Source organism: Thermobia domestica, chromosome 3 (assembly GCF_964235325.1).
Source record: "Thermobia domestica chromosome 3, izTheDome1.hap1.1, whole genome shotgun sequence".
Lineage (NCBI taxonomy): Eukaryota > Metazoa > Arthropoda > Insecta > Zygentoma > Lepismatidae > Thermobia > Thermobia domestica.
Genome location: NC_137456.1, coordinates 47,652,334 through 47,940,691, shown reverse-complemented (window position 1 = coordinate 47,940,691; position 288,358 = coordinate 47,652,334). Strand labels below are relative to the sequence as shown.

Sequence of the window (288,358 nt, the reverse complement as noted above, 5' to 3'; positions counted from 1 at the left end):
TTTGGAAAACGTTTTTCAATAATGAGAAATAGTATAATATATTTTAAAAAATAAATCCAAATGTACAATTATAAGACACTGTATAATTATATGTCATTACACATTAGTTTACAGGAATAAAACTGTAGTTACATATTTTTGTTCATAAAAAAGTCAGTTGACAGAAAAAAAAAGTCCTTGGTCGTCTTCTACTTTTGCACGATGTTTTCTACTACACGCCTCACACAAATCTTCTTGCTACATTTACGACAAATTGGCTGCTTGCACATGATACACTTGTAAGCTGTTTTGCGTTTTCTCGCTGATGGACATTTTGAACAAGTTTTCCTTTTCTCTAAGGGGTCGCTGGGGTCTACCTTCTCACTTGGGCCTGCTTCCTCATCTTGTGGTTATTGTTCCTGTGGCAGGATCTTCTTTATATTTTCTTTCAAATCTCGTTGAAGGCTTGGAATAGCAAGTCTTATAAGAAGGTGGGGAACTATGAGGTCAAATGCAAGTTGTTTGACAAAATCAAATCGCGTCATTATGGGTGTGCCTTTGTATGACATTCAAAATAAAAGAATTCACAGAAGCAATGTTCAATATTCTGTAAAACAGAGCCAGAGGCCAGCGCCTTGTTCTTCGGCTGTTAGAAAAGACTGCACATTTCATATCTAGAAGATCGACACCAGCTTTCGTTCCATTGTAATAACATATAATTTCAGGCGTCTGCTTTTCATCATTAGTTTCAATACTACTCGTATGGTGCATTGTTGATGCAAGAACAACTGCTATGTTCTTCTTTGGTACAAAACTTAGCAATGTGGTTTATATCTGAAACCATAGAGTGACGATCATTCCTCTCGGTTTGGATTTGGAAGAAACTCTTGTGGAATGAATTTCTTGTCTTTCTTTATGGTACCGACGTAGGTCAGTTGTCTTTTCAGAAGTTCATTGAGAACCTCCACACATGAAAACCAGTTATCAGCCGTGATATTTCTGTTACTGGACACAATTGGCTTGCACAATTTGATAACTGCTTGACATGGTACATTGAGAGCTTTTTCTTGTTCACTTAGACCAATGCCGTCACTACCTCTCCGCTGTAAATATAAGCATTTATGAGGTATGATGTTTTGGAATCACACAAACACACGACTTTTATTCCATATTTTCGGGGTTTATTGGGCAGGTAAACTCTAAACACACATCTACTTCGAAAAGGCAGTAACATTTCATCAACTGTTACATTTGGTGATGCAGAATACACACTCTGGCTATTTGAGATAAACTGTTCAAACAGTTCTGATACAGGTGCAGCTTTACTCACCTCTGTTCTCGCAGGGCGTGTTGTGACGTCGTCGAATCTCAAACACATAAACAAAATCTCAAAACGTTTTTCAGACATTGTTGTCGAAATTATGGGTCGGCTAAGACAGTCTTTTATAAATAAAGTTTATTTTTTCGTCGTTGGAACTCAAAATTGAAGAGAGCAACTCCAAACCAATTAGGGCATTAATTTCTTCGATATCAGTGTCTCTGTAGTTACTTTGTTTTGTCTGAGCTGATAATCCAGCTCTTACTTTAGCTAACTTTACATTTGTATTTCTTTCGATTGAATCCATCATAGTAGGATCGAACAAAAGACCCCAAACATCTGTGCTTGTCGGTTTGTTGCATAGAGTCTTTGCACGTCCTTTGATGCCAAGCAAGGTGCGGGTTATGTTCGTAGCAGGAGTTCTGACATTTCTTCTTGGTTCTCTACTACTCCAGGCATTTGGAGGGCCAATTTCTTTTTTCTTCATTCTTTCCAAAAAGAAATGTTCTTCCGTATTCTGTGACAGAAAATTTTCTACAACAGATTGCTGTACCTCACCTTCCAAATAAGCTTCTTCGTCTTATTCTTTTTCTTCTACTTCGGGTTTCTCATCTGTAGATACATTTTGGCCTTTTTGTTCGTTGGGTAAAACAAAGTTTGGATCTTCATCTGAATCGTACAAAACACTGTCACTGTCTGAGTTATCAACACCCTCTTCCATCAATAACTCACGGATTTGGTCAGAAAAATCTGAGTCACGTGGATCCAATTTCCTTCTTGGGTTCCGTGGTAGATTTGGTTCACCAATTTTGTAAAGATAGGAGATTTTCACTCAGTATGTTTAGATTTGTGCTTGATTTTGGCTATCAGCGACCTTTCATTGAATTCCTTCCGTGTTAGTCTACAAACCAGATTCAGTGAAATTCCTTCTGCTCAGACACTAGAGACCTGCACGGGCCGAATTTTTCTGTCCGAGCCGAATCCAGCCCGAATGTACCTAGGCCCAGCCCAGCCCGTTCCCAAAAAGTTTTGGAGATTTTCGGCCCAAGCCCGGCCCGGCCCGATAAGTTTTTTAAAATTCTTGGCCCAATCCCGGCCCGGGCCCGATAAATTTTAAAAGTTTTTGGTCCGATCCCTGCCTAGCTCGAGCCCCAATCTTTCTCAAAATTTAGTATTAAACTTGACCTAACCCTCAGAAACATTTTCTAAACTCTGGTTCACAACCTGACGCTTGCTTCCCGAATGGACCATTGCCTCTCGAATGGTACCATTGATAACTTTGCCTGTCATCGAGAGAACAAAAGTTCCATTTCCTGTAACATAAATCTAACTTAATTGATTTTTAGCATAAAGTGAAGATGGCAATATTGTTTAGCGACAGGCAAAACTTTCCCAACCCTTCTTGTCATATTTTGGGTTCAGAGAAGATCAAGGTTAGAGTTCAATTTACCGCGCAATGCCTGCGATCCTCTATAGTATTGTCTATACTTGATATTTGGCGCCGCCCAGTTTTAGAATCGAAGACAGCCTGGATAACGACTGAAAATAGGTGCTTAGGGCCCTGGGTTTGATCCCAGTCTCCGCCAGTAAACTTTGTGGTGGACAAACACCGTGTGCGTGGATTTCCTCGGGGTTCTCTCGTTTCCTCCTACTTTCTTCATTCCACCATTTCATTCATTTCATCACCGTCTCGTTTAGCCTAACCCTAACAGCACGGGATGTACTAGGCATGGGCCATTTAGGTGTCCCAGCTACTTTTTAGGTACCCGACACTTGGCACACATGACATTCATGTGCTAAGTATGTACTTAGGCTACCTACAGTTTTAGGTACTTGTTACACCTAATTGATATTTGCAACTATGTACCACAAATATGGCATCTATATACCTGGCTCAGTTGCGCACTCTAACAGTCATTTGCTTTTATGTCGTCACTTCGGACATATATCTGTCATGTTCTAGCTACGTCCTTTAGGTGCACACTGTTTCAGATACTCTAACAGCACAAGATGTGTTAGGCATGCTACATTTAGGTATTCTAAATTCATCTCCCACATTTGATGCATTCGTTGCTTCTTTCTCTAAGCGATTGTGTACTAGAAGCAATAAACGCATCAACTTTATTAGATGGCAACTGTCGCAAATCATTTGAAAGTGAATATGGAAGAACCATGAAATAAAGTAAATATAAGCTCGTTATTTTGTTATAAAATTACATGGTGAATAGATTTTATCTGATCTCAAACGGTTATCGTCGAATATACGCGGTTAAAGGAGCACTCTGATTAGCCAAATTAAAAAGACCTCAAAAATTTATCCCTCTACAAGCAACATTGTCTTCAGTGCCTCCGTTGCCAAGTCGGTAGAGCGTGCGGCCAGTAATCCTAAGGTTGGTTAGTCGCGCCCACCCTAGAGTAGCCCTACATTTTTTTTTACTTGTTTAAAGTGCTTTTTAGACTCACCTTAATGTAAACAAATTACACATATAGGCGATTTAACATATTTTTGGGGAATAATTTTATGGTTCATTGACGCTTACAACATGGGGAACATAAGTAGAACATACTAGGCACGTTCCCCAGGTACATGTCAGACATGTGCCTAGGGGCGGACATAGACTTTGACTATCACTTGCCATCCATGTTATTTCTCTCTCAGAGGTACATAAGGCACATACTTGACACATTCCCGTGTACCTGAGGGAACATGATAGGCATATGACTGCTATGTAATTGTGCTGTTAGGGAACCGGCATAAGCGTGGGAAGTAAAACTCAAAGATTTCATTTTTAGTGTTCAATATACACCTTGTAGTAGCAAGCATATTATTATGAATACTGTTCCGAAAAGGCACTTCCAGTTGCAGTCCTTCGCGACCATTGCCATTGGTAAGAAACAAATTGGTTCCGCTAATTTTTCGTTAATTGTCTGTCGAATGTTAAAACTTCGCTGCACGTCGCTATTGAAACACATACAAAATAAGACGAACAAACAAGTTCTGTGAAATCTTCTTGAAAGTAGGACTCCTTCCCTCATATCTGAGAATCATAAGTGGTGTTGTTGAGCATTTATTCTCCTTCAGGGAAAAGCATCTGTGAACCAGAAGATAATTTTATATGAATCAGTGATCCTTGTGCCCCGTTCAATAAACCCATATTAATGTGAATATCATCAAAGTTTCCTAGTTTGTGAAATTATAAAGCTCAATACCAACGATTTCACGTTGTTGGAGAAATTTGCTTTGGACGTATAATTTATGTGAGTGATAGTGGCTGTAGTCGTGGCAATAAATATAGATATTGAAATAACCCTACTATGCAGCTACAGTTGTATTTGTAACGTATGAGTTGGCAACACTACTGTCAATCAAGTAGGAAAGAGAAGCTGTCTGCTGATCAGGTTCACAAGAAATTTTCTGAACTGTACGTGTAAGCATCAAGGAATCAGGCTAGAAGAGAGAGTGAAATGAAAATCATTCATATATATATATAATCAGTTCCAGGTGTTGTGTGATGGTTAGTGTGCTGAATTCCCATGAGGCATACTGGGGTTCGTGTCTTTCCCACGCTAACTATTTGTAGTTTTAACGTTTGAAGTTGACAAGCATGACAAATATTGGAGAAAAGTAGAAATCTTAGACATGACAACGTAAAATACTAATATTCATTATCACAGTAAAAACTGCATATGAGAATGTTCAAGTAACAAACTTAATGGTGTCCGGAGACGCTACGTGGGTGTCAAATAGTGAAGCAACTGTATATTCTGGATTCATGAGGATGTGAATCCCATGTGAAAACTGGATTCATACGAGTAAGTGACTGGAATATAGGAGAGAAAACTCGATATAAACTAGTGCTGTCGAATTTTTGTGACATTTGCGGTTTTCAGTTTTTGAGAAAACCGGTTTTCTGAAACCGCAAAAGCGGTTTTCAAAACCGAAACTGCAAATGCAGGTTTGGAAACCGAAACCGCAAATGCGGTTTACAAAACCGAAACCGCAAAAGTGATTTTCAAAACCGAAACCACAAAAGCGGTTTTCAAAACCGATATTTCTGTTTTATGAAATTTCACTTTTTTTCAAAAACCGGTTTTCGGTTTTTCAAAAACCGATTTCGGCAGCACAAATATAAACCAAGATAACTTTACTTTTACGTTGATACACTTCATATGGCAACATAGTATGTAATGCACCAAAATACATTTGAGATCGCATTAAAACCCTTGTCTAATAGTTGGATGGTAGCAGTGGAACCGTCAGAGTTTCAGTTTTTGTATAGGGTGTTTCAAAATGAATATCGGTGTTTTGAGGTTTTGTATTATTTATTACAATTAAATTACAATTATGGCGAGTAGAGAGCAGAGTTTTTTGTGTTTTATATTTTACAATGACTGAATCTGTAGTTGCAGTGCAACTGTCTGTATGGAGAATTTTAAGGAGACGATTACATATGTCCTTATCGTTTACAGTTGCTACAAGCTCTAAAGCCTACAGACTACGATTTACATGCCAACTTTGCAAATGAAATGTTGCTGAAGATTTTCCGGATCGTGTCTTCAATGATGAATCGAATTTCACATAAGGAGCGATATGAGCACTGATAACGTTCGCATTTGGGGGTCAGCAAACCCCCACGAGATGGTACAATTGCAACGAGACTTCCCTAAATTGAATGTGTTTTGTGCCATATTCCGAAAAGTTTATGGGCCCTTCTCGCCTATCTGCTTGATGAGTGCAGTGTGACGAATGGTGCTCACATTAAACACTTGAAGCAAAAACTGTTTCAGTTGTTTTTTCATTTAATATATTATTTATAATTGTACGTTAAATGTAATAATTCTATAAAAGCCTTAAAGTTTCGATATATATTTTGAAGCACCCTGTGTATTAAAGTCTTTTAATAGAATTTGTTCCCTAATCTCTTCATTCTCGAGTCCAGTCCATGAATCAACGAGAATGTGATACTTTTTGACACAGGAATTCGTGAAAGCATGCTGTAATTGGAACATTAATTAATGCATTAGTTATTTTTCCGAATTTGATACGAGTAAGTTTTGTATTCTGAAATTTACTTACTTTCTTTTTTACTTAATTTATTTAAATTACTTAATTTCCTGTGGCTGAATATTCCAGTTGTTTCTTTAAGTACGCAAAAAAGGGTGACTGGATAGCGGTGAGTAAAAAAAAAAAAAAAAACCGTTTTTTTTTTACATGTTGCAGTGTTGCAAAGTATAAGAATAATTTGAAGAGGCAAGTTGCACCAACCTTGATCGGAATGAATCGGATCGGAAACCTTTACAAACGTACTAAATATAATTTTCTATTCTGACAAATCTGTTTTGTCAGCCTACATATATATGTATTTGAAGACCTCTACAGAAATACTTTAATCGGAAAGTCACCTTTTTCATAATAGCACCCTATATGGATCATGGCTATTGTTTAGGAGAACCGCAACTTCTATAATAAGGTAGTAAAATCATTAATTGGCACTGTTTGATGCTAGAACTTCAGAATATTTCGCATACCTACTATTTTCTAATATTCGCCAATATTGTTTCCGAAAATGGCATGGGCAAAATTCGAACTCTAATTTGTAGCGGCGGTTTTCGGCACGCTAACCATCAGACCAGGCCGAGAACTGGTAAAAGTAGTTCACTTTAGTAACTTTCACATCACTTTCTTCCTGGCTTGATTCTTTGATGATTATTTTGATATTCTAATTTCCTTTGATATTACCACTAATTCCCTTTGATATTCTATGATTTACATTCTTGAAATATTTTTGTATTTGTTGTATTAAAATGTGTTGTACAGTGAAACCTATGAATAACGGACATCAATGGGACATAAATTGTTGTCCGTTACTGAGAGGTGTCCGTTACAGAGAGGTTACAGAAATTTAATTTTTCACCACAGTAACTGTATGCAGTAATATACACTAAATACATTATGTATGAGCGTAAATACGTAAAATTCAATATGAAAATACTCTATTTAGTACATATTTAAATTACTGGGAGTGATGAACGAGAAATTAATTTCTTTTAAATAATACAGAATCCTCTATTTTGTACTGCATCAACTGATCAATAATAATATGCCAAAGATGTTTGGATATTTTCCTACATAGGAAATGTTTGTTTTGTTATCTATGGAATTGTCAGGAAAGATGCAAGGCCCAGAGGAAAATGGACTAAATTTGTTAGGGAAGGGTAGATTTTTCGCATAGAATTCTTGGCCATACGACTGACCCTGCATAAGTGTTATCGAGTATTGAAGGTTTTCTAGGATTTCCACCAGACAGCAGTTTATTGCGGACAGAAAAAAAAAAAAAAAAAAAGAATTTTAAAGTTCAGCTTGTTGCTGTTCTGTTTGATGGTTCACCAATTCTAGACTCATGATAGAGATATAGGCTACTTGTAGAGAAAAATACTTTCCTGTCTGCCCTAATATATCGCAGAACTGGGAATAATTCCTCTCCGTTATGAAAAGGTTATTGAAACGTTTGGGGGGCGAAAGGACTGTCCGCGTCCGTACTTGAGAGTGTCCGTAAAAGGAAGGGTTTTGTTCCATAAGAGAACATATATTTTGCCGGGATAAAAAATCTGTCCGTATTACAGAGGTGTCCGTTAAGGGAAGTTTCACTGTATTAGTTTGGAAACTATCCCGTTCGGAATATTCTTGACAAAATTATTCAAGTAATGTTGTATTCCAACAACACTGTTGAGTCATTGTACACATCTCTGTATTTGAGGTGAGTTTAACCCTTTTAGCAACTGCTCTTGTCAGAAAACATTATTCGCGAATTTACTTCAAAAATCTTACACTATAGTAAACACACTTAATTAGTGTACATACCAAAGAGTTAGTTTTGAACACACTTCCATTCTGTGCCCTATTCACTCAAAATCTGTGAATATGGTTTCTTATTTTACCAAAAAAAAAAAAAAAAAAAATGTTTTTCGGTCACTACATATGCCAATATTAGATTTGCTTATGCTATTATTAGGAGCTAATTGCATTGCAACTAAAACAAAAACGAGGTATCACATGTATGTATAGTGAAATATGATTTATGATACCGTATAACCATTAGACCCTATAACAGATTCACTGACAAATATGTATCTTATAACCTAACCAAATCAGGAGGGACATTTCCTTATACTTTTAATGCATTTTTCGTTCAATATCTTTTGAATTGATTGAATGGTTAATGTAACCGATTGTCCATAAAATTACGTACTATTCACTCTGGCATAAGAGTAATTGCACATTTATTATGATGGGCGTGATTTACAATTGAAGTACTTTGAGTACGTTCCTTGTCATAACATCAATTTTTCGGTTATTATAGAAGAAGAAAAGACTTGATTTATTAAAGATATTTCATGAAAACACCATTAGGTGTAAACGTGAACATTGTATGGCTGGCATAAAAATGCATATTCGCCATTACAATATCTAAAATAAATACGCAAATAAATAAATAAATAAATAAATAAATAAATAAATAAATAAATAAATAAATAGCAGGTTTGTCTCATTGTGAAAGTAGTGAACTTTCAAATTATAGGCACCCAATATTCTAACCACAAAGTGATAAGCCCTAACCTGGTATAATTGGATTTCCCCCCGAGACAAGAGGAGAAATAATATTTTCTTGTCTTGTATTTTTTGTGGAATTCTCGTCTCGTCTCGATTCTCGAGAAATGATTTCTAGTCTTGTCTCTAAATTTTCTCGTCTACTTATGTAAAGGGTATAGCCGGATAAAAGGGTGAAAAGGCCCCTACATGGATTGCTGTAATATTAGTACCAAAGGTATCTTATGTACAAAGCTAACTTTGGTCAGAAAATTAACTTCGAATTCCTTCGAATTGCGAAGTTATTGTTGAAAATTCGAAAATCAAAACTTGTTCATATCTCGTAAACGAATTAAAATGAAAATGAAATGAAATCTTTGAGTTTTACGTCCCACGGTTATGCTAAAGGAGATGGTGATGATGAGTAATGAATGAAATGGTGGAATAAAGAAAGTGGGAGAACCCCGAAAAAACCCACGCACACGGTGTTTGTCCACCACAAAGTTCACTTGGCGGGGACTGGGATCGAACCCGGGACCCCAAGCACTGAAGGTAAACGCTCTACCACTGAGCCACCGCGATCCTGGAAACGAATTAAGTTACGAGGGTGAAAGAAAATATGAATATACTTTGCTTGAAGAACCTTATCGAAAACAAGAAACAATGCACTTCACCCTTCAAATTTCTAGCGAAAAGCGCGTCGAAAATATTCGAATTCAAATATTTTTGCTATATGTGTGAGTGACCACCTTCTACTTACCACCATAGAAGCAGCACTAACACGACTATAATATATTTTGACCATGGTTTGATACCCGTGGTGCAACTTGGCGTAAAATGAGGAAAATCGTAGTTGGATGCACCTGAAAGATACGCAACTCGCGTTACGCTTAGAAATGTTTTGGCCGGAATACTATCAGAAGTCAAAGATTGTCGAGTTTGAGTTTTTGACTCGTCATGAATGGTTCTACGTTGCAATATAACTCTCATAATCGTACCTCTTCCAGAAACAGCATGAGAGCACTTATACCATTAATAGTGTCTTAGTATTATACCAATATTTTAAATCGTGATTTACAGAAAACAACGATTTTGATCATCCATATATATAATGTACAGCCATATATAATGTGCAAAATAGTATAATGCACAAGATGATGATAATATAAAAATATTCAAAATGTTTTTGCAATATCTTTCTTGTATTAGAAATCATTACAAGGAAAAGGAAGGACACGGTATATGTGGAACCTTCAATTTTCATCACTATGTACACTTATGTTCAAAATGATTGTCGCATATCTATAACTGTCGTGCTGTGCGAATATAGTTGGATAATGATATCGCAGGGTAACTTACTTTTAACACTTTTAGTATGTGTATAATCGGCAGAGACATACGATATGTGTGGTAAATTTCATGTCAAAAGAACTGTAAATAAGAACAATATAACGAAAAAAAAAAAAAAACTTTTCTTGTCCATTTTGCAACATTTTGCTGTGCTCATTCTAATTTTCGTATTTATATTTTTCTTTTATAAAATTTATCAGATATATACTCCCGATTATACACATAGTAACAGTATTAAAAGTACCCTGCGATATCATTATACAATTATATTCGCACAAGAAGACTGTTATAGGCATGCGACAATAATTTTGGACATGAGTGTACATTTATTATTATGGCGACAAGACCGGCGACACACAATTTGCTTAAAATCTGTGTAAGCCGAACAGTCTTAGCGGAGTATTGAGCACGTGAAAGGTAATAAATGTTTGCAGGGACATTGATGAAAATCAAACTGATCGGTTCCCATGTACACACTCAGAATAATACCCATTTCGACCCGAATACTCTATTGTATTTGGAATAAAATCAAGATAACACTTGTATGTCTTCTTACTAATATGTCGAGATCGTACCTCTAGTTTAACTGCGTGGGTATTTTCTTTCACGAAATGGAAATTGATGCTGTTATCTTCGTTTGCCATTTCATGAGTTGAGTTGATTTTGAGTTTACGTTCCTTTCAGCACGGAGGCTATATGAGATGTGGACCTACTGATTAACGTGAAATCCGAACCACATGAGCTCCCACTGGGAATTGAACTCGGGTCTCCTACGCCAAAGGGCGTACGCTAACTGCTTAGCCACGAAGGGAGCTCTCGTTAATCATTTCAGCCGAGTAGGGAGCTACATGAGACAACTGATAGAAGCTTGTAAAAAGAATTTTTAGGTCTCTTTATGTCAACTTCGGAAAGTCGAGGATGTCCACAGATATGATTTTTGCGAAAGAGCGTGTACACCTGTCCCAATCATGCTCTTCTACTTCTAATCCTAATGTGTTGTCTGCGATGTGCTGTCGTTCCATTTGTTGAGCTTTCTCGTTGAGACCATCGTCAGAATTAAGTCGATTACCAAAAGTGTTATTTAAAAAAGAGGCTATCTGGCAGCATGTGTGAGGTGGTACCAAAAACATTAGGGCTGGATGAAAAGGTGTGGGGTCGTGTTCTCTTCTCCTATGAGAGCAGATTCAGCTTGAGTGGACGTACACTCATTTCGTGAGAGTTGAGAACAACAATGAACCCAGGAGCGTAGTGGAACATGATCATTTTGGTGGTAAGGCGTTCTTCTGTGAAGAAGCGTAATATTAAATTTACCTCTCAATTTTTGAACGCGGTACACGCACCAATCAACGTTATTGTGACATACCTCCTCTACGTGTGCTTTTGAGAGATGCAATCAGCCGCAACTTCTTATTTATGGATAGTAATGTGTGACCACATTGAACAGCTCAGGTGACGAACCTCCTGGAACGAGAGTACACTCGGCGAATAGATTGGCCTGTCTGTCCCGCCGCATTGAATCCTATCGAGGACGTTTAGTGTGCTACGGGGAGACGTCTTGTAGCACATCCAGATGCATCAATGACCATCCATCAGTTGTTAAGAGCACTCATGAAGCCATGGAAATCCATACCACCGCAACTCATTACTAATTTTGTGAGCATCATGGGAGCACTTTGTAGACATGCAAAGTTGCCGTGGTGATCACACGCCCTTTTAAGGACTATTTCACTACTTCTGTAATGTCAGTATGATATCATGAGTTGTAGTGCTTCAGTGTAAGTTATTTCATCTGCATACAAGCGCCATTTTGTTTTTCAAATTACATATTTCTTTCTATTCTTTGCTGCATCATACTGTAGGACTACTTTCTATGTATGATTCAAGTTTTACCAATCTATGCGAAGTGGGAGTGATATAGCATGCGAAATTTATATTTGTCCTTAGATTTTGCTCTTAAGTATGTGTACAGATGATAGAAAAATATGGCTGGATTATGTCTGATAGAGACATTGTGATTATATGATAGTAAGGAGGTTCTTTTCCTAGAATATTTAAGTGTAAATCTGTGTAAGTCTTGATCAATTACTTGCATGTTGGTTTATTTCTTTAGTTTGGGTAAATAGATGGTTTCTTTGTTTCTCTTCGTTACACCTACAGAGATTCGTTTCACAAAACTCACAAAGTCTACGGGTGTTTTGTACAAGTTATAAAATACAGATGGTTATCAAAACAATAGAAACACTTGGAACATGTCAAATGTCTAGATTGGCAACGTTTAATCGCTGACCCCATCGCCGGGCTGTCGGTGTTAATGTATTACGGCAAACTACATACTACGTAAAAAGCAGAACGACATTGTCCAGTGGACTGAACAGACGATGATAGTGTAAAATGTGCGAAATCTCTAATTTGCAAGGAGGACAAATTGATGGCACTCGGTTATGTGGTGCGAGCGTGACGAAAGTGGCAAGTATTTGTCATGAGCGTCAGTGTTCAAGGTGATAACGCCCTACAAAACTCACGGCAAAGTTATATCTGCGAAGAGGAATGGTGGTTGGCGGAAAACCCTCAGTGACAGGTTTCGCCTAGCATTAAAGCAAATTATTACTTAGAACTGTCGTGCGATTGCAATGTAGATGACAAACGAAGTCAAGCAGCACCTCGAACATCATATGTTGAGATTCTTCAGTCCGCCGCGAATTACATTACATGGACATACGCGGTCGAATTGCGTAGCGAAAGCGCTGATAAGAAACTGTCACACTTTAGCCGACGCCAATAGTGCTACGAACATACAACATGGGCCGCTGATGATTGGAAACGTGTGGTATGGTCGCATTATTCATCATTTACCTTATTTCGAACCACGGACCGTGTTTATGTGTGGTGATATGTCATATATCAAAAACCGTATGATTCACAGTGTCTCCATCCATCTGTGAAACATGGTGGCGGCACTATAATTCTGTGGACGCAATATCTTGTTTTTAAAAGTGGTTCCTGTGCTGACGCTTACCGGTTGCTTCATTATCCTTGAGCATGTTGTTATTTTAGGGAACTATGATTATACTATGATCCAGATATTTCCAGGAAATAAGACCATATTCCAAGAGGAGAATACACCCATTCTCACAGCTGGAGCTGTTATAAAGAACACTGAAATGAAGTTTAACACCTCTGGCCCGATCAATCCCCAGATATGATCATACCTGAATATCTTTGGTCCATTTTGGAAATGCAAATCCGGCGCAGATTTTCGCTTTGATCCTGTCTCGGGAAACTGAGTGATGCACTGTATGCCTCCACTTGCTACCACTCACGACCTCTGTGACTCCATGTGAGTCACATCGGAGTTGTGACGGCGAAAAGTGGTTCAATGTCATACTAATTTGGTAAGTTGTACTTTCTTTTAAAGATGTTTCCATTATTTTGATAACTATTTGTACATATTATAACAAAGCAGGAACACTAAAATAATAGCAAAAGTTTTTTGTAAGTACTATTATTTTTATCTGTAATTGAAGGACCCTCTACAATAACAAAGTAAGTCGAGTTACCTCGATTCCTCGTAAAACATAGATAAAGAAGGTGTGTGGACTTACTTTCCTTTTCCGTTGCCACTAGTGCGTATACGAAACGTCTGTTGTGAGAATAACACTATTCATCTGCATGTTGCACGTTGCATTTAAAGTTTATAAGCTATCTAACTCAAAACCTCATTTTTCACTTACCTTGTTATTACAGAGGGCTCTTCAATTTTTCACAATTTTGTGATATATACACGGTTGCCAACTTTTCAAACTTGCCCACCCGTACATTCACAGCTTGAGTACTCAAAATTCAATTACGAGTTAAACAAATCCATGTATTTTTTGTGTAAAATCTATCGTTAGCAATATCCGTTAGAAAAACAAAATAAGGTTGATTTGAAACTGTAAGAAACATTTATTTCTGAACACACTTATTTATTTTCATTTCTAGCACCTTAAATTCTAGGATTCTTTTCTACATAAGAGTAAAGTTCTTTGCAGGTCATGTGAAAGTTAATTTATACCATTAGTTCAGATTTCAGTAAATTTTCAGACATATTTTCTTGCATCAGTCCAAGCATTTCCCATTATACTAAACACTCTTTCACAAAAAGCATTGCTTGCAGGTATTGATAATACAAATGCAGCTAAATTAAACAACTCTGTTGAGTCAGGTATAGCTTGAAATTTTTTTAATCATTTACAACAACAGAAGAAGACTGATCACTTTCATTTTGCACTTATTTTAAAGTAGTGAATTCTGAATACAACTTGTCAATGTTTAAGTTAACATGATTCAAAATATCAGTAATATCAGACCAATTGAGAGGTTTTTCCAAATTCAATGGTTCAAGTTCAAGTATTGGTGTTAAAGAAGACCTACTTTGCCAGTGAATGTTATGCAATTTTCGTAATCATATAAGTCCTTTAAGTATGATAATGCCTTAACGAAGAAAGCGTCAACACGAATGTAAAAAATTATTAGTTTACCCGTACATTTTGAATAGCAACCCGTACACCCGTATCTTAGTTGTTAAATTCATACAATACGGGTGAAACCCGTACAGTTGGCAGCCCTGGATATATACAATTGTAAAATGCATGTTTTATAAGTTCTTAACTAGGATTACAGGACTATTTTGTAAAATAGGCCATAGATAGGTTGATTTGCAGAATTGAATCTTAATGTGGCTCAGTTCCATTCCTTCAAGGTTTCATCGGTTTTTTGAGCTATTTATAAGACAAGTCATAGCTAATTTAGGGATCAATAATACTTAATTAGCGTTTCTTTGTACAATAATTTTTGTAACGTGTTTTGAAACAGCTCTTACGAACAAGCTGTTTGTCTATTTTCGTGCTCACACTGTCAGATATACCAGCGATCACGTGTGTGCTTGCTGGTGCCCCTATCGATCGTGCGTGATGATTTTGAATTACTTCTACCCACATGCTTAATTTCAATTAAAAAGAGCATTGCGAGAACGAACTTAAAAGAATTATTTTTTTAATTAACTTCCACAGGATTTATACCAATTGTTCTATGTACTTGATTATTATACTCATTAAACAATTCTTGTAATATATCTATCCATTTATAATTTCCTTGAGTACTAAATTTTTTTCACATGTTTTGTTTAAAAATTCTGTTAAAACGTTCTGTGATATGTTGTTTTATGAAGACACATACTCAAAATGGAGGACTCAAAATTGAAAAAAGTCGCAAAATATAATCTCTCTATCACTTACGGCTCCTTCAATCTCCCGAAATCGGAACTTTTTTGGCCAATATCTGGGGAACGGTGGCCAATTGGCCAGTGGTCACCGGTTACTATTTCGTACCAAAATGTTCACCATTCTCTTAGGTATTGATCAACATCAATATCATATCTTTATGACTTACGGTTCTCGAGATATGGCTCTTTAAATCTCCCGAAATCGGAACAGTTTTGGCCAATTTCTTGTAAACGATAGGAGTGGCGCGAAAAATTCCATCACTTCTTTTAGATAGTTTTTGATGCTCTTTCGAATGGAGGGCTCAGAATTGAAATATTCGATAACAGACACACACACATCCCCCCTCCATACACACACACACACACAGAGAGAGAGAGAGAGAGAGAGAGAGAGAGAGAGAGAGGGAGAGACATAGATAATTCAGTATCGAACTTATAAATTCGTTGACAAGAATAGAGACTATGAGTACGCACACAAAGGGCGCTAGTTTGCTGCTTTCAAATTCTCTGTACACATCGGCGCCTGCTTATCTTAACCCTACAATCACACCGTGGGGTCACCGGCGACCCCAGTGCATATAAAATGCGTTCTGCGCCAGCGCCGTTGTGAGACGGAAACACAACACTTTGTCTAGCTTCAGTTCGGAGCATACTGTTGACACTGCAAGTTGCATTGTTGTGTTGGTGCGGAAAGTTCTGTGTTATTTTGAGTGCTCGGGTCATATATGACCCCACGGTGTGATTAATGAAACATATTTTGTTTTGAATAGCCATATAACAAATCATTTTCTAGTGGGCGATTTTTTTTTTACGAATGGCGGCATCAAGGAAGTTTTCTAACCAGGAAGATATTGTACGCATTTTAGAAGAATCAGATGATGATCTGTCCGATGCTGATGAACTGTTAAGTGAAAATGAGGATAATGAGGAGCAGGATAATCAATCGGAGGATGAATTTGAAGCTGATGTTGATAACGATGATGTTGCCGACTTGTTACAACGTCATTTATGGGAAGAATGGCAGTAAGTGGTACACTAAACCCTTCAAAAAATCCACCAGAACGTTGAAAAAAACATTGTTATTCATCTCCCAGGGCCCAAGAAGGAAGTGAAACAAAGAACCAATGCACAGGACATTTGGCTACTGTTTTTTTCAGATGACATTTTGAATACAATTGTGATTTTTACCAATGAAGAAATAGAAAGACAAAAGTGTGTCTTCAAATCAGATCAGAGTTATCTATCCCCCACTGACAAAATTGAATTGTGCTTTTGGTTTGCTTTATCTAGCCGGTGTTCTAAAAAATTCTCACCTGACAGTAAGTGATATGTGGTCTGAAGCGTTTGGTCCACCTGCATTTAGGAGCACTATGTCAAGAATAGATTTGAATTTCTCATAAACTGCTTGCGCTTTGACGATAAAGCTACAAGAGACCAAAGGAAATCTATCTAGTCTAATAAAACGACTCTCCAGACTGGGGTCGTATATGACCCTACGGTGTGATATATGTCCTAATAAAAGCACGGTGTGGTTGTAGGGTTAAGGAATAATTGAATGTTTGTAAATGAAATAGTTAACAAACGAAAGCTGATTCAAGCTTCCCGGCGCTTAAAATCGGTGCCAACAATTTTGCCGAAATAGATATTTAATTCGTGCTCGCTGGTTGTCGATGCCAATTGTCTTCGGGCTATGATATAAAATGAACGTCAAGGCTTCAGGTACAGCTATAGCTATTTTTAATATGCCTTTGATGTAGGACAACAAAACAAATAAAATTATAACAAACATGTTATTGATACATGCTAGAAAGAGATACGCTGAAGAAGGAAGATGATTACGGTAAGAATTTACTGTATTATTACGGTTCATTACTCCTCTTTTATAGTTTCCCTTCTGTTTCAGTCCCACCATCTATTATAATGCAGAAGGTTGTTTGAAAAATATGTTATACGATGTTCTACTTCATTAAGAACGTACACAGAGAAAAATCCGTTCTCCGGACAGCGGTATATTGTACAATAATACGGTATCCTCTTGCTTACTGTAGAAATCAGTACAGAGCATATGTTATCCGTATGCTACATAGGCACTGCCCTTAGGTGTTACATCATGCCGTTGCAGAATGTCTGACATCTAACAGTTTTCCGTATATCACATGCATATACTTATGTTACCTTCGTCAGCTATATGTTATATATGTCCATTTGTATGTGAGATTCTGACCGCCTACATTGTTTCATACGGAAAGTACGTATAGATGGAACGCGTATACAGAAAGTATTATAAAACATGCGTTTTCAGTTATACGTCTGCTGTACGTTAAGTCCAAAAGCTACAGGAATTACGCATGTAACCTATCTTTTTAAGTGCTTCACTTACATTTTTTTCTCAGTGTAATTGAAACTCATTCCAGTATACTTAAAAAAAATTAAAAAAACTTTTCTCATCTGCCCGTCATTTCTTCAATGAAGTAGTGATATTCACCGTGTTTTTTTCTACTTTCACTTATTACATGATTACCAGTTGCTTTCTTTCTTATTTCTAAAACGGCGTTATTGGGACTGAATTAGTCCTAGAAGCGACAGTCCTATTAGCGACAGGAACTGTTATCTGTCCTATGAGCGACCGATTCATTTACATTGAGGTGATGGAGATGATATGATTCCCCCCTCGTAAAATGTTTCCCTCTGGTGTTATTAGCATCCGACCAACCTTGCTATGAAAACTGTACGTGCCAGTGATACTGTTCGTCAAATATATTTTCCCTCAACTGTGAGTGCAAATAAAACTTATCTTAATTTTGAGTTAGATTTGACATAAAACGTATCAAATAACTTAACGAGAGAACATGGGTATTTCCATGAAAAGTATATTCCTATGTAATTAATTATTAAATATCCAATTGTAATATCCCCTTTCTTCGAAAGCTCTGCTTTCTGCACTTAATTCAGTTCAGGTTAATTACTCACTAAGCAAAGCAATGATATATTATTTTGAAAAAACTTAAAGGTGCAACTTATGAATGTATGAGCAAGGTTACATTTGAAATTTGTAATTATGCAAGAGGAATTAAAAAAGTGGAAGGTACACTACTGAACTGTAAGTTTATATCTGATTAATTGTTAAGGGTGTTTGTTACAAATTGTTTATGTCCAGATGTTGTTTATTTGTAAGTGTATGTAAAGTAAGGGAGGGGACTGAGCCTTTTCCTATAGGTATGTTATTAATTTTTAATTTTTAATTTTTAATTGTTATGGGTATACGTTCCCTGTAATTTTGAAACGGCTGGAAGAAATGAGACTTTTAGGAACGTAAATTTTTCATAGTGGATTTTGTTAGGTTCTAAATCACATTAGTTTGAAAGAAGTTAAATAAGAGGGAACCTTATCTTCTTCCATTATCTTAATATGAACGAATCGGTGACTCGTAGGCCAGTTAACAGAGCGAATCGGTCGCTCATAGGACAGTTAACAGTTCGTGTCTCACATAAGATTGTCGCAAGTACGACGATACCATTGGGACCATATTTAACGGTTTTGCCACCCTGGGCCATTAAAATTTGCCGATCCTTCACCTATCATTAAACACTTATGTTAAAAATTTAGGACAGTGGAGTGAATAATCAAAGTGGAAGTTGAAAAATATGTAAAATAAATGCATAAAATGTCGTTCCATATTCATATGTGCATACACAATAAACACCTGAAATTTCCAAAATAAAAAAAAAAAAAAAAAAAACGTGGTTTTACAAATTTGCCACCACCCAAAGTTTGTGCCTCAAGCCATGACCCAGGTTAACTCATCCATAAATATGGTCCTGGGCACTTTCAAGAAGGTTCCTCGACGAGCTAGTCATCCTTCATGTAATTAGTAGGGATTTTACTGCCACACGCAGTTCCGTGCCGTGTGGGGGCGAGCGGGCCGACGGCCCCGGGCGCCAAAGTAAGGGGGCGCAAAATTCAGGAGAGGAAAAAGGAAAAGAGAGGAAAAATTACTTGGAATATATGTACGGGGGCGCCGTCGTATACTCTCGCCCCGGGCGCCGTCGTATACTCTCGCCCCGGGCGCTGATTTTCCACGGCACTACACTGGCCACTTGCGTTCTTTATGTTCAGTAGACGACGCAGACACAACGCAAATAGTCGGCTCCCATCAATTAAAATCAGGTTCCCAGCTTTCTTTGTATACGAACCGTATGATCGGGAACGGCTTTACTAATAATTGAAGAGCTTCATATTTAGAGATTACTGGTTACATGTAAAAAAAAAAAAACTGACTTTACACTACTTGTAAATCGTTAAACATATGCATAAGATTTATCGGGGCACATCCAATTAATTTTCAGAGCGTACTTACCTTATAAAAAGATGTACCTCCGTTATCGCTTGTGTTCTATCGGACGAATAGCATTATGGAGTATTGAAGTTTCCACTGCGACAAATTACACTGGAGCACATACAAAGGAATTCAGTAGCATCAAAACGACCAAGTTAGGTACCTCAGTCAAAAGAACTAACCGAAACGAAATCACAAAACTAATCACCAAACTAAAACCATCTAAAGAACCGGGTCATGATAACATCCAAACCGTTTGCATCAAAAACTTATATAAAAAGCAATACGATTTCTAGTTCAAATCATCAATGCAATAATGAGACTAGCCTATTTTCCCAAGAGCTGGAAAATAGTGAAACTAATAGCATTGCCAAAGCCGGGCAAAGATCCACCATTTCCTCAAAGCTACAGACCAATCAGCTTACTATGCACATTTGCAAAATTAACCGAATCAGTACTCCTCATTAGAATTTTAAAAAATCATCAAAACACACAATACACTTATTAATGAACAGTTCGGATTCAGGAATCTACACTCAACTACACAGCAACTAGTAAGATTAATAGAAAATATAACAGATAACTTCAACAAAAACAAAGGCACGGCAGCCCTATTCTTAGACATTGAAAAGGCGTTGGATAAAGTCTGGACCGAAGTGCTACTCTACAAACTTAACATTGGCATACCACACACACACACAGTTATATATATATATATATATATATATATATATATATATATAGTGTGTGTGTGTGTGTGTGTGTATTTTTATTGTCCTCGCATATTTTATTGTTATACTGTTGTGGTAATGCTGTGAAAGTATGATCTTAATTCTTCCATTTTTTCTTTCTTCTGTTGCAGATATATCATGGCTGCTCCATTAGAAGTTTGCAGCAAAAAGAAACAACGAGTAGTGATCCGATTCCTCTGATCGGAGGGTGTCAAAGGGTCAGACGTTCATCGTAGACTATCATCGCAATATGGGGGAGGTGCACTATCACGTAAAACTGTGTTTTTCTGGCTCGAGAAGTTTAAAAGTGGTCGAACAAGTGCAATGCATGAAGAGGGAGCAGAGCGGCCATCAAGCTCCGTTACAGATGACAACATTCAGCAAACTCGAAAGATGGTTTTGGCGAATAGGCGAATCACTATCGATAAGGTAGCATCTGCTTTGAACATCAGTCATGGCTCTGCCCATCAAATCATCCATGACGAGCTCGGTTTTCATAAAGTCTGTGCACGGTGGGTACCAAGAAATCTTGCTGCAGAACACAAGCTCACTCGTGTTAGGGTCTGTCAACGCTTACTCACTCGCTTCAACAACGAAGGTGATGCATTTTTAAGCAGAATAGTCACCGACGATGAAACATGGGTTCATCACTATGAGTCAGAATCAAAGCGCTAGAGTATGCAGTGGAAACGCCCTGGATCTCCGACGCAGAAAAAGGTCAAGACTGAGCCATCCGCAGGAAAAGTTATGTTAATTGAGTTTTGGGACTCACAGGGGATCATAATGGCATGGAAAAGAGAAAAACTATCAACAGTGCGAGTTATAGTGAAATGTTGGAAAAGAACCTGAAGCCGGCAATTCGCAACTTTGTTGTCGAAGAAAGTTTGGTTGTTGCATGATAATACACGGCCACACACGGCTCATCACACTATTGAAACCATCAACAAGATGAAATTTGAGTTATTGGAACACTCTCCCTACAGCCCAGACCTAGCTTCATCTGACTCTCACTTGTTTGGGCCACTCAGGGGTGCTTTGCGTGGTCGCCGATTTGCCTCAGATTTAGATGTGCAAAATGCGGTGCAAAAGTGGCTTCACAACCAACCGAAAACTTTTTATTTGGAAGGAATACGTAAGCTCGTTGACAGTTGGGCCAAGTGCATTGATAAAGAGGGAGATTATAGAAAAATGATGAGCATAGTATAACCTTAGCTTTATGTAAATAAACTGCAGAATGAAAAGTGTAAATAAGTTTTGACTCGCCCTCGTATATACGTATATACGTCATACTTGCGTAACAGAAAGTTTTTTTTTTTTGAAGTAGGAGTAGCAAAATCCAGCACCCGTAAAATAGAAGCAGGCGTACCACAAGGATCTCTATTAGAACCAGTCCTATGTAACTTATACATAAATGACATACTCTAACACGATGAAACAAGCATGGCCCTATTTGCAGATGACACTTGCATCTTCACTAATAGCTGGCAACCCAATCAAGCTGTCAAATATATACAAAAGCATATTCCAAAGCTAGAAAACTGGTTCGAAAAATGGAAAATCAAAATTAACGCCAATAAATGTGAATGCATCCACTGTAAAAAGCGCAAAAACACCAACGCTACAACTCGAAATTTTCAATGAACCGGTTCGTTGGACCACCAATGCAAATTACCTAGGAATTCTACTATACACCAAACTAAGATTCAAAGAACACATCAATTCACAAGTCGGAAAAGCTACAGGCAGAACAAATGAAGTAAAAGGTCTTCTAAGCAGCCAGAATATTGGCGAACATGCAAAGTCAATACTATATAAAACACTAATACGTTCAATATTAACATATGCAGCGTCCGCATGGGGACACGCATTGAAACTAAACCTAAGAAAATTACAACTATTTCAAAACAAAATAACTAAAATAATCACTGACTGCCCAAGGTGCACAAGACTAATTCCACTACAATATAAGCTAAACATCCTACCCATCGAAGAAATAATCAAGAACATGGCAATTAAATTTTATGCAGACAAAGAAAAATCAGAAAACATATTAGTAAATTCATTAGGTAACTATGACATAGGACGCTACAATAAACGTAAAAGACCAAAACAAATCCTACTATAGTAACCACATTAATCTGATATATATATGTACTCAGATGATTATTCAATTACTAACAGTTACTGTATTCAGTATCTTAACTAACAATAAGAAAAAATTCTAACCATTAGCTATAATCTACTATACGATAAATATCCTTATACCAAAATTAAAAAAAATCATAAAATACAGAACAAAAAGTAATAAAATCAAAAATTTTTAAAAAATCTAACAACTAAATGTATAAAATGACAATCCAGCCATAATGGTGCAGAAATTAGTAAGGATGATAGTATGTATATAAACATGTATGTATCCTCGTCGCCAAAAGTGCCTTTACATCGCCGTGACGGGTATGTGACCGCGCAGTACTCTAAGGAAGGGATGGTTGCATAAGAATTTGTGATTAATTTTGAAGAGTTTTTATTTTGACTAGGGAAATAACGTAGGTATAGAGAGTATAGACACAGATTTCAAGCATCAGTGCACTGTCATCTCTGTTTCTTTTCAATTTATTGCCTTATATGTTAAGTTAAACATCACAACATCTGCCACTTATAGCGTAGATCATCTTACTTTTTAAAATTGCCACTTAGCTTATTTGTCCAAACATTAATCTCCAGACATGATGTAGAGAGAAGAGAAAGATAGAGATACAACATCTGTAAGCTTTATGTAATTCACTAGGGAACTATAGGGACCGACTGAGCTAATTACTGCTACTAGCGCTTTTCAATCTTCAGGAATTTACTACGACATGTTTCCTAAGTCCTAAATCTGAGCATGAATTATATCATTCGCCTCACTGTAATTATTGGGAATGGAAACATTACGCTTAACGTGAATATGTTTCGCTGTCGTAAAGCAAGGACAGTACTAAATGTAAATAAGGTTCTCATTATTATATAAAACACAGAAGTATTTATTCCGTTTATAGAACAATATAATACAGTAACTAAGCAACATTATAATCACTAACGCCCACAAGATTTTTTCCAACGGGGGGGAGGCAAAAGACCGATATAGAAAAATCTTTAAGTTTTACGTCCCACGATTATGCCAGTTAGGCTAAGGGAGACGGTGATGATAAGTAATAAATGAAATGGTGGAATGAAGAAAGTGGGAGAAACCGGGAGAACACCGAGAAAACCCACGCACACGGTGTTTGTCTAACAAAGTTCAATTGGCGTGGGCTGGGATCGAACCCGGGACCCCAAGCAGCAGAGGTGAACGCTGCACCACTAAACCACAGCTTCCCCTGAGTCAAACGGCCATGCGTGAAAAGGGCCCGGGTCAAAAGGTCAACGCAACAAAAGGATGCGAGTCAAAAGTCCCGAATCAAAACGCAACTCATGAAAAAGGCTCGCGTCAAAACGGGCCAAATCAAAAGGCCTCTCATAAATAGAGGCCAGGTCAAAAGGGTCCCACGACAAAATGAACAAAGTTAAAAGGCCCGGCGTCAAACGGGACCGGGTGGGAAAGGGTCCGTTAGAAAAGGGCCCGAGTCAAACGGCCCTGTGTCTAAAGTTTGCGGGTTAAAAGGGCCCGAATAGATAGGGGACGAATCAAATCGCCTCTCATTAAAAGAGCCCGGTTCAAACGGGTCCCACGACAAAATGACATAAGTCAAAAGACAATGCGCCAAAGGTCCCGGGTGAAAAAGTGTCCCGCTACAAAAGGTCCCGAGTCAAACGGCCCTGTATCAAAAGGGTCCGAGTCAAAAGCCCCCTCATAAAATGAGCCCGAGTCAAATGGTTTCCACGACAAAATGACCCAAGTCAAAAGGCCTGCGTCAAACGAGCCCGGGTGAAATCCCCCGCAACGGTGTTTGTCCACAACAAAGTTTAATTGGTGTGGGCTGGAATCGAACCCGGGATCCCAAGCAGCAGATGTTAACACTCTAGCACTGAGCCACCACGGCCCCTGAGTCAAATGGCCCCGCGTCAAAGAGCGCGGGTCAAATGGTCTCCGCAACAAAAGTTCGCGAGTGAACTCCCGAATCAAAACGCCCATCATCAAAGGGGCCCTGGTCAAAAGGGACCGAATCAAAATACCCCTCATAAATAGAGCCCGAGTCAAAAGGGTCCCACGACAAAATGACCCAAGTCAAAAGGCTATGCATCAAACGGGACCGGGGGGAAAGGGGTCCGTTACAAAAGGGCCCGAGTCAAAAGGCCCTGTGTCAAAAGTTTCCAGATTAATAGGGCCCGAGTCGATAGGGGACGAATCAAAATGCCTCTCATTAAAAGAGCCCGGGTCAAAACGGGTCCCACGACAAAATGACCCATGTCAAAAGGCCCTGCGTCAAACGGGCCCAGGTGAAATAGGGTCCCGCTACAAAAGTTGCCGAGTCAAAGGGCTCTGTGTCAAAAGGATCCGAGTCAAAAGTCCCTCATAAAAGGAGCCCGGTTCAAAAGGGTTCCACGACAAACTGATCCAAGTCAAAAGGCCCTGCGTCAAACGAGCCCTAGTGAAAACCCACGATACGGTGTTTGTCACCAAAAAGTTCTATAAGCGTGGGCTGGAATTAAACCCGGGATCCCAAGCAGCAGAGGTGAACGCTCTACCACTGAGCCACCGTGGCCCCTGAGGACGGGTCAAATGGTCTCCGCAACAAAAGGGCGCGAGTAAACTCCCGAATCAAAACGCCCATCATCAAACGAGCCCTGCTCAAAAGGGGCCGAATCAAAATTCCCCTCATAGAGCCCTGGTCAAAAGGGTCCCACGACAAAATGACCCAAGTCAAAGGTCCTGCGTCAAACGGGACCGGGTGGGAAAGGGGTCCGTTACAAAAGGGCCCGAGTCAAACGGCCCTGTGTCTAAAGTTTCCGGATTAATAGGGCCCGAGTCGATAGGGGACGAATCAAAACGCCTCTCATTAAAAGAGCCCGGGTCAAACGGGTCCCACGACAAAATGACATAAGTCAAAAGGCCCTGTGTCAAATGGGCCCGGGTGAAATATGGGCCCGCTGCGAAAGGGCCCGAGTCAAACGTCACCGGGTTAAAAGGGCCCGAATCGAAATGAGCCGAATAAAAAAATGTCCCTCATAAATAGAGCACGGTTACAGGGGACCCACGACAAAATGGCCCAAGTTAAAAGGACCTGCGTAAAACGGGCCTTTGTCAAAAATGGGCCAGGTGTAAAAGGTCCTAAGTCAAACGGAACCTTGTCAAAAGGGACCGGGTCAAAATGTCTCCACAACAAAAGGCCTCGAGTCAAAAGGCCCGAATCAAAACGCCCCTCATCAAAAGGGCTCCGGTCAAAAGGGAACGAGAATAGTTTGTAACGCAAAAATTTGGGATTTATGTAGCGATAATAAACATAACAATTTTAATGACTGTCTGCATTTTTGCATTACGTTAGTATACTCAGAATTTTTGCGAAGACTGTTAAGGAATGACAAACAACGTCAGTAACAGAGGCGACTTTTGATGAAAGTTATTTACATTTTACAAATGTAATCCACGAGAACTGCGTAAATGTATGGTGGAATTTCATTTACGGTGGAAAACATTAATAGTCTCAAAACAAAACACTTTTTCTTCATTGTTATGCAAATTTAATGATTATTATTATTATTGTTATTATTATTACTTTTTCTATTATTATTATTAATAATAATAATAATATACAAGGTCAGTGGTAGCCCATGCTTTCAAACGCCATTGCTCGAAACGCCACTGCTCGAAACTATAAACTCTATATTATTCCGTGTATAGAACAATATAATACAGTAATTAAGCAACATCATAATCACTAACGCCCGCAGGATTTTTTCCAACGGGGGGGAGGAAACGCCGATATAGAAATATCTTTGAGTTTTACGTCCCACGATTATGCCGGTTAGGCTAAGGGAGACGGTGATAATGAGAAAAGAATGAAATGGTGGAATGAAGAAAGTGGGAGGAAACGGGAGAACACCGAGAAAACCCACGCACACGGTGTTTGTCTAACGCAAAGTTCAATTGGCGTGGGCTGGGATCGAACCCGGGATCCCATGCAGCAGAAGTTAACGCTTTACCACTGAGCCACCGCGGCCCCTGAGTCATACGGCCCCGCGTCAACGAGCCCGGGTCAAATGGTCTCCCGAAGTCCCGAATCAAAACGCCTCTCATCAAACGGGCCCTGGTCAAAAGGTTCTGAATCAAAATGCCCCTCACAAAAGATGGCCGGGTTAAAGGGTCCCACGACAAAATGACCCAAGTCAAAAGGTCCTGCGTCAAACGAGCCCAGGTGAAAAAGGGGCCCGCTACAAAAGGGCCCGAGTCAAACGTCACCAGGTTAAAAGGGCCCGAATCGAAATGAGGCGAATCAAAACGGCCCTCATAAATAGAGCCAGGTTAAACGGGACCCACGACAAAATGGCCCAAGTCAAAAGACCTGCATAAAACGGGCCTTTGTCAGAAATGGGCCAACTGTAAAAGGCCCTAAGTCAAACGGCCCCGCGTCAAGAGGGCCCGGGTCAAAATGTCTCCACAGCAAAAGGCCTCGAATCAAAAGACCCGAATCAGAACGCCCGTCATCAAAAGGGCCCCGGTCAAAAGAACTCCGCAACAAAAGGGAACGAGAATAGTTTGTTAACGCAAAAATTTGGGATTTATGTAGCGATAATAAACATAATAATTTTAATGACTGTCTGCATTTTTGCATTACGTTAGTATACTCAGAATTTTTGCGAAGACTGTTAAGGAATGACAACCAACGTCAGTAACAGAGGCGACTTTTGATGGAAGTTATTTACATTTTACAAATGTAATCCACGAGAACTGCGCAAATGTATGGTGGAATTTCATTTACGGTGGAAAACATTAATAGTCTCAAAACAAACGTTAAAAAAACACTTTTTGTTCATTGTTATGCAAATTTTATTATTATTATTATTATTATTATTATTATTATTATTACTTTTTCTATTATTATTATTATTATTATTATTATTATTATTATTATTATTATTATTATTATTATTAATAATAATAATAATAATAATACACAAGGTCAGTGGTAGCCCATGCTTTCAAACCAGTATACGCCACTGCTCGAAATTATAAACTCCATATTATTCCGTGTATAGAACAACATAATACAGTAATTAAGCAACATCATAATCACTAACGCCCGCAGGATTTTTTTCAACGGGGGGGGGAGGAAACGCCGATATAGAAATATCTTTGATTTTTACGTCCCACGATTATGCCGGTTAGGCTAAGGGAGACGGTGATGATGAGTAAAGAATGAAATGGTAGAATGAAGAAAGTGGGAGGAAACGGGAGAACACCAAGAAAACCCACCACACGGTGTTTGCCTAACTCTAAGTTCAATTGGCGTGGGCTGGGATCGAACCCGGGATCCCATGCAGCAGAGGTTAACGCTCTACCACTGAGCCACCGCGGCCCCTGAGTCATACGGCCCCGCGTCAAAGAGCCCGGGTCAAATGGTTTCCCGAAGTCTCGAATCAAAACGCCTCGCATCAAACGGGCCCTGGTCAAAAGGGGATGAATCAAAATGCACCTCATAAAAGGTGGCCGGGTTAAAGGGTCCCACGACAAAATGACCCAAGTCAAAAGGCCCTGCGTCAAACGAGCCCAGGTGAAAAAGGGTCCGCTGCAAAATGGACCCGAATCGAAAGGAGCCGAATCAAAATGCCCCTCATAAAAAGGGCACCGGTGAAAAGAACTCCGGTTTAAAATGGCCCGAGAATAGTTTGTTAACGCAAAAATTTGGGATTTATGTAGCGATAATAAACATAACAATTATAATGACTGTCTGCATTTTTGCATTTCGTTACTATACTCAGAATTTTTGCGAAGACTGTCAAGGAATGACAACCAACGTCAGTAGCAGAGGCGACTTTTGATGAAAGTTACAATTTTAAAAATTTACATTTTACGAATGTAATCCACGAGAACTGCGCAAATGTATGGTGGAATTTATTTTCGATTGAAAACATTAATGGTCTCAAAACAAACGTTCAAAAAAAGAAAAAAACACAACCACTTGTTGTTCATGTTTATACAAATTTATTGATTATTATTATTATTATTATTATTATTATTATTATTATTATTACTTTTTCTATTATTATCATTAATAATAATGATAATAATATACAAGGTCAGTGGTAGCCCATGCTTTCAAACCAGTATACGCCACTGCTCGAAACTATTAACTCTTTATTAACATCTGTCGTCTTTCGATTATTTTATGTTACTCCGTCTCACTCTCACAAGGTGTGCAAGGGTGCATTCTTAATCCTTGCCCCAAGGCAAGAAAAGCAAACAATATTTTCGCAAACACACCCGGGCTTGCAGAGTGAGTGACTCAGATCGCACACAGCTCCCTGTATAGCTGCAAGAGACCCATGGGTAATTAGTAGCCCTCTTGTTACAAGGCGTTTAGTCAGTAGCTATCAAGGTCAGTTCCGTTAGTTGAACATTGAGTTGACTGTTAACAGCAGCAACAACTAGTCCCTTCTGTTTACTTTTCACGAATATTTTTCACCTTCATGTGTATTGCATAGATTTAAATGACATGTGTCAAGTATATATTCCCAAGAAGATATGAGTACTCAAAAGGCAAAAACATGTAGCTATTTTTGTTCTCCCCTTTTCTATTAGCCAGTGGAAGTGTGTATGGTTGTTTCACATCCTTCTTGTAGTTTGCTTACTATTCCTTCTTCTTTTTAGTTGAGCTTTTGGCTATGAATACCACCGCGACAAGTCGTGGTTCTTATGATAGTGGCGTATTTTCGCCCCGAGAAATTACGGAAATAATAAATAATGTAGACTACGATGCTTTTGAAACGAACGATAAACGTAGTTTGTAGGAAGATTCTAGCATCAATTTGTAACACACATGCCCTTTTCCATATAGCCTCGCTACTGAACGGAACGTTAAACCAGTGGCGGAGTAGACACACATATTATATATACAGGGTGGCCCATTTTAATCTTTCCACGGAAATATTTCGAAAACGTTTGAGCATAAATAAACTGAATAAAAACTCAAATAGGAAATACCATGGGGCAAATCGAACGGCGCTGTCGCGATGCCCCCAGGGCAGCTCTTCAAGGGGGCTCGGGGCTAAATTAAAAATATTAAATGGAAACATGAGGCGAGTGAGACTTCATTCGATAGATCTTCAGAAACTAAAAAGCGATGTGGCAAAAGAATTTTCATATCGGTCACCGTGTTTGAAATGGCCCCCAAGATATGTTATTGCAAGTAAATGTGAGTGTTCTCATTTTTACCATTCATTTCCGCTTCACCCCTTACGGAAGGAGATCGGAAAGATAATTTTCTAAGATTTAGATTTCCTCTTTAGCATTATCACTTAGGGGAGAGGGGGGAACATTTGAACAGGGGGTACCTTTGAACATTTAAGATAACAGGCTAGAAATAATAGCATATCTGGTGGTTTCAAAATTTTTAGTTTGGCAAAACTGCGTTGCAAGACGGTCAACTGTTATCTGCAATTTTAGTGTAACTGTTTATGAACAGCAGTACTTTGTTACATTTGTCGGGTGAAAAGTTGGAATTTTTGTGAAGTTTTGTAAGATTTTTGACAGAAGCCTGTGTTTTGATATTATCTGCCATTCATTGCAGAAGCAAGTACATTAATTTACTTATCTAATGTTGCTCTTTGTATTTCACAATAGTTTCTACTATCTGGGTATTATCAAATTCTGCTTGATCATGCCGGTTGGGGCAGCTTTGAACAAAAATTAGGGGGCACATTTGAACATTGTTCTACCTATACTTTTCTGAAACTTATAAGTACCAGAACATGTTTGTGTTCTCAGACAATGCAGAAAATGTTCAGTGCCAACTGCTGATATTGTGTGTAGACTTTCTAATTCTTGTCTGTCGTTTTCGATTACTTTTAAACTCTCGCCCGCCTCACTTGGGAGTTGAGTATAACCTTCAAGTTGAATTGGATTATAACTGTCACTATTCATCTCAGTGACCCCAAAAACTATGAATTCAACTCAATTCAGATGTGTTTCCGAAGGGGAGGCAAATTATTTAGAGCACAGAGGCGCACAATATACAAATATGGGCCTGCATATATGTTTCAGCAATTATTACTATTATTATTATTTCCTTGCCATACGCGATTGGTAATTCTTGTGCCTTAAACTGTTAATGCTGCTTTGTTACATTAGAGTTGTAGTTCGTAAACGAATTCATCCTAAAAATAACGATTATTGTAGTAAAATAATGGTTTGTTCAAAACTGCCCCACGTATGTTCAAATCTACCCCATGCTTGTTTAAATCTACCCCCCAAGGGGGTACATTTGAACGACACCCCCTGCGCCCTTGCACAGAATGACAAGATCAAACAAAGTACTCTATTTTATGGCAAATATAATGTATATTATATTTAGCTTTTGCTACAGTTCTATAAGGAAATTTACTGGGTGTTTGGAAGCAAAAACGAATATTCGAAAACAGATGTTCAAATGTACCCCCCTCTCCCCTATACTTTAATAATCTTTTTCTCCATTGGGTCATTCTCGAGGCTTGGAATAAATAATACCCTCTGTGATTTCCTATAGGAGTTCTATTTTGTTCATCCGCTATTATTTTCAACCGTTTTCATATTAGTGATACTGGACGTTTTATCTGATACAGGCAAAATATCTTGGCGCCCATTTTGAAAACCGTGACTCATATGAACAATCTTTTGCCACAACGCTGTTTAGTGTATGAAGATCTATCGAACGATGTATCACGTGACCCATATTTTCGTTTAAAATTTCTAAGTTGGGCCTGGGCCCCCATGGAAGGCGGCCCTGGGCGCACCGCGACAATATTATTCCATTTGCCCCATGACTTTCCTATTTGAGTTTTGGTTTGGTTCATTTATGTTCAACCGTTTTCATATTAGTGCTACTGGACGTTTATCTGATATAAATAACATATTTTGGCGGCCATTTTGAATACGGTGATCTATGGGAAAACCCGTTTGCCACATCGTTTTTTAGTTTTTAAAGATCTATCGAATGAAGTGTCACTCGCCCCATGTTTCAATTTAAAATTTTTAAGTTGGCCTCGGGCCCACTTGAAGAGCGGCCCTGGGGGTACCGCGATATCATCATTCGATTTGCCCTATGGTATTTCTTATTTGAGTTTTTGTTGAGTTCATTTATGTTTAACCATTCTTGAGATATTTCCGTGGGAAGATTAAGATGGGCCACAATGTATGTTTATATATATAGTAAAACCTGTCAACTTGGCCACCTCTCTAAGTTGGCCACCTGTCTATCTTGGAAGTTGGCCACATTAAAACAATGTTAACCCTATGATGATAATGATAAATTTACCTGCATATCTTGGTCACGCAAAGTACCATCCATTTTGTTGTTTTTCTTAACTCTTTCGTATTCCCATACGGAGGCAGATGTTCTGTATTTGTAAGGGGAGACAAAGAAGCACAGATTCTTAAGATTTGTTCTTGGAGGTCAAAGGCCAGAACACTACCCTGATAAAGGGTTGGGGAAGGAAGACATGAATAAGAAAGAGCACGTACAGGAATTCCGGAAATGATTACACGTATTTGTTTACCCTATCTGTATTGGTAAAATCATTAGCTATAGCCTATCAGCTCCGTTCATCAGTGGGGAGCTTTAGTAATTCCGGAAAATTCTCAAGGCTAAAGCTAACCATCTCAATTCTCAACTATTGGCACATGACTTCTTGTCAAAAGGTAGTGGAGGTTTTAAAATATGAATTCCCTTAACATTTCTCAAGACATCGTTTGCTCCGAGGGAAACACTTGTAGCTCATTAAGAAAAAGTAGTTAAATGATTAATCTATATACATTATTTTAAAGTAGCTGTCGTGCTATGGCTTATTAACAACCAAGTAATACTAGAAATCCTATTCTAAAAATACACGAATCATACTTATTTTCTGTAAGTTGGCCACTTTTCAACCGAACCAATGTTGGCCAGCATAGACAGGCATATATAGTATTTGTAAGGCATATGTTTAATCTCTTCCTTTAAGTATAAAATTTTATAATTAGTGAAATTTGGTGAATAGAATTTTTTATCGAAGCATAGATTTCTGAATGGTACCTCATTTGCAAGAAATGGGGGCATTACTTCCCCATACCCTTCTTAGGGATAGTCATTTCTAAATACCTTAGAAATGAACTGCAAAGTAAACAAAGAAAACGATAGAAGTAAAAAAAACCAAACACCTTACAACACCTAACTTAATACCTAATACCAAATACCTTACTTAATTAATACCTTAGAGTCTTGTAAATGAGCTCCATACCTTATTCTTCATTTCGGCAAAAATATTAATAGTTCTTTCTTTGAATTCAAATATCCTACAAAGCTTCCATACCAAGTTCTTTATTGTAAGTGTCCGTAATTCAGATAGTTTGTCATGCTGTTCGTTAAGTAAGTTACAATCTTTTCAGGGCATTCATTGAATGTTTACAAAAAACTGGAGTTGATGGAATGCTCAATACCATATTTAGCAGCTTCGTTGTTTCCTGATATATGCTTTGAGGTTCATTATTGAGAATATATTTCAAGTATTCGAGAATAGAAATGTGTTTGTTCTATCGGAACATATGTTGATAAGTTCATTCTTAAGCTGATCTGAGTAAAAAGTATTAGGAAAGGTGGATATCAAGTCATTCAGTTTGCCGTATGGAATAATTTGTTGATGCATACTATATATTCTATAATTTATTAGTTCTACAATGACAAGATTTTTGTATTTTTCAAATCCTTCATCTGCACAATTATTGAGCGAAGAATCTAATATAAATAAAGTAGAGTTTGTTTGTGTGTCTATCTATCTATCTTTGTGTCTGTGTACGCCAGCGGACCAGACGAGTGGACCGAGTTACCAAAATTTGGTCACGGGTACCTTGATCCAGGCCCCAGACCAAGACAAAAAGGTTTCTCTTATTCAAAATTCGAACAGGAGGGGGGGGGGGGCATTTACCGGGACATGTAAAAGTACTTGTCACTCTCGAAAACATAAGGCTACTATATATAGGCTACTAATGTTCTTCAAGGGTAAGTTACAACAACTTAACATTTTATAGAGGGAGCTCGAAAGATGGTTTAAAAAAAGAAATAAGAAGAAATAGCGGTCTGTTTCTGTCACTTACAAATCCAGCTTAAAATGAAGATAGGTAGCCCTGTAAACGTAGTCAGAACAGCAACTGTCTTTTTTGCAATTACTACAGTGAAACCTCTATCAACGGACATCTCCCGTAACGGACATATTTTGTAATCCCCAAACACTATAATAGGAAAAAACATATTGATAAACCTCTCTAAAGAGGACACACTCTACTACGGACACGGACAGTCTTTCCTGTCTTTTATAGGTATTATTTACCTCCGTATTACGGACACTTTCTCTAGAAACAAGTTGGAAAGTGCAGTAAAAATACATTTTTAGTAATTCATACACGTGTCATGAAGGAAACATTGTGACATTTTGCCTCCTCAACTGGCTGCTCAGCAACTCAGACAAAGTCTCTGTTTAACAACACTCTCATGTCCTTTGCTTGCATCCATTCCCACCCAAACTGTTTTAGACAGAAAAGTGTTTGACAGTTACCCACAATTTGGGATGACACGTTATGGTACTGTTCCGCTAGAATCTGTAAGCAAGTAGAAGTCAAGTTTGGTATTTTTGGCCCGCGGGTACACATATTGTCTGAAAAAAGACACTACTGAACTGCAATTAACTCACAAATTAAAACAACATACCGAAAATGTAGTAAGTAGTAGCAAGTGTAAAAAGCAGAGAACTATATCATCTTATTTCCATGTTGTGACTCGAACAGAGTATTGGGTGGCGGAGGATAATTCAGGCATTTTTGTAATATTCGTAAATACATGATTCATCAAAAATATTTGTTTTCTAATTGCGTATTAACTTGTTTACTAATTTACGTCATAAAATATTGAAACCTGTCTGAGGCGGACACCTCTCTATAGCGGACAATTTGTGATTCCCCATGGCTGTCCGCTTTAGAGATATTTCGCTGTACTACATAGCATGATCTTTGGACTTTAACTTCTCATATGGCTGTTTGTTTCTCCTACGCTTCTATAGGAATAATGTTCAAGGTTTTTCGAGACCAATTGCTTTCTGTCTTTCATATGGAAGAATTAAAAAAAAGCTCAGAATAAATTATAGGAAATTTTAAGTTCAGAATCTAAATTGCAAAATTTTAAGTTAGTAATTTAGGCTTAATGTCTTAATAATATAACATTCTAAAGGGTAGACGCTGTCTCCCCTGTCTCCCCTCAGGCCTTGCCACTGCGTTAAACTCAAAATCAAAACTCAACACATACCTCTTTTTATTTAAAAATATTGTGTGGTATACAATATGCGCAATTCAAGATGGCCACTATGATGTATACTAAATCATTTAACGCAGTTTTTACACCAATGCCAAATTGCAACATTTGCTTTTCTTCCGTCTATGCATCTCTTTGTTACTATTAGATACATATGTCAAACATAGCACACGCTGTCTCAAACAAATGATGTGAGATAAATGAGTTCACATTCTCATTTGTGGGAATATTCAAGCCTAAGTTGAAGTGTAAAATCATAACCTTTTACATTTAAAACAATATTGTGCGATATGCAATATGGCGGAATTCAAGATGCCTCCCATGTTGACCACACTCCAAATCAATGCAGGTTTTGCAATAATACCATTTGTAACATTTATTTACCTCCGTCCGCGCATCTCGTTGTTATTGTTCTGTCCCAATACTTTTCACTAACCCTGTATACAGATCCACATATGTATGCTCATAGTAAAATTAAACTAATCTTTTCCACAGAATATTTTTCATACTATACTTCGATCCAGGGGTAGAAATGGAATTTTACAAGTAAGGGGAAAATCAGCAATAGATAAGGTTTGATTTTGCTATGTCACGAGAATACAAACTCAGAAAGACGGGAGTCAGGGGCAGACTAGCCAGAGCCGTTAGGCCACAATCGCGGCCTAGGCCCTCTCAGAAAAAAATATGAAACAATAAAGAAAGAAAGAGAAAGAGAGAAAAGCTAAAACAGAAGAAAGCTAAATAATTCGGTAGATCACTGTTATTATGCTGCCAACACACACTCCTCTTCCATCCTTTCATCAATCAGTAAGTTATCTTTTTCAATAGGGCCCTTTTGTTACTAGATTTGTGGCTAGGTCCATCTTTCACTATTGTCTTTTATTATCAGAAACTGTGATTTAGTTTGTAACTGGGGCCTTGGACCCTTCTTTCAATATATTGGACAGCTGGGGCCTTCTTTCATTACGTTGAGCAGTTGTGGCCCTGAGTCCTTTATTCATTATATTGGGCAGTTGGGGACCTTCTTTCATTTCATTAAGCAGTTGGGCTCCTAGGCACTTTCTTCATCATGTTGAGCTGTTGGGACCTGGAACTTTTTTCATTATGTTGGGCAGTTGGGGCCCTTTCATCGTTGAAGACTGGGGTCTGGTTTGTAGCTGGGTCCATATTTAACCACAGGCTGATTGGTCCTTTATGGATGTTAATACATCTTGTAGGTCTATATTTGATAAATCAAAATGGAAAAACAGCGTATTTTTTTAAAAGAAACATTTTCTATCAAAAACGTTTACAAAATTGCAGGAGAAAACTGGAAGACGCCAAGAAAGCGGTCATATTTAGCATAATGGTTGATTCTATTTAAGATGTTTCAGTGCTGAATCAGCTTACTATAGTAATTCTCTGCGTTATAAGCGGTCAAGTATTTGGGCGGCTGTTAGCAGTTGTCGTAAAGAGTGACACTATAAGACAAGTAACTTAAAATGAAAACAAAAGAGTACTTTGTGCCAACAATGTTTTGATGTCTGATATTGTAAGTTGCTCTTTTGATGGAGCTGCTAACTTGAGTGGATGCTATAAAGGAGTTAAAGCATTACTGGAGAAGGATAATCCTGAAATCATTTACACCCAATGCATGGCTCATGCTCTTAATTTGGTTATGACAAATTTGACTGAGTAAATCCCTGAAGCTGAAAATTTATTTAGTGTGGTTGAAACCAGTGCCGTGTTTTGTCTGAATACTACAAAAGAAAGAATGTTTGGAAGAAAATGATTGATGCAAGCCACGAGGGAATGAGAAACTACGAAAAGTTCAACAAGTTGGTGTAACACGATTGTGGAGCAAAAACAAGGCATTGAATGCGGTAGTCGACACTAACGAGTTTCGCTACGAAACATGAAGCCAAGACGAGACGACTGTGTATAATCATCAAGATTTCTTTCATTTTTAGTGTTCCTCAATGATGATGTACACGACCGGAGTTTTAATGCGAAATCAACATTTGAAGCTAAACTTTGCTGAATAAATTGACAGAATTTAACACTGTAATGATGTGTTCTGTGTTTCAGGACTTGTTTACAGAAACGAAGCATGTTTCAAAATACCTGCAGTCTCACGGATTAGACTATCGTACAACCTGGAGACTTGTAGACAATTTGCTGCAGCAGCTTCAGAAGAAAATAGGGGCAAAAGATGTCTGTTTGAGCTTTACGAAAATACAAAAATATTTTGTGTGAAAAAAACAACAGCTTGTGCAATCTGGTGTAGAGATAGCAATGGAAAAAGACTTTCCGCCCAGAATCTTAAAGAAGAAAATGTCAGGAGAGCTTGCGGTAGTTGAACTGGAAAAGTACTTAAATATAAGTGAAAATGATTTATCCAGAATAAAAAACTTCAACAAAAATTTTGAATACAGCTGTTACATGAGTCAGTGGTAGATTTCAGCAGCCAAATGAAATCCAAATGCTGGATCCCAAGCACTTTTCGGAAATCGGGAAGAATCGTGTGTCTGCAGGAGCTTTCAGAGTTCTTGCGAAAAAACTAAATATAAAATAGGAGGGAATATAGAAAGAGTTCCAGCAGTTCTTTGTCGTGTATTCTGTCACAAAACGTTCTGTTTTTTGATGATCCTGAAGAGAATGATGCCCCTGAATCCGTAGAAGATGATTATGATTATGTATCTGAGTATGCTATGGGAGATGGAACATTTTGGACGGGATTCATAATATCACTGTTTGCAGCAAGAGTGATAATGATGCTGCAAACACCTTGTGTAAAATTTTTTTGTCTTGTGCAGGGAAATTTTTGTACCAATTTCTGTCAGTCTAGTTGTTTTAATAATTTATACATTGCATAAAAACATGCGTTGTCTCTACCATGCACACAAGTGACATGTGAAAGGTGCTTCTTAAAGTTAAAGTTAGAGAGTAAACAAATCTCAGAGCTAATTTGTGCTAAGACATTTTGGACACAATTTTACTAATGAAAATGGAAAGAGATATGTCTGTGAACGAAGTTATTCAGGAACTCTGACATTCATAATCTGAACTGAAAAGAATCTTAACGTTGTAAAATTATTAGTTGTTTAGTGGTTCAGCAGTGTTTTTCATTTTCAGTAAAACGTCGTGTTCATTCCAGAGTTAAAAGTTATTATTAGTTGTTTGTTACAATCTTCAGTAAGCTGTTATGTTCTTTCCACAGTAAAAAGCTATTGGCTATTATTTCTTTAGTGTTTCAGCTACTATACAGAGTGTTTCAAAAGTCCCATGACATACGTTAACTCTCTTATTATCAGAGTTACAACAATATGTAGGAGGAGAAACTGTCTCCAAATATAATGTTTTCAATCTAAAGTGCAAGAATTTTTCAAATCGGAAAAGCCGTTCGGGCTGTACGCTCTATATGCCCATAATGTTACATGAAAATGCAACGTTAACATTTACCTGGACCCAGAACATAAATGAATGAAGTTACTGTCTATTAAACACTTTATTTGAAGACGGTATCTCCTCTTGCATTTTGTTGTAACTCTGATAATAACAGAGTTATCCTAAGTCAGGGGACTTTTTAGACACCTTGTGTGGCGATACAATAATAATTATAAAATATTTTCTTAAAAGTTTGTTTCTGGAAATCATGTGCTTGCTATGACATCAAATTTCCAATGACCAATAAAAAATCAGCTTGCAAAAACTATCTTGTAACAACGAATTTACCACTACTTAACGCGATGACTCATTGCATATGTTCATTGTACGCACTGGCGCAACCAGGAATTTATTTCGGGAGGGGACAAGAATATCCAATACAGTAGTCCGCAAACGACATGCTGCACCATTTGATATGGACAAAATTGAAAGTTTGAATTCTCCTCATTACAAGCAATTTAGTTATCCTTATTATTAACTTGATAATAAACCTTAAAATGAAAATTCCAATTCACAAATTCCCTATTATTAACTGTTACAAGTTTTAAAATTTGCACTATAATTATTATTTTGTATATCTTTGTTTTTGCATAAAATGACGCACTCTTTACTAACATTTATTACTCTAAGAAATTAATGTAGGGGTTTTCTCTGTGTATTTCTCTTTCGACAGTCTTTTGATTTAAGTCAATATTCATTTATGCATTGATCTATTTTGAAATTTCACCGAAATTTGTCTGCAGCGCGGCTGTATAAGATAGACCAGGTTTGTTTCGGGGAGGCATAAGCCCCCGAGCTCATAGCTGGTTGCGCCACTGATTGTACGATATTTTAGAAATTGGTGTTATAGTCTGAGGGCCCTCCATGGTAACTACGGCCTAGGCCCTAATACACCCAGTCGGCCTATGACGGGAGTGCAAGCAAACTTTCATGGAGAACAACTTAAGCGAAAGCGATTGTTGGAAACCAATCAACAAGCAAACAAAACTGATATCACCATTTAAATTTCCTATTTATTACTAATAACCACAGATATATTTCCTTCTTTTGCACAAACACTTCAATTTACTAACACGACACAAAACCCTTGTGCATGCTTGATCTCCAATCTTGCTTTGATCTAAAGCTTTTTACCCGTGAAACCGTATTTACTGGGCCCTTTTGACGCGGCACCTTCCTGACTTGTGCCACTTTGACGCGAGGCCCTTTTGACTCAGGCCCAGCTGACGCATGGCCGTTTTAACCCATGCCCTTTTGTAGCGGTGCCCCTTTGCCCGTTTGACGTAGTTTCCTGTTGACTCGGGCCATTCTGTCGCAAAACCCTTTTCACCCAGGCTCTTTTGACGTAGCGCCCTTATGACTCGGGCCCTTTTTTGCGGAGACCTTTTACCTGGGCCCTTTCGACGTGGGGTTGTTCTGACTCGGACATTTTGTAGCGGGACCACTTTTGACCCGGGTCCGTTTGACGCAGGACCCTTTGACTCGGACCCTTTTGTCGTGGGACTCTTTTGACCCAGGCCCTTTTGATGAGGGGCGTTTTGATTCGGCCCCTTTTGACTCGGAGACTTTTGTTGCGTAGACTTTTGGTCCAGGCCTTTTTGATACGGGCCGTTTGACTTAGCCTTTTTGTAGTAGAGCCCTATTTCACGCTGTTTTACGCTGAGCCCTTGCGATTCAAACCTTTTGTTGTGGGACTCTTTTGACCCGGGCTCTTTTGATGAGGGGCGTTTTGATTCGGGCCTTTTGACTCCGGCCCTTTTGTTGCGAATACATTTAACGCGGCCCATTTGAGGCATGTCCGATTTACTCTTATCCTTTTGTAGCGGGGCCACTTTTTGACACGGGCCTGTTTAACGTAGGGCCTTTTGACTCGGGTCCTTTTGTCGTGGGACCATTTTAACCCGACCCCTTTTTATGAAGGGCGTTTTGATTCGGGCCCTTTTGACTCAGGCCCTTTCGTTGCCGAGATCTTTTGACCCGGAACTTTTTGACGCGGGGCAGTTTTGACTCGGGCTCTTTTTGAGGAAGGTCCCGTTTTACTCGGGCTCTTTTGTCGTTAGACCCTTTTGAGCCGACTGTTGTCATGAGGGTCGTTTTGATTCGGGCCCTTTTGACTCGTGCCCTTTTGTTGCTGAAACGTTTGACCCGAGCCCTTTTGCCGCGGGTCCGTTTTGACTCGTGCCCTCTTTAGCGGGGCAACTTTTGACTTGTGACCTTTTGTTGCGGAGACCCTTTGAACCAGACCCTTTTGACGTGGGGCCGTTTTGACTCAGGTCCTTTGCAGCGGGGCAATTTTGACCAGGGACTGTTAGACGCAAGGCCCATTTGTCGCGGAACCCTTTTGACCCAGGTGCTTTTGATGAAATTTGATATGACTCGGGCCCTCTTTTTGCGGAGACTTTTTGAACCAGGCCCCTTTGATGCAGGGCCGTTTGACTGAGCCCTTTTGTAGCGACGCCCATTTTTGACCCGGGCCCGTTTTGACACAGGATCTTTTGACTCGGGTCCTTTTTGTTGTGGGACCCTTTTTTATAAGGGGCGTTTTGATTCGGGCCCTTTCGACTCAGGCCATTTGGTTGCGGAGACCTTTTCACCCGGGCACTTTAGACGCGGGGCCGTTTTGACTGAGGCCCTTTTGAGCGTGGCCCCCTTTGACCCGGGCTTGTTTGAGGCAGTTCCCATTTTACTAGGACTCTTTTGTCTTGGGACCCTTTTGACCGGGCCCATTTGATATGGGTCGTTTTGTTTCGACCCCTTTTGAATTGGGCCCTTTTTTGCGGAGACATTTTAACCCGGTCCCTTTTGATGCATGGGTGACTTGGGCCCTTTTGTAGGGGGCCTCTTTCTGACACGGGCCCTTTTGGCGCAGAGCTTTTTGACTCGAGTTCTTTTTTGTGTGATCCTTTTGGCCTGGGCCCTTTTTATGAGGGGCGTTTTGATTTGGCCCTTTTGACTCAGGCCATTTTGTTGCGGAGACATTTTCACCTTGGCACTTTTGACGCGGGGCCTTTTTGGTCTGTCCCTTTTGTAGCGGGTCCCTTTTGTCGCGGGCCGTTTTGACTCGGGCCTTTCTGTGTTTGCCCTTTAGTCTGCCCTTCTGACATGGAACCCTATATATAAGGCGGCAGCTGAAATACCTGAGACATGGTGCCTGGTGAAGTATGAGTAAATCAATAATCGATCGATCCACGGCGCAGTAAAATTAAAAAATGAAATGAAATTTTTGAGTTTTACGTCCCACGCTTATGCCGGTTAGGCTAAAGGAGATGGTGATGATGAGTAATGAATGAAATGGTGGAATGAAGAAGTGGGAGGAAACGGGAGAACCCCGAGATAACCCATGCACACGGTGTTTGTTCACCACAAAGTTTACTTGACGGAGGCTGGGATTGAACCCGGGACCCCAAGCACCAGAGGTGAACGCTCTACCACTGAGCCACCGCACAGTAAAATTAATTTTTGACGCCACTGTACATATCTCTTTCTTTCTATTCTCTCGACATCATGTCTGGAGATGAATGTTCTGACTAATGGACTACAGCGGCAAAAGGCGATATACGCTATCAATATTAATGTTATGGATTTTAACTTAACATATAGAGGGCAATAAAATGAAAAAACTCTATATCGGTATTTTGCCCTCCCCTCCCGCTGGAAAAATCCTGCGGGCGTAAGTGATTATGATGTTTCTTAGTTACTGTATTATATTGTTCTATATACAGAATAAATATTTCTATGTTTTGTATAATAATAAGAACCTTATCTACATTTATTACTGACCTTGTTCTACGACAGCGAAACATATTCACGTTCAGCGTAATCAGTTTCCATTCTCAAATAATTAAAGTGAGAGGAATGAAATAATTCACGCACACATTTAGGACTTAGAAAAGTGCCCAGCGAACATGTCGTAGTAATGTCCTGAAGAATGAAAAGTGTTAGTAGCAGTTGTTAGCAGTTATTAACTTAACATATAAGACAGTAAATTGAAAAACTGAGAATACGAATCTTTTCAGAGAGGACAAGGCACTCTGATGCTTCTAATCTATGACTTTACTCCCTATACCTACGTTATTTCCCTAGTCAAAATAAAAACTCTTCAAAATTAATCACAATTTCTTATGCAACCATCCCTTCCTTAGAGTACTGCGTGGTCACATACCCGTCACGGCGATGTAAAGGCACTTTTGGCGACGAGGATACCCCCTCTATGTAAGTATATGTATATATCTATATGTGCATGTATGAAAATAGGCATGTAAAGAGTATGTACTGTGACATCTATGGTAAGTGTAAATATGTAAATATCAGTAAACAACCTATTAACAATACTAACCTGTCTTGAAACTGATAAACCTGAAGCATATACTGTACTATACTAATAACAAAAGCCACATAACTCTCTTTTCAGATGCAGATGGTGACCAGGCAGATGAAGAAGGCCAGACGATTAAGGATAGCATGTTAAAAAAATAACAAAGTTCCCCGCTAACAATACATCTCCCCATTACAGACAACACAGATTTGCATCATTAATATTCGGATAGATTCTTTGCATTAAAAGATAATTTAACATGTTTACCACCACCCTTCTAATGTGGTTTTGCCATGTAAATACATAAGCATGCAGTATAACCGATTTAGGTTTTTTTTCCCTGGTCCCAGATTTTTTGTCCCTCTATCAAAATCAAAATAACTCTTCTTTCGCGCTTTCCAATCATCAAATTTACCCATCTTTCCTTCTATCTACACAACTACAGATACGCATGTAAATGTCTTCCAAAAAGATAGAAACCGCGGTACACACACTCACCCCGACATATTCTTTAGCTTACTAATGGGGCGCTTACACTTAGTCGATTTGCGTTCGATTCAGTTGAATTGACGTCACTTTCAACTTAATCGACCGTGTAAACGGGACTTCAACTTAATCGCTTGTTGATCGAAGGCGACTAATCGACTGGCAACTGAATTAAAAGACGTTCTATTTTCTGTGGTTGAAATAATTGAACACATCCATCAGTCTGATTCGGCCTAGTTGCTTCGATTTAGTGACAAATGCAGCGAGTCGATTTAGTCGTGCGACTAAATCGACTAAGTGTAAACGCCCCATTACTCTCTATCAAGACGCGGGGTTTCCTGATGGGCGTCTTTATTTTTAACTTTTCTGTTTCTGTTTTTTAACTTCCCTGCAGATGACCAGTGGGTATGATGTAGATGTTTTAACAATCTAAATGCGAAGAAATGCATTAGGCCAGCGTCATGGATTTTTTTTTTTTTTTTTTTTTACTGGAGTGTCGTTGTGAAGAGAGTAACACGGAATCCTGTTTTCTACTCCGTGTCATAATAATAATAATAATAATAAAAATGGATGTTTCAGAATCCTGTGGTACTTCCACAACAATTTTTATAGAGGTAGTTGGTGACTACTTCACTCGTAGTCAAACTCACTCTATAAAAATTGTTGCGTGAGTACCTTAGGATTCTGAAACATTGATTTTTGGATAGGGCACGTATTAGTTCCTAGGTGAAGTCTGGATCCGACTAAGGTAGGTCCCATAGTTTTCGAACTGTAGATCTTTAAATTTCATTTTTCTTGTTTTCGGCAGCCTATAACTCCGAAAGGAAGCATTTGTGCACCCAGGTTGGTCTATACTTTTTGTCTTATCTTGATCTCAGGAATCACCTCCAAAAACGTTCTCGGTGGTTTTGGAACATCCTATATAAATTAAAGGCCTTCTAATATTCTCATGTTATATTCCTTACATTAGTATGAGAAAAGGTATTAAAAATATCGTGAAATTAATTAAACCATAAGAACATTACCAAAACATAACGAAGAACATGAAGATAGTTTTGAATCAATGATAGCATTTGCACAGTTATCTTTATCGTATAAAGTACGAAAAAAAAAAAAACCATAAATAATTTCATGAAGTTATTAATAATGATTTTTATGTCAATTAACCGCACAGAAATAACAACAAAATGTCATAATCTGAATAATTGCGAACGGAAAAACAAGTAGTAATTTACTTTCCTTTTAAAAGATTGTCAAAAGAAGACATAAGAAATATATTTTGATAATTTTCTTTGTCATTAGCAGTGAGTTCAGCTTATTTAACCTTGAAAATATCAAGTTGATAGATCCGTCAAAATATGATCGATTCGAATGCAGAACGCAATGTTTTATTATTATTTAGGAAGTACGACTGAAGGACATAGTTGTAGCTGTCAGTAGGGTTAATATATAATTTCAGTCTTCTTAATTTCTTCGTCTTCTTTAATTTTTATCTGATTGTAGTTAGTAGGCTGTGCATGACGTACCTAAAACAATATTTCTTGAGTATTTACATGGTCCGTACTTGCACTTGGTCTACGTCAACTATCAGTCATTGTATGATTTTATCCCCATAACTAATGTTCTTACAGTCATGTAGTAGTGCTATACGATAACAAGAGATATGAACACTGAGCTTTAATTATCTATAAGGATTGTCAGCTAAACGTTCATTCTCTAAATAACCTTGCATTTGTCTTCCAAACAGACACGTAAACTCCACTGCAGCTAATTCAAAACAACTCAAACAGTAATTTTCTAGAGGAAGGACTTCACATTCTATAGTTCCACAAAACATTATTTTTATTGCATTCTTTTGAGCAAATACAATTTTACTGTTATTTTTTTTTTTTTTAATCTTAAAATGACTTCCGAATATTCTTCACTGTTATCGATAAGGACACAACCGATAACACAATTGTTTTCTACTCTTAAAAGGTAAGAAATTAATGACGACCTGGTTATGTTTGGAAATAATTTCTTTATATAGCCTATTGCGTACGATTCAGTTAATAAGCCAGAAAAAATCCACAAAGAATTGCATAGGCCTATTTGCTTGTGTTTATTCCAGATGATGTAGTAAATATTCAAAGGAAACTGTAAAGAACGTGGCCACGATCACATCCATATCTACACTGTTTACAGTTATAGGGAGCCACATTGGCTCAGTGATAGAGCGTTCACCTCTAGTGCGTGGGATCTCTGGTTCGATCCCAGCTCGCACCAAGTAGACTTTGTAGTGGACAAACACCGTGTGCGTGGAGTTTCTCGAGGTTCTCCTGTTTCCTCCCGCTTTATTCATCCCATCATTTTCATTCATTTCCCATCATCACCGTTTTCTTTAACCTAGCTGGCATAATCGTGGGACGTAAAACTCAAATATTTCATTTTTATAGTTATATATATTAGGGGAGGGCAAGTGCACTTAATGAGTGGTAAAAGGCTGAAAGAGTGAGGGCGAGTGAAGTTAAAGGATAACGAGGGGGCCGTGAGGGTCAGTTCGAGTGAGGTTGAGGATTTAGATTTCTGAGCTTTCAGCATCTATGGTCATTTATTTAGTACGTCACCTATCAGGGATGACATCCTCGGGGAGCACACTATCCGTGGAAAGGGAAGGAAGAAAGTGGTCTGGGCCCTATAAGTTAGGTACCACTTCGGCATTTGCCCGGTGTGAGTGAGGAAAACCTCATTCAACATGGCTGACCTGAATTTTTTAAACACTTTTCCGACCAAGTCCCCGACCGGGAATCGAACCTTGGACCGCTCGCACTAAATACGAGAGCGTTACCGACTACTCTACGCGGAACCACAGTGATGTTGAGGGTTCCTACCTGTTTCTCCGATTCTCTTAAACTGCAATATTATCGCATACCTAAGCAAATCGGTCAGTCGGCGAAACAGGAATTCCTGTTCAGGCGAATTCTATTTGATCGAAACCTAGTTAAAAAGGAATTTGAGGTTCACAAAGGGATTTTTCTCATTTAAATCTTCATTTTCTGGTGATTAATTTGTAAATGTTATCAATTTTGATGGAAAGACATATTCACCGTTGTCGAGAAAAGAAAGAAAGAAAGAAAGAAAAAAACTACATTCAAAAGTTTTAAGCACGAAATATCTTTCCTTTCCAAGAAATTTCTAAATTAAAGATGCTACCTCTTGATTAATTGTTATCACCTATTAACTTTTAAATGTAAGCGTATTAAATTAAAGAGTTTTAAAAAGAAATTTCTGGCTTCTCTTTCCTGAGGGAATTTCTGTGTTTAAAGCATGCAAGTAAGTAGGCGAATTTATTTCGGGAGGGGTCAAAATATTTTTGGGAGGTCAAAATTCAATATGAAGATAAATTATGTTAAAATTTGTTAAATCACCGCTAGAATTAGATAAAATGTACAGAAAAATCGAGATTTTGGGGAAGTGGATCAGGATATACCCAGAGCCCATCTCCTGCGTCCGACCCTGGTTATAAACATATACAGTATTAGGCAAACTAAGCCGAGATGGGAAGGTAGTCCTTATATCTTTTTAATTCACTGCACATGATTTAATTAACTCCAGGAAATACGATTCAATTATAATCTCGATTTATATCTCCGATATTAAAACTTGCAAGTGGTTCCGCGTAGCGTAGTCGTTAAGTGTAAAAAACTTTTTTTTTTTTTTTTTTGTGCAGCTATCCTGAATGAGGTTTCATTTGGTTTTACTCATTCACATCAGGCAAATGCCGAGGTGGTACCTAACACATAGGTCCTACGCTGCTGCTTTCCTTCCCCAATCTTTTCTTTCTTATTTTTCCCCGGATAATGTGCTCGCCGAGGGACGTCATCCCTCCTATCTGACGGGCTAACATGGCCATAGATGCCGAAAGCCGAGAAATCTAAGTACTAAATCCTAAATTCTAAAGCTTCCAAATAAAAGAATTCGTGAAATAAGAGAAATATAATTTATATTATTTTCTCTCTAATGAGTTTCAGAGGTAACACTAACGTTATGAAATTATTTGTCTATGAGAGATTTCATAAATGCTTGAAAATTTCGTCAACAGTTTTTTTTAAATAATTAGAGAATAGTAGCTGAATTTTAATACAGCAATAAGAAGACCTGTAATGATCAAAATTCCTCAATTAAAACTTTGTCCCTCACATTCCAGTAGTGAGTCATGTTGCTGGAAAGTAAAATTTTGAAAATGTAGTAAAAATGAATGAAAATTTTGTATTAGAACTTCTGCTTAACCCATAAGTAACGACTACCCAAATGAAATTCGGCAAATTTATCACCAGATAGCATAGATGTACGCTGTCTCTGAATTAATACAATAATTAATTAATTAATTACTACATGATGGCAGACTATTTTACCTTTCTTTCCCAAGAGTTTAATTTCATATGTTAAAATCACTTTTATAGTTACATATAATGTTCTCAGAGTTAGGGAACTTTAGTTTTCAAGTTCTATATAACTCTAGGCACGGTCTTTCACCTCCTTTTTATAAGCCGCACCTTGTAATTTTTAACTTTGATTCAATTTACTAATTCGAAAATCATTGGCGAGTACATAATGTTCTCATAGTTGTGTATTTTTTTTTAAAAAAAAAAGTTTACATGACACGGTCTTTTCACTACTATATGGGAGAATGGGGATAGTGTTTCGTAATCGGTAGTTCTGATAGAGTGCAGTGTTCCTTAAGAAAATTTCCCTCAACTGACAAAATTTTCCATTCTATTATCAAATTTTCCCTAGTTTGTTGATTGTCCAATTCCTGACAAAAGTTATATGATAAAATTCATTTAGCCATGTTAAAGGAAGTTCCAACGACAAAAGTAAAAAGAATCACTAGTAATATAAAAAATATCAAAGACAGTAGTAAAATATCAGATGCAGTAATGTTTCCACACAAATTGCGATGAAATTAAAAAGAAAACGAAAATAATTACATAATTTTCTTCCGATGTCATTACTACTGTGTCTAGACTCATTACACACTGTCTCAAGAAGCTACTGTCTCATACTCTCTGCACTCTCTCTTTTCTGATTTAGTCTCCTTTAGTTTAAGAGGAGGTACTTTTCTTTTGACACTATGTCTTAAACTTTAAAACGTGCCCTCACTTTTTAAATATTACTAGCTGAACCTGCGCTCACTACACAGCACATCATTCATATATGAACATGAATCTCCTTGTCATTCCTCACAACATCTGTACATGTCCCTTTATAGACACAATTGAAGGACATGTTGATAAAAATCGGCAAGGGATATTGTAAAGGGTAGATTTTTTAAAAATATCTCGCACCATATGCAAGATTTGAGCCTACTTCCGGTTGGAGTTTCTAATTCATGTATGATCAGAGTTTTCTTTCTTCTTGCATGCAGTATGTAATAAGCAAATATATTACACACACACAATTAATTATAACGTTAGTCATATATAGTGTTTATTGGGCAAAACACGCCAAACAATAAAGGTTCATCTTAGACTGGGAAAAAGATTATTCTTTGGCCGTGAAACAAACGCCAGAGAGATATATTAACCCCGTATACAAATATGTGGTGTTGAAATGTATAACTCGTAGGATATAATGTTTTTTTTAATTTCAATACTTCCATTGTACACTAAAAAATGTAATAAATAAATAACGGTCATTTTTTTAAAAATGTTCAACTAAAACTCAACAATCTACACAAAATTTGTAATCGATCAGTGAAAACGGCATCTTTCTATTAGGGATGGCCGGATCCGGATCTGGCCGGATCCGAAGATCCGGATCTGATTGGGTCCGGATCCTTTGGATCTGGATCTCGAATCTCGGATCTGGATCCGGATCTCGGATTTCGGATCTGGATCCGGATCTTGGATTTCGGATCTGGATCCGGATCTCAAATCTCGGATCTGGATCCGGATCTCGGATCTGGATCCGGATCTCGGATCTGGATTCGGATCTCGGATCTGGGTTCGAAATTCGGATCTGCATCCGAAATCCGGATCTCAGATCTTGATTCTTATCCAAACCTACATCCCACCCAAATTGTGATAAACTTGAATATCAAAAATTCACCGAAAGTAATTTCACGAAGTCCTGACAGTGAAGAAGAAAACACAAAATTAAGACGGATATTGACAAGTCTATTTGTCTCCTTCATTCTACACTAAAGATCAAATGCTTGCCTTACTAAAAAATAATCTGATTTGACCCGGATGAGAATTCGATTGTCGAATCTAGGGCCACCCGGTTGCAGGACCGAGACGAAATACACACATATTTATATTTGAAACCGGAATACAAAACTCGAATATTTAAAATTCCTCAATACACCTATTTCTTTGACAGTTAAGAAAACAAACAGTTAAGACAAGTATTGACTAGTTTTTACGAATATACTAGTTTTTACGTATATTTTTACGTATATTACGTATCTTGCTCAGTCTGCTCTAAATATCAAATGTATACCTTACAATTAGATTTAATAATTATTTAGTAAATCACAATATGAGCACCGAGAATAAATTATGAATTTTGGTGCCCCTTATCTAGATTTGAAATTTCGTATTCATACATAGAATCAGGCTGAAAGATAAATATTTGAGATCTGGACACCGAAACAAGTGCTAGTACCAAGATCGTAGCCGTTTTACCTAGGTAATGCGAGCGGAAGGCGAGCACTAATTCCGCATGTACCGGTACTTTGGGGAACACGAGACACTAAAAACAGATAAATATTCTTTTTCAGGGGCAAGTTGCGCTTTAACATGACTTTTCCTGAGTGTTGTGTTCAAATACGAAAACTGTAATGGCGACTTGTTTGAAATAAATGCCTTTTCTTTTCTGGCAATAAAAATAGGTACTTTCACATTGAATAAAAATTAGCAAAGCACATTTCACTGATTAGAGTTTTGGTTCTTATGGAAGCTTTCACACTGAACCGAAGATTTCCTCATGTGGGTATCGGATTGCCACAATTCACCTTGCTGAAAGACGTGGTTTATCAGGAGGTCGGCCAAGATTCTTTTGGACTTAGCCTGTAGCCTGCTTCTGGTCTCAATTATTCCCATGACTAACCATATATAAAGTTGGTTCGAAATGATTTAAAATGTCACTAATTGACCTTAAGGGGATAATCGCGATTTAAATATTCGTAAATCAGAAGAGATGTAAAAGTTAAGCGTTAAAATAAATCCGATTATTCCTAATGCAACCTAATGAGGGCAATAAAACTCCTTATGTAACATTTTCAAAGCTAAAATTAATAGTTTTGTTTCTGAAGAGGGTTTATGGCAACATAGAATATTATAAATCCAATTATCATAAGTAGTACCTCTGACAGCCCCGCATTTCACATCACCATCGCCCTTCATCCTGATAAGTGGGCAATTCACTTACCCACAATGACTTTTCAGGCATTCCAGTGACATCAATATCTCAGTTTGGGTTTGGGATCATGCTTCGGTGAACCTTGACTATCACCATCAGCAGCTATTAAAGAATCAGAACTTATTTCTGTATTAGATAATGTGGGTAACTATAGCTTTTCGTCTATAGAAGACGGAGAGCGTGCCTTCGGTGTCCGTGGTCATGGGTTCAATTTCCGGAGAGGCACTCAACAATTTCGATGATGACCCAGCATCGTGAGGACAATTGGGGAGTTATCTTAAGTAAGAGGTAGCGGACTCCAGCCTAGAAAGCCGGCATTAGGGACTTCGGGTGTTGATGCGTTGACTACACATCCCCACTTTCAACGTAAGCCTGCTGGTAGGAACCAAAGGACTGTCGTGCCAAGAATTTAGTGTGTTTTAATTATCATAAATGCCTTCTTTATTATTAAATTTTATCCAATATTTTCTTTTCAACTAGTTTTGGAAACTCAGAGCTAGCTACTTGTTTTCTTTTTAATTCATGTTCATAGTTAGCACAACTAATTACTAAGGAAAAACAATCTTTTCAATAAAATTCGCCTCGAGTCTTTCGTAGCTCTAAGTTTAGTTATTTTTAGTTTTCTTTTTTCTTTTTTTTCAAGTTGAAGGGCGGTTTATCATTTTCCCCTCGCTTACCCTATTCTTTTTTCCACGGACATTGCGCCTATACGCACGTGCTTAGTGTGTTCGTTTACGAAAGCGGGCAATTTTCCTGCCACTATAGAAAGTAAGAGTGCATTGTATAAGAGAAATATTAATTGGCGTATGTAAGTGAATATATCTGTGACGAAGTCATAATTACTCAGTTTTTGCATCGTACATAGTTTCCTCATCCTTATTAATCTCTTCATCCCCGCTTCCTGAATTCCAGTTCTAGTATTCTTTCTTAACGGGGGACTGATGATGTCTCATGTAAGCTTATTAACTATAACATCAGCAATAAAGAAAGTACGGTTTAATTTGCACTAATTTTAAAACATTACGTTAATTAAATAATAATAATAATAATACGGAGCGAGCTCAGGCTACTTGTTAGGATTCTTGCTTCGCAATTGGATAATACCGGGTTCGAATTCGGAGACCAGCCATCCTGACTGAGGATTTTCCAGGGTTGTTCCTCAGTTATACTGGGCAAATGCTATGTTAGTACCTTGATCTAAGGCTCTGGAGACCTTCCTTTCATTCCTTTTCCAATGTTTTCATCTGTTGATTACTACAGTTTAAAATGGCTTCTGAGAATGTATCTGGTAGCTTATAGTAAATAAACAATAACGACGTAATATATCTTCACGAAACATGTGGGTTAATTTAACTACAGCCTTACAATCCCAATAGATAGCTAAAGTTTTAATATCAATTTCCTGACTTTTATATACTATTTTCATATTGTTTCAGCTTTCAATTTTCTCATGTATGTTCCCACCGAGAATTGAACCTGAGATCACATGAACAAATGCGAATATATTAAATATTTTTGAACACTTTAATATACAAAACACAAAACGCTTCAATGATACGATGCATGGATATGTTTTGGTTACGTCTTGCAATGTATGATTAAAGAAGCCAGGGTGAAGAAAAAAATAACAGAAATCTCTTTTATATTTACTCCTTCAACAAACTTCCGACCTCAGAAGGGCAAGCTATAAGTTAGGTAACAAAGTCATACAACGAACACAACCATATCGCTCTCTTGTGTATGTTTAAAAATCTACGGTTGTTCCGCGCCAACCAGTCTATATTTTTTGCTGTATATACCTTCCAAGTGAAAGATATTCATTATTACATTTGTTGGTGGTTGGACTCGTGAGTCAAAAACTACTAATAACAAAGAGTTTGTTTTGTCTACTATCCCTGCGATTAGAAGGCCTTATCTAAAAGATATTTCATTTGTATATGAGAAAAGAAGAAAGTTTATTTTCTAAGAATAAAATAAATATTTTCAATGTGAAGCTAACATTAAGTTTCGAAGAGGATCTAAACAGAAGAATTTGTTACCATTTACATCAGTTTTCAGACAGTTCACTATACTCTGAAATGGGAAGAAATCAAACTGGGAAACATTTTACTAGACTTCGACAGAAAGTGCAACATGTAAATATTGCAAGGTTAAAATAAAATAAAGAACAAAGGTAACACAAACGTGTTATGGAAACATTTAAAAGCACAGGAACCTACTATATCAGTGAATCCTAAAAAAAGTTTTAACGAATTTTAGATATTCAATTTTATCATCACAATTTCAGATGCAGGTTTGGATACGAATCAAGATCTGTGATTCGAATTTCGGATCCAGATCCGAGATCCGAGATCCGGACCCAGATCCGAAATCCGGATCTGGGATTCAGATGCGAGATCCGGGTCTGAGATTCGGATCCGAGATCCGGATCTAGGTCCGGATCCGGCAAGATTCGGATCTAGGTCCGGATCCGGCAAGATCCGGATCAGGATCTCACTGGATCCGGGATATCCGGATCCGAAAATTTTTGGCCATCCCTACTTTCTATAGCCTATGGTTCTCGAGACCTCACCGACGAAATAAAAGGACCACAAACATATAAACCTTTCCAGCATTTTAATATATTACATCTTCCTCCACCTCATAACAAAAACATAAAAAACAAGGACATTATACCGTAGTGATTAATTTTGTTCCTTTAGTCTGTGTAGCTATTAGTTTTATTATTTGTTATTGTCTTACGCTTAATTATTTAGTCTCTTCGTTTCTTTATCTTCTTTCTTATTCCCCTAATATCTCCTCTTATCTATATGTGGTTTCTCTTTGTAACTTAGTTTCTATCCTTTTTGATGTTTTCATAGTTTTTTTTTTTTTTTTTTTTTTTTTTGTGGTTTCTTAACTCGTTCGCTGCCACTTGACCCCATATGGCGTGATTCATACCTATTGCTGTGTGTCATTGACGCCATTTGGCGCCAAGAGGTAGTTCTCATTGTAGACATTCTCTGTAAAATGGCACACAAGTATTAGAGGTCTGCACGAGCTCGGTGCGAGCTCTCGGGCCTAGTCCCGACCCGTCCCGCGGGCAGGACCCGGGCCTAGAAAGCATATACCACTTCGGGCCCAGGCCGGGCTCGGGCAGTAAATTTTTAAATATACAACGATATATCTCCGGCTTTTTCGGGCCTAACTTTGTAAATATACTCTACAACGATATACTGTATATTACACTGTTCTTTCTGGAGAACTTTTAAAACACAGTTGCAAAATGAAACTTGTAATTGCTGGAAATAAAAATACAATTTTGCGTTAATGATTTCGTTTCTGTAATTCGGTCTTATTTCGGGCTCATTTGATTATCACACGAGCTCAGGCAGGGCTTGGGCATAAATGCTAAAACATATTTAGGACTGGGGTCGGGTCTCACATTATAAATTCACGGGCCGGGCCGGGTCCGAGCTAAAAATTCCGGTCCGTGCAGACTTCTAGCAGATACAAAGCTTTTCTATTCTGGTGGCACACAGTGTTGGCCGGGTCATTTTCTGTAGTGTGCTTGGTTTTCGCTAGATAGCTAGTTTGCTGCAAAAGGCTAAATGTTGCAAAAGTGTAGGTGACACATTTTGTTGGGATACTGAAATCAAGGCGGCAGCGAAAGAGTTAACTATCTTTGATTTCTCTCCTATCATAATTGAGGAGTTCTATGTAATAAGGGCCCATAACGGGAAACCATGTTTTGAGAAAATTACGTGTGAACATTTCAAATATAGATATATATTTTTATTTAACGTTTGTACATGTGCACCCTACAAGAGAAACACGAATTTATTCTTTCTCTTGTACAAAATACAAAGAAACTAACGGTTTGTTTCACTATAACATAAATATTAGTCTTTTTTAAAAGGCTTGCATAGGCCCTTTTTGGAGAAAATGACTTTGTAGGATTCTCGCATATATGTATCGCAGCAGTTGTGTGATCACTTTGTGAAAATGGATAAAGAAACGTAAATGCGAAGTAAGGAATACTATAAAGTAAAGAAAAAAATATATGTGTAAGAATAATACATTAAAGTGGTCCATGTATTATGTACAAACTGGACATGTAACAGTCCTAGGCACTGGAAACGGTCTGTGCATTATGTAGGGTTAGTAAAACATACTCATATGCCTGCCCATACCATAGTTTTCCCTGCACCGGTTATTTTCGAGGGATCTGTCCAAGCGCGGTTGTCAGGGGATCAATAGCGCATGTTTTGCCAATTGACCTCACCATTTACTTAGAAATGGGCTTCATCCGAAAAAAGTATCTGCATAGCGAACTGCGGATTTACCCTCAATTGCTCAATAGCCCACTCGCAAAACTGGACGCGACGATCGGGATCGTCCTCCGACAAATGTTACTGGAATTGCATCTTATATGGATGCGACTTATACCTTTGGAGCACCCTGTGCACTGAACTGTGACTCACGGCACACTGCATTGCTAAACGATGTGTGCTTCGCTGCGGCGACTTCGAGAAGGAGGCCAGCACGGCAGTAGCTGTTTCTTCGTCCGTGGCTGTCCTTGGCCGTCCACTACGTTGTCTATCCACAACTGTTCCCGTTCCTCGAATTTGGTCAATAACCGTGCCACTACAACATGCGATACAGGTGCTCGTTGTGGATAACGCGCATTGAAATCGGCAGCCACTGCGCGGGCACTCCTCCCGCCCCATATTTTGATGATCTGGATGCATTCGTCCCTCGTTAACGGCATGATTCACAATTTGCAACACAAAAGAAACGCAGTCAAATTCACTACTTCAATTGTGGATAACTGTTTACCATATAAAGTTAAATGCATCTTGACTTCAGATTCGGTTTTCTGGTGAAATTCTAGCCTATGGTCATGTATCACATGACCCACGTAGCGTTTGTAATAAAAAAGTCAAATTCAAGATAGCGGCCGTCCGCGTAGCCTACGCCAGGAAGTGTCCCCCTAACCCTCAAGTTCACTTACCACATCAAATTCGCTGAAAGTACATCCATTTGGATTTTAATAGAGGTGGTAAGGGACTTTTGAGACACCCTTGTCGCAAAGTTAATTGGTGGCAGTCATAATGAGGTTTAAGTCCAAGTTCAGCCCCAGAGGGTGCAAGACTCCCTTAGCACTCCTAGAGGGAAATTGGATTGGTAATCATAAAAATAATAAAATGAACGATCGGTATTAGTATCGAATTCATAAATTTCATATCAATTTGATTAAAGCAAATTCTGTGGGGGTAGGATATTTCAATATTTATGCCAAAAGTAGAGTATCTTCTGTATTTTTATCATTCATTTATTGAAGTAAATATTCTAAGAGGAAAGGAGATTCAAATAGTTTCCATATACCTATTTCCCCGTGCGAAGAACGGACATTTTAGCTAGTTTATTATATTTAATATAACGATAGTTAAATCTATATTGGATTCAGCTCCTTAACTATTTTTATAAGTTTGTGGGTTTCCTTCTTCATTAATAATGCCATTTTTTCATATTAGATCCAGTGGCGCAAAGCTGTTTTTAACATTTGGGGGACAGGTAAGACCGTTCTCATATTTTTTTTAAAAAGTGATGTTAAAATATTTATGAAGTCGAAAAACAACGCTGTGGAGGATCAGAGGAGCAGAGTTGTCTTCAACATTGGGAGGCGGGCAGATTTGAGGCTTATTCTGGAAGGGGGGAGATAAGACTCATATTACGGTAGATGAATTTGTTTCTGAGGAAACACTTGTGTATATATCAGGCGATGTAGATGAAGTGGCAGTCGGACACAAATAATCACAATTCCGCCCCGCCACTGAAACAGCACACATTTCAAATCTGATTATTGGAAGGGACAGTCCCCCCAGTTCCAAGATTGGAGGCAGACATGTCTCTCTCATCCCCCCGGGATTTGTGCCAGTGATTAGGTCCTTTAATTTCTCTTCTTTATCATTTGTGGTACTGCAATGCCATATTATAGATTTAGTATTTGCATCTGCACACAATATTATCTTGTGGTTATTATATTTTTGATTATTATATCTTGTGATGATTATTATACTCTTGGTATATATTTTTTAAATTATTCAATTGGTAAACAATTTATTAATACACGAGGAAGCTGATAATAACAATTTATTAATACGATATTTTTTCCGCATTTGATTTTTTCTACACAGTTAGTCCAACAGTTCCTATTTGTGTTGCCAGGATGGTAAACTGCGCTTTAGGCTATATGCGTATGTGCTGTTACATAATAGTTACCACGTAGTTTTTAATCAGTCATTATTTTGATTATCATCGTGTTCTTTAACTTAACAGCATAATCGAGGTATATAAATTATAATTTGCACCATTTATTTCTTTTTCTCTCTTACTTTAGTCTGTTTTTCATCATCTCAGCCATATCTGCTTTGCAAGTTACCATACCTGAAGGTTACGACAAATACTGTCCACCGAAAGGATCAGATGGTGAGTAGTACTTCTCGTAAGTTTAAATATAACCTGTTCCAGAAATATTTCGTAATATATCCAAGGAATAAGTATATATATGTACGTAGGTAGGTATGTATGTATGTATGTTCACTGAAAATCCTGATAAATTAACTTCATAAACTATTGTTTCAGTATATTATATCAAGATTTTGCATATCCCAATCTCCGTAATGAAATATTTACACTGAACAACTCGATTCAAACAACACAAGAGAAAAATGAATGAGTGAAATGAAATTTCTATTATTAGGGCTCATGATTATTGCCTATATGCTAAAGGAGACGAATGCTTAATGGAACTGAATGGTGACGTGGAATAGAACCAGTGATTTCCTCACACCAGAGATGAAACGGTACCATTGTTCGCCTATAGCAGACTTCGGAACCCATGTTTCGATATCTTCTGAAGAAGTAAACCGCTGTCCAATCAAATCGTTGTTCATGCAATCGAACAAGTAGTAGTCCGAAGGAGCAACGTCTGGTGAATACGGCGGGTGGGGTAAAACTTCCCATCCGACATTTTCTAAATAGGTTTTGACCGGTTTTGCGACATGTGGGCGAGCGTTATCATGTTGAACAATAAGTTTATCATGTCTGTTCTCCCATTCTGGTCGTGTTCTAGCCAGAGCTTGCTTCAAACGCATTAATTGTCGTCAATAACGTTCTCCATTCATAGTTTCACCCGGTTGCAGCAGCTCATAGTACACCACACCTTTCATATCCCACCATATGCACAGCATAACCTTTGCACAGTGAATATCTCGTTTTGGTTGTGATGGACCTGGTTCACCTGGTTTCACCCAGGCCTTTTTTCGTTTAGGGTTCTCGTAATAGATCCACTTCTCATCACCCGTAATAATTCGATGCAGAAACCCCTTTCTGCTCTGTCGTTGAAGCAGCAATTCGCAAATGGTTTTTCGTCTTTCAACGTCTTTGTCTTTCAATTCGTGTGGAACCCAATGTGACATCTTTTGAATCATTCCCATGGCTTTCAAGCGTTTGGAGACTGTTGTTTGATCAACGCCTAATGCTGCTGCAAGTTGTTCCTGCGTTTGACACGAATCCTGCTCGAGCAATGCTGTCAATTCTTCGTCTTGAAATTTTTTTGGCTGTCCAGCTCGCTCTTAGTCTGCCAAGCCGAAATCACCACTTCTAAACCGTGCAAACCACTTCTGACACGTTCGCTCAGCTAGAGCATGGTCACCATACACTTCCACCAAAATACGATGACTTTCAGTTGCACTTTTCTGCATGTTAAAGTAATGCAGCAGGACACCCCGCAAAAACACTTTATCAGGCACAAATTGCGCCATGTTCACTTAACTACAAACTGGTGTTGTTGACGCTTTAATCCACTGCCCTATACTACGAACGATACGCGATGACAGGGGTTTGCAACACATGTGTGGATACACGGAACTGTGGGACGCTCCGTTCGTTGCGCCATCTCTTGTCCACCCGCACGAATTAATTCCTAGACCAAATATTACAGTAATTCAAAAATGCATTTTTTTTCAGTAGTTAGCTCCTCTAAAAAGTCACAGGCTGTGTGTCTCGAAAGCCAAGTAGTACTATAAGTCCTGTTGCTATTATTACAATCAGAAATATCAATATCCAAAACAGCCTGAAATTCTTTTTTCACTTAGATATGTTCATCTCAGGTAACCAAAAACAAACAAATGAAAAAGGAAGGGAAGTGGAGGACTTGAAAGTAAAACGTAGACAAATTCACCAGTGTTCAGAAGAAGCTGTCTACAATGCAGTGAGCAGGGTGGGTCGGTTGATCAGAGTGGGTCATGGTGGGTGGTGGGTCGCAGTGAGTCACAATGGGTGGTGGGTTGCAGTGGGTCACATGCTGTTGACCAACGACCCACTGACCCACTCAGAAAACTTGACCAACTTGACTCATTGACCCGCCGACCCACTCTATCTCTGGTACAACACAAACAACTGAACAATAACATAATAACAAATGTGTGAAAACACATTAAATTGGAGCACTTACAAAAAATGTAAATTGTAACAAAATTTAATTGTTAAATAATCTCAAATTGAATGAGATTTTACTACACTAGACCTATGGAGATTGTATTAAAAAGTGCTATATTACGAAAATGTCTTGTAATCCACCCATCATATTTGTAACAGTAGATGATTCGGTTGTTCATAGTTATGTTTGTGATAAAATATATCATAAACGTGACAACTTAAAATATCACTTTTATTATTCAGTATTGCAAACTGAGGATGTTATAGTATCACAAACATCCAAAGTTCGGGAGCCTCTAACGTAAATACAGCATAATGAAGATGCACAGAATAATGTACATCGAAAGTACTTTAGTGTTGGACACCATGGTCATGGTATGACTTGTTTCGAATGAATAGGAACGAATTTACCAGTTCTTGAAATATTTAATTTTTTTGAAAGCCTTTATTTCGAAAAAATACTGTCATAAGTATCATATCTAGTTACTTGTATGGTTTATAATGGATGTGTAAAGTATTTTGCAATTTACAGCACTTCGATATCTCAAACCGTTCCGGAGATATGATAACCATTGCTGAAGTTTGCAACACTGTTTAAATCGCGTAATTGTGAGATCTTGTAATTACAGCTACTAAAAGTTATTGCTGTAATGCTATAGAAGAGAAGGGAAACAACAATCATTTTAAATATTTTCCACAAATACACCATTTTCAGCAGGATAGGATAGATAGGTGTAAAGCAACCTTGTGACCGTTTCCTTTAGTCTAGCCGGCATAACCGTGGGACGTAAAACCAGAACATTTCATTTCATTTCATTTCATTGCAACCTTGTGAACACAGTAACTTCCATAGTTGGGATTGGATTTCAATGATACTTTGCTGATACATTAAGTACCTTAATACCGCGGTCTAGTTCGACGATCGGTGTCGTGGGTGCAAAGGTGAGCTAACCCTTTTAACATATAAACGTGGGAATGATCATGGAACTAAAAAGACGGAACAAAGCTCACTCGCAAGCTTTTGCACATCTGAACACAAGCAAAAGCGGACCTAATAGCTGAATTATGTGTAGTTTTTGAGACCTAGTATGAAGCATATCAAAACTTCTAAATTTTTCCGGGCTAAGATCATCGTTACGTACATGCTTTCTTCCTGTTTTTACCATGTCCTTACTTTTTTCTCCATGTAATATCAGTCATGATTTGTTAGCAATAGTTTATTCACATACAGAATTACTTTGTGCCTAAGTAACAACTTTTTAGCACTTTACCCTCCTGAGATATTACGCCCCAAATATAGCATCAAAATCACAAACTTCAAATTTCGGACCCCCATAAATATATGGTGCCAGTAGTATCATAGGTGTGGATATTTGTACAGACTCTTTACATGCAGTAGTATTCAGCACAAAGCTTATGAACCCCCACTTTATGACGTTCCAAATTACAGTCATAATAAAAAAGTGTAATTTTTGTATTTTTCTGGTGATTTCAAGTATTGGTTTGCAACCCTGCATATTTATTTAGAAGTAAAAGTTTATATTCTTTGTGTAGTTCAGTCTCTTCTGTAAACATTCTTTTTTGTTTGGTGTTCGTCTGATTCGTACGTTCTGAGCAACTGTAGTTTTTGTAAACGCTTGCAAATGCAAAAATTGGCACTCTACCGATAACAAAGATGGCCACCATTTAGGAACACTTGTACATACGACAACTTGAATGATGTTATTGACCTTCTCATACACAAGGTTCAATCACATTCCAATTTCTATAATTTTCGGAGATGATCGAGCAACTATTTTCGCCATTTTTGGACCACTTCAGATGGATTGGCCCACAGAAGATTACAAAAGAGTAAGTCTCTGAAAGATCTTTTATGTATAATTGGAACTTCTGCCCATTGCAGGTCGCAGGTTTGAGGTCTGCTGGTTAAGAATGATTCTACCCTTTGCAGCTGGGTCTAAAGGAACCTCTTGCCCGTTGCAGCTCAGAGGTAAGGTAAGAGGGGTCTCTCCAGCCCGTTGCAGCTTGGAGAGATAGGTAGGGTATGACCAGTTGCCAACCAGTGTTGTCAGATTCAGAATAACAGACTTCCCGCTCAAAGCCCTGAAATTTCCCGATCACTTTCAAAATTTCCCGCCAAGAAAGAATATTAACTTAATTAATCATTAATTAATTAATCATTATGTTAATAATTTCAAATTAAAATCAAATAACAATGAACAATGAATAAGAAGTGCATATTTTCCTGCGGGAGAAGAAATCTATTATAGGGCCATCTTTCTATCTGTAGTTTATTTGGTATAGATAGAAATATACACGTGTGTGTGTGTGTGCGCACGCTACTTTCAAGCATTATATTCTTCCCTCCTCTTCATCACTTCACCTTATTATTCCGTGAATGACTAGCCACATTAAATATAGTAGCCAAAGGGCCACAAACCCTCTCTCTCTTCTTGCAGAAAATGGATATTGGCGCGTTTAACTATCAGTTCTATTTGGTTCGGTTTATAAACATTTCTTGCTGTTTTGGTTCTTTTGACCTTTTGACATATTTCATGTACACAAGGAGTTAGAAAGAGACGACATGAAAAGGAAAAATGTTGAGAGAATTTCCCATTTTTAACACGAATTTCACTGTTCAACAAATTTTGATCGAAAGTATGTAAATTCTTTGAAATTGCGATTTTTACATTCATTTAAGCATAATATGAAAGGAAATGATAATAGAAGAATTTTCTTAGCTCAGGTTGTGAAAAAAAACGCCCTTGTACAGCGGGGGACACTTCTAAATGGTACACCTTAGCCGTAAATCTCCATATGGCTGTACTATTTAGAAGTGTCCCCCACTGTACAACAGTAGCTGTATATATACAAATGTATTAATATTTATAGAACATTTAAGCAAAATCCTTGTAAAAACCTACATGTCACTTTTTTTTATCTATTTCACTGTGATGTGATAAGCTGGGGAGTTAAGAAGTACCCTAACCTATACCTTTCTATACCCTTGTACTTTCTTTTTCAAAATTGCGCAAATACCAGTTTCACAGCAATACAGAAAACAAAGTAACCGTGGTCAAGTTAAACATTAACAATTCCGTAATAAAAATCAGTATTAACATCAAAACATGAAAAATATGTACAAATACCTTTTTGTGCAAGAACTACATTGCAATGTAGACAAAAGTTTCAAGTGATCCCTTGTACAGCATTATGTTTATTTTATCTTGAGCGTCTTCGCTTGGCTTGCCTTTTGTAGGTTACATCTGGAGCATCCCTTGCAATAGTCCAACAGTAGTCGGCCAATATGTTAGAACTCCACATTCCCTCATATCTCTTCTCCATGGCTGCAATATCTTGATGGAAACGCTCACCATGTTCGTCACTTACTGCTCCACAATCTTCGGGAAAGAAGTCTAGATGTGAATGAAGAAAATGGAGTTTCAGAGACATATTGCAACCAAGATTTTCGTAGCACAATAACAACTTTGCTACCAGTTGTTTGTAATTTGTTGCTCGGTGTCTTCCCAAGAACTGTGAACAAACACTCTTCAAGCTTTCCCACGCAGCTTTCTCCTCACCTTGGAGAATTTCGTCGAACTTGTGATCTTTGAATAGTTGCCCAATCTGTGGCCCTATGAAAACACCCTCTTTAACTTTGGCATCACTTAATCGAGGGAATTGTCCCTTAGGTACTTATAGGCCTCATCCTCTTGGTTCATGCTCTTAACAAAACTTTTCATAAGACCTAATTTAATATGTAGAGGGGGAAGCAAAATTCGGTTACGATCTACCAGTGGTTCATGCTGTACATTTTTCACTCCCGGCTGAAGAGTTTCTCTGGTACTCCAATCACTTTTGCGGTAATGAGATCCACGATCTCTACTGTCCCATTCACATATAAAGCAACAACACTTTGTATACCCTAACTGCATACCTAGCAACAGTGCTATTACTTTAAGGTCACCACAAATGAGCCACTGAAAATCGTAATATTTAATGGCTTGAAGTAAACGTTTCAAGTTTTCATAAGATTCCTTTATATGAACTGCGTAACCTACAGGAATTGAAGGAAGTTCATTTCCAATATGTAAAAGTACTGCCTTTAAAGTCACCTTGGACGAATCTATAAAGAGCCTCCACTCCGTAGGTTCGTAATTAATTTTAAGTGCCCTCATGAGACCATTTACATCTGTACATGCCACAAGTGTGTCTTCCATAGTAAAAAATGAAGTGAACATCTTCTCCCTATTCCGATACACTGAAATATTTACTTTTTCCTGCAATAAATTCCATTGCTTTAAGCGTGACGCTTAAGTTTCGGTTTTGCTTTTCGAGAGGTCCAAGTCTCTGATTAGATCACTTAGTTCCTCTTGAGTAAGTCTATGTGGTTCACATGGAGGTTCTTCTACAACAAACGTAGGGTCCTTTGAAGTACTTGATTCAGGAGCTTCAACTTCTTGATCATCATCAGAAAAAAGATCGTATTCTTTAGGTGGGTCAGGAACAGGTACTCCTTCTCCATGTGGAACAGGGTGCATTTCAGAAGGAATGTTAGGATAGATCAAGGCCCGCTTCTTCTTCGTGGAAATTCCCTTCTTGACGGAAGGAACCATACAAAAATAACAGTCTCTGATGTGGTCGCTTGGCTCCCTCCAAATCATGGGCACTGCAAAAGGCATTGAGCGCCCCTTCCCATTAATCCAATTTCTTAGATTGCTGGCACAAGTGTTACACACAATGTGAGGTGTCCAAGATTTATCTTGGTCTCCAATTTTACAACCAAAGTAATATTGATAGGCTTTTCTTATTAGTGATGTTATAGTCTGCTTTTGTGAGGAAAATGTCACTTCCCCACACACGTAGCAGAAGCTATCCGCACTGTTTACACAATTTCGCGGCATTTTTGTTTATTGAAATCCTCAAAATGTCACTTGAAATAGTTCCGATAACTATTTTAAAATATATATTCGAAATACCAGTATTTTTGCGTAGTTCTAGTTGTATTTTTATGTCCTGCACTACACAAACGTCACACCCAAAACGCTGATAACTGCACTAAACCTGTCTTTTCTAACAATAGCAGAACACTGCTGAGATAAGGAACACAATGAAACCAAGCGTTCATATAGTTTCTCCAGTGTTGCCGGATCAGTGTAACATTTTACCCCAAACGAAGCGAATATATTTATTTTTAAAGCGTTATTAGACATGCCTCTAAAACGAAAAGTAGAGCTAATATTCGAAAACAACTTTCAAATTCGTGATCAGCACCACAAAATCAATAAGAATTAGCTGATTTTGTTCAATTTACTTTTTTTTGTTGAACAGTGTTTCCTGCATTCCCGCCAATGCTAAGAATTTCCCGTTTTGCGGGAAATTTCCCGCCATCTGACAACACTGTGCAAACCAAATCTTCTCCCTCGAGGTGTCCATTTATATAGCCAGTCTTTGGAGGCGGAACCTGTGGAGGGGTTGGAGGGATTATCTTCATATCTCTTCGTGTTCCATCGGAGTGGCGGCATCCATCGGCTGCTTGCTGGTATTTGTGTCGAAGCATGTAGTTTTAGTTACTAATATGGGATGCTTCCAATACGAGGGGCTATTGAAATGTTATCTTGTTCCGCTCAGTGAGATGTATTGATTGTATATGTGTCATCTTTGGACAAAAATGTTTTCGTTGAACGTCAACAATATTGTAGAATAATCCTATTTTATATTGAGTTTGCGAATAATCATTTTTGTTGTTTTAGGTGGTCCCTTAAACGTGGGTGTGAGGCTAAGCCTGGATCGAATTTTGGAAATAGATGTTGTTAATAAGGTAAGTATCTTTAACTAGTAAAAGAAGTTAAAATCTTTTTTCACTGGATATATGTCTAGTAATTAAATTGCAGTAGCGGTTCTTGAGGAAAGTAAACACACTTTAGCTCGCTGTAGAGTGTAGATGATAAAAATACTTAAATATTTATTTTACTTTATTATTATTATTATTATTATTATTATTATTAAGGGCGCCGGCTTTTGAAAATCACTGGGGATGCTCTCACAGTCACGCGCGCGAGATCTCGGGGTATGGAATACCTCTCAGCTTTAGCGGGTCGTTCGGGACCCTTTGCCGAAAAAAAAAAAAATGAAAATTATCTGTATTGAAATTTCAGTTTAAGGTATTTTTTTAAAATGAAAATGGAATTTCTTCGTGTTGGCTTTCCTTCAACCCCCCTTTTCTTACAGTGGCAAAATATGTATTCTTGAGTGAGAATATGGCGATGTAACCAGTGACTTTCTAGGATTCTATGGTTGTAGCCCCCTATCTAAGTCTCGTCACGCCATTTTGAACTCCGACCATTTGTGATATAAGAAGTGAAAAAAAAAATGGCTGAAAATAGTACGGAGAAATGCTTGCTCAATTTGTCACTTAAAAAAAAAAAATCCTCAGTACCATAGTTCGGATTTTTTTTTTTTTTTTTTCATCCCTGATAAAGTCTGCTCAAGCTTTGTATCTTCCCGCTCTATCAAAATTATTATTATTACTTTGCCTACCAACTATCCAAACTCTACCTTATTTAGTCAACTTTTCAAGGGCTTCGTTACACATAATAATAGTTTTAAATTGGTAAATTTCCTGCACCGTTTAACACCCGTTAACACTGGAGTAGCAATATCCATTGGCGCTATCTTCTCAAGCAATTACGCAGTTAGCGACATCTTGCAGCGTGACTTTTATTTTATTATAAATTAGCCTGACGTACTGACATTTGGCTTTGTTATTCGGATAGGCAAGAACATTGTATTTAGGGATGCGCACGAGACAAGATTTGTGGCTGTCTCGTCTCGAAAATGTGCTGTAAAACTGATGTCTCGACTCGAAAAATGTATATTTTTCTATTGGAAGAGCCGTGTTTCGACTCGAATTTTGTCAGGAAAATCCTGTCTCGACTCGTCTCATGCGCATCCCTAATTGTATTTACTATGTAAGAATACTTTATAACAATTACAATGATCTAAAATACGGTATATTGTTAAATCGTTTCCAATCAACATTTTCATACGAAATAAGTAAATTTTCGGCAAACTTATACATGAGAGAACGCTTGTCTCTTAGGGGTAAGTGAAGGGGTAACTTATTTCAGTGTTTTAGCAGTTTATGCATTTATAATGTATTCGATAGCTTAAGTTCCTAAGCCATTTAATACGTATCTGATTGATTTGATTAGTTTAAGATTTTGGTGTCGTAATTTTGAATGCTTTTTCTATCTACGATGGTATTTCTATCTATGAAGGTAACGATGTAAGGTATTCATTTTCAAAAAAGAATTCTAATTAGAATAAATATCATCCTCTAATTAGATGACTTATCATCTAATTAGAATACATTTTATTTCTTGCAAATAGAAATAAACGTTTTACTTCGTCAATTACTCTTTTGTTTTAGAATTCTTATGTGAAGTGTTCAAAAATGCTTTTGACTCATAAAACATAATTTCTTTTCGGTTTGCTTAGACTATGTAAAAATTATCTCCAACTGCAGTATTACATTAAATTAATATGTTTTTACTTTATCAATCAACAGATGTTGTCAATCGATATGGTAGTGTTTATGAAATGGACGGAGAATCGATTAGTGGTAAATACATCTGGAGGCAACGGTTCTACAGAGAATTTCAATCATCAGCGAGCACAAAATCTATGGAAGCCTAGTTTCTACATGTGGGGGATGAGGGAGCTTAACATCCGCAAAGGCATGACTGATATATCAAGGTTAAGCATCTCGGCTGATAAAAGTGTCACCTACATATGTGGGTAAGAAACTGCTATTATCATTTATAGTCTATTTCATACAACTTGTCCTTTCTGACAGTTGCTTTCCTCTGTTTTTAACTTTCTGCACGTGGTTATAACAATTAGGCGAGAAGAACTGTTTCTATGGCAACAGCACGTTCAGCCAATTATAGTGGCTCATTTCTCTCGCTCTGCAATGGTAAACATCTCACCCTTTCCGCATGTTGCCAATTTGAATATAAACAAATGCACAATGTTTTAGTCGAATGTCAACTTGAGTAGTGGACCTGCTGGTTATTGAAAGCATTTTTTTAAAGTTCTCTTTTGTGTCATTTAATTTTACAAAACTGAGATTTACTTGCAGTGAATAATTTCGTGTTTCAATACCCGACGCAAAAGCTGGCAACACAGCATTGAGTACCACGTGCATCCAGCGAGCTGTCAGAAAGGACAAGTAGTATCGATTGCAGTCTAAATGAGTAAAGAAAATTGTTTCATTCTTTTTAAATGAGAGGGTAATAATTAATTTTTATATCAGTAACAATCCTGCGTTGTTAAAGAATTAAGAAAGTTAACATAAAAACTAGTTGCGACTGTGGTTATAAGAACAAGAAGATTAGGTTGCAAACTTACAAATATAATATTATAGATGCTATGCTAAAGTTGTTTCAACGTTTTAGTAAAAATATAGCTTAGAACAAAGTAACTAGGTTTTTCTTTTTCCACATAAGCAGTGACACATAAGAGATAGGTTACCTGAGTAAAGTTATAGGAAGAGAGAACAAAAGAAGATTTTGTGTCCTTTTGTGGTGGTCAAGTGGCTAGCGCTGTGGTGTTTTCTGTCATTGCAATCTCGGGATCGTTTCTCGATGGAGATACTTTCCTAGAATAAAACCAAGTAATCTTTAGAATCCAACACTAAAACAAAGTACTATTTGATATAGCTCGTACCTGCAAAGGAACGATTAACTCTAATCAAAATTAAATTACTGCTCTATTAAATTAATTATTTGTGGAAAATTTGTCGTCACCTCAGTTGTATTCTTATGCACTTCAGCTATATTTTAATTATTTTAACTTATTTTCAGAGTTACTGCACGTGTGCCATGCGATTTCAATTTTGATTTGTACCCATTTGATCATCAGTGTTGCTCTTTAAAAATATCCGCATGTAAGTATACAAGAGTTATATATAAGAATATGGAAAATAACCATTTAATAAACGTCAAATTCATTTTCCTTTGTTTTCTGTATGAAGATTATTACCAAGATACTGCACTAATATGATCATGTTCGGATGAGAATTCCAAATACAGAGAAAGTCTGCCTACTTGTGTTATGATATGTTCGATGACGAACGGGTCAGAACACATTCATTACTTCATGAAATTTGAAAATAACAGTATTGTCAAAATGACATTTGAGTCACTCTTCCGTCATTTTCTTTCAAATGGTATATAAAAATAGGTGCTCACGCGCACTATATTTCAATGCTTTGCAACTTATAATTGAATCGTAAAGTGAAACTTAATTTTCATTCACTATATCTGTCCGCTATATTCTCCATCATATTAAGCATCTAGAGATCAAAAGGAGCCATCAATAATTGGTCTCAAAGTAATCACTCCCGATTTACCCTACAGTTTGAATGTCATGATCTATTTCTTAATGCCGTCACCAGGATAAGGAGGCCTTGGATGAATTCTGAGAACGAAAAGAGATATCGACAAATGATCTTCAGATTCAGAGTTATTACTCTCGATTTATCATACGGTTTTCAATGTTAATCTCTAAATGCCGATGGCATGGTGAGAGGGCTTTAATGAATCTCGAATACAAAAAGAGTTATCGTCAAATGATCTTCAGATTCTGAGTCATCACACTCGATTTATCTTAAAAATGATCTTCAGATTCTGAATCATCACACTCGATTTACCTTAAAAATGATCTTCAGATTCTGAGTCATCACACTCGATTTACCTTACCGTCTTCAATGTCATAAACTTTTTCTCCATGCCATCGTAAGGATCTATTTGGTGAAAGGTGCTTTGACTGAGTATTGAGAATATAAAGAGCTTTCGACAAGTTGTCTTCAGATTTGCTGTCATCACTCTCAATTTACAATACGGTTTTCAATGTCATGACCTGCTTCTTAATATCTATCTATTAGGGAAATGGAACATTGACTGATCTCAAGAACGAAGAGAGCTATCGATAAACAGTCTTCAGATTCGGAATCATCACTCTTGATCTGCCCTATAGTTTTCAAACTGTTTCTCAATATCGCCGCCAGGAGTCTACTTTTGGAAAAGGGACGACTGTATCTTGAGAATGATAAAAGCTATCGACAAATGTACTTTAGACTCCGAGTAATTATTTTCAATTTACTCCACTGTTTCTAGTGAAATGATCTCTCTCTTCGACGTCAGCTTTGAATGAATCTCGAGATCTCGAGAACATAAAGAGCTGTAGACAAATGATATTCAGATTCAATTTTCAATCTCGATTTAGCTTACCATTTGCAATGTCATAAACTGTTTTCAAATGCCATTTAGGGAGAATCTATTTGGTAAAGTATACCTTCATTGGGTCTCGGGAAAAACGAGAATTGTCGACAAATTTCTTCAGATTCGGAGTCATCACTGTTGATTTTCTCTACCGTTTTCATTGTCATGATTTGTTTCTGAATGCTGTCACCAGGAATCGAGAATGAAAAGATTTGGTAAATTGTGTTTTGACTGATCTTGAGAACGAATTGAATTATCAACAAATGATCTTCAGATTCGGAGTCATTATTCAGAATTTATCCTGTGATTTCTAATGTCATGATATGTCTTTTAATGCTGACGCCGTGGTAAGTGGGTTTGAATGATCTAGAGAACCAAATGAGCTATCGACAAATGATCTTCAAATTCAGAGCTTTCACTCATGATTTACCTGACCATTTTCTATGTGATAAACTGTTTTTCAATGCCCTCACCAGGAATCTGTTTATTAAACGGTGCTTTAACTGAATCTCGAGAACGAAAAGAACTATTTACAAAAGGTCTTCAGATTCGAAGGCATTACTCTAGATTTGGCCTATGGTTTTCAATATTATGATCTATTTCTCAATGTTGTCCACATGAGTCTATTTGAAAAAAGGTAGGTTCGACTTAATTTCGAGAACGTAAACCTACTTTTCGAACCAGAATTCTGGATTCATTCCTCCATGTTCAATGTCATAAACTGTCATAGCGCCAGGAAGATTCTACTGGTGGTTCTAGGGTAACGTGGTGACAAAAAACTAAGACCCTATGTTGTGAGTTCAGTTCTCTAATTAGATGTCGCTGAAACAGTGCTTGCTGTTGGAGACTCAAGTAACAGAGTATCCTAAATTTAGTTTTAAGATTACCTCGTACATTTCTTAAGACTTCCATTTCCATTAGTGATGGGAAAAGGTTGTCAGAACGAAGGGAATAAACATACGATAGCCTAAATTTAATTATTAGTGTTAGTCAGTGTAAAATAAGAAGTTTTGTGGTACTATATGTGCTATTTACAATAGTACAGTATTTTAAAAAATGAAATTAAGTGAAAAGTTAAACAAATGGTAGTTAACACTTGCATGTAAGATGTAGTCAAGTTTGTTGATGAACAAAAGAAAAATAAGAAACACTGCTTTCTATAGAGTACTATTTTCTGAAGCTTATTTGAAGTATAATCTAGTTTAAGAGTTGCGGTAGCATAGCCGATTTATAAAATATCTAGGTCTACTTTTTCAGTTGAGTAGTCCAGATTTGATCCTAGTGGAGACTGGAGTTTTTTTTTTTGGTTTCATTTCATCGCGGCTCAGAGGCTTACCCACGCTCTTTAAAATGGGTATTTGGAAAATCTTAGAATGAAGGCGACTGGCGACCGAAGTGTAATACTCATTATATATATATATATATTTCACGTTCTCTATATATTAAGGATGGGCAAAACCGGTTTTTATAAAAACCGAAAACCGGTTTCTAGAAAAACCGAAACCCGAAAAACCAACATTTCGGTTTTCTCCAAAACCGGTTCGGTTTTTCACCGAAACTGGTTTCGGTGAAAACTTTTCGAAAACACATAAGACTATTTCTGTGGAAATGGATTCGGTTTTCGGAGAACAACGAAACACCATTCTGGTCAGAAATAGAACAAATTTTGAAAAAAAAAACGAATCGGTTTTGAAGAAAACCGAAACCGGATCAGGTGAAAAACCGAACCGGTTTTGGAGAAAACCGATAACCGGTTTCGGAGGAAACCAAACCGGCTTTGAAGAAAACCTAAACCGGTTTCGGTGAAAATCCGAAATCGGTTTTTGAAAATTTTCAAAAACCGGTTTCGGATTTTCTAAAAAACGAAAACCGAAAAACCGATTTTTGTACCCACCACTACTATATACCGAAGCCTCATTCCGAATAGGAGCAGTCTTTATCACTTTGTTCACGAGAATTGTTTATGTTAAAGTTTACTGTGAAACAACAAATAATTGATGCTTAAAATGAAGTAGATTCGAATATTAGGTACTATATGGATGGGCTAAAGTTACACTGGTGTAAGCCACATTTTCTTTGGTTTCCTGAAATTAACTCAAAACTTACTGTAGTAAGTTCAAAAATAAAAGCTGCTTCCTTTATCACTAGAACCTCTATTGCCATCTGTTGTCAGTTCAATGAAGCTCTTAGGTTTCTGCTAACATTGATTTATCCAGATTTCTTTCCTGTACATAAGTTTTTCTTTTTGCCAAAATTACTTATATCATTGCAACTCTAACCTGCTGGTGAATATAGTTTAATTTATTATGTCTATTTTATCTCTAAATTTTCTGCTTATTGTGTCGTTCTAAAATTGAGATTGTACTGTTGTTTGTAAAATTATTACTTTTTGCATTTTAACAATTTAACTTCAAACACATGTAACAAAGGTTTCTTAATATATATTGCATCTCTTAGGATTGATTAGCTGCAACCAATACTTCCCCAAATTTGCGAAACTGTATTTTCATGGTAGTTGAAGAAAAACTAGTTTACAAGTTATCGCGCTAACTGCTAAAAGAAATTGTATGAGGCGTTCCAGGTAGTAAGGGCGCACTCAACAAAAGTTGCCTGAAATGAGAATGCTCGAAAATTACGTTTGAGATGTTCGAGAATTAATTCCAAACTGCTCTGTCGCAGCCGGTTCTCATGTTTATATATCTAAAGCCAGAGGTGGACTGGCTATGTAAAAAGGGCGCGGTCACATACTCTGGGAGGGCGCCGTCCATCCTAGGCTTTCGCTTGTATGGAATACCCCCTCCTAATAAAAGGAAGTCCCGGGGGCTTCCCCCGGAAAATTAGTACACAAAAAACAACAAAAGATTAAGTAGCTATTGCAGTTAACCACGATAGAATTATACAAATTCAATATTTTCATAAACAAACAAAGAGACTTTGAGTACTAAATATATTAGGTCTATATAAATCTGCACACTTTAACTGAGACTACAAAAATCACACCAGTTGTTTAAATTCTTCGGCTACATTTGTTAAAAGTCTAATTATAACTGAAGATTTGAGTTAAGTTTGGGGCTTATGCTATTTTTCATACTTCCGTCCTTTTAAAGCTATGTTCATCATAGCATTAACTTATTTTTCATCTATTTTTAAAACCGTTGATAAAAAGTATACATGAAACATTTACCACAAATTAACAAAAGTAAATTTAGAATGATATACCTACCTAGTGAAAAAAGTAATTCAAAAACAAAACTGGAAAATGAAAGTAAAGTCACTGCTTTATGCTTGAAGGAGCCTTCGCATCTCCTTGCTTGCAAATAAAATTGTCTATTTTGGTCAGAATGTCTTTTTCTGAGTTCATCAAGAACAATGATTCCAGATGTTGATCTGTAAGTCTTGAACGGAGTCTTGTTTTTATGTATCTGAGCTTTGAAAATGCTCGCTCACAGGACACTTGTGTTGCCGGTAATGTATGAAGATACTTATAAACTTTGAATAATTCTGTGTAGAGTCTTGAGTGCATATTGTACTGCAGAATCACATCGAAGGCGCATTTAAAGCAAGAATTGCACTTCACTCCATCACATTTTATAGACCTTAAATCCACAATATCGTCAGTCGGCCCCAAATATTCCTCCTCATCCTCCATGAAATATTCAGAAAACTTGTCCTCTTCAATCAAATCTTTAATCGTACGAACCTCAACAGCTTCTTGATTCTTTTCTTGGTTCTCATAAGGGAATTTTGAAAACTCTTCCCACATTGATGAAAACAAAATAAGCTCTTCTTTAAGTTTTCCCTCTTCACAATCAGGAATTAATTCAGTGATTCTTTTCAGTGACAACGAAGCCAGACTTAAATTCTTGAACTTCTTAGGATCAAAACACTCTAAATCTAAGTAGGCTATAAGCTTTGATTTTCAGCAAATCGTTCCTGCATGCTGTTAGAAATTTGGTCTAGAACACAGTTGAAAACGGTTACTTCAAATCCGTATTTACTGTCTTCAATTACTTCATCAGAAGCTGATTCCCCTGTCATTTTCTTTCTTTCTCTACATCTTACCTCAGGCAATTCTGTTTCTATAACTTTTTCTAGACTAGGAACATCTGTAATGAGTCCTTCAATACTATTTGACATTTCTGTTGCAAAGTGTTCTGATGCTTTGCAGACTTTGTCAAACTGGTCCCTAGCTTCTTTCAACTTATTTTGAGTTGAGGATATCAGGCGCCATGCTTGGACATGTCTGTTTGCAAGTAGTCTGATAAAGGTATGATATGCTGAAAAATCAATAAAAACATCATAGCCACAATGATAGTCTCAAAGGAGCACAACTTTTGAATGAGAGACATTGCATCATTTCTGACTTTGGAATTGAATTCTTGCGAGTTGCCAATCACACTTAAAGCTGCTACGAGTTCCACATATACTGGTTTTGATTTTCTTGGTCTGGCATCCTTTGAGTCGGGTGCCTAGTAATGAAAGTGTCCGAATATTTTTACAGCAGCGTTGCTTTTACTTCTCCATCGAGTTATGCCAATAGCCTCAAGACGGACGCTTGAGTTTTGTTTCAAGTACACCTCAAGTCGTTTCTGGGTTCTTTCAAAAATATCTGAATTTCCTGGAGAAGCCCAAAGAAAGACATATAAACACCCAAACTCGGCCAAAGGGCAAGGCCGTAAGCCGAGTAAAGACTGGATCTGGAGGCGGAGCAGTGGGGTGGTAGAATTGATATATAAAAATCATCCAAAATGATCGATATTAGAGTCAAATCTATAAATTTGAGAGTCCCTAAGATCATTATAATGATTCCCAAAGCCAAAAACAGAAAGAGCGAGGCCGCAGGCCGAGCAAATACCGGGGCCTGGGGCAGAGCCCTAGCTGACCAAAGGCTAGCGAATTTATAAAATAATTATGTAGCTTTGTTTGTTTGTTTTTTTAATGTGTTCAAAGAGGAAACTGTGCGCCTTCCCGAGGCTAAGACCCGTCGGGAGGGCGCAAAGGCACTTATGAGAGGAGGGCGTAGCGGCCATCGGACCGGTACTTGATTATGGCCAGTCCACCCCTGTCTAAAGCGTGTCTCTAAAGTAAGCCCGACTTCAAAAACATTACTACGAGAAAACTATTGTATTGTATTTCATGATGCAAGTTGCATATGATACACTGGTTCTTACGGTCTTTTTCATGTCATGTCAGGTTTGTGTAGTTTCCAATTTGGCCACCAGAGGCGTTGGTCATCAAAGCTTTAATAATGTCGTCTTCATGGTGCTGGGAAGTCATTCTGCGTGTTGAAATTTGAAAGATATCTGCATCGAATAGATAATCCATACAGAATCATTGAAGTTGAACGAGATTTCCCAAAGCGCAACGTTTATTTTTGTGTCACAAATGAATGAAGACTCTGATAATTATGCGTTCCAGCAGGATAGAGCACCACCTCATTATCACTGTCAGGTTTGTTCGTACTTCAATGAGGTACTGCCACCCTTTGAATAATGCTCTTCTGAAATGGCCTGCCAGATCCTCAGATTTAACCCTCTTGGATTTTTTCTTATGGGGTTAGATGAAGGACTGTGTTTACATGTCTCCCCTTCTACCTAACCTAGATGAACTACGAATCAGAATTCAAGAAGCAGCTATATCGGTCACACCAAATATGATAGCCAAAGTCTGGCACGAGGTAGATTCCCACATAGGTGTTTGTCGCGTCACACACAGCACCTACATTGAATCTATATAATGTCTTTAATCCACCATAAAATCGCAAAGACACTAGTATGAAATCAAACAAAAAATGACGATATATGTAGCAGTTTTTAAAACAAATATTTCAAAGTAGGACTAACTTTAGAGACACGCTGTAAAGTATATACCTAGGAGTAATTTGCGAACATCTTTAGAAAATATAGTTTCAGGGGGCCGCGGTGGCTCAGTGGTAGAGCGTTCACCTCTGGTGCTTGGGGTCCCGGGTTCGATCCCAGCCCCCGCGAAGTGAACTTTGTGGTGGACAAACACCGTGTGCGTGGGTTTTCTCGGGGTTCTCCAGTTTCCTCCCACTTTCTTCATTCCACCATTTCATTCATCACTCATCATCACCGTCTCCTTTAGCCTAACCGGCATAACCATGGGACGTAAAACTTAAGTTTCAAAATAAATGACGTTTATTTAGACCATTCAGAGTGTATTTTTAAGAAAAAATATCCTTATGACGTTTATTTAGACCATTCAGAGTGTATTTTTAAGAAAAAATATCCTTGTTTAGTTCGCCTTTACTGCACGGAACCCCTGATATTTTAATTTATTTTCTAGATCCTGAACCCGCCTCATTAGTAAGAATGAAGTGGCTTGCCGGAAATAGGTCTGTATCCTTTGCAGGGAGAGTGAATGAGGATTTCAAAACACCAATATATATAATGAGAGCTATACAAATTGAAAAATCTATTAAAATAAGCTCAAGACTATCAGGTGAATATCTATTTGATTTGACTTTTCTAATGATTAGATTGATTATACGTATATGAAAACATGTACACTCAAGTTCAAAATTATTGTCGCATATCTATAACTGTCTTCTTGTAAGAATATAATTGGATAATGATGTTGCAGGATATTTTTACATATACATACATACCAAAGCATTTCATTCCCATCCGGAGATGGGCGGGCCCCAGAAGGTTACGCCTTCTCTCTGGCCAGAGGTTGAAAAGATTGTAGAGACGAGAAAGATGGATGGAAATTAGGAAATTTACAAGATTGGAGAAATATAAGATTCAGCCTTAATGGGCTGCATGATCGTTAAGTATTGTGGTATAGCGAAGGGCGAAAAAGTGTAGTGGGCGAGTGAGCTGCCAAGAAAAAGAGGTTTAGGGATGGTAGATGTGTGGATGGTCTTGGTATATGCGGCGCGCTGGATTATAGTCCGCTGTTTGAGCCTCTCTTTCATAGATCGCCAGCAGATGGTCCACAGGTTGGTACATGCGACGAGGAGAGGTAGGAGTTTGATCTAAGAGGTCTGCAATGATCGGATGAGCGTTTGTAATATGGTGCATAATATAACGGGTTCGGAGACGATAAATGTGATTAAGGAGAAACAGCATTGTTGTTTGTTTATAGACAAGAGCTGTTGGTGTTCGAGGTGGCAGTGAAAAGGCTATTCGAATGGCTCGGCGTTCTAGGATCTGCAGGCGATCATAGTAATATTTGTTGACTGAGAGCCAGGCGAGATGTCCGTACGTGATGGCGGGGCGAACAAATACTTTATACGTATAAAGTAGAAGGTTGGGATTTAAGCCCCGATATTTTTAATACTGACACTATGTTTATAATCGGGAAATGTATAAATTTTGTGGCAAATTTCATAGGAAAAGAATTATAAATACGAAAATTAGAATGAGTAAAACAAAATGTCGCTAAATGAACAAGGAAGTTTTATTTTCCTTTTATTGTTCTTATTTACTGCTCTTTTTGACATGAAATTTGCCTCATACATGTATTTGCCGATTATACACATACTAACATTATAAGAAATACCGGGCGAATTCGTTATTAAATTGTATTCCTAGAAGAACATATTTATAGACATCCGACAATAATTTTGGACATAAATGTACAATAATTTGATAATAATTTGGAATCAGCGACGCAACTAGGCTGGTTGTAACCCAAGGCAAAAACTCGCTTTAACAACCCCCCTCCCCGCTGACTAACCAAACCAAAACGCTCCCCAACTACACCTAATATTGGCTTCACACAGTAATTATCCTATTTCATTTTTTCTTCAAATGGTAAAGTTTGATTTCAAAATCGCAGTAGGCCTACATAATTTAATTTTCAGCACAAGTTAAAACACCAAACTAATTAGTATTTGACTGCCAATTCTGAGGGTATCATGCTTGACATATTATTACAGTTTTACCATAATAACTGCAAATGACAGTGTTTCTGGAATTATATGGATATGTGCATATGTGTATTAATAGAATGAATGAACAGTCTTGCTTTAGAATAGAATATTTAATTATGACAAACAGCTGTTGTCCCGAGTATTATACTCGGACATTTTGCAAATCTCTTAAATCGAAGTAAGTTAAATGAAAACACAAAAAGCTGGAACTAAAATTTAACTTTGTGGACTCTTTTAGCTGCAAAAGTTTTTACAATATCCTCAAAACATAGCTTTGAAGCGAACTTATGATCTATGGATATGATCCTATGGTTGATAAGTCGTTGTTGTCCTATTAAGTTTCTGAGGTAACTTTTTGATCTTTGATTTGCTAAAATTCCTTTCCTTGCCGTATAGTGAAAATAAATATTTGCCCAGTTTTGCGCCTCTTCATCCGGCGCCCGGGGCACAAGCCTCGTTTGCCCTTTCCCTTAGTTACTGTTTGGAATAAAGCTTTAATTCGATTATCCAGTTAGGTTATAGGATTGTGGTCTTCTGTTAGGTAAAACTATTTGTATATTTTGTGGATAAGTAATTAGTAAATAATAAAATGGCTTAAATATACAACCTTCTTATGCTCGACTCTATCTTGCCTATTTGAATTTGCTGAAGTAAGTATCTCCTCTTATTCTTTTAACTAACCCCTTTACATCACATCTTTTTCCGGTCTCTGCTCTTTGTGGACACAGGCCCGCAACATGATGGGGGCCTGCCCCCCTAAACTTTTCGTGCCCCCTCATACAAAATGCTATTATTAATACAGAAAACAATTTGTAGAAGAATTTTTAATGACTTGGCCCCCCTAACACATTCATGGTCCTCCCAAACCTCTGAGGCTGGTTGTGGGCCTGTGTAAACATCAACCAGGTCTTAACTAAATTCTGACAAGCCAGTCTACTACGAATGAACTCAACCAACATTTCTTGTTAACACTTTCGCTACCGAGCTTATAGCTATACAAGATAACTGTCAGTTTAGTGCATTTTTAAAACTAGGCATGCTAAATAAATGCCAAATAAATTTTCAAACAGTCTATTTTAAGTTGAATACAACATTTATTTGTATTGTTGAATGAACCTCTTACAATAGTACTTCAAAAATTCTCCTTCAATAACATAAAAAAAAATCTTTTTTAGAACAGAAACTTAATATGAAAAAGGAATAAAACTCACCCTTATTGTTACCATTGCGTGAAACTGTTAGAAAGTTTGCTATTTGTTCTTCAATCATTTATGTTCCTTCGTGTTGTCACAACAAGAAAGTAAAACGACCTTACTACAATGTTCATCTATGTTTGGTCCGGGATTTTTGCAGGCCAATCCAGATGTACAAAGAGCCCACTGTTGTCCGTAAATCGCCGTTGAACAGCCTTGTACCGATGTGGCATCATGTTGTTGTCCTGGTAGATCCCATCGCTACCAGAAACCTTCCATTAAGGGCTTGACCACACCCTCCAGATGTTCCAGATAGCCTACTATTCGTTAGTTCTGTGACGTTCTAAGGTAACTAACGGGCCAACATAATTCAACCCAAACGCTTCCCAGACAAGCACACCACCGCCAGACAAGCACACCGCCGCTGGTGGTATACCAGCTTTCACAACAGGATCAACGCAATAAGAATGAAGAAATTCGTGCTGTTCCTGTCGTACTCGTGATCTCCCATCGGCTGTAAACACTGTAAATCTGCTTTTATCGCTCCACACCACCTGTTTCAACATTTTCATACCCTATTGACAGCAGCCTTTCACCCAGACGTGGCGTCGCTTTTTATTTGTCGTGGCTAAATATGGTTTGCGCGTGGGGAGCTTTTAGTTAATATCGCACAGTTCGGAAATTCCTGTTATTCCTAATTACAGTAATTTTTCGGTTCTCGTAAAATGCCTTCGTAATCTGGAACGTTGTCATACGACTGCTTTCACGATTCGCCTTCACCAGTCTCTTCAGATGACGACGATCTCGATCTAAAAGGGCTTTGGTCGATGGCCACGGGATATTGAGAGACTCCATTTTCTCTCCATCATGTCAGCTTTATACAATATTCACACACTTCTTGTTGTAATGTTTAACTAGCGAGTTAAGTGCGATATTTTCCTTCCATATTGTTTCATATTCTTTTGAAGTCATCTGTTGCTTTCGTGGATGCCATTCTGTCACGGCTCAATATGGTTCAATTCTGCCTGACACAGCATACACACCAAGTGGAGTTACAGCACGATACCACTAGCAATATCTATCACTAAACATACAACTGGCTAAATGACTTGCCTTGAAATGTTCATTGCAACCGTGCGCTATGAGACAAGTCATTTGGCCAGGATGTTTAATGCAAAGCATAACTTGGAACGAATCTTGTAATACCTCTGAATATAATAATTACTGTTTATCTTCCAGCTTCCTTTGCCGGCTTGGAAATTCACTTAACAATGCGCCGACAGCTAATGTCCCATATTCTGGAGACCTACATCCCAAGTGGAATATTTGTTGTGATTTCTTGGGGCAGTTTTCTGATCAACCCAGAATTGGTACCTGGAAGAATGGTTCTTTTAGTAACCAACCTATTGTCGTTAATCACAATGTTCGAAGCATCAAGGTACGAGGAATTAAATCATGTTACACTCATTATTATATCGTCATCCAAATGCCAAGCACTTACCGTATGTTAGCTTCTATCATACCTCCAATTCGTGACTATTTTACCTTGAGTAAACACTTCCAATTAATCACTGGCACGTCCATGCACCGTGGTGTACTGAGAAAGAAAACGTACGCGGCAAACAAACAAACAAACAAAAACGAAAGTTATATGTGTTAATCCTGTAGTTTCTGGACTTAACGACCATTTGTGTGTGGGGCAGCAAGAAAACGTAAGTTGTATACGTACTTTCTGTAAAATAACATAATTCATGTGATGTTATCTACAGTAACAGTATATATATATATATATATATATATATATATATATATATATATATATATATATATATATATATATATATATATATATATATATATATATATATATATATTTCGGTACGTCTAGTTGTGACCGTATGTACAGATTAATAATGAGGACACATTCTGATTATCAGTACACAGCATTATTGGAAGAAGTAAGTATGTGTGTTTATTACGCTCATCCATGAGAGCATTACCACTGTACATATACCCTTTACGTACGATTAGACACAGAATTCATACTGCACGTGTCAATTATACGAATTTTCCGTATGCCGCATACAACTTATCTGTACACAACAAAAATGTGATGTTAAAATAGGTGTTAAAACAGCACACTTTGATTATCAGTTCAGTGTATTATTTCCACACCATGGCATCTCTTTCGAATAGGCAATTCCTTTCTGAGTAAAAGTTTTAATTCAATGATTCTATTTTGTAAAGGTAGTCTTCAATATAGTACATATAGAAAAAATCTCAGAAAAATATTTCTTAATTGCGGAGCATAGAGCTTCAAACAATGCAAAAATGAATTGCTTTTACATGGCAGTTTCTTACTATAAACTACAAATCAGCTCGAGACAAGATGGCGTCAGGATAGAAAGAACTGTCTCGAACTCCAGTTTAATACTATATTTTGTTCAATACAAGTGTTATTTTTTTTTTTAGATTTGTTTATTTTGGATACATTTTTTAAAAAATGTGGACATTCATGGCGTCACTACTTCTCATATTTACAATAACTTAACTGTATAACCATATAGTTTAACACAGGCGATTTCGGGATGTATGCCTCCTCCATTTTGGCTGCAGCTTAATTTGTGATCACCACAAGTTTAGTGCAAACTAATTTTCTTTAATACAATTTTACTTCTTTATAACAAATTATAGAGCAGTAGTCGACATGGTTAATGGCTGCTACACTCCTTTTATAAAAACTACAAGTGTTATAAGAATAAGAATAATAAGCTACAAATAAATTTAGTAGAATAGTGAAAGGGAAGTGACAAATAAAATTCATATGCAGGGTGGCCCAAAAGTAGGTATACAGACCAGCATCGATCAAGTATGACATTTTAATTGATTAAAATAATAAATTTATTTGCTTTGGTTTGTTCCGAGCTTAAGGTATAAGTGAAAATAAATTAAGAACAAATAAGGAAGAAACTAAGTCAATACCTATATTGATAACAATAAGTAAATGATACAAAATGTCGTGACCGATCAGTATGAGACAGTATACCTACTTTTGGGCCACTCTGTATAAAAATAACAGGTTAGTAAGACCTATTCGCCTAGTTTAAAATACAATAAAAATAATTTGTTGTGTTTATGATTTCAAATATTTTAGAGATATATCAACATGATTATTTTTTTTGGACCAGAAATGTTAGAAGTACGACTAGTACATCAACTTAAATTAAAAATAGATCACTCGCAGATTGAGAATATCCAGACCACCATATTATAGTTACATATATAGCTTTTCTTTATTTTCAGAATTTGACTTTCAGTTCTTTGAAAGACATGTTCTATTGGGGACTATACATTTCTTCCACTCCTAATTTTACACATTGAAAATTTGTCGTCACATCACTAGTTTAGTTGGACTGGAACACGTTCCGATAAATATTTGTCTAAGATATTCTGCAGTTCAGTAACAAATTGGCTCTTGAGCCGTGTGTCTTATAGTCGTTCGATAAAAGATTGTTTCCAACTAAATCACCCCGAGATGCATCTCATAAACGTAATTAATCTCCATACTATTATATTACGGCTACAAATACAACACTTTCTGCACCAAAAAGCTCTTAATGCCTTTTAAAAATATCATATTCTACTACATCCTTTACATTATTTCTGTCATTCACTGTATATGTTAGCAATTCGTCATAACACACTATTGCTATAATTAGATATTCGAGTATATTCAAATAGTTGATTATCAACAAATAGATAAATAATTTAATTTTTTTAAGTCATCTTCCGTTACTTTTCTTATTATTCGTTTTATTACCAACGTCTTAGACACTTGGAAACATATATTGTATCTTTCTCTAAGTGGTTTCCTTCATGAGTGGCGCAAACAGATTCGTCTGAACCGACAGATGGCGTACAAAATGGCGGTCATACCCTCAAATGTACGAATAACGAACCGAAAATCAATTTTCGATTAGTTAGAATCAATGCATGAACGGAAGGAAGTGTTTTCCGTAACCAGGTAGCTCTAAAGTATTTTATAGATCAATAAAATGTCAGTGGAAATGTCCATTATAGCATAAATGTCTAGTATCTACCACTGAGAATTTGTATAAATTTTTATTTTTATCAATGAAGAAAGTTTTACACAGTATGTTTGACATTTATACCAACCAATGACCGAGTTATTATATTTCCCGTAATCCTTCAAGAAAATTGTGTTGTAAGGGTATGGATTTTCTGACATTTACCATGAGTAAAAACGCTGCCATTTGTTTTTGTTATATGCACCAGAAACAGAGTATGAATTCTAACACGACAGCAGATAAAGTAATATCAATTAACTGTTTAAAATAGAACAATATGAAACAGATAATAACTGCAATAGGCAATTGGAGAAAGTACAGTATTTGAATCAGTGCGATAAGTTCATGATGTCGTTTATTTAGATGACGTCACTCATGACGAAAGAAACTAGACACTGTACATAGGTGGTCATAATGGCAGATATAGATGGGCATATATAACATACCTAGCAGACGTATATAACATACGGAAGACTGTTAGATGTCAGATATACTGCAGCGGTATTATGTAACATCTATACGGAAAAAAGCAGTACGCATATAGCATATGCTATATAGATTAACGTAGTAAACATACGTGAGCCGTATATTTCTAAAAGATACCGGTCTTCGAATAACTGATTTTTCTAAGTTGCCTCTTGTTTTAGTACACACCTATGCCATACTTATCGGTAGTTTGTATTCGTTCGATTTTTCTACGAAATTGCGTTGCCCTGTCAGTATCTATTTATTTATATGTAAATAATGAAACTTCAATGTTTAACAATCCTTCACTTTAATACGAAAAGCCAGCTTTAATTGTCTTATATGCAAATTATATACTCCAATTATTTATAAGTAACGAATTCGAGAAAACAAAAATTTCAAAATCTTTTGACCCAACATGTAACAAGCCAAATTTAAATGGGTTTCGCTCCAGCTGCAGATTGTACTATAACTCTGAATATTTTCTCCTTAATTATAACCATGTTGTATGTGGGGATTTTATTTATTTATGTTTTGTTTGACTAAATATATTACAATCATGCACCTAATTGTTTACAAATTTAGATCTAATACAAATTTAGATCTAATACAAATTTAGATCATAATGCAAAATGTTATAAGCATTAAAAAATTAAAATCTATGAAATTCAATATAGAAAATTGATGTGTTTAAATTTCAAAATTTAAAAGTATACGCTAATTATGTTTACATGTTGTCTTCAAGTCATATCGTTCTTTTATATGTAGTTATAACTTTCTTTTATAGATCTGGAATTCCTAAATCTCTGAATGTACAAGCTGTTGATGTTTGGCTTTTATCCACCATACTATTCGTATTTTCTGCGCTGCTTGAGTATGCTTGCCTCTTATTCAAGTTACGGGGCAAAGAGGACAATACCAAATTACATGTAGATGAACCTAAAAAGCTTCTATACGTTGCAACTTTGTACCCTGTGAAGAAGCGACCGAAGAAATTTAAAATGGTAAGTACTGTAGGTCTATTTATAGTCATAAGCGCGTAAGTTTTACCGAATCATGATCTATAAAGTGTGACAATTTAATTCACGAAATGCTCGCTGCACAATAGTGGAGGGTCAATCAAAACTACGTAGCAAATTCTTACATGTGCTTGACTGAGTTACAAATCAGTTGAGTCAATCATTACGGAGTAGCAGAGTGCGAGTGTTCGTCGAGTTTAAGATTGAAACGTTGAAAAAATTCGGAGCACTTTTCATGGGTTCACCATAGACCTTACAATCATTAGTATCTTATCAATTATGATCCAATCACAACCCTCACGAAAATAAAATGGATATCAGGATAAGCCTGATACGCGAAAGACAATTTTTACTCTTACTAGTCAGAACAATTTGTTGGAAATCAATACCATTTCTAAGATGGTTGTTAACACTCTTTCAGACAGGGGTAATGGGTTACTACCATTGTGCGGTCTGTTGAAGCCCATCTTCCAATCATACCTGCTGGTAAAGATTATTGGGCCATTAAGTAAAGCTTACTTCCTCTCAGTGACGTCAGAAAGTGTCTAGTCCTGTCACATGTATTTCACTCATTTGGGAATGCCTCGAACCTATTCTGTAGAGCAGTAAAGGAAATCTCGTATGTCAGAATTTTGCTGTTTGCGGTAAACCTGGAGTAGTGTTTTGTGTTTGTGAATTCCTAGTCTATAAATCAATTCAGAAACTTTACTAATCACTTTATTCTCCTGGCTTACAAGGCAGGGTACCCCGGTGCAATACGCCGATTGTGATAAGATTTTACAGACATAGAGAATATTGCAAAAGAAGCGACACGTGTTTTTTTTATATCGGCCAACAAACGCATTGAAAGGGTCAAATAGGGCATAAATATGAGTTCAAAATGAGATTATGTGGACAGTTACCACAGTAGTAATCATACAATTTGTTACTAACCTTGTGAAAACAACTTAAAGACCATATACGAATTTATATACCATACTACTCTGAACTCTGTTGGTCATATCTTTTTCTTTCCATTTTTCACGGAAGTTTATTTGGAAGCTTTGGATGACGTATTGATTTTTACTCTTTATACAACACTAACGTTCGGTTGCTACTACCTGGTGTTGCCAATGGCTGAGGAAAACATTATGTCGACCGCGAAAATGCGAGGAAATATCTCTTTCTAAAACTTCACTGTCATTTAGGCATTTCACAGCAGACAGTTCAGATATTACTGAACGGAAGATACATTCCGAAGTCCTCAGAAACTTCTTCCAAGTAGAGACCATTTCTGTTAGCTAAAATATACGAACCATTCTACTTTTATTCTTTCCAAAAGCAAGTTTGTAATTTTTTTAAAGTTAAGTATACTAGTATACTGGTAGTTTTACACATTTAAAATAGTACTAGTTATAATTTACTTAATTTTACACAGGTACACGTATTAATAGAAGAAAATGTACAGTAGTTTCTTGTAATAATAGAAAGATATTAAGAATATTATAATAATACATGTGCGGTGTATAAGCTAATAGATTTGTTTAATCTTATCATATGCGATTCTATATCCTACTATATCTACGTAATCTGTGCATGTTTTAGGATCTCAACCATATAGTATGTAATATTGGAATTTTATTTCATTCGTCCGTTTTGGACCATGTAATGCTCAATCTAAGAGAACCACAAGGGTAGACCTTGAGGACCACTTGTGGTTTTTGACCCACAGTTTGAGAAACACTGTTCTAAATAGAACCCAAATACTATACATTTGCATTCTGATGCAATATATTGGTTCTCTTACTTATTATTTTTAATAATTACTTTCTGCCACTCTCGTTAACAGTGAAATTCGTATGTTGAGATGTACTTAACTAAAATTCAAATATTTAATTATTTGCTTTTTTTTTCAGGCGAACAAATTCATCCTTTGCTGCTGCCTGATTAAAACTTACACGTGGCGATTGTTTAGCTGCACATCGTCTTTCTTCGTGGTGTCAGGCAAATGGAATACTTTAGATAAAGTGTCATTGATCATGTTTCCGTTTGCATTTCTAGTTTATAATATTATTTACTGGTTTCTTTTTACCCCTGCTTTGAATGGTAAGAATTTAATAGATCAATGTTCTTAATTGCGGTTGAAACCAGGCTCTAATAATCCTTGGGTTCAGGAGAGCTTATAGTTCACCATATCTATGTGCAACTGTGAATAAACATTCAAACTTTGCCAAAACACTAACTATACGTTGATAATAACCTTGGTTACAGCTTCGGCAAGGTACACCTGTGTATAATTGCTCGTCTACTAAATACAGATGTCTAATATACATCTATAAAGAAGTTAATTGCTTAACAAATACGACCCCCTTTTGCGTTTCCAAAATATACACATTTTGTACTTAGGAGACATGTTCATAATGTGTTTGATGAAGACAATGATACATTGCAAGAAGTGTAACAAAAGTTATCTAATGAATAAAAGGGAAAGAATCTTGTTGCGATCAAATTACGAGAAAATTGCTGAATCACTTGAAATGGATTTTTGGATGGAGTTATTAGTTAACCGTATGACTGTTTACATCCATGAGGTCTTCCGATTGGTATATGTCTCGTCTTTGGAAGCTTTTCCGTTGCACGCTAATAAATTATAGAAATGGTTCGTTATGTACTTTCTTCCCCTATTTTACTATCTTGTACACATGTGTTTGGATATTTAACCTAATAGTATGAAGTAATAGTAACTAATTTTGGGGGTAAGCGAATAGGTGAAAATTTTACTTATGAAAACTACATTTTGTAGTAAATAAGAATATGTTTATTACAACTATATTGTACTTGTTTTTATAAATGCAGGTATAATATTGCATGTTGTTTAGAGATATTCTTCCATTGTGCAATAATAAGTGTCAGTATATTGTGGATTGTCACAGAAATAGGCAAGTGCATTCCAGACAGTTCCATCCGGACATCGGTGTAATACAGCTTCTCCACCAGAGCAAGTCACATACTGAAAAGCAAATTAGTACATTTTTTAGTTGCTATTGTCATTTTTTACGGAGAAGTAAATGCAAATAATTCCGACTGCTTTAAACAAAATACGGAACTGACACTAAACCTATAGCCTGTAGAATACAGAAGTTCAGAATCTATCATTTTGGATCTAATCACTCAAATTGTAAGTTTTTTCAATTCCATATAGTCTGTTTTTATTGGTGATACTGTTGTTCTCTCATTTCATCATTTCCCGAGATACCATAGTTGTTTGTGCATTTATAATCTTGTCAATTAGGTTAAAAGAGCGATGTTTCACTTAAAATGTAATCTCATTTTGATTTATTTATGTTCTTGTTATAAGCTTAAAAACAGACTATAGAGTAAATTGAATGAATGTTTACATTGAATCTATAAGTCTTTGGTTTGTACTTCATCTATGCCCAGATAATAAACGAAAGTGAAAGATTATAGAAGAAGAATATATTGACATGCATATTTCAAATTTATAGTACACACGTCCTTCTGTACCTGAAGTTTATTCTCAAAAATTAGAGTGAATACAAGAGATTTATCATATATTTATGTTTTGAAACCATACGCGACATTACGCCTTACAATTAACGATGATTACCGATAGTTTAAACCACTTGACTGAAATTATAAATCTTTTTTCAAGAAAATCTTAACCGATTTCACACATGTGACAGACTTGTTTAAAATGTTATCACACAACAGAGACAGTATGATGTATTATGAAAGTGTTAAGAAACTTTGCTGTACAGACCCCTGAGATGTTATGCAATCGTATTTACACTAGAGACTATATGGTTGCCTATAAAAATGCTATTTTGCCGTAATTAACTCAGCATTCGTTGAGACGTTTCATAGCTATGAGTCTTGGGGATATTCTAATATCAATGCATGAGAAATCTCGTAATTACTTTGAGGAAATCTCGAACGCTGTGCACGTGTCGTAATAAACACCAATATTAAAGTTGGTATTATTTTTCAGTTAATCTGTTTGTGAATGAAAGGACTCATACATGCATTAGTAAACTACGGAAGTTTCTCTTCAAAAATTTGCTAGTGTTCTAAGTAGAAATTACACTTCATAGAAAGTAATTATCTAAGTCAATATGAAATATTAAAGATATCAATGAAGCATGCTTTTTAAAATACTTACAACAGAGCAATCCGCTGTTGCGTAAGGTCCACCTCCATTAGAGCAATCTACATTGTTTGGATCAACTGTAGGTACAGGTCTGTGAGTTCCTCCACCACCACCACTTGTCTGAAAGTAAGTTAAATATTATTATTTTAAACATTGCTTAAAGTCTTAATCAGTTAATTTAATAAGAACTATTTCTCAGAAAGAAATCGCAAGACATATTTTTCCGCTGATACTAATACAGTTAGTTGTTTGGAGTTCAATATCTCTTTTTAGCTCTGAGGTGTATGAGACGTGTACTTACAGTTGAGTGCGAAATTTTAATCATATGTTCTCTAATTGAAAATTGAGTCCAATTCAAGATCTTAGTACCAAAGGCGACAATGGAACATTTTAGCTATGAAAGAACACTGATAGCCAAACAGTTACCACATAAATACGGAAAGCTTTGCTTACACATAATAAGATTCATTAATGCAATTCAAAAAATTGTAATAGAAAAGAGTAAGTTTTTGACGTAAAGTTTAGTTCTTTATTTAATCGTAAAAATAAAATAATGAAACTTGCCAATAAATTATCATGCTTTAATTACATTCATAGACATAATTTTCTACACAAGTTTACTCAGAATATTTCCAAAACTTGGAGAAAGCGATGTGTATCCTTAGGTTACTGGTGTTATATCATGTATGATAGATCAGCTGGTCTTATGTTACACGTATAAAACTATGAATTGTCCTTGCATTTATAGATATGTTTGAAGCGAATCTTTCATTATTTACCCTTATTTATCGATTTTGGAGTGTCGTTCCGTACTAGTTTCTGCAAAAGTTTGCTGTACGCAACGCGAAAACCGAAACGAGCAATTGTAAATGCTACACCAATTATCGAAAACTAAAAGGCATATTTTTATTGCGTTGACGCAAACCTGTTAAGAATAAGACCCCTTGTCTATCTCGAAAACTACACGTGATGGTCTATCCTCAAGCACGTCATTTTGGCCATCTCGATTAGATATTATGATAAAATGTACATGATGGGCAAAAAGTTACTTTCCCTAATATGTGAAGAAATACTAGCTTTGGGGAACATAACTTTATACCCACCCTATATGTATCGTCTTTCGCCTTATTTTCATTATACAATAAAAAACCTTATAGAAATAATGGCATCTTTTAAAACACATGTTGAATCTATACAATTATATTACTAATGTAACGTATATTTTTACAGAAAACTATTTTTGTTTTCTTTCTATCAATAAAATTCGAAGCACCACGTTCAAAAGTTAACGTTTTCTCTTTGAATTGTCTATTGCTGGCTGTTAATACTGATGGACAACTTTTGAAAATTTTAAAATTCTGAAATTAATGGAACTTTTCCAATTACATTTATTTTTAAAAACATTTTAAAATTAACTATTAACAACTCTAGAGATCATTAATTAGCTTGTATTAACTTCTTACCGCACTTGTTGTAGTAGGTGGCAAAGTAGGCACAATATAGTCTTTGAGATCATCGTAAACAGCTTGCATCATCGAATGGTTTCCAAATCCACAAATGTTGTGGAAGTCGTCGAAGTCAATGGCCCAGACCATTGCTCCTAAATAACCCTTTTCTTTCACCAACTGAGTTTTGTACTTCACACTGTCTACGTCCTCATATCCTATCCACTGGTTACCTGTCAAAATAAGGAACGTACTGTTTACTTTAACTGCCCTAATATATTCCATTTAACGTTGAATATCTTCAAGAAACGAAAAGAACAAATAAACAGAAATTAAAATCTGTAAAATTTGATTTTTTAAAGAATGACAGATTTGTTTGTTTGTTCGGAGTTTAATTTCCCTTTTAAACAAAGACGCTATACAAGACGTAAATCTACAGTTTAACATGATATACGAACCTCATGAGCTCTGACTTGAAATCAAATCCTTGTTACATCGAATACAGTAATTTAATCATCAGGAAATTCAAAAGATATATTTTTAAGTTGAGTTCAGCTGTTGGCTCTATTGCTGTTTTTAAAACAAAATGAGCAGTGTTCCGAAAAAATTCGTTAATCAAGTTTAGTCATGTGATTAGTTAGTGTCGTATTAATTCTGTATTGAGGATGGTTTACTTTTTGGTAATCAGAGTCAGCTTGGAGTTCAGCTAATAAGTCAATTTTTGCATGATTAACTAACATAACCCCAATACATATAACTAACTAACTAACTAACTAACTCTATGGCCTATGGAACCAGGAGGTTCAATGCCGCGTCCACAAAAGCTCTCCACTGACTTCTATCCTTAGCTAACTGCATCCAGTTTCTACTTTATATTCCAATCTCTGCGAGATCCATCTTGTCCTCCCATCTGCGCCTAGGTCTTCCTAATGGTCATTTTCCGATTGGTCTTCCAGTCAAGACTTTGAAAGCGTTCCTACTTTCTTCCATCCTAGCTACATGACCCGCCCACCTAAGCTTCTTAGACTTGACGACCCTAACAGTGTTGGGTAAACCATATAAATTATGTAGTTCTTCGTTATGAAGTTTCCGCCCAATACATCTGGTGAGAAAAATAAATGTGGTAATTACCGAAATCTAGACGTGCGCATGCGTGGTCTGTACAAATGAAACTATATAAAATGCGATTTTTTTAATGGTTTGACATCACAACAATTTATTGATAACTATGAAATCGGATTATAGTTAACTTATTGATTCTTGAGGGATGTGATTAATTGTCTTTGTATTCTCATAATGTAAATTTATTGTGGCTAAACCAGGGTACCCCTGCTCTTAATTAATTAGTCACATATGATTAACTTAGTCAGTTACTACGTCCTAATCAGAGATTCTGAACACATTTCCGATAACTATGCTTTAGTCAAATCCTTAGTATGGCGCTAATCTTACGTCAAAACCACTCTGCATAAAGCCAAATATAATTGGTTGGAAAATGAAATGAAATCTTTGAGTTTTACGTCCCACGCTTATGCCGGCTAAAGGAGACGGTGATGATGAGTAATGAATGAAATGGTGGAATGAAGAAAGTGGGAGGAAACGGGAGAACCCCGAGAAAACCCACGCACACGGTGTTTGTCCACCACAAAGTTCACTTGGCGGGGGCTGGGATCGAACCCGAGACCCCAAGCACCAGAGGTGAACGCTCTACCACTGAGCCACCGCGACCCCCTATAATTGATTGGTTGTTATTGTTGCCCTAATAGGTGATCAGTGAGTTGTACTGACATCTTGAAATTGTCAGATTTTTAATTAGGAACACAAAACAAATGATGTGATAATATTTTGTGAACTGTCACTGATAATATTCTTTTCCCAATCTGTTTTGTCCAAAATTCGTTCTTTGGAATGTGTAATTCGTTACCTACTTAGAAATTTGGCCAAGTAGTAGTTCAAGTCAGAGATGAAAAATCAAATATATTTTCTTCTTTCTGAAACATAACTTACAGAGCATGAGGTATCACATGCATTTTGCTATCTTATGATTGTTTTATTTTGTATGAATTGTACTGATGATGTGTACAGAAGTGATTCGAAAATATGCACCCGCATCTGAAGACTTAAATATTGCACACAAACATGACTATCGCTAATGGGTTAAATTCCATACCATATTTACAAAGAATAAAAATAGTATAAACAGTAATGCATATTTTTTGGCAACATTTTATATTTAGCTAAAAGTTTGATCTAAATCAAGAATTCCTCGTTGAGAGTTCCTCATTGTTTGGTTAATAATCTAAAAGAAACAATGCAACTTTTATCACCACTTTGTAATAATGTAGTGTTTAGTATAGTGTAAAACAATAAACATTTTGAAAATGCCATTTGTTAACTTGTAAATGCCGTGCTAGAAAATTGCGTTAATGAAATATGTTTGGAACATATACTCGCGGCATGAGCGAATACTTTGTAAAGTACAAATGACACATCAGAACTCGGCACGACCACACCTGACATACATAATATCAAAGATAAAGAAAATATGGTAGTGCTTACCTTTATATGTGTAAGGAACCAAACCAATTTCATCGTAGTCTTTTACCCAAGCATCATCCGTTTGTAACGCGTCACAAATCTGTTGAAGGAATAATGAAGATAAATATACAATAATAATAAACCTCAACAACCATTTACCAGAGTAATTTTAAGGACAAGTGATGACAGAATAGTATTGAGGGTACAAATCCTCATATGCCTATATATGGAATGGAATGTAGAACTTATTTCAAACCCTCATGACGTTTCTTAAGATCAAAATATATCTCAAGATGTGTATCATAAATCGTGAAGTTACAAATGGTAAGAAAATATATCAACACATTATTTCATATTTAATAATCAACAGAAGAAAGAGATGATAAATTAAAATAGTTTGTATTATGTGGGGGAAGCCATCTTGGCGAGTACCTGAAATTTTGTTTCAGGGACTATAATTAACACTTGGTCATTCACGCTACTTAACTGGATGATCGAATTTCTCGCAAGTGAAAATGGTCTGTTATAATTTGTGATGTACCTTTTATTTTGATCTAAGATTTGAACTAGATTCTAAGGCATGTCCTCCCAGAACTATTTCGAGAATCTCTTTTTTTAAAACAGAGTTAAAGAAACTGCCATACGTATTCGTTAACATCCTGGTTCAAAACATAAATCCAATTTAGTTGTTCTTAGTAGTCTTATGACTGTTGAGCTTACTAAAGACATGTAGGCTACTACAACTATTTTAATGACTGAGGCCTATATTAAAGGGTTTTTATTTTAGCTTACCTCATAGAAAGCAGCCGTACCACTAGCATTAGTGTAAGGGAAGGGGTCTCCACCACCACCACCGTCCCACTTCTTGATGGGAGCTCCAAGGTCATGGCTGTTGGGGTCACCGAGAGTGTATGTACGACCATAGAAAGGAATTCCTACCACTAACTTGTTGGCAGGGCATCCAAAATCTTCCCACAGTTGCATTGCGTCATGCTACACGGAAAGACATGAATAAGAATTAACCAATTTGGTCTAAGAAGTCATGAAGTACCTTAATCCATCAACTTTCGGAATTTGGTGAGACGAAATTAAAGATAACTGAGTAAAACAAATAGTATTCTAATTAAAATTTAAAATAAAAACAATTAAACTTTTATTTATAATAAGGCCAGATACTATTGAGTGACACAAAGCAAAGAGAAACACATTTTATTATGTTTTCCTCTGTTCAAATGCACAATGATTTTTTTAAGCTTTCCAAAACTGGGACAATGCCAGGTCACCAAGTCCCAAGTGTGACACGAATAAGAATAATGATAATCCCTTAAATCATTATGATGTAGTTCTTTTTCTTAATATTAATTTTTCACAGTAATAAGCAAAATATGATTCTCTTAATAAATGAATTGACTTATTGAATATTTGTCATAACAATAAGTTATTTGATGTATTGAACCACTTTTAAAATAACTTTACAAACCTTAATAGTAAACCGCAAACGCCTGAGTCTGTCATCACGTTAGTTTCTATTAACAAACAGTTATCTTAATAGATGTCGCTATCTGCACTATTGTTTGCTTATCTCACGCTAATAATGACGCCATCTTTGCTATCGGGTGTTAAATTATGCAGGCAGTTTGCCGATAGAAAACTATTGTAACAATTTGTTTTCAACCTAAAATTGTGTTGTTTCAATTTTGTTATTTCAACAACATAGGACAAGGACTGTAACTATACTTAGCTTTGAGTAATAATATGTATGTAATCACATGTTTAAGCACATAATATGCTAATCAAACGTATTTAGTACAGTGTTCGTAGTTTGAGGGAATATTTCGAGGTAAATTTGGCAAAGAGAAAAAGAGAATTTTTCGATAAAACGTGAAAATCCAGGGAAATTCTCGTGCTGACTGATTTGCAAACATAAAATGCTTAATTTTGTTTATTTATTCTTCAGAAACAAGCCAATACAATAGCAACAGTTTGTGTATGTGCTCGAAGTAGCCCTCATTGCTGGCTGGGTTCATTTTTTTTTTTTTTTTTGTAAAAAAGAAAGCGAAGGAAAAAGTAAAAGAAATAGAAGCAAAAAGCAAATACATAAAACAAATGTGGTTGGCATCTCCTTCAATACAGCTAAATTAATCTAATCATCAAACTTCTATAATAGAAATTGAACATTCAAGAGACTAGGGAAAATTTGATAAGAAGGAAAATTTTGAGTCAATTGAGGGAAATTTTCATAAGGAAATCTACAAACACTGATTTAATACAAATATTGTTTAGCTTGGAGATTGGAGTGGTTGATGGGCAAACTTTAAATAAATTAATAAATAAAATTGCTAAATGTGACTAATTAGAGCTTTTAACTAAGCGCAATTTGAAGCTATCGTGTATAGCGAGCCTAAGGCTCGGGGGCAGGGTTTACTTTTAAATGAAATAGTCACTCAAAATGTATCCATTAATTGCTGTTCAGCTACAGTAAATGCTAAGTTTGTCTAATCTACTATTACGGACATTTAAGGGCAAGAAATAAGTATCATGAACGATGTAAGAAATACCGTATATTCTGCTATATTTCGTGGAAGTTCCTTTATAAGATATCTCGAATAATTGACAACGTTTTATCGGTTGCTTAATTAGAGTATAATGTTTCATTTCAGCATCAAGGCACAGAATGTGATCCAAACAATTACTGTGGTTTTATTCGAAGGAAATGTCCTCATATTCGGGCCTTATTCTTTAATGGTGTTTCCAAATTCGCGGATTGCAACACAACGCAAATAATACAATTATTATTATTATAACTGCTATTTCGACTATCACAAAGGAACTCATGTGGTTCGGATTCCACGTTAATCAGTAGGCTCCGTCTCATATAGCCTTGCTGCTGAAAGGGACGTTAAACTCAAAATCAACAACAACTATTCCAAAATTTGATTTGAATTGACGCATCCACTATGAAATAGGATTCCGGAAACTCAATGCCGGTGCCCGCACAGAAAGCACATTGTGTTAAGACAGCCTACACTACAATAGCCACAAAATGAAACATTTTAATTTTATATTACATTAACTTACCACATTCAATGCTTCGTACCCGCCCTGATCTAATCCTGGTCGTTTATACATGGGACTATGGACATCGGCAAATCCTGTCCATGAACCTCGAAGATCATATGTCATACAATGAATTGCATCAAGAAGTCTGAAAGAAGTGGAAAAAAGTGTTAAGATTTACTTTCTTAACTTTTCTTTAAAAAAAGTTACTATGGATAAACAATAATGGTCAGGATTTTCGCATTAGAGTACAGAAAGTTGGCATGGTGAAATATCGGTTGTTGGTTGTAGTAGGTAAACGGGCTACCGACAAAAAAAAAAAAAAAAAAGTTACAATAACATGAGTAAAACTGTTCTAAACATAACTAAACTTCTTAAGTATTGATTAGCTGATTGCTTTGTAGTTACGTCCTTTGTTAAGAGTATTTTTACCCACGAAATAAGAAATTTCTTGACTCGTCCTGATTCCTATCTCGAAAACGAGAAGAAGAAGTACACTTTTCAAATTCGAGATGAGGCGAAAAATATGCCAATTCTCATCCCCTTTTTTCAGCGGCGCAAATCTGTCTTCAACATTGGGGGGGGGGAGACAAGTAAGACCGTTTTTTTTCTTTTTTTAAGCGATGCTCAAAATATTTGTGAAGCTGAAAAACAATCCTGTGGAGGATCAGAGAAGCAGAGTTGTCTTCAGCATTGGGAGGTGGGCAGATTTGAGTAGGGATGCGCACGAGACGAGTCGAGACAGGATTTTCCTGACAAAATTCGAGTCGAGACGCGGCTCTTCCAATAGTGAAATATACATTTTTCGAGTCGAGACATCACTTTTTCAGCACATTTTCGAGACGAGACAGTCACAAATTTTGTCTCGTGCGCATCCCTAGATTTGAGGTTTATTCTGGAGGGACATCAATTCATCTCACTTTCTTTTGTGGCATCAAATCGGATTATTGGGGGGACAGTTCCCCCCAGTTCCAAGATTTAAGGGGACCTGTCCCCCCATCCCCCCGGAATTTGCGCCAGTGTCCTTTTCGAGATGAGACAAAAAATCTCATGAGTCTCATGGATAACACTAGTTCACCCAAACCTTTGATTTCAAACACTGTTATTTCACGTTACATTATTCGTATTATAAGAACTAATAAATTGACAATATGATTGTACGAACCCAATGAATAGCATTCATCAACGAATGTAGAAGTCATCACAAAACATACCTAAATAATCAATATGGTTTAAATGTTGTTATACCACATCTTTCATGGATATTTCGCTACACGATAAGATTCTGGAAACTTCTAGATGAATTATTTTTTTTTAAAAAATCATGGCTTAAAGTTTGTACGGTACATAAAGTTACAAAAGGAGATAAGATAATTTTGCGAGACGAGAAAATAAAATCTTATTTCTCGTACCGCCTCGTCTCATGGGCAATACTAGTCAACAGCGAGGGTATATAGTCCTTGCCCATACTGAATAAGTGGAGCATTTGATATAGTATTTCAGTAAGAGGTAGCATGATCAGGTGTCTATGATTTGCAGATGATATGGTGCATGTTGCAGAATATAAAGAGAAAATCAATAAGATGTTAGAAACCTTGAGGAAGGGCTGTGAAGAATATGGGATGAAAATAAATGTTAGAAAGACAAAAGCTATGGTGATTGGAACGAAGCGGGCGGTGTCAAATATAGAGATAGGAAGGGGGGAGGGAACAGAATAAGTGACTACTTTTCGATATCCAGATAGTATTATTGTGATGATATGAAATGCGAACGTGAAATAAAAGCAAGGTTAGGAATGACGACCTCTTTAGGGGGAAGAGAAGACTATTTTGTGAGGCCTTCAAAAAGAAGTTGAGAAAAGACTCACAAAATAAAATGTTTTGTATAGAGTATTGTACTGGACATTACCATTACGCAAAAGTGGTGAAGCTTTCGAAATGTTAGTGTGGAGAAGAACAGAGAGGGTATTCTGGGTCGAGCGGTAAACGAATGAGAAGTTGTTAGAAATGGTGGAAAGAAAAGAATAATTTTAGATATTATTAAGAATAGGAAGAGAAACTGGTTGGAACATTAGGTAAGAATGAACTGTATCATGAGGGACTTGCTAGAGAGTATGGTGGTAGGAAAGAGAGGGAGAGGGCGAAGGAACTATACAATTAATGGATTATATCAAAACAGGGAAATCGTAAGTGAAGACGAAGAGGTTAAGGGAAGACCGTGAAGCATGAAAGCTTCTCAGTTGCAGCAAGTGATCTATCAATAATCGCAGAATACCTATGATCATGTTTGGTAGTATAAGGTTACTTGCTTTTTCTTTTTTCTTTTTATTTATTTATTTATTTTATTTTTGTGGATCCTACGTTAAGATGCAGGTGTAACACAGCTACAATATTTAAAAATGACATTAAAATTAAATCAAACCTTTACGGAAAACTATCTTTTAATAAACAAGATTATTTGATGATCATTAAGCTCTTTAAAAGTCAATATTTACCTTACCCATATTCCTGGTACATATTTTAATTCTTATGTCTCTAACCACTGAGAATTCATGATTTCTATGGCCCTCTCCTTTATGACGTGAATGAAAGTTAAAGCAAGATCTCATTTCTGAGGATTGAAATTATTCGTCCATTAAAACGAGCAAATTCAGTGTACGCTAAATGGATTACTTACTGGCATAATTCTGGAACGTGGTATCCATCTTGCAGACGGAACCGAGCCACTGGAACAGCAGCTGTAAGCTCCCATCCTTTGCCTGCTTCGTCGAATGCCTTCCTTAACGCCTTCACAAACTTCAAATAATTATCTTTGTCAGCGTATCTGCCTCCCCTGTCAGTTGCACCAGGATATTCCCAGTCCAGGTCAAAACCATCAAAGTTATATTCGTCCAAAAATTCTGCAATCACAAGAAATGTAATTAGTATTAGTATAAACTTCCTTAAATACAAATATTTCATTGTTGTTGTAAATGTTGCTGAACCTGATCTTGTAGCTTTTTCTTTTATTATTATTCTAAAGCTCTGTATGTGTATCTTAATTTTCCTTCTCGTAAATGGATTTGTTTGCTCTGTAAGCGGCTATTCACAGAATACATCAATATGAAAATTTAGTGGGACTAGAGTGTCACGTAGGTCATAGACTAGACATATACGAGTTTTATATTTTCTTATATTCTCTATTGAAATTCAAGTTCTTTGGGCTTAGGGAAAAAGTATACAGACGTATTTTCTCCTATATTCTTCGTGGAAATTCAAGTTCTATGGCCTGCTCAAATGACAGCCAATCAGATTCGGGCAATGTCAACTAACAGTGACGCTGTTGCCACTGTTTTTCTTGACGTCACAAGCAGGGGAGGGAGAAACTAGGCTATTTATCAGACTTAGCAGCTTTAGGGGTAAAAAAAAAAAAAAAATAAAGAAGAAAATATAAGAATGTATGGCTAAATATATTTAGTTGAAGTACTAAATAAATTAATAATGTATATGCAATATTCAACTCGTTTCGTTGAGGGCTTTCTTTACGTGTAGGAGGATTTTGTATTCCTGCCAACTCTGCAGAACATTCTTCTTCCTCTACGTCTCGCCCAGTGATTTCCAGTTTTTGTCAGAATTGTTACGTGTATTTTCGTTGTCAGTGATATAGATTATGCGTTTGACAACCAGCCAATCAAATTAAGTTACGATAGCTTCTTGGAAAGTCATATGGGAGTTTACAAGTGATAAACAAATGGATACAATAATCTTGAACTGTAATTTGTGTACATTCTGCTTGTATCTTTCTCTACCCAAAACCAATAACATGGGAATTATATGGAGTGTTCCGGGACAAACTTCTGCAAACGTGGTCAGGACTTCAATGCAAGAATTACTAAACGACTAATTAAAGAGATGGAGTTAATTTAAAGTAATTAACGTAATTTGTTTATAGAGTGGATCCCGGTGTTGGCGGAGTAAATTGGCGCCATTTCCGTAATTAGGCGTTTCCAACGAAAGTCGCAACTGAGGTTCTCAACACATATGCGAAGACTGTCGATTTATTCCCGGAACACCCTGTATAACAACTATTTATTTCCTTTTACAGGTATACTGAAAAGGAAATCAACCTTATAAATGTAATAATGCAAGAAAATTCGAAAGTGACAGAATGCGTTTTAATGTCTACATTGTTTGGATTATATTTTTTGAAATTAAATATCTATTTCAAAGATCTGAAGAAAACCAACCAGAATTGATCATTGTTACAACTGGTAAAGATATACCACACTGACTTGACACCTTATCTTCCGTTCCAAGCGCTGCTATTGGCTGAATGAATTCCACTCCCTTTTGCTAAGAGGCTCTCTCGCTTAGCAACAGCTGAACCCTTATTGGCTCAATGCATGGGTGTGTCGAGGAATGAGCTTTAGTTCGCATTTTTGCCAAGGTTCAAGACATTTTGGCAGCACTATAGTTCTCTTTACTAAAGAGAAATTTAACATATCAAAGAAAAATTTACACATTTTAAACAGAGTTTATAGATTACGTAACACTAAGTCGAATGTATTTGAGAGATAGTGATAGCTGTGTAAATTAATTTTCTAGGAAAAATTTTCAATGTACACCTAATGACCTGTCAGTGATAGCGAAATATTAATGATAAAACGTCAATAATTAGTATAATGTCACACACATGTACTTTTACTGAGACCTAAATTTGATACTTACCAACAACACTTTTAACAAACGTATCAATTCTGTCCTGGCTCGATACGAGCTCTGAGTATTTCCTCCCTCCTTCGGCCCATCCACCAACGGCAATCGTGGTCTTAATTCCTGGATACTTCTTCTTCAGATCTGTGAATCGTCGGTAGCCTCCCACTTGGTCACCTTGGTCTAGATCACGCTGTAGGCAATCACAAAAATAGTCAATAAAAATAACTTTGTGATCTCAGTATGTTATGAACAGTCACAATTATTGTTTAATTACATGGACTTTGCAAATGTTTGTCAGTTTTGACAGAGAATTTCACTAGTTTTAGTTAGATCAATATGAATATTTCTATCGTTATAGTCGCAAAAATCCCAGTTCTAACAACAACAGTCATTTTTGGAGAAAAACTTCGATTTACTCAACTTAAGCGTTTGTTTATCCGGACACTCCTCCGAGATCTTGAACTGTTCTTATTCAAATTTGACATGGCGATTTGACGTAGCATTGAGGAATAATAATCGAAAACGGGATACTCATAGACTTAACATTGGAAAAGCATTTGACGGAGGAATTCTCATTGTAAAGAATGGCAAATAGAATTTTCAGTATTAGAAATAGTGCCAAACCCTTCTCGTTTTGTTCTGCGAACATAATTTTTTAAAGCCATTATGCTTCTCGGTGATTTCAAATTCAACTATTTGCATGTTTCGTTAGTTCACGAAAACAATTTATGTATTTTAAAAATTCTAGGAATAATCAATAAAAGTTGATGGCTTCGCTCCAAATTTGCAATTATTGCATATCTAGCTAATATTTTTTTTTCAGAGAAAGGCGAATCTGAAGATTTCATCAAAAGAGAAAGGATGAGCTTCTGTCCTAGCTGCAGAGTGTGTATTACCGGCCGCATTTTCGCGGATCCCAAGAATTTCAGATATCCTCTGATCTTATTGGCCGATACAGATAAGACATCAAGAATCATGATCTACATATAGCGGAAAGTAAAGGCGAACTGCTGTCGGCGCTCGTAGCCAAGCGCCCTAGTGCAACATGCTAGTAATGAAAATCGTTTTTGGTGTGGGTTCAAACCCTGCACAAGGATTTAAAAAAATCATAAAACTTTTTTCATTAAAATAAGCTTGCAGTTTTACTATACGAATCCATAGTAAAAGTAGTAGTAGTAATAGTAATAGTAGTAGTAGTTATAATAATAATAATAATAATAATAATAATAATAGGAATGGGTTAGAAGCTCAGCAGGGGTTGTTTAGGTTCTGTTCTCTTGCCCAAATTTTTCTGTACATTTTGAACGACCAACTTCAAAGAGCTGGCTAGGGTAGCTCGCGAATACTGAAAATTCGTGGGATCGGCGTAAATGCCTACCGGCCTAGTCTAGACTGGAATATCATTCAGTTTTTTTTTATTGCTAATTATGATTTCAATGTTATGGATTACACCGAGTCTAAATTTTGAAATACTCGTCATTCTTGGGATCTTACTTTGAATTTAGACAAAATTTAAGAGATATTTTGAAGAACTATAAAATACGAATACTTAAAATTTGATTTTACCTAAACTAATGTTTATGAAAATAGTTAACACAGCATTTTGAAGAGAAAAGGGAGTCCAAATCTCTTCGATTCATAAATTAGTTATAATAACATATATTACTAATTTAACAGAGAAAATTTATGAAAACACTACTGTTTTATATTGTCAAATGTTTTAACATGTATTTATCCTGGAATGCTGAATGTATCGTACAGAAATAAGATAATTTACGAGAGAAAATTCTTTTATTGTGGTGCTATACAAAATTATTAAAGTATTTGTGTGAACGTACCTCTGGATCAAGCACCATCACTTCCCATGTTACATTACTAACACCACAGAAGGAGTAGATGACATGAGTACAGAGATCTCCCGGAATGTCATCAATGTCGTAGGACCCAATGCCAGGCCGATAAACAGCCCAGTTACTAAAGTAGCAACTACGACGTCCTGATGTTTGAGTATCTGAAGAATAGAAAATATTGTCATGAGTATTGTATATGAACAATTGAGGAAACTGATAACAACCATATTCTAGAAATGACTTTGAACTGAACATTCATAAGCTTGTCTCAAACATACTAGGACCTCGAACATGGAAAAATACCAAAATATATCACAAAAGTAACAATTTTTTTTTATAGGAATGTTCGTAATACTCAAATATTTAGTATGGCTGCGAGAATCATATATATATTGCTGACATCATATCAACGATACTGTTCTATAGTACATGTTTAGTAATATATAATGTTTCTATTATGGAGTGCTAAATATATCAATGAACTTGAATTGCATGTTTAACAATTATTTTCTGGTTTAATATATGAATTAATAATATAAATAATTAAATGTATAATCTAAGAAACAGACATTAAGAGCCTTATACATAGAAAGTTAATAGCTCACTTCTTACTAAGAAATTACATGTATCAAAACTTATGACTCTGACTCGTCAGATATGGAATCAGATTATTGCGTGTGCATTTATCATAACAAGCACTCTCTTATGACTTCTGATATGTTATGATGTGGATTGTACCATTGAAAAATCCAATACCACATAGATGAAACAAAGAACGTTCAGCCCATTACAATTTCCGGAGTTATCGTATAAAAACCCAACCACATTTGTAATAAAGCACTCTTTGAAATATTTGGGAAAGAGCAATAATCATCCACAAAACTCACCATACTGTAAGCAATTTCAACTCTAGTTCATTCAGTTAGAAATGATATATTTACTCTTCCAGTAAGATGTAAAGGACGCTTGGCTGCTTTCACTATTTTGTCCATAACTATTGTAGCGAATGTTTTGTGGCACCTACAGTAATTTCTTCTATCGTTAGACTGAACAAGATTTATCATTGTGGAAATTTTTCTGGATAGTTTTTGCGTATTCTGTCACACTAGTTGTCTAGAAATCCCATTCATGATAATGGATATTGTATGGCTAACAACGACTAAACTGAATTTTGATTTGATTGTGGAATGTTCTGGATTTTAATAATATGACAATAAACTGTTATTTACGGTGAGATATGTCTACTGGTAGCACTTAAGGGAAGTCACGTCAATAAAAGAATGAAATTTTATTTCTACAAGGTAAAGAAAGAAAATTTAACTAATGCATTAATTCTTACAAGAATTAGTAAGTGTTCAAGTTTTCTTCCCTTAGTGATAAATATTTTTTTAATATTTACCAATGTGAGTTCTCTTAAGATCCGCCATTTTGTGTATCTGTGATTATGTTGTTTTGGAAAGTAAGGAGAAGGGATTGTAGGGATAATGCCGTGGGTTCAGTCAGCAATACCTTAGGATCCGAAAAAGGAGATCTCTGGTATACTGTAAATTAACATCATGCAGAATTAACAAAGTGAGACCTATGTATTTTGAGACATGTATAAGTGCAAGGGATCCTAAAAATGATCATTATGTATTATTATGGATGATTAAACAATGTGAACCTTAATGAGTTGTCTCTGTTCCTTATTGGAAGACAAAATTAAATAAGTTTAGAAAAAAAATATCGTTTTCTGCAATTATCACTAGAAGGGTTGGTGACTCAAACTTTAGACCTAACGAATACTGATTTCCATGAAGAAATTATTGACAATAAATATTAACGTAAATTTTAGGTATGCGAATGGCTCTGACAAGGGCCATTCAGAAACCACACAATTGCTAGTATCTGAAGCTTATGCATCATTGAAGAAATCATACATTTGAAAACCTGAGGCGTTGCACAGCACACTCCACTAATTGGACCCACAGGATCACAGGATACATTTTTCGAGAAGACTAACAAGGAACATTTGAACTAGTAAAACTATGAAGATTTAAACGACCATCTGTTGTCTATCTTTTGTAATCAATACACCTAGTTGAACTTCTCTTTAAACGGAACCTGTATGAACAACACTCTCATTGGCTTAGAATATGAAGTAAGTCTGATTCAGTGTTTCTTTCAGAAAAAATATTCCGGGAGCACATGTTATTTTCAAATGATACTATTCTATTTATTATTATATTATAGATGTATTACTTTAGTCTCCTCCGGGGGGAGGCACTCTCCCTAAAAAAAGTCTGGAAAACTCTGGTCCGATTTCCAGTGAGCATGGTGTGTCCATACGCTTACAGAATAATGTTCTTTCTCATATAGAAATCAGTTGTAAGTACTAGGCAATCAACATTTTTCAAGCACAACGAATTAAAGATACTTACCGTCATAAAGACTGTATCCTGTGCTAAGTGCCAAAAGAGATGCTGCAACAATACAAATTGTTGCACTTGACGGTGCCATTGTTCAAAAGATACCTGTAAAAAAAAGAAAGATAATTACGTTTACAAGTTTTTCTCGAATAAGTTAAGATTATAGTTATATATAACATAATATTATGTGGATACATAATGTAAGATTAGATAACGATAAATAGCATTAGATTAGATAGGCATGTAGGAGCACAACAATGACCTTGAAACTGGGAAAGATGTAAACTACATTATTGCTCTTTTAGGAGAAGCAAATGTGGTCGCTGAAGCATACCTATAGTCCGCGTCACCTGAATTGGCGTGTGGCATCATCCAATAAGTTCGCAGTGCTCTGTTACTAAACCTTCAGAGAAGAATCTAATCATTCATAATTGTCAACAAATACGAACAAAATCAATTATGGATGATTAGATTCTTCTCTGAAGGTTTAGTAACAGAGCACTGCGAACTTATTGGATGATGCCACACGCCAAATCGGGTGACGCGGGCTATAGTACAATAGTTGCCTTGGTTGCTAGGTAAAGGAAACACGTGAGTTGAAACAAAAGTCAGAACTTGATGCGACGGAAAATCATGGTAGTAGAACTGTAAATATCTGTTGTTTTTTTTTTTAAATCTGTAAGTTTATACGACAGATGCAGTTATACTCGTAATTGAAATTAAACATTTATCTCATGCAATTTTTAAGACGTTTAATAAGGTGGGAAATCATTATCTAGCCTAGATTATTAAATTTACTTAATGGTTTATCATGTGCGTCGCATATCATATCATGAAGCTTCATCATATCATGAATAGTTATGCTTAATTAAATCTTGCTTCTGAAGTGTTCTACTTTTATTATCTTTGTGAACAACCATATGAAAAGTTCTTTTTTATTACGTTTGTGTACATACACATAAAAGTGCTGCTTAATTACATTGTGAATACTCATGAATACTCATATAAAAAGTTCGTATTAATTATCATTCTGCACACCCATATGAAAAGTACTGATGAATTATCTTTGTGCACACTCATGCATAAAAAAGTTCTGCTTAATTATTTTTGTGCACACGCATATGAAATGTTGTGCGTTATCTTTGTGAACCCCCATATGAAAGGTTTTTCTTTCATTAATTTTGACTTTTGTGTACATCCACATGAATTTTGTGTATGAGAAGTTCTGACTGTACCTATGTTTAACCAGAACATAGTCCGGCACAGCCTTGATCTACCGATCTACTTTGCAAAATAACTAATTTTCTTTGATTTTTTGTAAAAGGCACAAAGAATTTACTGCATGTTGCGTGGATAATGTGCACTTTTTGAGAACGTTTTAAGGAAAATAAATAAGGATCCGCACGATACATGGGTAAGACTAATTCTGTATACATACTTAAATTCTAATGTTGTGTGTTGGCATTAAAAGTATTTTTCCTGAACACAATAACGACACCTATAAGCTACAGGTACCACCATGCAACACTACAATTAGATTTTTAAGCTTAATATTATAACGACAGCACTTGACGGTTACGTATAAAGAAACGAATAACGCTGTATTGCTAACCGGAAGGGACCCACGTATGATAATTGTAGATAGCACATATGTTATTAAACAATACTGCGTGTACAACTCGTAATTTTTGTTTGTGCACTTTACGGAGTAACTAGCAATATACATTAGCTGACATTCTACGTAAGTTCTTGATAAATTAAAAGCACTTGGAAAATGCAACTGATTTTGTATAGATCGTTTCTACATTTTCCAGCTAAACATTATTAAATGTGCTTTAAAAAAATGGAGACAGTAATCGAACTGCGAGACACTTTTTGAACTCCTCCCACTCAGAATATCATCAGATTGTTAAAGTAATAGAAAGAAAACCTTTCATATGCCAAGATGAAGATAAGAAATGAATTCCAACATTGTTCCTTGCAAAGTGTGACCCCAAAACTTGAACGTGCATTATATACGAAAGTATTACAATATTAGACTTCCAAACTATGTTATGCATGGGTGTTGGAAGTAGTGAAGATACCAGAAAATTTTTTCCTTGGGTGGAGGACTTTTAATAGACAGGAGACGAAAGTAGTATTGCAAAATTAGTGTTAACTCAGGTTCAGCACGATCAGAGAAATGTCTCGAGCGGGAATTTTCACCCCTTTGGGTCACCTCTGAAAACATCACTGGTCCGAAGTGTTATAGGACGGCTATGTCCGTCTGTCAATATATATCAGAGTAAAAATAGTAAGACAGATATAGCTTTAAAAAAATCGAGTCAATGTCCTAACAATAGGTTCAGTTCCATCTTATCTGTTAACCTTCTATTCAAATCAAAAATGAGAAACTAACCATATAAGGTTTCAATGTTAATCATAATAGAACAAAATCAGTACAGGATAGCGACAAGTTTTTTTTTTTTTTTCTTTAAATCGATGCTGGGTCTGAAGAAAAGACACCATCTTTACCTTTATCTGTCTAATAAAACCGGAACTGGTAGAATTATACAACTACTTCCGATTTCGACATTGATCTTTATATAGCAGAAACGATTAGAGATAGTGAGTAATGGCTTTTTAAATATGGATCTAGCGTCCGATAAATAAGTTCTATAGCAAAAACAATAAGAGACTGCGAGTAATGGCTTTTTAATATGGATGCAGGGTCCGAGAGATAAGTTTTATCTTTGATATTGTTCCTCTATTGCAACCGAAGTTATGGATATACTATTTTCTAGTTTCGGTGTTGAATTCACATAGTTTGGACGTCTATCATAGTAGCACATTGTTAAACGAAGCTTGCTTGCTTTAAATATCTTATTAATTTATCATTTTTTTCTCACTTAAGAAGATGATATTAGCAAATTCAACGTGACTTAAATAGCATTACTATTCGTTTTATGTAACTATTTTACAAACTATCAAATCTTTTACAAATTAACCTAGTTTACAGTAATAATTAAAGTATTTAGCTGAACTTACTACCTAATATGTTCTTCAGCTCCCAGTTCAACTGTGAAATACACCTTCCACATTAAGAGTTTTTATATGCTTGATTTATCGGATGTTTTCCACTTCTTTCAACAACTCGACCTAATTTTCGTTAACAACTGAAGAAAACATGTAAATAGGGACAAGGTGTGATAGCGTATCGTGATGAAATAAGTTCAGTGTCTATGTATTTGATAAAAATCGAATGAAGTGCAAGATAAATAATAAAGTAGTTGTTTAACCACTAATTAATGAATCAATTAATCAAAAATTTGATGTACTTGAGATAATCTGTTTGTTCTTGCATTTTGACTCTTGAATTACACAGAAGTTGACAGATGAATTAATCTGGTGATTGCATATCCTTGAGAACTAATTGTATCTGATTACCTATTTATACAATCGTTTACTTTATTAGATCTCGGGCTTACGAATATTGCTATGCACAAAGGTCGATATTATGAGCTCATATTTTAAAAATAATAATTCAGGAATATGTTTCCCTATTAATTATATAATTATTTTAACACATAAGAACTTGTTCTAGATATAGCAACTAGAATGTGGAAAACCACTTGAACATGATTTCAATGCTAAGCACTCTTTTTACTTTTGTTGTGATACCCAGAACATTTACAATGTGTGTCCCAGAATCAATGACGGATCTATTTTCTCACGAAAGGCGAAGAGTGATAGAGCGTTGGTTTCGCATTCGGGAGGTCGTGGATTCGATTCCCACTGCCGACAACCCTAACTGGTATTTTCCAGAGTTTTGCTCAGTCCTACCAGAAAATAGCCGGGATGGTACCTATTAAACAGGACCTGGCCGTTATCTTCTTAAATCCTTTCCATTGTTATTGTTGTTGTTAGATATCCAGTATAAAATGGCTCTGAGCTGTATCTGGTGATTGTTAAATAAATAAATAATGTATGGTTTCAATGACGTACACAACGGAGGTTTGGGAATTTTAACCCCCGTGAGCAAGATGTTACATAAAAATGGACATTTTCCGCATTAAGATGCCTACAAAAACCTGACATTATATGAACTTGGAAGCTTGAACCTCTTCCTTGATGAGCGGCGTATACCAGTGGATGACGTGAGCGCAGTACCATAAGTACGGAATTTTGAAATCTTAAGTATATAAACTATCCTGGAGCTATAGCTCCCTTAAGCCCCTCCCTTAATCCGGCCCTGGTTTGAGCAATAATTAAGTGTAATTAAGAAATACGATGTATAGTGTTTTCTTAAACAGTGTATACATTTTTCTAGCAGACTGTGTAGATATAGGTAGCTGAATCCACTCGAAGAGATGATTATTCAAACTTCGTGCAAAGAATAGTTCAACCAATAATTAGAGAATAATCCGTTCACTTTCTGATTATTTTGTTTTATTCATTGCACAGAGCAATTAATGTTACTCTTCAGAAGCATGCGTCCAACAATAAAACTAACTTAATAATATAAAAAAACAAAAACATCACAGAAGTTCACGGGTTATTCTCTAACTATTGATTGAACTATTCTTTAGACAAAGTTTGAATTTTCATCTCCAGGAGGAAATATTATCCTGAATAATAATTATCCCTGCAAAATACATTGGAAAGATAGGGGATACGTGCACATATCTGCTGGCGATTAGCAGAGATGGAGTGAGTCAATTGTTCGTGCGTCAAGCGGGTCAACATTTGTGAGTGAGTTAGTGGGTCGTGGGTCAGCAGGACGTGGTCCATTGCGACCTTCCACCCACTGCGACCCACTCTGACTCATCATGACCCACTTTGACCCACCGACCCACTCTGCTCAGTGCATTGTAGACAACATCTTCTGAACACAGGTGAATTTGTGTACGTTTTACTTTCAAGGCCTTCATTTTTGTTTCTTTTTCATTTGTTTCTAATTACTTACTGAATTAAGTATACCTAACTGAAAAAATAACTTCATATTTGTTATAATAATAGGAATAATAGAAATAGGACTTACAACTTGGCTTTCAAAGACAGTTTAATTTTACACTGTTTCTTTTCTTTACGTTGACCTACTTAATTATGATATGAGACCTTCAAGTTTTATTCTTTTTTCCACTGAAAACTATGTATAATTCAACAACGAATTAATTATATATGAAATTCATGGAAATATGACGTATGACAAACACTACCATTTTATATCGTAAAGATCAGATCCACCCGAGCTGTGCTTGAGCGATTGACCGTAGAAATTAAAACTCCGATTAGTAATAATTTCATAGCCTTGTTTTATTACAGGTGTAAACTTCTTAGTCAGTGGAGAAGAGGGTGTGGATCATGGGTCAGAGTAGGTCAAGGTGGGTCAGAGTGGGTCAAAGTGGGTCACGGTGGCTGGTGGATTAGTGGATCATTGGCAGAGTTTTCATTGACCTACGCCATCTCTGGGATAAGTGCTCGTTTAAACTCACCTTTGAAAATGACCATCTCTGCTGAATTATATGTGATGATCATTGGAGTATCTAGGATATTTTGGTAGGGAGGAGGCATTGCTCCTTATTTCTAAGAATTGAGAGAACCTTACATGTGGTCAACGGTATTCTAGGAGTCAATAGTGTTCTAGGGGAACCTGGCTCCCCTTTACTTACGCCTATGAAGGTCAGATTTCTAAGAAACGTAGTGCAACATTTCAAGAGATTTGTGGCGAAAATGTGCAACAATTTTCTAAGTTAGCAGGGTGAAAACATAGTAGGTACTAGTTTTCAGTACATAAGAAGATTATGATAACCGTATACGAAAAAGATATCCCCTCAAAATAAACAGAAACAATGTTCGCTGGTCTTCCGCCGGCCCCGGATTAGACTCACATGAACCTATTTTTATCATTTGTTACTATTTGCTACCATTTATTTGTCGTTGTTTTAACCCGTCAACGCCCAGTGTCACCTACAGGTGACACTACTTGAAAGGCGTCTTCTTCCTTGTATAATAAGTCGACTTCGAAACTTTTTATGTGGTAATGCAACATACATAGTTAAGTAGCTGGTGGACCCTCTGGTGGACGATTGGTGAACAAGAAGACGCCTTGAAAGTAGTGTCACCTGTAGGTGACATTGGGCGTTAACGGGTTAATATACCTTCTTTGGGTTTAACCCTCTTCCATTTCCGTCGTTCACTCTAAACTAATACTCACGAATACGTATTCATCTGTATTTATTACTGCGCATTATTAGTATCATCCAACTGTTAAGTGTTGCAAACTACTCACTACTCAGAAACAGAGAAAAAAGTCCTTTTCATCTTTCAAACTACCACCATAAACCACACCCTACAAACCATTATGTAAACACACTGTTAGAAGTGGGTTGGAGCGGATCCCCCTATCAAATACATGTCCTTGAAACGTCAAAAATTACGAAAACATTTCTTTCCTGTACTGCACTGAGAATCAAACGTATGTGGCGTACGTGGAAACCGTAGGTTACATGTGTAAATCCTGTGGTTTTTGGATTTAATGTACAACAAACATATAACTGAAAAGGTATATTTTATATGTACTTTCCGTATAAGTGTAACGAATAAACGAACTTTCCGTAGGAACGAAAGAATTGTATATAGGCCGTCAAAATCTCAGATACAGATGGACGTATGTAACATACAGCTGACGTATATAACATACGTATATATATGTAATATACGGAAGATAAATAGATGTCAGACATCCTGCAACGACATGATGTATCATCTAAGCGGGAAAAGTATGTAGCATATGGATTACGTAGGCTCCGTACTGATTTCCGAAATAAATATAAGGATTACGTATATTAGTACAATATACTGCTGTGGAGGTAACGAATTTTTCTCAGTGTAGATTGCCATTCAAGTGAATACTTATATTCATGAAATATGAACTTCTTCTAACAGGAAATGCATTCTTATTACTTTAGAAAATGTTTTAAGGGAGAAGTTGCATTAATGGGTACAGATTTACTTCAGAAGGGCTAAGTATAACTGCAGCGTGTGCACATATTGGATAAACCACGAATTAACTTCAAAACACAAACCAATTTGTGCTAGGTAGCCACTAAAAAGCGAAAGTACTTCTAAAACCAAGTGAGGACAGGAGCGCAGCAGGTGGGTTCGAGCGGTAGAGAGGTGGTGCATCCATAAGGAATAAGTGCGTCAGCGACATTGGTTGTACACATAAAGAAGGGTAGTAGAAAAAAAACTTTATATGTCATAGAACTCATGCTTTGTGGTGGCACAGCTTTGGGACACTACTATGACGCATTGTACACTATCTTTACATGTCACTTAACTTCATCATTGAGTATTACGTGGTAAAGACCACACTTTTCATTTTATATTTCTATTTTATTATACATGTAAGAGGTAAGATCCCGATATATTTTGATTACTTATACAATCTTATTGTGAAATCAAGTAAGATATTTCTTAGTGAATTTTACAAATTTATTCCCCCATAAAATGGGATTACTCTCATGCTGACATTTCATCTAACATTTCTCTCATGCTGTCATTGCTTTTCATTTCTCCGTAAATTTTGTTTCAATTATCGGTTAAACTGCATTTTGTCATCCATTCGATTAAATTACCAAACTAACTTTTGCCCAGGTAGTGCAATGGTAAAAGTTTCTTTATAGATTGCGTTAAATTAAATCACTATAATTAATATAATATTGGGAAAATGTTTATAGTTAGTCATACACTATACATACAGGGGAGTAGTTAGCAGGATACACGTGTGTTCTGAAAAACCTAGAAACATTTTCAGAGACTAAATCCAAAAACGTGAGCCTAGATCCATTGCAATACCCGAAGATTTGTACAGAGGAAATTGCAATTTCCCTCCGCTCTTATATAGATAGTAGCTGCTAAAAAGTACTTGTGCTAACGGCATCTGAGTGTGGTGAGGCATTGTCTTCATAAAGAACTTGTGAAACTTAAAGTCGAGGCTTGAAAATTCAATCTGAGATATTAAATTTTGTTATTTTTTAAAAAACGAAGATATGAGGAAATAATTGAAAGTGTAATATTTGTTATACATGTAAATTTCAAATTTAATCCTTTCTTATTAAAATATTTTTATTGCTATGTGCTATCTTGCATTCTTTTTTAATGTTTTTACTTTTATTTCCAAAACAAATACAAGACTTCTCGGTTTAAAACCTATAAGAATAATCAGTGACATTTAGATGGTGTGAAATTAGACAGAAATAAACACAAAGAAGTATGTAATTAGAAATGTATACGCCAAACTAATTTTATATCTCATAAAATACATTCCTAATGCAAAAATTTTTGATAGCCAATTAATTACATAATAACTTACTGACAAATTAAAAAACATATAGGCCTATCTATAAATATAAAAATGTCAGTAACTATGTTTGTGACTTCGTATTCGTAAATCGTAAACCACTTGACCGATCTCGGTCAAATTCTCAATATTGATAAGGTTCCACCGTGGGATGGATTTTATCTATTCACTCTTACGGTGCAATGTAGAGGAGGGGGAAGTGAGGTGAGGAAAATATATAAAAAATATCTAAAACGACCCATATTAGTGTCGAATCCATAGTTTTGGGGGTCGCTGAAACTAATAGTGACACTTTTGAAGCCGTTCTAATCCAAATTGATCTCCATAACTTAGAGAAGGGGAGATAGATATATAAAAATATAAATAAACATGAAAATGACTACGCTTGCGACTTAATAAGTCTTGAACCGCTCGACCAATCTGGATCAAATTTTCGACATAAATGAGTTTCGGACCTGGAGCCTTTCTTATCATTTTACTTTGGTGGTACAACTTAAGGGAGAAGGTGTGGTGTAGAAGATACATAAAATGTTTGAAAATGACCGATATTAGTGTCAAATCCATAGTTATCGGGGTCACTAAGATGAACAGTGACACTTCCGATGCCGTTTAAATCCAAATTTAGCCCCATTAGTACTTCTAAGGGGAGATGGTGACGTGTAAAAGTAATTGAAGATGACCCAAACTAGTGTTGAATTCATAGTTTTTTGGGTCTTTAAGTTGATTGGTGACAGTTTTGGTGCCCTTTATGTCCAAAATTAAATGTATTTTCCCCGTGCGAGTAACGGATAGATAAATTAACGCCTCTTCAATAGATAAAAGATTTAGGACTATTTATGCCTTATATTGAATTTTAACGAAATATTATACGAATATAGTAAAGAATTGTTCCGATTTACAAATTTTGGTTGAATGGATATATTGGAACGTATTGGAAATGGTGAACGAAAATGTTATTTTTATTATAATTTCTAGCAGTAGAAGTAGAACATTATGAACAATTACACAATTGCAAGGAATCAATAACGTTTGTATGTGCCTTCCGTATTCATCAATTATTTGTTAAACACGTTACGTTCCCAGACACTACGAATCAAGGTTGCTACAGATGACATGTTCTAGACACGTTGTTGGTATTTCTATACAGCGTACACTGAAGAACGTCGTCTCAATCCTATGACCAAGAGAAATGGAACATTTTTTTATTTTATTATACATCGGAAGTATCAATATTGCAAATGATAATTATTTTCTTAATTCACTGAATGGGAATCCAACCGAGGACCCACACTTACGAAGCCGACGGTTAAGCCACTACTGTAACAAGAGAAGACAGACTTTGGTAAGTGAACTTCGGGGCCATTTTTTGCGAGGTGGTAGTGCACATATAAAGAGTTAATTGTACAAACTGGGAGAGCGCAATGGCCAAAAATAACAAAGAAAAACCGTCTTAAAGTTTTCTACTCGTCTCATATATCGTAAGACGCGCAAACTTATCAAGTCACTGCGTGGGAGAGTGAGAAATACTTGAGTTCAAAGGGCAAAGGACAAAGGGCAAATACGTTATAAACACATGATGAATTAATATTTTACTTATAGTTACAAATGGCTACTTTATCGCTTGAAGCACAAAAAAAAAAAAAAAAAAAAAAAAAAAAAAAAAAAAAACGAAAATAAAAGTTTGACTCGAATGGGAATTGAACCCGCGGCCCTTTGAGTTTCAGGTTCTTCTCACTCTGCCACGCCATCATTCGATAAGTTTGCACGTCTTACGATATATACGGCGAGTAGAAAACTTTAAGACGGTTTTTCTCGGTTATTTTTGGCCATTGCGCTCTCCCAGTTTGTAATATTAACTCTTTAAATGTGCAATACCACCTCGCAAAAAAGGCCCAGAAGTTCACTTACCATAGTCTGCCTTCTTGTAAGACATCACTCGTAAAGCAGAGTAAAAGACTTGTTGTAAGATGTATTTAGCAAACCGTACAATTTTACGATTCCAATGTTCTAATAATTCTAATAACAACGAAACACTCTCATTTCGGTCATGATAAAATACTAAAGAGTTCTGTAGAAACAAGAATTCAGACATTTTAAATGAAATTGAAAAAGAGAAAGACATATAAAGACACCATGACGTGAAGGAGAAAATGTTCTTTAGAGAGATTCGAAATTTACCTGGCACTCTTCTTGATTGGAATCTGATGTTTCACACTGCTGTTTTTAGAAACTGATTTACCGAACGTTCCTCAGTACATAACTTCACTACATTTCACTCGTTTTACTTAATTTTACTGTTTTTCCATTGACTTCCTATTAGAGAGGGACACGAACACAGAAAATCGAATACAGTTAAAGTTACAAAAGCTGTTTTACCGGAAATCGAACTTGCCATGTACACCAAAGGCACACACGCGCTCACTAGACTAGCAAGGAAAGCTACCACTGCACTATTTTTGAACGACGAACAACGGAACATAGTAAAATAAATGTTGTAGTAGGACGATGAGAAACAAATGTTCCAGTAGAAATGATGTCAAATAGAAAATATTCAGTGAAAGCAATTACTAATACGTATATTTTACTTTCATATTATTATTATTATTATTATTATTATTATTATTATTATTATTATTATTATTATTATTATTATTATTATTAGTAGTAGTAGTAGTAGTAGTAGTAGTAGTAGTAGTAGTAGTGCTAGTAGTTGTAGTAGTAGTAGTAGTAGTAGTAGTAGTGCTAGTAGTTGTAGTAGTAGTAGTAGAAGTCTTAGTAGTAGCTGTTTTTGTAGTTGGTGTTATTGAAGTATGAGTGGTAGCAATAGTATTAGTGGATGTTGTTGCAACATTTACATAGATAACAAGAACTTTAATTCTCTGCTTGAGCATCGATGGTATATGGTACATTCAACTACAACTTAAACATATTTTTCGGGTATTTCTTTACAATTATATTCCTTCACAATGCGTTAATATACGTTCTAGATTCTCGTGTTTATTGTTTTATCCAGTCTCCTCGATATTGGTGGAATAAAAATCTCGAGAGCGGGCATTTCTAACGGTTGGTGCGTGAAGCCATGATGTGTAGCCGTACCACCGTTATGCCCTTTAAACTATAGGAGACTAATTGAAAGATAGCGAAAGTAAACAATTATGAAAACATTGGTGGAATGAGAAGTGGGAAGAAACGGGAGAACTCCGAGACGAATTAGTCCAATATAAACTCATTTGGTCTGGGATCGATCCATTGGATCCCTTACACCAAAGGGGAGAACTTTATCACTGAGCTACCGTGCTACCTTCAATTACTTTATGGACTCCCTGTATAGGATAGGAAGAATGAGTGAAAAACTGAAATCGACTTTATTTGCCCAATACACCATGACATTAACCTATAAACCACATCAACTTAAACACCATTTCTATTTCACTCATAGAGTTATTCTTTTTAGACCAGTTATATTTAAAGTAAAAGGAAACCCTTGGTAGGCCTAGTTTGAAAAAATGAAATCTTTGAGTTTTACGTCCCACGCGTATGCCGGTTAGGCTAAAGGAGACGGTGATTATGAGAAATGAATGAAATGGTGGAATGAAGAAAGTGGGAGGAAACGGGAGAACCCCTAGAAAACCCACGCACACGGTGTTTGTCCACCACAAAGTTCACTTGGCGGGAGCAGGGTAGGTCTAGTTTGAAGAATAGTGAGAAGGTACAACTTTAAATACAGGTTAACAGAGCGCAATAATTAAGTCCTTTAAATAAAGAATTAATGAGCTTCATATATCGACAAACGGAAACGGAATGACAACAGTCTTTTGATCTCCTGATATAAAACACGCTGTTACCCAATTAACTAATAATATATTACATAACTCAAAATTGAATCATCCGAAGTGGAAAAGAATGAAAGAAATGTTTGGAAAGAACTAAAAAATAACAAAATGAAATGTGGAAGCATTTCTATAAAGTGGTGAACGAAACAGGAAAGGCTAATTACTAACTACTAAGAGACGAAAGGACATTCATAAGATTCACTGATCTTAGATGGACTTCCATGTCATTGAATATTGAGAGAGAGAGAGAGAGAGACAAGCTTAAAGATCTCATTTACCTACTCACTCTCCTATTCACGTTATTTGCAAATAATATTTGCGTCACTCTTAAGGTAAGTGTGTCACTGTTAGATGTATCAGCATTAGAAGAAATTAATAAAAACTCATACTGTCTGTCACTTAATAGTGTACCTACATTTTCATACATAACAATAACCCTAGTAGCAGAAACAACTTGCAAACCACTTGCTGTAAGCTTGCATTTCAAGTCGGCCAACTTTCCATCGAGCTTGATTGGAGCGCGTGCAAGCATGCCGCAAACTGGATTCCAGTAACGAAGTTGTATGTGGGCAACCTTGCATTCAGTGTTCCATTCAAGCTTGACGCAATCGTTTTACAAGTCACGTCAAGTCAATATCCAATGAATGACCAGTGATGCTATGACGCTCTGCAAAGGGTCTAAAGTATCGCTTGCCAGTACAGCAAAAGGCAGATTGTATGAAAGCGTGCATTTCACGTGCAAGCGTAGAAAGCCAAAAACCAAGAACGCGCCAACTAGCCGAAAGCTTTCTTGGTACTGGGGCTCATCAGTGGCGTATTTACGATTAACTTCTGGAGGCTTTGCTAACTTTATTACTGGAATTATGAAAATTCTGTAAGATGCCATTTAGTCTAAAATAGTAAATACAATTTCGGGGAAGCTGAAGCCCGGAAACTCCTCCTTAAATACGCCACTGCCTACCACATATTGGCGTCTTGCTAATGTCACAATGAAAGCTTTATAAGGATATTCTTCATTGTCCGTTTCATCTTAACAGCTGGCGTAGTTATCTACCCCAATTTCATTTTGTTTACAAAAAATCGTTTCTCGAATACTGCGCATGACGATTTATATTTAGATTCAACTGTAGCTCCATGTCTCAAATAGCCTCCGTGCTGAACGTGAGGCTAAACTGCAAAATAACCAATGATCTTTTGTTGCATATAAATGTTTTACAGGTCTGAAGTTTTTAATATGTTTTTGTATATGCATATAACTAAGCTATAGTTTCGTATTTACAATCCACTCATAAGTGTACTTTTTTTTTTTCAATTGCCATTTTGCTAATATGAATCAACAATTATTATGAAGAATATAACTTACAGTTAAAATTAATTGTTGAAACAGGTGCTTAGTAACACTGTTATGATATTAAGCATCACAAGCTATAGACATTTTTACTACTTAATCAGTGCGCTGATCGTATCGATTTCAGAAACAAAATTAAAGCTGACTTACTTTTAGGTAAGGGATAAATTACTTTAAACACATATCATTTATAGTATCAGACTCAATTATTATTTACAAAATAATACATGTTATGTTAGTTTTATGTGAATAATGATTATCGAGCGAGCGACCTATCGTTATCACATGTATTCAAGCACGTACGCACATGGGCGACCGAAAGGGGCTCAGGCCCCCTGGCTCACGAAAGCAACTTAAATTTCTTAAGATTTTTTTAAATGTAAATAATAAAATACCAATCATAATATAGCAACAAGGGAGATTAACCCCCCTAGAAAATTTTCTTCGGGTACTCGTGCGTACACAGGATTCAGATTTAATATGAGAACAAATTATATTATTTTTTTAAAAAAATTATCCCTTAAATTAGACTAAATTTAGAGAAAAGTCGGGATGTCGAGGGCGGGATCTGAGAGCTCAGGGTCCAAAGCGTTCGTGTTTGCATGTAAGCTTTCGTGTAGTTGTAGATGCAGAGATTATACATATATTTATCAGTGGCATTTTTTTTGAAAATGTGAACCATAGGTGTAAATAGCTCAAGCAAACCGGATAACACAGGATAAGAAAAACGTAAAGAGAAAACGTGAGAGAAATACCATGTTTCTGTTATGTCCTAATTTTATCTTCATCTATGACAATGCTTTGAGTGTCAATCTCTTCGTAACGTAACGTAATGTAATATAACTAATACGCAGAGCGGGATGGAAACAAACGATTATAGTGAAATAAATGCTGAAAGAAGCATATTAAATAATAATAATAATAATAATAATAAAAATAATAATAATAATAATAATAATAATAATAATAATAATAATAATAATAATAATAATAATAATAATAGTTATCGCTGTAGCCATGAATTCTACAATTGTATCAACAATAAATCTATTGATAGTAACACGGTAGATTGATAATAGCAATTAATAACCTAGGTGTGTGGATATATCATTGTTATGTTGTAGCAAACAATAATTATACAAGAAAATTGAGGTCACGGGCTGGCCTCGTATCTCCAAGGATCGTAAAATGAGAATGAAGTAAATGTATTTTTGTGACGTTTGAAAATACTTCGGTAAGGCTATATCTATGTTATGTTAAATTTTTATCTCATGTGCAAAACTGTAAGTTAGAATTTTAATATTCAGTCAATTGCTACTTTTATATGTTTAGTAACATAGTAAGAAAGAGATTGAACTGTTGAGACCAACAACCAGTAAAATTCACAAGGCAAACAATAACAAACTCCGAGCCTGCCGTGGCTCAGTGATAGGTGGTGGGTGTAGTCAAGTAATCTGAGAAATTTGGCTGCCAATTGTGAGGATGAACCCGTTGAAGGCTGTCCTTAGTAAGAGCATAGATATCCTCGGTGTTTCTGTATTGGCATCCCTGTCGAGTTCAGTAGTCACGAATAGTAAAGAAAAGGAAAGAAAAAAGAGGGTAAGAGTCAGAAAGTTTAAAAAAAAAGGAGTAAAGCACTCAATTCCGGTGCATGAGTGACTAGTTCGGTTCCGGTACTTGCCAAGTGGGCTTTGTGGTGACAAACACTGCGTGCGTTGTTTTCCTCGGGGTTACCCAGTTTCTTTCCAGTTTTTCTTTATTCCACAATTTCATTCATTATCAATTTTATAACTGTTTCCCTTTGTCTTTGAGCATAATAGTGGGACATTAAGCTAGAAAGAATATTACCAGCAAATATATTTTGCTATAACATTAGAATCTGACATTTCACGATGACACCTTGTTTGTTTCACTTTTGTTGGCTAATAAAAAATTACAATTCAATACAACACCTTTATCCGACTTTTGATATCAGTCCCGCATTTGTTAATAAAATTTCTACATTTTTTTTTTAGTTTCATTTTTCATTTCTTAAAAAGAAATGGCTTTTTCAGGGTATACCTTTAAAAAGGGTATACTCTACTTACACAACGAGTTTTGGTATTTCCCCCTCCCCACTGGCTGGAGATTAATTTCTCACTAAACCATGAATGTTGGAGTGATTGTATGTGCAAGTGAAGGTCACTGGCTGGAGATTAATTTCTCAATAAACCATGAATGTTGGAGTGACTGTATGTGCAAGTGAAGGTCACTGGCTGGAGATTGATTTCTCACTAAACCATGAATGTTCGAGTGACTGTGTGTGCGAGTGTAGGCCACTGGCTGGAGAGTAATTTCTCCCTAAACCATGAATGTTGGTGTGACTGTGTGTGCGAATGTAGGCCACTGGCTGGAGAGTAATTTCTTACTAAACCATGAATGTTGGAGTGACTGTGCGTGAGAGTGAAGGTCACTGGCTGGAGATTAATTTCTCACTAAACCATGAATGTTCGAGTGACTGTGTGTGCGAGTGTAGACCACTGGCTGGAGAGTAATTTCTCCCTAAACCATGAATGTTGGTGTGACTGTGTGTGCGAATGTAGGCCACTAGCTGGAGAGTAATTTCTTACTAAACCATGAATGTTGGAGTGACTGTGCGTGAGAGTGAAGGTCACTGGCTGGAGATTAATTTCTCACTAAACCATGAATGTTCGAGTGACTGTGTGTGCGAGTGTAGGCCACTGGCTGGAGAGTAATTTCTCCGTAAACCATGAATGTTGGTGTGACAGTGTGTGCGAATGTAGGCCAGTGGCTGGAGAGTAATTTCTTACTAAACCATGAATGTTGGAGTGACTGTGCGTGAGAGTGAAGGTCACTGGCTAGAGATTAATTTCTCACTAAACCATGAATGTTCGAGTGACTGTGTGTGCGAGTGTAGGCCACTGGCTGGAGAGTAATTTCTCCCTAAACCATGAATGTTGGTGTGACTGTGGGTGCGAATGTAGGCCAGTGGCTGGAGAGTAATTTTTACTAAACCATGAATGTTGGAGTGACTGTGCGTGAGAGTGAAGGTCACTGGCTGGAGATTAATTTCTTACTAAACCATGAATGTTTGAGGGACTGTGCGTGAGAGTGAAGGTCACTGGCTGGAGATTAATTTCTTACTAAACCATGAATGTTGGAATGACTGTGCGTGAGAGTGAAGGTCACTGGCTGGAGATTAATTTCTCACTAAACCATGAATGTTGGAGTGACTGTGCGTGAGAGTGAAGGTCACTGACTGGTTTAGTGAGAAATTAATCTCATTAACACACAGGCAATCCGCTCTTTTTAGACATCCTTCACTCCGACGCTCTCACTGACTCCACCTACCGGTACAAACTTTCGCTTTATATTTATATCTCTACATATCATCAACACGCACCTGACACCGGACGAACGAGAAATCTACGACATTTATTTCATTGACGATCACATTCTTCATCTTTTTCCATTATTTCACAGATATCCTCAGCATTAACAAGGGCTTCCCCTGTGTTCATCAGTCCCACATCACCCAACACTTGCAGCAGATACATTCTTTAGGAATTTATTATAATCATCTAATGTACCATATTTAAAATCTATGTTTAAGCAGGGAATGCATCCCCAAAATACATATGCGTCAGTTAACACGCCATTATAATTAAAGTGATTTCTTATTATTTAGATAGTTTGATAATTTCAAGTTAAATTATATTCCTTGACTCTCTGCATCTACTAAAATCGGAATTTTTGAAAAAATAAAGAAATGCTATGTTAGAACATATCAAATACATTGTTCTGCTGGACAGAATATATTAGAGAAGAGAATGTCTCCAGATATTTAGCTTGAAATAACAGATACAAAACTTATTTTATTTTTTGACCTAGCGGAATGTACCGGTGTTGTAGGTCTACGCGTATGATGCTTGCGAAAGTCAGCGACAATGAGCGCCTTTGGCAAGCGTGATACCCCTACCTTTGAGTAGATAATACATAATCAGATATGTTGGATCATTAGGTTTATTGTTTTATCTATTTATTGAACAAGGACTATTTAATAAGACTTCAAGATGTAAGTTACGGCAACTGATAAATCCAGCATGTCTCATTATGGGGGACTGACAGCCAGACTGAGCTTTAAAATGTATCCACATTTTAAACAAAGTAAATCATTAGACGCTTCTTTTCCTTGTCTGCAGCAGTAATGACCTTGTCTGCAGTTGAGTATGTTTCTGCGAATAAAAAATGACAAAAAATCGATGATTTGACCTCTACTTCAACCATAACATGAAGATTGAAACAGGTATTAAATTGTACTTAAAATAAAACGTTTCAACTATGAAAATATATCCTTTAATCTTTTGCTTATTAAATTCGTTCTACAAGTAAAGCCGTTGGTACTTGGTCTATTTTTTTTTTAAAAGCACAGATTTCATTAAGAGGCCTAATCACTGCGGAATTAAAATACCGCTAATTTTACGGTAATTATGTGATATCTTCAAATAGATAAAATATAATCGAAATGTGGAATAAGAGTGCGCTAGACAATATTATTTTACATGAGGTACCATTATCACGAGTCACCCAGTAGCTTTCCGTTTGCAGCCATTTATAAAGGCGAAAATAAATGCCGATTTTCTAAATGGCTGGAAATCGAAAGCAGATAAATGAGTCATGATAATGGTGTGTCATGTAAAATAATATTGTCTAGGGAGCTTTTGTTCCACTTTTCGATGACCTTTTATCTATTTGAAAATATTACATAATTACTGTAAAATTAGCGGTATTTTACTTTCGCCGTGATGGGGCCTCCTAAGCTATTCTCAAATGTTTCTAAATCAGGTTCTAAAAGGTCTAGGCCCGTTATGCCAATATATAACGCATCACGGTCTTGGTCTAACTAAGAACTTCGGGCCATCTTCCTTTCTCTGTTGGAGCGACGCTACAGTTTGCTGATTGTGCATCAGTCTTACATTTGCTGGATCTTTATACTATTCTAGGTATCTTGCTTTCTGATTCGTAAGTGTACATCAATGGAGTAACAATAATAGGGCTAATGAACCTGAGGGACATAACCGTCTTTATAAGTAAGGTGGAGTCACACAGCTTAATATTGTAATGTTTTCGCTGTTCTATGGAGTAGAGCAAAATAGGGTACACTCAAGTTTGGACTTTCCCATCACCTTTATTACAAAAGTCTCCTCTTGAATACAATATGTTAAACATTTGTAATATTAATAAGAAAAGTTCCTCTAATTACGTAGGTTAAATGAAAGGAACCTAATGACCAGGCGTCTTAGGATGTATTGGTTAGGTGCCTCTCAATGACCGGACATCTTAGAGAGGAAAAGGAGCTCAATGACCATGCGTCATAAAGCATGTAAGAAAGGTGCCTCTCAATGACCGGATGTCTTAGAGAGGAAAAGGAACTCAATGACCAGCCGTCTTAGAGCATGTAGAAAAGGTGCCTTTCAATGACCAGGTGTCTTAAGGAGAAAAGGAGCTCAATGATCAGGCGTCTTAGAGCATGTAGGAAGGTGCCTCTCAATGACTAGGAGTCTTAGAGAGGAAAGGGAGCTCAATGACCAGGCGTCTTAGAGCATGTAGAAAAGGTGTCTTTCAATGACCAGGTGTCTTAAGGGGAAAAGGAGCTCAATGATCAGGCGTCTTAGAGCATGTAGGAGGGTGCCTCTCAATGACTAGGAGTCTTAGAGAGGAAAGGGAGCTCAATGACCAGGCGTCTTAGAGCATGTAGAAAAGGTGCCTTTCAATGACCAGGTGTCTTAAGGAGGAAAAGAAGCTCAATGACCAGGCGTCTTGGTGCATGTAGGAAAGATGCCTCTCAATGACTAGGAGTCTTAGAGAGGAAAGGGAGCTCAATGACCAGCCATCTTAGAACATGTAGAAAAGGTGTCTTTCAATGACCGGGCGTCTTAGAGAGGAAAAGGAGCTCAATCACCAGGCGTCTCTGAGCATGTAAGAAATGTGCTCCTTAATAACTAGGTGTCTTCGAGAGAGGTAGAGTGCTCTCAATGACCGAGCGTCTTAGAGAGTTGGTAGTTTGATCAACCGGGCGAGATTGATGTCTTCTTCACTTCACTTCACTTTATCTTTACAGGTTCTTGTGTTGGAGTACCGGACTTCTTCATTTGAAGTCCTTGCCTCACATCTGTATTTTGTAGTTATCGTGTGATGGGACATCTGTATTAGTGATTGAGACACGACTGTCGCGCCTTCTTGGTAAAATAGGGTTTAGTAGCCCATAGTTTTATGGAGAAACAGGATTCGGTAGTAGTTTGCCATTGGTAAGTTTAAATCAGAGTACTGGATCCTGTTTGGTGCTCTAAGTATCCAATCACTATATCGAGTATTGCCCTCATAAGGGTTTTGGTCCTGTATGTAAAATAACTGCTATTAATCTTGAAGCGCTGTAATTTCATCCAAAATTTCACACAATATAGATAATTTACTAAAAAATGTCTTCAGCTGCTTTCTGTGGTGTGCTATCTTCTTTTGTACAAAATGTTGCTGAAAGTTTGCCACTGCGTCACTTGTCGAATGTTGGCAATGATGGACAACGTCCTTTTCATTGCTGTTGTCTGCAGAGTGTATGTTTACTTTATGCACGGGGTGTAAAAACACATGGTTACATTCAGCATGGCGTGAAGACACATGGAACCTTACAATATATGCACTAAACTCACTATAATCGTAGCTGTGAGTTACTCCAGCTATCCGGCTTTTTCCGATGATCTTACGGAAATGTTTCTTTGTAATGCTTTCATGTATTCTGTACTGTTATTTCATGACTGAAATGTGTTATGTGTTGAGTATGTAGTACTATTTCATCCATTGTTATATTTGTTCATAGTTCCTAATGAATAATAATTTAATTATTAATGAGAAATACCTGCTCATTTTATCAACAATGCCTCCCCATATGACACATACATTTTATAAGATTAAATATCCCAAATTCGAGGTAAATTTTCTTGTGACTCTAAGGACGGACATGTTTGAAAATAGTTCCATTGGATTAATAATCCTCAAGTTAGTGATAAAAAAATGAAATTAGAAATTTGTACAAGCATGGACAATTTATACTAGTGGCATAAATGTTAATTTTTTTGACCTCCCATAGCTCGGGAACCCAAATCTTCGATTTAAATACACAGAGTGTCTCAAAAGTCTCCTGACATAGGGTAACTATGTTATTATTAGAGTTAAGTTGATTGAGTTGATTTTGGGTTTAACGTTCCGTTCAGCAGCGAGGCTATATGAGACGTGGACCTACTGATTAACGGGGAATCCGAATTACATGAGCTCCCACCGGGAATCGAATTCTATGTTATTCTTAGAGTTACAACAAAACGCAAGAGGGAAAACCGTCTCCAAATATGATGTTTTCAATCTAAAGTGAAGGATTAAAAAAAAATCGGATGAGTCGTTTGGGCTGTACACTGTTTATCTGCTCAATATTAAATGAAAATGCAACGTTGTCATTAATAGAGGGCTCGAGGAGGGGAGAGCGGGGCAGGGGATGGATAAATTTTGTAAGGGTATGGTGAATGGAGCATGTTTGAAATGGGTGCTGTTCATCGACACGTTAGTGTCAAAGAGAGTAACTTCATTCATTTGTATTGTAGGTCCAGGTAATTGACAACGTTGCATTTTGATTTAACATTAAGCGCATAAAGAGTGTACAGTCTAAATTGCTGGTCCGATTAAAAAAGAGAAACTGCTTCACTTTAGATAGAGAACATCATATTTGGAGACAGTTTTCCCCTCTTACATTTTGTTGTAACTCTGATAATAACAGAGTTACCTTATGTCAAGAGACTTTTGAGACACTCTGCATACTGTATATGGCTTTTTGTTTTTTAAAAAAGACGCAAAATTTGACTGCCCATAACTCGGTGACGGTAAGTGTACACAAGATAATATTTCACACGTTTTTATAGCAGGTCGAGATCTACTACCTTACCAATATTGATTTCTACCGGATGTGTTCGGCTGAACTCGAAGGTCATATAGGGCTTTATACAGAGTCGTTTGGCGTCTGATTAACGCCATACTACGGGTTTGACTAACAGATGGTTATCAAAATTGTATTCTGAGTCTCTGATTAAGAAGTTGTATTTGACGAAGTTAATCACATCTGACTAATTAATCTAGTGCAGAGGCTAATCTTTTACCCACGGTTTAGCGTGCAACACAACATTTCGTATTTCGTATTTCATGTATTTTCATTTTTACAGACTACGCACACGCTCATCTACTTTTCCGTAATTGCCACATTTATTTTTCTCACCTGATGCATTGGGGTTATATAAGTTAACCATACCCAAATCAACTTTTTAGCTGTACTCAAAGCAGACTTTGAATACCACACAGTGCATCTTCTTTAGTAAAGATCTAGTATGTCTCTAACCAGACTGCGACTAACCCTCGATTAACGAATTCTCTCTGAATACCGCCCATAGTGTCCTTGGTTTTTGTAGGTGAAAATGAAACGAAGGTCTATGAAAACAGTTTTGTACTGTGTCTTACTATGTCAATATTGAAACAGACACTTCTATGGTTTATTACTAGTTCCGGTATCAGCGGAAGAATAAAACTGAGATGATATATATTCTACGAACATTGAATCCATATAAAAAGTCGTTTGTTCTTTTTTTTTTTTTATCGTTTTCGTTCTATTACAATTAATAGTAAAACCAGAAGAAATAGTAGATGCAGTGGCGTATTTACGATTTTGTTTCGGGAAGGGCTTTGCTAACTTTCGGGGGGGGGGGGCTTTGCCTGGAAATGTGAAAATTCTTCAAGATATTTCATTTACTTTACTATACTAAGTAAGATTTCGGGGGGGGGGGCTTAAGCCCGGAAGCCACTCCCCTAAATACGCCACTGAGTAGATGCCTATCATTTTCGGTTGCAACAGAGGAGTAAATTCAGAGGGAAACTATTCTTGCAATATTGAACCCATATCAAAAACCTGCTTCTCGCTATCTATTACAGTTTTCCACTATCGTGATCGGCTTGAACCCGGAATTCATAGATGCGTGAAGTTGTCCCTTCACATGTCGCCAAAATTAACCAAATTTTGACCATCGTTAGTGCTGCGTTAGTGCTGTTTTCTGCAGTATTTTTTTATTAGTGCTGCTAAACTTCAAAAATTAGAACAAAAATCAAAATGGGACCAGCAAACTTCATGTAGCCCGCCACTTGTCGAAAAACTTCACAAAATTTCGTCCATCGTTAGTGCTACGTTAGTGCTTTCTGCTGTACAAATTTTCCTTAGTGCTTCTAGGCTTCAAGAATTAGAGAAATTTCAAAACGGGGTCAACGTGAAGTTGGGCCGTCATTTGTCACTAAAACTCACCAAATTGTGGCCATCCTTAGTGCTAGGTTAGTGCTGTTTTGTGCCGTGAAAATTTTCGTTAATCTTGCTAAACTTCAAGAATTAAAGGAACTTCAAAACGGCATTAGCGTGAAGTTGCCCTGCCACTTTGTCACCGAAATTCACCAAATTTCGTCCGTCGTTAGTGCTACGTTAGTACTGTTTTCATTCGTAAAAATTTTCGTTATTCCTGATGAACTTCGCTAATTAGAGCAAATTCACAGGGACACTTTTCCCAGCCATAAACTCGCAAATGGGAACAAATTTTGCACTCGATCGTCTCATTTGCAAATTATTGGTTAAAAACCCTTGTACGGACCCGTACAAGATGCTAAGTTCTTCGGTAAGTTCTCGAATAGGTTTTCACCTGCTTGAACTAACAATTTTGCCACTTTTTGCACGTTTTATTCTGTTTTTGAGAATAATGGACGCCCGAAGTTTGCTCGTCTTTTACCGACTCATTTCTGCTTTTAAATCGCTCTTACCACTGGTAAACAGTCTTCAGAGTTACAGCATTATAGTCATACATAAATTTCAATCTTTTTATGAATTTCTTTGGAAATTTTTTGCAACTTGAAACAGAAGTTACGTTTCACGCGTTGTTCGAAATTCATGATGCATGTCAGTCACGGTAAACACAATCTCACTTCAGCGGCTCTGGAAGATGACTGGCAAGTCAGGACGAATTCAACTTGATGCTGCCTGTCTCAACGGATCTGGCTATGGCACAAATTACATCAAATAGCTGTAGCATCAGCAGTTGCTGCTAAAAAAATATATATATAAAAAAAATAATCTATATATATAAAAGAGAACGCACAAATCCTTTGTTACCTCATCACGCTAATACGGCTGAACCAATTTCTTTTATTTTTGGGGGGTTATTAGGATTTGGACCCTAGATGGTTTTTATCATATCACTTTAATTTTTAATTACCAGTGTCTTGAGATAATTGACCATTCAAGTGTCCATAACGTACAAATCCTTTGTTAGTTCATCATAGGTAAAAATAAACGTATTTATATGCAACCCGCATGACCGTGTCACTCGGCGGGTTAACATAAATGACAGGCGATATAATGTTAACATTTACTGCAATCTACTATGGTTTTTATCATATCACTTGAAAGCGAAAACTTCCGGGGTGACCGCAGCGAAGCGGGGCGGGTTAACATAAATGACAGGCGATATAATGTTAACATTTAATGCAATCTTCTATGGTTTTTATCATATCACTTGAAAGCGAAAAAGTAAAAATTATCTAAGTAACAAAGTTTATTGCGTTCCGGGGTGACCGCAGCGAAGCGGGGTGAACGCTGCTAGTAAAAAAATATAAAAAAATCACACCGTATTTTTTGATAATGTTGATTTCCGGAGGGGGCCTCGATGGGAAATTACTTCCCCTGGAATATAACTATCCGCTCGTGTTCAACATGAGTTACCAGTATTTTTGCATCTCCATATAGTCATTGAAGTTCACGGGCGTCTCTGGCGGAGGGGATAGGGGGACGCGTCCCCCCCAATATTTTGAGTACGAGATAAATGGATCAATGCTGAAAGTATTTAGATCTACATGGAAGAAGTAAAACCATAGGCAGAACAAATTAAACTTATGACTGTTGTTTACTGATTATAATGTCCGCCTGACTGTCACTTTCAAAGAAAGATTAAAAAAAAAAAAAAAAAAAGAAAGTTACACCTCTTGGTTAGTCAAAGTAGTCTCGGCTGCAGAAGGACAATTTTTCATTGCGTAACCAGTAATAATTGGTTTCCATGACAAAGAAAGACTGGAGAAGAGAAGAAAAAGATGCATCTGCGAATTAAGAAGGTAAATCTACATGATAGGGAAATATACAAAAGAAGAGAAGGTGACAAAAGGCATTAAAAAAGACAAAGAAATTTGAATGTTATAGAGTAAGGTGAGTAAAGATGACCCACTTTTTCATTATTACCCATTTTCTACTCCTGCAATTGAGGTGAAGTTGTTGAATTTATGATCAATTAGAAGATTGATGTCTTGTTTGTAATATCTCGAAAGACAATTTTGTTTCGGTAAATTTAAGAACTTAAAATAAACCATTTACAAAAACCTTCAAATGGGACATCTTCGGCATGCATGCGGGAGAAAGATGCCCCAGTTTCACAATTTTTCAAAATCTATATATATAAAAGAGAACGTACAATTTTTTGTCCGCTCATCACGCTAATACGGCTGAACCAATTTCTTTCATTTTTGGGGGGTTATTAGGATTTGGACCCTAGATGGTTTTTATCATATCACTTTAATTTTTAATTACCAGTGTCTTGAGATAATTGACCATTCAGGTGTCCATAACGTACAAATCCTTTGTTATTAGTTCATCATAGGTAAAAATAAACGTATTTATATGCAACCCGCATGACCGTGTCACTCGGCGGGTTAACATAAATGACAGGCGATATACAGCGGAAAATAGCTTGAATCTTCTGTTTAAAATTTTTTAATTGATTTGCTTATTTTTACAGACACTTTTACAATATGCCAGCACCGGGATGACCGCAGCGAAGCGGGGCGGGTTAACATAAATGACAGGCGATATAATGTTAAAATTTACTGCAATCTTCTATGGTTTTTATCATATCACTTGAAAGCGAAAAAGTAAAAATTATCTAAGTAACAAAGTTTATTGCGTTCCGGGGTGACCGCAGCGAAGCGGGGTGAACGCTGCTAGTGTGTTCATAAACATCATAGAGACAGGCAACTATGGTTTTGTATCACTAATATTACTAACTTTAATTCCTACTAACTATCTATACAATTATAAAGAAAATTTTAAACAAAATAACAAGTATTCTCCACGTACAGTATATTTTCTAAATCTGTTTGTAAACAATGGATAAAAATAAAAGAGAAAAAAGAATTGTGGAAATTACATATTATTATCATTTGTTCATTTTTCCAAACCTGCATTCTTGCGATCACAATTAATCCAGTGGACCTACAATTTAAATCCAAACTACCGTAATCGTTCAAATTTTCCAAGGTGTTCGAACCGGGAATCGAACCCGAGACTTCATGCACCAAAGGGACACGTACTAGCCACTAGACTAGAGGAAAGGACGGTTTTCTTTTAATATGTAAAAACCTGCTCCCTGAAAAAGTAATGCTTTCCCTTATGACAACTTGTTAGCTAACTTACAACACTGGTACACCTATGATGATATCTGGTTTAATAGTGGAAATGCTCTTCATTTTGCAATGAAGAGATATTTGATTCACCCAGAGATTTACCTTTTCAAAATAATTCAACCAAATAAAGGAAGTTGTGACAAATCAAGTGTGTCGCAGGACCCCTCCCTCAAGAATATTTTTTTAGTATTTTGAACAACCCTCATACATATTCAGCTCGCACAAATGACTTAAAACTCAATCCGTGCATATTCTTTTGATTCAACTTGCTAGCCAACTAGTGCCATATACATATATGTGAAGTCCATTCAGTCCAATGTTGATCACGTAAGGCACGAAAATAAAAAAAAGTTTATAAATAGAATATAATATCATTGAAAGCAGCATCCCAGCCAGAAAACAAAATCACTACTGCAAACGGAAACTTCCCGTTTGCTTCTGAGTGAACAATTAATTACAGGTTACTACAGAACAATTAGTGTTTCATATTCAAACCAAACCTTGTTTAAATCATAACGAACGTACAAAACCTTGCAACACGTCATAAACTGGTTGTCCCAATCAGAAATTTTAAACCTTTAATATTATAAAGTGGGGCATCTTTACCTCGATTTCACTGGCGCAACTTTTCCAATTTTGAAGCAAAGACGCCCCAGTCGATCACGTGACATATTCATGGACGCAGAAACACATCAAAGCACATTAGCGTTTGTAGAAGACTGAAGTTCTTAAGCAATTATGTTTTATTCATGTACTTGTATTTAACTACTGTCAAGAGCTTTACTACGCTTCACTCTCTAAAATTATAGCCACTGAAATAAGAGTAACTTAGCTTTGTGAACAGGCCTGAACAAAAGCATCTTCTTTCTCCGATGCAACTTCTACATATATTTAATCAAGACTGTGTACAAATTTCACAAGCATGTCAAGTTCTGTTACTACGACTCTCAGGCCTCGAGCAATTCGAGGAGGAGCGTCTTCACTCAGTGGGGCATCTTTACCCAAGATACTAAATATGAGAGTAAATTTCGTGCGAATACTGTAGAAGGGCAGCAAGGAACAACTACTATGACAATATAGAAACTAATGATAGAAATGAGTGTTTAATGAGCGAATTGAGCTTGAGGAAAATGGAAAGAATACATTGAGGAGCCGCGTAACAGCAAGTGTAAACCGTACATTTTAGGCATTAAAACGGGAAACGAAGTAAACGAGGACGGGTCATCGGACAAGTTCAAAAACATACAGCGAAATGAAGAACAAAAAGGTAGACAATATACCTTTTGAGTTTATTAAGAATACAGAAGAAGAATGAAAATCAATAATTGGAAACTCGCAATCAAATCAAGTGTCATCATAAGACTTCTTTCAAAGAGTTAAGATATTGTTAGCTAAAAAAAAAAAAAAAAAAAAAAAGAAATTTATGAGGACTATAAAACTATACTGCTGCAAACCATATTATACATATTTTTTTTTCGGCAAGTAACCTACCAGATGGAAGAAAATTATAATGAATTGTGTTGGTAAAGGTAGAAAGAGCTTGTCTCGCTAGTAAAGTAGAATGCTGTTTACTCATAATTTTGACGTAACTTTAGTTGGGGCTCTATTAGCATTCTAGTCGTCCCCGTCCCCCCCAATTTTAATATGCCAGAGACGCTGATGTTGAAGGTGCTCTAAATCTTGAGGTTTTGCAGCACTAACGATTTTTTTACGACTGAAAAAAACTAATGTAGCACTAACGATGGATGAAATTTGGTAAAGTTTGGCGTCAAGTGGCATTGCTTGAATTTGGTTGGACCCATTATAATTTTGCTCTAATCCGTGAAGTTTAGCAGCACTAACAATTCTTAAGGTAGAAAACAACACTAACGTAGCACTAACGATGAACGAAATTTGGTAAATTTCGGCGACAAGTTGCTGGCAAACTTCATGTTGACACCATTTTGAATTTCTCTAATTTTTGAAGCTTTAACGAGCTCTAACGAAAATTTTTACGGGAAAAAACAGCATTAACGTAGGACTAACGATAGCCAACATTTACTGTAGTATGGAGACAAGTAGCGTGTTGTGTGAAGTTGGCGGGACCATTTGATTTTGCTGTAATTCGTGAAGTTTAGCGGCACTAACCAGCACTAATGTATTACTAACGATGGACGAAATTTGGTGAGTTTCGGTGACAAGTGGCAGGCCAACTTCATGCTGACGCTATTTTGAAGTTGCTCTAATTCTGAACTTTAGCAGGACGAAAATTTTTACGGCAGGAAACGGTACTAACATAATACTAACAATGAACGAAATTTGGTGAAGTTTGGCGACAAGTGACGGCCTGAGTGAAGTTGGCCAAACCCATTTTGAAGTTGATCTAATTCGTAAAGTTTAGCAGCACTAACGACAAATTTTATGGAAGAACAGCATTAACATAGCCCTAACGATGTTCAAAATTTGGTGAATTTTGGTGATAAGTGGCGGCCGACATAACACTTATCGCCAGTTCAGCGTTCAGTTGAAGCCGTCGAACCGCAAACGCAGACAAGTCCACGCCTATAAGGCCTGGACTATAAGGGCACTATACGGCGCGTTAATAATACGGAAAAGTGGGCGTTATTTTTTCGGACTGTACATACATTAAATATGCACGGTATGTCAAAATCTCTTTTCAGTAACTTGAAATATTTTCTTTTCTAATTTTATATTTTCTCATTTACAATGATTACTTTTGAAGTACTAGACTAAACTTTTAGTACTTCACCGTGCCGCTACAGAGAAGACACTTCTTATCGCTTCCAAGTTTCGAAAAGTTTTTCTGAATACGACAGTTGTGACGCTAATCGTGTGAATTGCATTTTTCACGATATTAATTCCCCCCTCTCCTACTAAATTGTGGAACTCTCTATGACCCTTATTCTTATGCCACTGAATATTTCTAAATTTCCTCTACTTCGTATACGTACATGCTACACACGACGCATTGAATATTGCCAACATTCGGAAAGCACATATTAGCTCCGCGTTACAAACGTTTGTAAAGTCCATCTAATGTAGGGTTGCCATATGTCCGTATTTTGTACGGACTGTTTGTATTTTTGGGTCAGTGTCCGTGTCCATATCGTACAAAGCATGAAATATGAAAATGTCCGTATTTGACAGTTTTTGGAGCTGTCCGAAAATTTCCGAATCGGGAATCGCTAAAATCTCGGGCGAAAAGAATTGTGCTTTCGTCATATATGGTAATTTATATTTTAGTAACTATTAATAAAGTAAGTTATGTTTTAAAAAGTGTAATTTTTCCATTCCAGAGTTCTTTTGATTAGATCTGATATACGTAATCTAATGGCAAGATTTATTATATTCGTATTCATGAAAAAATTATAAAAGTATTGGTTTCCAACACTGGCGCAAATCCCGGGGGGGACGAGGGGGACATGTCCCCCCAATCTTGGACCTGGGGGGGACTGTCCCCCCCAATAATCTGATTTAAAAAGTGCTTTTTCGGATAAGTGTCATGATTTGTGTCCGACTGCCCCAAAGGAATGTAAGATGAAATTGATTTCTCTTGGCTTTTCCATTTTTTTTAAAAAAAAGAATCGTATTCTGTAGTATTTCAAACTGAACTTCGTGCTGTAGTGGGTTTAGTAGTCTCATCAATATGTATTAATTCCACTTCCGCTATTTGGGCAAAAATTGCAATAAATGCCAGAGGAGGATATGCCCCTCTCCTCATGCTGGAAAGTTGTCTCAGCTGTAGGTACGGGCACAAATTCCGGGGAAATGGGGAGACATGTCCCCCCCAACATTGGAACTGGAGGCTCTCCCAATAATCCGATTTAAAAAGTGCTATTTGCAGATAACTGTGATGAGTTGTGTCCGACTGCCACAAAGGAAAGTGAGATGAAATTTGTTTCTCTTGGCTTTTCCATTTTTAATGAAAATGAAGGCGTGCAACTGTGCGTGACGTAACCTGATATTAAATCTTATCTCCTCCTCTCCCCTAGGCCCTAGCACACGAAGAGTATATAGACTATCCAATGTCAGTAGAACCCATCTTTTCAGTAAATGCGCATTTAATCTATTTGTAGTATCAGCCTAGGCATATATTCATGCTTCGTAAGCTAACTAACTCTATAGCCTATGGAACCCGGAGGTTCAATGCCGCGTTCACAAAAGCTCTCTTCTATTCTTAGCCAACTGGATCCAGTTTCTACTTTGTATTCCTACCTCTGCGAGATCCATCTTAATATTGTCTTCCCACCTGCGCCTAGGTCTTCTTAATAGTCGTTTTCCGATTGGTCTTACCGCTAACAGTTTGAAAGCGTTCCTATTTTTTTCCATCCTGGCTACATGTTCCTGCCCACCTAAGCCTCCTAGACTTGATGATCTTAACAATGTTTGGTAAGCCGTATAATTTACGTAGTTCGTCGTTATGAAGTTTCCACCATTCCCCATTCCCGTTCCTCTTGGTCCGAATATTTCTCTCGGGATCTTGTTCTCAAATACTTTCAGTCTATGCTCTGCATTCAGTAAGCGATCATGTTTCGAAACCATACAGAACAACAGGTATGATTATCGTTTTATACATTTTAAGCGTCAAATCCCTCGACAGAATTCGCGACGACAAGAGGTTTTGAACTGAACAATAACACGAATTCCCTGTTTTTAGTCGACATTTAACTTCTTCGTGAATATGATTTTCGTCTGTTAATATTAATCCTAGATATTTGAAAGTATCCACTTTATCAAAAGTATTATTTAATATTTTAACACATACATAATTTGCCGTATTACGGTCCCGACGCACTTCCATGTATTTAGTTTTCTCTGCATTTACTTCTAAACCCATGTCCATGCAAGCGCGTCTAATAAGACCTCTGCATTTCTTTCTATTTTTCTCCTATCATCCCCTACTAAATTTATATAATCAGCATACGCATAACCTGGTGAACACCGTTCAGCTCTAGGCCCTGGCTGCTATCTTTGATTTTCCTTATAGCGTATTCCAGGACAAAGTTGAATAATAATGGCGACAACGCATCTTCTTGTTTCAGGTCATTCTTAACGTGAAAGCACGTGGCCAAAAATTTTCCTACCCGGACTTTACTTTGGGATTCATTTAAACATGCCTTAATTGATCTAATTAGCTTTTTCGATATTCCAATTTCTGTAAGAATGTTGTACAATGTTTCTCTCCTAACCGAGTTATAAGCCTTTCTAAAATCAATAAATAGTTGATGTACCGGACTACTGTATTCCCGCTTGTTTTCGAGTATTTGGCGAATGGTAAATATTTGGTCGATAGTTGATCGATTTCGTCTAAATCCACACTGATAATCTCCAAAAATTTCATCTGCGTATGGGGTCAATCTTGCTAATAGAATGTTTGAAAGGATTTTATAGGATGTTAACAGAAGAAAGATGCCTCGATAATTATCACAGTTTTGTCGCCTTTCTTGTGGATTGGAACAATGATTGATTCTTCCCACTCTTGTGGCAATTCTTCCTTGTTGTAGATAAGGAGAATGAGTTTGTGTATCTTGTTCCACAATTTTTTTGCCTCCAGCTAAAATTAACTCAGCCGGAATTTCGTTTACACTCGAGATTTGTGTTTCTTTAATTTCTTTATAGCGATTTTTACTTCTATTCGATTGGGTTCTGGAATATATGGTTCTGCGGTGTGTATCTTCCTTTCTCTACGCACATTAGTTTTTGGCTGCGTGTTAAGCAAATCGTCAAAGAAGTCTTTCCATCTATTTAAAATGCTACCTGTATCAGTGAGAACTGTTCCGTCAGCTTTCTTTCATATATAAGAACGAGGTTGATAGCCTTTCTTAAATTCGTTGATCCCTTTATACATGTCCCGAATGTTTTTATTTTTACTATTATCTTCAAGTTCCTAAATTTTAGCTTTCAAAATATCGCGTTTCTTTGTTCTAAAAGTTTTGGAAGTTCCTCTCCTGATGTCTACGAAATTTTGTGTAGTTATTTCATTCGGATTTTGTAGCCAACGTAATTTTGCCTGTTTTCTCTTCTCTGCTAGTTCGAACCATGGTTTGTTCCTACGTATTTCCGCGTGTCTTTTTTTTTTTTTTTTTTTTTGAGATAGAGAGAGAGAGAGGAAAGCAAAGAAAAGAATTCAATTGCTGGAATATTTTTCTCTATAACCTTAAGGTTACATCTGTTAAGTAAAGAGTATGACATGCGTCAGATTTCTGAAACGATTCCTGTAATGTTATTGAGATTATAATCATTTTGCTCAAAGAGTATTGTTGCGTCATACATAATTGATATTCTTTCTTCATAGTTTTGGGGAAGTCGTCATTTATATTATTATATTACTATAAAACAATTTTAACGTGGATCTTTGTGGATGCCTAATTAGAAACATACCAATTATAAATATGCATGTATTCAGATTTCAGAATGTTTTCACGGCAGTGATTTGTAATACTGATATGTACTACTACTTCATCTACATCACCTAATATATAATATACTCTACAACAGTTGATCAGATTCATCTACCGTAATATAACTTTCATCTCCCTTCTCTAGAATAAGCCTCAAATCACTGCCGCAAATAACTTTCATCTACCTTCCAATGTTGAAGACAACCAATGGCGTATTTAGGATTTTCTTTCGAGGGCTATGCCCAACACAAGGAAGGAAGTGGGCAATTGTCCACCTGAGTTTGAGAATTAAATATATTTTAATTTATGCATAAATTGAAGTTATAATGGCAAGAATTACAGATCGATAAATCCTATATGATATGATACAAAAATTTAGAAGTGAATCTAACCGTCTATTCTATTCATACAAGAAAAAGAAAGCATCCTCTTGGCCGTCCTAATTTCCCGGGCTAATTATTCCCCCGTTTTGATTTTCTTTAATTCAAACATTTCCTTCTTTTAAAAATAACTAAACGATATAATTGTTCCTTTGTTATAATAACTAAAGTCCTGTCATGTTGATATCCGCGCATGTTGGTGTGGAACACTAGTTTCGCTTATCAACTCCTCTTAGTTTTGGTATTACTGATGACGGCCAACTTGAATCACAACTGACAACGGTCAATAAAGTATGATAGGCGAAATGAAAGTAGTAACGTCAAGAAAAAGAAACAGAAAAATAGAAAGGATGACAGAAAGAACAATTAAGGACGCAGTTCTTACATGGAATGAAATTTGACAAATACAGTATTATTTCTGAACAAAAAGCATAAGAAAATGGAAAGTCAATGACATTCTTAGAAATGGTAAGAAGGATTATTGTTGTACGTAGAATGCGTAAAACTAACAAATTATTTCGATTGGAGAATGAGCCCGATAACCTCCTAAATACGTCACTGAAGACAATTCTGCTCGCTGATCCTTCACAGCATTGTTTTTCAACTTCATAAATATTTTGAACATCGCTTATATATATATATATATATATATATATATATATATATATATATATATATATATATATATATATATATATATATATATATATATATATATATATATATATATGGGAACGTCTTACCCGTCCCCCCCAATGTTGAAGACAGATTTGCGCCTATGGTTTCCAATAGTGTTTTAGGTAAGAAATTACGAAATATTTATTCTGTGTTTGGTCACTGTATCTTTGATGGGTCGTCATTTTAATTCTTGTCCGTATTTTGGATCAAGAAATCAGGGCAACCCTAATCTAATAGCATATCAATTGCCTCAATCGGCCGGCGTTAATGCTGTGTTGTTAATGCCACGACTTTAGCGTCCATATAGTGTAAACCCTAGGCGAGGAGCTCGACAATACGAGAAATGTTCATATTTGTATCCTTCGTGACAAGCCTTCCCCCAACCAACCCCAACAATTCATCAAAGGATTTCACTGATATCCGGTAGTATCTGAAGAATTTATCATTGTACTTTCGGTACGTTAAATGAAATTGGTCAGTTGAAAGCCTATTTGTCAACAAAAAATACGTTGATTATTTTCTAATTTCCTGGTTACTTTCCCTTTCTAACCACTCGATGACTACCTAAAGTTTGTTCCCTATATACCAGCATGAGGTCTCTTCTATTTATATGTACCGATGTGCATTCTATTTATGTGTAACGGTTGTCACTTCTACATATATGTAATATACATCAAGTTTGTTACGTTCATTTAAGCGTCACATTGTGCTCAGTTTATACGTAACATGAGACCTTCCATTTATAAGTAACAATATTACATTCATTTCATATGTAAAAAAAATTGCTATTTTTAACGCTTATTTAAGCGTCACAGTTTTTAAAGTGTAGGACAAAAGCTTTCACGTATCAATCTGCAGCGTGTTCATATCCACGACTGGGAGAAAAATAATTTTGTTGTAAAAATTGAACTTCAACGCACGCAAAACGCGCCATACAGTCTTGTTACGGTAGTAGCATCGCTTACCAACCTACGTATAGCATCTGTATAGTCGGACAAAATAACGCGCTTTTCCGTGTTACTAATGCCGTGTTTAGAGGGTCTATATTAACCAGACCTTATGGAGCTATAGCTCTATGCTCTAGGTTCCACTATCTATGTAAAATATCTCGCGTGGTCCAGAATCGATTATACTTTCTGAGCCTATTCCAGCCTCTCCGTTCCATCCTTTCTGCAACACCTCTTCCATAATACATCATTTCTCAGTCATTTACTGTTCGCAGCATTCTACTTCTTCTGAGAGCTCCTTCGTGGCTAAGCGGTTAGCGTACGCGCCTTTGGCGTGTGAGACCCGGGTTCGATTCCCGGCGGGAGCTCATGTGGTTCGGATTCCACGTTAATCAGTAGGTCCACGTGTCATATAGCCTCGCTGCTGAACGGGACGTAAAACTTAGTCAACTCAACTCTACTTCTTCTGTAACCTTATTCGTTGGAAGTTGAATGCACTCCCTCTGCCTGTTATACCTGCATCTATATCTTTTCTAGCTGATGAACTTTTTGTTTTTAATTTTCATATGAATCAATTTCTCACTTTGTCATTTTTCAGTTTTTAAGTGTACAATTATATGATCCTTACTTCTCCTCTGGCTGCATTTTTCAGTTGTATATCTATTTCGGTAAAGACAATGTTATGATAAAAGAAAATGTCTGCCCCGGAGATAGTTTTTACCGTTCTTTAAGCTACTTTTGACTTCTTCCCTCAATCAATTCTTTCTATATGCGGCATCTCCTAAAAACTTTCATACAAAGGGCACTAGGAAAGTTTTGCAATAGAACAGAACGGATCATCACAGGAATTTACAACTTAGAGCGTGTTTAGACATGTCCAAACCTGCACTGTAGTAGCTCTAGTCATTGTCTCAGTGTCAGTTGATTTTCAGATGTGTTAGTGAAAAATGTGGATATGTCGTCGTGGTCAAAAACTGAATACCGGGCAATTTTGCGCTACGATTTTGCATGTGCTTTAAGTGTTGATCAGTGTTTAGATTAAACGATTCCTGTGCTTGGAGAGGATTGGCCTCATCGTACAACGATATTTAGCTAGTACCGAGAGTTTCAAAAAGGAAATTTCAGCCTTGAGCACGCTTCAAGGTCAGGTCTGCCATCTTCCTCTATGATTGAACAAGATATTGCTGCAGTAAGGAAAATGCTTGAGACAGATAGACGGGTTACATGCCATCAAATAAAGTTATGCTTGGACATTAATGCACCAGCAGCTATTCTCCGCGATCACCTTTGAGTTAGAAAGCTTTGCACCCTTTGGGTACCAAATTACTTGACCGATGAGCAGATTGCACACCGTGTTTCATGCTGTCGTGAAATGATGAAAAAAAAATGGAAAATCTTCCTCCGTGTACAGAATTGTGACAGGTGACGAAACTTGGCTCTATTACTACGACGTTCCGACTAAGGCTCAAAACAAAGTCTGGGTGTTCGAAGATAAGGAGATCCCTTGGCGTGGATGTTCGAAAGTCCACATCAGTGAAGAATAGAATGGTGGCGGTATATTTTAGTGTGCGAGGAATTGTCGATCGAATTCTCTTAACACACAGAAGACTGTCACAGGGAGGTGGTATACCGAAGAATGTCTGCCTAAAGTTCTTACAGCTCAAAAACAGTTGCACCCAAACTCAAGGATGAACACATGGGTTTGTTCACCATGATGACTCTCCACCGTTCAAAAGTTTGCTCAGAGTATTTGGCCAGCACTGGACTAAAACTGTTAGAGCAGCCTCCGTACAGTCCAGATCTCGCTTCCTGTAACTTCGCGCTGCTCCCCCATGTGAGAAGCAGACTGAAAGGAAGGCGTTTTACAAGCGATGACTCTCTACCAAGGGCTTGGGATAAGTGTGCTAAGATCTCTGCCGAAAGATGGCAGAGTTTCTTCGAAGACTGATTTAAAAAAATGGAAAAATGTGTAATGTGTGGTGGAAAGCACTTCGAAAAAGTATAAGAAATAAGGTCGTATTGAAAAACTTTCCTACTTCTCCTGTACTAACTGAATCAAATTTTGTCCATTAGGAATGAGTTCTGTCTGCAAAGATTAACCAATTCTCTCATTTTGAATTATTTCGTTCAAATCATATTTGAAAAAAAAAATGAAATGAAATCTTTACGAAAAATGAAATGAGTTTTACGTCCCACGATTATGCTGGCTAGCCTAAAGGAGACGGTGATGATGAGAATGGAATGAAGTGGCGGAATGAAGGAAGTGGGAGGAAAGAGGAGAACCTGGAGGAAACCCACCATACGATGTTTGTCCACCACAAAGATCACTTGGTGTGAGCTGGGATCGAATTAGGGATCCTCTGTACCAGAGGTGAACGCTCTACCACTGAGCACCTGCGCCTCCTCAAACCATATTTGAGTAAGATAATCCTCCATAATAGCATTAGCATTAAATACTACCTAAATATTATTACGAATATACCCATACCATTTCTGTTCATGACTTATTGAATACATAATTTTTAGCGGGGTTACAAACTTTACCATTATTTAACCTATCTCCAGAACGGTTTAAGATATGAAATTGCTGTAAACGGCATTATGACTTTCGCATCTATTGAAAACCATCTAGGATATAAAATTGGATGAAGTACTTTTCTAAGTAGATTTTTCAAAATAAAGGCTTTTGAAAAAGTCAAATTTTCAATCACTTTTATTTTTGTTCTTATTTATTCGAAATCTGTCATATCATTGCCATGGTATTAGATAATAAAGAACTTTGAATGTGCATTGCCCGTCCATCCCACTTGCGTTATTACTGCTACAGAGGCAACCAAAGTATGGATATTTGTGATACTGGAGCGTCATTAGTTTGTAACACTGAGTAACAAAACTGATACTGTAAGTTCTCGTTTAACATGTAGATGTGAAATATGTAATAATCTAAGTAGTGCTGTGCAGACAGAAAAAGAAAAAAAACGCATGTGGCATACTTAAAAAAAGCAGGTTACGTCCGTAAAAAAGCAGGTTACGTCCGTAAAATGCAGTTTACGTCCGTAAGAAAGCAGGTTACGTCCGTAAAAAGCAGGTTAATGTACGACTATATATAACATCCTGCAGCAAATGTATAACTGAAAACGTATGTTTTATAATATATTCCGTATAAGTATTCTATCTACGTACTTTCCGTATGAAAGAAAGAACTGTATACAGACGGTAAGGATCTCACATACAAATGAACGTATATAACAAACAGCTGACGTATGTAACATACGTATACGTATGCAATATACGGAAGACTGTTAGATGTCAGACACCCTGCAGCGTCATGATATAAGTGTGAAAAGGGCAGTACGTATGTAGCATATAGATAACATATGTTCCGTACAAATTTCCATGGTAAGCATACGGTTTCCGTATATTTGAACAATATACCTCTGTCCGGATAATGGATTTTTCTCACTGATTGAAGAATTAAAACTTTCTGTTTGATTAGCAACACTGTTAACCTACTGGTACCACCAAATATGTGAAACAACTTTCCTTTGCCAATATTTGCATTGGTAGAAAATTTCAGTAAAGAGTATGTGAAGAATATTTGTTTTGGGGAAAGCGACTCTCTGCCCACCCTGTATATTTAAGTAAATAAGTGAATAAATTATTGAGGAAAGAAATTAAAGCACATCTATTTTTATTTTGGATCTGATTTGTTATTTGTACCAATTGCATTTTTCTCTTTTATATGCAGTGAAACAAGACCTTTTCATTGCATCCCCGCGTAGACCATTATGATTAACATATACATACCTGTACTTGAAACCATCGTTTTGTGACAGAGCACTGGAACACCAAATGACACAAATACCATTCCAACAACTACTTATATCATACCTTTTTTCTTTTCTTTTTTTTTTTTTTCAAATTAGTTGCTTTGAAGAAGATAGGTAGGCGATATGTTTTTCCAACATATTACTTACAGTTGTGGAAAGAGCTCTTTATGATAACCAATATCTTAATAAGTCACACCAAATGGGCCCGATAAACTTTCGTAAACAAGGAAACCAATCTTTTTTTTTTTTTTTCGTTCTCTCCAGGTCGAAATAATTCAGAAGCAAAATGTTTACGATCACTAAATCCAGTGGGTATTGCACTACGTTCCGCCTCAATCACTGGGTTTTGTTTCTATTTTTCCAACAGATGAAATTATGTTGGCTAAGTAATAAGATAAATTAAGTTTCTACTACAATTTTACAGTATATAGTACTAGTAGAATGGCCGGTTTTCACACGAGAAAAAATAGGTTTAGGAAAAATAGTTCAATGATATATAGGCTTCGAATTTCTTCTGGTTTTCTAGAAACTCTTTTCTACTACAAGTTCGATTACACTGGAGTTCAGAAAACATTCAAATAATCGTTCTCACTATAAATTTCCTCTTTTATATTGCAGAAACTTCGAAAACGCCAAAGCAGGCTTCAGGTTTGAAGCTAGGTTTACCATCATATGGCAGAGCTTTTAAAAACATGACATATGTAGATTTCAGAAAATGATTCACGTTACTACACACATCACTTAATGGTATGGTGAGAAAATGTGATTTATACAACTGAACTTTTACAATACCAATTTAATGGAAAATTTCTTCCTTCCTTCGCAATTACTGCCGAAGGAATGTGTTCTAATTCCTTGTAATTTGAACTTTTTACTATTCTTAACAATAATACTGCATGTGTTGTCAATATCTACACTAAAATACAATTGAACCAAATGTATTGTACAGATATAGTTTAGACCATGGATTTTATTGGCTAGATATGTATTTAGGCAACTTTCATTTTTATTTTAAACTAGCAGAATACTCGTTCTTCGCACGGGGAGAGTAAGTTTCATTTTGGACATAAAAAGCTGAGTTTTGAATTAGACGGCGTCGGAAATATCACTGTTCGTCTCAGCGACCCCGAAAACTGTAGACTGATATCTACATATAGTCTCAGCGACGCCGAAACTATGTCGGCGCTAACATGAGTCATTTTCGATTATATATATATATATATATATATATATATATATATATATATATATATATATATATATATATATATATATATATATATATATATATATATATATATATATAGGATGTTTCAGATAAAACGTCCAGTGCTTATAAATCCGAAACGGCTGAGAATAAAAAGATGAAACAAAAACTTAGATAGGAAAATGTCATAGGGCGCATCACATGGTGTTGTCGTGGTGACCCCCAGGGCCCTCCTTCAAGGGGGCCCAGGCGCCAACTTCAAATTTTCAAATGGGAACATGTATTACTGCAAGGGACGTAAAACTTAAAGATTTCATTTCATTTTTCATTTCAGAAAAACTACTAATTTTCTCTTTTTAAAAAATCTCATGTTTAATGCTTATAAATTTACATCTCTAGTAAATATGAACTCAAACTATCTAAGTTAGTAAATGTCTAATACACACACGAAAAGCTTAAGAGTCTTCATCCCGGCGAAATTAAAATACCGCTAATTTTACAGTAATTATATGATATCTTCAAATAGATAAAAGATAATTGAAATATGGAATAAGAGCGCCCTAGACAATATTATTTTGCGTGAGGTACCGTTATCACAAGTTACCTAGTGGCTTTCCGTTTTCAGCCTTTTACAAACGCGAAAATAAATGCCGATTTTCAAAATGGCTCGAAATCGAAAGCAGATAAGTGAGTCGTGATAACGGTATCTCATGTAAAATTTTATTGTCTAGGGCGCTCTTGTTCCACATTTCGATTATCTTTTATCTATTTAGGCCCGGGTTCGATTCCCGGCGGGAGCTCATGTGGTTCGGATTCCACGTTAATCAGTAGGTCCACGTTTCATATAGCCTCGCTGCTGAACGGGACGTAAAACTCAAAATCAACTCAACTCTTTTATCTATTTGAAGATATCACATAATTACTGTAAAATTAGCTGTATTTTAATTTCGCCGGGATGAAGACTCTTAAGGTGCACAATCCTACGCGTATATAATCAACTATGAGATGAGGCTCACACACAATGGCAGTTGTGCGGCAGAAACAAGCAGTTTGTTGTTGTCAGCGCTCCCTGTCGTTAGCGTCAAGACAGTAGAGGAATCAAGATTAGCTAACCGGAGTGTTAACACCAGTGGCGTATTTGCGATTTTGTTTCGGGGAGGGCTTTACTAAGTTTCGGGGGGGGGGGCTTTGCCTGAAAATGTGAAAATTCTTCAAGATATTTCATATACTTTACTATAGTAAGTAAGATTTCGGGGGGGGGGGCTTAAGCCCGGAAGCCCCCCCTAAATACGCCACTGGTTAACACGATCAACTGGAAATGTTTCCGCGAGCTACTAGTTGCTCGCGAACGACGGTTTGGCGATAACTGATTTAGACAATTGTCAACCCACTCATAATGACGTGTCTCCAAGTCATAGGTTTCCATTACACTTATCAGCAGGGCCCGGATCTTGTTGACCTAAAATTTTTTAAAAAGTGACCTATAAAATGACCCTAAAATTCCTGTAAAATGACCCTAAAAATCACAAAAATTGACCTTAAAACTTACGTTTTCTCAAACATTTATTTCATTAAACATTGACATTTTTTAATATCCATTGGATTTTTAATTAACATTTCTCACTCATATTCAAAAAGTATTGTTTCATTTAGTTGCAGTCCATTGATCATTTCTATTGATCAGTCCATTGTACGGCATTGTAAGTATTGAAAGCGTCAATTTACTCCCGAGTTGAAACTAGGAAGCACTCTTAAACAATAAGACCTAGCAAGTTTAGACTACAAGAAAATAATAGATAAAAACCTTCTAATGCATTTTTAGTTATTCACGTGATCACATTCTTTGTGGTCAATAACCCAAAACTATCTGTTTGGCCACCTACCAACCCCCGCCTTTCGTTAACCAGCTACAGTTTAGTTTTCATTAGCTTGTTAAGAATGCAGTTTTTCCACTCCAATAGTCAGGAGGTAAGAAAAGAGATTATTCAACTTCGTATTTTCTACATCCGTAAACCGTGTTCATTTAAAGATTTCCTTATGTAGAAAAAAAGGAATAAAAAGACCATAAGTGACCTAAAAGTTACCTTAAAATATTAAAAAATGACCTGAAATTTCAAAACAGCAAAAAGTGACCAAAAGTTGACCCTAAAAAACTATATTTTTAGAACCTAGAGTTGATGGATAACGTTTTTATTTGAACTTGCCTTGTCCTATGCGTAACAGAAAAAAGTTGACTTGTCAACAAGATCCGGGCCCTGCTTATCAGTATCTGTAAATGTTTTTGGTATTTCGATACTCGTGTAATTGCATTCTTTTATTTAGTAAAAATAAGTGTTCCGTTTCATGAAGTAATTGTAACGTAAATCTTTATAGTAACTGCTTTATTCGTTACCAAAGTGTATAATTGAATATAAATAATTATTTTAATACAAAAAATTGATGTAGTCGAACTTCTTCTGCTTGCCAGGTGAAAATGGTTCCTTCCTGTTTATTCTGAAAAACAAAATTCGAGTAAAATAAATAATTAGTATCATTACATACTTTACATTTCATTTTATTACACTGCAATATATGTTTCTCCCCTGTGAAATATCATTCCAGATTTCTAGTAAATTTATTCACGATTTTTTGGATAACATTATTTCTGGTAGGAACACCATGACATGACAAACGTTGTTTAATGTTCCCGGACAATCAATCGTACTAAGGGTGAAACACCCGTGAAACACGTCAGGCTACTTTCCAGTCGGGAAATTTATATTCTTGGCAGAAGCTAGCTTAAATAAGTCCATGTATGCATTAAAGTTCCAGTCAACCTGTCTTCAAGAAGCAGCATTGCTTGCAGTATATTATACGTAAACATACAGAACCTGCTGTTGCTGCTACATATTTTAGGAGACGTTCCATATTACAACTGAGCTCAGTATTGCAAGGGAATTGAAATGTTACGTCAATTAAAGTGTAACGAGACCAATCAATGCTCTACAATATTAGTGATTCTGTCTAGTAACAGTACTTTAACTAGAAACTACCTTAAGCTAGGATAGTCAAAAGATTTCGCCCTAGAAAGCCAGAAATAAAGTTATTGTAGACAACGGGCTGAGCAAACGCCAGTTAAAAAGAAGCTGTCGGGCCAACTATAGTCCACTATAGAATTCTAATATCAGGGCACTTTAGTTTAGTATAAGAGATGAACTTCATCCTTCAATTTTTCAGCTCTGCTAAAAGTGCAAATATATTACTCTGGTCAGGATTATTAACGGCAACTGAACCGAAAAAAAAAAAAAAAAAAAAAAAGTTTTGCTTTCAGTCCCGAAACCTAAATATGGTTTTCATTCGGAATGTTTTAGAAACAGAACGAAAAATTTATTTCGACATATTGGTTCTAATCGTGAAACCGAAAACCGTAATAAATTGAGCTTTGAGTAGAGAACCGAAATAGATTTCGATCAGTGACAACGTTAGAGAGGACGGGTGCGGGCGCCTTATTATTGGCTACGTTGTCTCCCGACTGCTCCTAGACATGTTGTATTGTAATGTACGTCAAATAATATACAGCTGCTCCCAAGAAATATATCAGCTCCAAGAAACTAAAGCTGACGTCATCACTGATTTTGACGTATCGAGTCTATTCACAGAACTAAAATACATTATGACATATCACTTCTATTCACGAAACCGAAAATCAAAGTCATATATGAAATATGTTTTGAAACTGTTTCAACATCATCATTTGCAAATATAGTTACCTGAAAATCGGTACAAGCTGCATACTGTCTAGACCAACTAGGAAATCATAGTTCGATAGAACTACTCATAGCAACTAAAGGTTGATTTTGTTAAATTCGGTTTTGCAGGCCCTGAAATAATTGATTTCAGTTCTGGAAAATGAACCAATTTTTGTCATAAAAATCAGTTTTGGTCCCTGTCCCTATCCCGGAATCAATTGATTTCGGTAATGGGTCCGAAATTGATTTTTGTCAGAAACTCTTTTCCGGCTTCACAACTGGTGTTGTTCCACTCCAGAACCTAAACCCAGTAGAACTCATTTACACCATTTCCCGTTACCGTTAACAACTCCTGATTCTTGAATGTCAACATTTATATAACTGAAAAGGGACATGTACCTTCTTTTATTTTGGAGGCCTATAATCTCTCAGTTCTTCGTAGATAACAGTCATCATTGGATTATTGCCTTCACCACAGATGTTCTGATAGTCATCTAAATTAATGGCCCAAGTCATTGCTCCAGCATAACCTTTTTCTTTCAGGAAGGTCATTTTGTACCTTACGCTCTCTGGATTCTCATAACCTAACCACTGGACACCTATTCAGAATAAAATGACGTCTTGTTAACAATTCATCAATATTATCATAAAGCGTAACATAAAACAGAAATTTACTTATCTTACAAACAGAAAGATAACAAGTGATAAAATTTTTGTTCAGACCAAGGGAAAACTGTAATGCCCCGCTATTTTACACCTGCGCCGCATTACATTAAAGTATATTTGGAACGTGGCGATTTGCACTATGATCTGTATCCGGTGGTTTAAATCTAAACAAAGATACATTTTTCGAATCGAAATTTAAAATAATAGATTTATTTAAAAGTTTGAGTCGAAGAATATAGAGAATATATAATGGAAGAATCAACCCTGCGAATTATTTTATGGATTTAATGTTATAGTGACGAGGGTTTGAAAAGTGCAAAACTATTGTGCTAAATTTTAATTAACTTTCCAATAAGTGTTGATTATTTTACAGTAAGGCATGAATAAAATATAATGGATTTCTGAAGCTATTATTTAGCTCAGGGGATTCTATTCCCTCTCCAAATTCTACACACCATCACGTCTAAACTTTCGACATGAATTATGAGTAGTTATATTACAAAATAAGGTAATAGTATACATGAGAACCCCCTGTCTTCCGTGCGCGAGGATACTTCATATTATATATTTATACGTTATCAAATTAAATCACTGCGTTGTCTTCATTATATGTGCTTAACATTCTATTTTTACTTTCTATAATAAATTTTGTTGATTTCGATTCGAAAAATGTTAAATATTTTAAAATTTATATCATGATGCAGACCAAAATCCTTGTTGCATATAGTGTGATGCGCTATAGCATATAAAGTACAAGGGCAAATAGGTACGTTCTTTTTTATTTTCGTATCAGTGGATAAGTAAATGAAAGTGGGTTTGTTACCCCCTTTCTAAATTCGTAGATACTCAATGAATAATCCCTAAAAGTATGAGCGTCCAGCTTCTTCTGGAACTCAGACGGTCTTACGTATACTATATCCCAAAATAAAATGTCTCATCAAAATTTTCTGTGGTGCATGCTGTATAATTTGTATACTTGATATCAGATGGTGTTTGTAGCAAATCGTAATCTTTCTTGCTGCTTAATTTGTATAGATTCAATGATATATTAATATGGTGTCATAAGATGTTATGTTGAAGTTGGTTACAGACTGACGATTCCGAAAAAGCTCACTAAAATACGTTAATTGTAATTTTTTTAAAAAAGTTAAAAATGTAGATATGATATAAATAAATATATACATAAATGAAAGTATATATAAAAGAGAATTAATTTAATATGAAAGTTGCCTGTAAGTGCACAGAGATATTTATAAAAGATGATAAAGTAAAACTTCGTATAATTGATGTACATGAGCGTAGGAACGTCAGATAGTACCAACCAATGTTTGAAAGAGAAATAGAAATGAAATGAATTACTGTAAGATATGCACAAGCAAGACACTAAATCGAGCTACATATACTTAAATAAATATAAAACGAGCTACATACAAACAGAACAACATCATAATCATAGTACTACCATGAGCAAAATAAATGACGCGTCTCTTTATTTTGAAGTTTTTTGAAAATATCTCCGTTTTCTTTATATGTTCGAAATTTCGGAAGGTTTCCCCAGCAGGACAGGTTAATAACAAACCCGTTTTTAATATTTGTGTTAGATATTAGCTTAAAATAAAGAAATTAGAAGCAAAAAACATTAAATCGACAGAAATCTCGAGAATTACCAACTCTGCTAAAGTGTGAAATTTTCAAGAACGCGAGGGAATTCTGCAGTTCAACACGAAGCAGCGACATCTATGTCATTGAGAGAAGCGTGGATTAGATCTACAAACGAAAATCTTAACGAAATATTTCTAGTATGTCTTATTATATGCATTATCAGCGAACTCCAAATATATGAATCTATGCTAAGTATTAACGTATAGATAGTGCAAATAGTGGAAATTACCTATGGAAAAAGACGAATTGTTAGCCCAATCGTAATGAAAAATCGTCTTTACTGTAGAACAGGTTCAGCTTACGTAAGAGAGCAAATAGCTCAGTTAGGTAAAGCAACAAGTTTGTATACCGAAGGTAGACGGTTCGAATCCCGTGGAAGTACTGTTGTCATTTTTATCACTAAGGTTATTTTATTTATTTTTTATTTGGGAGAGAATCAAATTGTAACATATGTGTAAAACTCATGACGATACAAAAAAAAATAAATAAATAAAAATAAAATAAAATAAAAAGAGAAAATATCGTCGCATTTGCATTAGTGTCTCTAATTTTTGTTTGCAAACAGATTCGTAATTATTTCCCCTGTGCTCACTGATGCATAACGAATGTTTTCCAGTAAATGTTAATTCTAATTTGGAGAATTTTATAGATTCACAATGTTTCTCACTACATAGTCTTCTATCTACGTGTTTGTATATTTTGATAACAGATTTCCCTATTAAATGTTTAATTTTCTCTATAAATATTTGTCTTAAATTGAAATTGTTTTGAATTTACTACATAAGCAAAGTTGCCCGAAGGAGGGGAGCTCAAGTAATAGATATTCTACGTAAAAGCAACCTATTGTAAAATGATGATGCTTCTTACCTTCAGCACATAATCTTAACGTTAGAGAGTCAGAGAGAGAAAAATCCTGGTTTTTCCTCCTCTATGACCACCCATCTTAAACCTCTACATATCATTGTTCGTCTCACATAATTTCGGCTCTCCAAAGACATTCATATTTATTATTATTATTATTATAATTATTATTATTATTATTATTATTATTATTATTATTATTAATGAATATGCCACCCTTACATAATGTTGTAACTTTACACATCTTAGTTTAAAGTGCTTTCTTTAGTAATAATTTGAGCAACCACTTCACAAAATTTAAAATGTATGAGGGGGCACGACGTTTTATTTCCCCTCCTCTCTTTTCAGCACCCTCCAACAGAAGGTATATAATTTCTGAGAAGCAGGGCAGACAAAATGAATAAGAAATATATTTAGAGCATCCTTTCCTCCTTCGTGAATGTAATATCACGTAGCATTTTTTATTCTACTGAAGACGACCCTAGGCCGTTATGGTTAGGTAACAAAAGAAATACCTAATATATTTATAGCGCCCCTTATCTGTAATATTACCTCTTCTTTATTTGTTCGAGGCTTCCTTACACAACCAAGGGTGACAAAAAGAATAGGAAAAGTGTCTAAAGATTACAAAAGACTTTATATTTTGTCAGAAACAAGGCAGTATATACACAACATTACTTTCGTTAACAAGTGTTTCACCCTTGAGTCGCTTATAAAATTATGCAGAATAACTTTTGCCGATCATTGTTCTAGAGGGATTTGTCCAGGATGGTTTGGTGTCGAGCTAATAACGATAAGTATATTTATTTACATCACTGTTAAAGAAATAGCAAACTTTCTGAAAGGAACTTACTTAGGAAACAGATCTTCCTTCTACTTAGCCAGAGCCCACTCTGAAAAATTGCATCTGGCATTCTGAGTGAAAGTTCTATGGGACTATTAGAACAATATATTCCCGTTTTCACGCTGATGGTAGAATTTCTTAAACAGTTATTGAATTACGTTCGAAGGGTAGGCGTAAATAGCGCCCCCGCAACAATGTGGCGTGGGGACCGCACAAGCTCCAAGGCCAAAAAATATACAGAAAGTACGCAGGGGCGGAGCAGGCCAAATTTTCACACGGGCAAAGTGACTTTTTGGCGCCCTTCCCCTAGTAGTAGCCTATAATTTACATTTTATCATAGTGTTTTTAATAGTTTAAACCAGGAGCGTCATTTCAGATTTTGCTTTGGGGGGGGGGCAAGACCTCTTGATATAAGTAAAATTTCGCGTTTTTCACTGATTTACTACTATTCTAATGATAAAATCTATATACATCTCAAACTCACGGGGGGCAAATGCCCCTCCCTGCCCTCCCTAAATGACGCCCCTGTTTTAAACCCATTTTCAAAAAGAAATCCATTACCTAGGAAAAGTTCACAAAGAATATGGCCCGCTATAAACAATACCAACTCCACCCCCCTGGTCTAGTGGCTAGCACGCCTGCCTTCTGTGGTACCGGGTCCCGGTGGATTGCTGTTGAACGATAAAAGTGGTTCGGATTCCACTATAATTAGTATCCACATCTCCCTTGCCCATTAAGGCATAACCGTGGAACGCTAAACTCAAGCAAACAAACAAACAATACTTAATTCCCGGCACTCTTTATTCTACATGCCATCTCTCAATTTTTCGATACAGCCCCGTTAGTACTATGAAACTCTCTTCTTCCATAGTGAAATGAAAAAAGATCATATAATTGCCACTACTTTACAAGAATATAAACCAAACACGTCAGTAGAAAGCACATTGTAAAATTTACTTTTTGAGGCTCGTTTTGGTGCCCCTCTTTCTCTGGCGCCCCGGGCAGTCGCCCGGCCCTTAGTCCGCCCTTGAAAGTACGGACGCATAACTAAGGACTGCGGAGGAGAGGTTACCCTTCATGTTATGCCACTGGTTTGACGTGTTTGAAATGTTCAGTAAGTGAGCAGTTGGTGAAATAATTTCGACGGTTACTGACGTTTAAAGTTTAGCTAAGACAAAGCTACCTAATCAAATACATTTGATATCGCGATGTCACAATTTGATTTTTCCTCACATAAAAAAGATAAAAACAATAGTAATAAAAACCCTTACTCGTACTGGGCTCCTAACTAACTAACAACCTAATTCTTACAGACTAGTTGCTCTGACCAACTGAGTTTCGATTTCTTACGCGAAAGAAGTCTGTTATATTAAGAGGCATGCTTTTCATTATCAAAACTGTTCGAAGTAATACGAACATGGCTTAAGAACAGGGAAGGAACTGAATTACCACTCGATTGACCTTGAGGGCAAATCACCAAAGCGTAGCTATAAACGTAAGTTCAGCATGCATTTCTCTGGAGTTGTGTTCAGTATTCCTATCTGCCAGTCATGCTTGTTCGTAGGAGTAATATGTTACAAACCTAACCTTTCGATAGAGCACAATGACAGAGAATCAAAGTTAATGAATTCTTGCCCTTGTGAACTTGGGATACCACCATGTGCAATAAAACTGTCGCGTCTTCTGAAGTGATATTTTATCGAAAATAACTCGTTTTCCTTTATATATCCGAAGTTTTTGAGGGTTTCAAAATGAGGAAACGTTACTGACAAACAAGGATGCATTTAGGGGTGGGTCCAGGTGGTCCGGACTCCCCTCTGAAATCCCAACTTCTCTGTAAATTTAGCCTAAATTTAAGGATTATCTTTTAAATTTTATTATAATTTATCCTAATATTGAAGTCGGACTTCTCCCGAAATAAATTACTGCATACGTGCCTGCTGACAATTTTCAATATATTCCTTAAATAAGTAAAATAACTAAATTAGGAGCAAAAAGCTTCAACACGGGCTAACTTTTGTCCACTGCCAATATTGTTAGAAGGGATATTAATAGCAAAAACTGCTAGGCAATGCTGAACCTTGGAACTTCACTCCGAACAGCAAGCTTATTATTGAGAACTACATATGAAACATTTTATCAAAACTTATCTAGCTTTTACCTGGCATGAAATTATTATATACACCAAAATTCACTCTCCTAAAATGTGTATCTAAACATTGCTCTACGTATCTACGAAGCAATGAATATTATTTATCGAAATATGTGAGCAGGGAATTCTAACAGCCAGCCATTTTATTTAAATCGTAGTAAACCCTGTAACCGTGCGTTAACGTGAAGACAAAGCTTGGTCCATTGGTAAAGTGTTGGAAGAATATAAACTCAATGTTCGTAGGTTCGAATCTATCCACTCACCATAACATTTTGTTCTTATGTGTAACGATGAAATAAGAAAGAAAAAATGTATAACCGTTAAGACAAAACTTCAACCAAGTCTGAAGAGAACAATACTAAAATAGTAATACAATGACGTCAACCAAAAATTATTTCATGTAGCGTTTGGACGAAATTACAGCTGTTAACAATTGCAGAAATAAAAACAGGCTGTAATGCAGTCTAGACTTCTGAATGCATTTACTTCCTGAAAACTTCCGTCTCGTCATTGGTATGCCGTTAATCATTGTAAAACCTTTCAATTGGAAGTGAAATGACACAAACTAAAACAGTTTTAAATCAATAAATGTCTATGTGTAAAAGTAGGTGTCTTTTATCTGTAGTTCTGAGTTCCTTTTACTTTGAAGTGACAAATGAGAGAAGAAAGTATGGTGTTCGAAAAAAAAAATCAAATTTGAGATTTCAACGAATTTACACGTATTATAGCCCCTAACACCGAAAAAGTTATTTTTCGATACATGTCCATCAGTTCGTCCGTCCGTTCGCTACACTTTTCTGTGCACTCGCCTAGAAGCCATACCTGAAGCCATACCTCGCCTAGAAGCCATACTTGAACATACCGTAAATTAGTTGAAAAATTTACGGTATGTTCAACTTATCTGCACCAAATTTTAGTTTAAGATTTTCATAGTATTTCCTATAGTTTTTTTTTATTATTTCCCTCCTACTCCCAAAACAAGGGTAGTTTCCTGTACGATGAAAATAAAAAAAAGATATTTTTTCATAACTGGCTCTAACGATCTTGTTTTCTTTCTTTTTTTATAAATCAATATTTAATTAGCAACCCTATTTTGTGGTATAAGGCATTTATCTGAGAAAAATCTACAAGGGGTAGTTTATACTAAGGGGGTGAGTTTTTGCTCAGTGATTTTCTCAAAATGGACTCAAATGTTTTCGTTCATATTTCATAAATAAAGATTTCATTAAAATCTTATCAATATGGCATAACTCGTTTGTCCTAAAAAAATGCAAGGGGTAGTTTATTCTTGGTGGAGTGTTGTCTGGGCGATTTTCTCAAAAACGACTCAAAAGAGTTTATTCATACTTCAAAAATAAATATTTCGTTAATAACCGAACAATATGGCAAAACTCGTTTGTCCTGAAAAATATGCGAGGGGTAGATTACTCTTGGGGGTGTTTTTCCTCCACGGTTTTCTCAAAAATGAGTCAAGCAATTTTGTTCGTACTCAGAAATAAATATTTCATTAAAAACCTAGAAATATGGAATAACTCGCTTATCCTGAAAAAATCCTCAAGAGATAGTTTATTCGGGGAGTTATTTTTCCCTCACAATTTTCTCAAAAATTACTCGGACAATTTTATTGATAATTCATAAATAAGTATTTCATTAATAACCCTATATTTTAGTATAAGTCATTTCTATGAAAAACAATTACAACGGATAGTTTATTTTTGGGGTCAAGGTTTTTTCCCCGACAATTTTCTCGAACGACAGGCGATTTTGTTCAAATTTCGCAAATAAATATTTCATTAATAACCAAAAGTATATCTTAACTCATTGTTCGAAACAATTCACAAGAGGTAGGTTACTCCTGACGTGTTCTTTTTGAACGACTTTCCCAAAGTGACTCATTTGATTTTTTTCATATTTCATAAACAATGATTGCATTAATTGGTCTATTATATGTCTAATGAAAATGTGCTCAAAGTGTGAGTTAGTTTTGTAGTATGGATTTTCTTCAATCGAAGTTTTTTATTCGATAATCTGACATTCGATGGATTTGAATAATACGATAATTTTATTCGTATTATCCAAATACACACTTCAGTAACAACTGCGGCCTAACACAGTTAAGAAATTGAATTGAAAAAGTTTAGTGCGGTGGCCCTGTAATTGAATATTTTTTGAGAAACTCCCTAGCTTTTTGTGGTATACTCAGGCTTTTCTTTTTCGAGCGACAAAAGAGAGAAGAAAATATAGTGATTGTGAAAATAATATCAAATTCAGATTTCAACGGATTTACATGTTTCATGGCGTCTACATACCGAAAATGTGAGTTTTCGACACCCGTCCTTCCGGTCCGTCCGTTCGGCACACTTTTATATGCACTCGCCTAGAGGCCATACCGTTCAACTTATCTACACCAAATTTGAAACTTAGGGTTTACTTAGTATTCTTACAGGAGCTTTTCCATTTTTTCCTACCACCTACAATAAGTGTGGTTTACAAACAGCCGAAAATCGAAAAACGCTATTTTCTCAAAAATGGTTTTAACAATTTTGTTTATTTTTCATTAATCAATATTTAATTAACAACCCTATATTGCAGTATCAGATATTTCTCTTAGAAAAATTTACGAGGGGTAGTTTATTCTTGGAGGTGACTTTTTCTCGACGATTTTCTCAGAAAAGACCCTGGCGAATTTTGTACACACTTCATAAATAAATATTTGACCTTACAACATGGTATAAGTAAATTGACCTGAAAAATATATGAGTAGTAGTTTATTCTTGGACTTGAATTTATTCCCAGTGAGTTTCTCAAACACGACCAGTTGGCAACCCTGTATCTAGACAACGAAGCTGAATTCGAAAACTGCAAGAGGACCATTTGTCTCCTTTTGATGTCACGAATCACCTCCCGAAGTTTGTGGACATCTTTCAGGTTCACCCTTGATGAAGCTTCTTTTCGAAAAGTTAACTATTAACTTTAGGCATTGTTTATCTTTTTTTAAATCACAAATGTCTTTATTAATTTTAAGGCAGAGAACTACTTCTGAGAGAATAGATCTTGAAAAATAATTTTAAAACTTAGACTTTTGTTTTCGAGACATTCCAGACAAGACGAGACATTTTACAAGCTATCTCGTGTCCAAAACATTTGCCTCGTATTATCTTGGATGTCACAAAGCCCGTCTTGTCTCTTTCTCGAGACATGTCTTATCTCGTGCGCATTCGTTAACAATTGGGAAGGATTATCTTTCTACTCAAAGCATTGTTTTTATAATGGTTGCATATTTATGATAATTGCTGTCCACATAAATTACAGTCCTTTCAGTTGAATTAATTTTTATTATTACACCCATGCACACGGTATTTGTCCACCTCAAATTTCACTTGGCACGAAGTGGAATCGAGCCACGGACCCCCTGCACCAAAGGTCCCTGCAATGCTTTATTATTATTATTATTATTATTATTATTATTATTATTATTATTAATAATAATAATAATAATAATAATAATAATAATAATAATAATAATAATAATAATAATAATAATAATTGAAGCGAGCTTAACGAGTTTCAACCGTACGACTCAACCAACGTTTGGGTGCCTGTTCGTTCGTCTGCTCCTCTCATAAAAGACATTTCATTTTAATGAAGCTAGTAAGTGCCTTCTTTTAGCTCTGCGAAGTAACTATTGCTTGGAATATGAATCTGCAAAACATAAGAGGTAAAATTAACCAAATGGTGCAAGTTTCCACTTATATATACAAAACAATTTTGCAATATCAACTACGTGAATCTTGTCCCATAAAGAAGCCGAAACCCCTACACCGAAGAGCCCTCCGAGATTTGATCATTGTCCACACGGACTGAAATTGTCATTTGAAGCCAAGACTTTAATATGAAGCCAATAATTTCTTTAAAATAGACGGAAAATTCGGAAGTTATAAGCATTTTCATATTTTTGCCTTTTCCCATAAGGGAGCCGTAGCTCCCTATACTGAAGACCCCCCCCCCCGGAGATTTGATCATTGTCCACTCGGACTGAGTTTGTCATTTGGAACCAACACTTTAATACGAAGCAAAATATTTCTTTAAAATAGACGAAAAATTCGAAAGTTATAAACATGTTAATAATTTTGCCTTTTCTCATAAGGGGGCCGTATTAGCCTACACTGAAGAGCCCCACGAGATTTGATCATTGACCACTTGAACTGAAATTCTCATTTGAAACCAAAACTTTAATATGAATCCAAAAATTAAACTTTTACATCAATTTAAACTGACTGGGTTCCAGTTCCCCCCACTATTGTTTAGTTTAGTTAACTGGTAATTTGTGACAGCTTCACATCATCAAAAGAATGTTTCACTTCCCCTCCCCTCCCCCAGGAGTTCGTGCTGGATCCACCACTGGAATCAATAGACACTCTTCCTATTCTTTTTGTCACCCTTGATTGTGTAGGGGCTCCCTAAAGAAGCGGTAATATTACAATCAAGGGGCGCTATATATTAGGTATTTTTTTTAGTTACCTACCCCTAACCGCACAGGGCCATCTTTCGTAGAATAAAAAATATTACGTGATATTCCAATCATGAAAGGGGAGAGGATGCTGTAAATATATTTCTTATTCATTTTGTCTGTCCTGCTTATCAAAAATTACTTTCTTTTGGAAGGCTACTGAAATGAGAGGGGCAAAATAAAAAGACGTACCCCCTCCTACATGGTTGCTCAAATAAGTACTAAAGAAAGCATTTTAAACTAAGATATTTAAGATTTAAACTAGGAAACTAAGATATCCTACATTATGTAAGGATGGCATATTCAGGATTATTATTATTATTATTATTATTATTATTATTATTATTATTATTATTATTATTATTATTATTTGAATGTTTTTGGAGCACCGAAATTTTGTGAGACGAACAATGATATGTAGAGGTTTAAGATGGGTGGTCATAGAGGAGGAAAAACCAGGATTTTTCTCTGTTTGACTCTCTAACGTAAAGATTATGTGCTGAAGGTAAGAAGCATCATCATTCTACAATAGGTTGCTTTTACGTAGAATATCAATTACTTGAGTTCTCCTCCTTCGGTCTACTTACCTTATGTAGTAAATTCAAAACAATTTCAATTCAATACAAATACATTGTAAAACTTTTTCCGTAATTAAACATCTAGGGAAAATTAAACATTTAATAGGGAAATCTGTTATCAAAATATCCAAACACGTAGATAGAAGACTATCTAGTGAGAAATATTGTGAAACTTTATAAAATTCTCCAAATTAGAATTAACATTTACTGGGAAACATTCGTTATGCGCCAGCGAGCATATGGTGAGCAGCGAGCACAGGGGAAATAATTACGAAACTGTTTGCAAACAAAATTAGGGACGCTAATGCAAGTGCGACAACAGCATTTTTTCTTTTTTTGGTATCGTCATGAGTTTTACACATACGTTACAATTTGATTCTTTCCCAAATAAAAAAATAAAAAAATAACCGTAGTGTAGTGATAAAAATGATAACGACACTTTCACGGGATCGAACCCGCTACCTTCAGCATACAGACTCATTGCTTTTACTAACTGAGCTATTTGTTTTTTTACGTGAACTGAGCCTGTTCCGGTAAAGACGATATTTCATTACGATCGTCCTACCAATTCGTCCTTTTCCATAGATAATTTCCACTATTTGCTCTATCTTTATGTTAATACTTAGCATATATTCATATATTTGGAGTTTGCAGATAATGCATATAATAAGACATACTAGAAATATTCGTTAAAAGTTTAGTTTGTAGATTTAATCCACATTTCTCTCAATGACACAGATGTCGCTGCTTCGTGTTGAAATGCAGAATTCCCTCGTGTTCTTGAAAATTTCCCACTTTAGCAGAGTTGGTAATTCTCGAGATTTCTGTCGATTTAATGTTTTTTGCTTCTAATTTCTTTATTTTAAGCTAATATCTAACACAAATATTAAAAACGGGTTTGTTATTAACCTGTCCTGCTGGGGAAACCTTCCGAAATTTCGAACATATAAAGAAAACGGAGATATTTTCAAAAAACTTCAAAATAAAGAGACGCGTCATTTATTTTGCTCATGGTAGTACATGCAAGCACGCGCAAACTACTACTAAATTACATAACAAATTTCAATGGTATGGAATTATTCAAAATGTGATTATTACTGAATTTGCTTTTCGTTTTCACAATATAGATTTCAACACGATATAATGTGTACAGAATCATTGTAGAACTGCTAGAAACTAAATTTACTTAAAGTAGGATTTTGGTACAAACCAGTTCAATTTGATTACATTCTGGGACAATTAAATATAATACATTTGCCAGACGTTGTGAATTTTAGATTCCCGCTACGTAACATCCATCTCTACCACGAATCTATAATTTTTCTCGGATAAAGAAGGGGAACATCGGCGACTCCGTTACTGGGCCACAGGCTCAGGTCTTCTCGTAGAGGATTCTGCGCCTTTATTATCTTATGCTAACGCCTAACTCATTGGAAGTCAGATACTGTTTTGTGTTATCTGTCTTGTTGGAGTAGTAAAGGATCCTGAAACGACATCTGTAAATTCATCCATGGCAAGATAACACTGGAATAGTTAATGACGTCTAGGCATGGAGGATGTTAGTGAGAGTTAGTGCATTACACAATGGTGTTCAGTATACAAGAACATCGGTATTACAGACACACAAATCGTAAGTCCATGATTACAGGTACTCTGCCAGCAGTTGTTCGTTTCGTTCTTCTGCCTTATGTTCCTCCGCCTTCTTCTACTCAACGTATTTCTCTCTGCTAAATCTTAGGTTGCAAAAATTACGCTCTTACATCATTCATCGGAGGATTAGAAATGATTGTTCTAGAACAACTCAAGAACGAATGGTTGAAACATCTAAAAAAGAAAATAAAACTAATACACTATATTTATAAGTAGTTTCAGTTATTTTTAAAACTTCATGTGCACTATTTACCTTTATATGTATAAGGTACCAGACCATATTCATCCCATTCTACGTTCCATCCTTCTTCATTCTGAAGCATTGAGCAGATCTGGAAACGAAAGAAATTTTTAGAAAATGATTAAGAGTAGTATATATCAGGTAAAATGAGAGCTGATAAAACAGAAGAAGACGGAGATGAGCTTGAAAACTCGACATGTTCCCAGTTTGTTTACGAATACTATGTGTGTCGCAGTTGAAATATACAGTATGCGTATATACTGTATGTAAAATCCAACAGTATATTTTCATATTTCCAGCAAAATTTCAAACATAAACAATAAGACACTTTTTACCACTTATAAAGTGCTATGACCTAGTGATTTAATAAGTCACTAAAACGTTTATATCTGAACTTTCTTTGAAACATTGGCTATTTTAAATCATAGTAGTTTGTAACTGGTGATATGTTAATATAACTTCATTGTATTATATACATGTGGAAGTTGATCTCTAATTTATATTAAAATAGGCATAGTTCTAATCGGGACCACAGTGGGTAATAAATATTTCCGTAGAGCAAAAAGAAAATATGAGACAGTATACTCTCGCCAATCCGACTGCCAAAACTGTTTTCATTTTTATCTTTTTTCTTTTCTATTATCGTTATCACTAAGACAGTACTGTGACTTCACGCCAACAACTATATTTGTTGAGAGAACTTGTTTACATTGAATTGGAGGAAAATGGAGATTGAATTGGGAAAAGACTGGAGATCTTAGATACATCGAATTAAAAAAAAAATGGGACCTGTTAGTTAAGTTGAATTGGAAGAAATTTGAGATTATTATATTTAACTAAAACTGAATGAAATTGGTGATCTTAATGAAGTTGAATTGAGAAAAATTGAGATCTTACGTAAGTTCATTTGAAAAAAAATTGGAGATCTTAAAGATGTTGAATTGTAAGAAATTGGATATTATAATAAATTGGAATAAATTGGTGATCTTAAAGGAGTAAAATTTTAAAAATGGAGATCTTATGATTTTAAATAAGTTCAATTAAAAAAATGGAGATCTTAAAGAACTTGAATTGGAAAAAATGGAGATTTTAAATAAATTGAGTTGGAAGAATTAGGAGTTCTTAGATAAGTTGGATTGGAAGAAATTGAAGATCTTAAAAAAATGAATTAGAAGAAATTGGTGCTTTTAGGTAAGTTGAATTGGAAGAAATTAAGAGATTTTAAAGGAGTAGAATTGGAAGAAATTAAGGTTAAATTGAAAGTAATAGAAGATTCCAAATAAGTTGAATTGAAAATAGTTGACATTTCAAGATCTTAGAAGAGTCAAATTGTAAGAAATTGAAAATATTAAATTCTGTTATGAAGATTAGATGAGTTGAATTGGAGAAATGGGTGGTTTTAGATAAGACAGGAAGGAATTGGTGATCTTCCAATTGGATTGACTTGAAACAAGCTAATACTAAAAACTATTCTTTTGTTTCTGGGGCAATGAACTATCATCATCGTCATCATGGGTATTCTCTTGTTGGCAGGTTCTTGCAGCAGCTGAGAAGCTTCCATGCTCCACGGTCCTCAGCTAACCGCTTCGTCTTCACGTATGATCTTTCTGTTTTTATATCATCCATTAAGTAGTCTCCTTCGCTTCCTGCCTCTCTTTCCTATAACCATACCCTCTAAGACGTCCCTCACGATACAATTTCTTCTTAGGCAATGTCCCAACCAGTTTCTCTTCCTCTTTTTAACAATATCTAGAAGTGTTTTTTTCTCCCCCACCATTTCTAGCACTTGCTCATTCGTTTTCCGCTCGACCCAACTAATTCTTTCATCCTTCTCCACACCCACATTTCGAAGGCTTCTAGTCGTTTTTCAACACTTTTATGTAATTTTCACGTTTCCGCCCCATACAGTACAACACTCAACATGAAGCATTTTATGAGTTTTTTTCTCAACTCTCTATTCAAAGTCCCACAAAACAGGCTTCTTTCGCCATTCCAATCCTTACTTTTATTTCACGTTCGCACTTCATGTCATTACTAAGAATACTATCCAGATATCGAAAACTATTCACTTATTCTATTTTCTCCCTTCACACTTTTATATTTGACACAGACCTCTTCGTTCCAATCACCATGGCTTTTGTCTTTCTATCATTTATTTTCATCCCATATTCTTCAAAGCCCATCCTCAGGTTTTCTAACATTTTATTGATTTCCTTTTCAGATTCTGCAACAAGCGCCATATTGTCTGCAAATCTTATGCATCTAATCATTCTATCTCCTATCGAAATGCCGTCATCATGTAAACTCTTTTCATTATCTCTTCTAGATAGACATTAAATAGTGTTGGCGAGAGGCAGCATCCTTGTCGAACTCCCCTTCCAATTGCACTCTCTTCCGTCAGTTCTTCCTCTATCCTGGCACTTACTTGTTCGTTCCTGTATAAGTTTCACATTAGTCTTCGATCTTTCCATTCAACCCTATCTTTTTGTAGAACTCCCAACAACAATTCCCAATTCACGCGGTCAAAAGCCTTTTCTAGATAAATAAATACAACAATACACTTCTTTCCCTTTTTCTGTAAATCTTTCACCGATCGCCTTAATAATCTAGTAACATCTCTTGTGCCAATGAACCATAAGGTTATTAAAGACATAATAGCTAATTCTTGTTTTGAAAACAAAAAGTGAACATCCTAAATATTCAATTTTTAGAAAGAGAAAACTCTGATTGATCCGGACGAGAAAGGAGCGGATTAGATTTTTTCTTGTACTTACTTGAGCATAAGAACCTCCGAGACTGCCTTCTCCAGAGATAGGAGCACCGAGACCATGTTGATTAGGATCTGACAAAATGTAACTATGCCCATAAAAGGGAACTCCTAAAACTAGCTTGTTTGCTGGGCATCCAAGCTCTTCCCAGACTGCTAGACCCCCTTCCTGCAATTTAGAAATAAATAAATAAATAATTACCTGTTTCAATTTATTGATAACAAATACTTACAAGTCATAACTGAAAGGTATTTAAACTTAAGGTTTATTAGTTAATGATTAATTTAAGTTATTATAACTCATGAACCATACAGTGTAATGGAACTATTTCTAGTCTCATACCGAAATGTCTGATGTGGTATATCTTAATATCAGATTCACTTTAATAGGAAACATAATTGTTGACCACGAATTAGATATTCTTTAGCGCCATACCAGTTGTGATGATTTACTCTCACGTATGTCATATTATTTAGCTCATTAAAACCTATCAGATATTATCTTTGTAAAATTTTGTTTCCATTATGACTAATAATTTTGCAAAATTTATTTCGAGTATAACTCACCACTTGAACACGATCATAAATATCAGCGGCGTAGCATAAGGGAACGCCGGTACGCCCGGCATCCCCTGTTAATAAGAAAGAGTACGTATTTTATTATATATACAAATTATTTGCTTATAATCACAATTATTTTCACTGCAATCTTCTGCATACGATCTCTTGCCTAATGCTTTGACAAGCGGAACCTACGCATGCGCGTCACTCACATACACATATTCTATCTTTCCTCTTATACGCCAAGTTCCTTGGGCATCCAGGCCTACTGCAAGCATCGGAGTTTTCGTCTGCTTTCTGTCGAATGCGCATGCCCAACCACGTGCTTGTTTTACTCATCCACACCCCTTGCAACCCCTCATTTGGTTTTGATATATGCTGGCATATTTTCAAGTATTACCAACTCTATATATTTTGAACTAAACTATAGTTTCTGTACAGAACGTACGAGCACTAACGGCAAGGAAATAGAACAGAACAGAAATGGTTAGTTCAACTTCTTTTTGAAGCATGTCTCACTTATGTAAAAATTGTAATTAAATGCATCGTAATTGTAATCGTAATTAAAGGCAAATTATTAATCTTTATCATAAATACATAGTATGTCCCAGAGGTGCAGCCAAAAACTCTTTGAGGGGGCTCACACACACAAACATAAATATAAAGCATTCTGTAGAATCACGGTCACCGATCTGCTAGGCCAAGAAAATCAGTACTGCCGCTCCTTTCAAAGATTGCTTAAGCCCTTCAGTATCTGGATAGTCTATCTGACAACGAAATAGTCACATAGAAACGGGTCCCCAGAGTTGTTTTAAGTGCTTTCTGTTTGCATCTTCAAATAATATATGCACTCAGGCCCATATTCACGAACGGGCGTCTGAGGTTCGGACCCCAAGATGACAAATTTCATGGGGCGATATATAGAAAATATGTAGTTTTAAGGAACGAGATTGAAGTATGGTATGTGGAGAAAAGCTGCCCACGAGAGAGAAATAAAGAAACTATATTGAAAACAATGTTCATACAACAGCGGAGCCGAGTTTTCTTGGTACAACGCTAGTGGCACAAGGAGCTGAGACAATTGCTTGTTGGCTTCTAACGTAATCCATGCATTTACTTCTGTATACCGCACCAGGTCCGCAATTAGGGAGGCTTGCCCCCCAAAAAAAATATTGTGAGTAGTTATTGATACAAAGAAATCTAGAATTGTGACGATTGGGCCCCCTAGCATATTTATGCCTCTCCCCCAAACTTTAGTGGCTGGTCACGGGCCTTCATGAACAGACTCAGCCATATAGTGCTTGTTATTAATTTACTATTTGTATTCTGTAATCGTTTGGGATGGGTGCAAATTATGCCGGGCTAAATATAAAGCTTCTGAAAGTTATTTCATGAATAGCTTTACAGTACTTTTTGTGATAAAGTAATGATAAACGTCGGAATAGCGGGATCATAAATGGAATCTAGAGCATGCAAGGGAAATAATTTATTCTATCACTGCCATAAAGGGGGCTTGGTTCGGTTCACTCTCCCTGGCTACGCCGTCGCATTGTGTACTAAGTTTATGCTTTTGGTTAGCAACACTGATCGTGGGTGGTCATGTGGTCAAGAAAAAATTGGCGGTATACAGTTTCTTTTGCGTTGTGACTTGTATTTGTGAAGTGAATAGTTGTTTTATTGTTTTAGTGTAGTGTGAAGAAAATTATAAGTAATAGACAAAGTTGTGGAAAGTGTTAGGCAGCAGCAAGGTATAGTAAATTACAAACTTTTAGCAAATGATGACTGCGATAACAGTACCAGACGCAAATTTAATTGACTTTCTGTTAACAATTCCCATATCTCGGTTGACCTACGAGCAGCGCTGCTCTCTGAAAGGGAGACGACCTACCCCAAAGCTGTCCATAAAAACGACAGCAAGCAATCATTCACGCACATTTCAGTCTTCGTGGTATGATAGGTTTTCTTGGCTTTCTGGGCGCTCTGTAAGAAATAAAATGTTCTGTTACGTCTGCATTATGTTTGGAGCTAAGGAGTCCGAGTGGTGTTCGAACGGTGTTTCTGATTTGAGTAATTTCATAAAGAAAGCTATAAAACACGAGTCATCGAAACAACATTTGCTGCATAGTGAATCTTTTCACTTGTTAGGGAGAACACGCATTGAACATGTGATTTCAGAAGCAGCCCGTCTCCAAGCAATAAAGCATAATGAACTAGTTAGTACAAATAGGAACATTTTAAAGAGACTTATTCAAGCAATAGTCTTCTTAAGTAAACAGGAACTAGCTTTCCGTGGTCACAGGGAATTCGAAGGTTCCAGCAATAGGGGCAATTATTTAGAACTCTTAGATCTCTTGGCTCAAAGCGAGTCTTCCATGCGAGAACACTTACAATCTTCCTCTGTGTTTAAAGGAACGTCTCCGGATGTTCAAAATGATTTGATCGAAGTAATAACTACTGTGCTGAAAGAAAATATAAAACATGAAATTCAAGATTGTTGTTTTATATCGGTTTAAGCAGATGAAACTTTAGACGTTTCATGCAAAAGCCAACTGAGCATAATATTTCGTTACTGCGTAAAAGATACAGTAGAAGAGAGGTTTATAGGTTTTTTCGACGTGTCAAGGAATAAAACTGCTGTTGGTTTGTCCGAAGTAATACATAAAGTACTGCAAGAGTGGAGCGTAGAAAAAAAAGTGGTGTGCCAGACTTACGATGGTGCATCTGCAATGGCAGGTCGAGAAGGTGGCGTGCAAAAACTAGTAAGACAATTTTGTCCATATGCTCTTTTTATTCATTGTTACGCTCACAGGTTAAATTTGGTGCTTCTGCACGGTGCTAAGTCAATAAAACAAGTCCGTCTATTCGTGTCCTCTCTAACAGCATTTCATAGTTTTTTTTCTAAGTCTTCAAAACGAACAGCGTTGCTCACTGAAAAAGGATTTAAGTTGCCACAAGCCAGTAACACGCGATGGAATTTTCATTCCAGAGCGGTATCAACTATTACACGGTATTTCAACGAACTGTATGAAGTTTTTGATAAAATTATTGAGGATGAAGATTCGGAGTGGGATAGTGAAACTGTGAACTGTGCATTAGGCATCAGGAGACACATGGATGACCCAACATTTGTGTACTTACTGCATGTTTTTGAGGCATGTTTTGTTCGTATTGACCCTCTCTTCAGACTCTTGCAATCCTCAACCGCAAGCATTACAACATGTCAACATGAAATAAATGTTGTAATCAGAATGTTGGAGAACTTAAGAGAAAGTACTTTTATTGATAACTGCATTGAAAAAAGTTCCCAGCTGAACACAAGCCTAACCTATAGCAACACACAAAGAAACAACTTACGGGCGCTAACATACGAGATCTTAGATTCGCAGATTGTCCAGATGAAGCTTAGATTCGAAGATTTTCCTCAACTTCAGTTCGTGGAATTAGTTCATCAGAAACAATTTACAGACTACAGCAAGAAATTTCCCGGAGATAAAGTAGACCAGTTAATAAAGATCTACCCATTTTTTTAAGAAAGAACAACTTGAAAATGAACTCCACAATATTTATGCAGACGAAAACAAGCACTTAGATCCCCATAATCTTTTGAAATTTTTAGTAGGGAATGGTCTGGACTCAATTTACCGTGAGGTAACAAAACTTCTACGTTTAGTGTTAACTTTTCCTGTAACTACAGCAAGTGCAGAAAGAAGCATGAGTACGTTGAAAAGAATAAAATCATACCTGAGGAATACTATGACCAATAATAGACTCTCAAATCTTAGTTCGTTGGCTATTGAAAAGAAATTACTAAGTGAGTTGTCATCTGATCAGCAGTTTTTAGAAAGAGTTATAGATGTCTTCGCGGAAAAGAAGAACAGAAGAATGGATTTGATGTACAAAAAAATATAAGGTAAGTTCCTTTGGGGAAATTTACAATTTCATAGTTGTTTTCCAAACACGTTACTAGAATGTATTAAGGATCATACCATACATTATATTTTCACAGTCTGTAGTTACGTTTCTAAGACTTGTTTAGATCTTGTAATTTTTTTCTTAGTGTATTTTGGAGAACGTGGTGGCTCAGTGGCAGAGCGTGTACCACTCATGTGAGAGGTACTTGATTCGGTCTCTGGCCACCGTCTCTAGCGGTTTACAACAGTTTTTCTTGAAGTTCTCCAATTTCATATGCAATTGGATATTGATTCATTCATTGTACTTTTGAACTCTTGTGTTTTATGACTTGAAGGAAAGTTAATTTTAAGTGGAAAATATCTGAACATGTTTTATATGCAAGATCACAGCCACAGAAACAATCGGGGAGGAGGAGAAAATGTGTCTGAAAAACAACAATCCTTATTAGAGGAACCAGAAAATGACTTTAAAATCCCATTTTATTTAGTGTTAAGGGTTGATAATTTATAACCTTATATATCCCCTCCGAATAGCTATGTATCGTTGTTTGCAGTAGTATTGTATCGCACAAGTGATTAACTTTGGCATCCCCATTTCGGAATACCACGTTACGCTACTGATAAATATATACATTTTCGAAGATACTAATGAAATATTATTTAATTTAATATTCAATTTGCAAAACAGCAAATACATATACGTGGGGGGTTCAATATATGTTTCCCTAAGTTGTAAAATATTTATTTTTAAGATGCATTTGTAAATTATTTATACATGGGTAGGTATGCTCTCCGTCACCTCTGCACATAATCCCCATTGAGATTCAGGATTCAGGCATTTGTTCCACCGTTGGACTGATTTGTCCACACCCTTTTGCAAAAAAAAAAAAAAAAAAAAAAAAAAAAAAAAAAAAAAATCAGGGCTCTGGCTATTTAGCACTCTCCACTCATTCCGCTCCCCTTCTTCATCTGTTTCGAAACGTTCAACTTGCAATACAACAGGGGCGTGGGGGGCCTCATGCCATCAGGAGCCCCCAAATCGTGAAGCAGGACGTAGAGAGGGGGCCCCACTCCACGCTGTCTGCTAGGAAGCCCCCAAGCCTTTAGTTACGCCACTGCAATACAGACTTCAACACCGGAAAAAAGATGGAAATAACTCTGTGCTGTATGGAGAGTGGGACAGCCGTTCCAATGCTAATTCTTCAATTTTGAGTCTTGTTTGCATGCTGTGTGGTGGTGGGCATTATCGTGAAGGAGACAAGATCGCGTATGTCCAATTGCATTTCGCTGAAGAAGAGTTCAGGTTCGACAAAAGCGACCTGGTCTCCTGTCAACAATGATGCGCATGAAGTGAAGCGGAATGGGAGTGTTGAATAGCCAGAGCCCTGATTTCTTGCAAAGGATTTGGACAAATTGGTACAACGGTGAGACAAATGCCTGAATCTGAATGAGGATTGTGTGGAGATGTGAGGAAGAACCCATATATAGCATATATAATCTTTCGAACTTCTTCTAAGAGTTTCTAAGAGTTAATTCCTAATTTGAGAGAAATACAGAAGTCGTTTACATTCCCTTTTGTGTATAAATATTCACCACCTAATATTATAAGTATATTTTAACAGGTGTTATCTTACCACAGTAATTTCAGCATAAATTCCTACGTCCAATCCTGGTCTAACATGAAGAGGACTCTGGACGTCTGCAAAGCCATCCCACACACCTCGCAAGTCATAAGTCATGCAGTGAACTATATCCAAAACACTGCAATGGTAAGAGAGACAAGAAAGGAAAATATTTATTCTGTGTTTGAACTACTTATGAATGTAGGGATATTGCGAATAAAATGGGCGCGTATACGAGGGGAACTCAAAAAGTAAAGGAACTGGAGAAAAGGTACATTTATTTTAATGATAGAAAACTGAAGTATATGTTATTTTTCTACATAATTTCCCTGCACTTCAACACACTTTTTCTAACGTTTCACAAATTTTTGGATTCCGTCGGAAAAAAGTTTTTCGGTTGCACCTGTAACCGATTTTGCACCGCATCAATGATTTCTGCATCGGTTGCAATCTTTCCCCCCCCTGAACGCTTCCTTCAATGGTTCCAACATATAAAGAGATTTGGACTATATAACGGGTGTTCTAGCAATTCGAATCCCAACTCCTTTATTGTTTCGGCCATCCGTTTGGCAGAATGTGTCCGAGCGTTATCTTGCTGTAGGATGACACCTTTTCACAGTTTTCCACGACGTTTTGATTTGATTGCAGGTTTTAGTTTAGTTCACAACACACCACAGTAGTTCTCACTGTTCACAGTTTCGCCTCTTGGGGTGAAATGAATGTCTATCACACCTTTCATGTCCCAGAATAGTGTTAGCATAATCGATGGCCTGCTTGATCTTTCCTCGTCACATAAAGACGTTCTTCCTTGTTTGAAACGCTCTATCCATTCGTAGATCTTGCTTCACTATAAACAGCTGTCACCATACTGCGCTTGCATTCGATCAATAATTTCCGCAGGTTTAATACCTTCTGCAAACAAAAAGCGAATCACTGCCTTCATTTCCTTCTTGGTGCAGATCGACAATGGAGCTACCATGTTTAACGGTCTGCTACACTCCAACGACTAACGCGGGAATAAGTGTGACATCTTGTGTAGAAGTGTTGCAAACGACACTAATTTAGCGCTGGATAACCAAACCCTAGTGCGAGAAATTGAAAAAGTCCCTCTACTTTTTGACTTCTCCTCGTATAGTCGTTGATTTTTTTAAAAAAGATTTTGTCCTTTAAGTAATAATTTGCGCAACAAATTTTAAGTTACATTGTAAATTATAATTATTGGAAATAGATGCTATTTACAAGTCTTATATCCATTAAATAGTGTAACCATATGAAATCAACAGCAACAGTAGATAGGAATCTGATAGTTAACATATATTTGCTACATATATAACACAAATGATTCTTTTTTGCAAAATAGAACGGTCAATTAGGCCTATATTACTGGAAGAGAACGACATAATTTTCAACACCACAAAAGCAAGTCCTTTCGATTTTCTCCTGAAACTGCATATGAGGACTTACTCTCAAGAATGATGAAAGACAACTGGAAGCTTTCGAAATGTGGGTGTGGAGAAGAACGAAAAGAATTAGCTGGGTCGAGCAGAAAACAAATGAGAGCGAGTTAGAAATGGTGGGGAAGAAAAGAATAAATTTTAGATGTTGTTGAGAAGAGGAAGAAACACTGATTGGGACATTGATTGTAAGAAGGAACTGTATTATGAGGGACGTGTTGGACGGTATGATTGCAGGAAAGGGATGGATGAGGCCAAGGAGACTTCTATTAATGGACGATATTAAAAGAGAAAAATCTTAGTTGAAGGCAAAGACGTTATCGGAAGACGGTGGAGCATGGAAGCTTCTCAATTGTGGCAGATGACCTGCAATAATGACAGAATACGTATGTTGATGATGATGATAATATTCTCTTGTTAAGATTGATGTTATTTATTGAATGACATATGTGTTAAATTTGGACAATATTTTAGTTCAACAGAAGTTAAAGGTTAAGAGCTAATGAGAATTTTAGGCTTTATTTCATTAACTGTACTGTACTCCGTACTGTCGCCTTGTTAGTATTGCAATGAAAAGCCTAATGAGGGTGTATTTTAGTATTAGTTCCCCCTCAATTAGTGCACATGTTTCTTGTAGAGCATTAATTTCTAAGTTTTCAAATTAACTGTGTCTTCTTCATTTTCTCAAAAAATTACGCATGTGTATTTACACAAACACACACACACACACACACACACACATTATATATATATATAGGGTGTCTCAAAAGTCTCCTGACATACTGTAACTGTTATTATCAAAGTTACAACAAAATGTCAGAGGGAAAACCGTCTGCAAATATAATGTTTTCTATCTAAAGTGAAGGAAATTTTAAAATCAGACGAGCCGTTGGGACTGTACACTCTTTATGCGCCCAATGTTAAATAAAAATGCAACGTTGCAATTTACCTGGACCCACAACTTAAGTGAATTAAGTTACTGTCTTTTACGCTAATATGTCGATGGCCAGTCCTAATTTGAACCAGTAACTTAATTCACTGGAATTGACACGTGTCAGATCAAAAGAATCAGGTCCGACAGTTGGCATGTTCTTTCTGACAAAACCAATATTTCTTGGAATCATCAGGAAAGGGAAGAACTATTGTCAACTTGCAACGTCTTCCAGTCGTGTACCAGCGTGCAAAGATGTGCATCGAGAAAAGGAGCTAACTTACATAGAGAGCTGAAGGAAAATCCATTCTTGAAGATAACAGTTTCCACTTAATGAAATCAGTTCGAAAACATTATTGACGTACTGTGCATAATGAATTGGACTGATTATGAAATAATATGTTTCATTATATATTTAATGATGTTCACTGTCCACTAACCTTTGAGCAATCTTGAAGGATAGGAGAGATTAGTCACCATATTCAATGCCATTGACGAATAATATAATGAAGATTTAATCAATGTTTTTTACATATCAAAATATTGAATAAGCTATTGGACCAATGGGAAGATAGAATTATCTTCAAGACAAAACGAGGTTATCGGCATCCCAACTTTGATCAATTAAGATAGGAAAGATGATATGTTGGTTGGCTTAATTCGACTAACCAATTATCTTATAACATAGTTATGATAATTAAATGATAAGATTTGTGTCCACTACTTCCGGTAAAATAAGGTTCCTTGTTTGGTCTAATCCTCGTTCCACCTCAAAGGGTAGACAATTTTAAAAAAAACTATGGAAATCGAGGGAAATTACTGGCCATTATTTTTATATTCTCATAGTTCAATTTTTAATCGGCCTATAGCCAAGCAGAAACAAACAGTTCCTAATTATATTGATGCCGGTTTTATGTGTGTGAAAGTAAAATTTTAATAGGGTTTTCAGCCAGTCAGGAAGATCTGCAATTTCCTATACACAGCATACGGTGTGACGTTACGGTACGAAGGTTCTAATTGTTTATATGAGTCTGTAATGGAAACTATCTTTCGAAAAGGACTTTTACAGCTTTAAAAAATTTGACAGAATATATGGCTGCACCGTGAATAACGCAATGCAGCCGCTGATAGCATTACTACTGCTACTGATAGCATGCATACTGCTGATAGCGTTACTAGAAGGTTATATTGACTAAAAGATTATACCCAAAGGAGTCAAAGTCTTTCTTACCCACAGAGCTCAGCCACTGCATATCCATTTTCCAGATAGCTCCTGAGAATAGTGACAGCAGCTGTTAACTCCCATCCTTTGCCCTCTGCATCGAATGCTGCTCTTAACTCTCGGACAAAAGATAGAAAATTTTGTTTATCCTCAGGCTTTCCTCCTCGATCTGAGCTTCCTGGGTATTCCCAGTCCAAATCAAGCCCATCAAAGTTGTATTCATTCAGAAGATCTATAGGAAATACACAAAAGTGATTGTACTGTACATTTTATAAATACATGTATACTATAATAAATGAAAGTCATATGTTTGTGACATAATAATTCTTGAACCACCCAACCGATCTCGATCAAATTTTCAACATAGATGAGGCTCGGGCCTGGAAGTGTTTTTATCATTTTACTTTGACGGTGCAACTTAGGGGAGTGGAGGGAAGATATATAAAAATGATGGGAAATGGCCGATATTAGTGCTGAATCCATAGATTTCGGGGTCGCGGAGACGAACAGTGACACTTTCGAAGTCGTTTAAATCCAAATTCAGTTCCCGCAACTTGGGGGAGGGGGAGACATATAAATGATCGAAAATGACGATATCAGAGAGCACTTCACTAATAGTAAAAAGTAACTGACTAACGGGACATATTACTAATTTTTCTTATTTTAACCCATAGAAACTCATAATTGACGGTAGTATTAGCTGAAATTATAATAATTAGTTTAAATAATTTAGAGACTAATTTCAGAATTGGGAAACTTTATTCTTTTGAGAGTTAATTTAGGAATATAGGCTGTAATCGAATCTATACGGATGTTTAAAGAAGGTGACAAAATATTTTTAGGATCGTAAATATAAAGCTGCAATCAGTGCAATGTTTTATTTAATTGCATTTAATCTCATTCTTTGTGTAAGGCTGCAATCAGTACAACGTTTTATTTAATTGCATTTAATCTCATTCTTTGTGTGAGGCTGCAATCAGTACAACGTTTTATTTAATTGCATTTAATCTCATTCTTTGTGTATTCATAAATTGACTTGAATAAGTAAGGAACTCTTAAGTGATAGGAGTGTTTTTCAAGGTTTTGCTGGGAAAGGAGAAGAAGATACTCCACCGATATACAGCCTGGCCTAGAAGTGCTTTTATAGTCAATATTACATTATATTATCAAATTGTGTAACGGTTAATGAACACATTTGTTATTAATATTAAACTGGCTTTCATACTTCACTTTGCTATTCTACATAGTGCAATTGGCACTATTGAATTCATTATTGCCTTCTGGTGGTAGAAAAAAAAAAAAACCGCGCGAACAATTCTATCCAGTGAATCCTGTTGGCAGATACAAGCATTTCCACAGTGGAGGAGGGTTTGGTGGCTTGTGTGTGGGTCTAAGTCTCTGGAATCGCAAGAAAAATAACGGAAGAAATAATGAACGACTTTGTGATGGTTTTTAACAAAGTAACACCATCACGAGCAACGTTACTGGAGTGGGAAAATAATAAATCACATGCAACAGGAACTATTCCAAATGCTCGTCGAAGTGGGAGACCGAATACTTGCCGCTTGACTTGTGCAGCTGTGAAAGCATCGATTGAACGAGCGCCTATGAAATGAACACGCAAACGTTTTTCAGAGTTAGGCATCGCAAGATCGATAACGCAAGATCATGCGAGGAAGGATTTGCACCTTAAATATTTTCATCCAGATTCCGTAAATGAGTTGATAAATGTTGAACTGGAATACCGTGAGCGTGCATGTCAGTTGCTGGCAGAATGATTTCTAAGCATAAACAACAAGAAGAATTGTGAATGTGCTATCTTTCGTAGCTCTCGTAATCGGTATATTTATTTCTGGTCGAAAAATAATCCATATATATATATATATATATATATATATATATATATATATATATATATATATATATATATTAATGTAATTGCACCGAATTCACCCCACGTGACGGTTTGGGCAGAGACTACGCGAAATACTTTTGTGGCCACCTTTATTTTGTCGATAGTCCTGTTAATCAGCAAACTTATCTCAAAATGACCAATGAATGCTTACTAACTAACTCTATGGCCTATGGAACCCGGAGATTCAATACCGCGTTCACAAAAGATCTCCACTGACTTCTATCCTTAGCCAATTGGATCCAGTTTCTACTTTGTATTCCTATCTCTGCGAGATCCATCTTAATATTGTTCTCCCATCTGCGCCTAGTCTTCCTAATGGTCGTTTTACGATTGGTCTTCCAGTCAAGACTTTGAAAGCGTTTCTACTTTTTTCCATTCTAGCTACATGACCCGCCCACCTAAGCCTCCTAGACTTGACGACCCAGCAATGTTGGGGTAAAACGTATAAAGTATGTAGTTCCTCGTTATGAAGTTTCCGCCATTCCCCATTCCCGTTTCTCTTGGGTCTGATTATTCGTCTCAGGATCTTGTTCTCAAATACTTTCAGCCTATGTTCTTCCCTCAGAGTAAGCGACCATGTTTCGCAACCATACAGAACAACAGGCATGATTATCGTTTTATATAGTTTAAGCTTCAAATTTCTCGACAGAATTCGCGACGACAAGAGATTTTGAACCGAATAGTAATACGAATTCCTGCTTTTAGTCGACATTTAATTTCTTCGTGAATATGATTTTTGTCTGTTAATATTGAGCCTGAATATTTGAAAGTAATGCTTACTTCCTGAGTTAACAGCAAAAGGGATTGCCGACACCATAACTTTTCCACAGGACGGTGCGCAAGTACATTATGTTTTTTTTTTATTATTATTATTATTATTCGTCCATGAACTTCGGAACGAAATTTTCCCAAACCGCTGGATTGGACGTAAGTCAGAAGGCTTCTGTTTCTAATGCCTTGGTCTCCAAGAAACCCAGTTCTCAGCACACCTGACAATGCACTCTTGAGTGTTGTGAAAGACGAGGTGCGAGAAACCTGATACTCTAAGGAGCAACTAAAAGATGCAGTTCGTGCAGCATTTGAAAAAAATCATCTCTGATATGATGTTGCGGGTGAACAATCGGACATGGAGGAACATAGGCTATGCTATGAATATGGAGGAACCCACTAAGACGTTTTGGATCTATAGGAGATAAACGCTACCTGATCACTTAATCAAAAAAGTGAGTATAAAGGGTATTCTCGGTTAGGCTATATGAAGAGTTTCATGTTTTCGTTAATTACTATATTATTGATTAATGTATACGTACATATATATGGTTCGCTTGGATCCCAAGTGGCTTAAGTCCAAAGTTGAAATTTTCCAGAAGGTAAATTTGAAGATCAAAATTTCATTTAAAAAAATTATATTTCTGTTATGCTGACAACCAAAACCATAATTATACAGTTTATGGATTAATAATTTACAATAAACCACTTGAAAAACAAACAGAAACGTATATATAGAAGTGAATTATTCCATTAGTCTATGTTTCCATTCTTATACATGGGGCACTTGGTATCCAAGCGGTCTATATATACACGTTTACTTAACAGTGATACATTTAAGGGACAGGGATTTGCATATATTTAAGTGTCTCACCCCCCTAAATAACAATTAAATGAATGAATATAGTAATGTTCAAAATACTGAAGCACATTTCCAACAAATCCTTAGTGCTCTGTGATTAGCATTGTTCTAACGGACCATATTATAGTATTAACGTATTACTCACCGACAATACTCGCAATGAATGTAGCACGTCGTTGTGGTACTGAAACAAGATTGGAAAACTTTTCGCCTCCTTCTGCCCATCCTCCGAGTGAAACACTTGTAACCAATCCTGGTTGCTTGTTTTTCAAGTTGGTGAATCTTCTGAAATTTCCTGGTTGCCCATTTTGATCGAGATCAAGCTGAAAGTGAACGGAATAAATGAAATGGCACATTTTCGAATCTGAGCCTCAAAATTTGTTAGTTTATTGTTAAAAACTCTGGATATTTATCTTGTATAATCGAAGAGTGAGAATATGACATATTTTATTTCCAGCACTTCCAGTTTGTATAGAGTAATAAATCTTATGAAGAAATTTATTGTTAGGACATTGAAAGCGTATCAAAAACGGTAAGCGTATCTATCTTCTATCAGTTTTGCTTAAGGAGATCAATATTGAAATAGGATATTGTTGTAAATTTCTATCACTTCTTGCAGGCCCATATCCAGGATTTTGGCTGGCCCACCTAAAATTTTCACGGTAGACTGGCATATGAACTATAATATGGTGATGAACTACAGGGTTTTCATAAAGTCTGGACGGATTTAATTCGCTTATAATTTACATAAAAATGCTCATATTGAAATCAAATAAAGTGCAAACGGTAGCGGAAGGATTAAATTTTTACCTGTAATCTGCACCAGCTCAGTTCATTCACCGCCACACCTCCAACTGGGCGCCATTTACGTCCACACATTCGCGTATGCGGCGCTGGAATCCACTCAACAGCGTTCCGCCGTGTTTGATCCGAAATGCCAGCCACAGACGCCCTGATTTTGTCCTTTAAGTTCTCCAAATCATTTGGCTTCTTTGCATAAACTTCCGTTTTCACGTGCCGGCTTTTTGAACTCTTTGGTGAACTTTCGACACACCAGAATTGGTGATTTTAGCTCTGCGTACCACAGAACACATTGCGCTTTCTCTTTCACCGACGCCATCTTTGATACGGTAAAAAAATAGTCTTCTCAGAGGAGTTTTTCATTTATTTATTTCTTTAAAAGACACACACACCAATACAGCTTACAACTTACTTTTAACAGTCAACATTGAAACAATAATGAAAACAACAATGGATGGAATTTGGTAAGAAACTGACCCTTGCCCTCCCTCTCCCTCTCTCAACGTGTTCAGAGTTGCCGCTCATCTAACAGTGTTGCCAACTAAAAATTTAATCCTTCCGCTACCGTTTGCACTTTATTTGATTTCATTATGAGCATTTTTATGAAAATTATAAGCAAATTAAATCCGTCCAGACTTTATGAAAACCCTGTATAATATGGTTGCATCGGGCTCCCCAAAACTTCAGTCGCCCCTGTAATGCCCCATCAACTTACTTGATGGCATTACAAATATGAAATTTCTTTGTGTTATTAATGTCTAAATAGTCATTTATTTGTTATTACATTATTATAATTTATTTAATCTCATTCGTAATTATTAAATGAATCATTCAGTTTAGTGGCAAATAAATACTTAAAATTCTGCGCCTGAAAAGCTAACGTTGCATGAAGAAGAAGAACAAATTTGATTGTGAAAAAAAAAAAAAGTTTGCTAATGAAGCTAAGTGTGATTCTTACTAAATGTGGACATTTAATATTAAATATAACAAGAAACAAAATAAATATCTGTAATTAAAGTGTAATCCAGATAAAAGACTGGTAATAACATTTTACTATCCGTTGAAAGTTATAATTTGGTTGAAGATCAATTAATGCTGAAAATAATGTGGTACTGAATAGTTAATTTCGCCCTCTAGAACCAAATTCGATACAACCGGCCGCGTGATATCCAAATTTATGCAAATTCTATATGATTAAATTAAAAACTTTATACATGAAAATATGTTTATGAGAATTGTTTGCTCCCTACATGCCTAAGCTGTTTGTTCGTATCTGTTTATGCACTTTCATGGTTCTGCCCTTACTCTTAATAGCTAACTACTTTTAACCATAAGCAAGACGGGGATACTCAGCGTAATAACATAATATGAATAATCACCTGATTCGAGTGACAAAATATCAATTTGTGAAAAAAAGATAATTATTAGATTTACGACATTATGATAGTCAATGACTTTATGATAAATAAAAGTAACATAATTGTGAAATGAATAATGTTGCATTCTACGTATACGATATGAATAGTGAATGGTTAATTAATTAATGTTAATGTTTACAATTTGGTCACTACGAATCTTGGTGTGTGTTCTGACTGATTGACTGAATCTTGCTCCTGAGTTTCTATAGTTGCTATTGCATGTAATTACCCTGTCAATTTTCCGTGCTTTTGTTTTGCATGTCCTGTAGCCTATGTTGCGTTATGCTTATGACTGTAGAACCTGATTACTATTCACCTTGTCTATAGTGAGTGCATGGATATAGCTATTGAACTATATATAAACAACTTATACTAAGTTTAGGCTGCCTATTGATAACAATTCAATAAACTCAGATTGAATAAAGGCAATTCATATGGGATATTTGGTGTAATTTGTTATTTAAAAATGATAATGATATTATCTTGTTGGAAAACTTCATTACTTCTCCGAATATTGGTCAAAGCTCAACCTGATGGTTAACTTCCAAGGAGGGATCCTGTCGTTCTGACACGAGTCCTGTGATCTTCCGGCTGGGCCAACGAATTCATTAATTCGTTTACAACTAGAACATCAACGCTGTACTATCGTCACGATTTATCTTGGACAAGTATAGTGTGTTCACAAACCTACATAACATTACCCTTAAAGAAGTGGTGAAGAGGGGAGTGTTACAATTGGCGACCTATCATCCTGGATGAAGAACAGAATGTCAGTTCGACGAGGAACTGTTTTTGGAGGTTTAAAGTACTATTAGAAGAGAAGTAACGACACGCGGTACGGTACGTTTATCGAAGGTTCGAAGGGGCGAAAATTGTAAAAATGAAATGAAAGAAAAACAAAATAAAAGTACGAACATTAACAATGAAGTGAAAGACAGCAATAGATACGGTTGTTGTAGTGAGTATATGGTGTCTTTGGAGAAATCTAGAAAGATAGTGGGCTCCATTATATGTTATAATTGTAATTTATTATATCATTGGAAGTGTGTTAATATCGATATGTACGATATTTTAAGTATGTCTACTACTGCTTGGTGTTGTGTAAATTGCTCGAGAAAACAAGATGGTAAAGGACTAAATGAATTAAGATATAATGATGAAGTGCAAAAGAACGTAAAACAAAATGACGAAGAATACAATGACGAAAAAGAATCAAAAGAGAATAAAAAAGACACTGTAGAAGATAAATTTGACAGAATACTGAGAGAACTTCGTCAAATACGCCATGAGGTACAAAGTTCCACACAGGAAAGACAAAAATGTACAGAAGAAATTAAAAAAGAGACTCAAGAGTTCAACAAAGGAATGAGAAAAGAGTTTCAGAAGGTGGTTAAGGTTACAGAGGAAGAGTTAAATGATAATAAGTCTGACACTGGGGAAGGTGAGAAATTCGAAATTGACAGAACTGATGAAGAAGCACAGCAAATCCAATTGTTAGTAAATGAGCATCAGTTAGAAAAGGTCAAGACGCCAAATATAGATAAAGATCACCAGCGTAAACAAAGTAAATTTCTTGCGGAAGAAAGTGGAGATAAACCAACATTCGAAATAGATGTGATCCCGGAAGTAACATCCTTTGGAAATTGTGAAACCAGGAGTGGAAAAGCGAACCAAACTGTCGATCAAATAGATGCAAATCTAGATTTAAGAATGAGGGGAACGGAGAAAGATATGATCTTGTGCACGAACCGAACACAGGAGAGTCAGGGAGTTATTGAAGAAATTCATAAGCAAACCGACGATCATATAGAAAAACGTTTCAGGAAACCCACACAAGATGAAGTAGAATTTGAAGAAAAAGTTGACAGTAAATCAAAACAAGATACTGATGTTAAAGTAGAGAATTGTGACACGAAATCGGATTTTGGCGAAGACAACTTGACAAAGAAAGAGGTGGACACTCGAAAGGAAATGGAAACAAATGAAGTAGAAGAATGCAAGTTGAAGGAAACAGATTTTGACAAAAGGAACATGAAGAAGAGAATAATGAAACGGAAAACAAGAAAGAAACTAAATGAAAGCAAAGAAAGAAACTCTTCTCATAGAACAAGAAAGAAATCCATAGCACACAAGAGAAGGAAATATGTAAAGAAAAGGAAGAAATTAAGAGAAGACAGAAGACAAGGGTACTTTAGAAAGAAAAAGGAGAACATATCAAAGTGTGAGATTTATGAAAAAGTGAAAGTTTGTCAGTTCTACGTAGATAAACAACTACATTATCATCTTATGCCTCTATCTCGACGAGAAGAAATTGAGAAAATAGCAAATGTAATTACAGCGAATGATTGCTTGAATTATATTTATAGTAACAATAAGTATCTGTTGTGGAAAAGAAGGAAAAAGAAATACAATGTAGAACAACCCAATGGAATATATCTTAACGGGATAAGACAATCGACAGCTAATAAAATGAGACGACTCTATCAGCGCTTGAAAGAAGTGAGGAAGAAAGCTAAGGTGGAAAAGAAAGATTTGAAACAGCAAGAAAGGAAGACAGTTCAATATCAAACCTACGGCAAAAAGAAGATTCAAGATCATCGTAAAACCATAAGAAGAAAAAGGCAATTGAGAAGATTGGAGACCCGAACACCAGATAAGACATGGATAAAACGAAGATGGGATTTGTTTCAGAATTATGAATCTAAAACAAAGAAGACAGAAAAGAAAGAAATGTTCCGTGATACAGGTTAAAAGAAAATGGGAACTTACTTGATGTTGAAATTTGATGTTTGACTTTAATTAGTGTTATCGTTTATTTTATATAAGTTATCATTGGAGTTTATATAGGTTATCATTGAAGCTTCGTTGCAGCTGCAACAAATCTATTTGTTGGTGCCATAACAATTCCATTCTTTAATTGTTCATTATTTTTTATGGTACTGCAATTGAAATGTAACCTGTTTAAGCTATTTGGGAAATAATTATGGAAATTAAATAAAGTGGATTTGGACCCTATATAGTTATCGAAATATATAGAAATTAAGTTGTAAACAGATGTGATTTGAATTTAAAATTTTATCCTCTGATAAAATTTTCGCCACCACCGGCAAATTGTAATGCCCCATCAACTTACTTGATGGCATTACAAATATGAAATTTCTTTGTGTTATTAATGTCTAAATAGTCATTTATTTGTTATTACATTATTATAATTTATTTAATCTCATTCGTAATTATTAAATGAATCATTCAGTTTAGTGGCAAATAAATACTTAAAATTCTGCGCCTGAAAAGCTAACGTTGCATGAAGAAGAAGAACAAATTTGATTGTGAAAAAAAAAAGTTTGCTAATAAAGCTAAGTGTGATTCTTACTAAATGTGGACATTTAATATTAAATATAACAAGAAACAAAATAAATATCTGTAATTAAAGTGTAATCCAGATAAAAGACTGGTAATAACATTTTACTATCCGTTGAAAGTTATAATTTGGTTGAAGATCAATTAATGCTGAAAATAATGTGGTACTGAATAGTTAATTTCGCCCTCTAGAACCAAATTCGATACAACCGGCCGCGTGATATCCAAATTTATGCAAATTCTATATGATTAAATTAAAAACTTTATACATGAAAATATGTTTATGAGAATTGTTTGCTCCCTACATGCCTAAGCTGTTTGTTCGTATCTGTTTATGCACTTTCATGGTTCTGCCCTTACTCTTAATAGCTAACTACTTTTAACCATAAGCAAGACGGGGATACTCAGCGTAATAACATAATATGAATAATCACCTGATTCGAGTGACAAAATATCAATTTGTGAAAAAAAGATAATTATTAGATTTACGACATTATGATAGTCAATGACTTTATGATAAATAAAAGTAACATAATTGTGAAATGAATAATGTTGCATTCTACGTATACGATATGAATAGTGAATGGTTAATTAATTAATGTTAATGTTTACAATTTGGTCACTACGAATCTTGGTGTGTGTTCTGACTGATTGACTGAATCTTGCTCCTGAGTTTCTATAGTTGCTATTGCATGTAATTACCCTGTCAATTTTCCGTGCTTTTGTTTTGCATGTCCTGTAGCCTATGTTGCGTTATGCTTATGACTGTAGAACCTGATTACTATTCACCTTGTCTATAGTGAGTGCATGGATATAGCTATTGAACTATATATAAACAACTTATACTAAGTTTAGGCTGCCTATTGATAACAATTCAATAAACTCAGATTGAATAAAGGCAATTCATATGGGATATTTGGTGTAATTTGTTATTTAAAAATGATAATGATATTATCTTGTTGGAAAACTTCATTACTTCTCCGAATATTGGTCAAAGCTCAACCTGATGGTTAACTTCCAAGGAGGGATCCTGTCGTTCTGACACGAGTCCTGTGATCTTCCGGCTGGGCCAACGAATTCATTAATTCGTTTACAACTAGAACATCAACGCTGTACTATCGTCACGATTTATCTTGGACAAGTATAGTGTGTTCACAAACCTACATAACATTACCCTTAAAGAAGTGGTGAAGAGGGGAGTGTTACACCCCCCCTACATTTTTGGGCTGGCTACAGGCCTGCTTCCCGGACTGAATAGAGGATTAATATAGAAGAGGTGGAACTATTCTAGGGATGCTGAATCAATTTCAAAAAATAAAAAATAAAAATAAAATAAAAAAATAAAATAAAATAAAATAAAATAAAATAAAATAAAATAAAATAAAATAAAAATAAAAAAAATAAATTTCTGACCGTTTTTGCTTCAATGCCTGTTGACAGACAGGCATAGCTGTTCTGTATGTATTGAGAAAATTTGAACGGTTAAATTAGCCAAAATTTCGGTTTCTAGTAACCGAGTTGCTTTGTCAATAGGAAGTACACTCATGCCCAAAACTATTGTCGCATGTCTATACATATGTTGTTGTAGGAATATAATTTGATAACGAATTCGCCTGGTATTTCTTACAATGTTAGTACGTGTATAATCGGCAAAGTCACGTATGTGGGAAATTTCATATCAAAAGAGCAGTAAATAAGAACAATAAAACGAAAATAAAACTTTCTTGTCCATTTAGCAACATTTTGTTTTATTCATTCTAATTTTCGTATTTATAACTCTTTTCCTATGAAATTTACCACAAAAAAATTACATTTCCCGATTATACACATAGTATCAGTATTACAAGTACCCTGCAAAATCATTATGAAATTATATTCTTATAAGAAGACACTTATGCGACAATCATTTTGGACATGAGTGTACTCGGTTATTACAAACTCGTTAGTTAAACTTCGCTCATTTAACCGAGTAGCTGACTAATACAATCGAGTACATATTGATCATTAAGAAAAGTAAAAAAAAAAAAAAGTTTATAATGGAATTGAGACAATTCCAACAATCTACCCACGGATCAGTACGATAACACCATAACACGCACGGCTATTAAGGTGGTACTCGTTACACTTTTTGCGGAAAATCTTGTCGTTTCTTGCTCATCTGTGAAGAATGTAATAATAGGAACGCTTCGATCATTTTAACACAGCTAGAGCTCTCCCAAACAGGTCAGTTTGGTTGAAACTTGGTACAAGGATATCCTTCATGTTGCCTCAGGGCTTTTTATACATTCGACCCCAAACCCACTGTTTTTAAGGGGTTTTAATTAACCAAGTGAACAGGTTGAAAACATTCTTGCCAATTTTCTCGGTAATTAGCAGCCCAGAAATAGGTTAAAAGAGCAAAGGATGGCTTAACTGAGTACTGTTCGGTTACTAGTAACAAAGAGCCCTAGTAGCAAAATTGCTTGGCCCAACGTTGGGGAAATGTTGGCGATGCGATATACCAACGGTGGCCGCCATTTCCCAACCTAAAGAGCTGTTTCCCAACATTTAGCCAACGGTAAAGTAACGTATTTCTTGGTTGGGAAAACAGTACATTCTAGTGTCGTTGCGTGAAGGTCAGGAGAATAGTTGGTTGTCCAACCATACATTTAACCAACGTTGGGCCAACGTAAGCTTTCTCTTTATAGGCTCGCACCGACCATCACGCATCGTTTTGACCAAATCTCACTCAATCCCCAACGGTTGGCCAACCAACCGTGGTACTAGAGAGGATTTATTCGAAAAGGGCAGTTCTACCACAAATTGGGCTACTAGCAACCGAGTATCTATTTAACTCTCACTCAGCAAGCGAACATTTTTCTCAGTGTAAGATAATTGACATTTATGCATAGCATAGGTTGGAAGTCTGAAAATGGATAAACAAAAAATTGGGGCAGCATCTCAAAATAATGTACATCCTAGTAGTCGTTTCCGAGTGCATTGAGAAACATCTTGTATATTTTCTCATTCTACTTTTATGTTGGTGTTGAGTGTTCGTGTTAGAGTTTAACGCCTCTTTTCAGAGCCAAGGTTACTTGAGACATACTCGTACACCTATAGCCTTGCATGGAATCCGAACCATATGAGCTTCTACCGGAACTGAATTCAGGTTTCGCACACTCATTTAAAACGCTGCCCATTTAGCTATGAGATAATTTTACGTGTTGAATTTTAAACGGAATGTTTATAAATAAATAAATTAAATAAATAAAATTTCAATTTGCAGCTACATGTATTATATTTGTACTTACGTAGGGATCATCAATTCTGACTTCCCATGTCTGATCATTGACACCGATAAAGGAGTAAATAATGTAGTTGCATAGATCAACAGGAATATCATCCGGATCGTAACCACTATACGCTTGCCACGATTCGTAGTAGCATGCTCTGCGACTTCCATTTACAAGGCTTCGAGATTGCTGAACTGCTGGAATGATAAAGCTAACGTGTGAGTAAAACAATGACTTTTTTTAAAAAATGATTTATTTTATTAACATCTTGTGTTAAAATGATTCATCCTCCATTGATTTTAGCAAACCTTTATAATAAGTGACATGCTACATTTACTTACATTTATCAGGATATCATTTAGTATTATATTAATGTTTTACAGGTTGTTTCATGTATTTCCAACTAATTATTGTTTTTCAAAAATTTTACTAAGTACGAAACCTCAGATTTGACCTATAACTCCGGATGACTCATAATTCCGAATCTAAAGAACTTCGCAAGAAAATTTTTCATGTGTTTACTAAAGAATTCAAAATCTACTTTAATGACAAATTTCTTAAAGATCAGACGAGTTTCGTAGATATTGTACGATATATATTTAATATCGATTTTGATTACTCATAACTCAGTAACACAAGTAGCATAAGCAACAAAATACCATCATAATAGAAAATGTGAAAAGATATAGGCCTACCGTTACCTTTAGGAAGAGCTTCTGTGTCTGTAAATAGGACCGCCATCATAGCAATGGCGGTGATGATAATTCCAAGTTTTATACTATTCATGGTCACCAACCTACAGATGAAAATAAAGAAATATAAATAGTAATTTTCCTACTAAAAGAAAGATAGACCTATTGCCTACACTAGCAGCCTGATGAAAATACAAAATGAAAGCTGTTTTAGGATCAATATGATAAAAATATAAAACACATAATATTTCAGAGTCAATGAGAAATGCTACATTGATAAAACTGGTAACTTTTATCACGAATTCTAATTTTATCACTACAAGCTAACAGAAGAAAATTTATCTTCAAATTCTTTTCATATGGCTAGAATTAGAATGCTAGATAATCTTTCTTTCCTTAGCTTCTAGCGAAAAAAAAATATGATATTTACCAGTGTAACTTTCCTCACAAGCCGCCCTTGATTCATTTGTAGTACTTATATCCTTTATTTATATATTATTTTAAAGCACCCATTATTGCCAGGTCTTAGTTCAGAACGTGAATAAAAAATAAAAAAGACAGGACATCCATTGCCGGACATTTATCCTTTGCTATTATGTAAGCCCGCGCACGCATTATGTAATGAGGGTTGCATGCAGACAAGGTATTCTTAAATATTCGAGAAACGTGCATACATTTTCGGGAAGATAATCACCCCCGTAAATTCTCCCCGGAACCGAAAATCGAAAAAAGGGCTTCGTATGTGATTAGATTTGAAGATCCATCCGTGTAGTGACTCTAGGTCATTTCTTTCTATACGAAAAACTGATGACATACAGAGATGTATACATTATTTCATTATCATTAAAGATAAGAATGGTTAATTGTTCTTCTTTAAAGCAAAGAGTACTAATATTTATCTCCATGAACACACACACAAACATAAATATAGGGCTATGCTTGGTTTCAGAAGTGTCAGGAATCGCGAAAAATCTTGTAAACGGAAATAAAAAATATAACTGTCAATAGATATTATCATTACAAAATCAATAGGTAGGTTTGGCTGACTTTTTCATTCCACAACAGAATTCTATCAATGATCTTGCTGCTTGACTCTATAGGAAGTTAGAGGAACTGAGAGAAATACTATTCGAGTGAAGGTCTGGTAACATCGTATGAAGTAACACCAATATTCTTTTCACCATCTCATCATTTTTCCTGTTTATTGTATACCCATTTTTTTTAATAGCAAGGGGAAGAAATTACCATTATACACTGGCAAACAGATCTGATGTTCTTATGTTACATCACACCACTCAACGAGACGTCAACAAAAGATTATGTACATTCTCAATAACTTACAAGACGAAATCGTCTTGATTGGGGTAGTGTAACTCAGTGGTAGAGCGCTAACCTCTAGTGTGTGGGAGTTCTGGTTCGATCCCCGCCCAAGTACGCTTGGGTTGGACAACATCGTGTCCGTGGGTTTTATCAGGGTACTCTCGTTTCCCTCACATTCACATTCCACCAATTATTCCCCCATCATTCACTTGCTTTAATCATCGTCTTCCTTACCCCAAAGGGCATAAGTGTGATGTTGAACTGAAAGATTAAATTTTACTAAAACGTCTTTTACTTGCAATATTCACTTGATTTAACTCCTGCTAACTACTACTTGTTCTGGCATCTTGATTTTTTTGTTTATCTGTATTCAATGATGCTGGTAACAAAGAGTGATGTTGATACAGTTGATAAAGTCTGTACACCAGAGAGATTATTGACTGACTTGTTCGGCGTGGAATCCAGTAGGGATGCGCACGAGACGAATCGAGACAGGATTTCCCTGTCAAAATTCGAGTCGAGACACGGCTCTTCCAATAGAGAAATATACATTTTTCGAGTCGTGACATCACTTTTACAGCACATTTTCGAGACGAGACAGCCACAAATCTTGTCTCGTCCGCATCCCTAGAATCCAGTTGTTGGATACACAATGGTAACGGTAAGTGAATTCAGAGGTAAAGTAATTTGGCTTAACCTGGTATTTTGATTTCAACTACACAGCATTTGATAGTGGTAATGTCAGTGAATCACACAAACTATTAATATATATGAAAACAATCCAGTAGGGATGCGCACGAGACGAGTCGAGACAGAATTTTCACGACAAAATTCGAGTCGAGACACAGCTTTTCCAATAGAGAAATATACATTTTTCGAGTCGAGACATCCCTTTTACAGCACATTTTCGAGACGAGACATCCTCAAATCTTGTCTCGTGCGCATCCCTACAATCCAGGAAAATTTCGAAATCTAATGATGGGATTCAGATCATTAGGCTCTATTATTGTTAGGATGTAGGTAAAAATACAGAAAATAAATATAAATATTCGATCTATCTTACCTTCCACAATTCAAACACACAGCAACGGAACTGTCTGTCGTACAAGACTGTCAACAGCTATTGAGCTCAATGATTATTTATTGAGATTATAGCAGCTAAATTTAGGCCATCTTTGGTTTTTCTATTGTTTAAATCTTGAAATTGAATTGTTCTACTTTAAGTACATGAGCTATCAACAAGTTTATTATATTAACCACTTGAGAACGCAAAAATAATTGAAATAAACGTAAGATATGATTCTACACGTTTTTGATACAATTAATACAATTAATGAGAATATATTTGAAAACAAATATGTTATCATGTAATCACAAATGGGCGTTCAATAGTTACATTTTCCTCAAGTACCTTGAGAGTAAACAGATCTACTGTCAATGTTGCTAAGACGAGAAATTATATCAAACTTAATAATCTATATTTCAAAGACAAACAAACTACTTGTTACTTAGTTACCTGGATCCAGTAACTTCGTTTCAGATTTTGCCAGGTGGTGGGGGAAAGATTATTCGCTCGATTCACAATCAGCGCTGTGCTTATCAAATGTAAAAAGTGTGTAACACATATAATGTATGTATAACATGTATAATGTAAGCTAATTGTGTAATACTAATGTTACGAGGGTCGGCTGATAAGTTCTGGACCCAACCTCCTTCCGAATGTACTACCCTGATGTAATTGATGCCATGTGAAATGTTGATCTTTTATGTGTTTAAGTACCAAATTTCACGATTCTACCGTGAACGGTTTTTATTTTACAGGTAATTGAATGAACCATGGCGGATCCAGATTCACCAAAGAGGAGTTGCGAGGTGTAATGATGTTCTTCCTACAACAGAAGTCGCCCAAGGAATTCCATGCTTGCATGCTAGACACATTGGGTGGACAGTACCCTTCATACTCCACTGTGAAGCAATGGTGTGCGAACTTCAAGTGTGGTGAATTGTCAACAGAAAATGGTGACAGGTGTGGCAGGCCAGTGTCAGTGTCAACTCCGGAAAATGTGGACCAGATTCATGACCTGATTTTGAGCAACAGACGGATTTCGCTTAAGGAGATAGCTGACAAAGTGCACATATCCAAAGAACGTGTTGGGTCAATAATCCATGATCAGTTGGACATGCGCAAGCTTTCTGCGAAATGGATTCCGAAATGTTTGAACGCGGATCAGAAACGCGAACGTGTGAGATCATCGCAGGTGATTGTACGGCATTTTGCGAACTCCAAGGACGATTTTTTGAATCGGCTTGTTACCCAGAATAAAACGTGGTAGCATTACTTTGATTTGGAAACCAAACAGCAGTCATACGAGTGACGCCACTCAGGATCTCCAAGGCCCAAAAAATTCAAAGCACAAAAGTCCGCAGGGAAGGTGCTTGCCTCAATATTCTGGGATAAGGATGGTGTTTTGCTCTCAGACTATCTTCCAAAGGGCCAAACCATAACTGCAGAATATTACTGCAGTCTGATGGCTAAGGTAAAGGACGCTATTAAAGAAAAGCGCCGGGGAAAGTTGACACGAGGGGTCTTGTTCTTGCAGGACAATGCTCCCGTCCACAAGGCTGGCAGAACAATGGATTTTCTGAGAGACCTAGGGTTTCAGTGCATTGACCACCCACCTTACTCGCCAGATCTTGCCCCTTCTGATTATTATCTGTTTCCAAAACTCAAAACAGCACTGAAAGGACAGAAATTTCACTGCAATGAAGAGGTGATAACAGCTGCGGAACAGTTTTTTTTTTTTTTTGCATACCTTGAGAAATCTTTTTTTTAAAGAGGGATTGGAGAAGTTGCAGCATCGAAGTGCCAAGTGTATTGACCTTCGAGGGGACCATGTTGAATAGCCTCACACTTTCATGCCTGCAGCTCAAGTCCTTCTAGGTCGGGCCGAGAACTTATCAGCCCACCCTCGTACAGGACATAATCGAACACTATTATTATGTGTACTCAGACCCGTAGCCAGCACAAAAATGTAGAGGGGGGGGCGGTAGAAGTTAGAGAATGTCTGATCCAACCATATTATAGTTCCATCACCATATTATAGTTCATTTACGAGCCTATCATGAAACTTTTAGGGGGGACCGGCTTAGACCGGTAGTCAGCCCAAAACTGTAGGGGGGTAGAAGTTAGGGTGACCCGATCCAACTATATTATAGTTCATTTGTAAGCCTACCGTGAAAATTCTAGGGAGAGTCAGTAAAAATTTATGGGGCCTGCCCCCTTAGACCCCCTTGGATACGGGCCTGGTCTGCCTCGCCCGTGGTTACGGGCCTGGGTGTACTCCTGTTGTGTTGAAATAGAAATAAATAAATAAATAAAAACTAATACACGTTCTCAATGGCAGTTACTTAGATATTAGTAATATTCTTGGAAGACAACATATAGGTACTAGTACACTAAATTATTCTCAAGAAGGAATGCACTCGTTTTACGGGAAGATAGAAAAAAAAGTTAAAACTTATAGTATACATGCAGCTATCTGATTTTGCAGGTGCCGTGAGATGCTCTTTGATAAATCGTTCTTCATTGCAAATAAAAAGTTCGGTTAATCATTGACGAATCATATAGTTGTCAATAATTGTACTTCAACGGCTCGCATTCACCAAATTACTAACAACAGGAATATACAAGAGAAAGAAGAATGGAGCTGTTCCTATTTTTGCGCTCCTTCGTTCATTCTTTAACACCAACACACTGAGTTAGTTTTACACTGCAAAATTAGCAACGTTGTCTAATTTAACACCGCTCAATACTGGTTCTAAGTCAAACCGGTTTAACACTGAACCTGGAACATCAAAATACAGTAGCGGATCTACTACCGTGCAGGGGGCCTAGCCCCTATATTTTTTTTGAGTGATAAAAATAATTGAAACTATTATGTATATATTTTTAATAGTTCATAGTAAGTGTTGCGGCATTTTATTCTTTATTGGAAAATTTCTGAAATATTACATATAATTTCAATTGCAGTTTTTCTGTTATGCAATGTGTAAAATATTCAGTGCCCCAAAAGAATGCAACCCAAACTTTGAACGAGTATATTTTTTGAAGTAAGAATGATGAAAACATGAATTTTTTGACAAAAGTTAGCGTTGTTTATGGAGATATTTTGAGAATGAAACCAATGAGACAAATCGTAATGTTGAATTTTAGTAATTATTTAAATGACCAGATTAAACAAAGTGCAAATTGCTTAAAATCAATTGCTAGGAACAGAAAAAAAAGAATTAACAGCGATAATTCTTAACGTAAATATTTAGTACGCATCAATATTTATCGGATCGGACAAAAACTGCATGTTCTTTTGCAGCGTTGACAGTTGCAAAAGCTATTTTTTACGTATTCAGAAAAAAAAAAAACTTTCTAAAAAATAACGCATTCTGTCAACAATTTTTTAGCAGAAATACTACCACAGGTGTATCGCATCCTCGTACTTCTTTCCAACTTTTGCTATAACATCTTTATTGATCGTTGTATAAAATTTTAAGCACTGTCTCCCTCAAAGTAGTCTCCTGTACTGGTAATACACCTTTCCCAACGTTTCTTCCATTTTTGGAAAGCCTCGTGGGTTGGACACAGTGGGAGTCTGAGCGCGACTAAAACGTCCGATGGCGAAACGATGTAAATGACAAATTGCTGTCTAAGCCTGCCGCTAGATGGGATCAGTGGCCGCAGCGCGCTCCGTCTGTCGGTTGGCGCACTATTTAAAAGAATTGGTTTCTTTTTGAACACACCTCGTATTTTCGTATTTCAGTACCAATTTTTTAGGTAACTCAATATATTTCATTGTCTTCGTATACAGTAACGCCATTTTAAACTTTCCAAGAGAATGGGACGGAAGATTGTCCCTCGACATAAAAGTTTCACGTTTTTCATCAATATATACCAGTAATTTATTAAAAAAAAAAAAAAAAAAAAAAAGATATGTTCCTCAAACTCAGAGAGGTTTGGCAATTGTTCCTCAACTATGTTCCACAAGTGACGCCCCTTTTCGTACAGCATTAACTTTTAGGTTCAGAAATAATTTGTTTCTCTATATTTTCTCGAGAGGAAAACAGTACTGTATCTAGCCCAGGGCCGGGGGCCTAGGACCCCCAGTTTTTTTGAGTGAGAAAAATAATTTAAGTTATTATTTATATATATTGTAAAGTTTGTTGTAAACTCATGGTATACCTATCATAGTCTGGGTTCTGGATGGCCCTGCCATATTTTATCTTCTAGATCCGCCCCTGAAAAAAGCTAACAAGGGCTTAAATAATCACATATACACCCTCCATTCCAAAAGAAACCGAACGTTTTAAAAAAACAAAAAAGCAATGTACATTTTGGAACAAATCATTTTTATTAATCACTGTATTCCCCTTCTGCATCGATACACATATTTGCACGCTCCAACAAGTTGTCAAACGACTTCTCCATGTCTAGGGATGCATTCGAGTCGAGTCGAGTCGAGATTTAAGCCTGTCTCGACTCGTCTCGAGAAAATGTTGTCTCGACTCGTGTCTCGACTCGACAGTCTCTGTTTCGACTCGACTCGAATTCGAGTCGAGACGTCTCGAAATTCGAGTCGAGACAAAATATACGAGTTAAAATATACGCACACATCAGCCAGAATATTATGACTACCTACCTTATTGTCAGTGTGTCCAACTTTGGGACGGATAACAATGGCGACGCGTCTTGGCATGGACGCAATGATCCTTGAAAGGTCACTGGAGAGAGTTGATTGGTACACATAGGCAAGGGCGCCGATTTTTCTGTAAATGTGGGGGGGCATTCAGATGCAGAAGGCACATATATGAGGATTTTAAGACAAATTGTATTCAAATTATGCCAAATATTGTATATTCATAAATAATGCGGGGGCTCACATGAGCTTTGGGGGTGCCCGGGCCCCCTCGGCCCCCATGATCGGCGCCCTTGCACACAGGTCATCCAATTCCCGTAAATTCCGGGAAGAGGGGCGATGCGCTCTGAAGTCATGTTCAATCACATCCCATTTGTGTTCGATTAGGTTCAGATCAGGCGAGTTGGGCGGCCAGCACATCACTTGGAACTTGTCCCTGTGTTCCTCGAACCACTCCATCACAATCCTGGCCTTGTGATATGGTGCATTATCTTTTCGAAAAATGCCACTACCGTTGGGAAACATGGTCGTCGTCTGCAAGCAGTGTGTGATACGCCTTGGCCGTCATGGTGCCTTGCTCGAGCTTCACTAGACACATAGATGCTCACGTGAGTGTTTTCCAGAGCATAATTAAGCCACCGCCAGCTTGTCTCCGTCCCGCAGTACAGTTGTCAAAGAACTGTTCTCTTGAAACACGACGAATTCGCACCCTCCCATCGTCATGATGAAGAAGGTATCGGGATTCATCAGACAATGCAACGCTCTGCCACTGTGCCAAGGTTTAATGACGATGGCCATGTGTTCATTTCAGTTGTAGTTGCCGATGTCGTGGTGTTAACATTCGCACATAGATGGGACATGGGCTTCGAAGGACCATCGTTAGGGGTGTTCGGTGCACTGTGTATTCAAACGCACTTGTACTTTGCCCACTAATAAAGTATGATGTTAGTTCTGCCACAGTTCGTTGCCTGTCTTGTTTTACCAGTCTGCCCAGTCTATGACGTCCGACATCTGTAATGAGGTGGGGGCGCCCAACCCCTCGACGTTTGGACGTCGTTTTCCCTTCTTTTCGCGACTTGTTGAAGACACTCACCACAGCACTCCTCGAACATCCGACAAGTCCTGCAGTTTCCGAAATTCTCCTGCCGAGTATGCGGGTCATTACAACCTGCCCTCGGTCAAACTCAGATCGCGCGCCTTCCCCATTCTACACACGGCCAGCACTCTCACTGATACTACATGCACCGTACGCGTGACTGACTAGCAGGCATTCGTCGGCAGGTGACACTGATATCGCCTGGACGGAAATTATATCGATAGTAGGTTGGTAGCCATAATGTTCTGACTGATCAGTATATACTAAATAAATTTAAAATGTAGGAAATTTTCAACATTCTGATTAACTTGCAGGAAATTTCACAATGAAAAGAAGCAACTGACTTGGACAAGACAACGGTTAATTGATGGGGCAATCTTTTTTTCTGGTCTTTGAGGTGTGAGCTTTGACCATGCCTTGTGAAATTTTGATGTTTGGTGCTCATCAGTCGCGCTTCCATTTCTTTTCCTAATTGTTCCAGTTCATTTAATTAACAATACATTGCGCAGTTCGAATACATGTTCACGTTTTCATTCAATCCAACTCAAGCCGCTTCAGATACTATAGAGTTGTATTTGTTTACGAAGAATTAATTGCGTATTAGAAATACACCCCAACAAAACATTCTACGTGCTCATCTGCTCAGTATTCAAGGTTTTAATTACAACCTGAATTGTTAAAATGCGAACGTAAGTTGCATTAGATATCTAAGCAGCTCCTAGTCTATGGATAATTCAAGCAATGCTAATTAAGGTCTTTCTAGCAAGCGCTTCTGCTGTTCATAAACCTTACGCATTGGAGTAGGAAAAAAAAAAGAAAAGAAAAGAAAGAAAGAAGTAAAATTGGTAATTTTGCAACCGTGACTCACTCGGGCTCATGCTCTCTATCCTCAATGGAGCTCGCGTTCGCTAATCTCAATGAGGATCACACTAGTCAAGTTTCTCACTAATTCGAGCTTGAGCTTGATATTTACTGTGAAAATCTCTTCAGCTCGATCTCTTAATGCCACACGTCCTTTCTTGTTTTTACATTTGTCTCACCATTTTCGATTTATACGGGTGGCCGTGGACTTTTCAATTAAGTTTTTGTTTTCATTTTGACCCGCCGCCATTTTGCACAGGGTTGTCGTAGAGAGTCGAGACTTGCTCCATTTTCCTTCATTTTACAACAGATTTCAAACGATGTGCTACTTAACCCCCCTTGCCATTTGAAACTTTTTAGTTGGATCCCGTCTGGGGCCCTGCGGGGAACCCTGAGGCAAACTTTTTACCCCAAAAAAGTGTGGCCTTGAAAATGATGGGATACATGTTCACCGAGTTTTCCATTTACCCAATCGTTTCCGAACAAATGACTCGGTTCAAACTATTCTAGCAGGTAATTTCCTAGCTATGGCTTTTTAAATATCTAGAAATTGGCCATGTTTTTGGCCAATATCACGGGAACGGTAAGCCATAGAGATATGATATTGGTGGTAATCAATTCCTAATAGAATGCTAAACATTTTTGTCCTGATATTAATTGGTGGCCACTGGCCAACTGGCCATTGGCCAAACCACTGGCCAGTTGGACAGTGACTACCGGTTACTATTTGGTACCAAAATGTTTACCATCCTTTTAGATATTGATCAACACCAATATGATCTCTATGACTTACGGTTCCCGAGATATGGCTGCTTAAATTTCTGTAAATCGGTCATTTTTTGGCCACTATCTTGCGAACGATTAGATTGACGCGAAAATTTTAATCATTTTGTCTAATAGTTTTTGATGCTCTATCTAATGCAGTGTACAACATTGAAAAAATAGCAAATAACAGACAGACGGACAGATAGACACACAGACAGAGAGTATTCAGTAACGAACTTTTTAAGTTCGTTGAATATGTTGTAACTCACGATATCCCGCCCGCTGACACGTATAACTTCGGGATTCGTCTAGTTATAACATATCCAATGCGAACACAATTGTCTCGTTCGGATCTCACAAGGGAACCTTCCGAAAATGATAGCTGCAGTGAAAGGTGTGGCCTATGCCAATTGAAAGAGCTGTAACAGAGATGAGCATTCCCAAAAAATTAGCTGTCCATAGCAATAGGCTCAGGAAATATAAGGGGTGGAAGTTCGGGAAACACGGACAAGGGGGAAAAGTGCAAATTCCACAAAAAAAAGGGGGGGCACGGCAAAATACAATGCTGACAAGTGATGTATAGAAAGAGACTTGCCACAATAGGGAACAAATGAAGGCCACCAGTGGGGTTAACAGTGTTGCCAACTGCAATGAAAAGTACATGTTTTGCAAAGAGCACTATATGAAATGAGTGCAATATTCAGTGTCAACCTGTCATGTAGAACATAAGATATGGCATGTCTAATCAGTGGTACAATCTAACAAAAGAAAATAGAAAAAACAGAAGTACGAAAAATACGGAAAAAACGGAGTTGGCCATAATGCGCCACATTTGATCAGGGGCTGTACATATTAGAATGAACAAAACAAGAAGCACCGAATATGCAGGAAACCGACGTACCTAGAGTCGAAAAGAAAAACGAGTTCCAAAGTTGGCAAGACTGGCCATGGACATCCAGACAAGTCTAATATAGTTAGGCCACTCGCTTCAGAAAAAGAAAATTCCGGCAACAGGGATCACTCGGAACGCATCAATGTTAGAGTGATTGAGGCAATGTCAAGTCGGGGAACATGAAATGATTGGGTTGAGCCAACAACCGATAATAGAAGTAGTGAACATTATGTCATGGTTGGGTCGTATGTGGGAATATGCAGGGTGTCCCATCAAACTTTGTGACCTGAAAGATTTGCGAAACGAACAAAAATGTGACGGATCCAGTTGTCCAGGAATGTACCAATGTCAGGGGGTGATAAAAGTCTGTGAGAAGCAAGTGCCCCCAGGATCCCCAACATAGGGCCCCAGGAGCCAACACCAAATTTTCAAATGGAAACAGGGACCGAGTGTTACCTCTCTCGATTGATCATGGAATGTGCAACAACATATATAGGAAACATTTGCTATATGAAGCATGTTTTTCAAAATGGCCGCCACAAATATGTGCTGTCTTAACATGGCATCGAACAATGTGATCTCAAATTGCTGCAAAGCGAAAAAAGATGTTGCAAATCCAATTGCACAGGAATGTACTCATGTCGAGGGCCAACAGAACTTTGTAAGAAGCAAGTCCCCCAGGGCTCCCATCATAAGGCTCAAGGGGGTCAACCGCAACATTTCAAATGGGAACAGGGGCGGATGATATTTCTCTGGATAGATACAACACCGTCTATAAAAAAAAATTTGCTATATGAATATGAAACAGATGTCAGGCAAGGACAACTAGCGGTGTTTCCCATATGATCAGACGATGACTTATTTATGGCACGAGCCATAGTAGAAGGCGGCTTAGTTGAAGAAACTACACCCTCTCAGTAACCTAAATTGTACGAAAATTTCCAAAGCAGGTTCATTGACCTGACTACCGCATGTTGCCCACTTTGTCCAAGAGCGGGATGGTTTGTTTCTAACTTTTCTACCGAAAAGCATTTGTCTGGAATGGTGTTTCGGAGACAATAAAATAAAGAAAATATACTAGGCAGAGAGAGAGCAGGGAGGAGGGAGTGTACCAATTATTCTTTCCTCGTTTCCCAACCTTTTTCAACTTGCAGCACACTATGGGTGTAACATGGATTCTCGCGGCACACTTATAGATATTATTATTTGTAAATATAAAACACACTGGTATTTTTTTTCTTTGATTACTGATCTCCTTCGCACAGAGAAGAAAGCTCGATCACTGGGTTTTCCTCGTGGTAAATCACTATGCTTATTTTTCATTCTAATTTAAAAGGAGAAAACAACTGCAATGAAATGTTGGACTCAAGTTATTAAAAATACGCTTACTCTTTCGAAAACTGTATCCAACCTTTTACTAAGAATGAAGATCATTAAATAACGAACGAACAAATAAATCTATTTTACTTTTAAAACACAAATGTAAATAATTTATCGAAAGGATTGAATGATATTTTAAATTTTCAAGTTACGAAATAGTCTGTAACGATAAAGAAGCAATAATGGTCATAACAATAACAAATACTTTTTTCAACATTAGAAATGTACAGAAAAGTAACACGGCATGAAACTTAAAATTGTAGATTCATGGTAGAGGTTCATAGTAATGTGCAATACAAATATACATTTTCCCCTACGTTTTGCAATTTGATTGCTATAGAATTAATAATTTTGTTTTGATATCCTCGCGGTACATCAGTGGTCCATTCACGACACACCAATGTCGCGGTATTTTCACTGCTAGCTTCTCATTTTAGACAGGTATATTTACAACAAAGGGGGGTAGCGTGCACCTTTGCACCCCCTTAAATCTGGCCCTGTCCAGAAGTTATGTAGCCCTATATCGTTCATGGAAATAAAAACACAATAGTTATAACTATGCTAAATTACTATAGACTGCCAATTGGTCATTCAGAGAATTTATGATGTTCACTTTATTGCAATGTTCTTATACAGACTAGATATAGGCTACGGATAATAATTTTATACAAACTAGATAATCAATTATTATTATTATTATTATTATTATTATTATTATTATTATTATTATTATTATTATTATTATTATTATTATTATATTTGAAGTACAATCAAATATCACGACATTAATTACTAGTTTTAATTAACTGAATTGAGCTGAAAATTAGATCTTGATCTCGGAGGATTAACTATTAAATTTATGTGTTCTGTACCTTTCTAAAGTAATAAATGCTGGAATTGGTTTCAAGGCTTTTCCTGAGTGAATAATTTCTTCATAATAATATTAAAAGTTTTAGAAAAATTTTCGAGACATTCGAGTCGAGTCGAGATTTTTATGAGCTGTCTCGACTCGACTCGTGTCTCGACTCGAAAATTCGAGTCGAGAAACACGTTTGTCTCGACTCGTCTCGAATTTTATAAAGTGTGCCTCGACTCGAATCTCGACTCGAATTCGAGTCGAGTCGAGTCGAGATTCGAGACATGTCTCGACTCGTGCGCATCCCTATCCATGTCCTTTATTGGAATGGTCTTTAGGATGGCGGTCGTTGCCTTCTCAATGGCATCAATCGATGCGTGCCACTTTTCTTTCATCGCCAAATGCAGTTTCGGGAACAGATAGAAATCGCACGGAGCGAGATCTGGTGAATAGGGCGGATGATGCAACCGAATAATGTGATTGTTGACCAAAAATTCAGTTACAAGTCGCGAACGATGTGATGGTGCATTATCGTCCAAAAGAGTGTAACTGCCAATTTCGCGATATTCGGGCCGAATACGACGAATTCTTGCCAGCAAACGCTTCATGACGCCCAAGTAAAACTCTCCAGTGACTGTCTGGCCGGGCTGAACAAATTCTTTGTGGATAATTCCTTTTGAATCGTAAAAACAAATCAGCATCACCTTAACTTTTGCCTTCACCAAGCGACTTTTTTTGGGTGTTCCTTCATCCGGCGCTCTCCATTCAGCACTTTGCCGCTTTGTTTCGGGCTCATATTCAAAACACCACGTCTCGTCACCAGTTACAATCGATTTCAAGAAGTTTCGATCCTGCCGAGCACTTTTAACGATGTCTTTGCAATGCGCAATTCGATCAACTTTTTGGTCTTCGGTGAGTTTGTGTGGTACAAACCGCGAATTAACCTTCTTAAGGCCCAAAACTTCGGTCAAAATGCGGTATGCGGTTGTTTGAGGAATGCCTAATTCCATTTCAATAACTTTCACCGACGATTTTTTGTTATGTTTGATGAATTCACGCACTTTTTCGATGTTTTCTTCCGATAATCCGGTTCTGGGACGGCCTGATCTTTCGTCATCATCCATCGTCTCTCTACCCGATTTGAATCGCCTGAACCACTCGTAAACTTCCGTACGGGATAGACACTCATCACCATATGCATTTTGTAGCATTTGGTGCGTTTCACTAAAAGTTTTACCCAGTTTAACACAAAACTCAATTGCAGCTCGTTGTTTGAAACTCATTTTCCGACCGATGTACACAACACACTGACAGTTGAAACGCAATAACTTTGTTGCCGTGCATCCAAATGTCATGACATTTATACCAGTTGTCAATGAGGGACTACGCCATCTACCGGTAAAATATTACAACAGATGGCACTAGTGGTACTATTTGTTTTCAAAAGTTCGGTTTCTTTTGAAATGGAGGGTGTATAATTTTGTCAAGTTGAATAATATTTATCAGTTGGTATGCACCTCATCTCTTGACATTTATTTTCTCCTAAATCCTAAAAATATGATAGACTGTTAACTTACTCTTAAGTGAATACATGTAGAAGTCTGTCCTACTTGTAGCACCAAAAAATCAGCATTGAAGAAATATGAAGCGTTTTCTTTCGATATCGGGTGTTATATTGTCGTTTCAGGGTAGAGTGTGGGGTAATCGCACCCGGATCTTCCATGACTTTCTTCATGATTGAAAACCAAAACAAAAGGAGAGTGATCCACTGCCCGTATTGTTCTGTTTCTTGTTTATCGTAGTTAACACATTGTTTCCATTTGCTTTTCACCTTGTTGTAAAGATTTATGGTGTTTCGCTCACATTGACAAATCGTGTTTGTCGTGTTAAAACATGGTTGATTTTTAAGATTGTTTCTAGCATGAAATCTCACACTACATTGCAACATTTCGGAAAAACGAAAAATATCTGTAAATTCATTTTTGAGACTAAATGAAATAACTATTTCTCATATTTACGAAATTAGTTAATCAATTTCACAACACCCTTTTCTCTTTCCTCTTGTTGTAACCTCTAAGCTACAAAATATTTTGTATTGTCTTTGAACCTTATGTATTCCTTTCACTTGTAGCTTTTATTTAGCAGAAAATAAATTTAGCTGTTCAATACGTTCTTAGGAATGAGTCGAAAGTTGAACCTTGAATCTAGAGTTAACCCATATATTTCCTGAAAGTGTTTATCGGATAAGTTCCAAAACTGGTTTCAATTCTTTGCCTGGTAGTGACCTCAAAGCTTCAGAGTTGGAAATATATAGAACAACTTGACCTATATGTCCATATCAAATCTTTGAATTTTATCTATGCTAAGTGAAATATTTTCATGTCGCTCAGCACAGATCATTAAGGAGGTAAGAAGAAAGAAATTGATGAAAGAATTATAATTGTTCAAGAAATATTTCGAAATAAAATATTTTAGTTTTACGTCCCACGGTTATACTAACTAAGCTAAAGGAGACGGTGATTATGAGAAATGAATGAAATGGTGGAATAAAGAAAGTGGGAGGAAATGGGAGAACCGCGAGGGAACGAATGCACACGGTGTTTGTCCACAACAAAGAACAATTATTTCGAATGGTGTGCCAAAAGTAAACCTGCATAATAACTCATTATATTATTGTTTTTGTAAAGTTAGGAGCATCCACATGTCCGGTAAAAGTAGTGGAGAATATTTTTCATAATTGCCAAAATTGCTGTAGTTTAGCTTCACGAAATAGTACAGTAGGAATTATTCTACAGTACATACGAACATTTTGTACCTGACACCATATTGGAAAATTTATATTTTCTTCTTCATTATCATTAGTGAGACAAGATTTATCGACAATGTATCGTCGAAAAGGCATAAACATCACAGCTTTTAGACTTCCAAACTATGCATAAGTATCGGAAGTCTTATAGATGGGCTATGTCCGTCCGCCAGTCTATTGACACGTATCACGGAAATCTTAAAGAACGGCTATGTCCGTCCGCCAGTCTATTGACACGTATCACGGAAATCTTAAAGAACGGCTATGTCCCTCCGCCAGTCTATTGACACGTATCACGGAAATCTTAAAAAACCGCTATGTCCGTCCGCCAGTCTATTGACACGTATCACGGAAATCTTAAAGAACGGCTATGTCCGTCCGCCAGTCTATTGACACGTATCACGGAAATCTTAAAGAACGGCTATGTCCGTCCGCCAGTCTATTGACACGTATCACGGAAATCTTAAAAAACCGCTATGTCCGTCCGCCAGTCTATTAACTAGTATCATGGAAATCTTAAAGAACGGCTATGTCCCTCCGCCAGTCTATTGACACGTATCACGGAAATCTTAAAGAACGGCTATATCCGTTCGGCAGTCTGTCGACATATAAATTGTATTTTGGAATAGATTCAGGTCCGCCAGTCTATTGACACGTATCACGGAAATCTTAAAAAACCGCTATGTCCGTCCGCCAGTCTATTGACACGTATCACGGAAATCTTAAAGAACGGCTATGTCCCTCCGCCAGTCTATTGACACGTATCACGGAAATCTTAAAGAACGGCTATGTCCCTCCGCCAGTCTATTGACACGTATCACGGAAATCTTAAAAAGCCGCTATGTCCGTCCGCCAGTCTATTGACACGTATCACGGAAATCTTAAAGAACGGCTATGTCCCTCCGCCAGTCTATTGACACGTATCACGGAAATCTTAAAAAACCGCTATGTCCGTCCGCCAGTCTATTGACACGTATCACGGAAATCTTAAAGAACGGCTATGTCCCTCCGCCAGTCTATTGACACGTATCACGGAAATCTTAAAGAACGGCTATGTCCCTCCGCCAGTCTATTGACACGTATCACGGAAATCTTAAAGAACGGCTATGTCCGTCCGCCAGTCTATTGACACGTATCACGGAAATCTTAAAGAACGGCTATGTCCGTCCGCCAGTCTATTGACACGTATCACGGAAATCTTAAAGAACGGCTATGTCCGTCCGCCAGTCTATTGACACGTATCACGGAAATCTTAAAGAACGGCTATGTCCTTCCGCCAGTCTATTAACACGTATCACGGAAATCTTAAAGAACGGCTATGTCTGTCCGCCAGTCTATTGACACGTATCACGGAAATCTTAAAGAACGGCTATGTCCGTCCGCCAGTCTATTGACACATATCACGGAAATCTTAAAGAACGGCTATGTCCCTCCGCCAGTCTATTGACACGTATCACGGAAATCTTAAAGAACGGCTATGTCCGTCCGGCAGTCTGTCGACATATAAATTGTATTTTGGAATAGATTCAGGTCCCAGTAATAGTTTCCATTACTACTTTCGACATTAATGGCCATAGAACATTAATGGTAATAGATAGTGATAAGCAGCATACTGGAATCGATTCAGCGTCTCGAGAGAAGATACTGTCTCTACCCGAATCAGTCTACTAAAACCAGAAATGGTAGAAATTTATTATTTCTTCCGGTTTTAATACTGACCTTCACTCAGCAAGAAAGGAAGAAGATAGTAACAACCGTTTCTTTGAATTGAGTAAACGTGTAAAGAAAAGATACCGGTACTATATCCACTAGTACTCATTTACTAGAACCGGAAATTCTAAAAGTTTTCTATTACCTCTTGTTTAATATTCATTTCCATATAGGGAAAATGGTAATAGGAAACGACTACGGATTCAGTATCGGAAGAATATTTGCTTACGATACGACTAGTTTACGTATTGAATGCATATAGTTTGGAAGTCTACCGTGGTTTTATAATGTGGAGTGACATTTGGTTGTTCTACTTTTACAAAGTATTACTACTAATAAATGAACCATTCACCTAAATAGTGTAAAAGTTTAGTTTTTATTAAGCTCTACACAATAGATACATACTAAATGAAATGATATGTAATCATAGAAACCAAATTACAATAGGAGATTGTTTGCAGGTTCAGCATTAAGCAGCATTTTGCATGTTAGTAGCCATATCTAACATTCAATACAATTATACAATTTAATAAAACTTCCCTTACACAGTAAAAAATGTTTGTATTAATTCAACTCAATTTTAACACAGGGCAGTGGTTCCAGCGTGACTACCACTATGCGGTGTTAATTCAACACAGATCCGCGGTGTTAGCGTTTAACACAGGGGGTGTGTTACGTTTTTAACACACAGCCGGTGTTGAGTGGTATTAACTTCGGATCTGTGTTAGTATTTCGGTGTTGATTCGACACCATGTCAGGGTCGGTAGTGTGGAGAAAAGTGTTGAGTGTTACTCGTAACGGTGTTGCACCAACACGAAAAAGTAACAGAGTGTGTAGTGTGTTAATTATTTTGTGTTAATATTACACTATGTCAAGCATCAATATAACACAGTCTCTGTGTTATTTCAACATCATTTTCTTACTTCAACATACAATCTGTGTCATAATTCAAGCTCAAAGCCGTATAAGTAACGCCGTTTTGGTGTTAATTCAACACTTCCTGTGTTAAAATTCAAGTTCAGACCACCAGATTAACACCGTTTTTGGTGTTAGTTCGACTCCACTTCTGTGTTACTACGATACCTATCTCGGTGTTGAAATAACTCCGTGTGGAGTGTTGATGTAACCATGTGTTGGAAAAGCTTGTGCTGTGCATGCTTACGCTTACCGAAGATTCTAATTTTAAAAGAAGAATAGTAAACTACAGAACACTTCATTTAGAAAATCTTCATAAAATTTTTGGTCGTCCTCCTCAATATTTATTGTGAAGTATTTCTTGATGGTACGAAACACAACAGTCACCAACATCTTGTTCAAGAATGATGAGAAACTCCTACCTATATCCTTATAATATGTTTGCCTCTTAATCGTGTTTCTACTTGTTTTCAGCCATGTTTGAAACACAGTTCCCGATGATGACTGGTGAGCTCTAGTGCAGTGTAGAAGTAACACAGTAATATGGTGTTTCTCGCTGTTCACATATTTCTTCAGAAACATTATGTAAAACAATTGACAACACATCGAGCGGTTTGCATGTTGAAATTATACGAATGCCTGGATTTGTTTAAATATTTTCTTTTTACTGTGTTTGTCTGTAGCTTCAGTACATAAGCCTTTGTAATTAGATGCCCAACATATTTGGCAATCACGCAGAAAACAACACCGAAGATTCTACACTTGTGTTAATTTAACACACAGGCTGTGTGTCATTTCAACAACCGGCATTTGACACACAACTGCAAACGGAGAGTGAGTTGTTCTAACGACCTGTTTGTGTTATATTTTAACACAATCGTGTTAACACATAGGCATGTCACTGAAATAACACAACGATTTTTAACAGTGTACAAATTTATCTTAAATATAAAGTAAAGCCAAAGTTACTAGAGAACAGGTTGCCTCTTAACCATGCTGCACGGTCATAGGCTGTCCCGGAATGACGTCACTCATAGACCCGTGAAGCGCGCAAAAAATTTGTCGTCTGCTTTTTTCCCACTTAAGAATAAGAAAGAGGGTCTTCGTGTGAGAAGTCCTATTCTACAGACAAAGGACGTCCTATACTGAATTAACGTTACATAGTAAAATCCTTTTTGTTGCTTGCATGCAGAATCAAACTTAAGTGTCTGTAATTTACTACATAGAATAATGATCGAGAACAGAATTTATAATAATAATTGTGTTTTACGATAATATTCTATTGTTAGAAACCTTAACTTACTGGACAAGTTTCCTGAGCTTTTTCTCCCGTTTATCTTGAGAACCTCCTTCTCTTTTTACAGAAACCTTAACACTTTTCTGTTTTGCCAAACTATTCAAAAACTTAATTCTGGCATATGTTCTCATTCGCACAAATGTAGTCACTATTTCAGAATTCACATTAGCATTACTCCCACAAATAATCCTCTTTAGATATTTCATGGTATCTTTTCCCCTACGCACTGTTCTTCCATTTTAAAATGAAAAATTGTTCTTGCATATCTTTTACACACGAAAGCACTCTTCAGTGGGCTGTGTGAGATGGCCAGGAGACAAGCTTTGAATCAGAGGTGTAACCATCAGGTTTATCTAGGAGAGGCCCGTCATTTTTTTTTGGGGGGGGGGGGGCGGGCAAGCTACAATTTACAAAGCCAAAAAAGAAAGTGTTACAGTTAGTGATTTTGAGGCCTGAAAACACCGGAAATTTTTTCGTTTCCGTCCGGAAAACTAAAAACACTTTTTTTAAAAAAAGCTTTTGTTTTTGCTTTTTCTTCATACATATTATGTACCAAGTAGTTTTTATTATGCTTAGCCAAGAACTATAGCTCCAAACCAAATGTTATGCCTTTGTGCATAACTATTATAATTTAAGCATCTTTACACAGAACCTATCTACATAAGAGTGATTTTCTTTGAAATTTCGCTTAATTTCTTCAAGATTTCCTGACAAAATTTTTTTAATTTATTATTCTTGACTAAAAACATCATACAAATTCTCGTATTTGCATAGATTGACAATTATTTTAAAATATTGCTATATAAAATAATTTCATGCTTCATATTAGACATGATCCACACAGCAGCACTAGATCAATCGATTGTAGCAAATGTGACAGCAAGCTCTGCATTTGGTCATTCCTTACACGGAAGAGGTACCATACTATTTTTCGACCGGTAAGGATGGGTAAATAATTTACCGATTATTAATTATATGTACTTTGTTATTTTTTAATGACCGAAGCGAGGTAATTTGACGATGATGTTTTAAAAGTTGGTCATTTCGGTGGTCCAGGAAATCATTTGGGGGGGGTCTGACCCCGATGCCCCCATTGGCTACACCACTGCTTTGAATCGATGATGGTGAAGAGTGATGAACGGGAACATTTTTATGTAGTGATTACTTAAATGAGTGTGTGTTTCGCATTTTCTTTATTATTATTATTATTATTATTATTATTATTATTATTATTATTATTATTATTATTATTATTATTATTATTATTATTATTATTATTATTATTATTATTATTATTATTTCAAGCACACTTGACTTAAGAACATCTTTGTCTTCAGCATTTCATCTGTACATACAACTCCACATTTTAAAAAAACTTTCCTTGAAATAAAATATTCATTTCGACAGTATTTGTGTTTTTGTTAATTTTCAATACGCCAGGATTATTGCCTAAAATAATCAGTGTAATTCTGTTTAATGCATTTAAAAGTGTAGGATGATCATAGAGTTCTCAAGTGTCTTCAAAGCGTTGGGTCTACGAGTGACGTATTACGATCTTCGCCGACTCCCTCCGAACGAAAACCAAAGTCTTTCGAGGCAACCTGTTCTCTAGTAACCTTGAAGTAAAGCCACAATCCACAAGAGAGCTTGTCCTTTATTTAAATTAGAGACATTTATCTTCCGAATGAGATGATGTTATATAAATAATTGAATCGACTAAGTTAATATTAAATTAATATAGATTATCCTTAATATGGATACTGAATCAAGGAACGAACTCCTTTACCTTATGGATAAAATATATTCGTTTCTGCGAATTTGTGCGAATACTCAACTCTCATTTTTGTATATCAGATGCTGCGGTCCAACTTATTCTGTGGTCTATACGGACGCTCACGAGACAAAATTTGTGGTTGTCTCGTCTCGAAAAGTGCTGTACAAGTGATGTCTCGACTCGAAAAATGTATATTTCTCTATTGGAAGAACCGTGTCTAGACTCGAACGTTGGCAGGAAAATCCTGTCTTAACTCGTCTCGTGCGCATCCCTAGTGGTGTAATCGATCCCTTTTCAAAGAATTTAGTCTACGAAAACTCACTTTAGGACTATATATTTACTCTATTTGTCCGTGTGTCCGTCTGGGAGAGACAGAATCTCAAGAACTGCTTGATGGATTACCATGAATCATGGCCAGACTGTAGAGTCAAAAATTAGGATTCGATTTTGTTGATGGAACAAGAACTACGCATACTTGAGGGACTATCATCAGGCCCGTATTTAGGTAAGTGCTATTCTGTGCTCGAGCACAGAGCGGCAGAATTTGGGGGCAGCAAAATATTTGAATTTTTCTAAGATTCACAATAAAGTAATATTTAAGACTAGCAACTCGCAGAATCACGTGCAAGCGCGAGAAAATATGAAAAAAGCCATTCTCTCCTACCCCCATTCCAAGAGATGAGAATGCACTTAAACATAATGAAAACTGATTCCGTTAAACTCAACGACCTCGAAAACTATGAATTCAACACTAACATATGTCGTTTTCGATTACTTTTAAAATCTCGCACCTTCCCTGGGGAGTGGAATATGACCTTAAAGTTGAAATGCATTAAAGCTGTCGCTATTCACGTCAGCGACCCTAAAAACTATGAATTCAACTCTAATATTGGTCGTTTTCCAGGGGGCGGTAAATTTTGTGTGGGGAGGCGGCAAATTATTTAGAGCACAAGGGCGCACTATATGTAAATACGGGCCTGACTATCATTAATCATGGCCAGGATGTAGAGAGGGTGAAAAGATACGGAGCGAGTTCGTTAAAAATCGATTCCTAATGTATTCCTATGGGAGTAATTATTGATATTATCCTTACTGTATAGACCACCCACAGTGTTGTTGAGATTAGCAGGTTAGTATAATGCTCAGGATGCAAAATACTAACCTTTTTGTGAAATATAACGGTAAAATGACATTAAATGAGTTTTTACTTGACAAATATAAAGATTTGCGTATTTTCTGTTTTCAAATATACTAAGGTTTGTACGTAGGGAATTAGGGAAGGGGGAGGAGAAACGTAAATATTTGAATTTAAATTTTTACGTTGTGTACGCTGTGAGAGAAATCAAACTCCTTTTCGTGGTGTACACTGTAACACTTCTTTTTGTTTTCGTTAGCACCGTTTCATGCCCTACATCACGGTTCAAACTTAATATAAGACAACAAACGTGCCAATATACATATACATACCCATAGTACTTCTTCTTCATGGTGAACAGTCTTTGAGTTCATCATAGATCACTTGCATTAGAGGATAGACACTATCATAGCAATCATTGTTGTAGTCATCCTCGTCGATAGACCAGGTCATTGCTCCAAGGTAGCCTTTCTCCTTCAAAAACTGCATCTTGAATCGAACGCTGTTCATGTCCTCGTAGCCAACCCAATGCTTGCCTAATGATGATGAAATATAAACATACTGTATTAGTAGCTACAAAGGATGAGTGTATAATGTTTATATGACATTGAATCCAGACGCTGATTCAGAAGAGCATTACATTGCAGCGTTGAACATGGGAAAAGTTTAACCGCATTATCTTTAAAATGAAATTAAATCTCTGAGTTTTACGGCCCACGTATATGCCTGCTAGGCTAAGGGACACGGTGACGATGAAATGGTGGAATGAAGAAAGTGGGAGGAAAGGGAGAATTCCGAGGAAACCCACGCACACGGTGTTTGTCCACCACAAAGTTCAGTTAGCGCGAGCTGGGATCGAACCAGGGACCCCATCTACCAGAGGTAAAGGCTTTACCACTGAGCCCCCGCGTCCCCACATTATCTTTAATCACTGCTTCAGCAGTATTTTTAAAGAGTTGAATTGATATCATTTAAGGTTGAACTGCCAGTCAGAGCTGGAAGCGGTAGATGTGATCTTACAGGGATCAAGCTATCCCTGTTAAAAATGGGAAGAGGGGTTGGTATAGGTCAAAATAGAGGAAATAAAGAAACGAATGAATTTAGAGTTTGACATGTGAGAGAAAGGGTTGGAGAAAACAGAAAAGAAATGATTGAGATTTAAAGATTTGTTTTCCAGTCATTTCAAGCTGAATGCTATGTGACGTCACAGTCTGATGCTTGTTTTCTTACGAGGAAACCGATACAAGTGTGGCACGAAATTATGGACGAGTTTATGTTTTATTGTGAATAGTGAACTCCATTAGAGGGGAAAACCCTCGATCTCGACAGATCCGAAGATATAGAGGGATAAGGAGAAAGCTTGTGCTCTGATAATTTGTGGATTTTTGACTATGTTGCAAGTGAATGTGTTTGAAAATTGTATTTAAACGTAACGAAAGATGCACCAGAACGAATAAACGTGGTGTGAATGTTGAGGTAGTGGCGTGGTTTTACCCGGGTCCGGAAAGAGAAAGAGTTATGAGGAATTACAAACACCATTGATACAAAAAACAAAATTTTATGAAATAACAGACAAATTCTGACCAAAGCATATATTAACTAATAAATAATAGCGTTACAGTTTCGGCAAATTAACTTTGCCTTCATCAGACACACAGAATGTGTCTGATGAAGGCAAAGTTAATTTGCCGAAACTGTAACGGTATTATTTATTAGTTAATATATGCTTTGGTCAGAATTTGTCTGTTATTTTATACAAGAAGTTCCAAAGCTAGAATGAGTGGCATTCAAAATTTTATGATATATACCGCGATGGCTCAGTGGTAGAGCGTTCTGATGCATGGGGTCCCTGGTTCGATCCCAGCTCGTGCCAAGTGAACTTTCTAGTGGACAAACCGTGTGCGTGGGTTTTCTCGGGATTCTCCCGTTTCCTCCCACTTTCTTCATTCCACCATTTCATTCATTTCTCATCATCACCGACTCCCTTAGCCTAACAAGCATAACCATGAGATGTGAAAATTAAAGTTTTCATTTCAAAGTTGTATGATATTAATTGCTAATATATCAGGGGCGGTTCCAGAACGGATTTCTGGGGGGGGGGGCAGTGGGTTGTAATACTGCTACTTAGAGCTACTTTTAAGAGCTCCAAACTCTGGGATGGGTTATAAAATAAGGAAGTTTCCTCTTCTGGGGGGGGGAAGGCGATCGGGGCGATTGCCCCCTGGATCCGCGCCTGTAATATAGCATATCTTCAGTTCGTAGAAAATGAGAAAAGGTAATATGAAAATGTATTAATTGCATTGCCAAAGGAACAGAGACGTTATTATGTGAACAAAAATACAGGGTTGGGTTATATTCTGTGCAAAAGGTCTGATCGGTTAATATGTAGAAATTATAAATGTTTTGGGAATTCGGACAACTATTTTTTTTTTTTTTTTTTTTTTTTTTTTACATTTTTCATCCAGTTTGATCTGATGATGCTTTTGATCGTACCAAGAAACCTATACATAGACACCTTATATGCCTATTTCAGACAACAATGGAACTCCGTTATTTTCAATCCCCTCCCCCCCCGAAACATTCTTCCCCTAGAATTTTTAGGGGCTTCGTTTTTGTAGTCCTCATCTCTAAGGCGATGCATTACTGAAGTTTCGTGGATATAGAAATTCATTTTTAAAAGTCTCTTTTACTTGTACTATCGCTACATATTCAAAAATTCGTAAAATATCGGAGCGCCAGCCTTTCCCTTATTCCTTTATATCTCCGGAACGGTTGAGATCAAGGTTTTTTTTTTTTTTCCTCTAATGAGTTTAATTGTACACAAAAACACTTTGTTTGAGCATAAACTCGTCCACAATTTCATGTCACACTTGAATCGGTTTCCTCGTTAGTGAGAGAGGAAAGAGCTGGCAGGTAAACCTGAAGTTCATATGCTACAATAGGGATAGGAAAACTAAGGCTATGGCTATACAAGGATGCGCTTCCGATGCGTCACCCCCCGTAGCTAAAGCGCCTAGGTGGTTGTAAATCATATTGTGAGCCAGTCAGGGTTTACAGGTCTCTTTTTTTTTTTAATTTCCGCGCCAGAAGGGTAGAATCAGAATGATCTGCTTCAGTTTGTTTTTGTGTGAGAAGATAAGAAGGTTGTCGAAGAAGTATGGCTCTTAGCTGCGGGCAGTTTCTTCTTATGAAAAGAGAAAAAAGACCCCGAGGCAAACGCCGATTTAAAGTGCATCTTATTAATACACAAAGACCACTGCACGACGAATTTCATACACTGCATAATATATTAACAAGAGAACAGATTTTTCGAATATTTCAGTTATTTCAAGGTATTCTGTTGTTTCATCTTTTGCCTAAAGCCAAATATTTTGTTAATAGCTTATCATGGCACTAGTTAACTGACAATCAAAGTACTGGCACTACCTTATTGTCATTCATGCAAACCACAAGAAATAACCCTGACGTCATTTTGGTCGCAGACGTGGCCAGCGAGAGTCAGATGAACTTGCTCGCTGGTATCTTACACGCAAACTTCTCTTCTATTTATAGTGATCTTCAACAAAGTAAAAATTTTAGTACAAGCAATAATTATATAAACGTAATATAATCAATGCTTAAGCTAAGTGAATTCAAAGGAAGATATTTACAATAGCAACAGAAACAGTAATATTAGTTCATATTAAACAACTTTGAAGCTTGAACAAGCCAATATTACTCACTACATTTTCTGTTTTTTCTTTCTTTCTTTTCTTTTTTAAACATCTGAAGTAATACACTCGAGTATGTATAGGCCTGAATAATCTATAACACAGTGTGTTGTTAATGCATTTCATTATTATATATTTATGTATGCTCAAGTATATTTTCGTAACACATTGATCGGTTTTGATTTACTATTATTATTTTGCTTGAAAGAGAATTCTTTACTGATGACCCCATATAAATTTTGAGAATATCTCAAGGGAGAATTCATGGTTTTCGTAAACAGAAATGCACGTACGTATATTTTCGTTATGCTTGGACAGTTTTTTTTTTTAAGAGGTTGCTACCACGTAAGTTTCGTCAGAATCTCAGGGGAGGTTAAAAACTTTATTGAGCAGGGACGCACGTATTTAATATTTTAAACATCGTTTTTATTTTTGATTTATTAAAAAAAAATCTTATTTGAAATCGCTGATCGCTTATTTATAGAACTTGTATTTGAACAAAAGGTTTGGTGAAACTGACAGTTCTCTGAATATTAGTGTCAAAATTTACGCCATAACAAACTGTATTATTAAACATTTGTACGAAAAAAACGTTACATATACTATTGTGTTCTAAAAATATATAGAAAGAAATATGTATATACAAAGCACCTCAAACAAAGAAATTGCAACAACATGACTATTTCAAGCAAAAACAAAGTACTAGGCGTAGGTGAAGACGATGTAGGGGTGTTACAGCTAGACTAGAAAACATATAAATCATAAAATTACATAATTTTCTTGATAAGTTTTCTCTTTTCTGTCCCGTGGACTAAAGAAGACATAAGATAAATGCAAGTGAATGATTATGTGGAATTTGGTGGAATGAGAATGCGGAAGTACCCCGAGAAACTCACGGACACGATGTTGTCCACCAGAAACTCACTTGACCGAGAAGCGGACCAGTATCCCTTGCACCAGAGATGAGCCTTCTGCCACTGAGCCATAGTGCTTCCTTGCTTGGTTGAGAATCTACCATATTTTTAAATTTACTGCAGTCATTCTTAATTTTGTAATTCTGGAGGGGGCCCCTAAATATGTATATATAATTATCCAAAGTTATGATTAAAATGAACAAAAATTTCAAAATCTGAGTGTAAAAATGTCCCGACAATGTCGCCCTGACATGGTAGGTGGATACTTTATTCTCTTGATCTAATACATTGTTATATATATCTTTGTAACCGTTAATCGTTATTAGGAACCTTCCATTCGTTAGTTAATTTGAAGTGCAACGTCCCGTTTTAGCATCGAGGCTACAGGGAATGCAGACCTCCAGAATGAAATGGAACCTGAACTACTTTAACGCGTTCAATGCTCTCCATTTGCGTAGCTCGAAGGAGGTAAGCCTCCTAGATCATCGTGCCTCCCTTCTCGAGTTACATGCCTGCCTCTGTGGGGAAAATTTTGTCTCAATATCTTATGTAGAAGGAAATGATGATAGAAATGATAACCTCTGTCGGTTCCCCTCCCTCATGATTTCGAATCCGGGTCTTGCCTCAAACCTCGCCTTTTTAAATCGTACTATTGGATTTTTGTATGCAGAATCAACACAAGCTACTGTAGCCCTATATACTATTATTACATACTATTAATACTAAAAAGAAACTACATAATGAAATCACTTTTTTATAATTTCATTTAACATTGCATTTATTTATTACTTTTATGTAAAACTAACCATATTTTAGGTTTATTTTGTCCTGTCGCCTGCAAGCTAAAATCCATTTCTGGAGGCATTCCCCTCTTTTTGAGGAAATCTACAGTATTTTATATTAGTTCCTTTAGTTTTTCTATAATAATTACTACAGCCGTACACTGCACAGTTAGGCATTCTCGATATCGTTTAACAGAACAAAGTAACAAAGAATTTCCACTTGTCACTTAAAGCCGCGCCTTTTCCCGTTGTCTCTTGCAAACCAGATGACGTCACAGCCATGACAGCGCTCCAGGCGACATGCGCATGCAACCACCTTGTAGTCTTTCCACCATGGTCAGTGTATTCCAAGCGTACGTATGAGTCATAAAAACGCATTGCAAACGCATCGACTAGCCGTAGAGTAAAACATCGATAGCGTAGTCAATGGTTTCGCAGGTATATGATCCATGATTGTGTGTGTACTGGAAACACTTGCTTATCTCATTCTCCTACTACAAGCCGTTCCTCTTTTGCTCATTGTGTTTCTCCCTGATTTCTTCAAGATTGTAAAACCGCGCCTTTACGTCATGTACCGGTTACTCGAAAATGACGTACTTTTGGTCATCCTACCTTGACTGAAAAAGACGGAGAATGCTGAGATCGAAATGACCAATGTGCTTCGGTTACATGAAGCAGATAATTGAGTCACTAGGATATTACTTCGTAGTTAATTTATGCATAATATTTACATCGCGTATCTTTCTAAGCAGTTTGAAACACAAACAAACGCGAGCTCCTTCGTGGTTATCTAGTTAGCGTACACGTCTACTGTGCTGGAGACCCGGGTTCGATTCCAAGTGAGAGCTCATATGGGGGACACACGTTAAGCCGTAAGACTACGCCTCAAATAGACTCAGTATGATGAAATGGATGCTAAACTACCAGTAAACAAAGTAAAACAACTAAGATAAGAGAAGAAACGCGTGCACACACAGTCTATAAACATAGCACGGAAATATTACCATATGCTATATATTACTATGTCAATCGATTGTTTTCTAAAACTCTGGTGGAAGTATACTTTTTTTAAAAAAAAATCTTTAAAAATTCAAAAATATGATTTACTTACCATTTAAATTTATCAATACATAGAAGCATACCACTTTACACTACAGGTTATGACACTAAGCCTTTCTCCTTTCACTTTTTAAGCTAAATCATGGTCTACTTCCATTATTTATATTATTATCAATTTTTAATTATGAAAACGAATACAATTATAATAAGTGTTCTTGGAAAACTTGGAAACCCCAAATTGTAAACTAGACGTCGCGTCTTATTAAAGAAAAATGGCTTCTAGGGTTTTGTTAGTAAGATTTGTTCATTAAGCATCAACAAAATTACCGTAATACCTTTTCGCAAAATTATCAAATAAATATCGTAAATAGATAAATAATTAATTTATTCCAGAGACTAAACTATCCCTTTTGAATTTTTTAGAATAAATAACTTACACCTATGTTGTACGCTTTTCATATGTTATTTCTTGTTATTTACACCTACGGTTACATCTGGCAACACTTGTGTGGTTCCTAGGGTATTTCAATCGTTGATTCCTAGTTGAAAACTATATGCATGAACAAGGCTTGATTTTGGTATAACTATTCTTTGTGTATCACTTCAGGTTCAAAAGTTCTACTATCCCAAACTCCGGGTTGGATTGTATATTGGACACCCTGTATAATTAATAAAATTACCTGCAGCAATACCTATGCTGTGGTTTGTTTTTTGCAATTTGGTGCCATATTACAGAAACAAAAATTTGGGTAGAAATATTAAATGTTAGTGTACCTATTGCAACGGTTATGGGAGGTTGATAATTACTTAAAATGGACAGTTCTAAGAATGGCATAAGTATGTGGGAGGAGAATAAGCTGTAGTGAATGACAGAAGACAGTGATTATAAAATTCCCAATTATAGATATTGTGTTAGTATGTACTTGTATAGTTCTCTTCCGCCGTTACCTGTTTTTCGAAAAATAAAGTAAAATGGTTCAGTTTAATGATAGGAGGGCGGGTTTTGTATATGAAAATGATCAGTCTATCTCGAGTAGCGATGAATGTTTGGGATATTATTATGAGAATCCTTTATTTGGAACTGAGGCTCGTAGTAGACCAAATAATGAGTGTGCTTCTCCAAATATGGAAAGAAGAGCACCGAATATACGAGGGGGTGGTAGGACAGTAAATGTACCTCCACTGACCCATAATTTCCGATTCAATTGTTAGAAGGATGCGTCGGACGGCATGTATAAGGTCTTAATGGAAGAAATTAATAATCTACCAGTAATTGTTGGCTCTAATACGAAGTTAACCTTTAAATTTCTGATACGATTAGAAAGTTTTTTCAGGGGACGGGATTTCCCATTGGATTTAGTGCTTATGGCCTGTCTTTCTCGTACGAAAGGGGAAATTCAAGAGATGGTACAACCTCTGGGTGAAAGTTCACTCTCATGGGACACAGTTCGTAGAAGAATAATGCTACCTTTCATCTCTACTATAGCTAGAACTCAGTACATGAAACTTTATTTCTGCACTACTATGAGTGAAGAAGAGACATTTTATAAGTTTATTGATTCTAAATTATCTATTATCAATGTCCTTGATATGAATTTTGATGAAAATACTATATGTAGTCTTATTGTGAATATGGTTACTCCTCAAACGCATAGTGGAGCAAGGTCTTTCTACCACTTTTGAAAATTTATTAACCTTAGCAGGTAGATACGATGTCTTACATCGGTATAAAACAGATTATTATAGGTTACAGAACCGAACCACTGGGGACGAACTAGACCAGGTACCATCCCGGAAACCTCCCCATATGCTAAATGGGCGTAGTATGCGAAGTCAAGTAGCACAGTTACCAAAGCAAAAATGTTATGTTAACCAACCAAGTCATAAACGGGACTCAGCCAGTGGATTAGAAATGAGTGATAGCTATCAGGAATCAAAAATAAAGTCTTCTTTATTTGGAAATACGAGAAAATTTAGAAATTAGTATTATAATTATAATAGTTCCAATAGAATACAGAGTGCTCAATTAAAACCACTGTTTAATGTAAATGAAAAGAAAATTGGGGATTCTACTGAAGCTAGTATTTCTCTATCACATGGAAAATTGTTAAAGAATTTAATTTTTGTATTATTATATATTAAAGGTAAAGCTGTACCTTGTTTAGTTGATACTGGTAGTAGTAATAATTATATTAGTCAGCGTTATTTTCAACATTTATGAACTATGTATCGCTTGAAAGTGGAGAATGTGAGCTTACAAATCACGGATCTTGGAAACTCTCAAATTTCTGTTAACCAAAGAGTGCGTATTTGTTTTCGAGTGGGACAATAGCAGTTTTCTGAACTATTTTATATTATTGACTCTGTTTTCATACCAAATATAATGCTAACATAGACATTTCTAATAACGTATATAGAGTACAAAATAGAAGATTAAGTGTTCCTATACAGGATGCCTCTCAGTTGTCTACGGAAACTTCTCGCTCTTCCCTGTTTGCTTCTAGGGAAGAGGATCGTGGAAGGCAACCACCACGCAACCAAGGTTCGCTGAAAGCATCGTCTTTCCCTAGCACCTCAACGTCTAAACATCCACAACAGCCTGGTTTTCTGGAAACTGCTGCATCCACGTCCAAGGGAGTTCTTCCTAATGAGCCAGACCCGGAGTTGGAGGTTTATTATGATCATTCCGTTCTTCATCCTGAAGGAATATCCTGGGAGGAAATACAAGGTAATTATAAGGTTTCTCCTGAACTTTTACAGTTGGATCTCAGTTTACAGATGTATCTTAATGAACTTTTAGATAATTATAAGGATGTAATAACTGAAAAAATTGGTCGTGTTAAAAATTTTAAATGTCAAATAGAATTAACTAATAAAACTCTAATAGGCAGCAACCTTACCAACTTCCTACATTTAGACAGAAAGAGTTAGAACAATATATTGAGCAGCTTGAAAAGGGTGATATAGTAGAAGGGGTAGAATTTCCCCCTTCTACTTCCCCTTGCTTTTTGGTTGAAAACTCAGATAAATAGTAAACGTTTGGTAGTGGCTTATGGAGAAATTAACAAACGAGTGGTAGTGAATAACTTTCCATTTCCTAACATGGAGAATATTTCCAGCACTTCTAATCATATTTTATTCAGTAAAATCGACCTCCGTTCTTTTTTCAATTTTCCTTGACAAAGAACAGTCGTTCCTATACGGCCTTTGTTACAAAAAATAAAATCTATTATTTCAAGGTCTGTCCTTGAAGGTCTGTGATTTTTAATAGTTCATAATTATATTTGGCATATTGACGTGACTGACAGACTACCTAATAGTTCAGGTTATGAGTATATTTTGATTGTAACTGATTCGTTCAGTAGATATGCGTTTTTAGAACCTCTAAGACAATTAAATTCTAAAACAATTTGTAACAAACTGTTAGATTTATGTCTGAGATATGGTTTTCCAGGTTCTGTGTTACACGATGGAACTTTTAACTTTGTATCAGATTTTTCACTCTTTTTATATTCTTATGGTATACAGGATGTGAGATTAAACCCTTATAATTCTTCTCCGAATAAAGCTGAAAGGACCGTAAGGTCAGTGAAGAACTTGATTCGTGCGTATGTTGATAAATTACAGGGAAAATGGGCCCAATTGTTAACTAAAATCGCTTTCACTATCAACATTAGCATGAACGAGACTACTGGTTTTTCACCCAGTGAAATTTATATGGGGAGTAAATTTTAACATCCGTTAGATATCAAGTGGTTGTTATATCTAGAAACTCTTGATGATGATCAGAATAAGAAAGACAAGTTTGTTACCATAAGTAATAATATTCATAATGCCTGGAAAAAGTGAGAAAATCTATTCTTAGAAACATATCACAGTTAATATACATATTGGTAATCTTGTTTTGGTTAAAAGAATGATGATGAAATTGTCTGTAGAAAAACACTAGCCCCAAAATATAACCTGCTTGGGTTGGCCCCTTTGTTGTATTAAGTAAACCTACTCAAAACACTGTTTGACTAGAGAATGTAGAGAATCCTACTATTAGGTTGAAACGTCACGTTAGTTTTTGTAAACCTTATAATGTTCCTCAAAAATGCTTAAGTTGAGAATGTTTGAATTCTCTTTAAAAATCAATTATCTTTTGATGAAATATTATAGTTATGATTATTGTTTTGTGTATAATGATGTTTGAATTCTTGTTGTGTTTGTTTAATTTTGTTTTTCCTGCAGGAAAACCTTCACGATTTTTAGGGACTAGCTCATCATCATCTGTGTACGTCAAGTTGTTGTATGTAATGTATGTCAATTTAAGGAAGTTTGTAAAAGGAATAACAATGTAATTTGGAAGATAATTTGTAATGTACAATATTTTTATTATTCTAGTGTTACTTGTTCATTGTTTCTGGAAAGAGAAAATTTTTCGCCCTCCGTGGGGGGGGGGAAGCAATTTTGTGTTGCGTTCAGCCGAATAATAAAAATTCTGTTTAAAAATGTTTGTAAATAAAATGTCCTCTTAAAGACAGTAAGAGAAATAGTTTTGAAAGGTTTCCCAGTTGCTCTTGGTTTCTCTGTCGTTGGAAGTTCTCATACTTCGCGCTGCATGGCGCTAGTTGTGCCTGTGTGCACCTGTTAGGTATGCAGCTTGCGAGCGGGTTTTGCTGCAGGTAACCGCAATGGGTGTAGTTCGTTAATAGTTTGTTGTGACCTTATAATATGGAGTTGTGAAACGAAATTGTGTTAATCCAGTGAAATGATGTAGTGAAATTTTGCTTACATTATTGGTTAATGGAGATTTGGTAAAACCTAACCACTAAATTCATATTAAAAAAAAAAAAAAAGTTGTGAGACGAAAGTGAGAAAAGAAAGAAAACAAAATGAGAGATTTATTCTGGTTTGTATAGTAGATTTAAGTTCCTTTTGGGTATAGTTATACTTATGTTTCATGTTTCGTGTTATCTGGTCTTGAAAGAAAGAAAAAAAGGAATGAGAAACTATTTTGAATTGGCTTATGGCTTTTGATTTAGCCTCAATATATGAGCTGGCTTTGCTGTTTGATAACCTTTTTAACAATTTTTTTCACCTATTAAACCATGTGCAGCAAACCGTAGAAAAAAAGGAAAATAATAGCTTTAATTAAATGGTATTTTGAGGGTTTAAGAACCTATTCCCTTACTGTTCTTTATTCTAGAGATTTTATACTCCATTTGTTCTCTATCAAACAAATCTTGAAAAAAAAAAGCTAAAAGCAAATTCTTACTTACTATTGAGATTAATTGAACAAACTTAAGTGAAGTCGAATATTAGTTCAAATTTTTCTATATATATTTTTTCCTATATTATAATAAAGTTTATCTGTTTTTGGGAAATAGGTTTTGTTGAATTGCCACTGTAACTGCTAACCTGCTATACAGCTTCTAAACCAAAAGGGCTCACTCGACGTGTTACCGTTATTTTTCCGTATTCGTTGTTTTGTGTTTTGTAATTTTTTGATTTAATTCTTTAATTCTAAAATACTTATGGTGGACAAACAGCTAGTATTGAGAATTTCCGGGAGCATAATTATATATGTGTCTTTATTGCGCAACAAAAAATACGGAATCCATAATTTTACTACAAAAATCTTTACCGAGCATATATTAGCCATACTTGTATACGCACTGCATTTTCCCCGCCTAAATGTTACATCATGAAGCTGCTGGATCTCTGACATCTGCACATCGTTACGAATACAGTCACCTATGCAGTCTACATCTGTACAGACTGTATACATAATCTATACAGTCTTCCGTATATTACATACGTATCGTATGTTGCTTACGCCAGCCATATGTTATATACGAGGTGTGGCAATTAAATAAGGAGACTGTCCACCTCCTGTCCCGCAGGATCTTGGGAGTAGGTAGCTAATGATGTGTTGTTGATCTTGAACCTTCCTGAGCAGCCACTGTTTGTTTCATGATTCTGAAAGCTTTTCTTTTCTTTGCAGGCTTGCATGAAGAGGACAGTGTTCTGTAGTAGTGCCGGAATCATGGTGAACAATAAAGTTGAGTAGCGCATTAACATCAAATTTCTTATAAAATTTAAAAAAAATGCCGACGGAATGCTTTGCAATGTTAAAAGAGATGTACGGCGATAATGCTATGTCACGTGCGCCAGTTTTGGAATGGCACAAACGATTTTCAGAAGGCAGGGAGGAGGTTGAAGATGATGAAAAACCCGGCCGCCGTTTGAGTTCAAGAACGGACGAAAATGTTCAAAAAAATTAATGAACTTGTGCGTAAAGATAGACGTCTGAGTATTCGAATAATCACAGACATGACGAACATTTGCTGTGACGTTACGGAACTCAAAGCAGAACCAGACTTGCTAACACGTGTCATCACATGTGATGAAACATGGATTTTCCAGTATGACCCCGAGACTAAGCTCAATCCATGCACTGGAAGACTCCCACATCGCCAAGAATGAAAAAAGCACGAATGAGCAAGTCGAAAGTAAAGGCAATGCTCATCATTTTTTTCGATATCAGGGTTATCATCATGGCTGAATGGGTGCCTCAGGGTCAAACGTTGAATCAAACCTACTACAAAGAAGTCCTAATCAAGCTGAGAGAAAGAATAAGGAAAAAGAGACCGGATTTGTGAAAGAACGATGCATGGATCCTGCACCAAGACAATGTGCCTGCCCATAATGCCCTTTCAGTGAAGCAGTTTTTAGCAGCCAAGCGCATTCTTGTGCTCGACCGTCCTCCGTATTCCCCAGACCTGGCTCCCTGTGACTTTTACTTATTCCCAAAAGTGCATTGAAGGGATGGATGAAAGGAGAAACGGCAAAGTTGTTGAACAGTGTGACATCTGATTACCTACAGCATTGTTTTGAACAATGGAAGGCACGTATGTTGCGGTGTATAGATAGCGGAGGGGAGTATATTGAAGGGGATAACAGTCAATTGTAACTTTCTTTGCAATACATCACATTTATGACACCAGTCTCGTTTTTTAATTGCCACACCTAATACGTCCATCTGTATGTAAAATCCTTACCGTTTATATGCAGTTCCTTCTTTCATACGAACGTATATATAGATGGAAAACTTACACGGAAAGTATTATAAAACATACGTTTTTAATTATACGCTTGCTGCAGGATCTTACCTAGTCGTACGTTAAGTCAGAAAACTACAGGATTTACGCATGTAACCTACGTTTTTATGTACGACACATACGTTTATTTTCTGTGCATGTTGAATACGATAATTTGAGTATCTGATAATAAATCAACTGTTTGTTTCCGAACATAGACAACATAAATTTTAAGTTCATTTATTTCATGAACAGTCAGACAGTTAGAATCTAACAACGAAATTTGTTGTGATTCACAATAGTTGCAAGTACAGCATTGGAAATTTCTCTGTAAAGTCTAGTTTGAGTCTGCAAGAAATGTTTGACAGTGATTGTCTAAAAAACCCAAAGGAGATTAATTTTTCCTTCACAATATTGTTATATTTATTTGAGCTGTATCAAATGTACGTATTACTTCGACTCGCCTTTGTAGTGAACTTACCTACTGCCCTTGTAAACTAAGGAATGTTATGTCGCTACGCATATGTGAATTTGTTTTAAGTAATTATGAATAAATTAATATCAAGCAACATCGTATTTAGGATCATCATGTTTATTTATGCATAAAATAAATATACACTAGTACAGAACTGATGGAAGTTGTAAGTAAAAATTTGTTTTCTAATTAAAATTTACTAATAAATCTTAACCTTAAAATTATCAATTTTTGGCTGACCTAAAGTAAACCTGCGTCGAAAATTCTCCCAATATTATGTAAGGAGTTTCAGTAAGAATCTACTCTGCTGAATATGCTAGTTAACATCCAGGCGTGCACCCAGAAATATTTGTTGGATGAAGTACAAACTGTAGGAGGGGGGCAATATTACTAGTCACTACTCTACGTCTTTGGAGATTTGGAGACCTGAAAATACGATAAGCAATTGTAAAATATTTCCACCTATATTTTCAGGAAAAATGATAGAACTATAAAGGTAACTAAGAAAGTTCTGTCGCTTTTTGTGGAGGTCTGTCTTCCATTGATTCTCACATCGTGAGTTGAAGGCGAATAGAGATAAGGCGAAAGTCAGTTGTTAGTGTGGGTATATCCAACGTACTATCTGGTTCCTGCAGTTTAGTTACACCAAGAACTTGCGTAAGGACAGAGTGAACATGAGACCTCCACAGAGCTTCATAAGGCCGTATATGCTGTACGAGTTCAAACTGATTTCAAACGCTGCTGCAGTGGGGCGTAACATATGCCAGGGCTTTGGTGAGTGTGTCGTGACTATGCGGACAGTGCAGCCGTGGTTTAACAAATTTAAAGATGTTGACGACACACTCGAAGACGCACAATGTGCTGGAACCCCAACATATGTACAAAATGAAGATCTTCAGGCAGCAATTGAGGCAACAGTGGCCAGACATGTGAGGAGCTGGGACTACAATTCAATGTGAATGGTGAAACCATTCGGCAGCACCTCTATCAATTTGGGAAGAAGTACAAGTTGGGTCGATGTGTAGCACATGATTTGACTCCGGGCCAGAAAATAACACGAGCAGACACCTTGTTTGTTTACTGTCTCATGTGAGGAAGGAGCCATTTCTGAACAGGGTGTTGGCATGTGATGAGATGTGAGTCCTGTACGAAGCTGTACGGCGCCGTCATCATTGGTTAGCATCCCATGAACCGGTTTCAGAACAGCCGAAACCATCATTGCACCAGAAGAAGGTTATCCTGTGTGTTTGGTGGATTGCTCGCGTTATCGTGCAATTAGATCGTGCTAAGATGACTCGGGACACCATTCTAAGGCTTGGATGGGAAACACTATTGCACCCGCCATACTCCTCGGACATTGCACCATCCGATTATGACCTGATCCATTCCTTGGAAAATTACCTTAGAGGACACCAGTTCAAATTCCTAGTAGAGATGCAAAATGTACTTGATACTTTCTTCGCTTCACGGCCCACCAAGTTCTTCTATGATGAAATCCATGACCTTCCAGAACGTTGGTAGAAGATCATTAGTGCTGATGGGGACTATCTTTGATCTTCCGGGTACCTCTTAGACGACATATCGATGTTCGGAGATAGTGGGTGAAAATGCGATAGAACTTTCTTGGTTACCTCTATAGATTGTTTTTGTAAGAGAAAGAGTACAGATGAAGTGTAAGATCAAATTTTCTTGGAACATTAATCATTTCCCTATTAAAGTAGTATATTTTTATTTAGAAAGTGCACAAATGTATGCTGAGTTAGGAATTTTCGGGGAGGTCTTGTTAAAGACAATGTAATTATGATAATAAACCTCCAAAATAACCTTTTCGTCAGCCCTTAACGGTCGATTAACATTACAGATGGCAGGAAATGAATTTTAATACTGCAAATGATTTTTCCCACAGAAAGTTGCTTATAGAACTGCATGGTGTTATAGTATTTTTAATTAAAATTTTCACAATTAAAATATATGACACAAAATTTAGCTTGCTTCGGAATATTTTATTGAAGTATATACAAATAGATAAACTAACAATCAAAGAGGACTTCATGTCTTTAGATAACTTGGACTGTAAGGAATAGTATCATGGCAGACCCATTTACTTCAGAACGTTCAATGCTGCAAAAAGGAATAAATTTTTCATTAGTATGATGTACACAAGAAAAATTACTATATATTCATAAACTTAAAAACTTTATGCATTACATGAACTACAGGGTGTCGTATAAACCATTTTTATTTACGTAATATATCCTACATGAGTACCCTACGTTTCGATGAGTACGTATCCCCCACTGCTGAATAACATAACATGTTTTATTTATTTATTTATGCATATTTCTGAGCATTACTGGCACCTAGGGCCTTAAGTCCGTCATGTATGAGGAATAACGTCTGTCGGCGAGTACACTATCTGGGGAAGAGGGAGGAAGGAAGCGACCTGGGACTTCTATGTTAGGTACCATTCCGCTATTTGCCTGGTGTAAATGAAGAATTAGAGAAAACCTCACTCAGAATGACTGGCCTGAAAAAAAAGACTGTTACCCATTTTCGACTGAGTGTTCAGACTGGGAATCGAACTTGGGACCACTCGCACCAAAGTTAGTGACTACACTACGCGGGACCATTATAACATGCTAAATATAAGTACATAAAAATGGCTTTCATAAAGAAGTATTTTATTTTTATGTATGAAAACTTACGGGAAACCCTGTAGTTTTGTACCCAAACCTTTGACCCTGAATACACTATAGGTTAAATCATGCTTAAATAATGATAATAATAAAAAATCGAATTCTGAATTTATCCTAATATAGGGAAAGCATGTTCATGTTCAGTCATCATTATCCATTTTCAAATAATTAAATTCAAAAAACGTAGTTAAAAATGTTACAATGAATTACCGCAGAAATACACGAATACTACTACTCAAATCTATATATGACTACGGCTCGTCCTATTTTGAGGTAATTAAAATGAAAGAATATAGTTTTTAAGTTGAAATCTTTAAGTTTTTTTCGTCCCACGATTATGCCGGCCAGGCTAAAGGAGACTGTGATGGTAAGAAATGATGAAATGGTGGAATGAAGAAAGTGGGAGGAAACAGAAGACCCGAGGAAACCCACGCACACGGTGTTTGTTCACCTTAAAGGCCAATTGGCGTGAGCTGGGATCCAACCAAGTCCAATTATTTTATTTATTTGTTCTTTATGATTTTCTAACTTCCCTCGCTGAAACATGCTGCGTACGTTGCACGTCCCTATCCTTAAATTCTTTCTCTTTCTTGTCCTTCTTTCTCTATCTTCACTTCATTGCCACACTCTCTCTCTTCCAATAGTCCTTTCCGAGACATCCTCTTCCCAGAGATCCGGATGAGGGAATATTAAAACTGGCATAAAAGGGGAGAGGGGCCGTTGCCACAGCCAACCACCGTTGCCATAACAACGAATCCTGTCGCTGTGCGTCAATCTACAACTGATTGGAAAAAAAAAAAATCTGCAACAAAAGTGATGCACAGAAATAAGTCGTGAGTGGGAACCCTTCACCCCTGGTGGGGATGTTCATGAAGCTATCAGCTTATGCCTAATTACATTGGAATATAATTTCCATTTCTTATTTCGAACATACTAGGTTCGATTGCAACGAGAAAACTTTTATCGGACTTCTAAATAAAATAAAATAAAATAAATAAATACATGACCGTGTTTATTACATATAGAATTCCCAGTCACGACCCCCCTTCCAGTTTTATTAAAAATAGAAGAAGAAGATGAAGAAAAGAAAAAGAAGATAGAAGAGGAAAGATGTAACGTAAGAAGGTGATAAAGGGGAAGCTGTTACTAGATATTTTAAGGAATATGGTAAAGGAAAGTGAATAATTATCTAATTGTGATCATTTCCAATAGCTATTGGGTGAATGTCTGGTATTAAGGTGATCAACGGTAGACACATGTTAACCCATACATCCCCGATCTAGATCCATTTAACCCAAACTACCAAATTATCCCAATCTAGCTCGGAGATAGATGAGAAAGTTTAAGTTTACCGTTTTTTCAATATTTCCAGAAGTTCTAGACTAATACTCAATATTTGAAAAATGAACGACGAAGTTGATGGCATGTTAGAAACGACCACAGGAAAAAAAAAAAAAGAATCAGAGTATCACATATGTGTCGAAGATTTTGACTTTCACAGTTCTCTCATGATGATCATTCGTTCAGGCTACTTCAGTCCTTTTTACTTCCTTCATAGAGCCAACTTAAGTTAGTATTAACATTCAATGAGTTTAATTGATAACTACCATTAATTATATTAAATCACACATATATGTCAAAATAATGGATGCACTTAATACTAAACCTACATTTCACTCACACACACATTCATACAGGACAATGTATACTTCGGGTTGTATTTAGTTAAATTAAACTAACCTAACTACATTACTATATACATTTATTACATTTCAATAAAAGCAAAATTAGTTGGACATAACAGGGAAAAAATTTAATACATGGAAAGAATGTTTCATTAACATGCATAGAAATTCGCTAATTTTATCAAGACCAAATAACACATTTCTCTTCCTATATATATATTAAAAGTTGCATTACATAAAAGAGAATTTGACAAAAGGAAAAGAAAAAAAATGAAAGACAAAAAATAAAAAAAATTCAAAGATCAATACATTTAGGATTCAGTGTAATGAATCTATATATATCGTTGCGGAAAAAGAAAGAAAAAATAAAAAATATATATATATATATATATATATATAATTGGTTAATCATTCTAAAAAAAAAAACACTTTAGTAACATTTTATTAGGTCTCTGTCCCAAGAGGAGACATTTCGACGATTTTATGAGTCTTTGTTCTCACATCGATAATAGCTCCTTTTTCCAACTCTCTTTTCGCACTGTGGTTTGTGTCCATGAGAGTGTTTAATTGTTTTTGTTTTAGCTATAGACAAATAGTCGCTTCATATCACATATATATTTATATTTCTCATTTCGTCACTCGACGCACTTTATCTAAAATTTCAAAGTTTGTCAATATTAAGGAAAACTTATCAAATCCAGTCACAGATATTGGGAACACATTTCCATATTCCGGTATTCTCATTAACTTATTAAACAGATTTTAGTTCGTTGAAGTTAAGATCACTAAATTTTTCCCTAGTATAGATCTTGTAGTCAAAAATTCTAGATACTGAATAGTTTGGTGTCCGATCGTAGGGGAAGGATTTGTTCCATGTTTTACTGATGGAAAAAGTCGTTGGAGAGGCGCACTGTTTCGTAGGTTGCTAATTTCACTCGCAAAGTAAATTTGGGTAAGGATTAGGGTTATTCTTATTTATCTTACGACCCGCTACTTGTTTTATTCACATGCGGTATTTAACATTATATTCAACTTTAATAGTTACAGACATCAGTAACCACTCAACAAAATGTAATTTATTACAATATACGCGGTAACGCTATATGTCACAAATAGTTGGTAAAGGTCGGGTGTCAAAAACCTATGGCAACCTAAATAAAACCAGGGTAAATACCGAGCCCATTACATACATACTCGTATATATATATATATTCATATTATTCAATACAATAAATTTCACTTTAATATCTATCTTAATATTTCGTCGACGTTTAACTTCTACATAACCGTTCATATTCGACAAGTATTCATATTTTATAAATATTTATATTTATTTGGCTCAAAGACAAAACAAAACCCTGACTATCAAAATTCACCTTTTTCCTTCATAAGGTTGCAACATTATATTTTATATGTATAAACCCGATAATCAATAATCATTTTCAATTTACTAAAGATCCGCGTATATGAAAAAAAAATGTTGGTGTTATTTAATAAGTTGACATAAGAAGTGGAAAATGCAACAAATAGAGCAGGCACGTAACTTTTAAAACTATGTAAGTACATATATATAGATGTATATATAAAAAAAATCAATGTTATTGGAAACTAGTGGGCCCAGACTAATAATACATACACACTATATGACCAATCAATAGAAATAAAAAACCAGAAATCAGTAATCCATTTGATATAAGTTGTATGATCAATGAATAACAAAGGTCTCTAGGAATCTAAAAGCATAGTGTACCTTCCCGTCAATTTCTCCCGTGGTGGATTGAATATCGCGAAAATGGTCCCGAGATGTGCTGCAATACCTCCACGAATTGCATCCCTCGATGTCTCAGTTAGTACATACGATCGAAATAAGTTATATGAATATTGTACGTTTTCATGAGTTTCAGAAATCGGGGGGGGGGGGAGGTTGAAATTTAAAAAAAAAAAATCTCGAAGTAATGAAGACAGAGAGAGATAGAGAAGAAGGAAGACGAAGAAATAGTGGCGCCAAAGACTTAAGTGGGAAATAACTAACGCTACAAAGACGAAAGTCGAATTTCTATCTCAACAAATCCATAGCCAAAATATTCTTAACATGCCAAAAGGGTGGTCTACTCAAATACGTAGACTCAAGGAACGCCCTGCTGCCAAGGATGCAAGTTCTGTGTCCATCAGATCCCAATCCCACAAGAGTTTGGTTGTAAGATTGAAATCCGATCCCCGTATCCGGCCCAAACCAGCAGGTTCCCGGATATCGTCCGGAAGGTTAGAGAAGGCGCTAATTTAGAATTTCAAGAAAAAAAAAAAAATCATCCGACCTCTTGGAAACTAGAAGATTCCAGAATAGTAATGAAATTAGAGTAATAGCTAAGATATCCCTAATGAGAATTTGCCAAAATAAAAAAAATTAAATAAACTGAATTTTGGATCGGTGACTTCTATTGCCAAATTTCACCGATGGCTACCCAGCGCAGACATGCCACCGTCTGGGATGTCGTTAATTTCCCTCGTCTAATTAAACTAAGAAAAGAAATGAAAATACTTAAGGGGACTAGGGGTCGACATCCGGGTACGCTATAACATAAATATTAATTTAGTAGCAGTTAATTTAATCGGATAGTCCGAACTGAGTTATATGAACACTGCACAATAAATAAATAAGGTAAACAACAAAAAAAAAAAAAAAAATCTCGGAGAGGCAATGAATGCTAAAGGTACAAATGACCGAAACCTGTACTTTTCGATGATCACAGGATATAGCAGTTGGTTTTCTTAATTATCATTTCTGTCAACCTTTAGAAGTAATTCCCACATGATGCTACTCTATCTATTGAAAGGCTTAAGATCTGGGGCTGTTGTTAGGAGGTACATAAATGCAAAGTAACACACAATTCCCAACTATAATTTACTATCCAAGTAGCAAACTCGGTTGGATGAATGCACTGGTGTGGAAGTCAAAACGCGAGAGATTTTTTTTTTCTTTCTTTCTTCGTAAACATATTCATATTTTCACTATATAAAATTCACTAGGCCTATCCATTTAAATATAGGGGTCATCATTTCATTCATATTATATATCATATTATTAACATATCATTACATTCATTCATTATCTACTAATTTTCGCACGAAGTAATATTTTATAAACACCCTATTTCGTACATTTTACACGCAGGCCATACACATATTTACGTTACGCAGTAATAAATATATATATATATAACTATCACAATCTATCACGCTCAAACCACCACACGATCACATTCATCGAACCACGTACTCTTTATTTCGAAGCACCCAAATTGTATTTACCTTGCAGGTTTAAAAAAAAAATCATACATGGATTTACGGAAAGTTAAATTGTCAACGATTAATCTATTTCTGATTTGTTGATAAAACTGAAGCAACAATGGAATTTTCTACAGCCACGGGAAAAGAGAATTTAATCCTACATTTTTAAACGAACAGTAACAGCATATGGACTTTACTTCTATTAAGAAAATAGGTGTTCTTTATTTCAGCGGATTATTCATTAACTACTGGACCTAGCAAGCTAAAATTTTCAGTACAGTAAGATCTCATGCTATTTTATACGAAGGTATACTCATCCGAACCGAAAACCATGTCCACGGGAAGTAATTTGAGAATAACTGTCCAAAATCAAACAATCTAAATCACTAAGTCATGCGATGTCGTACTGTCAACAAACTATTGAGTACCGAAACCGGACGCTGTGGCGCTGTAGTGGAGGCATAATTTACCGTGTACTGAAATCTATACTTGTACTTATTAATCAGAAATTTAATATTTACTCTGGTTTATTTATGTTAGCAAAATGGTACTAAATTAAAGCATATTTATACACTGTCCAAATCGAAAATTCACACACTCACACAAAACTACTAACTACATACACCACTGTTAGTACTATACATAAAGACAACTAACTAAACTAAACATGCACCATTTAGTTACATGCATGTTGACGAAAATAACCTAACACATTAAATTTAAAATACATTACTCCCTCGTCGATATATACAGTCGGCTCTATTTAATTTAAAGGGGGTCAAAAATGAGAAAGGTAACACTAGGTCTAATTGACCTGACCAATTGTTTACATAATGATTGCCAAAAATTGATGCCCGGGGGGCACCTTAACGAGGTTTATGGAGGGACCCTTCCCCTGAAAGGGGAAAAGGCCCTAAAACGAACAATAACTAACCCATTCCCCCGCTAGAAACTGGTTCAATTTGGAAAAGGGGATAGGAGCCCTTTTAAGCTAACTTAAGCTGCCATTATGATTATTTACAGTACTATCAAACCTACTACATACATGCAATTACGAAATAAATAATGATAAATCACATTTACTGTATACACGACCAACATGCACTAATCAGGTCGTAATTTCCCTAATCCCTACTTGAGTTTGGAATAACAAAAAAAAATAAAGTCACTCTTTCACTTCTGCTATTATAGCTGGGCAGCAAACATGGCTTCCTAGAAAAACAGAACTGGATGCTTCACTAACTTATTGTTTCTTTACGGAAAATGTAGCTTTTTTCACTGTTTTGGGGGCTCCTACACAGCCTTCAGTGTTCAATTATGAAATTAAATCATATTTTTACCTGAACTCTATTAAAATCCTAGTTCTTTTAACGCAGATAGGTAGGCGAAAATATAAGCTGCGTATCGTAAGGTGTCTTCTATTATTCTGATAACATTGCGCCGAAAAAGCCAGAGGTAAGAGAATTCCTCCAATCAGAAAGAAAACTTTAGCCGCGGAAATTACAAAGCGAATGGAAATTTGGCAAATCCAGATATAACCGGATCTGAAAGTGACTATGGACTAGTGAGAAGGGGTGAGGGAAAGATTAGGTACCTGGCCAAAATCTACATTGGTCTGAAATTAAGGAGATTTATATCCAATAACGGAACTATGTTTTGGTATGACGTCAGAATGGTAAACCTTGTAACTATTCAAGTTATATATCCGTAAATGGGATTTACACTCAATCAAAATATAAATAAATATATTATACAGTGGGAATATGGTTACTAACAAAACCTTTGGGTTTATTATATTTAATTCGAAGTAAAGAGAGTAAGTAAATTGTGTAACTAAACCGAAATTGAATTAAAAAAAAATTGCTAGGTACAGGGTGCGTAAAAAAAAATTGCCATTACTTTCAACTGTAATGGTATATTACAATATTTTATCTCCGGAACAATATTTTGACCTTCAAGAGACCATAGTATATAAAGTTCTCTTTCTGCTATCAGCAAACGAGGAAAAATAGAGTGATGGTTTCTCGTTGCCTTCCATCCCGTAGTATCCGAGGCGTTAAAGCCACTCTGACCAGGCCTGGGACTAAATGTCCAAGTTGCCGTACCAATCACTATGATTTCTGCCAACTTGGCTACTGTAGAACTGCTGCCTTTCCTCCCAGAAAACTCTTCGTTTGACTATTCCATTTAGAGGAATTGGGTAGGCGTAAACCTTCTGGCAGTGAACTACCACCGACATATCTCTAAATTTGTGTGGAACACGCAATCCTTCCCCTCCACACACTCACATAAATGTCTTCATAAAGTTGGTGTTTATCGGAGAGATTGAGAGACCTTGGAGGTAAGGAAATAAAAGCGGATTTATTCGCTGGAACAATGTTCAATCGAATATTCAAGTAAAATGGTATTGACGTACCAGCAAACTTGGAAAACAAATGTCTTTTCTATTGCGCCTGGTCTTATGCTCCTGAAGTGTCTTCATTCTTTTGCAATATAAAGTTGTCAGTAAGCAAAGCACTTTTAGATATAATTGGTTTCGATTACATAGAAAAAAATAGATTTTTCTACAAGCGGGTATTGCCCCCAAAGAAATTATCTGTAGAAATATAGCTCCAATTGAAAAACTCATCGTTGAGGGAAGTTCAAGGTAAATACTTAAAAAGGGCTATATCCATTTCATGAAAAAAAAAAAAAAAAAAAAAAAAAAAACTCTTGGCGTAAGTTCTGCTGCATTTATTGCCATCGAGACGAACAAATCTAAGGAGAATTGAGATCCGAATGACAAACAGAATTCTAAATGTAAAGTTCTCGCTTAAACTTATATTTTTCTGTACCCAATCAGAAGCGCTTAACCTGGTAGGTTGAGATCACTATTCAATTATTATTACCAGGGCCCGGATCTTGTTGACCTAAAAATTTTTAAAAAGTGACCTATAAAATGACACTAAAATTCCTGTAAAATGACCCTAAAAATAACAAAAATTGACTTTAAAACTTACGTTTTCTCAAACTTTTATTTCATTAAATGACATTTTTAAATATCCATTGGATTTTTAATTAACATTTCTCACTCATATTCAAAAAGTTTTGTTTCAGTTAGTTGCAGTCCATTGATAATTTATTTCTATTGATCAGTCCATTGTACGGCATTGTAAGTATTGAAAGCGTCAATTCACTCCCGAGTTTTAGGAAGCACACTTAAACAATAAAATTTAGCAAGTTTAGACTACATGAAAATAATAGATAAAAACCTGTTTAAAACCCTTGTACGCCTCCTAATGCATTTTTGGTTATTCACGTGATCACATTCTTTGTGGTCAATAACCCAAAACTATCTGTTTGGCCCCCTACCAACCCCCGCCTTTCGTTAACCAGCTACAGTTTAGTTTTCATTAGCTTGTTAAGAATGCAGTTTTTCCACTCCAATAGTCAGGAAGTAAGAAAAGAGATTATTCAACTTCGTCTTTTCCACATCCGTAAACCGTGTTCATTTAAAGATTTCCTTATGTAGAAAAAAAAAAGAATAAAAAGACCATAAGTGACCTAAAAGTTGCCTTAAAATATTAAAAAATGACCTGAAACTTCAAAACAGCAAAAAGTGACCAAAAGTTGACCCTAAAAAACTATATTTTTAGAACCTAGAGTTGATGGATAACGTTTTTATTTGAACTTGCCTTGTCCTATGCGTAACAGAAAAAAGTTGACTTGTCAACAAGATCCGGGCCCTGATTATTACCGTAGTTATTATAGATATTATAATGCTTAACACATTAAAAAAAAAAAAACCGTGATACGAAGTTTTGTTTTCACCCATGGTAAGTTTACTTCCATTAGCAGTTAAGAAAATAACTTAATACTATCTGACAATCTGGATCAGTTCTGTGATTTCTGCTTCTCGAAACTTTCATCCAAAGAATCAGTTACTTTTTGGTCCTAAACTGAAATATAGCTTTGTCAACCTACATTTATTAGGACTTTTTTCCATTGGATATTAGAAATCACCTCCCGGAGTTTGATCAGCGAATTTCTAAACATACTATATATAAATTATGAACCATACTGCACTCAGGCTTTATTGGCCCATTATATTACCAACATGTAGACTCATAGATATGTATGTATATATACAGGGATAAACTGGTCGTAATGTTAACGTTAATGCCTACAATGGAATTTCGAAAACCCTGCTAGTAGTAGTGGATATGTTCAATTTTGCACAAGCTTTCAGTGTCCTAAATAGTGGTGGGCATAGAAACTTCTTTTCAAAACTTGAGAAAACTTGTTCAATTTGCTATTTAAAAATAATTTCAGTTTTTTATCAAACCGATTTCGATTTTAAAACCGGTTCGGTATTCTATCAAAAAGATTTTTGTTTCTTCGTTAACTAGTTCAGTGGGATATTCAGTCCGAAAGGGGAAGACTTTGCAGGATAGCCACCTTAAGTGAGGGTTTTTCTTGGATTTGCCTCATTCATATCAGACAAATACCGGGATTATATCTAACATGAAGGTCTTAGGCTGCTTCATTCCGTCCCAATTCCTCTCTTCCCTCCCCACTTATTTATTTATTTATTTATTTCCCGGGTTATATAGTCGCCGAGGGACGCCATCCTCGTATGTGACGGGAACGAAGAGGGCTACAATTGATGAACTGTATCAAAACAGAAAAATCATACGTGAAGACGAAGAGGTTGTCTGAAGACCGTAGAGCAGTGATCGAAGTGAGACGGTCTGCGGTGGTATGCCATACCGCCTCTGCTTTGTCAGTGATGAAGGCATACTGTCTCTGTTTTTTCAATGATTAAAACATACCGTCACTGGAAAGTAGATGCTAGATACCTTTAATAAATTCATTTTTATACACAGTAATTGACGAATAGCCGTGCACGTAAGATTTTATTTCTTATGTAGAAATAATTTCTACGTTAACAGCACCGACATTTTTGTTATCTTTTCCTATCTTTTGTTTTTAAAATGACATTTCTTCAAAGAAGTTCATCTAGTTTATATTTTGATGTGTCATATTGAATTGTTTCTTTGTTATGTATGTATGTGTGTGTCTTCTTGCCTTAATGCACACAAATGCCGCGTTTTGAGCATGGGAGGATTTAGGGGTTGTCTGCTTTGAGGGGGGTGGCCCTTCCGGGGGTTTGAAATACCTCACAGTCTAGTGGGAGGGAACCGAAAGGTTTCCCGGAAGAAATTGTTAATATCCTTACTCGGCTTTTAAGCATTTTGTGTGTAACTCTGTACAATAGAACATAAAGGGATAATTGTATTTTTTTAGAGAGTTATTGCCGGGGATCAAAATCCCTCCATATCTCCGCCCCCCCGTTACTACAGGGACTCTCCAATGGTTTTCAGTCATTATGTAAATAGAAATGCAATATTTTAGGCATATTCTCACTGCATCTCAACATTTAGATAGCCGGTATGTCGAGTAAAAATCGTAATAAGACACACCGCCTGTTTTTTTTTCCACTTCGAACACTGCCGTAAAACATGAACGCTTCTCAGTGGCGGCCAGTGGCCTGTCAATAATGGCAGAATGCCTATGATGATGATGACGATGATTAATTCAGTAATTGCAAAGTCAACTGGCTTCTGATATATCTCATAATTTTTCAAAACGATTCTGGGAAAGTTAGTCCAAATTCATCTGCTGCACTTATAAAAGCAGATCCTGATAAGTTGTTTATCAGTCTTCCGCTGTTGGTTCAATAATCACTCGTATAAAGGAACCTGCATTCCTATTAAGTATCTACATATAAACTCGTTCACTTTGGATGAAAATCCCTGTAAAATATAAATACATCGACAACGAATCTGTGATCCTCAAGCAGACAAAATACTTTTGTCTTTTTGATGATCATAAACGTTTCAAGGATGTTCCTAATTTATCTGCAGGACGTTCCACAATTTCTACATTTTACAAGCTATCCCTAATTCAGTGTTCTACCGATTTCGGACGGAAATCTGAACCTCTAGGGGGATATCATATTCATTACCTACACGCCTGTATCTTCAAAAACTTGAAGTATTTTTTTATAACTTTGAGGAGGAAATTGTCCCCCAATATATCTTTATAAAACACTACCCAATTTATCTGTTTGAAATGAAATAACAATTCCCCTGAAAAATCGTTTCTGTCCGTAATTCAAAAATAATTCTTGAAATTACTCTCGGATCGAGCTATTGGCACTGTCCTCTCTAGGGAGCAGACACTAATTAAACGACATGCATTTAAAATTATATAATTTCTTTATATTTATTGTAGAGATTAAACCTATTTAATTTTTCAATGAGAAAAGACTAACATCTGAGCTGTTCCTTTTTACGTATACACCAAATTCATCTATTGATTGAACTATTACTTACATGGTTTCTTCTAGGCACTGTATAGTTTCCTAATTCCTCCTGCACAACAGACAACATCGGATTAATTCCTCCTCCGCAGCTATTCAAAAAATCATCCAAATTAACTGCCCATACCATTGCGCCGGCATAGCCTTTCTCTTTAATAAAATTCATTTTGAACCTTATACTTGCAGGATCTTCGTAGCCTATCCATTCCTCATCTGAAAAGATAATATTACACTTTATGCTTACAAAGATTTATTCAGACCTATAGTATATCCTCCTATGTGTTACAATCTGCATCTACGAATCTAGTGCCTTTCTTTTCTATATATATGCTCTTTGATGTTATGATTGAAGATAGCAAACTAGGTCGGCTATAGATTAAATTTATATATATACATTTGAGAGCCTACCAGTTACGCAGGGTTTGCTTCAAGAAACTTTTTCACTTTGCTTCGCATCGCTTCGGAGTACTTGTAACCATCATCCAATTTCAGAAGGTCCCCTAATTTTTTCCAGTGGATATTATGAAGAAATGCTATAACTTTAAAAAAAAAAATTCTATACAGATTTCTACTGTAGTTACCTTTTATTGAAGTGTAAATTGGTATACAGGATAACAATAGTAAAACTGTATAGGCTAACCGAAGAAGCTCAGAGGGTCTGGAACCGCTGAAATTTTAAATTAATAATATTGATAACCAGGGGTAAAATTGTGGGGGAACGCCGTCCTCCCGCTTCCAGGAAATATCCTTATTGTCCTCCCACTTTCTAACAAAATTACAATGGAAAAAGATAGGCACAGGGCGACGATGCGTCCCCCTACTTTTTCAGATCCACTTTTACCCCTGCTGATAACTGAAAAATAAGTTTAATTATGTGTTTTACCATGAACTGCTTTCAGGTAATTAAATTTAATATACGAAGTTAATATATTACCTAAGAGTCCATTTTGAAGTCAAAGTTCAAAATGTTACTCATGTTTTTAATAGACAAATATGTACTATTGTTCTAGGACAGTAGAGTAGCCAAAAACTTATTAAAAAGAGACACACGCATATATATATATATATATATATATATATATATATATATATATATATATATATATATATATGAAGTCGCCAAATTTCTGCTATCAGGACCCAGTATTTTAGTTTGGCGATACCGTTTGTATAAACTAGATCTGTGCGAGAAAATATGGTGATCAGACCTCATCTAACTACTGAATTTAGTCCTGTTTCGTGCCGGGTAAGACCCTTGGCTACGCCACTGACACAGGACAACGTCAACTACATGTTAAGTAACAAAGTTAACAAGTCTGTACGTGTAAACGTGCAGTTTTTCTGAAATAATCTAGTTAAATGTATAGATTATATGAATACAAGAACAGTCTGTTTAGTCACAGCAAAATATTTTCATGATGCAAACAGCTAAGAGACATTCCCCCATATTAGTGCAAGACGATCCCTACTAACGTGGTTTATTTCATTGCAGTCAATCCCCTGAACATTCAGCAGATGAACGTCTGATCCTCAAAAATCGGTGGACAAATTGCTATCAAGTTGCGAGTTTCTCTCTAGCCACTGGGCTAGAATTAGCCGAAATAGAAAATCGTTAAACTACCGGAGAATTGACTGTGCGCGACGGATTTCCTTTACCAATTCACTACGACTTCAGCTGTCCGACTTACTTCATAAACTTTGACTAACTCCCTGCTTCCGGGTGTCCCTGGGTTTTAAAGTTTAAAATTTCCTGGTAATGTTGCAGACTAGGGTCACGTGCTGACAGGTACTTGAGGTTGAATAAACGGGAAAGGAATTGTCTCAGTTTTATTATATAAAAAATACACATTGACATAATTTGTTACATAAGCGTAAACAAACACTTTTTTAATTTAGTAAGAAAATTACAAAACTACGGAAGAAAATATAGCCTGGATTCTCAGACAGAGATGATTTCATTAGTGAGGACTGTCTTTCTGTGTGTTTGTTATTCTTAGCGCAACCAAAACAGTTTTATGTAATTAAAAGAAACAATAGTATTACAACATTAATGACAGTTCCTCATGATAATTAATGTTTTTCAGTTTTCAGTGAATTAATAGATCGATGGGTAGGAAATCAATACCAATCAATGATCAATAAACACTGATCTCTTTACAATATTAGAAGGTTAGAACTGTTCAGGAAATATGAAGAACACGAACTATTATTCTCCAGTTAAATTAAATAAAAATGTATTTCTTCCTGATGCGTATTCGATTGTGGAAATATTAGAACCTTCAAAACCTTAAAGAATATTGAATAGTATATAGTTAGAAAGGCTAAGTTACAATGATTTGCTACATAAAGAAAAGGGATTCCTTGATATACCGAGGTGATAGGTTATGAAAGCATTGTGTAGTGTTCTTTTGTCTCGAACTCCTGTTATTATTACACTTGATATACTGTAACAGAAATTACTGAAAGGTTAACATCAGCAATATTATGATCAATAATCCCTTATTAATGAATATTATAAGGATTACTGTACTGAGCGACTCTACGATATAAGAGTTCTTTGGGTCTGGAGTGAACAATTAATATGTAAGACGTAAGCAAAATATATTTGCCTTTTGATAAGTGTGCAAGTAGGTAGTGAGTTTGTCAATGATTTGATTAATTTCTTCCCTTATTTCGTTGGGTGACCTTCGTGTGCAAAGGTGTTTACAGTTTTTTTTTATTATTATTATTTAAGAAAATGAAATAACGTGTTTAAATGTTTCGTCTCTATAAAATGAAATAATTCCAAAGGACGCATCATTTCTTACCACGGGCTTTGGAAACACATTTACACACAATATATATTTACTACTTTTATAAAATGATTGCATTTAATGGAAATTAGTCTTACGTAACAGGAATAATTACCTCTATAAGCATAAGGAACAAGACCCTCACTATCCCACTCTCTGTGCCAGCCAACTTGAGAATAAGTTGTATTACAAATCTGAAAAATAAAATAAAATAAAATGTTCAATATTAAGTCAGTCAGTAAGACAGAAAAGTAATTGTAATTACGCAAGAATAAATATAAGGTTACTATACAACTCTTATTCCTTTGTAGGCTTTTTCTGTACCCTTAATTTTTAGTAATTGAGACACATTTCCTTACCAAACTGTTTCTGACATTTGAAACATTTCTAGTGTGAATGGCTCAATGGTAGCGCGTTCACCTCTGGTGCTTGGGGTCCCGGGTTCGATCCCAGCCCCCGCCAAGTGAACTTTGTGGTGGACAAACACCGCGTGCGTGGGTTTCCTCGGGGTTCTCCCGTTTCCTCCCATTTTCTTCATTCCACCATTTCGTTCATTACTCATCATCACCGTCTCCTTTAGCCTAACCGGCATAAGCGTGGGACGTAAAGCTCAAAGATTTCATTTCATTTAAGTAATTTTCTCGTACGGCTTTAGCTTTGCTCAGTCTTGAAGGAATCATATGTTGCCAACAACATTTTTTTTTTCACGCAGAAAATGTATAAAAATATATCAAACATACAGAAATACTTTTATTCCGCTTTAACCGAATTTTCGTTGAACCAAATCACGATCGGTCCCATAAAATTTGATTATACAAGACTCTAAGTATAAACAAAATACTGTTTGAGAAATTTTTGTTAATTTTTTTTTCAACGGCTGCAATAAGATTTCATATTCTTTCCACTAATAACAAATTCATTGTACGTACAACTATTCACTTAAAATATAGTAGCTCTCACCTCTAAGTACGGTATTTTATGCCTATTTTCTCCAGTAATTGGAGCACCCAAATCATGTTGCTCTGGATCTTCTAGAATGAATAAGTGACCAAAGAATGCAACTCCTACTGCAAGCTTCTCAGCTGGACAACCTAGTTCTTCCCATAATAATAGGCCTCCTTCCTAGTAGTTAAAGAAAAAAAAGTCTTAGTAATAAATTGTAATATAAATTCATACACACACACACACACACACACATATATATATATATATATATATATATATATATATATATATATATATATATATATATATATATATATATATATCAAAACGTGTTATAGCCTACGTATGTATATCTGTATAATTTTCCCTTAAAGAACCAGAACAAATAAGTTTTTTAGGATTTAGGATTTTAGATTTCTTTGCTATCGACATCTGTGGCCATGTTAGCCCGTCACGTGTTGAGGAATGACGTCTCTCGGCGAGCGCACTATCCAGCAAAAGGGAAGGAAGAAGGGATTGGGGAAGAAAGGAAGCACCCCGGGATCTATATGTTAGGTACCATCCTGACATTTGCTTGGTGTGAATAAGGAAAACCCAGGAAAAGCTTATTTAGAATGGCTGGCTTGAAAAAAACTTCTTACATATTTTCGACCGATTGCCCCCACCGGGAAACGTACCCGAGACTGCTTGCACTGAAGGCGAATACGTAAGCGACTACGCTACGCGGCGCCACCAAATAAGTTCTTACAAGATGCTGGCCCCAAGTGTTTATTATAAGCAGCATCGTTATTTCAGGTTTTGTTGGAGTGGGGGAAGATTGTACATCGCCATAACATTATTATTATTATTATTATTATTATTATTATTATTATTATTATTATTATTATTATTATTATTATTATTATTATTATTATTATTATTATTATTATTTTAGTGGTCGCAAGGAGTCGTGAAGCTTGATCTAGATCTACCGATTTCAGGATTCAATAAAACGTGAGATCATGGATCTGGTTGTCAATCCGTATCCATGAAATTTTGCCAACCACTGTCGTCTCTCGCACTATACGAAGAACATCTGCTTTGTGTACAGTGTTGTCGGATCGCTGCTAAATTTAGTTTTGTTTATTTTTGTTGTCGTTGTTTTATATTTTCGCTGTTATTACTGTTACCGTTTAATTCGAATAATAGTCACCGTTCGAATTTTAGTTCTTTAAATGCTGTATTTTTATTGGTCGATCACCGTATCTTCAAAGTTTGGCAACATTGTTGGTGCACTTCTGTTATTTCACGTTTTCTCAGGTATACGTTCGGAACGCAGCTTCACGAATTGTTCCGAATTCTTCCGATGCATCACACGCAGGGGCGTTATTTAGGTTGAGGGGTAGGGAGGGGCAATTTCCCCCTCTTGAGTTTGAGATTTATATAGATTTTATCAATAGAATACTAGTAAATGAGTGAAAGAGCGATATTTTACTTATATCAAGGGGTCTTGACCCCCCCAAGCAAAATATGAAATGACGCTCCTGATTACACGTGAGGCAAAGCAGTTCTATGATAATCGCAGAGCCCAGGCTTTTACAAGCTGTCTTAGTCTGTATAGTATACAATTTATGAAAAAGAATGTGCTTCTCAAACTCAGAGGGAAAGTTGCTAACCCTACCTTCCCCAAATGACACCCTGATAAAAAGAAGGATTCGTATGCACGTCACGTTTAACAGTTTGTTTATTATCGCTCACTGAACACAAACAATAAATAATCTTCTAATTAACAGTGCATTTTTTTAAAATATGGGACGTTCAGAGCAGAACGAATCTTAAAAAAAAAGAGAGCGCTCACCCCTAGTATGAGGGGTTCCTGGTTCGATTTCAGACTATGTGAGTTTGTGGAGAAAAAAATGTATATTAGAGCCTTCTAAAGCTTCTTCCTTTTCCTCCCCATTTTTATTTCATCAAATTTTTCATAACTTTTAATTTTAATTAATCATACATTACTTTAGCTTACAGGGTAGGACGAAAAATTTAAAAAAAAAAATAATAATTGTGACTTTTAGATACTCTTCCAGACGACATATAGGGTCTAATATACTTTGGAGCTTTGAATTAATTATTATTGGAATATTTGTTGCATGCTTTATGAATATTATTGCTTTGTGAACTATTTAACACTAATTCGTTATACTATACCGAAATACTGTTTATAACGAACTATCCAAAGAAAATGAGATAGCTTCTGGTTTGTACAGTCCGCAGCAAAAAACCTGCAACATGAACATGTAAGTTTATTGTGAAACTACAACTAACAGTGCAGGGAATCAATATAACGTCTAAGTGGCACGAATCACACCAGGGGAAACCTCGGCGTCCTCCCCTGCATACTTATTTTGGAGCAAAAGACTTCGTCGTTTCACAATAAACTTACATGCTTATGTTGCAGGTTTTTTTTTTTCTGCGAACTGTACCAGGTGTAACTTACCACAGTATAATTGATGTAATGTCCTTGGTCGAATCCAGGTCTTGCGTGCAGAGGACTGGGAACATCTGCAAATCCATCCCACGCTCCTCGAAGTTGATAGCTGTAGCAATACACTGCGTCTACAAGACTGAAAGGGTATACATTTGTTTTGTAAATAGGGAGAAATGAGGTAAAACAAATACTACTTTTTTTACGCCTTATAATCGCGTAATTCTCCACTTCCATAAGCTGTTGGTCCTCATGTTGGACTAAACAAAAGCTAAGTTCTTGAAGAAATAAGACAATAAAAACTATATTCTACTTGTCACACTATGGTATCGTATTGCATCTTTAAATACTACTTTGGTTCTCGCCTTGAATCATTCTCAAGCAAAAGTGATCCTTTCATACTAGTTCTCTCTCTCTCTTTCTCCCTCTCGACCAATAATGATACATTACCAACTCATTCTCAAATAACCACTTAACATAAAGGACGAGTATACTCGTCTTTTTATTTTTATCGAAAACTTAAAACGACGAGTATACTCGTCCTAGCTTCCTTTACCCGTTCTTCTTTTAAAAGGTCGAATATACACGTTTTCTAATGTTTCTTTATGTTTCCACCAGATAGTGCTCCTGAAGAAATCATTTACTCATCTCATTGTTGAGTTGTCAACACCATTTATAATGTTCTTATGTGAATATTGCAATAAAGTAATAAAAATAATTACATTAAAAATGGAACAACTTTCGGTTGAAAATCTGTACGTTAAGAGGATAATAGTGAAACCACACCCTCGCTCACAGTCAAGTAACAGTGATACCACACCCTCGCTTACTTTCAAATAATAGTGATAGCTTTATCATCATTCACCCTTATTCTCAAACAATAGTATACCCTCTGTCTCACTCACTCTTAAATAATAGTGATAACCTCACCATCACTCACACTCACAAGTAACACTTCACATCGTTGCTGCCGGTCTGACGCTAAACTATACATTTTCGGAAAGCACTAGTCCTAAATAGGATAACTACACAGTGCGACGGTCAGACGTTGCCGCGTTCAGGACTTATGGAGCGTCAAACATTAACATGGGGTTTATGAGAGTAACCATAGCAGTCGTATTATTTCATGCTAATTCGTCTTGCATTTGAACTCTGTGCTAACATTTGTGTTGTAGCAGTCGTATTATTTCATGCTAATTCGTCTTGCATTTGTACTCTGTGCTAACATTTGTGTTGTTTTTGTGTTTTTTAGGTATGCGTTGTAAGATGGATCCGAAAGTGGTCGTTTGGGCTCTGGTGGCCGAGATCGGGACAAATGAGCGCAATCCAAATTTGGAAGAGCAAAGGATGGTGGCACACATCAAGTCTCTTTTGACCAGCGGGATGGAAGTCGTTGAAGAGATTCGTACGCTCGGCTTCGGTGACAGTGATGGTGACCAGGGGGACGGAGACATGGATTTTGGAGACGAGGAAGACCAAGAGCAGGAGGATGCAGAGATGCCTTCGTCATCGCAGCAGTCTCATACGTCTTCCGCATCTGGCTCATCAGCGTCAGAATACCTGCCCTCTCCTGTGAAGAAGCCGAAGTTCCAGGATCAGCCTCCAGAAGACTCCAAAATGACACCAGAGCAGTGGCGCGAGTACAAGGCAAAAGCCTATGCCTACTGGACGGTAAATCCAAAAACAGGTAGGCCTTGGAACACAAAGACCGGTCGTGCTACCCACTCGACTCTGCAGAATCAGTTCAGGTATATTCGGAACATTGGCGTGCTACGTCACTTTGGGGCAACACAAGGCAAAGATGACAAGAAGACGCTGATGGCAGAGATCAATGAGGCAGTTCGGGGCATGTTCGCGGAGAAACAGCACACTGCTATCATTCACGATCGAACGTTGCGAATTTGGGCTAGGCAAACAGCTAATGAACTGGACCCTAACAAGAGTCTCAAGTTCAAGGCATCACCGTCGTGGGTGTACAGATTCAAGAAGCGCAACAACATCGTGGACCGTGCAATCACCCACAGGGTCGGCAGGACCTGGCAACTGAAAGAGTTGGACTTGCAGCAGCAGGCTGATGCTTTCGTATTAGCGACTCGCGAGCTCATTGCAAGCGAAAGCATCCCACCAACGCAGGTTGCCAATGCAGATCAGAGTAGCTTCAAGAAGTTGTTGCAGAGTACTCGCACTCTCCGTACCAAAGGAACAACAGTCGTGCGAGCGGTTGTGGGATCCATGAGCGCAACAACCCACAGCTACATGATCATGCCCGTGATCACCATGGCCGGAGAGATTCTGCGGCCGATGTATGTACTGGTGTCGGAACCAAGTGGAAAGTTTCCGGGAAACAAGCCTGCAGATCCACCGAACATCAAATCATTTGCTGGCAAAACGTCCAACATGAACAGGGACGACCTTAAGGACTTCTACGAGCAAGTGTTCTGGCCAAGCATGCCTGATGATCGGAAGAAGATCGTTTTGCTATTGGACTCGTGGACTCTGAACAAGGACGACAATCTATCGAACGCACTGAAGCCTGCCGACGTTGCGTTGCACAAGAGACTGATTCCTGGTGGTTGCACTGGAAAGATTCAGCCTTTAGATGTGCATTTCTTCCGTCAGTACAAGTCCTTTGTACGCTTTGTGACCGACACACTGGCCATGGACAGTGTCATGGATATCTGGCATCGCGATCGATTCCTGGCACTACAGTCGTTTTCACTCTACCAGTTCAGCGCACCCCGATTCAAGAACCTGATCCGGTACGCTTTCCACAAGGCTGGCTATCTGGACGAGGAGCCGGGAATGTGGATCTCTCCGCACGAGTACTGCTTTGACTCCCTCGACGAAGGTGACGTGTGCTTCACGTGCGGCGAACTACCGTTCGTCAAGTGTGCACACTGTGAGCGCACTCTTTGCATCTCTCATGCTCTGTTCGACGATTTGCACATTGATTGTACCCTTTAACTTACGCAAACAAGTGCTCAATCAGACAACGTCGATTCAAACGTCACAAACCTTGTGTTCTTCTTCGTTTCCTGTAACTCTCATAAACCCCATGTTAATGTTTGACGCTCCATAAGTCCTGAACGCGGCAACGTCTGACCGTCGCACTGTGTAGTTATCCTATTTAGGACTAGTGCTTTCCGAAAATGTATAGTTTAGCGTCAGACCGGCAGCAACGATGTGAAGTGTTACTTGTCAGACAATAATGATACTATCATCCTCACTTACCCTCAGTCTAAAAAAATAATAATGATACCCCTCACACGCACTCTTAACCTGTAAATACCGGATTAATGCAAAAAACGGTTAATGCTTCTTTTTAAAAATAAAATGTTAACCAAGTAAAGCTGAACGAGTTTTGTTTCGTGTCTTTCAGTCCTCTCAAACATGAGATATTAGATAACTAAGTTTCAAGTTATATGAACTCTCTAAAACAAGTGTGAGTCATTTCAATTTTAAGCAGTTTGCTGCACTTGAAAAACTCGCTTTTTAAAAGTTTATCGTTGTCTTCACATTCACTCACCCCTAACGGCATGTACTGAAATAGGGATGAGTGCGTGTGATAGCTTATTCGCGTTTATTTGATAATAAACATAGTAAACTAAAAGAATTACGAAAGAATTTCTTTCATGTTAAAAGGTTATATTATACAGGGTGATTTTTTTTAAGAATGAGTGGATTTCATTCAGTCATAACATCTGTAAAAATTGCCCAATTTTAATTTAACTTGATGCAAATGACGCAACGGTAACCGGAAAATCATCAAAATGACGTATTTTATCGATTTTTTAAAATAATGGGTGGATTTCAATAAATCATATATTATATAAGAACACTGTATGGTCCATTATGAAGCATAACATATTCTGTTTCTGGCTCTACAGAATTATATAAATTGTATTTTACAAGTTCTGAAAAATAATTTATACCATCCAGGCTTCTACAACTGCATGACAATTTGCACTCGGAAAGAAATAAGTGAAATTATTTTTACCTGCAGAGTTCCTGGACATGAAATCCATCATCAATGCCTGTTCTATTGACTGGAACCACTACTGTTATTTCTAACCCTGTTCCTTGTTCGTCAAAAGCTGCTCTCAGCTCCTGAAGGAATAAAAGGAAGTTATCCTTGTCTTCTGGTCTTCCTCCCATAGTTGCATCCCCAGGATATTCCCAGTCTAAATTCAGACCATCGAAGTTGTATTCTTCCAAAAGATCTGCAAAGGACAAAAGAAAATTTATACACCTTAAAACTTATTCAGAAATTACAGGAAGGTTGGATGCTCAGCATTAGTTCTGTTTTGAACATTGTAGGTGAGTGTATGTTCAAAAATTACATATAACTCTCCACCTCCGGTGCTTCGGGTCCCTGGTTCAATCCCAGCTCACGCCATGTGGACTTTGTGGTGGACAAACATCGTGCTCGTGGGTTTTCTCGGGGTTCTCCCGTTTTCTCCCACTTTCTTCATTCCACCATTTTATTCATTTCTCATAATCACCGTCTCCTTTAGCATAATTGTGGGACGTAAAACTGAAATATTTCATTTTTACACATAACTCTTCTTTTAAAACCATTGTACCAGCACTAATAGATAATATATCTTCGTAACTGAATCGTGCAACAATAGGTTGACATAATTCAATCTTATTTTTAGGTAAAGATAACGGATAATCCAAAAATCATGTACATCAAAATAATACTATTTGATACAGTACCTATTATATATTTTCACGACACACGTATATTTTCACAACATGCGAACTGTTGTTAAGGAATAATTTCACACCATATGCTCAAAATGGCTCCCTTGTTCAGTAATGCAAGCACGAACTTTTTTTTTTTTTTTTTTTTTTTTTAAAGCAAGTTTGATGTCGCTTTGTGGAGTACGTGTACACTGAAGTTGTTAATCTCATTTGTTATGTTCATCTTTAGTTCTTCCAGTATCTGGCCTATTGCTATGGACAGTACCTTTAAGGTCACTCCACAGGAAGGAATAAGGGGATGTCAAATCGGGTGAACATGTGGATCATAATCCTTTAGAGATGATACACTCGCCAAAAAATCTAGCGCAAGAAATACATGGTGTCATTAGATGTGTGACATGTGGCACTTTCCTGCTGGAACCAGCACTCATGTTCATCATTGTCAAGAAGCGCAATGAACTGTGTAATGGTATTTTGGTTGTTCACTGTAGTTTCAAAGAAAATGGAGCCCACTATACGATGACGTGATATGGTACACCAAACTTCCATTTTATGAGACTGTACAAAACATTTGAATTTTAAGTTGACCAAATTCGAGTGTTTTGACTGTTTACGTAGTCGCTAAGCTGAAACCACTCTTTATCAGTGAAGAAAACACGGTCAAGCTCTGCAATTCCATGGTTGTCAACAAATGAGTGAAATTTGTACAGTACACTACGCGCTTATCTTTATCCGGCTTCTCAATTACTGAACACTGCGAACATGATTGGCATGAAAGTGTAACCTCTTTATCGCTTTCTTCCATAACGAACACTTCCATACGAAATATGAGAGTGAGCTGATAGTCTCCTCAATGTTTTTGAGGGCGAACTTCAGTTTAGCTTCAGTCAAAATGGGCGATCTTCTGCTTCTCTTCTCTGCAACAGATCCGCGTTCTCAAAAACGGGAGATAAATCTCGTAATGGTTGAGTTATTGTCACATCATGATATTTCCTACGAAATTCGTCTGCAACACGGTATAAGAATATCCACTGGCAAAATAATGTTCAAGAATGAAAACTTTTTGCTCTTGGGAAAACAACATATTCACCAAGGAAAATACAGAGTGTTTCAAAACAACACCGACAACATTTGGGAGGTGATTTCTGGCACCAAGATAAGACAAAAAGTATAGACCAATCTGGGTGCACAAATGCTTCCTTTCGGAGTTATAGGCTGCCGAAAACATGAAGAAAAAATGAACTTTAAATGTCCATAACTCCAAAACTATGGGACCTACCGTAGTCGGGTCAAGACTTCACTTAGGAACTAATACGTGCGCTATCCAAAAATACATGTTTCAGAATCCTAAGGTACTCACGCAACAATTTTTATAAAATGAGTTTGGCTACGGACATATAATTTGAAGTACACAACAACTACCTCTACAAATTGTTGCGGGATCACCACAGGATTCTGAAACTCAGATATTTGGATAGGCCACATGTTAGTTCCTAAGTGAAGTCTTGACAGGACTGTGGTAGGTCCCATAGTTTTGGAGCTATCGACCTTTAAAGTTCATTTTTTCATGTTTTTGGCTGCCTATAACTCCGAAAGGAAACATTAGTACACCCAGGTTGGTCTATACTTTTTGTCTTATCTTGGTGTCAGGAACGTTGTTGGTGTTGTTTTGAAACACCCTGTACAAAGCACTAATGCAAGCGTCGTGTGCTTAATACACATATCAATGGCGTCTGTGTTGCTGTTAACACCAATGGTGCCATCTTGTGGATGCCAATGGAACTTTCCAACTATAACACTATTTATAGACAATTGAATTTGCATGCGCGCAACTTTTGAATCGCATGGTTTGAAGTCTCTGAAAAAGTGGTGACAATTTCTCTTCTTCTTCTTTTTTTTGTATGGTACTAAGAAAACATACTTTTATACAGCAAGTACAATGAAACTCAACTTTAATTGTTTTTTATTATTGTTTATGTTGTGGACTTAGATATGTGTATTTTGGTTAGAACACTATTCCATCCATGTTCACAATTAATAAATTGAAATATGCCAAATTATAACGAGTTTTTATAAGTGGAAAGAAAATAGGCGAAAAGCGTAATGTGAAGGCAGAAGTAAGCAAAAAGATCTGAGAAAGATATTGGATGGAAAAAAGAAAGCAATTAAAATGAAGAATGATAAAAACAACTACAATAGAAACAAGACCAAACCAGGAAAAATAAAGACAAAAAGTGTAATATTAAGTAATTATGAGATTTAAGAAAGAGAAGGATATAAGAAAGAAGAAACACAACAATTAAAATGAATCATGTTCATCAAAATTAACATACATCCAATTGTGAAATACCGGGACAAATGAAAGAAAACAAGTCCAATACAAAAATGAAATAAACGTAAAGAGGAGAAAGATATAAACAAAACAAAACAATTGAAATTAGCAATGTCAATCAAAATTAACAGCCATCTACTTGTGACACTAGAAGAAATAAAAGGAAACAAATATAATATGACATGTAAGGAGGAGAAAGTTATACAGAAAAAGAAAGCAATTAAAATAAGTAATGCCAATTAAAATTAGCAAACATCAAACTGTGGCATAGTAGAAAGAATGAAAAGAAAATCATAATATAGAAAGTGGAAGCTGGATCCAGTTGGCTAAGGGCAGAAGTCAATGAAGAGATTTTGTGAACGTGACATTGAACCTCCGGCTTCCGTAGGCCATTGACTTAGTTAGTTAACATAAACATCTGAATGAATACATCTGAAATGAGACAGATTAGGTGAGAGCATACCGAAAACACATAAAATGTTTAAAGTAAAGGAAACAGGATAAAATTAAAAATAATTACACACTGGTTACTTTTTAGTTACTTACTGATAATACTGTTAATCAAAATAGCTCTTCTCTCTTGGACCGAAACAAGGTCTGAGAATCTTCTTCCGTCGTCAAAAGTCCATCCTCCAAGTGAAAGCGTTGTTTTAAGGCCTGTTTGATTTTGCTTTAGATTTGTGAATCGCCTAAAATCTCCGGGCTGTCCATCATGGTCAAGTTCGGTCTAAATTGAAACATAATAAATGAAATGTAATTAAAATATTTGTATAAGCATATGTATAAGATATTAATGGTTATGGAAAGAATTTGCAGCCAATTTGTTACATATGTTTCATATTTCAAGAAAGCAAGTACCAATGTTTTATTGAAATCGCCAATCTAGAGAATATGCTCTTCTTATAACAAAATATGTATCGAACACAAAGAAATTGACATATGTAATATGAACTCTATGTTTAAAAGACTATTGTAAATGCATTATGTAATACACCAACATTATATTTACTGGGTTTACGCCTGTTGTATTGATGACAAATAAATAAAACAAATCAATTAATATTTCATTTACTTACTTACTTATTTATTTGAATGAAACTAATACTGCAAGTTAGCCATGTAAGTTTGATTTTCTTAAGTAAAAAGCACAAATATGTGTATTTTTGATATTAAACGAAATGAAATTCAATTTTTGAGTTTTACTCTCACGGTTCTGTCGTGTATTGGCTAAAGGAGACGGCGATGATGAAAAATAAATGAAATGATGGAACGAAGAAAGTGGAAGGAAACGGAAGAACCACGAGGAAACCCACACCCACGGTGTTTGTCCACCACAAAGTTCATTTGGCGCGAGCTGGGATCGAACCAAGAACCCCATGCACCAGAGGTGAAGCAGGCACGTAGCCAGGATTTCGCAATAGGGAGGTCCGTGAAGAAATACTGTATTTATCACACCAGGGGCTCGATCATTCTAAACTATTTTACTTGCAACATATATTCGTTCGTTTAGCCAGGATTTCGTAATGGGGGGGGGAAGGGGGCGTGACACGAAATACTGTGGTTACACACCAGGGATCGATCAATCTAAACTATTTTACTGGCAATGGCAATATACCCATATTGGTTTGCTAGGACAATAAAATAAGGATATGTTAGTAAGTATTTTAATAATAAAAAACTACGAAGAAATCTTGAACAAAAGAGTATTGAAAAAGATATAGTCTTCCAAGGTCATTTGAACTCGGTTCTACTTGGTTTCTTTCTTCTTCTTCTTTTCTTATCTTCGTTTAATGCCGTCAAGGATAGCAACGAGATCTCTTTCGGGAGTAAAAACATTCTATAAAATGGATTAGTGTTGCCGCGAAATTCAAAATAGCTCATGTTATTGGTGATTCTGGGCCTTTCTTAAGTTCTACCTGACAGTCTGATCGATCCGGTTTACCGATCGTCATTTGTAGTGCATAGAATTAGCATGGAGCTAGAAGGAATTCGGAGGAATGCTCCGTTACAATAATATCCATTTTCAACTTGACCCCTCCCCGTTTCCTCCACACAAAGCTCCACATAAAAAAGAGTAACCAAACGCTTGCTGTAGCTTTATATTTTTGACGCTGATTCATCTCCTTCTCGTTTCTTTTTGTTTCAAACTTCTTTGATATTTTTCATTTCTGGATCCAAAGGAAGGGGGTCCGGACCCCCCGGACCCAACCCTTGGCTACGTGCCTGAGTGAAGGCTGTACTACTGAGGCAGAACGGCCCCTATTTTTGACCTCGTTTCCTATCAGCTATTTCCACTTTTATATGGTATAATGATAACATAATTTTGGTCAGCAAGAAGTGCTTTAAATTGCGCACCTCCTAAAAAAGTTTGAAGAATGGGTTTACACGTTCATATAGAGATGTTAGGTTACTAATCAAGATAAGTGTAAAAGGTAGCAATAAGGTGCGCACTAGGAACCTTTCAAAGTATGTATTTAACTACGGCCAATATTACTGTAATTACTGGTTCGTAATTGCTTAAATGTATGCTTACGAATTCATTTCTGAATACTCTATTACTCGTTTTTGTAATTATCTACATTAGTGTCTGTAGACCGATTTCAAAACAGTATCAATACTTTTCTTAGCTACGTAACGTGAAAATAAATATTCCCTTTTCTCTTATTACCTGCTAGTGCACAATTTAAAGAATTTCTTGCGAATTAAAATAGTACAGCGTGTTTCAAAACGAATATCGGCTTTTGTAGTATTTATTACAATTAACTTACAATTATAAATAATATATCAAATGAAAGAGCAACTCAACAGTTTTGTATGCACGCATGAGCTTGCACTGTTTCTTCTGTCTGCCGTTAGAAAGCGCTAGACGATGAAGATTTTCTGGATCGTGTCGTCTTTAGTGATGAATCGACATTTCACCTGAGTGGTGATGTGAACACTCATAATGTTCAATCTAGGGGTCAGGAAATCCCCACGAGATGCTATAGTTGCAACGAGGCTTCCCTACATTGAATGTATTTTGTGTCATATCCCGGCAAAAAACTTTATGGTCCTTGTTTTGGATGTCCTCCACGTTCACCAAATCTGACGCCATGTGATTTTTATCTTTGGGGATTCATCAAGGATCATGTCTATTGCCCCCGCTACCAGCTGACCTTCCCGACTTAAGAAAGGGAATTGAAGTAGTTTTGCAAGAATTACTCCAAACACACTGATGAGGATTTGGAAAGAACTCACCTATAGACTCGACATGTGCCGTGTGTCTAATGGTGCTCACATTAAACACTTGTAGTAAAAATTGTTTGAGTTGCTATTTCATTTGATGCATTAGTTATAAATGTATGTTAAATGCAATAAATACTACAAAGCTTTAAAACCCTGATATTTATTTTGAAACTTCCTGTATATTAGGCTGCCGTTTATATGAAGCCATTGCTTTTCTGTGATGTTTCCTGCTCGGTACATCTTTCTTTCAACTAACTTGCCATCCATCACTTGGGCTCCCTCGTCGCTATGTGCTTAGCATACGAGTCCCCGGCGCGGGAGACCTGGTTTCAATACCCGGTGAGAGCTCATGTGGTTCGATCTCTCCTTAAGCTGTAGATCCACGCCTCATATAGCTTCGGTCTTCAACGGGACTCTAAACTCAAAACCAACAATCGAAACAATCTATATTACCTTTACAGGTGCAGATTTCTAATCTTGATTTTGTTAAAATCCAACGATGCACACGAGGGTTCTTAAAAACGTTTCCCCAACTATAAAACACATATGTATGTCGATAATAAGTTATGAACGAATGAAAAAAATATTTGTTTAAAGAAATCTTCTTGCCGAAACGAATTTGATCACCCATTCAGTTGCTGCATACGAGAGTTTGGTGCTCTTTCATAAAATTGAAAAACGAGCATCCAATATTATAATAAGTGAGTTGTGTAATATAGTTTATATGTCACGCTGCGGAATTTGAATTCTTTATCACCATTCTGGGTGCTTTCGAGTGTATTTTCTTTTTAAATAGTGAAATATTGCGTGATAGTTTTTCTTAAAAATAAAACAAATATCTCATTCTCAGAGCCACAGTGAGTAAAAACACATCGTTAATTGAAGGAAGCGTATAGTTGCCGTCAGAAAGTATATGTACTTTTTCAATACATACTTTTTCTCAATAAGTTTGTAATACACAATTTCAGCAACCATAATTTACTTTATTATTTTCATTGTGTTTTCATGATGCGTAATATTGTTAATTTTGCTTCATGCATTCGTTATAATTACAAGAAAATTTTTATTATTAGAGGCACAGCGTTTTACTGATGACTGTACAATCAGGGTGTCGAAATTGGTGGTGGGTGTATAGAACCACATCCAACTCCTGTGATCTTTAAAAGAACTTTTGATTGTGACTTAATTACTTGTTTAGTTTGATAGTAATATTTAATCAATTTACCAAAAGAAAGTATTATAAAATTTTGCCTCTTATTTTTATGCCATCACAGCTTATATTACACTTTTGCAAGTGCCAGTTCTTCTGATAGAGCCCAAACCACTTTCTTATCCTCTTGCAAACTATTCCTAATACATTTCTACCACTATATTTTTACAACACAATATTTATTATTATTTTTTAAATTTCCATCAAGTTAGTACTTATTTCCTATTAACACTTGACTCATAGTTTTAAATTTAACATCACCTAATGCATTTACTTTTCGGCAAATAAATGCATGTTTCGTACATACATTTGGATATTTTATTAGGTATAATTTTTGTGAACTCGTTATACAGATATATTCCGTAATATTCATACACACATACACCTATATATATATATATATATATATATATATATATATATATATATATATATATATAATTATTTCTGATACTCTTCCACAGGGATCTTCTCTTTGTACATCCCAGTTTTCGGCATTATACAACTGGGATGCTATAAACTATATTTCCTATATTTTATTGTAGTAATTTAATGTAATTTATTGGTTCTTTCCTTGTAGACTTAAGAATTCCATTAAATGAAGAAATATATCTGTAAAAGCTATTACTGTATCGATTGGATTTTATTTCATTTTCGGTGTACTTTTAAAACATTAGTATCTTCTATTAATCAGGAATCAATTTCGCTTTTTTATCATATTATTGTTTCGAATAGCAATCTGTTTTTCTTCTTTCGGCTAATGCTTTAAATTAACAAATTTACACAACCTACACAATTTATATATAAATATGTTATACATAATTTTTATCTTTATAAGTTATAGTGGATGTTGTTAGTGATTTAGACGAAGAAATAAAATCATTATAGACTTACCTCTGGGTTATAAATGAGAACTTCCCATGTGTTATTGTCTACAGTAACATCTGAATACATGAGATAGTTGCACAGATCAGTTGGGATATCTTCTATTCCGTACGGAGTGGAATTGTAAGCCGGCCATGAGTGGTAATAACAGGCCCGTCGCGCAAGTGTATCTCCAGGTTGTGGCAAATCTGACAATGTAAAGAAATCATATATCAGAATTAATACTTCTTTGTTAGCGTGTGACTCTCTTCTTGCTATTCGATACTCTGCAAGTGATTCTCAGGATTTTTTTAAATTACAAAACACATATGTAATCCTGTTTAAACATCCTTAAGCATTAATTTATAACATGGAAGGCAAGGCAATAAGGGACTAACTAGACTATATGGGTTATGTCCCTATTGTACTAGGGTCATGCCATCAGCCTCGTCATATTGCACCAGACAACCGTCATCTGGCTGTCAGCAGTGCATTTCTCTTTCACTCACACACACACAAGGAAAACGAATCTAGCTAATATCTAAAACAAACCAGTTTGAACACAGGAAACTAGGGAAAATGAATTTTTAATAGAAACCGGACTCCTGCCGACAGACAGATAGTTCAAATGTCTATCTAATGGATGGTTCATGGAATGGTATCCAGAGCAATGTCCGATTAAGGAAGACAGACTGTCCACAAGTCGAGTATAGTATAGGTCTTCTGCGATATTCTGATATACTTTCACATTTATTATATTAAGTTAGGGCAGTAGTTCTTGTTGCGTTATGTTAAAAATAGTTTGAAGAAGTACATAGACTGAATTTAACAATCTTATCGATATTATCTATTTAGTTATAAAAATTATATTTAAAAAAAATCTAGGTATGAATAGTTATAGGACACAGTAGTAGCAAGGCACCCCCGGCCTAGTATAGACTTTATATTGCCGCTTTGCCGGCCATATATGAATGAGTGGCAAGAGAAATAGAAAGCGAGCATGACATTCCTGTTAACGTCCATTATTATTATCATCATAATTTAACTTACCCTCTCCAGCAAGAAAAGAAATATAGCTATTAACCCATACTGCGCTCAGAGAATGTTTGTTTCTTGCATACGTAGTGTCAGGCAAGGTGTATCATATTTGATACAAAATAAATTATGGCTAGTATTAATGTTCAGGTCGTGAGCTGTATCACAAATATATATTGTATCATATCTGATATTTCTCCTGAGCACATAGTTCACCATATATCCGGTAGATGTAAGGAAAATGTTGCTTCAGTACAGGGAGAAAGAAGTCTTGGCGAAGACGAGAATAGAAGAGTTTATAGGTCGTCTTCGCTGAAGGACAAAGAATAGTTTCGAAGTTGCAAAAATTCCAAGTTCATGAAGTAAGTTTCCTAATTGTTTTTGCGAATGCTATAATTTGATTTTGTACGAGAGAGGAACATGAACTGTTGATGCATAATGTATCATACGTGATACAGAGTATTTTTATATTTTAGCACAAAAAATTAGTTTAGGACATTTTTCTATTCGGATATTAGTTAGAAGTGTCTTATCATATGCTTGTATATTATTTTACTTAAATACAAAAAAAATCACTGTAGGGTTAAGGTTATTGGAGTTAGACATATCACTGTTGATTTCAAAAAAAATTTTTTTTCTATTCTATACAGTTTCTTCCCGTTTTCGTTTGGTTTCAGATAAAAAAAAATATAGGAGTTTTATCATAAACGCTTGGAAAAATATTGAAAACTGTATATTAATTGGATTCAATTTAGCTGTTGTGTTAAATATACCGTCAATAGTTCAGAAGTTGGAGAAACGTGTGAATGAAAAAGGAAAGCAGAAGTGTCATTTTAGGTTTTGTGCCGTGGAGGAAAGAGAACAAGAGTCTCAACCAATCTAAGTAGCTTCACATTCTTCATTAGTAACGAAAATTGTCATTATAAATTCAAGATTACTTAAATTTTAATTATAAATATACAAATGTATAGTACAGAATTTTCACAAAAGTAAAAGACATTTAAAGGTTTTATAAAAGTAGTTATTAGAATTCTAGTTCATTTCAAAGAAAAAGAAGAAGAAGAATGATGCTCCGTATAAATTAATGAGCTGCACAAGAATAAAAACTAATATGATGCACTCTCTCTTGTGCTTCGAACTTAAGAACCATTTGCTGCATATGCTCTGTCATTAGCAAGTGGATTTAGCCAGTACAATGAAAATAAGCTTCACATTGTAAAACTTATTATAGTACTGAATTGGCAGATGAAATGATCCTAATGTGCTTGTGTATCGGACATTCTCACCTCACACATTTCTATCCGGTACTTCGTGCTAACCGTCCGCGTTGTGAAAACTATATCGTCCCATTAAGCATTCGGCACATTCTAGCAGAATGCCCAAAATACTCAGATCTCTGGGAACATTTAGGACTGCTTGAAAATTTTAACATTTTTGTAGGACAATGCAGTTTCTAGTAACCATATTTTCATTTTTATTCGTGAGATTAGAATTGTTAACATGCTCTGAGTTTTTGTGTGTTATCTTTTTATTGTTAGATATTTCCAGTTATATGTTGCTTTTATTCATATTTTTGAGTAATTTTCTTGTTATATATTTTATAGTTTGTTCTTTTAACACTTTTTGTAATTTCAGTTCTATTTTTTAATGTTTGGCTCTTTGTTACTTGTTTTAATGTCTTATTTTGTAGAATTTGTACTTGACGCGGACAAATAACTGCCGCCTGCACTAAACTATAATCATTAATTTACAATATGATTTTTTTTATTTTTATTTTATTTTATTTTATTTTTTTTTTAGTTAGGCACCATTGTAATCTAGCTGTGATGGAATCCCAGTACATTGCAACTACAGTATCTCTTCATATTTCACTGAAAAATCTACGTGTGAAATCATGAGAGGTGTAAGTGCTTTTTAAAGTTCAAGTTTTCAATGGTCACAAAAGTTTTGTTTAATACAACGTCCAAAAAATTAATATAAACATAAATATAAACAATATAAATATAAACAATATTAAATATAAACAGATACCTGATTTTATATTAGCTGCCTCTATTTGGCTTAATATTCCTGTTGTTATAATATACGTTATAAGTAGGATGTTTCTCATGTTTATGGATATCCGTTTTTGCTTTTAATCTACAAAAGAAGAAAATATTATTATCAATTATGCACAGGTTTATTTATTTCGTAGTGATCTTGGTGTAAACTTCATGAAACTGACTAATTATTGCATATATAAAAAAACTACACCTGGTATCATACAGAGACATAAATAATAACTCCGCAGGTTCTGCAATGCAGGGGTCTCCAAGCCATTAGTGGTCCCCAAATCGTAAAAAGTGACTTGAGTAAGTTTTTAATAAAGTATTTACTACAAGACGCCAATACCACCTTAAGTTACACACTAAGTATTATTAATATTGTTAATATTGCAGACATTATTGAAGAGGTTCAGTATGTAAGTTTGAAAGAAAAGTTTGGTAGTTTATACAGGTATTAAAGTCCAGAAGGTATAACGTCGTTGACTTCCCTCGCTCGAATCTGCTCGTCACTGGGGGTGTGGTAAGAGGATAGCCAATCACCGGGCTCAGCGAGCCACGAGTAACCAAGCTGGCAACTCCCCATATACGTCACTACAACTTTTCGCGGAAAGCCAACGACGATATATCATCCGTACTATAACTAGAAATTATCCAAAACTATTCATGGCAACACTATTTGAAAGGCACTTATTATTGTAAACTGTGCTGCAGAAGAAAGACCTGGTTACTTAAATGAAAACAAATTAAAAAAAAAAAAAACATTCGTTGAATTTGAGAAATCGTTTAAAAACTTTTAATGCTTCTAGTGTATCTGACATTCTGGTCTACGTGTGTGTGTCTTCTATGTTTGTTTCTCTCTCACACGAAATGACGTTTATGATGATTGATTATTCTTACAATTAAATACAGTATGAAACTATGTAGAGTTCAGTTCTGCATTCAGAAGTAGTTATAACTAGAAATTATTCAAAAGTATGCACGTTTGAACTGTTAAAGCAAAAGCTTCCTCATCCAGCACGTATCGGTATTTTCTTAAATTGATTATTTATATTCTTCCTATTTCTATGCCCAAAATAAACGTTTTATGGGTTTGAGTCATCTAGTTCCAAACCGGCTCTTGTCCGTTTACAGCAAATCTCGGAAAACCGAGTAAAACTGTCGAATCGATTTGCTTTGTAGTACTGGGAATATTTCCAAGCGATTCACATGAACTGACTCAAAGCATTTCCCGTTCTACAAACCGTACAGAACCTATACACTATACAAACCAGAAAAATATGCTTGGTTAGAAGGTACCTTGACTAATGTATGATAGTTTTTTTTGTTTTTTTTTTGTTTGTGGTAGTGGATTTGGTTTGTAGTTACAGCATAGATCTTTAGTTCTTAGCTTTGTATCGTGAGCCAACTGGTAATTTCATCAATTTCGGTACTGAAATTTAAAGACAATCGCTCTTGATGTCAATGTGTCCCATAGGAACTATAAATGTACCACATTGACTTGACACCTAGTCTTCCGTTCCGAGCGCTGCTATCGGCTGAAGGAATTCCACTCCCTTTCGCTGAGGGTCTCTCGCTTAGCAACAGCTGAACCCTTATTGGTCCAATACGTGGGTGTGTCAAGGGGTAGTTTTAGTTCGCATTTTTGCCACGGCTCAAGACATTTTGGCAGCACTTTAGGAATCTCATGCACCAGAGGTATGCGCTCTACCACTGAGTAACCCTGCCCACGAGTAGAAGAACTCACTTTCAGTGTGTTATGAGAGAATCAATTGTGGCGAAAGAAAGTTAAGGCAATACGGAGTATAATGCATGCTTTATATGTAGAAAAGTTCTTTTAAAATTATTTATACCATTCAAAACGATAATGACAACTATTATTCATTATTTTGATAGTCTGGCAGTTATACTCTAGTAGTAATGTTTCTTTGTGTTAAAAATATAAAATAACTTGGAATTTGCTACACAAGAAAAATATTTTTAAAAAATTAAACAATTGTATCCGTATCCGTGGTATAGGATTTTAAATTACAGTTACACTGAGAAAAAAAGGATTAGGATTTCCGTGTGGATACATCGTATTTACACGGGTGTGCTCCTTATGTAATGTAATTTCATGTATAAAAGTACAGCAGGTGGGAACACCATGCCAAGTCTGGAGTTCGGAGTCGAACTAGACTCGTTGTGATTGGATAATTTTATTCACATGATTGATTTCGTGTTAAAAACTATTACTCTCGTAAGATAGGGAGTCGCAGATTTAGAAAGAACCAAGAGGGGACACTCGTAGAAAGGTAGTAACAACATTATATACCTAAGTTACCACCGTCAGAATGGGTATGGCGTTAATTCTAGATTTGAAATTGTGGTCCTACAATACAAAATTTTCGCTGGACGGTGGTGTAGATCGTACTACTGATGAAACAACATTACTTAATGTGCTGACGCGCGTAACTTGGTAAAAACAGCATTCACATGCCGACTGGATTATGCATTTTTCTCCGTGTAGTATAGAGACATATATACTACATATAAAATGGTTTTAAGTCTCTTATAGACCTATTCTCGAATTTATATATATATATATATATATATATATATATATATATATATATATATATATATATATATTTTGTTGGACAACACTTCCACAATGATTAAGAGATCAAGAATGAAGTTGAAATGTATTTCCAGCAGTAGGCGCTCGAACTCTGTGTCTGTGAGGTGCAGAAAATAATACCGTCCTCACTTAAAAAGTTTTTGGACAATGGTGGTAATTAAGTTGATAAATTATAATACTATCTACAATAAATTACCGAATGAAATGAAACTTGAAAACAATTACAATTTGTTAAGAAAAAGCTTTAAAAAAACACTTAATACAAAACGCATACTATTCCATAAATGAGTTTCTGCAATATTAAAGAATGTCAGAAACTGACAAATTATTTTTTGGGCAAATCCTGGTAAATTATGTAAATTTTAAATCTCCTATACATTTTTTCTTTTGGTTTTCCCTCACTTAATACTATTTTTGTTAATGTAAACTTTTAAATATTTTTTTTGTAATGTAAAAGTTTTGATGGCTTTCTTCGCATTAAGTATTATGCAATATGTATGTATTATGTATTCCTTTTTATATGTATCATCTTGTGAATTGTACTGAACCCTCCAAATACCACGGTTTCATGGAGTAAATAAATCAAATCAAATCAAATAACCCTTGTTTCACTAAATACGTTGTAGTTGACATTTTTGTTTGTGTAGTCAAATTCAGATTTCTTTTGAATGAATATTAACCGTTGTGATCTTACTTTCCGGTTCCACTTCTGCACACACACACACACACACACACACACACTCACACACACACACACACACACACACACACACACACACACACACACACATACACACACACACACACACACACACACACACACACACACACACACACACACACACATACTAAACCAAAAAATGAGAGAGAGAGTTATCTTACGTGCCAGAAGCTGGAACTGTCTTGACTGTTCTTTCCGAGTGTATTTATTTGTGTTCACAAGGAAAACTATCACTATCTAAAGCAATTATTATTTTTTGCATGTCATGAATTCTTGAACTTTGATTCGGAACGAGAGAAGAGGTGATTTCCAAAGATATTGTATATCTACGTACTAATTTCACAATATTCTACAGCGAAAAAAAAAATCCATTTAATATTAAAAGATAATCTTAATGTTATACGTACATTGTTTCTGACCTTTCTTAACTTTTCCGTATGCGTGTTCTAGTGTCGATTTCGTATCGAGATATTATTTTGTTGCTATATGCAACATTGTTTTATTAATTTGTTATGTATAGTATTTCCTAATAGTTTCATAGTTTAGAACAGCTCTAAGAGTAAATAATTGTGAAAGGAAGAAACAGTTTTATGAAGAAAGATTTTTTAAATAAAAATGTAATACACCCATCCACTGGGAAACCAGTCGATCAGAGGAGGTGTTTCTGAGATGAAAATGTAGAACAAATAACGTGAAATACTTTAAAAACTTCAAGAAAGCATTATTCTTTTGGTCTACAATGGTGATGGCCAATGCAATGAAAATGAAATGAAATCTTTAAGTTTTACGTCCCATGATTATAGCAGATAGGCTAAAGGAGACGGTGATAACGAGAGATGAATGGAATAGTGGAATGAATGAAGTGGGAGGAAACGGGAGAACCCCGAGAAAACCCACGAACACGGTTAATTGTTCACCACAAAGCTCACTTGCCGAGAGCTGGAATTGAACCAAGGACCCCATACACCAGAGGTGAATGCTCTACTACTGAGCCACCACGGAACGTCGAATTTAATGGTGGCTATTTATATTCTATATCCCATACGAGTAATGATTACACTATGGGATACAGAACATAAATAATCAAATTTTTGAGTTCTGTGCCCTGCAAGAGAATTAGGGCAATTATTTCGGCCAAGTTCATTAGTTGATTTAAACCAATGACATTCTAATGGATAAAAATGGCTTTCACTCTATCAATCCAATACATGTCAGTTTCGAGAAATCATTTTCACTATGTTTTAACAGAGTCTATTTCAAATTATATTCAGTAACGTAGCTTGAAGTTTGGAAATGGGTAGGCTAAAAATTAGGCCCGTAGCTAGGGGGTAGCTAGGAGCAGTGAGGTAATTGAAGGGGGGAAAGAGAGAAATTTTCAGGCACCTCTGAACACTTCCTTGGAACCTCGTTCCCTTTGTGCTTTCTAGGGGGGGGGGACTTGGTAATGACCCCAACCTTCATGTGTAATTACAAAAATTAAATTTATATACAAATAAAAATCATAAGTTTTCAACTTACTAATAAGGAATCTGTGTCGAAATAGAATCTACTCCGAGAAGTTTTAGTACAGTGCAATGGCGTATTTTTTGATGGCTTTTCGCATTCTACCTAGGGCTACAACAATGATCCTTCTCATAATTTCTAAGAATTTCATTGACTTTCCATTTTCTTATGCTCTATGTTCACAAATAATACTGTATTTGTCAAATTTCATTCCATGTAAGAACTATGATCATTTTTCTATTTTTCGTCCATTCTACTTTTCTTTTTATTGGTTGTTACTTTCTTTCGTTTCTCCTATCATAGTTTCAACCGTTGTTGGTTGTGATCTTAGTTGGCCGTCGTCAGTAACACCAAAACTAAGAGAAGCTGATAAGCGAAACTAATGTTCCACACCAACTTGCACGGATATCAACATAATGGGACTTTAGTTATTATAGCAAAGGAATATTTACATCGTTTAATTATGAAGAAAATTAAATATTTGAATTAAAGAAAATCGAAAGGGGAAATAAGTAGCCCGGGAAATTAGGTACATCAAGAAGATGCTTCCTTTTTCTTCTATGAATAGAACAAACGGTTAGATTCACTGTTAAATTTGTGTGTGTATTATATCACATAAGATTCACCAGTCTACAATTCTTGCCATTAAAACTGCAATCAGTATATTTCAACTTCAACTTGTCTCAACATTTTCTTTCAGGTAAAAACTTGCACAGATAAAACTGAATATTTCCATTTTTTTCTGAATTGAAATCAGTTAAGTTCAAATGAGATTACAAATATTCAACGTGTGTTTGTTTCGGATTTGCGTGGGAGGTAAGATCCTCCACCAACATAGGAGTTTCACGTTTTTTCCTAGTACAGAATTAGTAGACAATTGATTAAAATATTAATTCTCAAACTCAGGTGGGAAATTGCCCCTTCTTCCCCGTATTGTGCATAGCCCTCCCCGAAACAAAATCCTAAATACGCCACTGGGTACAGTGAGTTATCCGAAGCGCTGAAAAGTAACATTTCCTGAACAGTGAACAGATTGAGGTGTGTTTCATTCTTTCAGGTTTAGTTCTATGTTTCATTGGAAGCTATTTTATTTTTTTAAATTTTTTTTTACCATGCAAAACCCGTAGAAGGGAATACCTTCTCTTGGGAGTGAAGTTAATTGTATAGGGAAACTAAGGATAAAGTGGAAGGACAAAGAGTTTTATTTCATTTATTTGATATCTTTATTTATTCATTATATGGGGATCTTTATTTATCAATTGATTAATAATCGTCATTCAACGTATGTTCATTATTTGTCATTGTGTATGTATGATGGGATGAAAGATGCAGTGCAAATCAGACGCCACAACACAGTGATATTGGTTAGTTAGACAGATGAAGGGTTATCTTCTTGTGCCGGGGCGACTCGGCACATAATGAGAGACAGTATGATGCCCTTGTTATTGCGAATCAAGGTGCAAAAGATGGATAGATGTTGGGTGATAAATCTGGTGGTTGATATGCTAATAGATAGTCGTCTATGTGTTCGTCAAGATGGGAAAGAACATACATTGTAATTAAATGCTGAAGGGGTGTAGGTTGTAGACGGGGTGGAACGTCTTGTTCAGCATCTATACGTATACTACTGCAAAGGATGGGATGGCCTTGCCTCCAACGAGTAGTGATGTATCTGGTACGCAGTTTTTCCAAATGAAGGAGAAAATGTGGAAACGGAATACGATCATATAGTAGCCGGGTAGGGCTAGGCAGTTTGATGCGATATGCCAGGCGTAATGCATGTCTTTCAATTATCTGGAGGCGGGTGTAGAATTTGTTACTGGCATTAAGCCATGCGATGTGTCCATGAAGTATAGATAGTCGTATGAAGACTTTGTAAGTATGTAACACAGTCTCTTGATGAAGGCCCCATGAAGTACCGACTAATCTCTTCAGAAGATTTAGTTTATTTTGCGCTAGAGATATGAGATGCTGAAGATGTCCACGCCATAAAAGAGGTCATCAAAGATTACACCCAAATACCTCGCTGTACGTGTGACAGAAATGCGTGTGCCTGCTATGGTAAGATGTAAAAGAGATCTATTGGTCGGACCCGACTGGTACGTCCTGATGGTATGATGACAAGTGCCTGTGTTTTAGTGGAGTTGATTCGGAGTCGCCAAGTATTACATCACAGTCACAGAACTTATTTATTGCCTCTTGAAGTATACTATTGATATGCTGAATAGATTTCCCACAGGCAAGGTAAGCAGTATCATCTGCAAAAGTAAAGGTGTGGATAGGGTCAGGAGGAACAGGCAAATCTCGAACATATAATATATATAGGAGTGGCGATAGCGCTGACCCTTGGGGTACACCAGTAAGTGGGAAAATAGGAAAAGATAAAGATAAATTAATGCGGACATATGCTATGCGATTGGTAAGATAGTGATAAATCAGTCTGATATATGCGCATGGAAGTCGTAGAAGATGAAGTTTGTAAATTAATCCATCGTGCCAAACTGAATCGAAAGCCTTTTCCAAATCAAATAACAATAACCAGGAAGGTTTGATGCTATTGAAGTGGTTCGTAAGAATAGTGGTAAGTTTGATGGATTATCATTGAGACTGTAGTTAGGGCGAAAACCAGTTTGGTGTAGAGGAATGTGATTGTGGAAGAAGTTAGTATGTAGGCGTCGAACTAATATGCGTTCAAGTATTTTTCCCAGTGTAGATGTAAGTTGTATTGGACGGTAAGACTCTGCCTTTCTGTTATCCTTATGTGGTTTCAAAAACATTAAAACCTTTGAGGTTTTCCAAGAAGCCGGATAGTCACCAGTTCGAAGTATAAGATTATATATAGCAGACAGTAGGAGCAGAACCGTCAGTGGAGCCTCTTTAATATGTCGGTAAGTTATACCATCAAATCCAGGAGCTGTATTCTTCTTATTAGCTAAGACTTTGGTGATTTCCAAATGTGTAATCGGATGAGTAAGAGGATGATCCGAATCCAAGTCATGACTAGCACTAATACGAAGATGTGTTTGATGTGGATCTGTTACGTTGCTGATTCTAGTGTGTAAGCGTTCAGGGGTATAGGAAATGACTGGTGGCGTAAAAATGCTTTGAAGCGATTGAGCAAATACATTAGCCTTCTCTGTGTCAGTTTGTAGCGAGGTCTGATTGACGATGAACGAGTAAGAGAGAGGCGAGCGTGTCCCACAGAGCCTGTGAAAGGCATTCCAGAATTTGGTAGGATTATGTTCCTGATCAAGATGTTTAACTGTTTGGATCCACTTACGTCTTTTATAGGCAATGATATAATGGTGAGCTTGGCGTAGATATTGGCGCTGTAGTTGTAAAAGCCCAGGATCACGTGTGCGAAGATATTCATGGTATGCCTGCCGTGCAAGAGCAACTAGTGTGCGATATTGAGGAGGAAGTGCGGGTCGAGCATAATTAGATCTAATCGTGGGTATATGCTGATGGCTACTATGTTGTATAGCAGTAGTGAGCGTATCGAGCGTGGTATATAAGTCAGAGTGATGTACTGGAGTATTCACAATAGAGAGTGTAGTAGTCAAATCTTCTCGATATTTTTCCCAGTTAGCACGATCATAACAGGGAACGTTATGTGGTGGTGTGTCAGGAGCTTGACGTTGGTTTCGAAAATGTAAAGTCACTTTAACTGGGTCGTGGTCACTGCCGATGGAAGATAGAACATGACAGTTTATGAATGGTTGTAATGTAGATGAGACAATGACTGTGTCAGGAGTTGTAGTCGAGGACGGTCGGGTATGTCTTGGTAATGCACATAGTTCAGCATTTGTGTGGAGCATTGGAAATTGATGGAAGTTCCGTTGTTGCGTAAGAGTGCGACTGGATAAATTGAGATTAGTCATAATAATATAATGACGAAACGTGGTGTCTATGTATTGGAAGAATGTCAAGGGAATTTGAACATTAGGTCTAACATACATAGTAACAAAGGCAATAGTACGTGAAGGAAAATAGATCAGGTGATGTTGTGCTCCGGAAGAAGGGCCTAAAAGTGATTCGTGATCATGCGTTGAGTAAGTCTGCTTCGTACTCCTATAAGGGTTCCGCCATTTGCTCGATCTCCAGGTGGACCATCGCAACGAGAAATAGTATATGGCTGATAATGCACATGTTGGTGTGGCAAAAGATATGTTTCGTTCAACGCAAAGGCGTGAATATTTTCTTCCAGTAGTAAAGTGTGAAGTAGTACCTTTCGAGTGTTGAAGGAGCGGATGTTTAAAAACAGAAATGATAAATCCATGATTATACGTATAATGTTAGACAGGTGTTGAAACAGGATGAAGCTGAAAGTGAACATGTTGACCAGAATATGTAGCATAAAGTTGAATGTTAAATAGTTGCTTAACTGTAAACATGACTTGATTAAGAATATGAGTAGGCAGACATGGATGAATGTTTTGGGTAGTAACTATAAAGAAACGAATCATGTCTTCAATTGTAACAGGATGAGTTAACGAATTATTTGGTGGCGTTGAACATTCAGACGTTCTGATTGGAACAGTAAGCTGTGGTTGAGTAGGATCAACTGATGGTTTGGCCTTACATTTAGAACTGTAAGTTGGATGCTGATCAGAGCATGTGTTGCATTTAGGATTTGTATTTCCATTAGGACAATTTCGAGTAGCATGAGGTTGGGTACAGTAGCCACAAATCAAAGAATTTTTACAATCTTTGGTCACATGTTGATTATATGCTTGGCACCGTTCACAGCGTATAGGCTGCGGTGCTAGAGTTCTTGAAGGTTCAACCTTGTGTCTCCGTCTGTAAATGTATGCTCCTGTAAGAAGTAGGTGATAAACTACAGATTGTTCAGGAGTTAATACACGTACTAGATAGGTGGGTCCACGGTCATTCCGGATTCGAATGCACTTATGTACTTGAACTTGTTCCGCTTTCAACTCTTCCTCGATTTCAGTGTCTGTATATTCAGGGTCAACGCCCTTGATGACTACAGATAACATAGGTAGCTTTCGAGGACTCGGAGGTTGTTTGTTTTGTCTGGGTTGGAGTTCTGTTATATTGGCGTTTTTGCCAAAAATCTCAAAAGTTGCCTTGTTCCGCACATGGCGATGGAAATCCGGGTTAAAGGATTTCAAAATAACTCCATTATTTCTGAAGATAATTTCGCTGATTTCGACACGCGGAACATATTTTATAAGTTGCTCAAAGATGTGTTTTGAAGTCTTGAATTTAGTGTCGAAATTGGTCAGTAGAAAGTTGTAAAGAGCTGGCTGTTGAGGATTGACAGAGGCAGAAGGAATAGCAGAAGTCTCTGTTGAAGTGTAATCCATAGATGTATCGTGAAGGTTAGTTTCAGATGAAATTCGTATTGGCGAGCGTGAGCGAGAACGTGCAGGTTTAGAAGTAGCTGTCTCTATGGTACTAGATGTTCGAGATCGTTTTGGTGAGCGAGAACGAGATGGAGGTGAAGAGACATTTTTGAAGATTTGGCAGAACTAGATAGACGTTGTGAAACTGTGCGAGGAAGTCCGTTATGCATGGCCGAAGTCGTATGCTACGTTCGAAATACAAAAGAGCAACCTGTGTCGCAAAGCGACTAAGAGTTGGTCAGAGTATGAAAACAATGACCTTCAAAATCGTTACTTAATACCCACCAGAAGAGGAAAACCTTCTGTCAGACTCCTAAATAGGGTATCTGTACTGGTCTCACAAGTACGTTTGTTGTACTTGATCACAGCATAGTACAGTAACTGCTACAAGAGGAGTTAGGTTCGAGGAAAGATGATGAAGTTTTTTACTGTGAACAATGGATATGAGTTCTTAACGAATATCTGTTCTACCTTTTTTTTTTTTTTATAAAACACCTCTTTTAAACTAGGAGGGTAACTACTTTGAATGAATATTCATAATAATTGCGGTTATGATATTTGTAACTTAAATTTAACGTGGTGTTCTAGTGATTACGCAAATTACAATTATGAGCACAACGCTCTCACAGAGGATACCCAAGATCCTCTATACACTATGTACATTAGAAAAACTGATTGTTTCAAGTATTTTGTGAGAACAATACTGTGAACTGAGAAAATTATAACCTTTTCCTGCGAGTACAAGTTTCTTTTGGAATGTGTTGAGAAATTAACACAGTCTGCAAGACAGTGGAGTATTACCGGCAGCATCCCTAGAATATTACAAGATAAAGTTATAATATGAACTAAATTATTTTAATAATTTTATACTTTAGTATCTTCTTTCAACGATAAAAGTTTCTGAGAATTGTATGTATTTAGAAAGATTCACTGAATTCTTTGCACGCAGCCTGCCTCGCGAACTTAAGACGTCTTCAATATGACAACGCAGCAAAAACCACTCTCTAGCTACTACTACAGTAAGAATGGTATCAGCGCATTCCCCAGCTACTACAGCGTACGAACGGGCCGCTAGGTAAAAGCAGTTGCCTCTAGAGAAATCAGTTTCTTGGGGTCTCTGGGGTCTCTGGGCATTTTGGGGGATCTCTGGGAATTGTTTTGGACATCATGAGCCTCGTTCCGTAGCGATTTGCGTTAATGCAACGAAAATTTTGTGTTTTACAGTAGTTTGCATAACTCTTACACACTGAGGCTCCTTCTTTCCTAATCGCCTATTTCAGCGTTCATTATTACTCAGACAGCTCTCAGTAGGACTAGCTCAGGAGAGTAATGCTCCCGGAAGTAGGAACGGAAAACACAGTTCTGATTGGTTGGCGTTATCTATGTCTTGCCACGTTGCATTCAAATAGCAGAATTCAGACGATTGTTGTCGGTCCTCGTGGCCGAATGGGCTAGTGCTATATGCTAGTAATTAAAATCTCATTTGGCGTGAGTTCAAACCCGGCCCGAGGAAAGGTTTTTAATCATTTTTTTTTACATTTTTATAACACTTTTTAAATTAAAATAATACGAAAATAATACTCAAAAATGTGATTTATTTACTTTTGTGCAGATAAGTAGTAGTAGTAGTAGGAACGGGTTAGAAGCCCCGCAGGGGTCGTTTTGTTGCCCTTGTACTCCATGATATAAGGCTCGTTTTGTTCCCCTTGTACTAAATGATATAGATTTTGTGACCAACTTAAAACAACCGACTACGATAGCACGTAAAACAGCTGGCTAGAGTAGCGCGCGAAAAAAACGTACTTCCGGGAGTATTACTCTCCCGAGCGGGTCGTCTCCCATTTGCTCTGGTGAGTAGGGTTATCCTCTATCCAATGCGAAATGTAGTGATACTTCATGCAACTAATAAAGGTAGAAATGTACGATCGTTTTTCCGTAATACTAATAAGATAATATAAGTCTTGCTAGTGAAGAGAAAATGATATTGATGGTGTAAGGTTTATTCTTATTTTGAAGATTGTATAATAACGTGGAAACTAAAGTCAAATAATAATAATAATAATAATAATAATAATAATAATAATAATAATAATAATAATAATAATAATAATAATAATAATAATAATAATAATACAGTAAAACCTGTCTTCAACGGACCCTTTATTAAACGGAAAACTGTCTTAAACGGAAATATTTCACGGTCCCATGAATTTTGGAGAACAAAACGTGAACAAAACTTGTAAAACTCCCTTCATTAAGCGGAAACTGTGTTACGCGGACAACGGAAAGAAAAATAAACATTTAACGGAAAATTCTGAGTTCCGGACTACAGCGTTTAGAAGATGTTTAGACATTCTGTGAGACATATACATTACACTGTCTGTGATAAAATGTTCGTTCTTTTGTTAAATATTTCTGGACAGTGTTGACTTTCCCCAACCACTACTCATATTCACCCCCACAAATTGTCCTTAATCCCCGCAACTTAATCAAGAATCATACGGTATGTCGGAAAGAAGAAAACGAGATAGAGGAAGAAGAGGAATACGATACCGAGTTCCAAGAAGAGTGTAGAATAAATACATATCAAGATTCTCTCAGAATTTTAAAGGAACTGCAAAAATTTGCCTTACGAAAAAATGATTCTGATTCACTTAGTATAATTTCTCAGGCTAAAGTGTATGCTGAAAGTCAGGCAGCCAAGCAGCAATGTACACAAAAAACCCTACTTGGCTATTAGAAAAATAAAGAAAACGTGTGCATAGCATATTTTGTATTCATTTTAATTTTTTGTGTATTTATTCGTAGAAGAAAGAAGTATATTTTCTCAGTATGCCCCTTTATAAGCATTATTTTTTTTAAAGAAAGGAAAGGTCTACCTCCACTAAGCGGAAACTTGACTTAAACGGAAATTTTTGCAAGTCCCGCTCGATTCCGCTAAAGACAGGTTTCACTGTAATAATAATAATAATGTACAGGTGTTATAAAGGTTAGTGGTAGCCCAAGCCATCAAACCAGTGTACGTCACTGTTGCAAGAGTACACTCTTAGTACAAGTATATTTTAGGTCCACACTAAGTCTCCCCCACTTCGAAATGCTTCAATTACCACACTGGCTAGGAGGGGCCCAATCTCCTTGTGATCATTGTCACTGGCATGAAATCTTGTTGTACATAAGTGTAAGGTTAACTGAAGGCATTACCCATTTCTTTGCTCTGCCAGTTAACCATATTCTTATACGGAACCCCTTAGACTGGAAGGGCCTTATGCAGTCATTTTGACGCGTGATTAGTGCTATACTAAAGAGTCCGACTAACGTATGCTTCCTGCAGTAGTCAGTCCTTTAGTATGATGCTAATCATGAGTCAAAACGACTCTGCATAAAGCTCAAAATGTCTTACTTGCTTTTAATCTTTCTCCACAAGCAAGAGAGATGAAGTGCGTTGCTTATTGTTTGTTTCAAGTTTTCCCTCTGTTATGAGACGGGTGAGATACGTCTCATTTTCAATGAGATCGTTCACAAACGGTAAGTTTCGCGATGCCTTAGTAAATGCACTTGTCACCTCATTAATTCACCGAGATACACGTATTATCACTCAAAACTGACAAATTACACTGTCAAAGAAACATGTAAAACGGATATAGACCTACTGTATATTTAAGTTTAAATTCACCAAATCATATTCACAAACTTAACCACTTCACCCATATCAACACACATCAGTGTATTAATACAAAACAATAGTGCTGCAGCGCAAATTAATTGTGCTCTTGTATGTTTTCACGGAAATAGCTATTATTTACATGGCACTATTAAAAAAATATAATAAAAAAACTATATGTCACCTGGAGATTAATTCGTATCGGTTCTCTCCAAACTTGCTGATCTCAACCCGAAAAGTAGAAGCAATTATAACTACTATACCAATTACCGCAAATTAATTTAAAATTTTGCGTTGCGATAACGCAAATCGGTACGGGATAAGGTACTATTCATAATAGATCTATATTTTTCTTTTTTCTTGGATTTTTTTTTACTGATTATAAGCTGCTCAATTTTTCACAGTCTTTCTGTTTTTTATTTCTTGACAAGACCGCGTCTCTCCCTTTTGTCTTACCGAACACTCGAAAGGCTAGCCTTTAGTCATCTTCGTGAGCATTCATTCACTTTAGTTACATCGTGTTAAATTTGTACATTGCATAGATAGTTTTCGTCTGCTGAGGGTGGCGGAAAAGTGATTGTCACCGCCCATTCTCCTAATTGCACGAGAGAAGTGAAAGGCTAGCAGCCCATATCCTTCAATGCGTTCTTGCAGAAGCTTCACTTCAATTCGCTTGATTTTTAAACAGCGCATTATAAAATAAACCTATTTTAATAAAATTCATGTCCAAAATCATCATTTCAGGCTGATGTATAAATAATTGGATAGGCTTATCATTACAGCCTTAATGGACTCTACGTCCCTGATTAGATTGGTAACTGAAAAGGTTAAATAACATAGTTTCACAGTTCAAAGTCAAGTCTTCACTCACCAGGAATGCTTCCAAAGTTGAACCTTGAATCTGCGGTCAATGAATATATTTCCTGAGAGGGTTTGTCGAGCAAGTTCCAAAACAGGTTCCAATTCCTTGCCGTTTCCCCAGGGTTGGAAATATATAGAACAACTTGATCTATATGTCCTATATATCAAACTGTTCTTCATGACTAGTAGAATATGCACTACCAATTATATCCTATATCAAGGTAATAAAACAAAACAAAAATGATTATTTCACTGTAAATATCGTATATTAGTGGGTCTATAAAGTTGAGAAAAGCATATCTATAATATCTAGTCAACAGTAAGTCATTTAGTATCACAACTAATGAGACTCATTGTTATGGCCAGATGCGACACATTCGGTGTATTTCGATATTTTCTCTCTATTTCAAATATATGCGTTATCAAACCACTACGTTTGTTATATGTTTGTCAACTGTTCATCTAGACGAGTTGTTTAATAGGTCACACGGTACAAAAACGTTCACTAGATTTTGAGTTGCTAATACTAGTCGTAGTGGTAATTTGAGCTGATTTACTTGATCCGAACAGTTCTTTTTTTTTTTTTTTTTTTTTTGTAGGTATATAAACCCGATTGGTCACCCTTCAGGGTTGAAGCCCTCTATCTACGACAAGACCCGGGTGATGAGAGGGAAGAAGGTTCCAGCTGGACGTTGTTTGCCGAAGCTTGGCTTTAGTTTTTGGCCTCATGTAACTCACACGTCACAGTCCCAGCAAGATGGTGCTGCAATGACTTGGCCTTTGTTTTTAAGTTGTGGCGACCACGTAACTCACACGTTTTGGAAGTTGGACATATATGAACTCTGCATATAAGGATGTGCCTCGTCCGGGCAAGGAATTGAAGCCTGTTTTGGAACTTGCTCGATAAATCTTTTCAGGAAATATATAGGTTGTCCCCAGATCCAAGGTTCAACTTTGGAAACATCCCTGGTCAGATGTTTCAAAAAAATAACAAATCGTATAGTTTTGTTCGGGGGTTGATTGAAACATACTCGCAGGCCCATAAATATTCCACGATTATGGACTGAGGGTAACGGAGGCGGCACATTAAATTCTACAATATTCTACAGTAGCATTTAATGGGGAGAAAAATTGTCCGAAAGTGAGACATGTAGCAATCAATATTTCTTATTCAGCTGAACAAAATGATATAGCGTGAGTGTTAAAGTTAATGCGTAGTTTTCGAGAAATTAGAGGAAAGGAAATTTCTTTGCAAACCTAAAAAAAAAAAAAAAATGATTCTGTACGAAAATCATGCCACTTTACTGAACTGAAATTGATCCACTAAGATATACAATTCATTAATGTTTTCATTATGTCACTTGCATGACAATAATACACACTACGAATGATGAGATCTAGGTTGAACTCTTAAATTTAAATTTCTGTGTCACGAAATATTGTCAAAAGGAAAGACATACTCGTGTATCAGTCGACAGATCATATCCATAAAAGATAGCAAACTTCAATGTTAGAGAACACCCACAATCACGTTGTCATGACGTAAATCGAAAGTTCTAGAAGGTTCAGGACATAAACCTCCAAAGTTCAGTACCACAAGCGTTACTCTCAATCGAGCTCACAGGAGGTGACATCGTCCAACGTGAACTTACCAATACAGCTGATAAAGTAGAAAATAAGGATTTCCACAATAAGATAATGTTGATGTTTGTGGATATAGATCACTTCACTCTGTACAAAGCTTAATCTGGCATGTTAGTCAACATCAAAATATTGACTCAACAAAGTAACGTAACAAAGTATAGCTGACATATGACAAGATGTGTATTGTGTAAAAGTAGCAAGTAAAGGAAAAATGGTCAGAATAAGGAATAAGATCTAGACACGTACAGGGTAAAGGATTTCTGCTATTGCACCTAGTTTAATGAACCAAACAAGATTTTACAAAATCCTTCAAAGAAACTTGAGGCTACATGAGTTCTAATCTTCTTAGAAAAAACTAATAACATTTTGTAAATTATATCCACAATAATCGAACGACGGACTTCCGGGACCATATCTTTCATCATGTAACAGTTGAATAACTGGTAAGGTATACAATGCTTAAGAAGCGTTCTGATAACGTGCTTCAATCTTCAAAATTTATATTGAAACATTACCAGTCTTGCATAGATTGAACAAATTTTCTTCTATGTTCGAATGATATGGATTTTACTGGAGATTATATTCTGCCAATGCAAGGAAACGTAACCACTCATTAGCATCATCATGGGTATTCTGCCATTATTTGTAGGTCTTTGTTACAACTGAGAAGCTTCCATGTTCCATGGCTTTTCTGCTTTCATTCCGTCCATCAAGTGTAACCACCTTCGCCCCTTCCCTCTCTTTCCTGCCACCATACCCACTAGCATGTCCCTTATGTTACAATTTCTTCTTAGACAATGTCCCAACAAGATTCTTTTCCTTTTTTCAATTACATTTAAAACTGTTCTTTTCTCCTCCGCCATTTCTAACATCCTCTCATTCGTTTTCTGCTCGCACAACTAATTCTCTCCATTCTTCTCCAAACCCACTTTTGAAAAGCTTCCTGTCTTTTTTAAAAATATCTTTTGGGTCATGTACTTTTCCTGCCCCATACAGCACAATACTCCACACGAAGCATTTTATGAGTCCTTCCTCTACTCTTTATTCAAGGACCCATAAAAGAGACTTTTCTTTCTCCTAATATCTTCTTTTACCATTCCTATCCTTACTTTTATTTCACGTTAGCACTTTATATAGGGACTTAATCACTACTAACACTACCCAGAAGTCGAAAACTAGTCACCTGTTTCATTTTTACCCCTCCTAATATTATTTTCGATTCCGACCGCTTCGTTCCAATCACCATGGCTTTTCTCTTTCCGACATTTATTTTCATCTCATATTTTTCACGACCTTCCTCAATATTCTTAATATCTCATCGATTTCTTGTCAGATTCCGCAATAAGCGCTTTATCAGCTGAAAACCGTATACACCTAATCTTTCTACGTCGTACTTAAATGCCATCCTCATTATGTATGCTATTATTAACAAACTCTTCTAAATAGATAATAAATAATGTTGGTATTCTCTGTATTTTCTAATAATTCGCATTCTTAAAGATAAATTTTGACGCGGACAATTACTACGACATGGTGGAGTGGATGACCTTGTCCCCCAGCACAACCCCCGCTCACCAAGATGCTCTCCGACGACGAGGTTGAAGAAAGCAGTTAGTCAGCTGCAATGCTCGTAGAAGAAATAATTACGTTATCGTGCCATACCCAAGCAGTAGAGCGAATGGTGGGTTTGGTGACACAAGCTTCTCAATCCGTGTATGGGGCGGCAAATCGTAATAGATTCATACGCTGTACTTTGCTTTCTAGCAAGGAGATGCCAACATTCGGATGGAAATAATACTATGCCATCTAGAAAAGTAAAGCAAGTATGTGAGGATTCAAGCAAGTAAGGCTATGGCAGAAAATTAGACAAGGCGGGAAGGCGGAACTAAAAGTGGATGGAACTCGAAGTGCAGTGACCTCCTCGTGGTGAGTTCTGGGTTATTTTGGACAAAGAATAAATGATCGAGAATATTGATAATGCATATTAATTGCATTACAGCAAAAGATAAATAAATACATAAATAAATAAGTAAATAAACTCTACTCTTAGGCTAAACAAAAATAAATAAATTTTTTGTATATACAAATAGAAAACGCAACCTGCTTACTTTAAGTGTTGAAATTAGGCCAATTTGAGCAAAGAACTGTACATAAGTTGTAAGGGGAGTTTGGGAGGTCGAATCACACTTTCTCATTAATCCTAATATGTTTCTGTTTCGGGGCGACAGATATAAGGGTGCCGGTCCTAGGTTCGATCATTATCTTTTCCTGTTCGGGAAAGCCAGATATAAGGGGAATGGGATCCGATACTCGTTCGTTTCAGTTCGAGAAGACCAACTAATAATAATATTATCGGGATCCGAACCTTGGATCTCTTGAGGAGTCTTCCTAAGAACATCATTCAATTGCACAACTTAATAAATTATAATCAGGAACTGGTAACGAAACAAATAACACTACTTCCACGGTCCTAGGATTCGGGCGTTAAACATATCAGAGGCATATGCCGTATACCCACCGTCGCTGGTACGTCAGCTCCAAGATACTCCGGTCAATACCTGTAAAAGAATACAAGTGGGACAGCAATGCATGATTTACGCCAGATGGATAGTGGGAGACGAAAGTAATGTTTGCCCTCCACTGATTAGAAATACCTTACCTGTTTAATTCTACTCTAAGCCATGTACACTATTAGAAGGTAATATCCTCCATTCGCTGAGAAAGACAATATAGGTCACACACTTTGGAATTGTTAAATATTGTTTCTCATTGCATATTAAAAAAGGAAATATTTGCAAAACACTTATATTTAACTTTTAACTTCAATGAATATAAAACATTTACAAACGTGTGAGAACACAAGATTTCACTTATATAAAAAAGGATGGCCCAATCACTGTGGTATACGAACCGATACGTAAGCGTGCACGACGATTCCGGCAACTATACGGAATAAAATTCACTAGTGCACTGTTGAATAAAATGAGTTTTGCATCGTTTTCCATAAATTTCCTCATTCGAAAAGGTCAACTACAATTGGTGAATATGTCTACGTCGCTTACTAGAAGTCGGTGCTCTCCTTCACATTGCGAATTGTGAATTTCCGTTATATTATTATGTTGTTTTCATTATTCACTGGTAAATGAAAAGGTGATGATTTGTTTACTTAGATTCGAGTGTTGTGTTGCTCAAATCATCTTATATTATTCTTGGGAGTTAAACACTAAAACTTTACATACTTTAATGGTCTTCGTGAAGACATTCACTTCACATGACGGCTAGCAGAACACACACGCTTCTCTTCATGCGTCACATAGTTGCCAGTTAGCAGCGCAAGAATACACTGACAAACTAAAATATAGTTCGTGGAAAACATTAAGTTTTTGCCTTATTATATTGTTAATAATATATAAAGAATGGTTCATAGGTTAATAGAAATCACATTAAAAACACTGATTATTCCAATAAGTTATGGAACTGACGATTATTGATAGTTATTACATTGTCACGTAAAAAACTGTCATCGTCATGAGAGTTCACTGCATGGGCGTTCAAAACGAGAGTAGCTAAATTCCTCCTCCAAATATGGGCTGACGGAAGGAAGCAAGACTGTCTGGAAAAGCGAGGCACCTTTTGGGTGACAAATTCTTAAACATTGTTCTCCTCCAACTGTTAACTGGTTGCGTATCATTTCCCAGAATTGATGTTGGAATAATACGAGGGTTGATTTAAAAATTCATGCCAGTCCATACCGTTATAAAGTGGGCTTTGGGAAGGTGAATTACGTATAGTTCAAGCTGCCCCTAAGGCTGAATAATAAAAAAAACGAGAATATGTGTGTTTTATACAGCCAAAAACGTGAAATATTATACAGTGTATTGCAGGTTGCATACATTTTGCATAAAACCTCGATGCAGCACATGAAGGCGTTGACTAAAAATTCTGAAAAAAAATCTGGCACACTCTGCCCACTAAGAGACATCTTTTAACCGCTTCGCCGAATCGATTTTCGAAAAAAAGTTGAAACTCGGCCCACCCTAATATATATATATATATATATATATATATATAGATAGATAAATAGATAGATAGATAAGAAAAAGTTCAAACTTACTGGATTAAAGTGTCTTAAGACATCCAAATTTTGATTCCAGTTTTACTTAGCATAACAATGGCGGATACAAACATGTTTCTTTATCTTTCATTGCACAAGTTTGGTGGGACCATCTTTTACAAACTGGTCATTTTAACCAATCTTTCTCCCCTGCACTGAGCGACCATAGTGAACGCATTCATCATCATCGTCTTCATCAGTAGGATCACTTAAACTGTCACTACCTTCGTTCAAGTCACACTGATTCTTCGGATTCACTTTCTTCTTTGTACTCGCGTGATGTCCTTTTCTTTGGCTGTTTCGATTGTAAAATATTAGAAAATGCAAAAGCATGACATTGTAAGTAAAACTGAATTCTTTAAAGTGCAATTTAAACCAACCTAAATTTTTTGGTGTTGTTAAATCTCAGGGCTTGAAATGAAAACATGAGGCTCCATTTAAAATACAATTTATTATGCTGAATCGCACAAAAATGAGAATGAAATCTTTGAAAATTGACTTGTACAGTGGGTTGCGTGTCACCAGGAGACTTGTACCCACAATGATAAATGACTTTTCTACTCATACATACCAGATGGCAGAGTTTTACTGAAACTCCTCTCAGAAGTGGAGAAGGGATATTATAGGAAAAGAAAAGGTAATTACAAAGCAAGCGTTCCAAACTCCATGGCGGTTACTGAAGATTTGACTCAATACCTATCATTCGACGCAGAGGTTAATTGTTATGCTCCATGCCTCTTGCCCGTGCTTTTTATATTATTCAACCTTCTGATGTAACATGCAGAAAAATAAAAAAAAATGTTTTTTAATACGAATTTTTGTTGCTGCTATTTTTCTTCTGGAAAGTCCATGCATTTGTTTTCTATATTACGTCACTAGATGTGTTTATATTTTGTAAAAGCAACGGGCCGAGAAGCTTACGTAGAGGTCAACTGGCTGTTGTTGCTTTTGATGGGAAAGTTTGTTTTTTTATTCACACAACTAACCTTGACCATATATTATTGCTTTCTATTTACTATTTTTCACCTTCCGTGTACGAAAATGTACACTGAAAATATGATTTCAATTTTAATTTTATGTTTTTAAAAAACCTTATGCATTATTATGTGCCAATTTATTATATGACAATTGGATTTTCTTTCGCTGGCATTGGAAGGCTAAACGTTTTCTAACTACTTGCGAGGATGAGGTAAAGGCCCGTTATTATGAAGTAAAGACAGTTTCTAAATCGCTTTTGTGTGGAATGCACGTAACCTATTTTTGCGTTGCCTCGCTTTCAATCACATGTGTTGCGATGCTGTAGCTGTAATTGTGGTAGCAGACTTACTATTTCTATCGGTACTGTCGTGCTGTTCTCTTAGTTTAGCACTGTAAACGACACGGCAGTTGAGACGTCAGCATTCAAAAAGTCACTTTAATCAAACACAAGAGGATTGAGTGGATATATTCCTATTTTTCTGAATCCGCTAACTGTTGTTTCGATTGTGGCAGTACGGTTGTGTGCTTTATCAATAAATGCAGAAACTTGGTACATTGTAAGAGGCCGAATAGGTTTACGATTAGCAGCCAACTAGAGACCTCCTTGGAATAACAAGCCTTGAATGGATGCATAAATGCAACGTCTAAAGGCTGGAGCTTGTGTGAGCAGTGTGAAGATAGACAAATTATAGTGACGTGTGACTCTCGAGCTAATAAAATTACATCCAGATTTCTAGTATGCAAAAAATGTCCATCCAACACTAGGAGGACAGGATCTTCTGCATTGGGCTTTACAAAACTTTAAAAATGTCTGGAGCAGAGGGTAAACGTATCCATTTGAATCCAACCTGGTGGATGTACACTGAAAACGGATCCTGGAGGAGCACTATCAGTTAATTCCTGCTTCATATGCTTACGCGAAAAAAATATAAGTGGAGGCACGAAAATTCTACCTGTGCTTATGCAAGTCCCTAGTGTTACTAAACTGCCCCTTTCGGCTGAAGTCAATGCACTATCTGCTTTTCCCCCTTCAACGATATAACCTTAGGATATCTGGCCTGCACGATAGTTAAACCTGTCTCATCACAGTTAAAGACACGATTGGATGCATGGGGTTGCTTTCCGTGTTCAGTTTCGAAAATTTGGAAAAAAAAATTATGTATCTTCTTCTTGCTGAAACCTTTCACTCTTGCCATTGAGATTGCTTGTGGTTTTCTGAGGAAAAGGCGTGGATGACGTTTGAGGAATGATCCACTTACGTCCCGCTGACTTGTTTTTGTTAAACAGGTTGGGAATATTATTTATTTCAGCAAATTGAAATGCGAGTCTTGTAACGTCTTGAGTTGAAAGTCCAAAATATCGTCGATCCATTTCAATGCAATTATCAGCTAGTTATTGTTCAAGTTCTTTCTACCTAACTTACTTGCAAGTAGATCACTTATTCTCATGTCTGGATTGTTTCCCATTTGCTTCACAAATCGATTGAGAGTGCCTCTAGGAACACCATTTATATTCTGGTGTTTCAGAAACCCTCAGCATTGATTGCAAATGACATTTTGTCTTTGTTTTATGCCCTCCTCTTTGCTGGAGACAACATTGTCTGTAAAGAAATGAATGCAATATTAAACATAGGGCGCCTCGTACGTATATCCAACTTCTAATATTCAACTATCATTAATTGAATCTCTGATTTGAGAAACCTCGTAAGTCAATAATGCCGTAAGTCAATGACTTGCCACGTTTCTCAACTCAGGGACACTTGTTGCAGCTCGATATTGCACATAGCGTGACTTCTGACATCACAACCAAACAGTATAGCTACCCTTCAAGAATCAAAGCTGAATCAAAGAATCATTCGAATCGGTTCATGTTTTCAGGAGTTATCGCGAGACACACAGAGACAGAGAACACAAAAGCCTTACGTCCCGACTAGGAGATGTTTGCTGACGTTCGGTCTAAAGTAATATGTCAGATATAATATAACTTACAATTCAGTTATTCTTCTTCACTTCTAGTTCACATACACAGTACATATGAATCGATTTAGGAATATTCCATATTAGGATCATACTAGTATTCCATATTATGAATATCGCCATTTTGGATAGTTCTCTTCCTACACAGGGTTACGTGATACTCTGTGTAGAGAATCTTCATGGCTTTATGATACATTATAGGCTATATTTGATCTAAATATCACAAACTCAACATTAATACACATCTCTTTGCGTACATACAGTAGTCTGGAAAGATACGTCCGAAAAACTCAAGTTCTTCAGAAAAACATTTTGCAACAAAAGAAAATGTTTGTTATCCTTCAGCATCAAATTACTCATGTGTAGACTGCTGAGGGCGCAACGATATACAAGTTTATGTACGGTCCACTCTGTGGCAGCACATAGCAGTCAAAATAATCTGATATTTCATATATGGCACACCCACCGTATATATATTAACAAGATCAGGTATGCAGATGATACGGTCATTATAGCTAGAACCGAAGGACTGCAGAAGATGATTGACAAAGTAGTTGATACTGGGAAATCATATGGAATAGAAATCAACATCGAAAAATTGAAGATCATGAGAATATTCCATGGTAATGCGCCCTTATACGGGTCAGAGTAGAACAAAGAGGATTTGAAGAAGTCGATAGGTTCAAGTATCTGGGAAGTATTTTGACAAGAGATGCTTACTGCATCAAAGAGACCCGGTCAAGAATTGCCATAACCAAAGAAGCATTCAACAAGAAAAGATCACTCTTAACTTGCAGGCTCAATATTGAACTTAGGAAGAAGTTAGTCATATGCTATATACGGAGGACTGGTCTGTATGGTTCAGAGACTTGGACATTATGGAAATATTTAGAGAGCTTCAAAATGTGGTATTTGAGTAAAATGGAGAAGATAAAATAGACAGAGATAGCAACAAACGAAGATGTTTTAAAACAGATAGGAGAGAAGCGGACACTTCTAGGCAGCATTCTTTGTAGGAAGGCCAATTGAATTGTACACATCTTGCGAAGAAATTGTCTTCTTTATACCGCCATAGAATGAAAGAAGGAAGGAAAGCTAGGAATACTAAGAAGAAGAATACAACTGATCGATGACTTGAAAATTAGAAGAAAATATTGCGAGTTAAAAGAAGAAGCTGAAGATCGAGAAACATGGAAGAAACACTTTCAGGCCTAAATCTAAGATTGAGAAAAAAACTCTCAATTGTTCCAGGACCTGCAGAAAGGTAGAATACTTCATTATATATATTATTCTCTTGTGCCTATTAAACCAAATGTTCCTAGTTACTAATGAATTCTCCCTACAGATATTGACCAGTCCCTCTTTCGTTTCATTTTCTTCCGATAAACCATCTAATGCTCATATTTTATTTTTATGAAAGCTATAGATCTTGTAAGGATTATTTTTTTTAGCTCTATATAACTAAGCCTCGGTGTTCGTTGGACTGCCAAGCTTTGTTTCTATTTTTTCCTTGTTTTTTTTTCGGCTGCACTAACATAGATACAAACAAACCATGTCTTCAAAATCAAGACAGAAAATTAACTCTTGATTGAGAGTTGACACTGAGATTGAGCTAACATACGTTTCTACCCTGATTCTACAGATTGTGTGACAAACTCACACATTACAAATTCCTGGGAACTGAAGTAGACACTGCTTTTTGCTCATCTGAATTCATAAAGTTAACAAAAAATAAGTAAAATCGACAGCAGCTACTTCCGAGATTTAGTTACCCCAATATGTGAACAACACAGTTGGTGCTATGGTTCTATAGAGAGAACAAAAGAATTTGGGCGTTGTCAAACAGGTTGGCAGAATATTACACTAAATATTAGGTTCTCTATGTAATTTATTTACCCCAAAAATTAGGCATTTTCAGTCATTGTTTACAGACCAACATGCTAAGGAAACATATACCATTCTTCCACTCTCTTTGGTGTAACATGGAGAGAATACAACGATAGCATGTACTTACGTCTTTCATCTTATTGAATATGCTGGGCAAAAATGCTATTTTATTTGCAATAGGTACAAGTTAGAAGAAGAGGAATAAATGTTATAAAAAATGTCATGAATAATCTTGATTTGAAAATGAATTATTTGTCTGTCGCGCATTTTTAATCACGCTCAACTCTAGCCATAGGAGGTAAATATACGGTTCTGATTGGTTAAAGTTATCCGTTTCTCGCTACGTAGCATACATATAGCACAAATCAAAAGCTAATTAGTGTCGATTCTCGTGGTCGAGTATGTATTGTACGTAATATATAATGCATAAAAATGATTTATTTACGTTATGAAACAGCTGAGCGAACATCAGAGAGCGAAGGGTGTTAGAAGCTTGCAGGACTCATTTCGTTCCACTTTGATCCCCGTAATAATACCACGTGGCATTACGTTACACTCGGATGGTGCAACTTCGATGTACATTACTCTCACCCGCTTCCTTGTGACCAACTTAAAACACTTGGCTAGGGTAGGGCGTGAAAAATATATGCGTCTGTCACTAGATATAAATGTTTGTTTATTGGTCGTTACAATACTAATCCGTTGCTATGGTAACAGCTATCGTTAACAGGGATTTGTTTGGAAATAATTGTCAATATATTATACAGCAGGACACCATATAACCAATAAGTGTATTGAATTGCTGTAAATCAATTATTAGCTGTTTTGAAAATATAGTGCATTTACGTGATCTAAAATAGGGTGTAATAATTGAAGCAGCAACCGTATTTTATATGAGTATATACTACGATAAACCTTTTAAATAAGTAAATATTCGAACTGTGGTTTATATATTTTATGGTGGTTCAGCCCAGGAAAATAGTATTGTGATAGAACTAAAGATTAGTAAGGACTATTCATAACGGATTATATCCTATTGTGAAATCAGCGTAAAATTTACAGTTTAAAAAGAAATGGGGTCTGCACAAGAAATCGGATCAAACGAACATCCTCCTGAAATTTCTAACTTGAACTGGCAGATCTTCATGCAGCAAATGAAAGAACTACTTGGTTGTAAAAATGGATCAGGTGGGGAATAAATTTGAACGTTTAGATCAATCTCAGAAGCAGTCGCAGAGCTAAATAAACTCTAAATTGAAACAACAAAAATTGGAACAATTCGAGCAATATCATAATGCTAAGCTCGTTGATGCAATGCAAACACGAATAGATGCTAATTCCATCCAAATCTTAGAGTTATAATGGAAGTTTTGAATCATAAGAACAGTAGTGAGAACAATATGGACCCTCCAACTAAAATTGTTGTCACGAAGTCACAACGTACAGTAGTTATTCCTGAATTACCTCCAACAGCCTCCAGGCACAGATATAAAAATGGAAGCCCATCAGAGAACACAGCAAAGGAAGATACCACTTCAGATCCAGAGTCAGAAGGAGGAAGAAAGACCGATGCGCAATTCTACTAATGTAAAATCTAGAAAATTAAGATCTATAAAATCTAGTAATACTACATCTTTAAATATACCAGTAAAGTTTAGTGATATTAAATCTTTAACAAAATTTAGCGATCGTGTAGATGATATTCTGGTTAGTACTTTTATAGAATAAATTGAAGAAGAATGTGATTTGATAGGCACTGATAAGTCTAATTTAACTAACATCTTGCCTCATGTTTTATTGTCACCCTGCTCAGTTTGGTATAAAGCTATTAAAAGTGGTTTACGTAATCACGAAGATTTTAAGAATATTTTGGTTGTTAAGTTTGAAAATTACTTTATATTGGTAAATTCGGACGCACAAGTTAGAAACAGGAAATTCGATTTTAAAGAAGATAGAAAGCATTAAAAACTTTGTTATCAGTACATATAACGATTCAAAAATTACTAAATCCCTTCCAGCCTGGTTCAAGCATCCTTGCATCAATTAGAATTTTGTTACCTTACAAATCACAGCAAATTTTAATCCTATCGCAGTGCATAAATTTTAATAATTTGTTATTAATAGTACAAAATTTTAGAAATCAGATGGCAATGCAATACAGTGGAATTAAGAATGTACGCAATAATGCTAACAGTCTAGTGCCCATACCTAACTTTAGTGTAAGACAAAATAGTGATAATGGAAACAGGAATTCTAGATTTACCGGTAATAGAATCTAACGTAACCTAACACAAATAGCCATACTGTTTATAGAAATAATATATATAAACGGTAATGTAACCGAATCTAATGCAAATGGTAATACAACATTTAGAAGTAATAGACACAATCAGCCTAATCTAATTAACGCCAGTAGATTTTGCAACAATTCTTATCGGATAGGTGGCAGAAATTCCTACAATAGGAGACAAACAAGGAAAGGATTGAGTCCACTTCTGTGGGGTATTACCTGTAGTGTGACCTAATAATTGATGTGACGTGAAACAATACTTTAAACTAACGCTTGCTAGCGGGGTACAGATTTAAATTACGTCAGCAACTGAAACTCAATGTCGTAAACTTACAAAGGTAGAAACTGATAGGTTGGTTAGCAGCTTGCTCAATCATAAGGAAATGCTTGCAAGTTGTTGAAAGATTAGTTTCCCAACAACTATTATCTAAACTTAAAATTAATATAGATAACGTTGATTTTTCTGGTTAATACTTAGAGAATAATTTTCCTGTCGTGCAATTTAAATGTGATGTTAATTATTGTTTGTTTCTTTTCCTTTGAATATAGTTCTTATTTATTGTAATTTTTATTTGTTTCATGACACATGAATTACGTTTTCCAGTTTTGTGTGTTACCTGCGCCCGAACGGAAAAACAATGTTATGTTGTATTTCAACTTACGTTGGATCTATTATCCATTGTTAAGAAAGAGTTAATCTAGGGACCTAATTAAATAACTATACCGTCAAATTTTGAATTTGCTTTCTTTTCGTCCCTTAAATAAAATATGGTTAGTTATTATGAAATGAAATATAAAAATACGATATTGAGATAAAATATAAAAATATAATTTATTTTCTTAATGAAATGTAATTTTAATATATACGAAGGCATTTAAAAAAATATGCTGACCATGAATATAATATGTAAATTATATTATGTGCCGAAGATTCGTTCTTAAATTGTAAACAATTTAAGAAGTCCCATAGTTCGGGAGCCATTTATACAACGATAATATGTATTTACGTTCTTTTATCTTATTTAATATGCTGGGCAAAAATGCTATTTTATTGCACAATATCTAGAAATTAGAAGAAGAAGAAGAAATGATAAAAAATGTCATGAACAATCTTAGATTTGAAAATGTATTATTTTTCTATCGCTAGACGTAAATGTTTGTTTATTGGTTGTTAGGATACAAATCCGGTTGCTATGGTAACAGTTAACGTTAGCAGGGATATGTTTATAAATAATTGTCAATATATTATGCCGTAGGACGCTACATAATAAATAAGTGCATTGAATTGCTGTGAATTAATCTACATTATAAAATTGAAAGTGACTATATTTGTGACTCTTCGCATCACAAATCGCATGAAATCGCATGAACCGCCCGACCGATCAGGATCAAATTTTTAAAATAGATGAGGTTCTGGTCTGGAAGTGTATTTAGCTATTCACTTTGACGGTAGAACTTAGGGAAGAGGAGGAGGGGAACATAGAAAAAATAAATAAAACAATAACTCTTGAACCACCCAACCGATCTTGATCAAATTTTCAATGTAGATCAGGTTCGGGACTGGGATGACGTTTATCATTTCATCCTGGCGGAACAACGTAGGGGAGTGGGAGTCGGGGAAGATATACAAAAATCAATAAATATAAAAATAAAAGTGTCCATGAATTAATAACTCCACTCCGATAATAATTGAACCACCTGACCGATCTCGATCAAACTTTCAACATAGATAAGGTTCGAGCCTGGGATGTTTTCCTTGTTTCACTTTTACAGTGCAACGAAGGGGAGGGGGAGGGGGTACATATATGTAAAAAGATTAAAAATAATAGTGACTCTCTTTGTGACTTCATCAGGCTTAAACCACAAGACCGATCTTAATCAAATTTTCAATATGGATGAGGTTCGGACCTGGAGTGGTTTCCATCATATCACTTTGGCGGTAGAACTTAGGGGAGGGGACAGACATATAAAAATAAATAAAACTTAATAACTCTTGAACCCACCCTACAGATCTCTATCAAATTTTCGACATAGATGATGTTTGGGCCTGGAATTTATATATATATATATATATATATATATATATATATATATATATATATATATATATATATATATATATATAATTCACTTTGATGGTAGAACCTAGGGGGAAGAAGGGAGATTTACGAGGGTGGTTCAATAATTATTGTCCCTGACCTATAAGCAGTATTATTTATCCAAAAAGTCTCCTTTCATAGTAATGCACTTCTTCCACCTATGCTGTAAAGCCACTATGCCAGCTTCAAAGAAAGTCTCTGGCTGAGCCGTGAGCTATTCCTCTACAGCTTCAATAACAGCTGCATTTGAGTGAAACTTCT

At 36.4% G+C, this 288,358-nt stretch overlaps 4 protein-coding genes across 12 annotated transcripts; 1 reads left to right on the top strand and 3 right to left on the bottom strand.

The window, feature by feature from the left end:
- Positions 1 to 64,837: 64,837 nt before the first annotated feature.
- LOC145680370 (glycine receptor subunit alpha-2-like) lies at positions 64,838 to 86,849 on the top strand. Its single transcript, XM_081750792.1, has 7 exons — positions 64,838 to 64,951; positions 66,701 to 66,930; positions 67,998 to 68,080; positions 75,723 to 75,878; positions 79,749 to 79,947; positions 83,850 to 84,066; positions 85,977 to 86,849. The coding sequence occupies exons 2-7, from the start codon at positions 66,701 to 66,703 to the stop codon at positions 86,193 to 86,195; spliced, it is 1,104 nt and encodes a 367-aa protein (XP_081606918.1). The 5' UTR covers positions 64,838 to 64,951; the 3' UTR covers positions 86,196 to 86,849.
- A 6-nt stretch (positions 86,850 to 86,855) lies between these two features.
- On the bottom strand, positions 86,856 to 142,594 carry LOC145680368 (endochitinase-like). Of its 3 annotated transcripts, none has more exons than XM_081750789.1 (11): positions 142,532 to 142,594; positions 104,233 to 104,325; positions 101,801 to 101,973; positions 99,975 to 100,152; positions 97,945 to 98,167; positions 95,290 to 95,416; positions 93,004 to 93,204; positions 92,233 to 92,311; positions 89,692 to 89,906; positions 88,241 to 88,348; positions 86,856 to 87,070 (listed from the first exon to the last, which is right to left on the bottom strand). In XM_081750789.1, exons 2-11 carry the CDS (start codon positions 104,309 to 104,311, stop codon positions 86,936 to 86,938), a joined length of 1,518 nt encoding a protein of 505 aa, XP_081606915.1. In that variant the 5' UTR covers positions 104,312 to 104,325; positions 142,532 to 142,594; the 3' UTR covers positions 86,856 to 86,935. The 3 variants fall into 3 exon arrangements, with proteins under 3 accessions (XP_081606915.1, XP_081606917.1, XP_081606916.1); XM_081750791.1 differs by lacking the exon at positions 142,532 to 142,594 and adding an exon at positions 107,251 to 107,345; XM_081750790.1 differs by lacking the exon at positions 142,532 to 142,594 and adding an exon at positions 107,248 to 107,301.
- A 3,533-nt stretch (positions 142,595 to 146,127) lies between these two features.
- On the bottom strand, positions 146,128 to 200,699 carry LOC145680367 (endochitinase-like). 7 transcript variants are annotated; one of them, XM_081750786.1, is made up of 10 exons: positions 200,644 to 200,699; positions 186,219 to 186,313; positions 185,536 to 185,714; positions 176,812 to 176,989; positions 173,131 to 173,353; positions 169,527 to 169,653; positions 163,428 to 163,589; positions 160,666 to 160,744; positions 147,889 to 148,088; positions 146,128 to 146,254 (listed from the first exon to the last, which is right to left on the bottom strand). In XM_081750786.1, the coding sequence occupies exons 2-9, from the start codon at positions 186,301 to 186,303 to the stop codon at positions 147,895 to 147,897; spliced, it is 1,227 nt and encodes a 408-aa protein (XP_081606912.1). In that variant the 5' UTR covers positions 186,304 to 186,313; positions 200,644 to 200,699; the 3' UTR covers positions 146,128 to 146,254; positions 147,889 to 147,894. The 7 variants fall into 7 exon arrangements, with proteins under 7 accessions (XP_081606912.1, XP_081606914.1, XP_081606910.1 ...); XM_081750788.1 differs by having other exon boundaries at positions 185,536 to 185,711; positions 200,644 to 200,698; XM_081750784.1 differs by having other exon boundaries at positions 185,536 to 185,711; positions 186,213 to 186,313; positions 200,644 to 200,696.
- Positions 200,700 to 224,710: 24,011 nt separating this feature from the next.
- On the bottom strand, positions 224,711 to 261,930 carry LOC145680364 (endochitinase-like). Its single transcript, XM_081750778.1, has 10 exons — positions 261,877 to 261,930; positions 258,364 to 258,471; positions 255,328 to 255,506; positions 250,545 to 250,725; positions 246,957 to 247,179; positions 242,972 to 243,098; positions 240,514 to 240,675; positions 239,669 to 239,747; positions 236,775 to 236,974; positions 224,711 to 224,849 (listed from the first exon to the last, which is right to left on the bottom strand). Exons 2-10 carry the CDS (start codon positions 258,440 to 258,442, stop codon positions 224,844 to 224,846), a joined length of 1,236 nt encoding a protein of 411 aa, XP_081606904.1. The 5' UTR covers positions 258,443 to 258,471; positions 261,877 to 261,930; the 3' UTR covers positions 224,711 to 224,843.
- Between the last annotated feature and the right edge of the window lie 26,428 nt (positions 261,931 to 288,358).

Bases quoted from the DNA above. Each gene is read 5' to 3' on its own strand.
- LOC145680370 (XM_081750792.1), top strand. From the start codon at position 66,701: ATGTTGTCAATCGATATGGTAGTGTTTATGAAATGGACGGAGAATCGA. The intron at 68,081-75,722 runs GTAAGTATACAA...TTTATTTTCTAG, and splicing joins CTCTTTAAAAATATCCGCAT to ATCCTGAACCCGCCTCATTA. The intron at 75,879-79,748 runs GTGAATATCTAT...TTTATCTTCCAG, and splicing joins AATAAGCTCAAGACTATCAG to CTTCCTTTGCCGGCTTGGAA.
- LOC145680368 (XM_081750789.1), bottom strand. From the start codon at position 104,311: ATGGCACCGTCAAGTGCAACAATTTGTATTGTTGCAGCATCTCTTTTG. The intron at 95,417-97,944 runs GTAAGTAATCCA...CACTTCTTTCAG, and splicing joins CACGTTCCAGAATTATGCCA to ACTTCTTGATGCAATTCATT. The intron at 88,349-89,691 runs GTAAGAAGTTAA...ACTTACTTTCAG, and splicing joins CACCTACTACAACAAGTGCG to ACAAGTGGTGGTGGTGGAGG.
- LOC145680367 (XM_081750782.1), bottom strand. From the start codon at position 186,303: ATGAATAGTATAAAACTTGGAATTATCATCACCGCCATTGCTATGATG. The intron at 160,745-163,427 runs GTAAGTACAAGA...TTTCGTTTCCAG, and splicing joins TCGGAGGTTCTTATGCTCAA to ATCTGCTCAATGCTTCAGAA. The intron at 148,089-160,665 runs GTAAATAGTGCA...TATTCTGAATAG, and splicing joins GGTACCTTATACATATAAAG to GTGTCCAGTGGTTAGGTTAT.
- LOC145680364 (XM_081750778.1), bottom strand. From the start codon at position 258,442: ATGAGAAACATCCTACTTATAACGTATATTATAACAACAGGAATATTA. The intron at 255,507-258,363 runs GTATCTGTTTAT...TTACATTGTCAG, and splicing joins GGCAGCTAATATAAAATCAG to ATTTGCCACAACCTGGAGAT. The intron at 243,099-246,956 runs GTAAAAATAATT...ATACCCTTTCAG, and splicing joins CATGTCCAGGAACTCTGCAG to TCTTGTAGACGCAGTGTATT.